Genomic DNA, 288358 nt, shown 5'->3' with positions numbered 1-288358 from the left:
GTATTTGGAGGTGAGGCCTCTAAAGAAGTGATTAAGGGTAAATAAGGTCTTAGGGGTGGGGTCCTGTTTGCACAGGATTAGTGTCCTTTGCGAAAAGAGACAGCAGAGAACACTCAGAACTGCTTACTATCCTGTGCAAGTGCAACCTCTCATCCTCTCCCCTCTCCCCTCTCCCCATCTCTCCCTTTTTCTCTCTCTCTGTGTCTCTCTCTTTGGACACACGTGAAGATAGGTCAAATGAAAGCACAGCTAGATGGCAGCTGTCTGCAAGCCAGGAAGAACTTTTTCAACGGAAACCAAATCACCTAAAATTTTGATCTTGGATTTCCAGCCTCCAGAACTGTGAGAAATAAGCTGTTTTTTAGGCCACCCAGTTTATGGTGTCTTGTTATGGCAGCCAAGCGGACCAAAATAGACAATGATATGGTGTCTGTTAAGAGTTTTTCCTTAAAGGTAAGTAAGGTGCTAATTTGTAAGGCATGTCATTATTATGTAAAGCACTAAGATATAACGCAACTAATAACACTATGACTATAATATGTCACTGATTGTAAAAAGCATCCCAATTTCAAAGATAAAAAGAAGTGGAAATTTGTGCATATTGGAATTTACGATATAGATAAAATCTAGTAGGAATCTGACAGACTTCCCAAGAAGACCAGGCATTTGTCCAAGACTATTGGGGAACATTTGGACATTTTCCCAGGGAAATGGGTTTAGATGTTACAGAGGCAGAAACAGAGCACCTGGGGAAACGCCCAACCAGTCGCCAGGGCTGACGCAGCGCAAACAGCACTGCCCCACTGCGGTCACTCAACACCTACAACACATCAGAAACTGCCACCGCTGCCCTGGAAAAGTTGATGCTTCTGCCCAGGGACAGAGTCACCCTCCTCAAGTCTCAGTGAGACCCATGAGAGTGAATTAATAACTATGCCAGGACAGTGGACATAACCCAGCTGCCCCAGGAAAGCCAGCCATGTGGCTGTGCTTGGTGGAACCCAAAATCCCAGTCACAAGTGAGTCTGGGAAACATTTCCAGCTTTCCTGCCTCTGTCGTAAAAGAAAACAGGCTAGAAGGGGGTTGCAGCAGGTGTTCAATAAATATTAGAGAGTTCATGGATAAAAATATTCCAAAAAGATTATCAAGTCAGTATTATAATAATCACATGACAAGCCAAAAACAGCCTCAGTGTAACCTGGAAATTATTTTGAGCTGGCTTTGTTGCAGGGGCTCTTCTATTTCTATACTACAGAGCATCCTAAGCAGGGAAAAATAAATCCCTCAAGAGGACACCACTCCAACAGGGGTGATTCTTATCCATTTTTGCCACTCTGAGCTTCAGAATCCTTTTTTAAAATGTTTTCAGTTCAGTTCAGTTCAATCGCTCAGTCGTGTTCGACTCTGTGACCCCATGAATCGCACCATGCCAGGCATCCCTGTCCATCACCAACTCCCAGAGTTCACTCAAACTCACGTCCATCGAGTTGGTGATGCCATCCAGGCATCTCATCCTCTGTCGTCCCCTTCTCCTTCTGCCCCCAATCCCTCCCAGCATCAGGGTCTTTTCCAATGAGTCAACTCTTCACATGAGGTGGCCAGAGTATTGGAGTTTCAGCTTTAGCATCAGTCCTTCCAATGAACACCCAGGGCTGATCTCCTTTAGAATGGCCTGGTTGGATCTCCTTGCAGTCCAAGGGACTCTCATGACTCTTCTCCAACACCACAGTTCAAAAGCATCAGTTCTTCGGCACTCAGCTTTCTTTTTAGTCCAGCTCTCACATCCATTCTTGACCACTGGAAAAACCATAAATGTTTTAAATTGAGGTATAGTTGACATACAATATTTATGTAAGTTTCAGGCATATAACATAGTGATTCACAATTTGTAAAGTTTATATCCTATATGTAGTTATTTTAAAATATTGGCTATATCCCCTGTGCTGTACAATATACCCTCTCAGCTAATCTATTTTATACATAATAGTCTGCACCTCTTAAACCCTACCCCTGTTTTTCTCCTTTCCTCTTCCCTCTCTCCACTGTGTGCTCAGCCGCTCAGTCATGTCTGACTGTGTGCGACCCAGTGGACTGTAGCCTGCCAGGTTCCTCTGTCCATTACCGTTCTCCAGGCAAGAATACTGAAGTGGGTTGCCGTGCCCCACTCCAGGGGATCTTCCCAATCCAGGTATCAAACCTGTGTCTCCTGCATCTCCTGCACTGCAGGCAGATTCTTTACCCACTGAGCCACCAAGGAAGCCCTTTGTCCGCACTGATAACCTTCAAAATCTTGATGCTAAGCTTGCCCTGTTCAAGCAGCGTTATGTTACACTATCGGAATGTTTCCCCTAAGTTGGAATTTTATGAGGATGACAAATGGATTTGCACTGTAGTGAACACTGTGTACATAGTTATACAATGATTTGTAAGGATTACAGGGAAGTTTCTGGACTCAACCTCTAGTCCCTCCTCGTGGAGGAGTGGGTTATGACCCTGACCCCAGTGGCTAAGAGATTCGTTCTGCTTCATCCTCACTTTCTAGTAGTTTACGTTGTTCCTGTCCTAGACTTTTGTCCCCTGGGAGATGTCCAGTTCATGCTCTGAATCCCTTTTCACGAATCACAAAGGCTTTGTTCTGTAAGGAGGTAACGTTTTGCAAATGGTCTACCTCTGCATGTAATTTCATCCTTTAAATTATAAGCTCCAGAAGTCTCCTCATCCCAGGGAACATCACTGAGACTTAAAGCCCCAGAGCAAGAGGGAGAAGGGATTCAGCCTCTTTAGCAACACTCCGAGCTTGAAATACAAGTCTAGGCAATCCTGCTCTGGCAATCATGGGTCATCGCTTGCCTTTTATGTGAGATGATGATTCATCGTGGGGACTATCACGGGGATTTCCCCACCTCACTAAATTCCAGCAGCATGCTGCAGATAGGGGTGCAATTTAAAAAAATGCTACCAACCTTCTCCAAATGCCACGTAGGGAGATGGGAATTCCCCTGCCTGAGAACAACAAAGCTAAAAAGAAGATTTCTTCAATATCTTCAGAAAAACCACAAACCCAAGTTCAATTCGACACATCACAGGGTTCCTCTCAGTGTGTGTTAAGTGAAAGAAAGCCCGTGGGCCTGAGAGAGCTAAACCCAGGTTAACTCCTTCAATCCCAGCTTGCCCAAGACTGTCCCAGTTTTAGGAGCAAACTCCTGAAAGCCAGGCAAACTAAGAGCGTTGATGACACTGATTCAGCCCTGGGGCCCTTTGCCCTCCTGGGAAGGATGAGACAGTCCATCCTTTCCATCTTTCCCACCCTCGCTTATTCCAGTCGGGAGGAACTGTGGGAAGAGAGGAGAACAACGGGGATGGACAGGAAAAAGTATACCCAGGATTCCGGCTTCTTCTACCCCAGACACACTTCAGATCTCTCCGTGGGGGCCTGGAGGGCTTGAAAACAGATGGTGTGAGGTGCTCAACAGCAGAGCTTCTGTTCTGCCTCTTCACTGGAAAGCGACGCTCTGGTCAGTTACCACAGCCCAGTCTCGGACAGTTACAGCACCTTATCTGTAAACTGAGGGAGGTGGAGAATTCCTCTTAGAGCCCTATTTACTCTCACATAAAATAACTCCTTTCCCTGGAGTAAGGCATGGCAACCCACTCCAGTATTCTTGCCTGGAAGATCCCATGGACAGAGAAGCCTGGCAGGCTACGTTCCATGGGACCACAAACATTTGAACACGACTGAGCACAACACAAAGCAAAATAACTCCTTTAAGTTCTGTCCATTTAATTGTTTAGAACTTTTTTCAAACTCTGGAGAGCTGACAGCTTAAATTTTTCAAATGAGGAGGAGTCGCAGCCATCAGGAGGGGTGAAGTAAACAAGCCCTAAAGGTGTGGAAAATTCTGAAAGAGATGGGAATACCAGACCACCTGACCTGCCTCTTGAGAAACCTGCATGCAGGTCAGGAAGCAACAGTTAGAACTGGACATGGAACAGCAGACTGGTTCCAAATAGGAACAGGAGTACGTTAAGGCTGTGTATTGTCACCCTGCTTATTTAACTTAAATGCAGAGTACATCATGAGAAACTCTGGGCTGGAAGAAGCACAAGCTGGAATCAAGATTGCCAGGAGAAATATCAATCACCTCAGATATGCAGATGACACCACCCTTATGGCAGAAAGTGAAGAGGAACTAAAAAGCCTCTTGATGAAAGTGAAAGAGGAGAGTGAAAAAGTTGGCTTAAAGCTCAACATTTAGAAAACTAAGATCATGGCATCTGCTCCATGGGAAATAGATGGGGAAACAGTGGAAAAAGTGTCAGACTTTATTTTTTTGGGCTCCAAAATCACTGCAGATGGTGATTGCAGCCATGAAATTAAAAGACGCTTACTCCTTGGAAGGAAAGTTATGACAAACCTAGATAGCATATTGAAAAGCAGAGATATTACTTTGCCAACAAAGGTCCGTCTAGTCAAGGCTATGGTTTTTCCAGTGGTCATGTATGGATGTGAGAGCTGGACTGTGAAGAAAGCTGAGCACTGAAGAATTGATGCTTTTGAACTGTGCTTTTGAACTGAGAAGACTCTTGAGAGTCCCTTGGACTGCAAGGAGATCCAACCAGTCCATCCTAAAGGAGATCAGTCCTGGGTGTTCATTGGAAGGACTGATGTTGAAGCTGAAACTCCAATACTTTGGCCACCTCATCCGAAGAGTCACTGGAAAAGACTCTGATGCTGGGAGGGACTGGGGGCAGGAGGAAGAGGGGACAACAGAGGATGAGATGGCTGGATGGCATCACCGACTTGATGGACATGAGTTTGGGTGAACTCCGGGAGTTGGTGATGGACAGGGAGGCCTGGCGTGCTGTGATTCATGGGATCGCAAAGAGTCGGACAAAACGGAGCGACTGAACCGAACTGAACTGACTGAAAGAGTGGACAGAGGCTCTGTGATGAGCAGACCTGCCTCCTTCCTCGCCCCTGCAACCCTCTCCAGGGTGTCAGAAAAAGCCACTCTACTTATTTGCTAGGGCTGCCATGAAGTACAGAGATGGGAGTCAGCGTGGCTGAGACAAGCTCTCTTTAGGGCAACCCTAGAACAGCAGTTCTCAGAGATTTTAGAAAAGGTATACAACATATCAGTGCGTGCTAGGTCGTGTCAGTTGTGTCCGACTCCTTTACATAACCCCATGGACTTCAGCCCTCCGGGCTCCTCTGTCCATGGAATTTTCCAAGCAAGAATACCAGAGTGGGTTGTCATGCCCTCCTCCAGGGGATTCCTTACAGCCAGGCCACCGGGGAAGCCCTGTTACGACCACATATTTGTAGCATTGTGACAACAGTTTTGACCTCATAGACTCTCTGAAAGGGTCTCAGAGAACCCTGGGTGTCCCTGCACATTCCTAAAGAATAATTGCGTAAATCCCCCCTCTATGGAGGACGCCTTTGCCTCTGGCTGCTCTTGTCCTCTACTCCTCCCTGGCCAGTCCAGGCCTTCACGTGAGGCTGGAGGGACTCCTTACCCCACTCCAAGCCCATCTCACCACAGAAACACAGAACAAGGCCCATTTTTTTATGAGCTGTGTTTGCAGGCCGTGGGTCTCAGGAGACAACATAAGGCAGGAACAGACAAGAATAGACATTAAACCAAGACCAGAATGCCTCCTGGCTCTGTTCTCCACAATGAGGTCACTTCTTCATATTCCCACATATTCCCACACTAGGTAAATGATAGTAAACAAGCCTGTGTCCATTATGACTAAGTTTAGCTGAATACAAAAACAAACAACAATAACAATAAATACACACTTTTTTTTTTGTACATTCGCTTAAGAGAGAAATGTATTTCTCTTTCATAGAAAAGACATCTAAGGGTGGGCAGCAAAGACCAGTATAGTAGCTCTAAAAAATCCAGTGACCAGCATACTTTCTTAGTCAGCTTTCCGTAAATTGAGGTGCCTGTCCTTAGGGTTCAAAGTGGCCGCTGAGTTCCAGCCCTAGCAATTGTATTCTACTCAGGAGAAATGGAAAAACAATACCTCTCAGGAGTTGTGTATATGTCTGTTTACATTTCATTGGCCAAAATTGAGTCACATATTTACAAAGGAAATTAGTACTGTCTTCTTTTAGTTGGACAACAAAACAGCTAACCAATGAAGAAGGGGAGAGTATGTACTGGGAGGTACTAAGCAATGTTGGGCTTCCCAGGTGGCGTGCTAGTGGTAAAGAACCCGCCTGCCAATGCAAGAGACACAGGCTCAATCCCTGAGTCAGGAAGATCCCCTGGAGGAGGGCATGGCAACCCACTCTAGTATTCTTGCCTGGAGAATCCCGTGGACAGAGGAGCCTTCTGGGCTAGAGTCCATAGGGTCACAAAGAGTTGGACACGACTGAAGCAACTAACTTGACAGTTAGGTGCTCTTCTCCCACAGAGAACAGCAAAGCCAAATTGGGGTGGGGGCACCTGGTAGCCACTTTGTGACTCACCAGCCAGTTGACTCATTCCTACTCACAAACCTGTCAGCAAAATTGTGTTTCTACGTGTCATGGATTGCTAAAAATATTCACAACTCTGAATGTTAGATTCTTAAATGCAGAGTCTATTTAGCATATTCTCTAAATCTCCAAATTGCACATTTTTAGAAAAAAATTATTGCCTATATTAAACCCTAAAGGAAAATACACTGAAACATTAACCCAAAAGTCTATGGAGATCATATCTGAAATGTAAAATTATAGGGCATTTTTCTTTGGAATTCCTTTTTTCATTTTTTTTCTGTAGACAGAAATGTTCTCCTAATGTGTATGCATTGCTCCTATAATTAGGTAAAACAGTCGTTTCTTTTCAAGAGCCCAGACTTCTAGCCTTATCATTCATTAGTTGAGGGATTTATTCATCTACAACCCAGAGTAGCTGAGACCAAGGATAATTTAGAAAATCTGATTTTTGAAATACTGCTTTAACTCAAACCACTCTATTTCATTTCTTGCCATGTTCTTTGACTTAAATATAAAAATTACATCATGACCTTTCTTATTATTTCAAAATAATTATTTCTCATTACTTACGTCTCGTGGTTTAAACAGAACCTAAAAATAAGTGTAACAGAACAATATTTCTGAAGAACAGCCATCAAGCTACAATTAAACATGAGTCAGAGGCAGGCGAGAGTTCCACAGTTCAGACTTTGTAAGGAAAAGGGTTTCGTTTTTTCCCCAGAAACTCTCCCAGAGGAATTCCTCTTCTGCATTTTTTACTTTGTCATTTTCCAGGAAACTCTTTGCAACTGAAAGAGAACCCAGCAGATTTGGAAGGCGGCTGACTCCTAAGGCACTGAAGGGTGCTGTCACCAGGCAGGCTGGGGATTCCAGAGAAGAGGGTGGGCCACGCTGGGCAGGGGAGCTGCAGCCCCCAAAGGTACATAGGGCAAGACCCCTGCTTCCAGAGGAAGCCTGTTAAATACTCCACACCCACTCGGTGTTGCTTTTTCTCCCAAGAAGGCATTAACTGGAAAACTAGAAGACAATGCTTGGTTTTTACGTTTGCATGTATTGTCCCTATTTCAGAGCCATAAGACTGACCAACTGTAAACACCCTGGCCGTGGGAAGCCCCTGATGGTCCAGTGGTTCGGACTCAGTGCTTTCACTGCAAGGGCCAGGGTTCTATCCCTGGTCGAAGAACTAAGATCCTGCCAGCCCTGTGGCACGGCGGAAAACAAGCAGACGAAACACCAACCTTGCTAGGGAAAAATGCCCAAAGGAACGTGTGTAGAAGCACTAACCGCACACACGGAGAGTAGCCCAGCTATGTTTACTGAAGTCTTAGTGCACTGGGACACAGAGATAAAATAGGTCTACACTGGACTGAAGGCTCCATGACTTGTCTCAGGAAAATGAAGAGGAAGCTGATTATTGTATTGACTTGAATCTTGTCCATATCTAGCTATTAATGAGCCCAGTAAAGGTGGGGGGATCCTCCAGGCCACATTGTACAATCCACAATAAAGCCTTCTTCAGCACAGCCCAGCTGGCATGTGGTCAAGGCACATAGGACAGTCAGAAAACATATAGAACTTTTACAATCAACAGAAGCAGATCCTCATAGAAGCTAAGGAAGTTTAAGCTTAGGAACCCTCCCTTACACAACCCCTTCATGTTCTCATTCTAAGCAAATACTTGCTTTTCCACCTTGTTTTTTATTCATCATTCTTGTTCTATAAAAAGGGTCCCTAAATTCTGTCAGCTTCAGGCTTTACAAAAATCTAGAATTCTCCCCTATAGTAAACAAAACAAGAGATCATATATCCTCTTACATTTTCTAATCTTTTTAAATTTTTAATTATGGTAAAACAATACATAAATAAAATTTACCAGTTTAGCCCATGTTTAGTGTACAGTTCAGTGGATTAAAGTACATTTGCAAGGTTATACAACCATCTCCACTGTCCATCTCCAGAACCAAAGCTCTGTAAACTGTTAAACAATAACTTCCGTTTTCCTTTACCCCCGGTCCTTGGCAACCACCATTCTACAGTCTCTATGAGTCTGACGTCTCTAGGTAGCTCATCGAAATGGAATCATACAGTGACTGTCTTTTTTGTGAAAGTCTTGTTTCACATAGCATAGTGACCTCAAGGTTCATCCGTATTGTAGCTTGTGACGTTTTTTTCCAAATTAAGGCTAAGTAATATTTCACTGCATGCATATCCCAAGCTTTGTTCATCTTTTTCATCTGTCAGTGGACACTGGTACATTTTTTATTTTAAGAAAATGTGTGTAACTATTTGGAATGCCATGTTCTCTAGAGTATGCGGTAACAGCCCCTTGTCAGTCGCATCTATGTGGAGATTTGGTGAGTTTCACAGTCCAGGTTCAGTGAGGAATCATAAAAGGACAGTCATTTTTGCATTACCAGCTTGTAAATAACCCCCTATCAAGCAACATAGCCTTCATTTCCTCACCCAGGCATCCCATACTATTTCCTGCATTTCTTACCCATTCTGTTAATCTTAAATCAACTAATACAAACACTTAAAGAAATATTACTTGATTTTATTGTCAACCATTATTTAGTACCTTCAGTGTTCTTGGAATAATACTCCACTTTGGAAGGCAAAAAAGAAAAAAAAAAAGAATAAAAGTAAATCTGAATAAGTTCACATTTCAGAGGCAGGAACAGACTAACAGGTTCTGATGCAGTGTAATGAATGCAGCAATAGAGGTATGGGTACACAGTGCTAGTTCAGGTCATGTCAGTCGCTCAGTCGTGTCCGACTCTGCAACCCCATGAATCGCACGCAGCATGCCAGGCCTCCCTGTCCATCACCAACTCCCGGAGTTCACTCAGACTCACGTCCATCGAGTCCGTGATGCCATCCAGCCATCTCATCCTCTGTCATCCCCTTCTCCTCCTGCCCCCAATCCCTCCCAGCATCACAGTCTTTCCCAATGAGTCAACTCTTTGCATGAGGTGGCCAAAGTACTGGAGTTTCAGCTTTAGCATCATTCCTTCCAAAGACATCCCAGGGTTGATCTCCTTCAGAATGGACTGGTGGATCTCCTTGCAGTCCAAGGGACTCTCAAGAGTCTTCTCCAACAACACAGTTCAAAAGCATCAATTCTTCGGCACTCAGCTTTCTTCACAGTCCAACTCTCACATCCATACATGACCACTGGAAAAACCATAGCCTTGACTAGACAGACCTTTATTGGCCAAGTAATGTCTCTGCTTTTCAATATGCTATCTAGGTTTGTCACAATTTTCCTTCCAAGGAGTAAGCATCTTTTAATTTCATGGCTGCAATCACCATCTGCAGTGATTTTGGAGCCCAAAAAAATAAAGTCTGACACTGTTTCCACTGTTTCCCCATCTATTTCCCATGAAGTGATGGGACCAGATGCCATGATCTTAGTTTTCTAAATGTTGAGCTTTAAGCCAGCTTTTTCACTCTCCTCTTTCATTTTCATCAAGAGGCTTTTTAGTTCCTCTTCACTTTCTGCCATAAGGGTGGTGTCATCTGCATATCTGAGGTGATTGATATTTCTGCCAGCAATCTTGATTCCAGCTTGTGCTTCTTCCAGCCCAGTGTTTCTCATGATGTACTCTGCATAGAAGTTAAATAAGCAGGGTGACAATATACAGCCTTGACGTACTCCTGTTCCTATTTGGAACCAGTCTTCGGTTCCACGTCCAGTTCTAACTGTTGCTTCCTGACCTGCATGCAGGTTTCTCAAGAGGCAGGTCAGGTGGTCTGGTATTCCCATCTCTTTCAGAATTTTCCACAGTTGACTGTGATCCACACAGTCAAAGGCTTTGGCATAGTCAATAAAGCAGAAATAGATGTTTTTCTGGAACTCTCTTGCCTTTTCCATGATCCAGCGGATGTTGGCAATTTGATCTCTGGTTCCTCTGCCTTTTCTAAAACTAGCTTGAACATCTGGAATTTCACGGTTCACGTATTGCTGAAGTATGGCTTGGAGAATTTGAGCATTACTTTACTAGCGTGTGAGATCAATGCAATTGTGCGGTAGTTTGAGCATTCTTTGGCATTGCCTTTCTTTGGGATTGGAATGAAAACTGACCTTTTCCAGTCCTGTGGCCACTGCTGAGTTTTCCAAATTTGCTGGCATATCGAGTGCAGCACTCTCATAGCATCATCTTTCAGGATTTGAAACAGCTCAACTGGAATGCCATCACCTCCACTAGCTTTGTTCGTAGTGATGCTTTCTAAGGCCCACTTGACTTCACATTCCAGGATGTCTGGCTCTAGGTGAATGATCACACCATCGTGATATCTTGATCTTGAAGATCTTTTTGGTACAGTTCTTCTGTGTATTCTTGCCCCCTCTTCTTAATATCTTCTGCTTCTGTTAGGTCCATACCATTTCTGTCCTTTATTGAGCCCATCTGTGCATGAAATGTTCCCTTGGTGTCTCTAATCCTCTTGAAGAGATCTCCAGTCTTTCCCATTCTCTTGGTTTCCTCTATTTCTGTCTGGGGAGGCCTTACAAATAGCTGTGAAAAGAAGAGAAGCAAAAAGCAAAGGAGAAAATAAAGATATAAGCATCTGAATGCAGAATTCCAAAGAATAACACAGTGCTAAGAGAATATATTAAGGGAAAGATTAGTTCAGCATGAATGAGTCAAGGAAGATTATGCAGAGAAGGCACATTTAAATTGGGTATTGCAAAGGATATTTACTTGGTGATGAAGGCTACAAAGGGTGTGCTATGCAGAGGAAGCAGAGTGAACCAAAGGTTTGAAAGCATTTGTTATGTCCAGGTAAATGTAAATATCCTGGTGTCTAGCAGGCAAAATGCGTTAGAAAAAGCAGCAAGAGGTGAGATTCAAGGGAGACTAGAGCTAGACTATGAAGGTCCTATGAGGCTTGCTAAGGATTTGCAACTTTTTCTGGTGGCCAGTAGGAGCTACAGAAGGTCTTAAACTGGGAAACTTGGGGTGGGGGGGCAGTGGAGCAGGGAGACCATCCTTTGGTTTTGTAAAGACCATCCTTTCACCAGTCCAGCCTAGCACAGAAACTGGAAGCATGGGCAAAGAGCAGGAGAAAAGGACGAGGAGATCTGTAAATCTCAGTGAATATTTAACCAAAAGACAATGTTTTTCCTCCGTCAGCAAAAGTCAGAGTTGACAGAGAAGGTTGGATTCAGTCATTAAAAAATTGCCTTTGTGCTCACCTCCTCATCTGAGTTTTAAAATTACTAAAATAAATAAGTAAAATAAAATTAATATATGGTTGTATGTGTGTGTATACAATGTTAATATAAGAAAGTGCTAATTATCCTGCTACCTTTGGAAAGGCAGGCAAATTAAGGACAAATTTTTATTTTCTTCTATACTTTTATATCCCAAATGCTCTAGTCTTAAATGTATTTCTTTCAGCAACAGGAAAATAATATTTTTAATTGAAATACAGCTAATTTATAATGCTGTATTCAAGTGTACAGCAAAGTAACAGGGAAATAATATTTTTCAAAGACCATATTGGGACTTCCCTGGTGGTCCAGTGGTTAAGACACTACATTTCCTGGGTGCAGGTTCGATCCCTGGTCGGGGAACTAAGATCCCACATACCGCACAGAGCGGCCAAAATAATAAAGGCCATTTCATTTTTTGTCATCCAGAGCTCTTTCACGTGTTAGAGATTATCATTTGATTGTGTGATGAGTTGGGAAGGGGATCAGGGATCCTTCAAAACCCAAGCCCATTCATCCCAGTAGCAGGGAAGGGGAGAAGAGGATATATATACACAAGAAAATACGACACTTTCATTTTTGCACAGGCAGTGTATGTACTGTGAAAAGTGAAAGAGACAGACAATAAAGAGAGGGGAATTGAAGAAAGGAACGCTTGTGGTGATTTGGCTGCTCAGTGAAAATGGTGGGGTTTGTACTAGGTTATCTTTGAAGAAGAGAAAAAGTGAAGGCCAGTAAGGTGATATTGCATGCTGTCAGAATGGTGTGAGCCAACAGGAATACTGGGGAGGGTCTGGCAGAAAGTGAGGAGACCGGGCAATCAAGAACAAAAGATGCATGCGGACCTCAAGGCTGGACACACAGGTTTGAGACCAAGAATACTTTAGGCAATGGGGAATCAGTGAGAGTTCTGAGTAATAGTTCTGATGTAAGAAACACAGGATGTGAGGAAGATAAGTCTCGGGGTGGTAGGCGGGGGATGTTGCCAGGAAGGAAACGCAGTTCACATTCGGCTTCCCGGTTGTCACACAGATCTAAGTGTCTGCTGCCAACACTGTATTTTCGCTGATTCCTTCCAAATGGTCTGTTACTTTCTTTAAGAATAAAAACAATTTTGTTGAGATATAATCCATTTGATTTCAAGAAATAAGCATTTTTAAGGATATGGTTATAGAAACAACATGGTTATAAAAACATCACTATAACTTAATTCAAGAACATTTTCTTTAAAGAACCTCCAACCCATGAGCAGTCACTCCTCATTTGCCCCAACCCCTATGGGTTTGCCTGTTCTGGACATTTCATGTAAATGGAATCAGACAATGCTGACCTTTGTGTCTGCCTTCTTTCATGCAGCATAACCTGTCCAAAGTTCATCTACACTGTAGCATGCATTGGTCCCTCATTCTTCTTATTGCTGTATAATATTTGTTGTGTGGATGACCACATTTCCCTTATCCTGTCCTCAGCTGAAAGATATATTCTGGGTCATTTCCACTTTGGAACTATTATTAATAATGCTGCTATGAACACCTATGTACAAGTTTTTGTGCAGTTATAGGTCGTCATCTCTGATGGGTAACTAGACTCTCTGTGTCTGACCTTCTGTGGTTTCTGATGAATCTTATTGTCTGTTTGTTATTGAAACTGGTTTATGTCTCACCCAGTATAACTGAATTCTAACCAACAAAGTGGAGTACATTTTAGCTTAACTCAGCCTTACTTGTGATTTTCAAAGCCAAGAAGGAAGTAGGTGATGGGTCAGAGCCTTCTGTTCTGCTCAACAAAGCATATCTGATCACAGAGAAAGTCATAGAAGCCCACATTCAAACAGCCCTTGTCCCTCCTACACTTTCTTGGTGTGTGTGTGTGTGTGCGCGTGTGTGTATGTGTGTGTATGTCCGACTCTTTGCGACCCCATGGACTATAGCCTGCCAGGTTCCTCTGTCCATGGAATTTTCCAGGCAAGGATACTGGAGTGGGTTGTCATTTCCTTCTCCAGGGGAAATTCCCCACCCAGGCATTGAACCTAGGTCCCCTACATTGCAGGCAGATGCTTTACTGTCTGAGCTACTAGGGAAGCCTACACTTTCATGGTAAAGGAAACCAAATGTCAATCTCTCTCTCGCACTCCAAAGTTTTAGTACATCAGAAGCATATTCTATGGAAGCAGGAGATTTCAGCCCTATCAAGGCTCATCTGCTAGAATTTTCGTCCCTGTTTACTGAGACAAGGATTCTTTTAGGAGGAATCTGAGGATCTCAAAACTGCTGACAGTTGGAACAAAAGTGGGAGCCCAGGGACTTCCCAGGGGGTCCAGAAACTACAACTCTGTGCTTCCAATGCGAGGGGCCCAGCTTCCATCCCTGATCAGGGAACTGCACACCTAAGACCTGGTGCAGACAAATAAATATTTTTTTAATGACTTCGCTATGGAGTTATTTGTATAATGACAAAAGCAGAGGGGAGATAAATGACAATAAGTGCTAGTTGCTCAATCCTGTTCGACTCTTTGCGACCCCATGGACTGTAGCCCACCAGGCTCTTCTGTCCATGGTATTCTCTAGGCAAGAATACTGGAATGGGTAGCCATCTCCCTCTCCAGGGGATCTTCCCAATCCAGGGATCAAACCCAGGTCTCCTGCAATTCAGATAGATTCTTTACTGTCTGAGCCACCTGGGAAGCCTAGGTATACTTGTGGCTGAATCATATTGTATGGCAGAAATCAACACAGCACTGTAAAACAATTATCCTCTAATTAAATTTTGTTTTAAGTAACATTGAAGTTTCATTAAAAGAAAGTGGAGCCCACTGCTTTAGACATGTGTGCAAAATTAGAAATACCAAGAGATTTGGGGATTTCTTAGCATCTTAAGCAAGAAGACCTGAGAAATAAATGACAGTCAAAAATGAAAGAACAAAGACAAAAGTTTGCGCCCTTGGTCACAGTGACGTCATTTGAAATAAAACAAACTTTTTTTTTTTTTTAATGCAGTCACAGGTAAGATAAGAGAGAGTTTTGAAACACCTTGTAGTTTCAGATTCCAGAACACATCCTCCCCTAGGAGCTGAGGGAATAGTAACCAACATCACGTACAGTGCTAGAAATGCTGAAGTGGCCAAAACCAGCTAATTGACCTATGATTGATACCAAAGGCCATCAATGTGCTGTTGAGCAAATGATTGACCCGTACCAAGAACTTGACAAGAGAGGAGCAAGATGTTTACCTCAATATCGTTCTAACAATACCTCAACATCTCTGTCAGCCCTGAGGGATTATAAATAGATTCTACTAAGAGTAATAAACTGACTTTCAGAATCCTGCATGTATGGGAAGTAGGGTGCCCCGGGGAGCAGACACACTGAGACAGAGGTGTTATAAAGCTTGAGTTAGGAAAGAGATGAATGTTCGGGTGCTATTGAACAAAGCAGTGCAAGGAACACTAGACGATGGCCTGTCTCCCTGTTATTGGGAGCTTGTAACCTACTTACAAAGAAACATAAGAAATAACAAGAAACTCAACACCAGAGACAGTGAACTACCTATGTTAAAAAAGGATTTCACTCGTACAAAATATTGTACTGGCTTGTACAAAATATTGTACAAAACATTGTTAACTGGCTTGCTAATCATCAGGAAAGTGTTCTGGCCTTTGGGAAGACACCGATATGCTCCTTCTCACTTTTGGGAATCCTCTGATTCTGATGAATCAAAACGCCTTCTGGAGAAATAATTCGAAACGTCTCTTTTGAAATAGACTCGGAAAAGAATCTTTCTGGGTAACCCGCAAGCATGGAGTTTCTGCAACTCCCCTGATTCCAAGTATTGTTTTACCGGGCCTCTTGTTGCCATGTGTCAGCTGCACTTCACGTCCTATCTGAAGTTTAGCATTCGATCAGCTGGAAACGCTCCATGGGCTCTTCCTTAGCCAAGCGCTTTCTCTGTGACCTAGCCTCAGATTCTTCCATTTACCTCCTGGCTAGCTGCCTGGAGATAGATGGAGTTGTAGTGCACCTAAGGGTACTTAGAAATTCAAAAATACGCAGTATATTGTGAGACCAGCCTCTGACGGGTCCATGTCCACTCCACATCACTGCATTGAGGTTGTCATTCAGTCGCTAAAAGTCATGCCCAACTGTTTGCAACATCATTACATTACGTATTTAATTTCCCTCCCCTTCTTTCCTGACCTGCCCACAATCAAAACTACTGAAAAGAGGGAGAAAGGAAGAAAGGAGAGGAGGAGAAGGAGGAGATGGAAGACAGGAGGGATTCAACGTCTGGTGTTGACAAGTTCACCGTCATACTCAGCAACTGACTTCAACCAATTAACAAGGCCTCCAAAAGTTCTGGGGTTTTTTTTTTAATACTTAATCTCCAATTTGAAAAACCTTGCATTTAACTGAGTTCTGCTTATCCTCAAATGTCCTTTTCAGCAGTCAGGGTTGAAGGCAGCTTTTCCAAGTAAGTAGCAAATTACATTTTGTGTTAAGTCACTTCAGTCGTATCTAACTCTTTGAGAACCCATGGACTGTAACAGGCCAGGCTCCTCTAAATTATGTTAATTGGTGTTTAAAGAAAATAAATATGTCATTAGTGAGAAAATAACTCCCCTGTCTACCACGGAAACATTTTTTTCCTGCCTGATGGATAAAATGTCCTAAATAATTTCATACACCTTGGTTGATTCTAATGTCTGCTTAAGAAAAACAGCCACAATCTCTACACTATATAAACTACATTTGCCTCTTTTAGTAATTAACATTTTACACTACAAATATGAATTTTCCCTTAACAAAATTCTAACATTACAGAGATAGAATAAAAAGTCAAAATCTCCATTCATCTCTATAATTCATCCCCCATGGAGGCTTAAGGGGTGGGACTCATCCCCATCATATTAATCCTTTCTCAGGCAAGGTTGGAAAACTTTTTGCAGTATGTTTTTCCAGGCTTTTTCCTATGTACATGTGTCTATTTTGCACACATAGGTGTTCTGAGCTCTGTTTACAGGTGTTGAAATGTGTGTTAATCATTATGTGTGTTGGACTGTACCAAACATATTGTTCTGAAACTTGCTTAATATTAAGTCAGAAACTTCTTCCATGTCAGTATAGCTAAAGTTACTTCACTCTCTTTTATAGATAGAGTGTACCATAAAATGATCTATTTCCCAATTGGGCTATTTTCATTAACGCAAACAATGCTGCAATAAATATTCACATACACAATGCATATATCACTGAATCAGAGTATATGGCATTACTGTTTTGAAAGACATTGCCAATTGCTCTCCAAAGATAGTTATAACATGAACACTCCCATCAGTTGAATGTGAGAGCATATTTTCATTTACTTGAGGGGATGAAAATAACATACTATCGTTGTTTTTATTTGTATTTTCCAGACTCTTTTTGTGAGGTTAAATAACTCTTCGTGTTTCTTGGCCATTTATCTTTATTTATGTATAAATGGTGCTGCGTTTGCCCGTTTTTCTTTTCATTTACTTTTTCTTGGGATTCGAAGGAATTCTTTATATATTATGGTTCTCCTGTGGTTCTGTGAAAACATGGCCTCTCTCTCTCTCTCTGCTGAATGTTTAGCTTTGTTTATGCATCACTCATTAAATTGAAGTTTAAAAAGATATTTCTGAGGACAGATTTGTCAATCTTTTATTTATAGCTTTTGCTCTCTGAGACTTATTTGGAAGACCATCTCCAGCCCAAAGAATATTTTTAAAAACAAAACTTCCTATACTCTCTTTAGTATTTTTATGTAAACTTTTTTATATTTGGATTTTCAATTCATTTGGAATATGCTTCTGAATGTAGTTAGAGACCAAAATTCAAAATAATATGATGATTGTAGAATTCCTTTCCCGTTTCCGTCTTTAATGAGCATCTCATAATGTCTCATTATTAGGATATTTGCAGTAGTTTCTGCCTTTATCAAAGCTTATTAATAGTTCCTTTTAAAATAAGGAATGCATATTGAATTCTATCAAGTGTCTCTTCAGCATCTAAAGAGGTCATCATTTGATTATCCTTCTTCAGTTGATTAATATGTGAACTGCATTACTGGATTTCCTAATGTTGAAATTTCATTATTTTCCTTGGAATTCTATTTCTCAATTTTTCAATGTCTCAGCTTTCTTATACAAAAAGAAACGGTATTTTTATCCCACTCTATTTTCAAAGATTTTAAAATGAAAATTTAATTATTCTGCTTTTTCAAATCCCAAAGCCATGTCAGTTACAGAGAAGAATGTTTTTGTTTTGTTTCTTTCTAAAAAAAACAGGTACTCAAGTTGATGTTGTAGCATGTGGCCCCAGCATTAAATTTACTCCCTTGATACTTTTATCTCCCTACTGCTTTTCTTGAGCATTTCTTGAGCTCCCATGGGCCAGGTTTGGGACCTGCTCTCACAAAGGATTCAGAGGACCTGAGAACCAGTCAACAGCATTCAATCCATTGAAGTCACATAGAATCAACAGGATATCATCTTTTTTATCTGTAAACTCAGAGAGTAGCCAAACGTATGCTACATAATTCATGAAAGGCACAATGTCAAATGTTTTACCAATAGCCACAATTTGTGTTGCTGTATATGAACTTGGGTACGAACTATGCATATTATCATGTATGTATACATAGGTGACTAATAAATTCTTATTGAAAAAAAGTTGATGATAATGATGGTAGAGTTAAAGATCAATGAGAACTGGCAGAAGCATTACTACCATATATGTACATAAGGTCATTTAAACCATCTTTGTACCCTCAGTGGTGACGTATGAATGGTTTTGAAATATCCTCAGTGACCTCTCAACTTGATCTTAGTTCTTGTTTTACTCTTTGGAATAGAATCAGGTTTTCTTTTCTGTCAAGCATTCAACTAATATTAACCAATCTGTTTTGAACTGTCAATAATTGATGATGAAACTTTTCATATTTACTGAAAACATATCTTAATAACACATATTAATACATAGCTATAAATCAAATACAATTTTTCAGACCCAATCATTTTCAGCCTCAAAAAAAGTTTCATGAAAACTTTTTTAGCCTTTAAAAAAATATAAATCAAAAAGGAATAATCTCTTACTAAGACTTTTTCTGTAAGTCTACTGGAAATTAAATGAATGATAACATTAGAATGATACTGAAGAAAATGAAATAAGGAAATTACATTTTTTAAATAATTTCCTTTCCTACCTACATCATCTAGTTTTGTTAATAAGTGTTTGTTAGAATGGCAAGAAAAGTGGAAGAATCCTCATCTTTCAAAACCAGTATACACTGCTTTTTCAAAAGCCATATTAACAGTAACAAATATGTAATGCTGATCTATGCATTATTTGAGAAAACAGAATTTGCTGAAGAGAATTGTAGGAAAAAATAACTGAGGGATCATTGCTACTATTATCTTGAGGATGCTTACAATCATTTTGAAATGTTCTTTTCTTGTTTTTGTCCATGTCAGGTTCGGTTGCAGCGCACAGAGTTAGTTGCCCCATGTTGCAAGATGGATTCTTTACCACTGGGCCACCACAGAAGTCCCACTTTGAAAATATTAATGAATATATTCCTTCCAGAATGTTTTAGATTGGGAATAATTCAGTCTAGAAGAGTAAGAATATTTGCTTACAATGCAAAATCAGGTTTCAACTGAAAAATAAAGCCTATTTTAAAGCAATATCAGCAACAACAAAAGCAAAAATTCCAAATACTTCTCTGACAATTATAATAAAAGGATATATTTATTTTTTTAATTTTTGTTTTCTGATAAAGGAAGTCAATTAAAGAGATCCAGATTCCTGAAGGAACTATTATGGGTTAGGAAGAAATTACAATTAGAGGACTTCCCTGGTGGCTCAGTGGATAAGAATTCACCTGCCAGTGCAAAGGACACAGGTTCGATCCCTGGCCTGGGAAGATTCCACACACAGTGGAGCAACTAAGCCTGTGTGCCGCACAACTATTGAGCTCCAGGACCCCCAGCCACAGCTAGTGAGCCCATGTGCCGCAACCACCGAAGCCTGCGCTCCACACCCAGCAAGAGAAGCCACCGCAAGGAGAAGCCCGGGCACTGCAACAAGAGAATAACCCCCACTCTCCACAACTAGAGGAACTGACTGGCTGCTAGTCGCTCAGTCGTGTCCGACTCTTTGTGATCCCGTGGACTATAGCCCGGCAGGCTCCTCTGACTACAGGATTTTCCAGGCAAGAACACTACAGCGAGTTGCCATTTCCTCCTCCACATGTAAAACTGAAGACCCAACACAGCCAAAAATAAATAAATATAGCAGTGTGTACATGTCAGAAAAAGTAGTATTTTTTTTAAAAATTAAAAAACAAAATTTTAAAAAAGAAATTACAATTAGAGACAACAGTAAGAAGAAAAAAGTTTTTTCTTTTCTATTTCTGTTCTCAAATTGCATTTTCTCCATACCATAATTATCTTTTCCAATTGGTAAGTAATAGAGAGGAACTGGTGTAGGTAGATTGAAACTGTCAGATTCCCTTAGTTTCCAAATAATTACCTGCTTTTAAAATAGGTGGGTTTTTATTTTGAATTGGTTCTTTAAAAACTAGGAAAAATACATGCTTGTTGAAGAAAAAAAGTTAATACTAATGTGCACGTAGTAAACTGTGAATGTCTTCACACCCTCATTCATTTTCATCCCCACTTCTTAGGTCTTATCCTGCTTAATGGTTTTTGTGTGAGTCCTTCTAGGTCTTTTTCTGAGCAGATACCAGCATCTTTTTTCCTATAAATATATGTTTATTTTACATATTGTTCTACCACTTTTTTTTAATATGTCAAGTTCACATAGCTGGAAAGACATAGGACTGAGACATGACTTCCAGTCTGTCTGACACTAGAACATACTTTGTTTACATCACAGAATCTCCAAGAACACAGCACTAATTTGGGAAGACTGGTCTGGCAGTATTGTATAGTTAAACGTATAGCTGAAAGACATCAGTTGAAAACTAGATTCAGCCAAGACACTCTTGGCTAGAGACTTGTATACAACAACCAGGAAATAGTGTGAAAATTACAAAAACTATGTTGCAACATGGAAATATGGTTGTGGTAAAAATCTTAAATAAATTTTTTTAAAAATTATATCTCCTGTTAAATTAGCAAAACCAGGGAATTTTGCATCAAACATAATTTGATATCTTCACCTCTTATAACAAAACAACTCTAGTTTTAATGGGAGTATCCCCTTTTATAAAAAAATATTAAGGCCTATCTATCTCCCTGGGCAGAGATATCAAAAGCCTTCTAGAAATTATAAAGTTACTAGATGATTATTATTTTCCTACAGATGATAGGAAATTGTTACAGGTTGAATTGTGTTCTTCAAAAAGATATGGACACTCTAGCCCCAGGTACCTGAGAATGTGACCTTACTTGGAAATAGAGTCTTTGCAGATGCAGTCAAGTTAAGATGAGGTTACTAGGATGGGCCCTAATCCAATATGTGACTGGTGTCCTCATAGAAGAAGGGAATTTGGACATGGACACACAGAGAGAACATCTTGTGAAGACACAGAGGGAAACTGTGATGACATGGCATTTTGCTGTCACAAGCCAAGGAGCATCTGAGGTCCCCAGAATCTCCAAGAGGCAGAAGGATTCTCCCCTAGAAGCTCCAGGGGGAGCACGGCCCTGCAACATTTTGTTCTTAGACTTCTGCCCTCTAGAACAGGGAGAATAAATTTCTGTTGTCTACCCAACTTGTGGTACTTTGTCAAGGCAGTCCTAGGAAACTAATACAGAAATCATTAAAGACTGATTTAAAGGGAGAAGGCGGAGACTGGCATTTACTGAGAACCCACGACATTGTTCCAGGCTCCACGCTGGACGCTTCACCTTTTCTACTTAAATCCAACAACTGAGGGAAGCAGGCACTGACAAATGAATAAGCTGAAGTTCAGAAGCTAGTATGCTGAAGTTCCTTCATCTGGAAAGGGCTGAGGTTAAGGTTCTCCTTCCAGGGGCTTCTCTGGGGGTCCAGTGGTTAAGACTCCATGCTTCCAATGCAGGAGGCATGGCTGGGGGAACTAAGATCCCACAAACTGCATAGCATGGCCTGCCCCCAAAAAATTCTGCTTCTAAAGCCTGCAATGCTTCCAACGCACCGTTACCAAGGACACAGCATTAGCCTGGGAAGACTGATTCAGCAAAGTTGCACACACTGATGGGTGTTAAACCATCAGTTACCATGCAGCCTTTAGGTGAACCAGACCTCCATAGGCTCCCTGGAAGATAAGTCAACATCACTTGACTGCCAAATATTGTTGCTAACTGCACTAAAGCTTCATAATTTGCCAACTAGTGGTCAAAACTTGTTTTTAACCAAAAGTTAACTCTAATGCTGAGATTATGAATAAACAATCCCATCTGTTTATGTAAATATTAGACTTTCATATTGAACGGGAGAAGGAAAGCATGATATGGTGTACCAGACTAAATGATTCTTTATCCAGCAAATACCGATCACACACAATATCCTCTATCAAACTTAAATTTTTGGTTTGAAAAGGTTTGCTTCAACTGTCATATTCTCCCAAGGTTTCAATGACAGCTAGCTGGTTAATTATAAAGCTGATTGCCAGGACATGAAAGCCCAGTACACTATTAGTTTGTAAATTCAATATGGTTTGTAGAGGAATTCCCTTCTGGTCCAGTGGGGAAGGTTAAGGCTCCACAGGCAGCATGGGTTCGAGCCCTGGTTGAGGAAAACAAGATCCTGCCTGCCATGGGGCACAGCCACAGAACAAACAAAAACAAAACAATATGGTGTGTAGTTAAGAATTAAGGATGGTTGGGTGCTAATGCACCCAAAGACACATGCTAGATTTCAGGCCCCCTCTCGCCCCTTCAGCTGGCATCCTTGTGGAGGGCACAACGTGTACGACCATGTACTGCAACCCTACAGGTAGGTTTCCACCTCCCCTGACTGTGGGTGGTGGTGTTCTCCATGTCACACCAACCACCCAAAACATACAAGTAAAACGGAAGCAAAACAACCTGTGGGTTCAAAACCATTCGATATATTTGATACTCATGATATATTGCTACTGAAATCATGTATCTCCCCCACAAAAGGAAAGTAGACACTAAGTATTGCTTAATCACTCTAGTGTTCCTCAAGTGGGACCACTCTGGGGGAAAGCAAAGACCTCAAGAACGGTGGGGTATTGGGGTTTAGTCAGCTTAGCCCCTCATACATTCACTGGATTCCGCTCAGCGAACAGCATTCAGAACATGACACCCTGGATATGGTTTGGAATGTGTGTCTCCGGGAGGACTAATTATTGGCTCATAGAGAAGAAGGCTCTCCGGTGCCCCATTAATTACAGAGCTCCTGGCAACCCAGGCAAATGTCTCCTGCACAGAAAGGTCATATCCCCGTCAGATCTGTGCAGGGTCTTATTGCTGTTCATGGTTATTTCCCTGATAATCACTCCCCAGGGGTAACTCTGGCTACAACCTAGAATATTTGAGCACAGTAATTTGCAAGATTTATGGAAAACAATTTTTCAGAAATGAGCTTTCCATTTTCATTGGGCAAATTCACCTTTCTCCGGTAAGTGCTGGAGCATATGGAGCAGGTAAATGTTTTAATGGGCAGCATAAAAGTAACATTTTTCTTCTGAAGCTCATGCTTTGCACTTAGGGCTTCCAGTCCCTCAAACATCATTGAGTTTTCAGCATGAATTAAAGAGGGGAGGAAACTCTGCTCTGTCAACCCTGCTCCCTCCACAGCTAAGCACTGAGCGTAACATTTCACAGGCTCACAACACCCCCCTGCTCCCATCCTCAGGGAGGAAACTGTTATTGAATTTCTCTACCCCAGATGTTAGTCTCCCAGCTGTCTCTTGTGTAATATACACTGAACTCATTGTTTCCCCCCTAAGATTTAACACAACACAGTGAAAATGGCCAAAGGCAGTCTTTCTCATCTCTGGGAAGAAAGATTAATGGTAGAAACAATCACCTAATGAAAAGTTGAGGAAAAAAATTAAGTGCAGGTAAACATACCCATGTGAATGTGTGCAGTGCCCAGTGGCTCTTTATAATCAGAACAATTGCAACCGTTATTAATTTTTTTTTCTTTTATGGCATGAAAGAGCAATAACGAGGGTCTCTGGAATCAGCCATCGAACCATTTGAAGTTAGAATCACAGCAACACAATTCACTCATTTGTTCAGCTACATCCATTTATTAAGCACCCATTGTGCACACCTACTTTTTTTATCTCCAAGTATAACCAACTCCATTACTCTTACACGTGCATTAGATGGTCTTCCTCTATTCTCCTTTAACGCTTTCTCTATATCTCTAGCAATGCACTTATCACTTTATACTACACTTACCTGATAATGTTTGTTTTCGGAGCTGACAGTGGACTAGGGGTAGCTGGTGGGGGTGATGACCCATCCTATTCTTCTCAGCACCTAGACCAGGCATGAAGTAATGAAAGTGTTCAATAAAATAATGAAAGTTTACATGATAGCAAAGTAAACTCTGTTCTCCCAAGGCCTCTTCTGAGAGTCAAAGGGAAAGGTTGGACATTTATGAGGAATTATGAAGTGAAAGGAACAAGCTTTTTCTCTAAAAGTGAATAACAGAGGGCTCTTGAAAAGCTGCTATTAGATTTCTTTTAAGCACCAGGAGGAATTACAAAGATCATCATTCCAACTCCACTCCGCTCTCTGCCCTCCTCGACATGTAGAAAAATGGAGGTTATGAAACCTACTTAGAATCATGCAACTTGTCAGTGACTGAGGCATAAATAGAGTCCAGGGTCCTGGTTGCCCTCAGTCCACATGCCCTGAAAGGCAAAGTCAATCAACTGTACAAGATAAGCCCTTTGAAAACTAGCTTCTGCTTTCACAAATCCAATTCTGTGTTTTAAAATGCAAATCAGAGGAACTTCCCTCATGGTCCAGTGGCTAGGACTCCGCACTCCCAACGCAGGGGCCCTGATTTAATCCCTGGTCAAGGAACTAGATCCCACCTGCTGAAACAGAGTTCACAAGAGTTCGCATGCGGCAACTCCCACGTGCCGCAGCGAAGACCTGGCACGGCCAAATAAATAAATAAAAATTAAACATTTTGATGCAAATCAGTGAAGAAACATGTGAGTCTTCTTCTTCCCCTCCCACAGTTTGTAATTTATTTGACCTGTTCACATCTGCTTCAGGATCTTTGCAACACCCTCCCCCCACCCCTCATCACATTCCCAGGGAAGCCTTTCCTTATTATTCTCACCCCCCCAGGTCAGATCCCTCTTTATAACCAGCGGGGTCCCCTGTACTTCTCTTTCCTGGGACTCATCACAGTCACACACATGTGTGACTGCTTAATTAATATCTGTGAGACGGACTCCTCCATTAAATGAAGAGGTCATAAGTTATGTCTCTGGAGATAAAGGGTATTCTCATAACAAAACCTAACCCATGTTTTCTCCCTCATACCTGCCTGGGAGTAGAAATAGGATCAGTGTGACAGTATCCAAACTGCTCCTTTGAGTCCACTCCACTTCCTGGTGTGGGTCCTTCACACTCAACTCGAGACCACACCCCTTGCCCCCACCTTCCAAGGTGTGAATCCCACGTGGTTACACCCGAGTCCTCTTGGCTCTCCTGAGACTCCTCATCTATCCCTAGACTTTCAGAAATGTGCTGCTGGGGCCTCTTCAGGCCTCAAATCCACCCTTGTATTATTGTGCATGATACACAGGTCCCAGTTACAGAAATTTTAATCAAACCATTCTTTCCATTTTTCCTCCCAGCCCCTGGGCTTAAGACTAGAGTTCTTCAGGGTTGGCAAGGATATTAAAAAAAAAAAAAAAAAAAAAGGTAATTATCCCTCCCCCACGATCCAGAAGCAAAAGCTTAGGGTGCCTTGACTCCTTGCTTGCAATGAAGGTCTGAGCCTCCTTGGTGGCTCATATAAATAGACGCCAATTTGGCCTGAAGGCAATGGAACGTCAGTGTTGTGGGCGGAGAGGAGCAGCAAGCAGAGGGGTTATCAGGTTCAGAGCCAAGGAGAAGATCCACTCACACCCATCTATTCAACAGCTGTACTGAAGAACAAGGGTTTCTGGGAACAGGCCCTGTAAAGGCCCTGAATTCCAGTCAAAGACACTTCATGACTTGTGAATCTTGAGAGAGTTCTGAGGAAGATGGCCATGTGACATCAGCTGAGGACTCTGCTGGGACCGGTTTGAATCTTGGTTCCCACACTTGCTGCATCTGTGAGCTTGGGCAAGTTTCTGAGCCTCCGTGAACTGCGGTTTCCTCATCAGACACCAGGACAATCTCTATCTCTCAGAAAATGCTATGAATTTTAAACAAAACCAGCTTGTTTAGTGATCCAGTGTAGTTCTTGGGATATAGCAGATGCTTCATAAATATTCGCTTTCCTGTGACTTTTAAAAATCTGTTCTGCTTTTTTCAATCATTCTTTCTCCAGTGGCTTTGGTGTTAAATTTTTCCATAAAAATACTAAAAACATGTATTTCATTAAGTACTAATTTAAAATTCTACTGCGCTCCTAGAGTTTACTATGGCATCATTAAATTGAAGAAATTACACTCATTTTTAATTCACTATTTCTTGGATTTACTCCTTCTGATACAGGGAGACATTATTTTCCCCTACTTTGTTTTTTCTTTTTTTGGTAGCGGCACAGGGCATGTAGGATCTTTGTTCTCCAATGAGGAATTGAAACTGCAGCCCCTGCAGTAGAAGTACCAAGTCTTAACCACCAGACTGACAGTGAAGTCCTAATTTTCCCATACTTTGAAAATGGTTTGCAATTCAATAAGCCTATCTTAGATGAAAATATGGGGAACTAGTAGGTATTTATTTATTATCTATTATATGCCAAGGTGGCAATAGAGCTTGGCAGCTAATTGCTTGAGGGTTCAGACCACATACTTAGATTTAAATTCAGACACCATAACCAGCTGTGTAACCTTGGGCAGGTAACATACATTCTTGGTGCCTAAGTTTTTAATCCACAAAATGGTGGTGACTGTACCCACTTCATAGGGTGGTTGTGACAATTAGAGTTAATTGAAATGACGTGTAGCACATAATAAATGCTCAATAAATATCAGCTATTATTACTTTATCACATTATATACAGCTTCATCTTCACAGCAGCCCTTCAAGGTCTGTGTTCAGCTAGCAAACAGCACCCTAGCCATCCTGCCTAAGGTTTTCTGAGTCCAAAGTTCTGACCTTTTCTCTACAGCCTGACACTTCCCAGGAGGCTGCAACTGATTCTCTTGAAGGCTTAAAACAATAAACAATACATGAATTATGAGACGGATATCAACTATGTTCTAAAAGCACAGTTGACATAAAATTTGTTCCCCTACATTTGTCTAACTCTAGGTTAAACAAGTGAGTTTCAGAGTTACTTTTGTTCCAGATTAAATTATGCCCACATTCTTAGTGACTGAACCCTGCAACCTCCTGGCAGTCAGTAGACAGAACTTCAGACCAAAAGTTATACAGCTATTTCAATAAACAAAAGGGAAAAAAGGAACTCTTATTTGAGTGCCATTATGTTCTGCCAAGCATTTTACATTTCCTATTTAATCCTCTTGGCAAAGTAGGTACTATTTCTCCCATTTTCTAGATGAGGAAATTAAAGCTCAGACAGGTTACATAACTTCTCCAAAGGTCAGACAGCCAGTGCATGTTCAGAGGCAGCATGACACAGGTAGACACCTGGCTCTAACCTCAGAAAGAAAACATCTGCATGAACTCCTAGCCTCTCTCTATGGCATCCTCTCAAACCCCTTGCTCAAATACTAGTTAAAGCTTATCTGGGGTTTACTGTATGCCAGGCTCTGTTCTAAGCACTTACAGGCAATATTTCACTTACTTCTCATAGTTTGAGGTTGGTACTATTATTGTTCCAATTTACAGAGGAGGAAACAGGCCTTGAGGAGTTAATAGTTTGTTTCGTGTTATATATCCTGGAGCTGGAGCCAGGTAATTTCAGAGAATGTGAGCTTAGACACTAGGTAAGCCTTTTTCCCATAAAAAGAGGTAGAAGCATGGAACATAAACACAGTATTCTTTCAATGGCCACACACTGTCAACTAGAAAGAGCCCTGGGCTGGGACACTTGATAAGGCTTTTAATCCTGACTCTTTCACTGTGCTATGTTAAACAAATTAATAACTCTAGGACTTAGGTTCCTTATCTGTAAACTAGAATTTCATTTTATTGAACTTGAGTATATTCCGCTAGAATTCTATGATTTACAGCATATCAGTGTAAGTGACATAAGCAAGTCAGCAGAGGAATTTCATTTGGCCAATCCTCATCCAAGAGATGACTTAAGACTCTAAAGCAATTTTTACTTTAACATTTATCTGAGCTGGAAACTTACTTTAAAATTCCTATTTTGCCACCTTAGAGAATACTTAATAAATCAATTCAGAATTAACATGCCATTCATGTGAAAGTGACACTTCAGCAAATATAATATGTAGATTTTTACTGAAATGAATGGATGAATGAATGGATAGAGAGATAGTTAGACAGACAGGGAACTGAAGCCAGGTAGACCTGTGCTTTATTGACTATGCCAAAGCCTTTGACTGTGTGGATCACAATAAACTGTGGAAAATTCTGAAAGAGATTGGAATACCAGACCACCTGACCTGCCTCTTGAGAAACCTGCATGCAGGTCAGGAAGCAACAGTTAGAACTGGACATGGAACAACACACTGGTTCCAAATAGGAAAAGGAGTACGTCAAGGCTGTATATTGTCACCCTGCTTATTTAACTTCTATGCAGAGTACATCATGAGAAACACTGGGCTGGAAGAAGCACAAGCTGGAATCAAGATTGCTGGCAGAAATATCAATCACCTCAGATATGCAGATGATACCACCCTTATGGCAGAAAGTGAAGAGGAACTAAAAAGCCTCTTGATGAAAGTGAAAGAGGAGAGTGAAAAAGTTGGCTTAAAGCTCAACATTCAGAAAATGAAGATCATGGCATCTGGTCCCATCACTTCATGGGAAATAGATGGGGAAAAAGTGGAAACAGTGTCAGACTTTATTTTTTTGGGCTCCCAAATCACTGCAGATGGTGACTGCAACCATGAAATTAAAAGACACTTACTCCTTGGAAGAAAAGTTATGACCAACCTAGATAGCATATTCAAAAGCAGAGACATTACTTTGCCGACTAAGGTCCATCTAGTCAAGGCTATGGTTTTTCCAGTGGTCATGTATGGATGTGAGAGTTGGACTATGAAGAAAACTGACCGCCGAAGAATTGATGCTTTTGAACTGTGGTGTTGGAGAAGACTCTTGAGAGTCCCTTGGACTGTAAGGAGATCCAACCAGTCCATTCTGAAGGAGATCAGCCCGGGATTTCTTTGGAGGGAATGATGCTAAAGCTGAAACTCCAGTACTTTGGCCACCTCATGCGAAGAGTTGACTCATTGGAAAATACGCTGATGCTGGGAGGGATTGGAGGCAGGAGGAGAAGGGGACGACAGAGGATGAGATGGCTGGATGGCATCACTGACTCGATGGACACGAGTCTGGGTGAACTCTGGGAGTTGGTGATGGACAGGGAGGCCAGGCGTGCTGCGATTCATGGGGTAGCAAAGAGTCGGACACAACTGAGCGACTGAACTGAACTGAACTGAGACCTGTGTTATTACACTGTCTCTGACATTTACATGTTATCTGACCTTTGGAGGAGTCACATTAACCTGTCTAAGCTTTACTTTCCTCATGAAGAAAATGGGGAACATGGTACGTACCCTGCTGAGCAAATTAGATAACAAACGTTTAGCACAACATTTTGGCACTGTTTCCCCCTCTGCTTATTAAAACTGATAAGATAGAGACACATACACATGCCCACGTAGTCCTTAACTCTAAAAATTCAAAGACTGATAGGAAAGGAAAAAAAAAAAGCCAAACTCTATACAAGAAAAAATCCGAGAGCAAACTGAAAAGATGGATTTGGGGGACAACCATTGAAACACAGATGTATCCTCCAGTGGGGGCAGGGCAAGGGAGAAGGTGAGAAACGCAAGGCAAGGCTGGAATACGCTGCCAATCTCCTTCGACTTGTTTATCAAATTCTTCCCCACTCACTTCCTCTCAGGTTTTAGGGATCATAACAGAGAGCTCCAGACCCTGATATTTCCCTTCAAGGATTTTCCCATGGGAATTCATGCTGTAATTCACTCATGTCCCTGATGCCAATTTTAACCACTGACAGTCACGGAAATCTGCCACGGAAATGTTTGCGTTGCTTCCTGCAATGACCGACAAACGGCAGGCCTCTTTGACACATTGGAGGCGTCATCAGAAACTCTTTCTGGTGAGCTGACACAGCTGAGGCACAGGAAGAGAACAAGAATAAGCCCTGTCCAACAGGTCAAGGCAAATGCCAGGAAAGGGAGCAAGCAGACGGTGTCTTTTTTTTTTTTTTTTTGGAGAGATCACTATAAATTTATAGGCAGCTGTAAGAAATGATACAGAGATCCTGTGGAGCCTTTACCCAGCTTCCCTCAGGGGTTACAACATGGAAAACTATCCTACAGCATCCCAACCAGGATGCTGACAATGAGGCCATCACCACGGACACCAGAACAGCTCCATCCCCACAAGGACCCCAGACGGTGGTCTCACATAGCCACGTCTACTCCCCTCCCTCCCGGCTACCATTAGTCTATTTTCCACTTGTATAAGTTTGTCATTACAGAGTGTTATGTAAATAGAATTATAGAGTACATAGCCTCCTTGGATTTAACTCTCCAGTGATTCATCCAGCTGTTATATCTATAGTTCTCTCTTTCCCCTCCCGCCCTTTCTTGGTCCTTGCCATACAGCCTGTGGGATCTTAGTTCCCCAACCAGGGATGGAACCTGGGCCCATGGCAGTGAAAGCACAGAGTCCTAATCACTGGAACACCAGGGAATGCCCAATAGAGTAGGTCTCTCTTTTTGCTAGTGAATGTCCATGGTGTGGCTGTATCACTGTTTAATCATTGAGCTGTCAGAGGACATCTGGATTGTCTCCCAGTTTCGGCTATTACTAATGCAGCTGCTATAAACATTCATGTTCAGGTTTTTGTAAGTTTTCATTTCTCCAGGATAAATGCCCAGAAGTGCAATTGCTGAGTTGTATTGTAGTTGCTGACTGTATAGAGCTTCTCCATCTTTGGCTGCAAAGAATATAATCAGTCTGATTTCGGTGTTGACCATCTGGTGATGTCCATGTGTAGAGTCTTCTCTTGTGTTGTTGCAAGAGGGTGTTTGCTATGACCAGTGCATTCTCTTGGCAAAACTCTATTAGCCTTTGCCCTGCTTTATTCTGTATTCCAAAGCCAAATTTGCCTGTTACTCCAGGTGTTTCTTGACTTCCTACTTTTGCATTCCAGTCCCCTATAATGAAAAGGACATCTTTTTGGGGTGTTAGTTCTAAAAGGTCTTGTAGGTCTTCATAGAACCATTCAACTTCAGCTTCTTCAGCATTACTGGTTGGGGCATAGGCTTGGATTACCGTGATATTGAATGGTTTGCCTTGGAAATGAGCAGAGAACATTGTTGTTTCTGAGATTGCATCCAAGTACTGCATTTCGGACTCTTTTGTTGACAATGATGGCTACTCCCTTTCTTCTAAGGGATTCCTGCCCACAGTAGTAGATGTAATGGTCATCTGAGTTAAATTCACCCATGCCAGTCCATTTTAGTTCGCTGATTCCTAGAATGTCAATGTTCACTCTTGCCATCTCCTGTTTGACCACTTCCAATTTGCCTTGATTCATGGACCTGACATTCCAGGTTCCTATGCAATATTGCTCTTTATAGCATCGGACCTTGCTTCTATCACCAGTCACATCCACAACTGGGTATTGTTTTTGCTTTGGCTCCATCCCTTCATTCTTTCTGGAGTTATTTTTCCACTGATCTCCAGTAGCATATTGGGCATCTACTGACCCAGGGAGTTCCCCTCTCAGTATCCTATCATTTTGCCTTTTCATACTGTTCATGGGGTTCTCAAGGCAAGAATACTGAAGTGGTTGCCATTCCCTTGTCCAGTGGACCGCATTGTGTCAGACCTCTCCACCATGACCCTCCCATCTTAGGTGGCCCCACAGGCATGGCTTGCTTTCATTGAGTTAGAAAAAGCTGTGGTCTGTGTGATCAGATTGGCTAGTTTTCTGTGATTATGGTTACAGTGTGTCTGCCCTCTGATGCCCTCTTGCAACACCTACCATCCTACTTGGGTTTCTCTTACCTTGGACGAGAGGTATCTCCTCACAGCTGCCCCTCCTGACCTTGAACGTGGAGTAGCTCCTCTCGGCCCTTCTGCACCCACGCAAAAAAAGGCAATGCCAAAGAATGCTCAAACTACCGCACAATTGCACTCATCTCACACACTAGTAAAGTAATGCTCAAAATTCTCCAAGCCAAGCTTCAGCAATACGTGAACCATAAACTTCCAGATGTTCAAGCTGGTTTTAGGAAAGGCAGAGAAACCAGAGACCAAATTGCCAACATCCACTGGATCATCAAAAAAGCAAAAGAGTTCCAGAAAAACATCTATTTCTGCCTTATTGACTATGCCAAAGCCTTTGACTGTGTGGATCACAATAAACTGTGGAAAATTCTGAAAGAGATTGGAATACCAGACCACCTGACCTGCCTCTTGAGAAATCTGTATGCAGGTCAGGAAGCAACAGTTAGAACTGGACATGGAACAACAGACTGGTTCCAAATGGGAAAAGGAGTACGTCAAGGCTGTATATTGTCACCCTGCTTATTTAACTTCTATGCAGAGTACATCATGAGAAACACTGGGCTGGAAGAAGCACAAGCTGGAATCAAGATTGCTGGCAGAAATATCAATTACCTCAGATATGCAGATGACACCACCTTTATGGCAGAAAGCGAAGAGGAACTAAAAAAAGCCTCTTGATGAAAATGAAAGAGGAGAGTGAAAAAGCTGGCTTAAAGCTCAACATTCAGAAAATGAAGATCATGGCATCTGGTCCCATAACTTCATGGGAAATAGATGGGGAAACAGTGGAAACAGTGGCAGACTTTATTTTGGGGGGCTCCAAAATCACTGCAGATGGTGATTGCAGCCATGAAATTAAAAGACGCTTACTCCTTGGAATGAAAGTTATGACCAAACTAGATAGCATATTGAAAAGCAGAGTCATTACTTTGCCGACTAAGGTCTGTCTAGTCAAGGCTATGGTTTTCCCAGTGGTCGTGTATGGATGTGAGATTTGAACTGTGAAGAAAGCTGAGCACCGAAGAATTGATGCTTTTGAACTGTGGTGTTGGAGAAGACTCTTGAGAGTCCCTTGGACTGTAAGGAGATCCAACCAGTCCATTCTGAAGGAGATCAGTCCTGGGTGTTCATTGGAAGGAATGATGCTAAAGCGGAAACTCCAATACTTTGGCCACCTCATGCAAAGAGTCATTGGAAAAGACTCTGATGCTGGGAGGAATTAAGGGCAGGAGGAGAAGGGGATGACAGAGGATGAGACGGCTGGATGGCATCACGGACTCGAAGGACATGAGTTTGGGAAACTCCGGGAGTTGGTGATGAACAGGGAGGGCTGGCATGCTGTGATTCATGGGGTTGCAAAGAGTCGGACACGACTGAGTGACTGAACTGAACTGAACTGATGGTAGTTGCATGTTCAGTTTTGTAAAATACTGCCAAGCTATTTTCCAGAGTGGCTGCAATATTATTTTTTTCCTTTTTTAAACAATAATTTTATTTCTTTATTTTTGGCTGTGCTGGATCATTGTTGCTGCCTGGGCTACTCTCTGGTTGCCATGTACAGGCTTCTCACTGTGGTGGCTTCTCTTGTTGCGGAGCACAGGTTCTAGGGTGCACGGGCTTCAGGAGTTGCAGCACATGGGCTTAGAAGTTGCAGCACCTGAGCTCTAGAGCATAGGCTCAATGGTTGTGGCGCATGGACTTAGTTGCTCCAAGGCATGTGAGATCTTCCCTCGTCAGGAACCACACCTGCTGTGTCTCCCTCATTGGCACGCGGATTCCTTACCACTGAGCCACTAAGGAAGCCCCTGTAGTATTTTAAATTCCCAACAACACTGTATGAGAGATCCAGTTTCTCCCCATCCTTGCCAACATTTAGTGCTGCCACTATTTTTTTTTTTTTTTTGCCTTTCTGATCAGCATGTAATGATATCTCCTTGTGATTTTCATTTGCACTTTCCTGACAGCTAATGCTCTTGAGCATCTTTGCATGTGTTTAGTTGCCATCTGTATGTCTTTGGTAAAATGCTTCTGTATACTTTTGTCCCTGTTCTAACTGTTTTTCTACTATTGAATTTTGAGAGTTCATGTATTCTAGATACTAGTTCTTCGTAGGATATATGATCTGTAAATATTTCCTCCACTCTGAGCTTCTCTTTTCATCACCTTGACGGACTCTTCTGTAGAACAAAAGTTTAATTTTGATAGAGTCCAATCTATCAACTGTGTTTTTAGTGTCAAGTCTAAGAACCCTTTGCCTAACCCTTGATCCCTGAAGAGTTTCTCCTAAATTTTTCTAAAAATGTTATGCTTATCTTTTACACTTGTGTGTGTGCTCAGTTATGTCCAATACTTTGTGACCACCTTGGACTATAGCTCGCCAGGCTCCTCTGTCCATGGGATTTTCCAGGCGAGAATACGGAAGTGGATTGTCATTTCCTCCTCCAGGGAATCTTCCTAACCCAGGAACGGAACAGCCTCTTACATCTCCTGCATAGGCAGGCAGATTCTTTACCACTGGCTTTCCTTGTGGCTCAGCTGGTAAAGAATCCACCTACAATGTGGGAGACCTGGGTTTGATCCCTGGGTTGGGAAGATCCCCTGGAGAAGGGAAAGGCTAACCACTCCAGTATTCTGGCCTGGAGAATCCCATCCACTATATAGTCACAAAGAGTCAGACATGACTGAGTGACTTTCACACACACATGGAAAGCCCCACCTTTTACACTTAAGTCTAATCTATTTTGAGTTTTATGGTTTTGATGGGGGAGCGGGGGTTGTTTGTTTTTTTTTATTTTTTTTAGCCATGCAGCAGTGAAAACACCAAATCCTAACCACTAAACCCCCAGGGAACTCCCTCTTGAGTTAATTTTTTATAAGGTGTAAGACTTAGGTCAAGGCTCATTTTTTTTGTCTATGGATACCTAAACTCTCCAGTACCGTTTGTTGAAAAGGCTATCTTTCCTCCTCTGAACTGGTTTTGCAATTTGTCAGAATCGGACAGGCATATTTTTGTATGTCTCATTTCTGGGTACTCTATTCTGTTCCGTTAATCACTTGTCTATCTTTCCACCAGTACTGTAGTCTTGATTTCAATAGCTCTGATTTTCATGTCTTGAAATTGGGTAGACTGATTACTCCCAATATATTTCAAAAATGTGCTTGCTATTCTAGTTCTTTTGACTTTTCTCATTTTGAAATAATCTTGCCTATAGCTACCCAAAAAACCACTTTTTTTTTTCCCTTTCTCTCTTGCTTCCTTTTTTTTTGGCCATGCCACGTGGCTTGCAGGATCTTAGTCCCCCAGCCAGGGACTGAACCTAGTCCTTACCACTGCGTCATTAGGGAACTCCCAAGTGCTCCCTGAATTTTTAATTTCAGTGTCTACATGTTCCTTGCTGGTATACAAAATTACAATTGAGTTTGGTATGTTTATTTTGTATCCTGTGACTTTGCTGAACTCACTTATTATTTCTAGGAACTTTCTGGTAGATTTCTTGGGACTTCCTACCTAGAAAATCACATTATCTGTAAGTAGGGACAGTTTAATTTCTTCTTTTGAATCTGCATGCCATTTATTTCCTTTTCTTGCCCTATTGCCCCTGGCTATAACTTCTAGGATTACAACTGAACGGGAGAGATGAATGTGGGTATCTTTTACTTGTTCCTGATATTAGGGGGGTTCTGGGTTGAAAATTCATACCTTGATGTCCTACCCCCAGTACCTCAGAATATGACAGTATTTGGAGAGTAAGTCTTTAAAGAGGTTAGTAAGAAAAAATGAAGTCATTAGGGTAGGTCCTAATCCAGTATGATACTAATCCTCAAAAAAAGAGATTAGGACACAGATTTATAGAAAGAAGACCATGTGAGACATCAGAAAAAGACAGCCATTTCTAAGCTTAGGAGAAAGGCCTCAGAGAAACTACACTGCTGACACCTTGATCTTGCACTTCTAATCTCCAGAATTACAAGAAAATTAACTTCTGTTGTTTAAGCTACCCAGTCTATGGTACTTTATTATAGCAGTCCTAGCAAACTAAAAGCACAAAATTTTTCACCATCAAATATAACATTGGCTATAGGTTTAAGATATTCTTTGAGTTAAGAAAGTTCTCTTCTATTCCTGTTTCACTGAGAATTTTTATCATGAATGCATATTAAATTCATTTTTATGAAAAGCTCTTTTCTACATCAATTTATACAATTGCATGATTTTTCTTCTTTAGCTTGCTAACATGGTAAATAACATGTGACCGATTTTCAAATATTGAACCAGCCTTGCATCTCTGGGATAAATTCCATAAGTCTTGGTTTATATTGCTAAATTCTATTTACTGATATTTTGTGAATGAATTTTCCATCAGTATTCTTGAGGGATATAGTCTGTAGTTTCCTTTGTACTCTTTTTGGTTCTGGTGTAAAGTAGTAATATTAGCTTCATGAAAAGAATTGTGAAATGTTTCTTTCTGTTCTATTTTGTGGAAGAAATCACATAGAATTCATATTAATTCTTCAAATACTTGGTAGAATTCACCAGTAAAACAGTCTGAACTTAAAGATTTCTTTCTTGAGACTTCTTAAATTATAAATTCAACTTCCTTAATACTTACAGGGACATTAAAATTATCTATTTCATATTGGATAAGTTGCGATAGTTTATATTTTGAGGAGCCCGTTTCATCTAAGTAATCAGTCGTGTCTGACTCTTTGCAACCCCATGCACTGTAGACCACCAAGCTCCTCTGTCCATGGGATTCTCCAGGCAAGAACAGTGGAGCGGGTTGCCATGCCCTCCTCCAGGGGATCTTTCTGACCCAGGGACTGAACCTGCGTCTCTTCTGTCTCCTGCATTGGCAGGCAGGTTCTTTACCACTAACGCCCCCTGGGAAGCCCTCATGATAGAGCTATGCCTATTAGTCTCTTTTTATACTATTTGGGTTTTGGGGGGGGTTTTCTTACTATTTGCATTCGTTTGTTTATTTGCTAGCTTGTCTTTTGACTGCGCCATGCAGTTTGTAGGATCTCAGTTTCCTGAACAAGAACTGAACCCAAGTCACAGACAGCAGCGAAAGCCCAGAATCCTAACCACTGCGCCACTAGGGAACTCCCTATCCTAGTTATATTTTAACTGATCTATTTATGTTTTGTTCCAAAGCAGAAAACTTTTGTCTTTCTTATAGTAAAAAGGAAAACTCTCAGAACAATAATAATAATATTTTTTTAATCACTTAATAGACAATAGTACCCCAAAGGATGTAAATCTAACCAACCATACTTAACATTCTCCTGAAGATTCTTTCAGACACCTATCCTTATCTACCTACACACACACACTTACACATTCACACATAAATATGAATTTTTATATAAATGAAATACTATGTATGCCATCAGTAACAGCCTCTTTCATGCAACAATGCATAATAGATCTATGCTGTTCATTTATAATGACCACAAGGCATTCTGTTGTGTGAATGTATCATAATGTTCTTAACCTAATCTGATATTGATTAACAAAAGATCAGGTTGTCTCTGATGTTTTATTTTAATAAATAATACTACAGTGAACATCTTTATGCATAAAATTTAGCACGTATGTGTGATTGACTCTTTAGAGTTATTTCCAAATAGAATTGCTGGTACATTTATTTAAAATTCTGATACATACAGTCAAACCACATTCTACAAAAATATATTACTCCACCATTACCTTGCAAACTCTGGGTTTTATCTTTTTTTACCCTCTTTGCCAATAAGATATGTGAAAATAATCAGGATTTGTTTAATTTTTTTGGCAGTGGAAGTTTTAAATTTTTTGCTTTTCTTTAACTACTAGTGGAGTTGATATGTTTTATTTTGTTTTGTCATTTGTATTTCTTTTTTAGGAGCTGCCTAGAAGAGGTTGGTTTTAAATAAGTGGTTTTATTAGACACTCTGGAGGTTTAAGTACCGGGAAAATAAGATTCAACTTTAATACCTGTCCCAAATACCACAGCAGTGTGAATAGTTTCACGCTTTCTAATTTTACTGAAAATCATTATAGTTTCCTTAGTGTAGAACAAAACAAAGTAAAAACCCAGCTGGGGATAGATGGTGGTGATTTTTGCACAACAATATGAATGCCACTAAAATATACCAATTTAAAAGAGCTAAAATAGTAAACTTTATGTTACATTTACTCCATCACAATTAAGAAAAAAACAGTTGGGAAAATATAGATATATATATATATATATACACACATACATACATATATAAGAATTTTTACTTTATTAGTTTATAATACAAGGATTGACTCTCAATCTATTTTCCTTAAAAGAAAAAAGAATGAGACAACAAAGAAAATATGGCTAACATTCTACTTCCATTTTCAATACTCTATAAATCATAGGTTTCTTAAAATCTTAAATCTATCCTTGTTTATTAATATTTTGAGATTTATAAAATCAAAAGTCACATTATGAAGAAATTGGATAGTGTGTCAAGGGCACATTAGAGAAACATGAATTAATCATACCCTCATCCTAAAAACTTTGCTTATACTGCTGCAAATTTACTGCAGTAAAGCAAGTTACTTTATATTTAAGTACATTCGTGTATCACACTGTGTGTGAGAAAATACCCTATGAAGTCTTCTGGGATGACTTTTTAAACTCCCTTTATACGTTTCCGGATGAAAAGCCTTAGAGGTCATCTTCCTACTACTAGCTGATTTTTTTTTTTTAGGTAATTTCATCCGCGGTATTGCTCCTATTTCATTATTCACTGACATTCTCACTATCATGAAGTAACATTTCTTCAGTTCCTGTAGGAGCCTGTACGGCTTGATGACACAAGTACTGTGGCCAGATCATAAATGACTAGGACTTTCCATTAGCCCAGGGAACCTCAAAGTCTGGAAAAGAAGCTCAGAAAAAACACCTCACCCTTGGGGCCCCCAGGCCCAAATACTGCTGTGATGCCTCACCCCTCTTCACACATACACAGCGCTTTCTCACAGAGCTAGGACCCAGAAAGAAAAGAAGCCCATGGTTTTAAGGAGTGGAACTGAAAGGGCAGAGTCTCACCCCTGCTGTTTGCATGGAACCCACTGGTCTTCAGCTAGGAGGTCATTGGGTAGATAGAGAATGCTCTGACCACTCCTCCCAGAGCTCCTTGCAACCCCTTCTCTACGTAGCAGCCATTTGTGTTTTATATTTTAAGTTTTTAAATGTGTTTTATATCTAAGAACATAAGACAGATGTTTGGGTTTCAGGTTCCCTGGGCTAATGGAAAGTCCTAGTTGTTTATGATCTGCCCACAGGACTCCTGCCACCAAGTCGTACAAGCCTCCAGCAGGAAGTGAAGAAATGTTACTTCACGATAATGAGAATGACAAAGAACAATGAAATAGGAGCAAAACACTGGATGAAGTTAACTAAAAAAAAAAAAAAAAATCAGCAAGTAGCAGGAAGATGACCTTTAAGGCTTTTCATCCAGAAACATATAAGTTCAGTTCAGTTCAGTTCAGTCGCTCAGTCATGTCCAACTCTTGGATACTCCATAGACTGCAGCACGCCAGGCCTCCCTGTCCATCACCAACTCCTGGACTTTACTCAAACTCATGTCCCTTGAGTTGGTGATGCCATTCAACCCTGTCTTCCCCTTCTCCCACCTTCAATCTTTCCCAGCATCAGGGTCTTTTCAAATGAGTCAGCTCTTCCCATCAGGTGGCCAATGTATTGGAGTTTCAGCTTCAACATCAGTCCTTCCAATGAACATTCAGGACTGATTTCCTTTAATACGGACTGGTTGGATCTCCTTGCAGTCCAAGGGGCTCTGAAGAGTTTTCTCCAACATCACAGTTCAAAAGCATCAATTCTTCAGCGCTCGGCTTTCTTTACAGTACAACTCTCACATCCATACATGACCACAGGAAAAACCATACCCTTGACTAGATGGACCTTAGTTGGCAAAGTAATGGCTCTGCTTTTTAATATGCTGTCTAGGTAAGTCATAACTTTTCTTCCAAGGAGCAAGTGTCTTTTAATTTCATGGCTGCAGTCACCATCTACAGTGATTTGGGAGCCCCAAAAAATAAAGTCTGAACTGTTTCCACTGTTTCCCCATCTATTTCCCATGAAGTGATGGGACCAGATCTTCGTTTTCTGAATGTTGAGCCTTAAGCCAACTTTTCACTCTCCTCTTTCACTTTCATCAAGAGTCTTTTTAGTTCCTCTTCAATTTCTGCCATAAGGGTGGTGTCATCTGCATATCTGAGGTGATTGATATTTCTGCCAGCAATCTTGATTCCAGCTTGTGCTTCTTCCAGCCCAGTGTTTCTCATGATGTACTCTGCATAGAAGTTAAGTAAGCAGGGTGACAATATACAGCCTTGACGTACTCCTTTTCCCATTTGGAACCAGTCTGTTGTTCCATGTCCAGTTCTAACTGTTGCTTTCTGACCTGCACACAGATTTCTCAAGAGGCAGGTAAGGTGGCCTAGTACTCCCATCTCTTTCAGAATTTTCCAGTTTGTTATGATCCACACAGTCAAAGGCTTTGGCATAGTCAATAAAGCAGAAATAGATGTTTTTTCCTGGAACTCTTTTGCTTTTTCCATGATCCAGCGGATGTTGGCAATTTGATCTCTGGTTCCTCTGCCTTTCCTAAAACCAGCTTGAACATCTGGAAGTTCACAGTTGGCGTATTGCTGAAGCCTGGTTTGGAGAATTTTGAGCATTACTTTACTAGAGTGTGAGATCAGTGCAATTATGTGGTAGTTTGAGCATTCTTTGGCATTGCCTTTCTTTGGGATTGGAATGAAAACTGACCTTTTCCAGTCCTGTGGCCATTGCTGAGTTTTCCAAATTGGCTGACATATTGAGCACAGCACTTTCACAACATCATCTTTCAGGATTTGAAATAGCTTCACTGGAATTCCATCACCTCCACTAGCTTTGTTTGTAGTGATGCTTTCTAAGGCCAACTTGACTTCTCATTCCAGGATGTCTGGCTCTAGGTGAGTGATCACACCATCGTGATTATCTTGGTCATGAAGATCTTTTTTGTACAGTTCTTCTGTGTATTCTTGCCACCTCTTCTTAATATTTTCTGCTTCTGTTAGGTCCAGACCATTTCTGTCCTTTATCGAGCCCATCTTTGCATGAAATGTTCCCTTGGTATCCCTGATTTTCTTGAAGAGATCTCTAGTCTTTCCCATTCTGTTCTTTTCCTCTATTTCTTTGCATTGATCGCTGAGGAAGGTTTTCTTATCTCTCCTTGCTATTCTTTGGAATTCTGCATTCAAATGGGAATATCTTTCCTTTTCTCCTTTGCTTTTCACTTCTCTTCTTTTCACAGCTATTTGTAAGGCCTCCTCAGACAGCTATTTGCTTTTTTGCATTTCTTTTCCATGGGAATGGTCTTGACCCCTCTCTCCTGTACAATGTCACAAACCTCCGTCCGCAGTTCATCAGGTACTCTGTCTATCAGATCTAGTCCCTTAAATCTATTTCTCACTTCTACTGTATAATCATAAGGGATTTGATTTAGGTTATACCTGAATGGTCTAGTGGTTTTCCCTACTTTCTTCAATTTAAGTCTGAATTTGGCAATAAGGAGTTCATGATCTGAGCCACAGTCAGCTCCCAGTCTTATTTTTGCTGACTGTATAGAGCTTCTCCATCTGTGGCTGCAAAGAATATAATCAATCTGATTTCGGTGTTGACCATCTGGTGATGTCCATGTGTAGAGTCTTCTCTTGTGTTGTTGGAAGAGGGTGTTTGCTATGACCAGTGAGTTCTCTTGGCAAAACTCTATTAGCCTTTGCCCTGCTTCATTCCATATTCCAAGGCCAAATTTGCCTGTTACTCCAGGTGTTTCTTGACTTCCTACTTTTGCATTCCAGTCCCCTATAATGAAAAGGACATCTTTTTTGGGTGTTAGTTCTAAAAGGTCTTGTAGGTCTTCATAGAACTGTTCAGCTTCTTCAGCATTACTTGTTGGGGCTTAGGCTTGGATTACCGTGATATTGAATGGTTTGCCTTGGAAACAAACAGAGATCATTCTGTTGTTATTGAGATTGCATCCAAGTACTGCATTTTGGACTCTTTTGTTGACCATGATGGCTACTCCATTTCTTCTAAGGGATTCCTGCCCACAGTAGTAGATATAATGGTCATCTGAGTTAAATTCACCCATTCCAGTCCATTTTAGTTCGCTGGTTCCTAGAATGTCGACATTCACTCTTGCCATCTCCTGTTTGACCACTTCCAATTTGCCTTGATTCATGGACCTGACATTCCAGGTTCCTATGCAATATTGCTCTTTACAGCATCAGACCTTGCTTCTATTGCCAGAACATCCACAGCTGGGTATTGTTTTTGCTTTGGCTCCATCCCTTCATTCTTTCTGGAGTTATTTCTCTACTCATCTCCAGTAGCATGTTGGGCACCTACCAACCTGGGGAGTTCCTCTTTCAGTGTCCTATCATTTTGCCTTTTCATATTGTTCACGGGGTTCTCAAGGCAAGAATACTGAAGTGGTTTGCCATTCCCTTGTCCAGTGGACCATATTTTTTCAGAACTGTCTGCCACACCCCGTCCACCTTGGGTGGCCCTACACGGCATGGCTTAGTTTCATTGAGTTAGACAAGGCTGTGGTCCATGTGATCAGATTGGCTAGTTTTCTGTGATTGTCGTTTCAGTCTGTATAAAGGGAAATGTATAAAGGGAGTTTGAAAAACCCAGTCATCCCAGAAGACTTCATGGGTTTCCCAGGTGGCACTAGTGGCAAGGAAACAACCAGCCAATGCAAGACACGAGAGACCTGGGTTCAATCCCTGGGTCAGGAGATTCCCTGGAGGAGGGCACTGCAACCCGCTCCAGTATTCTTGCCTGGAGAATCCCATGGACAGAGCAGCCTAGTGGGCTACAGTTCAGAGGGTCTCAAACAGTCAGACACAATGGAAGCAACTTAGCACCAATGCATTCACCCTTCAATAGCTTTCCATTGTTCTTAGAATAAAACTAAACAAAGAAGAACACAGAGCATTTCTCACCACCCAGTTTTACAAGGATTAAGTCCCAACCCACTACAGTCACTGACCAACACTGCATTAAGAGGAAATTCAGATGATGACGGGATGAGTTACCCTGTGTTTTGGAAAAGTAGGCCCTTTAGACTGAGGTATACCTCAAGAACAATTTCAATAAACCCAAACTCTTGCATTTTCTCATACAGAGAAAAGCATTAAAATCATTAAATGGAGAGAGCTGATTTTTGAGAACAGCAGTAATCTTTTACTAAGATATATGTTTGACCACATATATTTCCTAGCCAGAAATTATATACAAACTGACTTCTTCTCAGTCTCTACCTTCTCCTCCTTTGGGAGCCACTGAGAGGCTCTCTCCTGGGCTATATTCCTCAGTAAGACCTGGAATAAAATTTAAACTTATAACTCTAGTTTTTTCAGGTTTTTTTTTTTTTTTTTGGTGTTCCATATGGCTTGTGTGATTTTAATTCCCCGACCAGGATTGAACCTGGACCCTCAACAATGAAAGCATGGAGTCCTTGCTACTAGATTGCCATGGAATTCCCCAAATTCACAACTTTTATGTTGTGTATTTTTAAGTAAAAACAAAAAACCGAATTCTTTGACAACTGTGATCTGACTCCTGTCACACTGGCGCCTTTTGTACCTAAACATCATCAAATGATTATTTCCAATTCAAGGCCATTACCCTGGCCATTCTTGCCCCAGTTCTTCCCAGAGGGGGGCTCTTCCTCATCCTTCAGTCTCAATTCAGTTATTACTCACGCTCTATCACGCTGTTTCATTTACTTCCTTCATAACACTGACCACATTGCATAATTATTCTATTTATTTTGCTGTCTTCTCCCTCAACTAGAATGTAAGCTCTATCAGGCCACCCCTGTCCGTGTCACTCACTGTTGTATGCCTTTAAGTAGAGAGGGTAGAGCAGGGGTCCCCATCCCCCAGGCCACAGATTGGTGCCCATCCATGGCCCGTTAGGAAAGGGCTGCATAGCAGAAAGTGGACAGTGGCAAATGAGTGAGGCATCATCTATATTCATAACCACTCTAGCTGCAGGAAAACAAGCTCAGGGCTCTCACTGATTCTACATTATGGTGAGTTGTGTAATTATTTCATTATATATTACAATTCAATAATAATAGAAACAAAGTACACAATAAGTGTAATGCACTTGAATCATCCTGAAACCATCTCCCCCACACACAGGTCTGCGAAAAAATTGTTTTTTATGAAACTGATCCCTAATGCCAAAAAAAGCTGGGGTCCACTGGGGTAGAGGACAGGAGAAAAAGAACCAGGCACAGCTTTCTTAACATAAGAAAAGCCATTTTTGACTAAGCCATTTTGTGATCTAACCCTGACTACAATACTTGCCCTGGAACAGGTCTCAGTAATCAATGAGCTTTTTTTTTAAGTAATAATGATCTTATGGGAACAACAAACAAATTTTCAGGCCAGAGAAGTAACAGTAGCAGAGATAACAGACCCTTTGCCAAGACTCCCTGTTCTGTTTCAATTGTAAAGACTAGCTGTTTTGCAGAATTTAAACATCCCTCAAACACTCCACCACCAGGTCAACTTGAACTTAAGGGATGGTGATACTGAACTTTTTTGACCTTCCTGACTTCAGTCAATGAAAGTCTGGACTCCTGGACCTTTGCCCCAGTTCAATGCTGAATTCTGCTCTATTCAAGTCCCATCGTTAACATGCATGTACCCTTAGCTTAAAACTTCCCAATTTTGCTGTTCAGGGAGACACTAGCTTTGGAAAAGGTCCCCAGTGTTCTCCTACCCGCTGCAAATTATAAATCCTTCCTTCTCTCATATTTTGGTTTGATTATGTCTTTTGGCTCGACACCCACAAAGTGGTGCACCTAGTCTCCTGGGTAACATGCCCAGCACTTAGAAGTGTGCCTAGATTAGGCAGTGGTCAATATAAGTGTCATGGAACAGACAAGAACGAGTGCTGAAAGACCCCTTTACCCTCTGCCCCAATCAGTTAGCAACCATGAAACTGAGATGCCCAATGTATACCATCTTGTGGGAAAACAAGTATACTGCAATTCATTTAGTATTCTTAGCAAATACTCAGTGTGATAAGAATTACAATTAAGGTGTCTCTGTCCTACCCTCGGGATTAAAAGAAATAATAATTCAGGATGAATTTACCATTTGAAATTAGAATACATAATATCTGGTACCCACATCTTTCAGGTGGTCTGGAAAGGACGAGGTGTTTGCTAAATCTCTACCAAGTGTTGCCTCAGGAATCCATGATATAACTGGCATGCAGAGATGCTAAGAAATTTCTTTTGCGTTGTACCCAGAGGGCTGCGATTAAACCTAGTCTAGAAATAATGAGTATCAGGGGAATTTACCTGTGTTTCTCAAACATTGTATATTCTAGGGGAAAGAATGTAAGTAAAGAACAGCCATAATAAAGATGACTGCTCTCCAAAAGCAAAAAGCGATCTTTTTATAGCTAGCAAGCCTAGGGCGGTTCCCATCTCAGGCACCTCCTCTCCCTTCTCTTTTGCTGGCCCAAGCACTGCAGCTCAAGTTCCTCCTAGGGGTCTTAGGCAGGCTCCTTCTGAGAAAACTGTTAGTAAGAATTACCTGGGGGAGGAGGGTAGTGTTACCTGAAAACTGGTTCATGGTGGGTGTTGAGACAATAGATCAACCAAGCCAAAGACTGGGAGAAGGAAGGATTTATTATTACTTACAGCAAGTAAGGAGAACACCGGGGAACCTTCCCAAAGCAGTCTCTCTCTGAATAGCAAAATTGGGCAAGTGTTAAGAGTATGTGCTTGAGCAGAAAAGAAGTCAGCATAGAACTGGGGCAAACATCCAGGAGTCCAAGCTTTAGTTGATTCAAGTCAGGAAGACGAACATCATTCCACCCTTCACTTGGACAGGGTGGCCACAGCGCCTGCAGAACTCAAAGATATATTATTACGTCTATCCCTTGAGAAGGAACTAAGAGCTTGCTTTATCACTGCACTATTGTTTGACTGCCCTTCCGCTGTTTCTGCATTCCTTGTTCCCTTAAGATCATTGATTACTGAAGCCTGTCCAAGGGTAAGCATTGTGGCCAGCCTTAGATCACAAAATGACTTAGTTCAAAATGGCTTCTCTTATGTCAAGGAAGCCATGCCTGGTTCATCTTCTCCGGGGACCTCCCCCAACCTACCTGCTTATAAGAGGAACTAGAAGTGAAGCTGCTCTTCAGTAGTGTGAATGATTTAATGTCTTTTTTTTTTTTTTTTGCTTTTTAAAAAAATATTCTTTTTTCTTTTTCAAAATTTCTTTACTTATTTTTTGGCCTTGCTGTGTGACTTGCAGGATCTTAGCTCCCCACAAGGGATTGAACACAAGCCCTTGGCAGTGAAAGCACAGACTCCTAACCACTAGATCATCAGAGAATTCCCTGACTTAATGGCTTAAAGTAAGAACGAATTCATGTATTACTTATAATAAAAAGAGAAAACAATATTATTTCTAAGACAACAGCTTGTCTTCTGCAGGGAGGAAGAAAATTTCTTCTACACTTTAAGGTTCTTCTGGTTGGTCTAAAAATTAAATTGACATGAGACACATTAACAGTAGAAAATCAAACAAAATTTTATTAAGATGAGAGAGACCCAGGAAAACTGAGTAACTTGCCCAAATGGCTGAAGCCTATACCTTGAGTACCATCCTTGCTAAAGTAAAAAGAGGATATTGAAGATGGGAGGGTCAGGCATGGGCAGGGGGTTACCAGCAAAAGCACAGTAAATAAGGGTTAAGGTTCTTACACAGAAATCAAGTCTTTTGTAAGAATTAAAGATTTTAAAATTAAAAAAAAATAAAAATAAAAATAAAAATAAAAAAAAAATAAAAAAGAAATCAAGTCTTTGTCTGCTCCATTCATGACAGTGTTTAGAGATTTGGTCATCCTCTTCTTGGTACATCCAGGGAGACACCTTTACAATTGGATATTTCTCTTACAGAAATTTTGTAAATATCTCTTCAGTTCAGTTCAGTTCAGTTCAGTCGCTCAGTCGTGTCTGACTCTTTGTGACCCCATGAAACGAAAGGTTAAGTCCTACTCGATTTTCACATTTTTTCCCATGTCTGCTGTTTCTTAGAAAATAACCAACTTAAAATATTCTAAAGAGACATATTTTGGGGCAGCAAATTCTGTTCTGCTACAGTCCTGCCTTTTAGAAGCTAAGTTGATATATTACTCCATATCTTTTTTGAACCAGTTACTCAGTCCTAAGAATAGGTCAATTCAGCTAAACAGTTGTGTCTCATTTCAGGAAGTGGTGATGTTGCCGGACTCTTAAAAGTAGTCCTATATTATGCGAGAAGTCCAGTATTTACTACGAGGCATTTCTATGGCGACAAAAGGAAAACAAACTTTAGTAGCTGGAGCAAATTATAAACTCAGTGTCTGAGTCCTGAGAGCTGCCAGCTTTGCAGGTTGCAATATCTCTGATGATGTCATTGATGTGCAGGTAGACTTTCTGGCAACAGACAAATCATCTAAACATGAGCTATTGTTACCAAAACACACGTTTGTGTGCCCAAGGCACAGTGAGGTCAAACAATATCAAAACATTGTAGTCTGGAACAGAGAAAGGTTTATTGCAGGACTATGGAAGGAGATGGCCCAAACTCCCGAAAGCTTTCAGCAAAGCCCTTTCTTAGAAAGGTGAGGAAGGGGTGTGGTTGGCTGTTGTAAACTTCTTGGTGTCAGACCCTTTGTTCTTGAGGTCAGGTCATAGTCAGGTAACGAAGTACCTGTAAATCTCCACCAAACAAATCTTCTCTGTTCTGACAAGGAAGGGCAAGGTCCCAAGGCTCAATCCTCACCCTCCAAGGTCCAATCCTGGCTAAGAGGAAACAGATCTCAGTTGGTGGCTCCCTTAGGGACAGGTCCCCAGACCTTGTCCAGCTTTCATCGCTGAGGAAGCCAGGCGCCCAGGACCCAACTAGCCCTTTGGCTCCCCAGGCCACCCAAACATGGGTGGGAGGAAGGTTCCACATACTGTCTCCCAGGCAGATGCCACTGCTGCCATTAGGTCACAGAGCTGGGGAGAGGGGAGAGGTTCACCGCCGCCTCAAGGCTAGACCTCACCAGTCGGGGGGCCCTGATGAGGGCTCTGGAGCCCTGCAGGCACAGCCCCCAGCCTGTTCTCCAGGACCCCCGTATCACCTGCTGACCCGGGGCCCAGGATCTGCTTCTTACCTCACTCTCCACCTGAGGGCCACCACTCTTTGGATCCTTGGAGGAATACCCCACCAACAGTTGCTCACTGACAGTTGGTCACTCATGGGAGGGGCCCACTGCAGTACGAACCAATGGCAGAGCAGGACCACTAACAGTCACTCAGTGACAGTTGGTCACATGGGGGAGGAGCCCACTGCAGTGCCAACCAATAGCTGAGCAGGACCACTAACGGTCAGCACATAACTGTTGCCTAGTAAGGGGGGGAGTGGTGGGGGTGTGAAGGTAATAGTGCATAACAACAGTCCCATGCTAAGGACTGTGATCAGCCAGTCTCTCTTACATTGTGGTGATCTCTCTTAAATGTATATCAGCTATTCTGCTTTAGTTTGCAGGGTTTCAAAAAAGGGACCGCTTTAGTTCTCAAAAAGGGTGGAGAGGAGCTACTCCACGTTCAAGGTCAGGAGGGGTGACCTCGTCCAAGGTAAGGAGCAGTGGCTGGGCTTTGCTGGAGCAGCTGTGAAAAGATACCCCAAGTCCAAGGTAAGGAAAACCACCCCACCCTCCCCACCCCACCCTCGCGGAAAAAAGAAAGAGAAACCCAAGTGAGATGGTAAGTGTTGCAAGAAGGCATCAGAGGTCAGACACACGGAAACCATACTCACAGAAAACTAGCCAATCTGATCACACGGACCACAGCCCTGTCTAACTCAGTGAAACTAAGCCATGCCATTGTGACCCAAGACAGGAGGGTCATGGTGGAGAGGTCTGACAGAATGTGGTCCACTGGACAAGAGAATGGCAAACCACTTCAGTATTCTTGCCTTGAGAACCCCATGAACAATATGAAAAGGCAAAATGATAGGATACTGAAAGAGGAACTCCCCAGGTCAGTAGGTGCCCAATACGCTACTGGAGCTGAGTGGGAAAATAACTCCAGAAAGAATGAAGGGATGGAGCCAAAGCAAAAACAATACCCAGTTGTGGATGTGACTGGTGATACAGGCAAGGTCTGATGCTGTAAAGAGCAATATTGCATAGGAACCTGGAATGTCAGGTCCATAAATCAAGGCAAATTGGAAGTGGTCAAACAAGAGATGGCAAGAGTGAACATCGACATTCTAGGAACCAGCGAACTAAAATGGACTGGAATGGGTGAATTTAACTCAGATGACCATTATATCTACTACTGTGGGCAGGAATCCTTTAGAAGAAATGGAGTAGCCATCATGGTCAACAAAAGAGTCCAAAATGCAGTACTTGGATGCAATCTCAAAAATGACAGAATGATCTCTGCTCGTTTCCAAGACAAACCATTCAATATCACAGTGATCCAAGCCTATGCCCCAACCAGTAATGCTGAAGAAGCTGAAGTTGAATGGTTCTATGAAGACCTACAAGACCTTTTAGAACTAACACCCAAAAAAGATGTCCTTTTCATTATAGGGGACTGGAATGCAAAAGTAGGAAGTCAAGAAACACCTGGAGTAACAGGCAAATTTAGCCTTGGAGTATGGAATGAAGCAGGGCAAAGGCTAATAGAGTTTTGCCAAGAGAACTCACTGGTCATAGCAAACACCCTCTTCCAACAACATAAGAGAAGACTCTACACATGAACATAACCAGATGGTCATCACCGAAATCAGACTGATTATATTCTTTGCAGCCAAAGATGGAGAAGCTCTATACAGTCAGCAAAAATAAGACTGGGAGCTGACTGTGGCTCAGATCATGAACTGCTTATCACCAAATTCAGACTTAAATTGAAGAAAGTAGGGAAAATCACTAGACCATTCAGGTATGACCTAAATCAAATCCCTTATGATTATACAGTGGAAGTGAGAAATAGATTTAAGGGACTAGATCTGATAGACAGAGTACATAGTTCATCAAGTACTCTGTCTATCAGATCTAGTCCCTTAAATCCAGGAGACAGGGAGCAAGACCATGGAAAAGAAATGCAAGAAAGTAAAATGGCTGTCTGAGGAGGCCTTACAAATAGCTGTGAAAAGAAGGGAAGCTAAAAGCAAAGGAGAAACGGAAAGATATTCCTGTTTGAATGCAGAGTTCCAAAGAATAGCAAGAAGAGATAAGAAAGCCTTCCTCAGTGATCAATGAAAAGAAATAGAGGAAAACAACAAAATGGGAAAAACAAGAAAATTAGAGATACCAAGGGAACAATTCATGGAAATATGGGCTCAATAAAGGACAGAAATGGTATGGACCTAACAAAAGCAGAAGACATTAAGAAGAGATGGTAAGAATACACAGAAGAACTGTACAAAAAGGATCTTCATGACCCAGGTAGTCACGATGGTGTGATCACTCACCTAGAGCCAGTCATCCTGGAATGTGAAGTCAAGTGGGCCTTAGTAAGCATCACTACAAAGAAAGCTAGTGGAAGTGATGGCATTCCAGTTGAGCTATTTCAAATCCAGAAAGATGATGCTGTGAAAGTGCTGCACTCGATATGCCAGCAAATTTGGAAAACTCAGCAGTGGCCACAGGACTGGAAAAGGTCAGTTTTCATTCCAATCCCAAAGAAAGGCAATGCCAAAGAATGCTCAGACTACCACACAATTGCACTCATCTCACATGCTAGTAAAGTAATGCTCAAATTCTCCAAGCCAGGCTTCAGCAATATGTGAACCATGAACTCCCTGATGTTCAAGCTGGTTTTAGGAAAGGCAAAGGAACCAGAGATCAAATTGCCAACACCCGCTGGATCATCGAAAAAACAAGAGAGTTCCAGAAACATATTTATTTCCGCTTTATTGACTATGCCAAAGCCTTTGACTGTGTGGATCACAATAAACTGGAAAATTCTGAAAGAGATGGGAATACCAGACCACCTGACCTGCCTCTTGAGAAATCTGTATGCAGGTCAGGAAGCAACAGTTAGAACTGGACATGGAACAACAGACTGGTTCCAAATAGGAAAAGGAGTACGTCAAGGCTGTATATTGTCACCCTGCTTACTTAACTTCTATGCAGAGTACATCATGAGAAACACTGGGCTGGAAGAAGCACAAGCTGGAATCAAGATTGCTGGCAGAAATATCAATCACCTCAGATATGCAGATGACACCACCCTTATGGTAGAAAGTGAAGAGGGACTAAAAAGCCTCTTGATGAAAGTGAAAGAGGAGAGTGAAAAGTTGGCTTAAAGCTCAACATTCAGAAAACGAAGATCATGGCATCTGGTCCCATTACTTCATGGCAAATAGATGGGGAAACAGTGGCAGACTTTATTTTGGGGGGCTCCAAAATCACTGTAGATGGTGACTGCAGCCTTGAAATTAAAAGACGCTTACTCCTTGGAAGGAAAGTTATGACCAACCTAGATAGCATATTAAAAAGCAGAGATATTACTTTGCCAACAAAGGTCCATCTAGTCAAGGCTATGGTTTTTCCAGTGGTCATGTATGGATGTGAGAGTTGGACTGTGAAGAAAGCTGAGTGCCGAAGAATTGATGCTTTTGAACTGTGGTGCTGGAAAAGACTCTTGAGAGTCCTTTGGACTGCAAGGAGATCCAGCCAGTCCATCCTAAAGGAGACTGGTCCTGGGTGTTCATTGGAAGGACTGATGCTGAGGCTGAAACTCCAGTACTTTGGCCACCTCATGCAAAGAGTTGACTCATTGGAAAAGACCTTGATGCTGGGAGAGGTTAGGGGCAGGAGAATGGGACGACAGAGGATGAGATGGTTGGATGGTATCACCAACTCGATGCACCCTTTGGGTGAACTCCAGGAGTTGGTGATGGACAGGGAGGCCTGGCGTGCTGCAGTTCCTGGGGTCACAAAGAGTCGGACACGACTGAGTGACTGAATGGAAATGAACTTAGTTCTCAAAGATTCCAAGTCAACAGTGGGAGAAAAATTGGAAATATTGGTTTGAAGAATTATAGCCAAATAGTTGAATAGAAAAATTCAGGTTCCAGTCCAGTTTATAGGTAGATAAACAAAACCCCAAAGGCAATTAATGTCATTACAATCTAAAATTCATGGCTGAGTACCATAGTCTTTGCTGAAACCGAGCAGGAACCTGTGTGGCTCCTGGGCATGGAAGCCTTTCAGAGAGCTGCTAATCAGGGAATGGAAGGAATGCAGAGACAGACAGGAGAAGCCTAGAACCAACAGTGCAACTCTGGGGCAGGGCCCTGGTTGTGCCTCAAGGAATACACAGAACACTATCTTTGAGGTCTTTAGAGAACTAAAGAAAACAAAGTCGCTCAATCGTGTCCGACTCTTTGCGACCCCATGGACTGTAGCCTACCATGCTTCTCCGTCCATGGGATTTTCCAGGCATGAATACTGGAGTGGATTGCCATTTCCTTCTCCAGGGGATCTTCCCGACCTAGGGATTGAACCCAGGTCTCCCATATTGTAGGCAGACGCTTTACCCTCTGAGGCACCAGAGAACTAAAACTCCCAATAAATGGAAGATGTTAGCGTTCTTCATTTCAGATTAAAAGAAGCTCTTCACACCTTGAGACCCTACACACACCCTACTCCTCATCAGCAACCCCGCCCTTGAGCCGTTGCTATAAAACTCCTCTCCAAACCCTCCCAGGTTAGGACACACAGTTTTTCAGGGCCAGGAGCCTGCTGTGTTCCCCTTTGCCTGGCAAAGCAATAAAGCTATTCTTTACTATTTCACTCAAAACTCTGTCTCCAAGATTTGATTTGGCACTGGTGCACAGAGGCTGAGCTTTCAACATCAATTCCAAGTTGGCAAAGGCTCTGATTCTCAGTTATTCAGGGATCCAGGCTGAGTCTCCACCATCTTTAATATACTGCTTTTCAAGTCAACTCTGGCCATCACTGTAAAGGCCAATTCACCTTTTGAGAGGAGGGAAGATGGAACATAAAGGAAAGCATATGGGATATTTTTTCAACAAGGCTTATGAGGTAGCATATATCCCTCCTATTCCATGAAAGAACTTAGTCCCTTGGCTCTATGTACCTCCTGGGTAGACTGAGAAATGCTGGGAAGCTGGTAGGCCAAATGGTACTGCAGGAGAACAAAATTCACCTCCACAAAATGTCTCTCTGGCACTCAAATTAATTCTGGATGGAAATAATCAAGGCCTCAAAGACTCAGGGAGAACCTTGGCCTTCCCACTAACGGTCTAAAAAAATTTAGGGGGCCTGTTCACACAATGGAGTTACCACCAGAAGATCTGCCAAGAAGATGGGCTAGGCGTTGTGGGGGAAACAGGGCCCAGAGTCCAGCATCTATTCTGTGCCCTATTGTCTCCGCAGGACCCAGCAAACATTTGCTTTTCCACCTCCAAATGAATCGTCTTCCTCAACTGTGAGGAAACCACTAGCCACAATATCCTCTTTCATCTTCAGGTGATGATATTTGAGATGAGGACTTTGGCCACTTTGGTAAGTTACTCAGTACTTCTGGGTCTCTCCCATGTTTACGTGTTATTAAGCTTTTGTGTGATTTTTCTTCTTTAATCTTTAATCTTTTTCTTCTTTAATCTGTCTCAGGTCAATTTAATTCTTAGACTGGTCAGAGGAACCTAGAAGGGGAGGGGAAAATGTCTTCCTCTCCAACACCAGAAAGAGTTCTAGAGTTTAGATATCAATCTGTGCTACCTTTAGAGGTCCTGAGGAGATAAGGCTGCTAGACAAAATATAACCGGGATTCCCAGCTCAATTTGAATTTTCAGACCAAAAAATGAGTAATTTTGTGGTATAAGTATGTCCCAAATGTTAGGCAGGTAAGCTTACATTAACACTTAAACTAAAATATTATTCATTGTTTATATGAAATTCAGATTTAACTAGCACCTTCATTTTTATTTGCCAAACCTGGCAAGAGTAATTACCAGGTTTTAGACTTAGGAGAAGGCAATGGCACCCCACTCCAGTACTCTTGCCTGGAGAATCTCAGGGACGGGGGAGCCTGGTGGGCTGCCGTCTATGGGGTTGCACAGCGTCGGACACGACTGAAGCGACTTAGCAGCAGCAGCAGCAGCAGACTTAGGTGAAATGGTAATTGGCAGTGTTATTATCTAGAGGGAAAGAGGACAAGTTCAAGATAATCAAATACACAAGAAAATTCATGTATAATCCAAAATGCCAGTTCATTAGTTGAAAATGGAGCATGTATTTGGTAGGATTAACTAAGACTGGCTATTGATACAGGTCATCTGGGTACTTCTGGAACAGCTCAGTCAAGAAACAATAATCATAGATGAAGAAAGCAGGAGTGAAATAATAGCATTAGGACAAAATACAAAAAGATCTCCAAGGTTCCTTAAGGCATATAAGCAAGATGCAGAGTAATGTGTATAAGATGCCTGCCTGTGTGTATGTATTTTCTTGTACACGTGTGTTTGCTTGTACCTACTGTGGAAGCATGGAGTCCTAACTACAGGAATACTAGGGAATTCCCTGCAGAAGCTATTTACTGAGTTTCAGATCCTGCCTGGACAAAATACATTCTCTTCTTTGATTAATATTATATATGTAATGTACTAAAATTATATATCTATGTTATATATAATATGCATATTACATACATATTGTATCTTTCAGGTTATACTCTGTTCATAGAATCCATCAGAATCTGTTAGGTTCAGCTGGATATAAAGAACTCTTTATCAAGATGTGGTTCATATATACAATGGAATACTACTCAGCTACAAAAAATAAAATAATGTCACTCATAGCAACATGGCTGGACCTGGAGACTATCATAGTAAGTGAAGTAGTCAGAGAAAGACAAATACCATATGATGTCACTTATATATGGAATCTAAATTCATATATATGAATTGACACATGTTCGTGACACAAATGAGCTTAAAGAAGAGACTTGTGGTTGTCAAGGAGGAGGGTGGTAGGGGAGGGGTGGAGTAGGAGACTGCAGTTAGGAGACGCAAACTATTATACACAGGACGGATAAACAACAAGAGCCTACTGTATAGCACAAGGAGCTATAGTCAATATCCTGTGATAAACCATAATGGAAAAGAATATTTAAAAGAATGTATGTACATTTATAACTGAATTACTTTGTTGTATGGCAGAAATTAACACAACATTGTAAATCAACTATACTTCAATTTAAAAAAAAACAAAACCTCTTTATCCCTCCCTCCTCCATTGTGGGTTTAAAAAAAAAAAAAAAGTTTATTTTCTCTCACATAAAAAATGACCAGAGGTGGGCAGTTCTGGGGTGGTATGCCAGCTCCATAATGTGGTCAGGAATGCAGGCTCCTTTCAATTCTATTTCAACATCCACCAAGGGTAACCCTCATTCTCATGATTCTAAATGGCTTCCAGAGTTCCAGTCATCACTCTCACATTCCAGGAAACATACAAAGAGTTAGAAAGACGGGCACCCACACTTGTTTTAAGGAGAATTCTCAGAAGTACCATACGACACTTCCTTTTACACCTTTTTAACCTGAATTTAGTCAAATGGCTAAATCTCTGTGAAAAGAAGGCTAGAAAATGAAACATTTTAACTGGTGACACTGTCCTGCCAAACACAGGGTATTATTGCTCAAGAGGAAGGGGAGAATGCATAGCCATTTAAAAAAAGGTATTGTTAAAACCATTTTATGGCTGAGAAAACTGAAGCCCAGACTGGTTAAGTAATTTGCCCATCATTTCATGGCAGCAGAAGGGGAAAAAGTGGAAACAGTGACAGATTTTATTTTCTTGAGCTCCAAATCACTGCAGATGGTGACTGCAGCCACGAAATTAAAACACCCTTGCTCCTTGGAAGAAAAGCTATGACAAATCTAGACAGCGCATTAAAAAGCAGAGCTATCCCTTTGCTAAGAAAAGTCTGTATAGTCAAAGCTGTGGTTTTTCCAGTAGTCATGTACAGATGTGAGAGTTGGGACCATAAAGAAGGCTGACTGTGTGGCAGTCTGGATTGGAGGGGAGTTTGGGAGAGAATGGATAAAAGTATATGTATGGCTGAGTCCTTTCGCTGTTCACCTGAAACTATCAAAACATTGTTAATTTGCTGTACTCCAATAAAAAGAATTTAAAATAATTAATTAAAATTAAAAAAAAAAAAAGGCTGAGAGTTGATGCCTTTGAATTGCGGTGCTGGAGAAAAGTCTTGAGAGTCCCTTAGACTGCAAGGAGATTAAACCAGTCAATCCTAAAGGAAATCAATCCTGAATATTCATTGGAAAGAATGATGGTGAAGCTGAAGCTCCAATACTTTGGCCACCTGATGCCAAGAGCTGACTCATTGGAAAAGACCCTGATGCCAGGCAAGATTAAGAGCAGGAGGAGAAGGTGACGACAGAGGATGAGAAGGCTGGATGGCATCACGGACTCAAGGGACATGAGTGTGAGCAAACTCCAAGAGATAGTGGAGGACAGGGAAGCCTGGCGTGCTGCAGTTCATGGGGTCGAAAAGAGCTGGACCCAACGTAGTGAATGAACAACAACAAATTCATGCAGCTTCCACATGTTAAAGCTGGAATTTTACCTCTGTTCTCATTCCAGAGCCATTGTACTTTCCAGCACCCAGTACTAATCTGGTTCACTCAGCACAAGAGTCTGATCCTCAGAAATGAGCGGGGCGATTCTTTGAAGCCACACAGAAAAATATAGCACATCCTCTATGCAGTACAGGCTTTCCTGGTGGCTCAGGTGGCAAAGAATCCACCTGCAATGAGGGAGACCTGGGTTTGATCCCTGGGTTGGGAAGATCCCCTGGAGGAGGGCATGGCCACCCACTCCAGTGTTCTTGCCTGGAGAACCCCATGGACAGAGGAGTCTGGTGGGCTACAGTCCACGGGGTCACAAACTGAGTGACTAAGCACAGCTATGCAGTACACATGTCACTCCAGGATTTAGGAATTAAATTAACTTGAGGAATTTTATTTACAATTAACATCATGGTGTAGAGGGTCAAATTGCACTGATTTTTATAATGAAACAGGAGGCTGGAAACCAGTTTTACAATGCACTAGCCTCTTTAAATAAAGCAAAGTTTGAGAAGCCCCTCATTGCCCTGCACTGTTCCCACCACACTCTCTTCCTCCTTGTTATATGCTGACTCTATTCATTGCTGTTTTCTAGTCTTACCACCAATTGCAGAGTGCCCACTTGGAACCTATAGTTTAAGGCCCCAACAGGATTCACATCTTATATAATATTGATAGTACAGGCTGCCAACTGATTTAAACAACAACAAAACTTTGATTACATATTCTGATAGTATAAAATGTTTGAAAATGGCTGGTAATCCCATTTCTCTAGAATCCCTATGTAATAATATTGTATTTGCTGCTACAAAAAATAATTTCCCAGTCAGTTTACACAGGTTTAAGGAAATCGGCTGATTGTCAAGGAAGGGTCTCAATTCTGATGTAAATAATTCTATGTGGCCCTGAAGGCACACAGTCTTAACTCGCGATTACATTTATAACCCAGCAGTTCCTTTGATGCTAAGCTTCCAGACAAAGTCTCCTGCAGATAGACTTTTCAAGGGTGGAACTTTTCATTTCAGAGATTCTCGTGGCTGGTAACACTCCATTATGGTGTCTGCTTGAAGGCTGCGATTCGTTTTAAATAAAGCTTTGGTAGAATTACCAGTTCTAGTGTGTGTTCCCGATAATTATTATACCAGCTAATGTAAAGTTTAAGAATACAACTTGGAGGACTATCAAATTGGTTCCAGACATCTGAGGGGTGGGTATGCAAATGAGGAGATTCAGTTGCACACACAAAAAAACATATTTCCTTTTTCTAAGGTATAGATGCAGGGGTCGAAACAAACTACACCGAAGTTTGATTGTAATGAAATAAATTGGTTGTTATTTACACAGACAAGTAGTTCAGGGATTGACCGACTAATGCCAGCAAAAAATCAGGTTGTTTAGCTTGCCTAAGTGCTAACACACAGTTTTGTTAGGGAAAAAGGAGAGGGGGCAGTTGACATGTCAGGGGCAGGTGGGGGGCGGGGGGGAGGCAGAATTTAATTTCCTAATAGTGTTACTGAAAGCTTAGCCTCTCTGTGCACCAATGCCATATCAAATCTCAGAGACAGAGTTTTGGGTGAAGTAGAAAGTGATAGCTTTATTACTTGGCCAGGTAAAAGGAGACACACCAGGCTTCTGCCTCGAAAAACTGTGTCCAACCTTGAAGGATTCAATGAAGGGTGTTATAACAATGATTCAAAGCTGGAGACTTGACAAGATTAGGTTATGAGTAGGGTTCAGGTGGTTTCTTGGCTGCTCCTCCCTTGATGAGCAACTGTTCGAATCCGCCCTTTGCAACTCAGAGAAGGTCATGGAGGCTGGAGTCTTGCCTACAGGAAATGGGGGAACAGAATGGCCTCTGTGCCTGGGAGCCCCACAGGGTCCCTCTTGGTTTGACAAGCTCAGTCTCTTATAAACAGATTTAAGCCAAAACAACAACAACAACAACAAAAAAACAAGATTGGGACCACTGCCTTTGCTACATGTGAGGACAGAATATTTAGACATTGGGGAAAAAAATGTCTCTGAACAACCTAAAAGTTAAAGAACTTGTATCCTTTGGGGCCTGGGACTCAGGTTCTATGATGACCATGTTAACTAATGAAGCTCAGGCTGGTTGGGCCTAACTCAGCCAACCAGGATTTAGCATAGTGCAGGAAAATTATGGATTTCTTACTATTGGATAAAGAAAAGGAGATCTCAAAAAGGTGTTAGGGAAAGTATTGGTTAGAATTTACACACCTAATGGATATAAATAGTGAATTTCACTGAATTTAAGAGACCATTTCCAAGGTGTTAAAATGTTAAAGGAAAAAAAAAAAAACTTGTATTTTGTACCTTAGAATTGATGATGCAGAGCTCATGGTATGCAAAAACATAATGATGGCTGGTTAAGCTCAGCAAAAATGTTGTTAGGACAAGTTTCAGAACTGGGTGAGCATGCTCAAGACAAACTGGAGACCAGGTTACTGAGGGGAGGACTTGTTATGACAAGAGTCCATTAAGCAGGGGATCTGCATCAATAGCGGGCTCTGTGGAATCTTTATGATGGACTGAAATACTCACACCTACCTCTAAGTCCACTGCATTAACATTACACAGATATCCAGGGAAAAACTTTTTAACTGGCTTCTTTTTCTTTTATTTTTTAATTTTCTGGCCACACCCTGTGGCCAGCATATGGGATCTTAGTCTCCAGCCAGGGATTGAACCCGCATGTCCCCTGCACTGGCAGTGAGGAGTCTTAAATCACTGGACTGCCTGCCAGGGAGGTCCCTTAACTGGTTTCTTATTTCCAAAAAAAAATACCTTCAGGGATGCCGCACGGTCATTAAACCGACTGGTATGTTGTAGGCTTTTAATTTTTTATTTCATTTTATTTTTTATTGTTACAGGTTTCAAAGAGGACACTGGAGATTTAAATCAATTTTGGTTGCCCTGGTAGGCTTTGTATTCTGTCAGCTAGAGACTGATAACTCTAGTCAAAGATTCTATCCTATCACGTTATATATTCACAGTTTGTTCTTTTGTTGTTGTTTTGGTAAGTTGTATCCAATTCTTTTGAGACCCAAAGGACTGCAGTCCACCAGTCCACCCAAAGGACTCCTCTGTCCATGGGATTACCCAGGCAAGAATACTGGAGTGGGTCACCATTTCCTTCCCCTGGGGATCTTTCCAACCCAGGGAATGACCCCTCTTCTCTTGCACTGAAGGCAGAGTCTTTACCATTTAGCCACAGTATAGTATATTCTATGCTTATTTGTTTACATTTTGAATGACTGGCTTTAGATTATTGGTTTGTTTGGTGTTTTTTTTTTAATTGAATGAAATATTCTTTAAATTCTAATAGTGCTTTAAAATTTTCAAGTTTCACACACATGATTTCATATAATCCCATAATAATGGACTACTGGTTTTAACATTCTATATTTTCAATCCTGTCAATTGCCTGTATGACTAAGACAGTCTATATTTTGCTACTTCCTCAATACAGAGGAGCTCCGCCTAACAACAGATCCATACAACCTGAAGCTTCGAGGATAGAATGTTCTTCCTTATTCAATTGTCTGCATTGTTGTGAGGATAGAAGAACAGATGCCTGTGACAGCAAGCCCCAAATACATGCCAACTCTCTTTGCCCTGCTGCACAACGTAGAATCTCTGGTCCAATTTCTATAAAGAGAAGACGACCCTGAAAAGAACGTTGGCTGGGTAGAGTGAGACCTGGGAATTTCAGCAAATTTGGACTCTATAGACAAAGTTACAGGGTGAAACTTCAAGGTTATTTGACATAAGTATAATATAATCGGACAAAGTATTTTAGGAAATTGGAGTGGCTCCCATGGTGAAGAAAACAGACGAGTAAATTGGGAAGCTTACTGTAAATTGGAAGCTTCCATAGAAGAACAAAACAGTGGCATAGATCGATCAGAAAATATACTATGAGATGATGCAATGCTGAAAGGAATTTTCCAAAAGGAATTAATTGTGTTGAATACCACTGCTTTTGCTGAGGGTATTTGCAATATCTCATTTAAACCTCACAATTGTAAACAATTGTAAAATAGTGATGGCAGCTCCAATTACACTAATGAAATAGGTATGGCAGCTCCAATTACACTAATGAAAAAAGTAGTTTGGTGAAATTATGTAACTTTCCCAACGTCACTCAGTTTCTGAGTGGTTGAGATTTAACTACAGAGCTGACTAATTCCAACGCCGTTGCTCTTTCCAAAAAACAAACAAACAAACTGTCTTTAGGCTCTAAAAACTACAAAATATTGCTGAAAGAAATTAAAGAATACCTAAACAAATGGAAAGATATCCTACGTTCCTTGATCAAAAGACGTTATATTGTTAAAATGATAATCCCACCCAAAGTGATTTATCAGTTCAACATGTTTCCTATCGAAATCTCAGCTGGTTATTTGGCAGAAATTGGTGAATTGAACTTAAAATGCATACAGAAATTCAAGGGACCTAGAACAGCCCAATACAATCTTGAAAAAGAACAAATTTAAAGGACTCACACTTTCCAATTTCAAAACTTACCACAAAGCTACTGTAATCAAGGGACTGACATATACACACTACTGTATATTGATACCAAATAGATAACTAAGAACCTGCTGATAGCACAGGGAACTCAATATTCTGTAATGGTCGACAAAGGTCTGTATAGTCAAAGCTATGGTTTTTTGAACAGTCATGTATGGATGTGAGAGTTAAAACCATAAAGAAGGTTGAATGCCGAAGAATTGATGCTTTTGAACTGTGGTGCTGGAGAAGACTCTTGAGAGTCCCTTGGACAGCAAGATCAAACCAGTCAATCCTAAAGGAAATCAACCCTGAATATTCATTGGAAGGACTAATGCTGAAGCTGAAGGTCCAACATTTTGGCCACTTGATGAAAGAGTCAACTCATTGGAAAAGACCCTGATGCTGGGAAAGACTGAAGGAAAGAGGAAAAGAGGGTGACAGAGGATGAGGTGGTTAGTTAGCATCACGGACTCAATGGACTTGAATTTGAGCAAACTTGGGGAAGCCTGGGTCACAAAGAGTTGGACATGACTAAGCAACTGAACAATAAACAATATGGGAAAAGAATCTAAGGAAAAGTAAATAGTAGATATATGTATATATACAACTGATTCACTTCGCTGTACAGCTGAAACTAACACAACATTGTATTAATAAATCAACTACACATCAATAAAAATTTTTTTAATGTTATGAAAGCAAAAAAAAATGACTATAATCAAGAATTTGATACTAGCATAATGACAAATATAAAAATTAAGGGAATAGAATTGAGAGTCCAGAAATAAACCCTTTTATTCATGGTCAAATGATTTTCAACAAAAGTGCCAAGGTAATTTAAAGTTGGACCCTTACCTAACACCATATACAAAAATTCACTCAAAATGTATTCTAGATCAAAATATAAGAGCTAAAACTACAAGGCTCTTAGAAGAAAATGTAGAAGCAAATCTTTGTGACCTTGAGTTAGGCAACAATGAGTTAGGCATATGATGTCTTACATATGACATCAGTTGGACAAATGATGAAAAAATAAATACATTTCACTTCATGAAAACTTAAAATTTTTGTGCTTTAAGTAATACAAGCCTGGGACTTCCCTGGCAGTCCAATGCTTCCACAGCAGGGGGCATGGTTTCATCTTTGGTTGGGGAACTAAGGTGCCACATGGCCCTCAGGATGGCCAAAAGGTAAATAAATAGAAATTTTAAAAATTAAAAAACACCAGAAACTGAAAAGATAATCCACAGAATAGGAGAAAACATGTGCAAATTATATAACTGAAAAGGACCTTCTATTCAGAATATGTACGATGCAACTCAAAAAGCTACATGGGACCTCAGTTCTCCAACCAGGGATTGAACCCCAGGACACAGGTAGTAAAAGCCTAGAGGTATCCTAACCACTATGCCACCTGGGAACTCCCCAATCCAGTCTTTGTAAATGGGCAAAATATCTGAATAGACCCTTCTCCAAACATCATTAACCATTAGGTAATGCAAATCAAAAGCACAATGAGATAACATTTTGCACCTACTAGCTAGAATGGCTATAAACAGGTATTAACAAGTGCTGGTGATTATGGGGAGAACTCGGAACCCTCCTTCATTGCAGGTGGGAATATAAAATTGTGTAGCTGGTTTGGAAAAGAGTCAGTCCTTCAAAAGATTAAACACAAGAGTTACCATATGACCTAGCAATTTCAGCCTGAAGTTTATACCCAAGAGAAATGAAGTCATATGTCCACACAAAAAAACTTAAACATAAATGTTCACAGCAGCATTATTCATAATAGCAAAAATGTAAAAACCACTCAAATATGCCAACTGATTAATGGATAAGTAATGTGGTATATCCATAAAATAGAGTATTATTTGGAAATGAAAAGGAATGAAATACTGATTCATGCTATAGCATCAGTGGATCTTGGAAACACTATACTATGTGGAAGAAGCCACCAGGGATTACCCTCGTGGTCCAGTGGCTAAGACTCTGTGCTCCCAATTCAGGAGGCCTGAGTTTGATCCCTGGTTAGGGAACTAGATCCCACATGATGCAACTAAGACCCAGTGCAACCAAATAAATACACTAATATTTGAAAAAAAAAAAAAAGATCTCATATTACCCTCCTAAACTATTGGTGAGAATGTAAATTGGTACAGTCACTATGAAGAGCCATATGGAGGTTCCTTAAAAAAAAACAAAAATAGAGCTGCCATATGACCCTGCAATCCCACTCCTGGGCATATATCCAGAGAAAACATGATCTGAAAGGATTTATGCACCCCAATGTTCACTGCAACACTATTTACAATCTCCAAGACATGTAAGCAACCTAAATGTTCATCGACAGAGGAATGGATAAAGAAAATGTGGCACATTTATACAATGGAATATTACTCAGCCATTGAAAAGAAAGAAAGAATGCCATTTGCAGCAACATGGATAGACCTAGGGACTGTCATAATGAGTGAAGTAAGACAGAGAAGGAGAAATATACAATATCCCTTACATGTGGAATCTGAAAAGAAATGATACAAATGAGCTTATAAAACAGAGACTCACAGACTTAAGAAACAAACTTATGGTTGGCTGTAAAAGTGAAAGTTGCTCAGTCGTGTCCAGCTCTTCGTGACCCCATGGACTGGGTAGTCCATGGAATTCTCCCGACCAGAATACTAGAATACTGGAGTGGGTAGCCATTTCCTTCTCCAGGGGAATCTTCCCTTTCCAGGGATGGAACCCAGTTCTCTCGCATTGCAGGCAGATTCTTTACCAGCTGAGCCACTAGGGAAGCCCATGGTTGCCTGTACACACTGTTATATATAAAATGGATAACCAACGAGGATCTACTGTATAGTACATGGAACTCTGCTCAATGTTATGTGGCAGTTTAGATAGAAGGGAAGCTTGGGGGAGAATGCACACGTATATGCATGGCTGAGTCTCTTCACTGTTCACCTGAAACTATCACCGCATTGCTAATTGGCTATTGTTATTGTTCGGTTGCTAAATCGCACCCAACTCTTTGTGACCCCATGGACTGCAGCACCCAATATAAAATAAAAAGTTGAAAAAACCCCACACATTATTACTGTACTTATGGAAATGTTGATAACAGGTAAATTTATAAAGACAGACTAAGTGAGGAGAATCGGCAACCCTGAAATATCTTTGGCATATTAATTGTGTTCAACTGAAATAGCAGACAGGGGATAGGCTCTGAAAACCAAGCTGGATTGTTTCCCTTTAGTAAGAAATATTTACACATGAAAGGGAAATCTCCATTTGTAAGGGTGTGTCCCTCCCTGTACCAGAAACAGGATTACCAAATCAGTGGAGAAGGTAAAGAATTAAACTTGCATCACAAATCACTCTTGTTTACTGTGCTTTTCCAAGCAGTCTCACATAACTGACTTTCCCTACCCTCAACATCCTCTTTCATCTTTAGCTGAGAAAGATACTGAGAGTGAGGGTTTTGGCCTTTTTGGCAAGTTAATCAGTTTTTTTCTGAGTTTCTCCCAAGTAGGTTGTTGTGGTTCAGTCTATCACTCTTCGACCCCATGGACTGCAGCACGCCAGGCTTCCTCGTCCTTCACCATCTCTTGGAGCTTGCTCAAACTCATGTCCATTGAGTTTGTGATGCCATCCAACCATCTCATCCTCTGTCCTCCCCTGCTCCTTCTGCCTTCAGTCTTTCCTGGCATAAAGGTCTTTTCTAATGAGTCTGCTCTTTGCATCAAGTGGCCGAAGGATTGGAGATGCAGCTTCAGCATCAGTTCTTCCATTGAATATTCAGGATTGATTTCCTTTTTCTCCTGTTAATTTGTCCCACGACAATTTAATTCTTAGACCAGCCCAAAGAACCTAGACTATAGAGGAAGTTTTCTTCCCCCCAACAACAGGAAGTACTGTCAACTAAAAAAGACATACAGCTTGAGAGTTTCGAGTTAAGCTTTATTTGGGGTAAAATGAGGACTGCAGCCTGGGAGGCAACATCTCAGATGGCTTTGAGAGATATCCAAAACTCCGCTCCTAAGTGGCAGTGGGGGAAGGTCAATATATACAGTTTTGGTGAAGGTGGAGTTCAATACCATTAAGTACTCATTTTATGACCAACCTAGACAGCATATTAAAAAGCAGAGACATTACTTTGTCAGCAAAGGTCCATCTAGGCTATGGTTTTTCCAGCAGTCATGTATGGATGTGAGAGTTGGACTATAAAGAAAGCTGAGCATCGAAGAATTGATGCTTTTGAACTGTGGTGTTGGAGAAGACTCTTGAGAGTCCCTTGGACTGCAAGGAGATCCAACCAGTCCATCCTAAAGGAGATCAGTCCTGGGTGTTCATTGAAAGGACTGATGCTGAAGCTGAAACTCCAATACTTTGGCCACCTGATGCGAAGAGCTGACTCATTTGAAAAGACTCTGATGCTGGGAAAGATTGAGGGCAGGAGAAGGGGACAACAGAGGATGAGATGGTTAGATGGCATCACCGACTCAGTGGACAAGGGTTTGTATGGGCTCTGGGAGTTGGTGATGGACAGGGAGGCCTGGCGTGCTGCAGTTCATGGGGTCGCAAAGAGTCAGACATGACTGAGTGACTGAACTGAACTGAACTGAACTGGAGCACCCATTTTACAAAAGGGTTTTGTTAGTCATGAGGCTCTGATGTCACCATGAAAGGATTTATTGCTTCTCTAGATATGAGGAGATGCAAAGATTGAGATCATAAAATCTGTTCCTAAAAATATCCAACTATCTAAAGAGCTGTCCCACCAGATTCCCTGGAACACAGAGTGCCTCACTCCACCCTGAACTCCCTTAGGGTTGTTGAAGGTCAACAGCTCTAGCAGCATGGCGTTCAATCGCCATAGAGGCAGATGGCAAACACCTTTGCTATTCAGTCGTTGGCAATGCTCTTGGTGAGTGCCAATGTGTAGTTGACAGCAGATTCACAGTTGCCCAGGAATGGGGAATTTGCAGAGAAATGCAAAGTGATAGCTAATATCTACAGATTTTCCTTTTAGGGTTATAAAAATGTTTTAAAATGGACTCTCCTGATAGTTGCACAGTTCTATGTGTCTGCTAAATCACTTCAGTCATGTCGGACTCTTGGTGGCACCATGGACTGTAGCCCGCCAGGCTCTCTGTCCATGAGATTTTCCAGGCAAGAATACTGAAATGGGTTGCTATTTCCTTCTCCAAGGGAACTTTCCCACCCAGGGATTGAACCCAAGTCTCTTTATGTCTCTTGCACTGGCAGGCGGATCTTTACCATTAGCGCCACCTGGGAAGCCCAGTTCCGCAGATGTATTCAAAAGCACTAAATTGTTCACTTTAGATGGGTAAACTATACGGTATATGAATTACAGCTCAATAAAGTTGTTAAAAACGAAAGCCAATATATTTTTTTGTTTATATTTTCAAGCAGATGTCCAAATAATAAGTTAACAACTTTTCACTGTTTCCTCTTTCCATCAAGGTTCTTAGACAGCTTTTTTTTTTTAATAGCCAGTGTTGCGGAATTACATCTTGAATCATAAGGCTCTGGTTGGATTCTAAAGGGCTTGGTTTCCTAAAAAGTCAGGAAACCTAACTGCCAATCACTGCCTAGTGATTAAACCAAGTGGGGAAGACTTTCTGTTCCCCATTTCTTGTAGGCAAGACTCCATGACCTTCCCTGAGTTCCAAAGGGCGGATTCAAACAGTTGCTAACCAAGGGATTCAGTTCAGTTCAGTCACTCAGTCGTGTCCGACTCTTTGTGACCCCACGAATCACAGCACGCCAGGCCTCCCTGTCCATCACCAACTCCCAGAGTTCACTCAGACTCACGTCCATCAACTCAGTGATGCCATCCAGGCATCTCATCCTCTGTCATCCCCTTCTCCTCCTGCCCCCAATCCCTCCCAGCATCAGAGTCTTTTCCAATGAGTCAACTGTTCACATGAGGTGGCCAAAGTACTGGAGTTTCAGCTTTAGCATCATTCTTTCCAAAGAAATCCCAGGGTTGATCTCCTTCAGAATGGACTGGTTGGATCTCCTTGCAGTCCAAGGGACTCTCAAGAGTCTTCTCCAACACCACAGTTCAAAAGCATCAATTCTTTGGCGCTCAGCCTTCTTCACAGTCCAACTCTCACATCCATACATGACCACTGGAAAAACCATAGCCTTGACTAGATGGACCTTAGTCAGCAAAGTAATGTCTCTGCTTTTGAATATACTATCTAGGTTGGTCATAACTTTTCTTCCAAGGAGTAAGTGTCTTTTAATTTCATGGCTGCAACCACCATCTGCAGTGATTTGGGAGCCCCAAAAAATAAAGTCTGACACTGTTTCTACTGTTTCCCAATTTATTTCCCATGAAGTGATGGGACCAGATGCCATGATCTTCGTTTTCTGAATGTTGAGCTTTAAGCCAACTTTTTCACTCTCCTCTTTCACTTTCATCAAGAGGCTTTTTAGTTCCTCTTCACTTTCTGCCATAAGGGTGGTGTCATCTGCATATCTGAGGTGACTGATATTTCTGCCAGCAATCTTGATTCCAGCTTGTGTTTCTTCCAGTCCAGCATTTCTCATGATGTACTCTGCATAGAAGTTAAATAAGCAGGGTGACAATATACAGCCTTGATGTACTCCTTTTCCTATTTGGAACCAGTCTGTTGTTCCATGTCCAATTCTAACTGTTGCTTCCTGACCTGCATACAGATTTCTCAAGAGGCAGGTCAGGTGGTCTGGTATTCCCATCTCTTTCAGAATTTTCCACAGTTTATTGTGATCCACACAGTCAAAGGCTTTGGCATAGTCAATAAAGCAGAAATAGATGTTTTTCTGGAACTCTCTTGCTTTTTCCATGATCCAGCGGATGTTGGCAATTTGATCTCTGGTTCCTTTTTTGCCTTTTCTAAAACCAGCTTGAACATCAGGGAGTTCATGGTTCACGTATTGCTGAAGCCTGGCTTGGAGAATTTTGAGCATTACTTTACTAGCATGTGAGATGACTGCAATTGTGCAGTAGTTTGAGCATTCTTTTGCATTGCCTTTCTTTGGAATTACAATGAAAACTGACCTTTTCCAGTCCTGTGGCCACTGCTGAGAAGCAGCCAAGAAATCATCTGAGGCAATATTATAGGGACCAGAGAAACTCATCAAGATTAGGAAACAGATCATTTGATTAAGAGAGCGCATGCCCTAATCCCACCCTAATCTTATCAGAGACCCCACCTTCAAACCATAGTTATAAAACTCATCAAATCTTCTTGGATTGGGACACATGGTTTTCCAGGGCAGCAGTCCACTGTGTCCCCCTCTGCCTGACAAATAAAGCTATTCTTTCCTACTTTACCCAAAACTCTTTCTACAAGATTTGATTTGAAACTGGTATACAGAGGCCAAGCTTTTGATAAAAGTTATTACCAAACTAACAATATTGGTCTCAGTTTGCTCAATCAGTTCAGTCACTCAGTTGTGTCCGACTCTTTGTGACCCCATGAATCGCAGCACGCCAGGCCTCCCTGTCCATCACCAACTCCAGAGTTCACTCAGCGGGCATGGCTTAGTTTCATTGAGTTAGACAAGGCTGTGGTCCTAGTGTGATTGGATTGACTAGTTTTCTGTGAGTATAGTTTCAGTGTGTCTGCCCTCTGATGCCCTCTTGCAACACCTACCATCTTACTTGGGTTTCTCTTACCTTGGGTGTGGGGTATCTCTTCACGGCTGCTCCAGCAAAGCGCAGCAGCCGCTGCTCCTTACCTTGGACGAGGGGTAAGTAAAAAAAAATTGAGCAGATGATCTCTAAAGGTCCTTCCTTGTGACACTAAAAGAGCTTCAATCCCATCAGTAGAAGTACTGTTGGTTCTGTTTACCTCTACAGAGCCAAGCAGTCAAAATCTGATGTGTTTTCAATTTACTTATCAGGGCCAATTATGAAAAAAACTTCTGGGGGCACAGTGGTAAAGAACCCATCTGCCAATTGCAAGACATGCAGGTTCAATTCCCTGCAGAAGAAGATGGCAACCCACTCCAGTATTCTTGCCTGGAAACTTCTATGGATAGAGAAACCTGGCAGGCTGTACCTGCCAGCGTCACAGAGACATAGGGTCACAAAGAGCTGGTCATGCCTGAGCAGGAGCACTGTCAGGACTTTGTATCTAAAGGAGAAACCACCGAAGCATAACACTGTGAGTTCAGCATTTGTGGAGGTTGATTACTTAGTACTCCCATTAGAATCAAGTAAATCAAGTAGTTTGTGCTAACTTCTAATTTTTAACCAGTTTATAGATGACCAATCAAGAAAGTTAGTAATATGTATCCAAACAGTGTTGCAGGGAAGAGACAGTTCTGACTCCATGCTGGATCTGTTTCTTTGACTTTAACCTTTGCTTTTTGTTGCGTTCGTTACTATAATCATACGTAATGTCCTGCCTCAGATGCCCCTCCACTTGTTAAACTGAAGCGCCTTTGTTCAGCTCACAGAGAGAAAAATCTGACCCTACCTACCTGTGAAAAGAAGAGATTAACACTTCCCATTTTGCAAGACTGATGGCCCTTACTTCCTCCTTGTCTCTCTCCATTCTGCCTTTTTACTGCAGTTCCTCATCACTTTTCTCTCTGGTTCTATAAAAGAACCTGGCATCCAGACCCCTACCAGATGGTGTCTTGCATCATAGTTTTTTCTTCATTTAACACTATAAGCACATCTCCATGTCATCAAGTAGTTTTTATTATTTAATGCCAGTAGCAGTGTCATGACGTCTTTAACCACTATCCTATCTTTGATAGACTGGTTCCCATTTTCCCCTATCCCATTTTAATGAGATAAAAGGATTATTACCTTTATACAGAAAGCATTCTGGTATTTAGGGTTACTTCCTTGAATTAGATTCTGATTCATAGGAAGTATAGTGAATGCATCAGAGGACATGACCATTTCATAGCATTTCCCCTGCAAACTGTACCAATTTATATTCATACTGAGAGTGATAAATTTAACTTGTATACTGGGACCCACAAAAGGGAGGCCAACCCCGTGATCCCACACATCACATATCTAAACCTAAGTCAGCCTGCACTTACCCCAAACACCTCACTTACAAGGAGATTGCCAACCTCCAGGCCAATCACGCCCCGTTTCCATTGGCTCTTTCTAAAGCTCTGTACAACCTCTGCCCACAATCCCGCTGGAAGAGGGCCCCACTGCTTGTGCAGGGCTGTCATCCCCCAACACGTGGACTGTTTTCCCTTGAACAGAGGATATCAAACCTATAACTCAACGGTTTTAGTTCGATCATCTGGGAGTGCGCTACCAAGCGTGATTAAGACCTGAAAATTTTGTTACATCTTCATCACTGCTGAAGTACTTATTTATTGTTCCTTGTCTATATAACCCTGTTAGAATACAAGCTCTTTAAGGGCAGGAATCTTGGTTTACTGATATATCTCAAGCATCTAAACAGTGCCTGGCATACAGGAGACATTAAAACATTTGTTCCAAGAACAAAGGACTTCCCTGGTGGCTCAGTGGTTAGGAATCCGCCTGCCTATGCAAGGGACACGGGTTCCATCCCTGGTCAGGAAGATTCCCCATATGGTAGGGCAACTAAGCCCGCGTACCACAACTGCGGAAACCTGCACCCGGGAGCCCACACTCCGCGGGGAGGAGCCACCAGAGTGAGAAGCCCAAGTGCCACATTAGCTAGAGAGCAGCCCCCGCTCACCACAATTAGAGAAAGCCTATATGCAGCACCCAAGACCCAGCGCAGCCATAAATAAATATATATATATTTAAATCTCCCGTATGATTATGAACTTACCTATTTAAAAAATGAAAAGAACAAATGAAATAGGGAAAAGATTGGTTTTTTAATCATTATTATGTCAGTCCCAATGGCAAGATTTAATAGCAGGTTGCAACAGAAATGTCAAATAAATACATCCCCATGTCCATCTCATGCTCTGGTATTCCTTATCCTGACACAGTTTAAGCCTGAATCATTTATTGCACACCTACTTCAGATACAAAAGTTGTCTACATTCATTCTTATATGTAAGAGAAACAGCTAGTTGCCAGCCTAGTTTCCGTTCCTCTTTCTTTCTTGGAGACCATATATTCAACTAGAAGACCACACTTCTAATCTCCCTTGCCGCTAGGTTGCTCAGATAGTTAATAAGATATATGTGGAAACTGTTCGAAGTCCTTCTAGAAAAGATCTTTGAAATGGGAACAAACAGCTGATGTGGTTCCTTGCCTCCTTTCTTCTTCTTCCTGCCTAGAATGCAGACATGATAGCGCCAACAGCCCTGTCTTATACAATGAGGTAAGTTTAAGGATGGGATCTCTGCTCAGTGGATGACAGGGCAGAAAAATGCTTGGAGTCAGAATCTCCGGTGATGTGGAGACATCATGCCAACCCTGGACTGCCAGCCCCTCTGCTATTTTATGTATGGAAAAAATAAACCCCTGCTTGTTTTAAGCCAGTTATTTCAGGTTTCTTATCAGCTAACCACAATTTCTAACTATACTAATCATTTTTCTTAAAGCTCTGAAGATTTCAGTAGTACAATAAATGTTCCTTTAAAACAACAAGGAATCTTTTTCTTTGTATACTTATCTTTTAAATAATAAGATACATACTTTTTATTCTGAGCTCATTGCTATAGGAGAGCAAAATTTGCCACCCCAAAATGTATCACTCTGGCCTGAGGATTAATTTAAGCTGATTATTTTGTGTGTGTATGATTTTTAAAAACCACTTTATTGAGATACAGTTTACAGTTCATACAATGCACTGTTTAAATACATAATTTACTGGTAAGCTGATTATTTTAAGAAACAGAAGTCTCTTTTTACCTTTCCCTTAGACTTCCCTGCTGGCTGAGATAGTAAAGCATCTGCCTACAATGTGGGAGACCTGGGTTCGATCCCTGGGTCGGCAAGATCCCCTGGAGAAGGCAATGGCAATCCACTCCAGTACTATTGCCTGGAAAATCCCATGGACAGAGGAGTCCGGTAGGCTACAGTCCATGGGGTCCCAAAGAGTTGGACGTGACTGAGCGACTTTCCTTGCCTTGCCTTTCCTTTAGCTGCCCAAAGAACTTAGAAAAAAGGCTTATTGGAATAGAATTATCATCAGAGATCCCTGCAAGGAATGTGGGCTAGGTGTGAAATAGGAGCGAAGGGAGCAGGGTACAACCTCTAAAAGAATGACACAGCCCTTGAGGATGACAGAAACTAGTCAGAACAAAGTCCAAGATGGGGGAAGATTTGGCTTCCCATGGAACTTGAACCTTATATGCTCACTATAATACATAAGCATTTACATGACATACCTACAGGTTCCACGACATTTCCAAGTCTAACCACAAAAAGTCAAAAAGTGAGTAGTGGCTCAATTCCTGGAAATCTCTGACCCTTTCCCAAAAGAGTTGAAATAGACACAGAGTTCTCTTGTGGTGGTAACTCCCCCATTCCATGGGAGCAATAAGTTTAGTTTTATCTCATTGGTGATATTTGGGGGCTAGCATTTGATACATGAAGTGAGGTGAAATCACTCAGTCGTGTCCAACTCTTTGCGACCCCATGGACAGTAGCCTTGCACCAGGCTCCTCCACCCATGGGATTTTCTAGGCAAGAGTACCGGAGTGGCAAAGAGTTATTAGAGCAAGACCTGTGAAAATAGGGCAGTAGCCTGGAGGAGGCTGAAAGAGCCCTCATTCTGCAGAATGGTCTGCATCTAAGCAGGATGAAGGGTAAGAGGAAAGGGAGAGAGAGAGGATGGGAGGGAGAAAGAAAGAAAGAAAAAGGAAGGGAAGGGAGGCGTGTAAGCAGATAAAGGGGTCCCCGGAGAAAGAGGACCAAGCATGGCTTTCTTGACATAAGAAAGCTGTTTTTGGCCTAAACCATTTTATGATCTAAGCCTGGTCACAATGCTTGCCCTTGAACAGGTCTCAATAATTAATGATCCAAAGAGGACAAAAGAATTCAGCAACAAAGAAAAAGCAAGTCAAACAGTGCAGTGATTAAGCAGAGTCCAGAATTCCTCCTCAAGGGATATACTTAAAAATATATCTTTGTGTTCTGCAGGAACTGCGGCCCCCTTACCCAGGTGGAGGGAGTATGACAGTGTTGACCCTTCTGACTTCTGTCAACTAAAGCTGGTGTTAAGGGAACCACTGACCGAAACTGCCCACCCTGGCTAGGCACCACAGTAACGATTTGCATGAGTTATTTTACAACAGGGAGTGAGAGAGGGTGAGAGGATGGTCCTGGTAAGGAAACCAGAACTAACAAGCTTCCATCAACCAGAAGAAAGTCAAAATGACAGAAGAGACCCAGCCCACATGTCCTGCCAACCTCCCAGAATCCTCCTCACTGGAATCCATCCCAGTTGAGCAATGCGTGGGGCACAAGGAAGGACCTGAGTCAGAATGACTGTCCAGAGACAACCCAGATTTTAACCCCGTAGCCATAAAACCCTAGAAAGCAAGCCACATGGCAGAGCAGTTCTCCTAGGTTCCCTTACCCTGCTGCCCTCTTCCCAGGGCGCTCCTTCCCAATAGTCTCTTTCTTTGTCAGTACTTGTCTCCTCAAATAATTCATTTGCCAGTGTCAGACAGGCCCACTCGGTACTAGAAGGCATCTCCCTTCCGGCATCACTTGGACTTGTGGACCTTTGCCTGAGGTCTATGCTGAATTCTCCCCTTCGTAAATATGCATGAAACCTTAGCTTAGAACTTCCCCAACTCTGCTGTTCAGGGCAACGCTGCTTTGGGAAAGATCCTGGTGTTCCTCTCACTTGCTGCAAGTAATAATAAATCCTCCTTCTGATCTGTGGCTTGGTTGTGTCTATTGGCTCGACACCCACAGAAAGGCAAACCAGCTTGGGGAGTAACAGGACCATAGGTGCCTGCAGTTATGAGAGTTTGGTAACTGGGAGCTCAACCTGGTGCTGTGACAACCTAGGGGGAGTGGTTGGAGGGCGATTCAAGAGAGTGGGGATATATGTATACTTATGGCTGAATCACATTGTTGTATGGCAAAAACCATCAGAAGATTGTAAAGCAATTATCCTCCAACATATTAAAAAAAGAGGGAGCTTGCTAAGGCCATGGGAGTTCTCCAGCCAAATTCGCCATGGGAGTTCTCCAGCCAAATTCGCCCCTCAGAGTAGTCCTCTGTCTCACAGCGCTTGCCTTAGGGTCCCCAGTGTGCTCAGCAGTGGGCTGGGAACGCTTCTGTGAGAATCAACGCCCAGGCTCCAGTGATGCCTGTCAGAGCAAAGCCTCTGAGGGCATAGGTCAATCTTATCTTTGCAGTCCTAGTGAGAGGTCTGAGAGCCACATTCTCCTGGTTCAGGACACCTGATGAACCTCTGAAAAGACACCTGGCACAGTGTTCAGTTTGGTTCAGTCGCTCAGTCATGTCCGACTCTTTGCAACCCCATGAACCGCAGCACGCCAGGCCTTCCTGCCCATCACCAACTGCCGGAGTCCACCCAAACCTATGTCCATTGAGTCGGTGATGCCACCCAACCATCTCATGCTGTGTCGTCCCCTTCTCCTCCTGCCCCCAATCCCTCTCAGCATCAGGGTCTTTTCCCTTCTGAGAAAAGGGTTATAAAAAAAACTCCAACAGAGTCTAAAATAAATTTTTGTTCTTTAATAATTATAAAAATAGAGCCAAAGCAACTGGGATTTTTCTGCATTTTAAAATATGCTAAAGGTGATATCACTTCAGTTATTAAAAACTGAAGAATCATCTCTAGTGACAGAATTAGGGCCTTCATTACTTTTTTTTCTTCCAACTACTCATCGACTGATATATTTCCAGTTTTGGACAGTGCATATATGTATGTATGTGCTTAGCCACTCAGTTGTGTCCAACTCTCTGGGACCCCATGGACTGTAGCCCACCAGGCTCCTCTGTCCATGAGATTTCAAGACCAGAATAGCAGAGTGGGGTGCCATTTCCTCCTCCAGGGGATCTTCCCGACCCAGGGATCAAACCCACATGTCTTGGGTCTTCTTCATTGACAGGGGGATTCTTTATCACTAGTGCCACCTGGGAAGCCTTTGGACAGTGCTAAGGACTGAAATGTGTCCCCCACCCACCCACTCCAAATTCATATTTTGAAGCCCTAACTCCTAATATAATGTTTGGAGATCAGGCTTTCAAGAAGGTAACTAAGCTTAAATGAGGTCATAAAGGTAGACTCCTAATCCAATAGGACAGATGGCCTCATAAGAAGAGGAATAGAGAGATTTCCCTTCTCTTCATGCCCACATATGTATAAACATGTGTCTTTGTGTGTATATGTGTATATATGTATGTACATGTGTATATATAGCTGCCGTTAACAAAAGAATCAGCAGAACTGCAGAAAGTCTCAACAGGAGAAAAACTGTAACCTCTGTGTTTCTTGGCTCCTTTTCCTCAACTTTACCATTTGAGGTTCCTCCAGTCTTCAGAGAAAAAGAAGACTCACCCGGTTCCTTAAGGCATTGTTCTTTCATGAGTCTCCTGCCTTCCAGCCCCACTGACCACCGCAATCTGGTTTCCACCACCACATAACTGTTCCCACGAAGAGCCTTCTAATTGTCAAATCCAAAGGATTCACTTGCTGCCTTGACCTCTAAGCAGCATTCATCAGTGTTCTATTCTGGCAGCTTTGGGTTCCCTTATTTCCAAGATACCAATCTTCCTGTTTTCCAGCTTTGACCAGGTCTCAAGTCTCTTTCCCTTCCAACCATCAGTAAAGATGTGTTTCACGGGAATTTAATCCTTAACATTTTCTTCTCTCCCTCAAAAGACTTTTTGTGAGTTACCTCATTATCCATGAGTTCAACTACTAGACTTTCAAAAGTGTCTGGCTCTGACTCCTCTATGAACTCCCAGTCTTAGTTTATTTGCCTACAAAGTAACTCCACCTGGGTGTTCCACAGAGGCATCTCAGTTCTGATCTCCACCTGTTTTCCTTGTTTGTTACCATTATCTACCAAGGACTCTGTCCTCTCCTCCCTCACCCTGCAGATTTAATACTCAATGCTGTGGTTTCTGTCTCCTTCATAGTTCTCAAACTCATCTTTCCCACCATCTCTGCCCCCAGCTTATTGGTTTAGGAGGTTGTGTGGCAGGAGAAACAGATGTACATCAGAATCACCTCTGTGGTTTTCTTTTTAAAGAAGCGGGCCTACCCTGGCCCTCCTCCAGAGCTTCTGAACCAGCAAGTCCTCTTCCTCCCCACACTGTTCTTTTTCCCTGGTCTCCCATCCATCCTCCACACTGCTGACAGATGATCTTTCCAAAACGCAATCCTGAAAGTGGAACCTGTCTTTCAGAGGTTCCCCAGAGCCTTCGGATAAAGTCCAGATTCCTTGGAAAACCCTTGACACTTTGTTTCTTGCTCACAATTTCCACCTCATCTCCTGCCACTCCCTTACGGGCACCCTGCACTCAAGGCTTATCAAAGTGTGGTACTTGCTCTTCCCGGAAAATCCCTCCTTTCCTTCCATAAGCCTTTTCTGCCTAGAATCCACTTTGTTCAAAAGCCTCTCCTGACTCCTACAGGCAGTGAGGCACTTCATCTTCTGTATTTCCACAGGACCTTGTTCAAATCATGATTCTATATTTATTATCAGATGACTATAAGTATTTCTGTTTATACAATGTCTCACCCACCAACCTGTGAGCCGACTGTTCATTTCATTATTTAGCTCTATCGTGAAGACTGACACATAATATGTACTCAACAAATGTTTACTAAATGAATTTTTGAAATTTTTATTTACTTTTGGCTGCAGTGAGGGTTTTGTCACTGTGCGAGGCTTTCTCTAGTTGCAGTGAGCAGGGGCTACTCTCGAGTTGTGGCGTGCTGGCTTCTCATCGCGGTGGCTTCTCTTGTTGCGGAGCACAGGCTCTAGGGCACTAGGGCTTCAGAAGTTGTGGCACGCGGGCTCAGTAGTTGCAGCTCCCAGGCTCCAGAGCACAGGCTCAATAGTTGTGGCGCCCGGGGTTCAGTTGCTCCCCTGTATCCCTGGCAACTTCCGGGACCAAGGATTGAATCTGTGTCTCCTGCATTGGCAGATGGACTCTTTATTGTTGAGCCACCAGGGTTGGCTACCAGTCAACCTGGGGATTTAGCCACCAGCCCCCTAAATGAATTTGAAGTGAATAAAGTTTTTATTTATATTTTTCTGATTGTTTATAAGTATACAGTATTTAGCATATACCAAAAATAATGCTACTAACCCAGTTTCAGGAGACCATGCTCTTTGAATCCCTTTTAATAATGACAGTTTATATTCAAACAGTACTTTTAATTTTTCAGAGCACTTTTATTTCAACACTTTATTATGGATATTTCCAAACATATGGAAAAGAAAAAGAACTGTGAGTGAATTCCCATAGACCCTAGATTCTAATTCAACATTTTGCTATATTGGCAGAACACTTTTTATGGACTAGTTTGATCACCTTTTATTTGACCTAATGACTAAGGTATGACTTTCTATAGATAAGGAAAGTGAGACTAAGAGATTTAACGATTTGCCAAGGAGGGTGTCTCCCAGTAGTTATGACCAACCTTGTCAGCTGACGCATCCACACCCTCTGATCTTAAAAATATTTTGAATATCCTTAGTAATGAAAAGCTTCCAATTCCACAAGACAGGAGACTCAGCAAAATCATGGGAAAACCAACAAGAAAACATTTCTAGGTCATAAATCTTTCAGAGAGGAACCGAGTCTTGGGCATCTCTCCCACTCACCCCACTTCCTGTTCTGGTTAGTCATCATTTCCTGCCCAAGCTGAGACAGTTTCTTCCATTCATTCTTTTCCAGTACCAGATGCAAGTCTAGAATATCTTTCATATCAGCTAGTTTACTCTCTCTTGCCTTTTCACACGCCCGAGATACTTGACCTCCAATGACAGCACGGCCCTAAGACATATCCTTGCCCAGCTTACAAACAGCTCACCCCTTTCTACCATATTAAGTCTAATACAATCTCTGCCTTCCGCAGTGTAACCTATCCAAGCATCTGCCTTACTTCTTCACTTCCATCCTACGTAAGAGATGTTGCAGCAAAGATACCTAGGGCTTTTTGCTTTATTCCCTTTTTCGCCTGCATAAATCACCACCACTTTCTCCCAAATTCCACAAATGCAAATCCAAGTCGTGGCTCTTCTAATAAGCCTTCTAGAAAACCCAGGCGTGTTACGACCTCTATCGCCAAACTTACATAAATTTATGGCACTGATCTTAATCTACCTTGTACAGCTTTATGGTCTGATTTGCCACATTGGGCTTCCTTTGCCTGAGGATAATTCTTGAGGAAAGGGACGTTGTCTTACTCAGCGTCGCCCTCGCACACAGTAGGGGCTTTATCGTGCTTAATTTCGTTTTAACGCAACACATCCCGCCGAAAGGGTGGTGGTGGGGGGAAGACACCCTCTGCCGGATTCTCACTTACACGCGTACACGGATGCTGTCTTTTACTCGGACACACACGTGTCCCCGGGGCCATAGCCTGGAACGGTCTTGGGACTCTCAGCCTGTGGGCGTTTCCACTCTACCCAGCGGAAGGGGAGGCTCATTTCTTTAAAACTGCCTTGAGGGATATTTGTTACCTTGGACCTCCCACAGCCTCCACCCTATAAACAGCTGAAGATCCGCGTCCTCTCAAAGCAGGATCACTCCGGTTCTACGAATCCCTGCCAGGTCGCGCCGGGCGCAGGTCCCATGGACACCCCCTCCCTGGTTCGCTTGGTAGCGCCCGCTTTGTCAGCGCGCTGCGCTCGCCGGTTACCCTCCAGCTCCAGCCGGCCCGCGGCAGACAGCGCCTCCGCTTCACAGCAGCCGCAGCTTCGTTCGCGCCGTCTCGGGCTCGTCTGCCTGCGACCTTCCCCCGGGCCGCGGCTGGTAGAGAAGGAGCCCCGGAGCCTCTGCTCGGACGGCCCCAAGAGTCTGCTGGGCTCGCCCGCCTCGGCGGGGCCCGCAGGTCGGTGGGGCGCGCGAGGGGCCGCGGCGGTTTTGGCGGCGGCGCCCGGCATGTATCAGAGCCCGCGGCGGCTCTGCTCCGCCCTGCTGCAGAGGGACGCGCCCGGCCTGCGCCGCCCGCCCGGCCCGCCGCCACCGCCGCGCTGCCTCTCGCCCACGGCCGCCCCGCGGCTCCCGTCCCCCCGGCTCCTGGCGGCGGCTTCGGCGGCCCGCGAGGTCGCGAGGTCGTGCTCCCGAACAGGTGAGTGCACCGCCGTTCCGGGCGGAGAACGCGGCGGCCGCCACCTGGAGACGGCGGGGAATGAATGGGAAGCCGGGGGCTGCCGGGCGGTGGGGTGCGACCGGGAAGCGGTGCCTCTTCTCCCTGAGCCGCCGTCTCTGCTCTCCTTTGCCGCTCTGCCCTCGCCTTTTCTTGCCTGGGGCTTGCACCGCGTCCGGTAAGAGCTGCAACCCCGTGCTAGGTTCCCGTTTAATCCTTCCCGTTTGATGCCGCGGTTTCAGTATTTCTTCCTCTTGACCTACGTTATCTTTTCCCCTTCCGAGGCCGCAGATTATTTGTTTTACTTATTGCGCTAATGGTGGAACATTTTATGCAATATGTATATGAAGTTACGCTTACCTGATCCTGTGGCCTGCGTGGCTTAGGTGGTATGAGTTTTGAAAAACGTATGAGCACGCATTGACTCTTTGGACATCTACTTGAATTTTGGGGGAGCCTTCCACTCTTAATATTTGCATCATTATGCGTCCTGTATACCTGGGGTTAAGATCTTGTAAAGATGATGCCATCTCTTTGCCAAGAACCTGTTCTATAGGTCACGTGCTCTGGATTTTACTTGGGTTGCAGGGAAGGAAACGCCTGGCAGAATCTTACTTCCCTGACCAGGGATCGAACCTGCGCTCCTTGCATTGGAAGCGTGGAGTCTTAACCACTGGACCCGCAGGGAAGTTCCCTGGATTTTCCCTTTTTAGGCCACGGAAGTTTCTGCCTGAGGCCTCAGTACCGCGGCCACAATTTACATACAAATTAGTCATAGTGTAAAAATTAATAAAGCTTTTCTTTCAAAAGTGGGCAGTTTCATCACGCTAGCAGGTATATTTTAGTCGTACTCAAGTTTATTGCTGTTTCAGACGTATGGACATCTGAGATTGTAAACGACTACCTTTTGCTCCCAAAGTTTTGTGTTCTCTTTTACGCCGCCCTACCCGGGTTGCCGGATCTTAATTCCCCCACGGGGGATTAAACCCCCAGGGCAGAGAAAGAAAAGGCGGAGCCCTAAACACTGGACTGCCAGGGAATTCCCAAGTTTTGTATTAACTTCAGAACAGATAGAGCAGTAGAAAGAGTATGTTCAATGTGGCTTTCTTTACTGAAAATGATCACCCAAAGTGTGATTGAAGTCAAGATTTTAAACTCTATTCAGATGATTGGCCTCTATTCAGATTATTGGCGGATGTTTAGATTGAGACATTCTTTTTAAAATTAGGATTTTCTTTTTGTGAAGGGACCTTGCCGGCGGCCAGCGGTTAAGACTACGTTTCCACTGCAGGGGTCACAGATTCCACCCTTGGCCAGGGAACTAAGATCTCGCATGCCACCCAGCGTGACAAAAAATAAAAAATATTAGGATGTTAAACTGATTACTGGAGACTAAACTCTTTTGTCCTTTTTTTAAAAAAGGATGAACCTGACAGTCATTGAGATGTTCTTTGCAGTTCTGTAGGAATTTGGCATTTGTGAAATAACTTAGAATGGGAAAATTTCTAGAGGCATATTGTTGGGTTTGAGGTGGGAGAAGTAAAAGAAAATCAACTGGTGTCTTCTGTAGCACCATATCTCTTGTCTTAACCTCTTACCTTAAATTTCCTGCGGGTCCTGGGGCAGAGTTAGCCAGTAGGTTCATTTTGGGAATACACATAGTTTGTGTAATACAGATAAGAGCTGTGCTGTTAGCCAGAAGAAAGGTCAGGACACGTTGGATCTTAGGCCTTTGACATAGAAAGATGTTTAATGAAATTTCTGGAAGTCCCCTGAAATCCCCTAGTTTTAGAAAGAAATTGAAAGGATTTACGGCTGTTAAACTACTACAAGAGCTAGAGCAGTTTCGCATTTTGCTCAGTTTTGGCTTCAGCTGCTTGTTGGGAGAAACTCATGAATGCATTCATTTGCATATCCTTTGATCACTCACTCATTCATTCAAAAAGGCTTTCTGTTTCTGGTCTCACTCTATTGTTAGTCGTTCAGAGGTGTTCGATGCTTTGCGACCCCACAAACTGTAGCCCGCCAGGCTTCTCTTTCCGTGGGATTCTCCAGGCACCAATACTGGAGCGGATTGCTGTTCCCTTCCCCAGAGGATCTTCCTGACCCAGGAATCGAACCCTGGCCTCCTGCATTGCAGGCAGATTCTTTACCATTTGAGCTAGGTGCCACTTTATAGGAGGTAAAAGAATGTGAGACATGGTCTGCCTCTGAGTTTAGTGCCCAGTCAGATGGGTTTTGCTCAAAGATCTGAGTGTTTAAAGAAATAAAACAACTCTTATTATTCTCCTTCAGTTCAAGGTTTGCAAATGGCACAAGGGTGCTGGAGAGCATGAAGTCCCTTCCATCAGTGGTGATCATTTTGGCTTCAGAAAGTGGTTGGCATTTGAATTGGTCCTTGAAGTACAGTTAAGATTGAAAGAGATTAAAAACATTTTGCTTGGGGAAAGCCAGGAGCAAAGTGGAAGGTGTGAGGCATGGATGGTGGCAGGGTGAAAGAGGAGGTACTTTGCCAAATGTTTCCCAAGATTCATAGATCCTATTGTAGACTTAATAAAAAGAATTGTTATGGCTGGGTCCTGAATGCCACATTACTTAACAAAATGACAACATAAAAAGCAGATTATTGTTATTACAGGCCTCAAGGTTTAGACATCTGGCTAGAGAAAGTCTTCAAGAAACTGAAAGCTATAATTCACTCACTCCAGCATCTTTTGGGGTGCATGTGTGCTGAGTCGCTTCAGTTATGTCTCACTCTTTGGGACCCTATGGGTCATAAGCCCGCCAGACTCCTCTGTGCATGGGATTTCCCAGACAGGAATACTGGAGTGGGGTGCCATGTCCTTAGCCAGGGGATCTTCCCAACCCAAGGATAAAACCCAAGCCTCTTGATGTCTTGCATTGACAGGTAGATTCTTTACCACTAGCACCACCTGGGAAGCTCCAATCTTTGTAGGGGGGCAGGGGGCTGCTAAATCCCAAGTTGACCCTATTTGTTAATCAGTTCCTTCATAACTTAGGCCCTGTGGCAGTCAGATGTCACTGGAAAGGTGAGTGTAGCCCCTTTGCAGTCATCAGATGCTGGGTTATTCGAATTTAAAGGGGACCTTTTCTCACGGAAGGGTCACACGGCCTGTAGAGAAACAGCAGCTGTCAGTTACTCTGCTGGATGAAACATGGTCTGGTGTCACCTATGGGTTTATAGATGCCACCTCCTCAGATAATGAAGAGTTGGCTGAAATACTGTTCTCTACCACTGGAACACATTGCTTTTTTTTCTTGGTATGATTTTAAAAGCAAATACCAGCTCATCTGAGGAGGCGGTTTTATTTAGTATGTCCTTTAACAATGTGAGTAATCTGCTTATGAGAGAGAAGTGCAACAGCTTGTAATTATCAAGCTTCTATAGAAATATATTTTCTTTGTAGGAGAACAAGCTATTTGTTTTCCTATAGCATTCAACGGCAAGAGCTTAAATACAGTGAGTTACTGGGGGCTTTTGAATTAGAAACCATGATAGCAACTGATCCATAAGTTTTACTGAACACAGTACACTTAAAAGGCCAAATGTTTTATTGTCTCATGACTAATTGTATTGGAAATTAAGATCTGTGATCAGGATTCCTAGGACTCTGCTAACCACTTGAATGGTTATCCCATTTGAATGCAAGGATGATGTGCATGGGCGCTTAGTTCCATAGTAAACCCACTTGTACTTCAATGAAAATTTTGGGGTTTGTTATTTTTTAAAAAAATATTTGGCTGTGCGGTCCATGGGATCTTTGTTGAGACATGTGGAAACTGGTTCCTGGGGACCGGGATCTAACCCAGCCCCCTGCATTGGGAGCACAGTGTCCTAGCCAGGAAGTCCCTGGCTTTGCTGTTTCAGAGTGGGGAGAGCAGCCTTCCTACAGGAAGGAGTATGACCTCAAGCAAAAATCTTAGCTGTCTTGTCTCTATGTGATCTCAAAGCAGCACCTGAAACCTACCAGCTACACAGAACGCAGCATCAGTGTCGGGGATGTGGGCGGGAATGTCCAGGAGAAAGAGGGCTACGAAAAAAATCATACCTGTCAGATTTAAATGTCTTTATAAAATGCAGCCCCCCCTCTTTCCCACCCCGCCATGGGTGGGTTCCTCATCCAAGGTTGGTTGAATCTCCAGATGCAGATACCAAGGGTGTACATCATTATATAAAAGGAGCTTAGGCATGCAGATTTTGGACATCCAAGGAGAGTCCTGGAACCCATCCCTGAGGGATGACTTTTTTTTTTTTCTTTTTTCAGTAAAACGCTATCAAAAGAATTGCTGGGTCCCACTCAGATCATCTGAATTTTAGTTTCTGCAAGTGGGCCTTGAGCATCTGTTAGTTCTGATGTATAGCCTGGGCAGACAGCCAGTGAGACACTTGCTTTGCTAAATGCTTGGAAGCCTGCTAGAAGTTTCTTAACTAGCATCCCCAGAAGTTAGTCTCCAGTAGAGACGGCTCTTGGATTCTGAGGGATTGTGCAGAATGGTTTAAAAACTGCTTTTTCCCTTTGGAACTGCAGTAGTCTGAGAAGTCCAAAGTTACATGGAGCTGGGATCATGGAGCAGTAAAGAAAAGTTGCAGTAGGGTGTCCAGGAAGTGCCTCGTGCATCGTTTTCCTTTGCTTTTCCCAGCCTGTCCCCCACTCTGAGCGTCCAGTGCTGGGGCAGGTCCATCCAGTACAGGGTACAAGGATGTTATTTTGCATATCCTGCTGACACCCTGGACATGATGGTTTCCTGTTTCCTTTATGTTTTGCTTTCACTGGGGGGGTTGCTGAAGATGTTCATCTTTCAGATTTTCTAGGTCAAATAGATTTGCTGAGACGTGTTCTACAATTAATTTCTCTTTCCAGTGGTTCATTCTAAATTTTATTTGGAAAATTTTCAGGACAATTTTAAAATATAATTTTTAAAAAAATAACATCTGTTAATTTTGCCTCAGAACCTCAATCTCTTTGACAGTACCCATTATCCTCTAGAAGTTGAGGATTGTTTGTCCTTGGTGTTCAAAAGTTCTGTCAGGGTAAATGTCTCAGCATCAGATGAGCCCATTCAGTCTAAGGACATACCATTCTTTTTTTTTTTTTTTTCTGTGCTGGGCCTTCATTGCTGTGTGGCCTTTTCTCTAGTTATGGAGAGCAAGGGGTACTCTCTAGTCGCAATTCACGGGCTTCTCATTGTGGTGGCTTCTTGTTGCAAAACGGAGCAATGGTCCTCGGGTGCAAGTTCTTCGGGAGTTGCAGCTCCCAGGTTCTTGAGCATAGGCTCAATAGTTGAGCACAGGCTTAAGCTGCTCCCCAGCATGTGGGATCTTCCCAGATCAGGGACTGAGCCCGTTTCTCCTGCAGTGGTAGGCAGATTCTTTACCACTGATCCACCAAGGAAGCGCCAGGACATACCATTCTTTAGCCCAGGAAGATTTCTATTTCTTGAATTTTATCATTTTCATCACTATTTTATCACATTCCCTGTTGTCATATTATTAAACTCCTGCTAGACAGATTGTCCATATGGATCCCACCCTCTGTGGCTCCTCTTGCATTTTTAAAGAATTTATCTCTTTATATTTCATGAGTTTTTTTTGAACATGTCTATTTTGCAGTTGTTTACACTTTTTGGACATTTTCTAATTCTCTGCTCCTTTCTTCATAGAAGCCTAGTCTTATTTTGTGTCCTATATAGTTGTGTGAGCCTGTTCCTCCCCCAGACCTTTCCTCCTGGGAGAGCAGTTTGCATTCTCTGTAGTTGGGGAGATTTGGGGGTGGGAGGTGCAGGCAGGCTCCCTTCAATATTCTCCAATGCTTAGCTCACCCCTCCAGCCATGCCTTCAGAAATATCCCTGAGGTCCATGGTTAGCGCCTGGTCTGCTCTGCCTCCCTTCCCGTCCATCCAGGGCCCACATCTCTGAAGCCTGTTCTCCAGCTGGCAGAGGCCACCCTCTTCTGTCTGAGAGGGGAAGTGACAGAACTAGCAGCTGTCTCAAATAAAACACCATTGCTGAGAGAATGACCCTAACGATGGCCCCTTCACCTCTCCTGCACTCTGTCGTGGTGGACTTGGCTTTGGGTTTCTTCAGAGCTCCCTTGGGAAGAGCCATATATAATTTACCTTTGGTAGTTTGTACTGCATTGCCCTCCACTCTGGGTTCTCTGTTAATTCACATCTGTCTCTGTCTTCCTGGAATTCTGATTTTACCCATGTTCTTTCAGTCTTCAGAAAAATATGCATGTGTGTACTTTATTCCGGAAAGCTCTTAGGAAGGAGAACAATGTATTTTTGGCCTCATGTCAGATGACCTGTTTATTGTACATTATTTATCAATTCCCATCTTAAAAATGAGTCATTGGACTGGAGATGTAAAAACTGCTGCCAGTGTCACCACACATTTTAAAAAGATGATTCTTTTCCTACATGTGCTGTAATTGTTCAAGCAAGGTTATGGAAATCTGTATATGAAAATTAGTTTTTCCCTATTTTAAATGACTGAGTCTTTCGTTGATTTTTGTGAAGTATGTACAAATGGACTATACAACTCATAATCTAAAGCAGGAGTCTGCAAACTTTTCTGTAGAGAGCCAGCTAGTATATATTGGGCTTAATAGACTAAATATCTGTTAAAGCTATTCAGCTTGGCTGCTATAGTGTGGAAGTAGCTGCAGACAATACACGAATCTTATTTATGGATACTGAAGTTGGAGTTTTGGATGATTTTCACATGTCAGGAAATATTATTACAATTTATTTCTTTCAACCATTTAAAACTGTAAGCAGCCATAGGCATCTCATACAGGGCACTGGGAGATGTATGTGGACCTCTGACCCACAGGGAGGAATAGCAGCATACTTCTTAGCTCTGTATTTCATTCATAGCTGTGAACCCAGAGCACCTCTTGAGCTCCTGGGAGCGTTAAGGATGGACACCAGATAGTACCACAAACCCGAAGTCTTAGCTGGTGGAGAGCAGCTGTCACACCAGGTTCTTTGTTTCTGCCTTTTCAATTTTCAGTTTTCTAGCATTTTGCTTGGAAGAGTCTGACTTGTGCAAATGCTTGGCCAGCCCACTCATAATCAACCACCAGTTTTAATACGCTAAGCTAAGTATTCATTGTGGAGGGATTTCTCTTTGCCTAGCCATATTTTCAAGATGAATCTGGCATGACTGAAGGGACAGCTATGCTTTGTCCAGAACGCACTTGGGTATTCTTGTGTCTGACTGCTGCATAGCAAAGAAAGGTCACTGGGATTGTCACTGTGTCTAGGAGCTTGTATTTATAGACCCGCTAGGTTGGGAGACATGACCTTCACTTGATATCTCTAGTAATGCCATGTGCCAGTAAAGCGGGTCATTGCACCGCTTTGTACACCTTGTGCTGTGCCAGTGTGCACGCCCTGATGGCGGTGACTTGCGCAGAGGGACGAGGTGAAATTGGACCTTTGTTAACTGCCATGCGTGCCCCTGGCACAGCTCCATCTGGTCATCCTGACTCTGGGTCAGCACCAGCAGAGACAGTTGATGAGCAGTGGTCCAAGGTGCAGGCAGCCCTCCCAGGGCCAGGTCCTTTGCCAACTGTGCAGTCAGTCTCTGCGTCTATAAAATGGATAATACAATACCTACTTTGCTGGATTGTTGGAAAGGTAAGTGCGGTACATGCTTGGCTCTCAAATGTTAATAGCTGCTCTTGAATTGATGCTTTTGAACTGTGGTGTTGGAGAAGACTCTTGAGAGTCCTTGGACTGCAAGGAAATCCAACCAGTCCATTCTGAAGGAGATCAGCCCTGGGATTTCCTTGGAAGCAATGATGCTAAAGCTGAAACTCCAGTACTTTAGCCACCTCATGTGAAGAGTTGACTCATTGGAAAAGACTTTGATGCTGGGAGGGACTGGGGGCAGGAGGAGAAGGGGACGACAGAGGATGAGATGGCTGGATGGCATCACTGACTTGATGGACGTGAGTCTGAGTGAACTCTGGGAGTTGGTGATGAACAGGGAGGCCTGGAGTGCTGTGATTCATGGGGTCGGAAAGAGTCGGACACGACTGAGCGACTGAACTGAACTGAATCCCAGAAAGAAAAATAACAAAATAGCTGCCATTTAGAATGTACTAGGTATAGCTGGTTTAACTTTCTTGTCCTTCATAGTAACACATTGAAGGAGGTCATGGTGATCCCCAGATGAAGAAACAGAGCCACAGAAATAACTTGTTCAGGATCTGATTAGTGAAAAGAGAAGCCATGATTTCTGGAAACCAGTCGACCTACCGTGAGTCCGTAAACAAGGCAGGTATAGTCCCTATCTTCATGGAGCTAATGAGAGAAGAACAGTGGCTGTGATTTAAATACTAAGGGTGACTTAAGGCTCTTACTTGTGGCTCAGAGGTAAAGCATCTGCCTGCAATGCGGGAGACCCAACTTTGATCCTTGGGGTCGGGAAGATCCCCTGGAGAAGGAAATGGCAACCCACTCCAGTATTCTTGCCTGGAAAATCCCATGGATGGAGGAGCCTGGTAGGCTACAGCCCACGGGGTTGGACATGACTGAGCGACTTCACTTTTACTTCTCAAGTACGAGAAGGCCATGTGTAAGAAAGGGAGCCACTGGAACTTGATCCATGAAGCTGTGAGCCATGGGGACTGTGAATCTTTATTGATTTATTCATTAAGTATTAAATAAACATATTGCATACCCAACATCCAAGCTGTTTGAGGTCGATGGTTGTCTTGTGAATATTTTGAAGGTGACCACATTTATTCAGGAGTCTTCAGGGGACCAGTGAAAATTAGCTGCTGAATTAAGTTTTCAAACCTTTCTGAGGTGATTCAGCACAATGGCCAGTGGGTGGCAGCACAGGCTTGCTGTTCCAACGATGCCGTCCTGTGACGTCTGTCCTTTAGGGTTTGGTGTGCTTTTCTCTTGGAGGTTTCCTTAGGCCCAAGGTTGGTCAACTCCAGCAGCTTCTCAGGTGTTTACCCAGATAATCCTGGCTTTTGTTGAGTTTTTACTTTTTAACCAGCATTTTTTTTTCCCAAATAAAAAGACTGGTTGAAAGAGTGGCACCATTTGACATTTTTGGAAATCTCTTCATTTGAAAGTCTGGCTTAATACATGACAGCTGTCTATATCCTCCTAGGTGCTTCTCCATTCAGTCTGTTGTGATATTTTGGTTAAAAGATATGAATCCAGTCTCTCACTGGTTATATAATTGGAGAGAATTATTTTAATAGCCTTTTACGATGATTGTGGGTAGTCTTTTGTGGTAGCTTATATTAATAGTTATTTGCAACATCAAATTGATACCATATCAGTGAACATCTTTTTGGTTATTTGGGAAGTTGGTTAACTAGGTTGTGTGGCTTTTCCAGATGTTATACAATATAGAAATAACCTTAGTAACTATCACCACCAATCTTGTCAGAGAAGTTTTTAAGTATTGGGGACTTGTCAGGCTCCTGATGGCAGATGTGTTTTCCAAAATTTTCTCTGGGAAATTTTTCTCATGGGCAAAAATACTGTCAGTTGTTTTCCTTAAAGTGACAGGCTCACTTCTTACATTTTAGTGGATAAATGTCTGCCTTGTGTCCATATGTGATTGACTATTTTAAGTTTGTTGGTTCTTTGAGGTGAAGACAGGGGAGAGTTCATTTTGCAGTCCAGACACTCACCTGAGTGCTGTTGCTTAAGGCAGCGTATTTTGTGTGCAGCACAAGTGTTTATGTGGACTTTCCTTTTTGTCAAGTATTAAAGAAACGTCATCAGGGCTCCAAATTTAACAGAAGTACTTATTGCCGCCTCACTTAAGGACATTGAGGGTAAAGCAGGCAATTTAAAAAATGAATAATGGTGAAGAGCACAGTGGCCCCTACTGGAGCCTGGGGCCACTGCCTGGGTTAAAGCTGACAAAGCAGCGGTTTCATAACAGTTGAAAACGAAGACAGAAAGGATGCCTCAGTGTTAATATGGAAACCCCTTGGCCCCGCATTTCTCCAAAGGTGTCTCAGACATCCCTAGTGGCTCTTTGTCTATGTATCTATGTATACTATAAGGGACGTGAAATCTGGATGGTATGTCTGACTCCACCTCAGTACCACATGATTCCTTCTAAACCTTTCCTCATTATCTGCAGCTTTCCTCTCTCACAGAAATCAGACTCCCACCATCCATTTGTAAAGCATTTTTGGAATTGCTGACACCCACCCACCCCCACCCCCACCCCCCCAGAGAAACAATTTTGCTAACTTGAGTGCACTTCCTTTAGCAGTTAAAAGCTGTTTTCCAAGGTGACATCATTCCTTTTTTCCTGAAGCCCCTTCTGTGAATTTGTCATATATTTGTAGTAGATTTATTTGTCAGAGTCTGCATTTCCTATTGATCCCTCCACCTCCCTCTTGATCTTTTGAATTTTGCACATTAAAGTTTACTCTTTGTGAGGGATAGTTAAGTCAGTGGATTTTGACAAACACAGTCATGTATGCGTCACCCTAGGGCTGTACAGAGTGGTTCCACTGCCCTAGAGTTACCTTGTCACCCACCGCTCCCTCCCTCAGTCTCTGAAAACCATTCCGTATAATTTGCCTTTTCTAGAATGCCCTGTGAGCGGGATCGTGCAGTATGTACTTTTTAGGATCTGGCTTCTTTCACTTACAAAATGCCTGTGACTTGTTCCCCTCTCTTGTTATGTACTATTCCGTGTGGTTGTATGCGGTTGCACATTGAGGGACATCTTTGACTGCTTCCAGTTTGGGCATTTATTAATACAATTGGGTATATACATTTGCATACATACTTTTGAATGAACTTAGGTTTAAGTTCACTTAGGTAAATCCCTAGGGGCATGAGTTCTGTATTTATTTTAGACACTGCCAGACTGTCTTCCAGTGAGGCTGTACATGGGAAGCAGTAGGTGGGAGTTTATGAAGGGATGGGTATTGTTTACATATTGGATAGGCTCACCAGCGAAAGCCATTATTTTATTTTTTTATTTGGCTGCTCTGGGTCTTAGTTGTAGCATGTGGGATCTAGCTCCCTGACCAGGGATCGAACCTGGGCCCCCTGCACTGGGAGCTCAGAGTCTTAGCCACTGGACCACCGGGGAAGTCCCCAAATAATTCTTAATTGAACATGCTTGCTTCTTTCTGGTCCCTGCTCTGTCCCACCCCTACCCCCACCCCAAGCTTTTCTTTTTTTTGGTTGTACTAAATCCTCATTTGAGTACAGTTTGTGTGGATCACAATAAACTGGAAAATTCTGAAAGAGATGGGAATACCAGACCACCTGACCTGCCTCTTGAGAAACCTGTATGCAAGTCAGGAAGCAACAGTAAGAACTGGACATGGAACAACAGACTGGTTCCAAATAGGAAAAGGAGTACGTCAAGGCTGTATATTGTCACCCTGCTTATTTAACTTCTATGCAGAGGACATCATGAGAAACACTGGGATGGAAGAAGCACAAGCTGGAATCCTCGTTGCCAGGAGGAATATCAATAACCTCAGATATGCAGATGACACCACCCTTATGGCAGAAAGTGAAGAGGAACTAAAAAGCCTCTTGATGAAAGTGAAAGAGGAGAGTGAAAAAGTTGGCTTAAAGTTCAACATTCAGAAAACTAAGATCATGGCATCTGGTCCCATCACTTCATGGGAAATAGATGGGGAAACAGTGTCATAGTTTATTTTGGGGGGCTCCAAAATCACTGTAGATGGTGACTGCAGCCATGAAGTTAAGAGATGCTTGCTCCTTGGAAGGAAAGTTATGACCAACCTAGGTAGCATATTCATAAGTAGAGACATGACTTTGCTGACTAGAGGTCCGTCTAGTCAAGGCTGTGGTTTTTCCAGCGGTCATGTATGGATGTGAGAGTTGGACTGTGAAGAAAGCTGAGCGCCGAAGAATTGATGCTTTTGAACTGTGGTGTTGGAGAAAATTCTTGAGTCCCTTGGACTGCAAGGAGATCCAACCAGTCCATTCTGAAGGACTGGTGGTAAAGCTGAAACTCCAGTACTTTTGCCACCTCATGCGAAGAGCTGACTGATTGGAAAAGACTCTGATGCTGGGAGGGATTGGGGGCAGGAGGAGAAGGGGATGACAGAGGATGAGATGGCTGAATGGCATCACTAAATCGATGGACGTGAGTCTGAGTGAACTCTGGGAGTTGGTGATGGACAGGGAGGCCTGGAGTGCTGCGATTCATGGGGTCGCAAAGAGTCAGACATGACTGAGTGACTGACTGAGCTGAACTGAAATCTTCATTGGCTCACTCTTGGATCACATAGCCAGTGGATATTGTACTATCTTAATCTCATTTAGACTTGCTTTGCTCTGTTTTATACAGCATCACCAGTTCGTATATCAGTATCTCTGGTCATTTGGGTCTAAAGCTTGTTCACTACTTCCAGGGGTGGTTAATACTTTCCTGAGAAGGGCCCAGTAGTAAACATTTTGGCTTTGAGTGCCAGAAATTATCCTGTCACGTATTGTGTGCTTGTGAGCATGTATGTAACATCTGAAGATCAAGGACTGCACACAGTCTGGCTGCGGTTGGCCATCCCATGCTGTATTTTCTGGAAGAAGTGCTCCTAGAGTCAGTATTTCAGTTTTGCTAGATGTAAAATTCTTGGCTCACATACCATGAGTCATATATATATATAAAGCCTGACATGTTTCAAATATATAACGTCATTTTCTTCTGGTCTAAAAAACATCACAGTTGAAGTCTGACACTCTGGCTTCTAAGTTACTTGCTGTTTCTGGCCTAGAGTCCAAGGGATTTTTTTCTGTTTCTTTACAGTCCAGTTGGTGTTGGTCCTTCTGGGTTGATAGTCTCAGGTATGTGTGTTTGTGTCTGTGATACATGTTTTTTTAACCTCATAATTTTTCTTCCAAACCATTGACCTTTTTTTCAGCTTTATTGAGGTATAATTAGCAAACATTGTGTGTATTTGAGGTGTACTGAGTTTAATATTTGTACACATCTTGAAATAATTACCTCAATCAAGCTAATTAACATGTCACTCACATAGTGTGTGTTTCTGGGGGGTGGTGGAGGGGGCAGTGAGATCACTTAAGATCTAAGATCACTTAGAGGATTTCAAGTATGAGATACAGTATCCTTAACTAAAGTTGCCTTGCTGTACATTAAACCTCCAGAAAACCTAATTCATCCTGCATGATCGAAACTTTGTACTCTGAAGAGTTTTCTTGATTTATAGTTTTTAGTATCAATATGTGTTTCATTTCCATGCATTGGTTTTCCTGCTACAAGAACCTTTTTATCCATATGTTGCATCTTTGCTTTAAATAAGTACATAGTATTTGCCACTATCTCTCAAGCTTTATCTCCTCATTTCTTTCTGTTTTACTAATTCTTCACATTGCCTCATTTGTAAGTTTTCTAATTTAGATTACTTTGTCATTTTCTTAATTATCCTATATTATAATAGGATATAATTTTGATTGGCTTTCTGGGCATGTCTTCCAGCACTTTCATTGTGTTAACACATTATACTGTTCCTTGTTCACTTTATATTGAAAGTTTTTAGGAGGAAGTGTGGTTTAGGATAACTCCTTAAATCTTCAACTCCTGTTGGACACAAGTAACCTTTTTCACATTCATTTTCGCATGGTACTTGCTCTTTTGTCACAGCAACCACCCTGAAACTCAGCTTGGCGAAGGTGATGTCATCAGAAGGACGCAGACCAGTCCTGTTAAAACTGAACAGCTTCAAGCTGCTCATTTGCCTGGAGCCTGACAGGTGTCAGATATTGGAGCTCTTGTGAGTTTGCCATGATGCCCTGACAGACTGGTCTACTCTTAGGCTATTGCTGATGCTAGAAACCATGCTTGAGAAAACAGTAGAATTTTTTACCACTTTTTGCTGAACAAGAAGTACAGAAGAAAGATTTTCAAAGTTGTACTGCCAGCTAAGAAGAAAATTTCTTTGGACCCATGTACTCAGATAGGCAAGCAAATTGATTAAAAAAGAATATATTCAAGTCAGACATCCAGGAAACAAGTGTGTGCGCGTGTTCATGCATGTGCCTTTGTGAGAACAGGCTTGCAGGCAGTTGCACGTACACAGAAATGTGTGTTGGGAAAACTGGTGTTTCTTTGCCTCACTTTCTCATTGGGGAGCTACTTTTATAGTCATTGAAAAGGAATGATAGAGCATGCTTGCATCTTGATCTTGATGTTTAAGGGTAGGTCTTACGGGTGAGCACTTGAATTTGCCTTTGTGACCTGCTATGTAAGGTGAATTCAGTTGCTTGCTAGTATCAGGTGCAATCAGCTTGCCAAATATGTGTTTTAAAAAAACTTGTGTCCTTCAAGAGAAGGCAAGGACTTGGATGAGGTCAGGAAATCCAGGTTCCTCCAAACCAGGAATCTTAGCCATGATCCAAGCAGAATCTGGCCTAACTTACACTGTGATGAAGAGAAAACAAGGCTGACCTTTAAAAGAGCAATCACCTGCCTCCTAGTGAGGTGACAGATACCTCTCTCTTCCTGTTAACTTGTTGAAGATTGTGCTCTGTTGTCCTTAGTTACTATCCAGTTAGATAAGAATCAGAAGCCCCAGGAAATGGACCTAGACAATGCTTCCTGCACCACCATACCCCACCCTCCCCACCCCCATCTCTCCCCCCACCACCGCCAGCCTCTTTTCTGATTTTTAAAAAATCTGGCAATTAAGATTAGATTGCAGACTACACTGCTCAGTGATGTTTTCAGAATCCTATAGAAAGCCAGAGCCCTATCAGAAATGAATTTAATCCAGCTGATTCTTCCCATAACAGGGATCTGAGTAGATGACACACTAAGAGTCTGCTCTAATGCCATCTCGGAGTAACCAGGCTTTCTGACATTTGGCTCTTCAAAAATGGTCTTGAAGTTCTCATTTAAAATACATAGAAAAAGGAATATGGATTTTGCTTAGCCATGCTTTTGTAAGACTGTGTCTACAAATTATAAAGACAAGTCTCAGGTTAGCATAACCCATAAAGATCAAGGTATTTCAACTGTAGTATTTCAAGTAGTTGTCCTCCTAGAAAGCTAGAACCTGGGAGCTCCTGTAATCCACCCCATAGACCATGAACGTGGCAACATCGGCCCCAGCTTCTGTGGACACTAACTGCTTTATCTTGTGGTCTCTCTGAGTGAGAAAGGCAGGAGAAGGCAAAGTGTAACCGTGTCTCCTTCCCCGCAGTGTATCCCATGGGAAACGGCACGAGCAGGCTCTACAGTGCTCTCGCCAAGACACTCAACAGCAGCGCGGCGTCCCAGCACCCGGAGTACCTGGTGGCCCCTGACCCAGAGCACCTGGAGCCCATCGACCCCAAAGAGCTTCTGGAGGAATGCAGGGCTGTCCTGCACACCCGGCCCCCGCGGTTCCAGAGGGACTTTGTGGCTCTGCCGGCCGATTGCCCCAGTAGCCACCCTCCCATTAGGGTCATGCAGTGGAACATCCTTGCCCAAGGTAGGCCTGCTGCATCTGCCCAAACCGCCACCGCCTCTCTGCTTCTGCGCATGCCCGGTGCACCTGCGCATGGCCGATGCACCTCTGCGTGTGCGGGGGCGAGGTGTCAGGCGAGGGGTGGGGCGGCTAGAGCTCCCGAGGAGCTGTCCCAATGGGAGGTGGGGAAAGGGAGTCATCTGGTTTTCACTGATAAATCCAGCGACTAAGGGGTATTTCTTACTTCCGTGTTGGTAGACTTTGCATGTTCAGTGACGGCTTCTGTCTCCCAGCACATCCAGATTTCAAGGCCCCCGTCTCATTAGCCTGAAACTTTCTGCTGTCTCCTGCTTTCAGTCCACAGCACTAAGATAGCATTTGCCAAGGAGAAACTGAGTCTACTGAGTGGGCGATGTAGAATCTTCTGCAGGAAATGCGGAGGGTGGGGGTTGGTCTGGATACTCTGGCCAGATTCTTATCCAAACGCACCTTTATTATAATTTGAGGCCAGAGATGTTGCCTCTGTTCTCTGTGCTTTGAGACACTTGTTATGGTGGAAAGGACTCCTTTTCCTGGGTCTGCTGGATTTAAAAACAGGTGTGTCAGTCAACTTTGTGCAGTGCTGCTGATCATGGAGCTCTTGAAATTTTAAGAAGAAAGCAGGGTCACCATTTTTCCTTCCTTTTCTGGAATAGAAGGGCATACTCCCTGACTTTCCATAATTTGATTCATTTTTTTCTTTTCCCAGATATAAGTAAAAGCTGCTCACTTAAAATAGGTGTCATTTATGATTTGTATAAAGGCCTAGTACTGGGTTAAATGTATTTAGTTCATCTGACATACCTTAGATCTCTTAGACTACAAAGAACATTGTTTAAAGCTAAAACTTAATGTTTTATGTCCTGGAATATGTGGCTTTATTATGTCTTCTGTCCTGGAATAGAGACAGATAGTTTTAATATGAAAGTCAGTTCCTTGCTTCATGTGGATGGTAAGAGGTAATTAGTTTGGAGGTCGGTGCAGTAAGAGAATCCCCCCAGAGCACCTGAAGCAGAGAAAGTACTCTGAAGGTCTTGGGTGAGGTCACACCTAAGGAGACCCCCAGGTATTTAGCAGCTGACAACGGACCGGCTTTTTTTATTTCAGCGCTTGGAGAAGGCAAAGACAACTTTGTCCAGTGCCCTATCGAAGCCCTCAAGTGGGAAGAAAGGAAGTGTCTGATCCTGGAAGAGATCCTCGCCTACCAGCCTGATATCCTGTGCCTCCAAGAGGTGGACCACTACTTCGACACCTTCCAGCCCCTCCTCAGTAGACTGGGCTATCAGGGCACCTTCTTCCCCAAGCCCTGGTCGCCCTGTCTGGATGTGGAGCACAACAATGGACCCGACGGCTGTGCCTTGTTCTTCCTCCAAAACCGATTCAAGCTGGTCAACAGTGCCAACATCCGGCTGACGGCCATGACGCTGAAGACCAACCAGGTGGCCATTGCCCAGACCCTGGAGTGCAAGGAGTCCAGCCGCCAGTTCTGCATCGCCGTCACCCACCTGAAGGCACGCACCGGCTGGGAGCGATTTCGATCAGCTCAAGGCTGTGACCTCCTCCAAAACCTGCAGGCCATCACCCAAGGGGCCAAGATTCCCCTGATTGTTTGTGGAGACTTCAACGCAGAGCCCACAGAGGAGGTCTACAAGCACTTTGCTTCCTCCAGCCTCAATCTGAACAGCGCCTACAAGCTGCTGAGCGCTGACGGGCAGTCGGAACCTCCGTACACGACCTGGAAGATCCGGACCTCAGGCGAGTGCCGGCACACGCTCGATTATATCTGGTACTCCAGGCAGGCGCTCAGCGTGCGGTCAGCCCTGGACCTGCTCACCGAGGAGCAGATTGGACCCAACCGGCTACCGTCCTTCAATTACCCTTCAGACCACCTGTCCCTAGTGTGTGACTTCAGCTTTAACGAGGAACCTTGATGGACATTTACAAATCCTTGTCTGTGTCTTTTTAATCGCAGGAGTCTTAACCAGGGATGTTTCAGGAAACTGAAATAGAATAAGCTGACTGAGGAAGGGTTCCCAGTTTCTTCCACTTGTTTCCAGCATGCCCTTGGGAAGGAACCCCGTTAGCTCACATTAAAACCTACAGTGAAAAAGGTTTTTGCACTCCAGTATTGCTTTGCATTGTTTTCTTTCCCTTAGGATTAATTATATGTTGATCATTTAAGGGCATTATATTAGGCTTGTTTTGAAGATTTTTCTGTTAGAGTATACTATATTAAAATAGTAGACTTGCTTGAGTCTCCTATGATTAACAAGTATGCAGGAACAGTGTCTCTAGACAACATTTCAAGTTATTTATTTGTGTTTTTTAATATCAAGTTATGCATGGCAATATTTATTTTTTTATATCTTCATGTAAAATTAAGTAAATTATAACATGAACATGTTAAAACCATGCAAAACATAAGTTATAGAGTAATTTATAGTAATTTTCTTAAAGCTTTAAAGATGTTTTTATTGGAATCTAATAAAATAATAGTGTACAAAGGAACTGCTTAGCCTTGAGGGGTTTTTGTTATTTAAGTGGAAATACCAGTTCTCGATGGATGATCTATTCTTCATAAATCTTTGCTATGCCTCTGTGTTCTCCATTATTGTGTTTCTTGAAGAGATTCCATGGCTAGTCTTCATCAGTCACTGTTACACATTTCCAGTATTCCCTTGGAGTGCTCTTGGTATTCATTTGCAGTCACTCTGCAAATTGTATTGAATGTGCTTTGCACAGTAGATATATTTAGGAGCTGTTATGTGGTAGTGGCTAAAGATGGTAAGACCTTCTTCAGAGATGGGAAACTATTCCTGGTCTGTTCATGAGGCTGTGGTTGAGATAAGACAGCCAGGTAACTGGTTTTAAAAGATCTAGAAAGCAGAATAAAGTTAACCTGGAATTCTCTCTCTGCTCAGAAATAAAGTGGTAAAGATAAAAGGTGAAACTCCTTCCTAATGAAATCCCAGAAAACAGCCCCACTGTTTAATATATTTTAACCCATGAGTTGTAAATATTTAAGATTAATATAGTCTTTTAAAGCTAGTGTTTTAATATCTTGTTTTTTTAATGCATAGAGAATCTGAGAATAAATTTGGTCTTTTAATAAAAACTGTTAATGTGGTGCCCACACAATCCCAGACAGTCAGAGTGGAAAAAGGTGGCTGTGTAGTTCAAGGCAGCATCTGATGCTGTTTGTGAGGTATCACTTGGTGACAAGGTTGGAGTCCCCAAAAATAGTTCCTCCAGGTATTCTGCAATGGAAGTGCTTTTGAAACAAATAAGCGTTTCAGTGTATATTGTACATACAAAATATCTGGAAGGAATGGCAAGGAGGAAGAACATACGTACCAGCTGTCATTTGGTTCAGATCTTAGCAGTGACTGAATTTGCACATTGAGAAGCAGAATACTGATTTGGACAGGCATTAAATATGGTTTACCTACCCTAAAGCACACCAGTTTGAAATCATCATATCCATTTCAAATGTTAACAGGCTATGGGAGAAGGGTGGAGGGCAGGTGGGAATGCCTCTGAGCAAAAGGGCTCCTAGAAATATTACAAGTCATCCTTCAGCATTGCCATGGTGGTAGGCTAAACACATATTTCTGTATGCCTTTGTCTGTATTTGTCATTTAAAATGTAGTCATGTGAGCATTTTATGTAACTTTTTTTAGTAGTTTATAAATCTTGCTAGGTGGCACTTTTTTACTTCTCGACCCTTTTGTAGACAGCTCTGCCTTGTAGACCATCAGTTACCTGAAGGCATAATGGCAAATAACAAATCTCTATTCTGGATTTCTAAAGTATCAATATGTTCCATTACTGAGTTTCTTATTCCATGCCTATGTCCCTTTTGAGCACAGCTTTTCCTTTTATAGCCCATGACATTTTGACTGGTTATAATTAGTCTTAGAAGGTAAATTGTACAGATTCTTGAGGACAGAGGGAGAGTGAATTTTTCTATTCCTCCATGGCTGTATTCAGGAGATTCTCCAAGGTGGTAGGGATGACAGAGTAAAGCATAATGGTGTGTATAACATTTAAGTCCCTTATTTTTGGCTCTGAGCTTTGCATATGACTTAAAAACTGCTCCTGATTTAAAATGGAGCCTAGGGACTTCCCTGGTGATGCAGTGGCTAAGACTCTGCACTCCCAGTGCAGGGTGCCCAGGTTCGACCCCTGATCAGGGAACTAGATCCCACATGCCACAGCTTAAAAAAGCTCCTGTATGTCACAAGGAAGGACCTGGCACAGCCAAATAAATATTTTAGAAAATAATTGGGCCTAAAAAGCTCAAATAATCTGAGCAAAGTCCCAGTGGAACTAAATTCTAGAAAAGAAAATAAAAACACATGCTGATTGATTTCAATTGAGACTAAATTCTAGAAAAGAAGAAAATAAAAACATGCTGATTGATTTCAATTGGAAAGGCATCCAAAAAATGTGCTTGAATAAGGAGCTCTGAAATTTTTTTAAATGACATGTATAAAAATACAGTACAGGCAGGCTTTTATCTAGAGTGGTTGGATACTGGAATGGCAAGAGGTCTGGAGCTGGGCTTATAAAAGCAAATTCTGTAGAAGGGCATGGGCTGTAAGTAAAAGGACTTAGCTGTGACCACTGTGACACTCCCTAGGGCCTCAATTTTCTCATCCAGAGTGTAGCAACACACCTACCTTGTCAATCTCAGATTTGTCAGATGTTTGTAAAACAATATTATAAATTTTAGGTAAGTCATCGAGTAAAGATAAAGGTTAAGGTTAGTGCTTAGGGCTCAAAGCAAAAAAGGCACTGTACTTGATGTCCTAGCGTATTCATGTCCTAACAAGCCACTCTTAATCCTTCCATTTGAAAGGGCAGAGAGTGTTAATAGAAATTAAGACCCAAATAGGTGAGGGACTGTTGGAGTGGCAAGATTTTTTCACCCCCGTTTCTCCAGACAGATGTGAGGTTGTAGGTTAGTGATTCAATTTCAGGAGAGGATGTCAACCCTACTCTGATTTGTAGAGTAGAAATATCTGCCTTTGAGAGATGAAACAACAGCCACAACTCCAGGCCCTTTGTTCCACAGACCAGATGTCTGTGGAAAGCTCACCTCTAAGAAACTACTCATTAGGACATAGTTGCATCCATTCCTCTTGACAGAATGTTAGAAGCCTTGCTGTTTCTAGGCTGCTACTGGTACAGTCGGACACGACTGAGTGACTGAACTGAACTGGTAAACCAAGATGAAATCTCAGGATGAATTCCTGTTTGCTTTGGCTGCTGAGACATTCAAAACCAAACCTTATAGCTGGATTTTAATTACTGTGTGACATTCTGTAGCATGCATTCCATTTCCTTTTGCTGTCCTGCTTTTTTCTTCATGTCATTTTCTTTCATCTGCTTATTTTTGTTGACTTTCATTTGTTCTTAAAATATATAAACTATCAATTTTTTTTTTTTAATCTAAACCAGAGTCTAAACTGCCACATTGAGCAGATTCAGGCTTCTAGATGTAGACCACATTAAAATGCTGGAATATAATTGCAGAGTCCTGCATCACAGGGAGAAAACAGTCAGGAGAGATGACGGAAAGCTGGTTACGGGATACCCCTGACATCTCAGATTGGTAAACCTGAAGAGAACACCCAGCAAAATTCTGCAGCATTTTACTATTTAAGTTTGTGAGAGCAGGGATCACTGCATGGTGAGACAGACTTATTCAGACACTAAGCTTGTTCTACCCCAAGCCCTGCCGTTTTGTAGATGGGAGGGAAGAGGTTAAGGCCAGAAAAGTTCTGTCTCTAGGTCTGCCACTGATTAGCTGAACTGAAACTGAGTCAAGTTTTTCTGAACTTTAGTTTATTTACAATACAGGGAATAGACCAGGGAATCTCTTGGGTTTCTTAAAACCATTAAAATTGATATACACTTCATACACTTCAAGACAATTTGGGTTAATTGCTGCCACTGCTCAAAAATATTTTTGAAACTTTTTGGAACAGTTTGGATATCCAGTTCTCTGAAGGTTTCGTTTTGCCAGGTATGGCAGTACCTACCTAGCTTAATTCACATCAGTTTCTTAATCTCAAGTGACTTCACTATTTCTAAAACGAAAACCTTCCTTGGTAGGAAAATTTATCTCTTATTCTTGTCCTTGTGTTTGTCACTCAGTCGTGTCCGACTCTGTGCAACCCCATGGACTGTAGCCTGCTAGGCTCCTCTGTCCATGGGATTCTCCAGGCAAGAATCCTAGGGTGGTTGCCATGCCCTTCTCTAGGGATCGAACCCAGGTCTCCCGAATTGCAGCCATCAGAGATTTACCATCTGTGTTCCTAGTTAAGTATGTTTAAAAATTTAGGTTCTGCTCCAAGAAGCAATTCAAAAGTATTTTTTCTAACGATGGTAGCATTCGTGGCACTTAATATATGGCTTTCTGAAAGTTAATTTCTTCTAAAGAACAAGGTACTGACATAGTGTACTCTAAGTACATTTAAGTACACTCTAAGTATAGTCTTTCAAGAATTAAAAGAAACTCATCCTAGTTAGACGTTAAAATGTAAGAAAACAGCTTTAGAATCAATGAAATATGCAGTATATAATATCCTAAACTACCTTTTTCTGTTGAACGTTTTAGAAAAGCTTAGATTAAGAGATGTCTAAATGTACAAGTTGTGACAAGAGGTGCCCAAACCTGGCTGCACAATGAAATCACACTGAGATTTTTTTTTTAATACCAATGCCTGGCTCCCCCTTCCACACATCATAATTTAAGTGATATGGGATGTGACATGGGCAATAGTATTTTAAAATCTTCCCAGGTGATTTCCAACATGCAGCAAAGTTACCACTGTTTCAGTGAATTCATGTCCTACAACCCAAGTAATTTGCAGATTCTGTAGAAGTTTAGTACCCACCTTTCATGTATTTACCATGTCATTAAAACCTTGTAAAATAAGCAAGATTTTTTTTGTTTAAACATATAATGGGCGAAAACTCTGCTGTTAGTTTACAGTCTATAGAGTTTTGTTTTTGTTATGGAGCATTTTGCATTAAATATTCATGTTTTTCTAAGTTCTCACTTGGAAGTTGTAATATATCATTTATTTATTAAGTCCTGAACCCAGAGCATTACTGCTGAAGTGCAGTGTTTAAAAAGATAGCTATAGGTACATAAAAAGTTAAGTAGATACACGTCAAATCAGATACAGTGTACCCAAAGATATTGGGGGTTTGGTTCCAGACCACTACAATAAGCATCTCAATAAATAAAGCATCATGTGAATTTTTGGTGTCCCAATGAACACAGAAGTGACATTTGCATGACATTAGTCTATTAAGTGCAATAATATGATCTCCAAAAAAAAAGAAAACTATGTACCGTAATTCAAAAATACTTTAACAACTCTAGTCATCATCTAAGCCTTCAGTGAGTTAGTTATTTTTTGCTGGAGGAGGGTTTAAAATCTGAATACTACCAGAGATGAAACTGAGCAAACGCTGGTGGAATACGGATGGTGACACACGTTGACAGCAGCGTTGCCACAGATCTTCGATCTGTAAAGCAGAGTATCCGCGAAGTGCAGCCTAGTGAAACAAAGTGTGCATGCGAGTCTCCCTGCTGCACTTGTGTGTCAGAGGTTTCTGGTGTGATTCAGGAGGCAGGTCAGTGTACTTGCAAAGGTGGGGAAAGAGGGTCTTACTCTCACGAGGACTGGCCAAGCTCTAAGTGTGGAGGAGGATGATAAGGAAGGGACTGAAGGACAGGTGAACCGCAAGTACGGAGGACTTGTACTATGAACAGTGAAAAGCCATGAAAAGGGAAGGGCTGCTGGAATGGCTGTGGAACCAAAGGTAGGGCTCCTCTGGCCTCCCCAAAGTGTGCTCTAAAATAGATCACGTATGTGATGTCCTCACATGAAGTAGACCAGGAGGCTTAAAGGATCACGGGATAGGTACTTTATAAGCCCAAGTTAAACCTGACTCATTTGCATACAGGGGTCAGAGTGGCTGATGAGCCAGGTGCTGTGTCCCTTACGTTCTGGTTTTCAGTCATCCCCCTAGTGGAACTGCCTCTTTATTGTCACTGCATCAATTTTGGTGGCTTTTTCTTTGACCTGACTTGCTTGGCCCTCCCTGGTACACTTGATAGTGTTCCCACCATACCTTGAAATGTGACCTCATGTATCCTGTTGCCTTTCTGTGAACAAATCTTGATCTCTACTTGCTGATTACTTTTCCTCTCCTAGCCCTTTTATATACTTGATGTTTTTCAATCTTTTCTCAGAGTTCACTCAGAGTAGACTACCCCTCACCTTGAATGGCTTCCAAGCCTCTTTCAGAAATATTTTGCTGTCTGTCACCTTCACTTCAAATTCAGGTGGAGAGAGAGTGGTCCAGAGAGAAGCCATCAATGGCATGGCTCAACAAAGGTGCAGATACCGGAAATATTTGGGAAAATATATGTCAGTGGGTCTGTAGCCTGGAGATGCCTAAAATAGGAGAGTCAAGAGAGTTAAGACCTGGGAATGTAGGCAGATGCCAGATCAAAGGACTTTGGGTTTTTTATCTTTTTAGCACAAGATGCACTGAAGAATTTAATGCAGTCACAAAGAAGTTGATGAAAATACTCATTTTAGAAATTCAACTGGTAGCATGGAAAACAGTAGAGAGAGGCTTAAGACGACAAAGCAGTGAGGTAGGGAGGATGGGAAAGGAAGTTATTTAGAATGAACCGTCAATAGGACTTGGTGACAGATTGGATGCTGGAAGTCAAGTGTCTAGAATGGCCTTCAGGTTTCTTCTGGCAAGAGGAACTGGTTGCTGGTAGTGTCATTTATTGAGCTAAGAGGACAGATTTTAGAAGAGATTTCAATTGGACATTCAGGAAGAAATAACCAGTAGGTAATTAAACCCATCTTGAGACTAGCCTAAGACAATAGATTTGATAGTAAAAACCATATGCATGGATGAGATTATTGAACAGTTATATTCAAGCAAAACCATAATAGTAAATACAACTATTCTATAAAGGAAAAAACCCCATGGTTAAGTACCACCTTTAAATGGGAAAGCTGACCAGAAAACAAAAGTCAGGCAGGAAGCACACTAGAAGAGTGGTATCATGGGAAAACAAGGGAGTTTTAAGAAGTAGGCCAATCACGTGGAAAAATGAAGTATCTGCTGGATTTGACTACTGGGTTCCTGGAGACCTCAGCGGGAACGTTTTCTAAGCCAGAATTAACTGCAAGCTTCTGAAGAATGACAGGCTATTGGAACAAAGAAACCAAGGAATTGTAAAAGGGGAGGAGGTATTGAGTACCAGGCAGGTGTTCAGACGCATGCTGGAATAAGGAGATGCTCTTACAGCAAGCAGTCCAGAAATGGAGTTCACAGCTCAGACCTCGATTTTCTCTATAAAGTATACTGGCCAGCTGGTAAGCAGGATGGTGGTCAAAGGCTGAAACTGTTGCTGGAAGATGACCCAAAGAATAAATGGGCTGACTGCTGATTCACTGTTCAAAAGCCTGGCCAGACTGGAAAATGTAGTGGCATCAAGTCATTGCTATGTGGTTTTGTTACAATGGACACAAAATGGAAATACAAATTATAATGATTAACAGAAGGGTTGCAATTAAAAACCATACCACTGACAGTTCCCATCAGAAGAAATAATCTCGTCATTACATACTGTCAACAAAATCGAGACCTTTAGGTGAACTCACTCTGCAAGAGACCCATAAAATGTTAAGGTAGAGTGGTAGAGGTGAGCAAGCAGCCTTGGCTTAGCCTAATGAAAACCAATTAGTAATACAGCATAGGTGGAAAAGAAACGCACATTTAAAATGTGTCTCATCAGCTATCTTCCATGTGACTTCTTGGGCTTCCCTGGTGGCGCAGATGGTAAAGACTGTCTGCAGTGCAGGAGACCTGAGGTCAGTCCTCGGGTTGGGAAGATCTCCTGGAGAAGGGAATGGCAATGCACTCCACTATCCTTGCCTAGAAAACTCCATGGACACAGGAGCCTGGCGGGCCATGCAGTCCATGGGGTCGCAAGGAACTGGGCACGGCTGTATGACTAATGCTTTTTCATGTGACTTCTTTGCCCTAGAAGAATATTACGTGAGATATAACTCAAAAACTGAAACTGCTGTGCAAAAAAGGACAATACATTTATGTGTCAAGGTATATGATACAGATTTTGAAACATGAAATATTTAGGAAATGTTTTAAGAGGAGGCAGAGTTTGAGATTAACCCCAAAAGGGATAAGAATCAATGAGTTTTTCTTTGAGATTTTATTAAAAAGTACCATCAAGTATGTTTATGGAAAAGATAAATGATTACAAAGGGAGCTGTTATAAAAATCTGTCAACCTAAGTAGTGTCTAACCAAATGCACAATTAAAGGCCACAAATACTAAGTATCAGTTTATTTAAATTTCTAAAAGATGTAAAAATAGACAACTTTTCTTTGTAGTAGAAAGAGCATTATTATATGGAGTTACAGGACCTAGTTTGGTGTAAAATGAGGTTCCTCTGGTCCCGCCAGTTTCTAAAAGGGCTAGAGTATTATTTGTTCTTCCTCACCCACTAAAGGTCTGATTGAGAAACAAATGGTCTGATTTGAAATATAAATTATTTAAGTGTGGCCAACACTAAAATAGTAAACTCATTAGGGTAAGTAGAACATTATAATAATTACATGACAGTAATTAGGAAGTGGAAACATGCAGGTTATTTGCCAAATATTAATGTAATGGAACAAAACAATTTCTTCACGCAGCAGTTGGGAAGGAAAAATAGGACTTCTATTACTTCTTAACTAAAACAACATGTTTATATATAGTAGCTTTTGAATATTGTTATAAATATCACCAGAGACCAAAACACAAGGTAAATTTCATTTCTATATTTCAGAAAACCTACTTGAATACACTTTGAAACAAGAGTACAACAAAATAGAATATACTTCAAATGTTGAATATACAAACTATTATAGTTCAAATCTGAACACTGGTACTTTCCCTCTTAAACTTCAACTAAAAAAAAAAGGAAGAAAGAAAACTCCAGGTATTAGAGTTACCTGACAAAAATCATGCTGAGCCTTAACTTCCGAGTGACAGCAGAACTGAAACGGATATGTCTGCACAGATGCCAGGGCTGAGTGAGTGACAAACAGGCGTGTTACAGCAAAAGGCCAGAGCCAATTGTTAATTTGTCCACAATTAAGAAACTGACAGACTTAAACTACCATATAAAATGTTACATGTAAATTCTATAACAATACTGTGCTAGGTACAAGATTTTTAAAATTTTTCTTTTAATAAAAAAGCTTTACACAAACAAGCCATTAGCTTATTTCAATAAACAAAACCGAAAATTAGTCTAAGGCCTTTGTTTTAAATCAGCTTAAGCTATATGATTAAAAAAAAAAAAAAAAAACACTAGATCTTTTTTGCTAACCTCTTTCTGAAGCTTTTGGATCCATTCTTCAATTCACATTCTAAAATACCTATATTAGCAGTTTTCACATAGCACCAGTTAAGTGAGTTCTGTGTGAACACAGTAATAATTGCTGGTATGCATATAAAATGCATCAGAAATTGCTATATGTAACAAGATCACCCATCCCAATCCCTCCCCACTGAAAACTGTGTAACCTCTTACAGTGGTAGTGTTCCAAGTCTTAGTGTAACTTGATATTGTAGTGAGCTGCTTGGTCCCTTTCAGTCCTTTTCCTTATTGGCGGGTTCAGTTGTTTCTACTGTAAGAGGCAGTTTTCTGTCAGCATCTCAATATGTAGTTCATTTCCCACTGAAACATGGGATAGGTAATTTATTTCCAGTAAGTTTGATTGTTTTCTTAAATGCATTAGAAGTGTTTTAAAGTCTTCTGACTTCTGTCGATGACCCCCTTGCAAGCACTCGTATCAGGACCGGCACTAACACCCTAGCGTCCCCGGGAGCACTGCAGCTTCATTTCTCACACGCTACCAGTCCTTCCGTTTTCATTGTCACAGGAAGGGCAAGAGCTGAGGGCGCACTGACAACCACTACGTGGGTCACTGTCTTATTTCCATCTGCCGGTTTGTCTTCTTGTACCAGCTGCAAAGTTTTCACATCATGTTCCTGCTTTCTCGCCACTGCTTCTGATTTAACCTCTGGCCCTTTTATGACTGCGCTGATAACCCGGGGAGGAGTCTGGCCAGATGCCTGCTGAGGAGGCACTGATAGTCTCATCACAGGGGCCCCGTGAGCTATTGAAACGGGGGTAAGTGCTCTCACAGCCAGTGGGGTGCCCACAATGTTAATGCTTCCTGATCCAGTCAGATTCGACTTTGTCTGCAGTTGACACTGTGCAAGTTGCGTAGCTGGGATGGTAATAATTTTGGCAGGCTGCATGGTGATTTTGTCTCCATTTTCAGTAGAGGCTGGCATCACAGTAGGGATTGTCTGAATAACTACCTTTGGAGAGGCTGCTGTTGTCGGACTAGAGCTGGTTATTAACGGTGCACCTGCATTAACTGACTGAACTGCCACAGTCGAAATTTTCTGGCCCAACGATGTCATTACAACAGGTACTTGCATTGCCACACGAACTGTCCTGGTTGATTAAAAAAAATAACTTTGATTATATGCCATGCTCAATTATTAAATAGGTCTCTTTGAGAGAGAGAAAAAGATGAACACAAATCCAGCATATGTAAAACTAGTGGGCCCAACTTTACAGATGTTCCGAAAAGCTCTGAAGTTTACAGCATGCAGTAACATGAGATGAATATATTTTAAAAACATGAGATGAATATATTTAAACATAAGCTGAATATATTTATATATATATTTAAAAGCCTACATTAAATTCCATCTATAAAATCATAAAAATCAATTCAAGTAAGAAAAGACATCTACTTTAAGGAGAATATTTTAACTAGTACATTTAAAAATACCAAGCACTTTTCAAAGTCTTGACAAAGAGTCAGTTCTTAGAATGCAAATATTAAAAAAAGGAACGTCCCAGTTTTGCCAAAGAGTTTTCTAAAAACTAAATACGTGACAACTACTGGCTTCCCTCACTTACCTTGGGGCTGCTGTTGCTGATACAGATGTGGTAGTAGTGGGAGACCTGGGTGACGTGTCATGACCAGGGGGAGTGATGTTCACAACTCTAGCTACACCCTTCTCTGCTCTGGAGCAGTTTAGAGGAGATGAGTTTTTCCCACCACGAACAGAAGTTGCTGCTTTTAAGAGACTTTCTGCAGACAATGATACTCGTTCTAATGATTTTTCATCCGTAGCTGCTGCTAAATCTTCACTACAGGTTTCACTTTTGTCATCATCTATGACCACTATGTTTTTGGGCATATCCTTGAACTGATATACAAGCCTCTGTCCTTCAACCTTTGCAAGGATACCCCTTTGGTAATAATATCTGTAAGGAAAAAGTATTAAATAAGTCAAGTATATTATGTTTGCCCCTCCACAATCCCCAAACAAAAATACCGTGAAGAGATGCTAACAGAAACACTGACTTACTCTAGTAAGAGGTAAGGTGGGACTCCATTCAAAAGGTAAGAATTTGAAGTAGCTATGAAATTAGAACTTGGTACCATATGTCCTATAACCTTGAAATCTGTGATTTAGCTAAAAGCTCACTGTTTTTATTAAAGCAAGGCATTTAACCTAAATACAGAATATATTATTGTACAGTTGGCCCTCCATATCTATGAGTTCCTCATCCATGGATTTAACCAACCACAGACTGAAAATGCTCACGGAGAAAAAATTTCCACAAGAGTTCCAAACAGCAAAACTTGGATTTGCCATGTGATAGCAACTACTTAGATAGCATATATACTGTGTTAGGTATTATATCATCGACAGATGATGTAAAGGATATGGGGGATATAAGTGGGTTACAAGCAAACACTACCCCACTTTATATGAGGGATTTTGATCATGCATGAATTTCTGGTATCCAAGGAGGGTTCTGGAGCTATACCCCTCAGATACTACTAAGGGACAACTGGATTTTACAGATTCTGCTAACAATTTAGTTCTGATTTACTTAGGTTATAAAAGCAACTTGGTATTATGTGGAAAAATTGCCTAAACCATACTTAGTAAAAATGAATTTGTGGCATATGTGAATACTGTCACATAAACTATGTTCATTTACAGGTTCCCTTAATTAGAATAAGCCGTGTACATTACAAAGTTACGTGGGTTCCTCAAACTGACAAAACTTAAAATTTTCGTATCACAATAAATCCATTATAACAAATTTGCAGGAACTAAAAAACAAATTCACAGTTTGGAAACTCTATTATATTTGGGTTTAATTTTCTTAAAGGCACACATTTTCCACAAATGGATTTTCCAATAGTGTTCAAATTTTAGTCATCTAGACGAAACCTCTCTCTCCATCTGCCTCCAAACCCAAGAAGCTCCTCTAGAAAATCCACCCAAATTAAAATTAAAAGCTATAATAAGTAAGAGATTTTAAGAGCTTCTCTTTAAACATCAGCTTTCCCAGGTGGCTCAGTGGTAAAGAATCTACCTTACAGGAGACACAGGAGACCTGGTTTTGATCCCTGGGTCAGAAAGATCCCCTGGAGGAAGAAATGGCAACCTAATCCAGTATTCTTGCCTGGAGAATTCCATGGACAGAGGAGCCTGGCAGGCTACAGTTCATGGGGTTGCAAAGAGTTAAGACACAACTGAGCACTCTCATGCACTTTAAGTATTAATAGACAGTATTAAGTATTAAGAGATACATTAAGTTTTCTTTGAAAACTCTTGTGTTCTTACCTCAAAGCTCGTCCCATAGTTTCATAATTCATGTCTGGCTTGTTCTTATGCTTTCCCCAAAGCTTAGAGACAGCCTTTGAATCCACAAGCTTGAATATGCCTTTTTCTCTCTGAGTCCACTTAATGTATCGAGGACAAGTATTTTTGTCTTGAAGTAGATCTAAAAGAAACTCCCACAAATAGGTTGTGTTTCCTTTGAAAACAATTATAGACACTGATTAAAAATTCATCAACATAACTAAAAGCAAGTATTTACTTAAGCTGAATAAAAAAATCAATTTACTACTGGTAAAGAACAAATGTACTAAGAGTCTGCCATTAAATACTTGACTATATTATCAATCATTTGTACAGTGTCAAACTGTGTTGTCTAGTGAATAACAATTCAAGAAATAAATAACAGTTTTGAAACAATATAAACTATATCATAAGGCCATGCACAATTTTAAACAACAGAAAATAATGTCTGGGATCTCAGGAGTGAAAATAAAGTGGATTGGTAAGACATTAAGTCTTGGAAGATGGCTAAGATTTGCATACCAGAAGGAAAGGAAGGAATGTGGGTAGGTAAAATAAGGAACTTAGTCCCAAAGAGAAGAGAGCATCACTCTTTTCTTTTTTTGGAAGGGTGGGGAGGAGTAGTGGGCAGTGTTATGAGAAGACTAAAGACAGGCTGCTGTTTTTCTTTATTCCCTCCATAAACCTCTAGGTACGGTTTGTAAACTGATGAAAGAATAGAAGAGAGTCCTGAGAAGCAGATTAGAATACATATGCCACCACTGAGCCACTGGGTCATCTCTAGGCTCCTGCTCACTAACCCTTTACTATCCTCAAAAATTCAGATCCAAGTTACAAGCTATATGAGAAGAACCTTGGGGTGGGGAGGCTTCCACTACTCAATCTAAACACTGATGCTCTTCCTCTAGCATTTCATTTTCATCCTGTAATTTCCCCGAAAATTCAATAAATCCATTAACCCATAGTTGGGCCCTGTGTGCATTCTCTTGACCTAAAAAAGATTAATCTTCAACTTTACAATGTTATTACATTTGTATCTCCAAAGCCCTATTACATCAGTGTCAATACCTAAAAACTCTCAGTGTTAAATCACAACTTTCAACTACATCAGTCTCAACTGAATCAAGAGGTGTAGCTGGGGATTTTTATTCTGTCTATGACCTGGAGATTATAAGAACTCATTCTAGAAGAAATTTTTGTACAACAGACAATACCTTGTACATAGTAGGGATCTGAATGCTCCTGTGTCTAATGAATTAGTTATAGTTAGACCCACTGACATTCTTCAGATTATCTTTAACTGTTTCACTCCAGTTATCATCCCTAAGTTAAAATGAACAATTCTATTTCTGGTTTTAAGGAAAACAGAATTCATAACGAGAAGCCTTCTTTATCAAACAAGGTATTCATGGAGCCTATGCAGACATCATAATTTCGCAGCAGACGAAGCACTGACTGGATTTTTAATCCAGGTGTGACTGTAACGACTTTAATCTTCACACAACATATTGCCTCAGGTTTAATAATACAAAACTGAAATTTTAATGAAAGATGATTTTGACTGAAAATTTTTTTCTAGTGGTAAACATAAGGTCTTTGAATATGAGATACCATTAATGATGGGAGTAATTATAAAAACAATAGTAACTGTATATTTACAGTTCAAATTTCTAACACTTACTACTAATAAAGTTTTAACGTTTTCAATACAAATTAAAAGATAAAACCTAAGATGTTAGGAATGTAAAAAACAACCAAAGACGGAGAAGAAAATAAAACTATCCTAAACTTGTCCCAAACTGAATAACAGTTCCTAAGTAAATGGAGGTTTACATAACTGGATTTTTAAAAATCTAACCAAATTTCTTGGTAGATTTACTGACTTAATTTTTTTATTAAAGACTTAATCCAACAAATTAAGAGAGCAGACAATGTAGAAGGCTTCTTATTATTTTTGCTTTTAAAGAGAATATACAAATTCAATATACACATCAGTTTTTTTTAAAATACGTCAAATTTTTGTTTAGACATCCTTACTGACATGACTGAAATGTGTTGGTTGGAAAAGTAAATGCACCTTGCTTCTATCAGTTAAGAAAGTATGTATCAGAAATGAAGTCTTAGTTTTGTAAACCTCAAATGTAAGTGACTCCATTTGACTCTCCAAGAGGATGGGTGTAAACATACGCACATCATCCAAAACAACACAGGTATGCATCAGACTGCACTTAGGGCCTTTTCCAAATCCAAATGCTTGCCCAGCTTCACTCCCTACAGTATCTCACTGGGTGAGGACCAGGCAGAGATAAGTTTGAAAAAGCTCCCCATGTGATGCTCATACACCCTTGATTAAGAATTACAATCCAAGACAGCACTACAGTGCGTACTAGAAGTAATTTTCCTACAAATGTACTTGACTGGGGGGAAAAAAATATATCCATCTCGCCTACAAAACAGCCCTCCCCAAATTACCTTTTCCTTCTCTGGGTTTCTTCTTTATACCTAAGTCAGGAGACCCATTGGAAATTGGCGACTGCTGAGTCTTTGGTTTACGGCCAACTGAAAAAAGAACATATTGAAACCATACATGGAAAACAGGAAAAATAACAGAAACGTGATAGCAGGCTTTTTGGTAACACATTATTTATGAAACTAGACACTAATTTGTGGATTAATATACTGTGTATATAAAAGCTGCTTTTAAAAGGAACATTAAAAGCACTTCTGCAATATAAATTACAGCAGTTCAGTCGCTCAGTCGTGTCCGACTCTGCGACCCCTCTTTTCGTTGATAGTAAAATCAATGTATATGGCAAGTCAGGTACTACTAACCTATTATTTACATGGTCACAGCCTCAATTTGCTAACCTTTTCCAATAATGTAGCAATGGAAACACATTCTAGTATAAACTTTTGTTTTCTGTTCTACAGAATTGTTAGAAAAAGCTTTACCTACCTATTGCAGAAGATCTGATAATCTGCGAAGCCCTTTGAGCTCAAATGAGGAAAAGTAAAAAATATTATTTTAAACACTCTCTACTGCTCTGAGCCAATCAATCCACCAGAATTTAAGCATAAATTTCCCCACCTCAACGTGCAGGTATAAAGATTAAAAAAAAAAATCTTCCAAGTAATTGCTTTATATGTCTAAGAAATGTTTGTCCCCTTTTGTTTCTCCTCACTCACTTCTGCCCTAAGCCACGCTCAGACAGTCCAACAGCCACAATGAATAGAAAAGCAAGAGCTACGCTTCTCTACAGAAAGGAAGGAGTGTTTCTGAAATGTGCTGTGTTCACCCCTCAGCACTGGAGGATGAACACTGGCAGGCAAGCGAAGTCTCAAGAATGAGACTGGGAATAGTAAGTATAATATTACTAATTTGGTGATTGCCATACACCTGGGGTTTCTGATGTCTCTACTCTTCATTAACAAGGATTATCTAGAGCTACATTAAAATGCCCTAATGTATATTTGAAAAAGCACAGCTATCATACTCTAGGATTTCATTATGGTAATTCTAATCAATAAGAAGTATGTTTTGGCAAAAATTAAAACTAAGTTTACCAGTATCCTATTTAAAAATAGAGCTTAATTTCTTAATTTAAATACTATTTATATGTACAAAATATGCAGTCAGTAATAAGACCCAACATCTTCTCTGTCTCCTAAATTCAAGCACAAAAGCCCAACTCCTTAATAGTCCCCAAAGGCTTGTTTTCTTATAAAGCAGCATGTCCCAAATCATGTTATTTGACAAATAGGTTATTCATCAGTAGGAAAAGGGTTCTACAGTCAAATTAACTTTCAGAACTGCACGTAATCATCTCTTGGAGATTTATAATGCACATTAGTATATTAAAAGCTCTAGAAATAAAAATAAGGCCCTACTATTAAAAATAACCTACCTAACTTTCTATGTCCCAAATGTCCTTAACCACAAATGAATAACTGGTAGTGTTATATGTAATTTTTAAATTGTCATTCATTAAGACCACCTATTTTCAAATACACAAGATTAGAATTAAATTGGCAAATTATTTTCTGGTTTATACCATACCACCATGTACACAGATCAACCTATTTATCTAGAGATCTTGGCTCCCGAAATACTCCCAGCTTTTCATAGTCTTTTCTCTCTTCATGTAAATCTAAAATTTTCTTAGGTATTTTGTAACAGTCTGCATAAGATACAACCAGCCAAAGGCTACAGTAGGCAGTGTGTAAACAGGGTTATTTACATGTATGCCTTTTGTTTAAACATTTACAGCGCAAAGTAATTCTTCCTTCTAAATTCTCTCATCCATGCCTTATCTCAAATACATATATAATCTATAAGAGAGAAGGCAACTGTGTTTTTCTCTGTTGTGTCCCTCATAGCAATGAGGCACAGACCTATGAACATCATAGCAATCTGAAATACTGCTACCTAATAAATGATTAGATAATACCATTATTTCTAATACAACTTTCCCCCTTATTTTTTGCCTTTGATTTTATCCACCCCCCCCCCCCCCCCACCAAATGTGCAGAAAGAGCAGAGAACAAAGCGGAATTAGGTGAGAATTTACACAGAATTTCACTTCTTTCAAGTTTTACCTTTGATTCAAACAGAAAGAACCCACTCAGGATGCTGGAGATGGACTGGGGCATTTCCCCAGGATCAGATAAACACAGGTTTCAGCAGGAGTCAAAGAGTAAGTGGAAATGCTCTTTACCCAATGGTGAGTTTAGTCCCCTGAGAATTCCCTACAGGCAATCTTGGTGTTTTAAGGCCAAAGACTGTGGGGAAGAAAATTGGGCTTTTTATCTTAATGTCCACAAAAGAGTAGGAAGATAAGGTTAGGAAAAACAGAGTCAAGAATATTTTTAAGTAACCAAGTGCCTAAAAGGATCAGAAAGTAGAAAGATGTGCAGCGACGCCCTGATCTTCCTTCTGTGTTGCTCAGTCGCCCAGTCCTGTCTGACTCTGCAACCCCATGGACCCCTTTGGTGTATCAAGCTCTTACTATAATCTCATTTTGGGGCAACTACTTTTAGGGCTCAAATACAAACTCCCTTAGACACTATGAACATGTTAAAAGACACAATTAAAAATCTCAATTTTTTGAGAGTATCTAATCAGTATAACATTGATCATAAACATAGCAAATATTTCCCATCTCTCTTGATGGAGAAAAAAGATACTAGAAAAAATTTCACCCAAATTCCCAGAAATTTGTAAACACACCATACCTTTTTTCTTTTTCATTGGTTCATGGCTATCCGGTGATGTAGGAATAGGAGAGGTATCCATTGGTTCAGATTCTTCAGTTGACACCTCCACTACAGTTTCTGTAATGACATCTGGCCTCATAGCAGCATGGATAAATTCTGGAGTTGATACACAAGGAGGGACAAACACTTCCACTATAAAAAAAAGTTGAAAAATTTAAATTTCCCACCCCCATTAATGCCTCTTAGCATGGACAATTCAATTTTTAGCAAAGGTGAGGTTACTAAGAATTCATCAAAGCAGGGTAAGAACTTGAGGTTAATTTGTTGAATATACAATATGATCTAAAGTACGTAAGTAAATAGATGCAAAGAAACTCGACCTGAAGGAAATGTTAATCTTTTCTGGGTAAAGGGGGAGATCATGAGAGTCAACCCCCTTGCTTCACACTTTAGATACTTTCAAGTTCATGGTAAAAGACTGTATCATTTTGACAATTGGGAAAACAGTTGAAAATAAAACAGTATAACTGAGTTAATAATTATTTTCCTTCTACTTACTCATCATTATTCTCTAACAAGGTAAAACATACACCTGGTATAACATTAAAATAACAGAAGCGTATTCAGTGAAAGCAGGCACTTATGGCGCTCGCTCTCTTTTTTTTAAATAACCTTTGGCCGCACCCCGAGGCATGTGAGATCTTAAGTTTGCCCACCAGGATCAAACCTGTACCTTCTGCATTGGAAGGGTGAGTCTTAACCTGGACCACCAGGGAAGTTCCTACAGTTCATTTTAAATATGAAAAGAAAACCTGCTCATTATAGCCAAATGAGTACCATCTTTCAATCTTTTATTTAACGGAACAGTCCCTAATATTTTGGGTCACTGAAATGCTGCACACATATTTTTAGTATTCTATTACATACAATAATGTTGCTCTGGCTTCCTTTCAATGTGCCTGAGTAACTAGGATATGACATTTCCATTTCCATTAATACATACTACTATAGATTAATACACTGACCAATATGCACTGATTTTCTTCTCATATCCCTGAATAACACACAGGATTACTACTCTAAAAAGTACAGTTGATCTTAGTATTTACTGTAAATCCCTAAAAGAAGGGTCAATCTTACCATATTAAGTCAAATTAACATTTGGACATTAAAATTAGGGACAAAAAGATTCTCAAAGGCAATCTGTAAAAAGAGACCAAAACCAATGGAAAACCTGAAGCCTGAAGGGAGTGTGAAGAGAGAGGTGGACACTGCCACCTCTCTCTTCCAGGGAGTAGTCCCAGAACTACTGCCCGTTATCACTGAAGGAAGGACTCGATGTGGCCACAGGTGGCAACAGCTTCCATGGGCCATTCTCCAGCCAAGCTCTTAAGGTTTCATTTACCGAGAGTTAAAGAAATAAGACACAATAGCAGAAACAGCAATTTCACACTTATCTGTCTTCAGTGGGCACCTTCTGATTCAATTATTTTGAAAATTAAGTATTTAAAGCACTTAAGACTTTTGAACATTGACAGGTAAAGACTAGTTACTGCTGTCATAGATATTTATGTACAATAGACTTTGAGAACAACAATTCCCTTGGATTAAAAAAATTTTTTGTTATTCTAGATACATGAAATGATATATCTTTAATATAATAAAGAACAGTTCACATACCAGGACTTCTTGAATCTCTCAAGCAGGTAGGAGATTCCATATGAAGCAGGGCTTCAGCAGCTTCAATTGTCTTATCTGTACAGTGTGCATTACTGCTATGAACTGATGCTTCCACTGGAGGGAAAGTAAGTTCCACTCAATAAAAATGCATTGAACACATTACTGAACTAAATGTTCATGTTTAGTTCATAACTCTAAATAAGCCATTAATACATATTAGTCTATACAAATTACAGAAATAATTTAAAAACTAAAACAAACCTGCCATTTATAAAATGAATGTTGACTGCAAAGCAACTACTGAGATTAATTAGAAATTTCTGAATCTTATCCAAAGGAAAACACAGACAGACTCTTGAAATTTGAACTCTGTATCAATTTTAGGCCAAAACTAACTTGGGGTGGGGGGGGAGGATAGCTGTAGATTAACAATCCTATGAAGTCTATTGTAATTTTAACATATTGCTACTAAAATCGGGGATTAACACCTACCAGAATCGGTCAGAGACTCGTATTTCTAAATTACTTTAATGAATTAGTTCAATTCTTACAAACCCTCCTGGTGACTGCACCAGAGAACTTAGAAATTTTCTTCACAATTATCTGCTTTCTTCAAGATTTCACTGGCCTTTGCTGGGTTTCACCCAAGAAATTTAGAAAGACAAAAGAGAGTGCTCCTATCCACCCCCACCACCCCCCCCCACCCAACCCCGGCCTTCATGAAGCCTTTCCTAATTCTGCCACTTTTTGTAACTTCTCTAACACTTACTTTATGCTTTGCTGATTAAATTATTTGTGAAAAAGCTTTGGTTCTAGTTTCTGCCACTTATTGCTGTAACCTAAAGCCAGTAATTTAAATCCTTGTATGGCCCAGTTTCCTCTTTCACTAAATAGTAATATCACTTACCTCATACAGTTTTGAGAATTAAATGCAGTGATTTCCTTAAGAATTTAATAAATGGTGATACTTTCTTATCATTTCTGTGTGAGTATAAGCTCCATGAGATCAGGGAGGGCTAGCTCCATGCGCCCCAGCTTTTGAGCCACATGGCATGGCATCCAGGATCCTAGTCCCCAGACCAGGGATCAAACCCATGCCACCTGCAGTGGGAGCATGGAGCCTTAACCACCGACTGCCAGGGAAGCCCAAGGGAGGCCTGTCTCAATCATCTTTATATCTGTTACAGTTCCTAACATAGACTCTTCATAGAGTAGGTATGTAAGTATTTCTTTTATTTATTAAAGTTAAGGACAACCTACAGACCTTACAGGAAAAGTAGCAATCCAAGCACAAACTCATTATCCTAATGATGTATTAATTTCACATCCTGATTTGAAATACTGAAATTCTACTTTGTAAGAGGTTCTGAAACACAACTATGTTTAATAGTTTCTAATTTGATAGATCTTTCTCAAGATGTCCTCTCAAGGACTAAAAGAAATATACAAATTTCATAAAACCATTATAAATTCACAAGTTCTACACACTAAAGATAACCATCTTTTAAAATTACTTCTAGTAAGCTTTTACTTGAAAAAGACTTTTTCATTTAGTTTCAAAATTCACCAAGTGCTAAGGCCTCAGCCTTAAACACCAGTCATTTGGAGAGCATTTATAAAAAATCCAATGACTGCTTTACCACCTGTTGCACATCATCCACACTCTCAACCAAGGTACCGAGTCTCTCCAGTTGCTCTTTCCATTTATGGAAATCTGCTCAAAGCTAAACAGTTCCAGAGAGGCAGCCAAACCTCTAAGTAAATCTATCTTTAGGTGACCCTGCTTACTCTTATCTGCAGCTTCACTGAAGCAGAGGATTCAATCAGTCCTTCTAGCTCAACTTTAAGAAACTTACTATTAGTAAGTATAAAATGTATTACCATTCTCAAGTATTTTTTTTTTTCCAAATTTCCTCCCTACAATACTCCTGTGTATTAAAGAACCTTGGGAAGCAGTTTCAGGGTTTTAAAGTTTATTCTAAGAACTTCATTCTCTTTAAAGTCTGCTTGTGTTGCAATTTAGCTGTCGTCTGAGGTGCTATTAATAAACTACCCTGGGTAAACTAATTCCTTATGTAATTGTATTAAGGCACAGCCTAAAACTCTACCATATTAAAGTTAGAGCTCTGAGTATTTGATAATAATACAGCAATAGAATCTTACCAGATATTTTAATGTTTTGTTATAAACAAAATTTCCCAACAGTTACATATTATACTGCCCCGAATTCCTACATAGCTTGAGGTATATTTTCAAAACCATGATTTCATGTTAGTTATGTCAGTGAAAATTTCCTAGCTCTTATTTCCACCTCAACCTCCCCTTTCTAAGTTCAAAATATTATTTCCCTAAAATATTGTACATGTACATAGTAAAATAACGAGAAAACATACAAATTTAAGAAGAATATTAAAAATGCATAAATTCTCTATGAACTAATGATCAGATCTTATACTCTATGTACAGTCACTAAATGATTGTTCAGGATCTACCCTGTGCTACAAACCTGAGATACAGGTGTGGAAAGATCTCTGGCCTCATGAAGCTTATACAAACAGTTCAGAAAGTATCGAAAAGATAAACAGGAGTAAAATATTTCAAAACAAAGATGCAAAATAATTTGACAGTTTCCATGAATACTTAATCCATTTTGTTAAAAGAGAACACTATCTCCTTTTACTCTTTTGTTGATGTAAGTCAACAAGTAGTTTTTGGTAACAGAAATTTAAGAAATATTTTTCCTATTCAAGTTTCCGTAATAACTGAAAACTTTTCAATACTATTTTATTCTTATCAGTAATTCAAATACAATTTGAATACAAATATAACTAAATAATAATTTAAATACAACTAAAATTCTGCACAATTCTTAAGGTAAATAAAACAGTATTGTGCCATCAAAGTAAGCAAACTTACAAGTGACACCTAAGAATTATTATCTCTTACTTAAAACTTGATTTACTGGTGTTTTTCTAGGCCTATGTATTAAATTTATGGGAGTTAAAATAGAAACAATGAAGCAAAAAGTTATCTGACAGGCACATCAACTAGTTACCACTAGTAGTTAGGTTGCTGGTCAACATTCCTTGAAAAACTAAATGTATCAAATAAATTTCAAAACTATTTCAATCAATGTCAAAATTAAATTTGCTTATGCCCTCCTTTACTATTGGTAAGAGTCTTGTTCCATTTCTAGCTTTCTAATCAACTGGTGTTTGTATGGTAGACGATTCCAGACTCACTCAACAGCTGTTACTAAATACCAAACTTGGTAATTAAGTCTGACAAGAGACATACCTCTCAGCTTTGCAGAAGAGAATGCTGGCAATAGACCTAGCTCATAACAATGTTTTTAAAAGTCAAAAATAAAAATTAACAGCAGTTTGAGAGCCAAAGGAAAAAATTAGAAAACACTTCATTAGGTGATAGTGGTATTCCCCTACAAGACCATAAACTAGTATTTACAAGGCCATCACTCAGCTACCACACCTGACTTACCACAGCTTATTCTCTGAAGTCCCAGGACTGTAACAGTAACAGATGAGTAAAGCACACAAATGAACACACTGAAAAGGAGACAAGGTAAAGGTCTCCATCTTTACACCTGTGCCCCTTTGACTTCCTACAGCTTGATTATAAGGTTAAGAACGGAAAGAGAATAAAATAATTTTCTAAAGTAGAGCTGTCTGATAACAAGAGCCACATGTAATTTTTAAATGTCCAGCAGCCACATTGAGAAAAGTTAGTAGAAAGTGATATTAGTACTTTTCATTTAACCCAGTATATTCAAAAACATTGCCTTTTCAACATGTAAAAGAAATTTACATGGTCAAGAAGTTTTCTACTGTTTTAGTTATGTTTGAATAAAACTGAAAATTTGGTTTATCCATCACATTTCAAACACTCAATCACCAAATAAGGCTAGTCACTATGGTACTGAAAGTGTAGACTAATTAAACTAAATAAAGCTATTTGAAAACATCTTTGGTCAAAGAATCTTTTTACACTCATAGAGAGGACCACAAAGAAGATTTCTCTTATGTAAGTCTCATGTTTAGATATTTATCCTATTTGAAATTAAAACTAAAAAATCTTCTACATTTTTTATAAAAAGTAACTTTTTCTTAAAAACAAAAATTTAAAGAGTAGCTTTAGTTCACATTTCTGCAAATCTTTTTAATACACAGTAGAAAACATTGGGGCTCTTATACTTGCTTCTTCATTTCATCTGTTACATCCCAGCCATGTAGCCTCTAGAAAACTCCTGTGAACATTCGTAAAAGTGAAAAGGCACATGTCTTAGTGTTATTATGAAAATAACTTGATTGCACAGACTCCCCTGAAAGAGTCTGGGCAGACTCCCAGGAATTTCAGTTTTTAAGAACCACAGGTATAATTTAAAATCAAACGTAATTAAGAACACCCAAATTCTATCCTCATATTTCTGTAAGTTTTAGCTTCTAAACATAAAATCAATGTGTGGACAAAAAATTATGATACCATTTCCGTAAGTATAATAGTATTTTGTCAACTTACTTGCACATGGTTTTTTTTTTAACTTTTCAAAAATCAGAAACACTCTCCTGCCTGCCCCTTTCCACCAGTTAAATTTGTCCCTAAAGGAAATTGATGTTGAACTACCTGGAATGACTATTTACATATTGATAACTTACTCTTTAACTCAATTTTTTATGAATTTTAGTACTAGTGCTGCAATGAATTCTGAAGAGTAATTTCTTAAACACATTTTCAAATAAATTTTTAAAAAATTAATGCCATTCTTCCAATTTTATTTCAACACAGGCCCTCATTTTTTCACTGCCTGCTAATTTTTTTTTTCAAATTAATGATCTTTTCAAGGTTGATACTAGGTATTCCTGTTTATAATAAATTAGATTTTCAAGTTCAAATTTCATGATGAATTTTGACAAACTAGACAGATTTCTTCTGTCCGGGAAAATACTTAGGCTGCATTTCCAGAAAAATTTCCCCCTCCCCCCTTCCCTTCAATAGCTCAGTTAAAGCAGAACAATACTTTTGGTTAACCTATTTCTCAATTCTCTAATTCTCCACTTTCCCAATTTTCAATTTCTCAAAAAAAGATGAAAAAAAAAAAAAAAGTCAAGGAATGTATGTACATGATAAGGGAGAATATTTTAAACTCTTTGCAGTCTTAAAAAAATGCAGACCACATGTACACAACGCTTTTGCATAAATATTAAGGAATACTTATTTTTCCTTACAGACTAAAAATGGGTCTATATTATTAAATAAACTATATCTTGTGTCTTATTCAACATACACACACAACCTCAAGCTCCAGTTTGTTACAAAGATTGGTGAAAGAAGTTAACCTCGCCATTACATAATGACCTTAGACAAATTCACTCACATGGTGTAAATAAATCCAAAAAAATGAGAACCTTCACTTTCCATTAAATATATCTGAGCTGCCTATAGTTTTAGAGCTTTAAAAGTTAGTAGAGATCACCTAGTCAATCCTGTTCTCTTACAGAAAATGAAGCTTTAAAGAGCAGTTTAGTGACAGCTGGATGAAGATCCGTATCTCCTGACCTCAGGGTCAAGACTCTTTCTCATGTATCATATTGCCAGTGAAAGTTTTTAATAAAGTATGTCAAGTCTTTACCAAAAAGAAGTATTTTGTATGTTAAAATGAAAGTTATTTTTAATAAACAAGTGTATTTATATTTACTTCATTCTTCATTCAAACACCTCTGACAGCATAAACACTGATAACTAAAGCTGAAGTTGATAACTAAAGCTGAAGTTGATAGCTAAAGTTGACAGTTAAGTCTCTAAAGGAGGAAAATAAAAGCAAAAATATATCCTCTAAAATCTTAACATATAATAGTAGTGGTAATTCTAAGTGCTTTGTACCTACTTAGAAACAACAGTTATGCTAACAATACTCAGTTTAAAGCTTATCTCCTCTAAAAGTTTTCCTTACTATCATTCTATTCTACACTTATCATAAACCCATATAGCAATCACTGTAATTAAATTTAACATTTATGTATTATATAAATTTTCACCCGTCTCCTCAATTAGACTGTAAAGCTTTGTGAGGAATAATTCTAACACTTGATGACTTCGATCAAGGGAATAAAAGTATCATTATGTCCATTTACAAATACAAACCCTTTTAACATTACTCTCCCAACATTATTGGAAACTGGCAGCAATAAAATTTAGATCCATGATTCTTCATTTTCCAGGTCACATTTCCTCCCCAACTTTTTCAATGAATAAACCTTGGATAAACTAGCAAACCTGTCTCAAATTTCCTTCTAAAACAGAGTTTATAAAGGAATTTCAGATTACATGAACATGACTGAGGGAATATTTGAAAACAACTGTATTAAAATATATTCTTCACAGAACACTATTGTCACAAACTTCACTTGTAAAATTTGTATATACTTGTGAAATGCAGCAGAACTGGAAAACAGCATTTCACTTAAAAAAAAAAATCTCGTCCAAAGAAGATAAAACTTTTGTATTTTTAAAACTGTAGACTGTATGTATCCACTCCTAGCAAAATATCTACAGATCACATTCGGTTTTGATAATGCCAAAAGCTTATAAAAAGGATCTTCTCTTGGCAAAATCAAGCCCTCTTATCTTCACAGTATTTTTAAAAATTCTAACTGCATGGACTATCCTAAAGTTCTCATAACCACTAGGAACGTTTCTGAAAAGGTACACGACCAACAAGACTGACCTAAACAAAAGTATTGTTAGTACCAATAATATAAAGCCAAAAATTCCATCCCTTAATTCAAACAGTATTATTAATAGACTGAACTTACACAAAGGGACCAAGTTTTCATTGTACTCTGCCCCTTTTTCACTAATATTTATGATCTTGCTCTAATTAGAAAATAACTGTCAAATGTGCTTTCATCACTACTCACTGTGATTTTTCTTTGGGGCTGTGCAGTGTTACATTTTAAAGATTAAGTTCTGTTAAATATACATTTATGATTTCTCCCAACCGAATTGAAAGTTTCCCCAACCAAACTACTAACTTCACTACCTAAAAACAATGGATGGAAAACAGACGGTAAGACCTTTCCCAGCAATGCTCTTCGATGACTATTCCCCATCTTCCAATTCCCATCGATGGCGATATGAAACAAAACCCAGGGAAAGGAATATTTATGTTCACTACAGTAAGTAAATCGTACTCAAGCACTGCTACGCCTATTCAGGACTCTCACTGCGCTGTCTGCTATTAAGTAAAGCTGCTTTTTCTATGTAACTTAAGTCCGTGCCCTTCCGCTGCAGCAGTGGCGCTGCACATCCCCCACCCCCGCGGCCACTTCCGTGTTTACACTCCTCTTCCCTCCAATTCCATGCGTACATTGTCAGCTTCACTCCCGCCCAATCTTCATTGGCCCAGCGCGGGCCCAGAGTCCCGCCCCCAGAAACCAACGTTCTTATTTGGAACAACTCAGCGAGCAGATTGGAACCAGAGGGCTGTCAATCCCGTCCGTTCTGTCCTCTCCGAGGCGCTTCCGCTAAGGTGGGAGGCTTGGGGGGGAGGGGAGAGGGGGGCAATTCCTTGCGGAGACTTCCCTAGGGCCAAGACTCCCTCCCGCCCGCCCCACCTTCACCCACTGTTTACCAAAATAAACGTTCTTCTCTGACGCCCCAACGCTCCGGGGCAGGGGTACAAAATACGTTCCGTGTCTTTTCTATTCTCCCCCCCTAAAAAAAACAACCCACGAGGGAAAGGGAATAAACCTACTTCTCCACTGCCGCCCACTAAACGAGGAAAGGGAGGCGGGCCCTTGAGAGAAACACCACCCCGGGCCGCTCCACGTTATTAAGTGACCCTTTCCAGAACCGTTACTCCTGAGACCGCACAAGGTGGAGATGTGAAGACGAGGGTCAGAGGTTTTGGTTTTTTTTTTTTTTTTGGCGCGTATCGATCTACCGGACATGGCCCGGGGCTGCCTCGTCCATGCGGAAGTCGAGGATTTGTGGACCAAGTCTGAAAGAAGGACAGGGCGGGAGTGGCGAGCGTCCACCCGAGAAGCCGGCCGCCCCCGACCGCGGGCAGTAGCGGCCTCTCGGGTCAGACAGCGTGGCAGGCGCTGCCGGGAGACAACAGCTTCACTCACTTCCTGGTTCCTCAGCAACTGGGGTGAAGCGCACAACTCGTCCGCCCCCGAGTCCCCAACTTAACTGCGGTTCCGTTCCCCGGCACCCGCTGCCAGCGCTCCGCCCGGCAGCTGCCGCCGCTGCTCCACAAACCCACCCTGAAGCGACAGCGCCGGATTCGAAGCAGGTTACTCTCCAAGGTGATCACTTCCTGATTCGTCGCCTCCATTACTTCATTCACTACCCCCCTTTCCCCCGGCCGCCCCAGTGACTGATGGACATGGTCCCCCCTGCACTGACCGCTACAGGGGAGCCACCCCGCCTCCTGTGCACCCCCTCTCCTGCTACACTGATGCACCGGAGTAAAGTTCCCCTGTCCTTACCAGCCCGGATGAGCAGATCCAGCTGGTTCGTGGGTCCCTCATGCAGAGACGTCGCCATGTTTATCCCGGGGCTGGAGCTGCTGCTTCACATTGACTTACACCGTGAGCAGCGGCGGCAGGGGAGGAGGCGGAACCCGCGGCCGGAGACACACGCCGTGTGGCCGACACACACTCACGCACTCACACTCTCAGACGCCCAGATCCTTGCGCGTCCTCCGACAGGAAGCCGAGGCCGGCCCGCCTCCCGCCGCCGGGCTGAGAAACCCCACCACCTAACGGCAGGGGCGGCGGCGGCGGCGGTGGCCGCCTCGGCTGGCAACGCGATCCTTCCGCCCCGCGCCCAGACAGGAAGTCCCGGACGCCCGCCCCGGAGAGCGGCCGCGGCCCGCAGCCGAAGGGGACACCTGAGGCTGGAAGTCGCCCCGGGAGCCGCGGCTAGGACGAGGCCCCTCGGCAGGAAGAGGCACATTTCACGCTCTGCGGAAGAAAAGTCTGCAGTTGTCCCCACTCTAGAAAAGAGTCATTAATCAAATTTTCTTTCTGGAAGAGATCTAATCCTAGTCCTGCAGCTGTAAATAAAGGTAGCTGTTTAACTTGTTTGGCCGTGTCAACGCTTATGCTACATGTAACCTGTTCACTTGAAAGGCTGCACTTGTTTTAAAACAAGAATACCAACTAAAAAAAGTCATACCCGGAAAACATTATAAAAGCTTTCCTTGAACAAATAAGGAGCATCCAGTTACTCTCAGGGACCGACTTTGTCCCTTCCCCTCTGCAGAAGTGTTAGCACTCTAGATAACTGTTTATTAACAAACAACAGAACATGCCAACCTCTGAGAGATTAGATTATCCTCCCCAAGTTTGCTAGTCATGAAGTTTATGTACCCTCATATTTATAGTTGGTCCATTCTGAAGCGAATGTATTTCACATCATCTACTTAATTTTAAAGATCTTTTTGATAAAACTAACCTTATTGCACATAACGTACATACTTAAATATAGTAGAAGCAGGAGCTAAATTGCCACTTAGTGACTACAAACTTACAACACAAGAAATCAAGCCTATAAAATGACTTAGATGAAGCTTCATTAAACACACACACACACACACACACACACACACACACAATGCTTCCTTGGTTTCAGAGTTTCATAATATTAAAAAAAAAAAAAGTTGCCCTATAGTTTCTACACAAAACATAAAACAGTGCCTCCCTCCGGAATAAGTGTTCAAAAAGTATTTGCTGAATAAACAAAAGAAAATTTTGTTACTTATTTTTAATAACAAGGTGTAATTCTTATGATCTAGATTGAATGAACTATGCTGATAACTACAGAAAAAACTTTTTCCAGTGGTAGTACTAATACAATGTCCTTTTACAAATATTTGCCCAACATGTCAGTGCAACTTCAGAGTAGATTACACAGTCCATGACTTTTTTCTTTTCTTCTAAATACTCATTGATTCCTTTGGACCTTTCCCCTAGTCCTACCACCATAATCCCCAGCCTCCCCAAAAAGAACCTATCTGCCATTTCCAAAATACAACCTTCCCTTAAACCAAACAGCGATTTCTTTCCTGTAGTTAGGTAAACTTGCCACCTACTGGACAAAAAAACTGTATGATTGGTCGCTTTTTTTAATTTCTAGTTAATTTAAAATAAGGACATCCATCTACAGGCAGTATCATAAACAGAGTTTCCAGATGAAAGGATGATAAGGAATACTAAGCAGCTAATTTCTAGCTTTAGACAGAACACTGAAATTGAAAACAAACCCGAATTTCCACTCTTATCAGTCAACAGATATTAATATGTTTTGAAAGGAAGAGAGTGAGGTAAACTAAAGGTTTATTTTTTCTGGAGGCAACAGTCTGACTTGGCTCAAAAGGAAACAAATTATCTTCTCACTGTGGGAGCCACTTTGAAGCCTCATACATAACTTTCATCTTAGTTTGCTTCTTGAGGTATATCTTTTAAGGAAGATAACAGTGTGTGTCTGTGTATTTTACTCTGGGTATATCTTAATTAAGGGGATTCCCTAGTGGCTCAGTAATTATCTGCCTGCCAGTGCAGGAGATGTGGGTTTGATCCCTAGGTAGGGAAGATCCCTGGGAGAAGGAAATGGAAACCCATTCCGGTATTCTTGCCTGGGAAATTCCATGGACAGAGGCGCCTGGTGGGCTACAGTCTACGGGGTCATAAAAGAGTCAGACAGGCCGCAGCTACTAAACAACAACAGAATCTTAATTATACAGACCCATATCTGCCTTATATTTTAACTTCCAAGGGAACAGAAGCTGTGTCTATTTCTGCATGATACTTCACAGTTAATATATAAACATATATAATATTTATGAAATATTAATACAAATTATATAGAAAGGCTAGAAAATATTCCTATATATGTAAAGCTCTTATAGAAACATAATTCCCTAGAGTTTAATGCAATTCTGTTTTGGTCCTATAACCAGGCTTTCAAAAGCCATCAATATAATAGGAATAACAAGCAAGATGAGACAAAGTTACAAAATGGATGAAAAGTTAAAATCCACTTTACTATTTTAGAAGTTATAGCTGCTGGAAATATAAACTGGTACACATTTTCAAGAAAGCAATGACTGTCAGATATCAAGAGTCTTAAAGAGGTAAATATATACTGATCTAGAAAATTCATTTCCAGGGCCTAGCTTGAGGAAATAACCAAGAAATTCAATGGATTGTTTTATTAAAAACATGTTCAAAGAAGTTTTAACAACATGGTAAAATGTTAAAATATAAATGTGGCAGGACTAAAATATAATGCATTTCTTCCATACAATATCACTAAAGCCATGCAGACTGTGAAAATATGTGTATATAATGCATATATGTGTGTATATATACACATTCACATACATACATCTGCATTTCTAAAGTCTTAAAGATTAAGCAGGTATTCATAAGCAGCATTTTAAAAATTGAGTAAGAATAGTTAGGTTAGCATGATAGAAACTTTACAGCAAATTCATATCCTGCTCGTAACATTGCAGAATGACATCCTCTGTATCAAAGTACTGCTATGATCTAGTAGGGAAAAAAGGTAAATAATAACTTTTACTAAAATCAAAGCCACCAGGGTAAGTGCTTTACCTTCAATTTTTTCACTTATTCTGCTTTACATTTCTGTAACAGATATTACCACTGTGCTCATTTTTAGATAAGGAATGTTGAGCAAGGTCATGGTGTTCAACAGAAGCAGAGCCAGGATTTGAACCCAAGAACTCAAACTCCAGAGCCTTTACTCTCAAACACTTCAGTTCAGTTCAGTTCAGTCGCTCAGTCGTGTCTGACTCTTTGCAATCCCATGAACTGCAGCATGCCAAGCCTCCCTGTCCATCACCAACTCCCAGAGTTCACTCTAACGCACGTCCATTGAGTCAGTGATGCCATCCAGCCATCTCATCCTCTGTTGTCCCCTTCGTCTCCTGCCCCCAATCCCTCCCAACATCAGGGTTTTTTCAAATGAGTCAAATCTTCACATCAGGTGGACAAAGTATTGGAGTTTCAGCTTCAGCATCATTCCTTCCAATGAACACCCAGGACAGATCTCCTTTAGGATGGACTGACTGGTTGGATCTCCTTGCAGTCCAAGGGATTCTTAAAGTCTTCTCTAACACCACAGTTCAAAAGAATCAATCCTTCAGCGCTGAGCTTTCTTCACACCCCAACTCTCACATCCATACATGACCACTGGAAAAACCATAGCTTTGACTAGATGGACCTTTGTTTGCAAAGTAATATCTAGGTTGGTCACAACTTTCAATCCAAGGAGTAAGCGTCTTTTAATTTCATGGCTGCAATCACCATCTGCAGTGATTTTGGAGCCCCCAAAAATTAAGTCTGACACTGTTTCCACTGTTTCCCCACCTATTTCCCATCAAGTGATGGGACTAGATACCATGATCTTCGTTTTCTGAATGTTGAGCTTTAAGCCAACTTTTTCACTCTCCTCTTTCACTTTCATCATGAGGCTCTTAAGTTCCTCTTCACTTTCTGCCATAAGGGTGGTGTCATCTGCATATCTGAGGTGACTGATATTTCTCCCAGCAATCTTGATTCCAGCTTGTGCTTCTTCTAGCCCAGAGTTTCTCATGATGTCCTCTGCATAGAAGTTAAATAAGCAGGGTAACAATATACAGCCTTGATGTTCTCCTTTCCCTATTTGGAACCAGTCTGTTGTTCCATGTCCAGTTCTAACTGTTGCTTCCTGACCTGCATACAAGTTTCTCAGGAGGCAGGTCAGGTGGTCTGGTATTCCCATCTCTTTCAGAATTTTCCACAGTTGACTGTGATCCACACAGTCAAAGGCTTTGGCATAGTCACTAAGGCAGAAATAGATGTTTTTCTGGAACTTCCTTCCTTTTTCGATGATCCAGCGGATGTTGGCAATTTGATCTCTGTTTCTTCTGCCTTTTCTAAACCAACTTGAACGTCTCGAACTTCACAGTTCACGTATTGCTGAAGCCTAGCTTAGAGAATTTTGAGCATTACTAGCGTGTGAGATGAGTGTAACTGTGCGGTAGTTTGAACATTTTTTTTGGCATTACCTTTCTTTGGGATTGGAATGAAAACAGACCTTTTCCAGTCCTGTGGCCACTGCTGAGTTTTCCAAATTGGCTGGCATATTGAGGGCAGCACTTTCACAGCATCATCTTTCAGGATTTGAAATAGCTCAACTGGAATTCCATCATCTCCACTAGCTCTGTTCGTAGTGATGCTTTCTAAGGCCCACTTGACTTCACATTCCAGGATGACTGGCTCTAGGTGAATGATCACACCATTGTGATTATCCAGGTAGTGAAGATCTTTTTTGTACAGTTCTTCTGTGTATTCTTGCCACCTCTTCTTAATATCTTCTGCTTCTGTTAGGTCCAGACCATTTCTGTCCTTTATTGAGCCCATCTTTGCATGAAATGTTCCCTTGGTAGCTCTAATTTTTTTTTGAGGACATCTTTAGTCTTTCCCATTCTGTTGTTTCCCTCTATTTCTTTGCATTGATCGCTGAGAAAGGCCTTCTTCTCTCTCCTTGCTATTCTTTGGAACTCTGCATTCAGATGCTTATATCTTTCCTTTTCTCCTTTGCTTTTCGCTTCCCTTCTTTCTGTTCACAGCTGTGTGTAAGGCTTCCTCAGACAGCCCTTTTGCTTTTTCGCATTTCTTTTCCATGGGATGGTCTTGATCCCTTCTCTCCTGTACAATGTCACGAACCTTCGTCCACAGTTCATCAGGTACTCTATCAGATCTAGTCCCTTAAATTTCTCTCTCATTTCTACTGTATACTCATAAGGGATTTGATTTAGGTCATATCTGAATGGTCTAGTGGTTTTCCCCACTTTCTTCAATTTAAGTCTGAATTTGGCAATAAGGAGTTCATGATCTGAGCCACAGTCAGCTCCCGGTCTTGTTTTTGCTGATTGTACAGAGCTTCTCCATCTTTGGCTGCAAAGAATATAATCAGTCTGATTTCAGTGTTGACCATCTGGTGATATCCATGTGTAGAGTCTTCTCTTATATTGTTGGAAGAGGGTGTTTGCTATGACCAGTGCATTTCCTTGGCAAAACTCTATTAGCCTTTGCCCTGCTTCATTCCGTATTCCAAGGCCAAATTTGCCTGTTACTCCAGGTGTTTCTTGACTTCCTACTTTTGCCTTCCAGTCCCCTATAATGAAAAGGACATCTTTTTTGGGTGTTAGTTCTAAAAGGTCTTGAAGGTCTTCATAGAGCCGTTTAACTTCAGCTTCTTCAGCATTACTGGTTGGGGCATAGGCTTGGATTACCGTGATACTGAATGGCTTGCCTTGGAAACAAACGAGATCATTCTGTCGTTTTTGAGACTGCATCCAAGTACTGCATTTCGGATTCTTTTGTTGACCATGATGGCTACTCCCTTTCTTCTAAGGGATTCCTCCCCGCAGTAGTAGATATAATGGTCATCTGAGTTAAATTCACCCATTCCAGTCCATTTTAGTTCGCTGATTCCTAGAATGTCGATGTTCACTCTTGCCATCTCGTTTGACCACTTCCAATTTGCCTTGATTCATGGACCAGACATTCCAGGTTCCTATGCAATATTGCTCTTTACAGCATCGGACCTTGCTTCTATCACCAGTCACATCCACAACTGGGTATTGTTTTTGCTTTGGCTCCATCCCTTCATTCTTTCTGGAGTTATTTCTCCACTGATCTCCAGTAGCATATTGGGTACCTACCGACCTGGGGAGTTCCCCTTTCAGTATCCTATCATTTTGCCTTTTCATACTGTTCATGGGGTTCTCAAGGCAAGAATACTGAAGTAGTTTGCCATTCCCTTGTCCAGTGGACCACATTCTGTCAGACCTCTCCACCATGACTCTCCCTTTTGGGTGGCCCCACACCACAAACACTTCCCCAAGCTCCAAAGTAACAAGGCTTGTTTATCCGTTATGATGCATTTAGTACCTACTTTTCTGAAAATTCCTTAGTATTCCTTCCTTCAAGAGGTAGAATATAATTTCCCTCTTTCTCTTTGAGTGTAGGCTGAACTTAATGGCTCACTTCTAACAAAGAGAAGAGAATTGAAGTGATCATACGTGACTTTAGAAAGTGCTTGATCTCTTGCTTTTGGGTCAATCTGAGGAAGCATCTCTGTGGAGAGGCCCATTAGACAAGGAACAATGGCATCCTGCCAACGATCCTGTGACTGAACTCTCTAGGACACAAACCCTCCAGCCCTAATCAAGCCCTCAGGTGATTCCATGCTCATGAAAGATCCTGAGTTAGGAACCATGCAGGTAAATCAATCTCCAATCCTTAATCTCAAAAACTAGATAATATAATGTTTATTGTTTTAAACTGCTAAATTTGGGATGATTTGTTAATCAGCAAAAGATAATTAACACAGAAAAGGAGCAGTTTAAACTCCCAACTTGTCACATTTTACAGCTTAAAGAAAGAAGGGAAAAGTTTAAAAATGACCTGTAACTTTCAACTACAGAGTCCTGAGCAGTTCTTTCCATGTCTGTCTGTATAGTCTGAGCATCAATTCTTTCATCCTCCAGCCTCTCCATTTTAAAAATAAGTCATCAAAATATAATCATTACCATTAAAGTCTAATATGAATGAATGAACAAATGAATGTATGTGTACTCAGTCTTGTCCGACTATTTGTGATGCCATGGACTGTAGCCCACCAGGCTAATCTGCCCATAGAATTTTCCCAGCAAGAATACTGAAGTAGGTTGCCATGTCCTCCTCCAGGGGATCTTCCTCTCGGAGGGATCAAACCCACATCCCGTGAAGCTCCGGCACTGGCAAGCAGATTTTTTTTTTTAAACCACTGAGCTACCTAGGAATCCAGGTCTAATATAACTGAAAATAATTAGATACCCTTGGGTATTTGAATGATTTTACAGTCCTGGAATAACCAAGATGGTAAAAATTCTTTACAGGTATGTAAACATACAATTGTGTCTTATACCATACCAATTTTAATGTTTTTAGCTTATTCTGGTTATTTCCTTTGTATTTTTTATTTAGAAAAGAGAATCATAAAATGTTATGGTTGAAAAGACCATATCACCTAGAGATTTTGAAAAAATTAAAGACCTGAACTGAACATCATGATCTCTTTTCCTGACTTCCATGAATCAAATATATTACACTTTAAAACCAAATATGTAACTGTGTGCTCTATTAGATACAAGTACCAAGGGAAACAGGCTTTAAAAAAATTACAGGTAGGAATCAAATGAAGGAGACATTTTATCCATTTAATGTCATATACTTTTAACAACCTATAACTTTGGAGAAGGATAAACACCTCCTATTTTAGTGATAGTAACTCTGTAACCACCAATGGTAGGGTTATTTGAGAAACACCGGCTTTATCCAATGCCCTATTTTACACATCAGGAAACTGAAGCCCAAAGACGTTAAATAATTTAACCAAAATCACATGGTAGCTTATGATTTCGAGGTTAAAAATTCTACAAAATAATCTTCTATAAAGAAGTTACAAAATGGATGAAAAGTTAAACCCATTTTACCATTTTATAAATTATAAAGTATTGATGTTTTACTTTTTAATGTCAAAGCTAAAGCAATGGTTTAAGAGTGTTCCTGAGAAATTTTAAAAAAAAATTGAAAAAAATTTTGAGCAGTGAATGGTGGGAGAACAATAAGAGGGAGTCAGTCTAAGCTTTTCTGATACAGCCAAACTAACAATGAAACTCAAAGCTGGGGTATGGTGTGTTGGGCATGTTTAGCAGGGAAAAAAAGGGTCATGAAAAGTAAGGTTTAAGAAGAATTTATCTATCAGGACAACAAGCTGGAATCAAGAGATTTAGGACCATTAAGTAAAGCTCAGTTCATCAATACTGGGAGACAGACAAATACATACAGTTGTGCAAGTCTGTAGATTTACAAAGAGAAAAGATAGACTATTTCATATGTTTTTAAACTACTGTGGTTAATTCTCTATTTTTATTTATTATACTGATACATTTCATTTAATATTATAGTTAGGTTTTATAAAATATTACTATAATGAAGATGTTTGAACCCACATTATATTCACATACCCATTCATTTATTCAACAAATAATTAACCAGCACTTACTTTGAGCAAGTAAATATTGTAGGCACTCTCTACAACACTTTCTGTTGCAGGCACCTATAGTACATCTGGTAGCACTGAATTAGGTAACAAAAAAAAAAAAAAAAAAAATTAAGCCTTCTCAATTCACATAGAACCTCTACCAAGGGTGAAATTCTTAGACAAGTGTGATATACAAAATTGCCTATATATGAAATTAGAGTAGTAATGAGTACATCCTACATTTACATGTATAAAAGCCTTTATAAGGTATGAATTTTTGATAGGGGGGTTCATAAAGGGAAAATTGTTAGCAAAATGTTTTGTTAGCAAAAAGTAGCATTTTCTTCTGAAGAAAAGAACTACGACTATTCAGATTTTCAAGGAGGTCTATGATTCCCCAAAGTTATTTTATCATAAAATTTTCTCCACATATGCATTTATGGACCATAAAAACCTATGATGAGTAAGGATCCAGAATGTACCATTTTTGAAACTGATAATCTAGCTTAGTTTTATTCATGTTTTCTGCATTTTACTTAAGCTATCCCTGGGCCAAACTCTCTTTGAGCCTGCTGATTCTTCACTTTACGGTTTATACTAAGCAAAAAACTTTCTAATCCTTAGCAGCCACTCCTAGAACAACACATCAACTGATTATTGTAGCTGGTCTTTTCTAATGGATGTTAGACAAATAACTGTCTTCCAAAAGCACTTATTAAGTAGCCTTATGTGTATGACACCATACAAGGTGAGTTAAAATGGTTAATCATCTATTTTAAACAACATTTATAACAACTGATTTCAAGGACTTGGGTTCTTTATTATCATTAGGGAATGGATCTTGAATACTCTAGAAATTGTTTTCAATTCCTGTAAAAGTACAAGGGCTATAAATGATTCTTGTTTGGCATATTTATGAGAATATTTACAGTGGAGTTCTTAACTAAAATATACTGCAACTGTAAGTCAAATTCTATTTTGATTCTAAAAGGAATATTCAAATTAACTAATTTCTTCTCCTATTACAATATATCTTCTGCACCTACCCACTGAAAAGTTCTTCAAAAGTCCCTTCCAGCTTTTAACTGCCAAGCAAGCCCAAGGACCTCCTCTTAGTTTTCACCTGACTCTACCTCTTCAAACAAATGACATTTTTGACTATCCATTATTGACCTTCTTCCCTTCATATGACTTTCACAATAATAGACTGTCTGGCCATGTTTTTTTCCTATTTTCTTCAGTTGACTTAGCCTACATCTGCACAACTCTCAAATGTGACTGTTCTTCCAAAGCATAAACCTTAGCCAGCTTCTCTCTTCATTCTCCACTCTCTGAAGAATGACAGTTAATATCCACGTACCACCATGACTTTCAATATTATTTCTGAACTAACTCAAAAATGAGCATCTCTAGGCTTGACTTAAATTTTTTTTTTTTTTTTTTTTAGGTCTAAGTTCTAATTTCCAGTTGTATGGTAAATGTCTTTGTTTGGATAACCCAGTGGTATCTAAAGGTCTTTTACCTGCAAATCTCCTTTGTTTCCTCTATCAATAACATTACACCATCCCAGGCTAGAAATCTTGAGTCATCTGTCTGTGTTCCTAGTTTAAAAAGTCATCTCTTAAGCAACCTAGAGGTCCATCGACAGATGAATGGATACAGAAACTGAAGTACATATATACAATGAAGTATTATTTAACTATAAAAAAAGAACACATCTGAGTCAGTCCTAATGAGGTGGATGGACCTAGAGTCTACTAGAGTGAAGTAAGTCAGAGAGACAATACCATATATTAATGCATCCGTATGGAAGACACAGACATAGAGAACAGACTTGCGGACACAGTGAGGGAATGTGAGGGTGGGGTGAATTGAGAAAATAGCAAGGAAGCATGTACACTACCATGTGTAAGAGAGAGCAAGTGGGCATTTGCTGAGCGACACAGGGAGCTCAGCCAGGGCTCCAAGGCAACCTAGAGGGGTGGGGTGTGGAGGAGAAGGGAGAGGGTTCAGGAGGGAGGGGATTTGTGTATTCCTGTGGCTGATTCAAGCCAGTGTGTGGCAGAAGCTGACACAATATTGTAAAGCAATTATCCTCCAGTAAAAAAAAAATTTAGAAAAGAAAGTCATATAATTTTTGAGGAAATTTTAAAATGTATGTGAAATTACCAAAAAACATATATATATATATATATATATAAAAACAGTTCATGGCCCTCCCATCCAGAACAAACTGTTATAATTTTGTTATTTATACTTGAAAGTGTTGTTTCTCCCTAAGAAACAGTACATTACAAATGAAGATAATAACACCTTTGAGAATATCCCCAGTCTTCATTCAGCATTCTATCTCTCCATGAGTTTCTGTGTATATTCTTCCAGCATATTTTGTACACTTTTACGTGTTCACATGTGTGTGCATATATCACAGCATGACATACAGTATTATTTTACATGCTTTGTGTACATAAGTGACATTATACTACATATGCCATTCTAAAATTTGCTTTTTTCATTCAAGATTTATATTCTATCCATGTTATTATAAGTAGATATAGCTATGCTTTTTACATACTTCAGATTATCCCAGGGCATAAAAATACTCCATTTTGTTAAAAAATTATCTACTGATAGGCAAATAAAGTTATTTCCATTTTTTATTTTATAAACAATGCTGCAAAAAAAGAATCTTATCTATGTTTTCTTAAGCATGCATGCTACAGTCTCACCATAGTACATACCTGCAGAGATAATTTTTAGGTCAAAGAGTAAGTGCATTTTTAATTTATTTGTTACTTTTTCCAAAGTAGCAGTTTAAGTCTAAAATACTGCTAGTAATGTGTCAGAGTTCCCATTTTTCTTCCATTCTTGTCAATACAAAATACAATTAGACTTTTTAAATGTTTGCCATCTGCTGGAAAATTTTCATTGCTGTATTAATTTGCATATACCTAATAAGGACTTCCCTGGTGGCTCAGATGGTAAAGCGTCTGTCTACAATGCGGGAGACCTGGGTTCGATCCCTGGGTCGGCAAGATTCCCTGGAGAAGGAAATGGCAACCCACTCCAGTACTCTTGCCTAGAAAATCCCACGGATGGAGAAGCCTGGTGCAGGCTACTGCCCATGGGGTCGCAAAGAGTTGGACATGACTGAGCGACTTCACTTTCACTTTTCAATAAGTACTGAGAATAAACATTTTTTCAAATACTTACTGCCCATTAACATTTCTCCTATGAATTTTCTATTCATATCCTTTGTCATCTTTCTATGACACTTTCTGTCTTACTTATGTGTAGAATGTTAACATCTAGTGTAATAACACTAATTATCTAGTGTATACTAGATAATAATTCAGACAGGTGTTCCAAATATCTTCTCCCAGCCTGCTGTTTGACTTGACTTTAGTAGGTCTATGGTATCCTCTGTCCTACAAAAATTTTAAGTTTTGATACAATCAAACTAATGTGTGCTATCACTTACAGTGTAAATAGCCCATAGAATAAAAGGGAAATCATAAAGTAGTTAAGAAATATTTAGAAATTAATTACAATAAAAATAAAACATGTGAAACTATATGCAACACAGCTAAAATAGTACTCAGATACCAGGAAATGAAAAGATTCAAAAATAAATAAGCTAAACATTCAGCAGTAAAGACGGGAAAAAAGAAAAGAAAATAATAAAAAGCAGGAAGAGTGAAACAGAAAGCAATAATTTTTAAAAATACAAAAGACTCACAAAATCAAAAATTGGTTTTGGAAAGGTTAATAAAACAGATAGACCTCTGCAAGAGTTACCAAGAAAAGAAGGTACAAATATGATACAAGAACAAAAAGGGAGAGATAACCATACATATAATACACACAAAAATAATAAATCAGGATTATGAACATTACACACTAACAAAGTTGAAATCTGAATGAACTGTATAAAGAACCTGTGTAAGTTGTATAAGGAAAAAAACTGAATAGAACAATAAGCAGCAAAGAAAATGTAGTCTTAAACCTCCTTTACACACAAAAAAATTACAGGCTTAAATGTCCTTTTAAGAAAATTCCAGCAAAACTTTAAATTAATTCTTATCTTATAGCAGAAAAATTTAAAAAGTGAAAGCAACCTAGATTATTTTATGAGCCTAGTGTGATCTTGATTCCAAAATTAGATAAAAATAATACAAGAAATTATAGTTCTCATACTACTTATGAAAGGCCCTTGCTAAGTCACTTCAGTTGTGTCCGACTCTGTGCGACCCCATAGACGGCAGCCCAACAGACTCCCCCATCCCTGGGATTCTCCAGGCAAGAATACTGGAGTGGGTTGCCATTTCCTTCTCCAATGCATTAAAGTGAAAAGTGAAAGTGAAGTCACTCAGTCATGTCCGACCCTTAGCGACCCCATGGACTGCAGCCCACCAGGCTCCTCCGCCCATGGGATTTTCCAGGCAAGAGTACTGGGGTGGGGTGCAATTCCCAGGCCCTTAACTAACAGTGAAACAAGAGCAAAATGATGTATCCTCAAATGCAAGGAGAGTTCAATGCCTAAGAATTCTTCAATTAACTGATCATATTAATGAAGAAAAATCATAACTTATCAAAGAATGCTGAATAAGCACCTGATAGGATTCCATGAAAAACTAACACAAAAGCAAAACCAATGTCCTACATGGAAATTCCTTAACCTGATATATATTATATACTAAAACCTACAACAAACACTAAACTTCGGGTTGAAACTTCAGATACGCTCTCAAGATTTAGGAAGAAAACAGGAACGCGAATGAGAATGTAAATTGGTACAGCCACTGTGGAAAACACTATGGAGGTTCCTCAAAAAAGTAAAACTAGAACTACCACATGATCCAGCAATTTCACTCCTGGGTATATATTCAAAGAAGACAAAAGCATTAATTCAAAAAGATACACGCTCCCCAATGTTCACAGCAGCATTATTTACAACAGTGAAGATACAAAGCACTCAAAGTATCAATCAACCTACAAATGGATAAAGAACATGCAGTGTGTTTATGGAGACAAACAGACACACACACACACATACACACACATATATATACAGGAATACTGCTGCTACTGCTAAGTCGCTTCAGTCGTGTCTGACTCTGTGCAACCCCATAGACAGCAGCCCACCAGGCTCCCCCATCCCTGGGATTCTCTAGGCAAGAATACTGGAGTGGGTTGCCATTTCCTTCTCCAATGCATGAAAGTGAAAAGGCAAAGTGAAGTCGCTCAGTCGTGTCCGACTCTTAGCAACCCCATGGACTGAAGCCTACCAGGCTCCACCGTCCATGGGATTTTCCAGGCAAGAGTACTGGAGTGGGGTGCCATCCTCAGCCACAAAAAAGGAATGAAATTTTGCCATTTGCAACAACATGGATGGACTTGGACTGTTATTATGCTTGGTGAAATAAGTCAGAGAAAGACAAATACTGTATATCACTTATATAAGAAATGCAAAATAATTAAACTAGTTATTTTAACAAAAAGAAACAGACCTAGATATACAGAAAACATACCAGTGGAGAATGGAGAGGGGGAGGGGCAAAACAGGAGTAAGGGTCTAAAAGAGGTACAAACTACTATGTACAAAATAAATAAGCTGTTATAAAGCACAGGAAACATAGCCAATATTTTACAATACCTATAAATATAGCATAACCTTTAATAATTATGAATCACTATTGTATATCTGAGACATACAATGTGTAAGTTAACTACACCTCATTTAAAAATTTTTCTAATTAAAAAAAATTTTAAGAGAAAATCCATTACAAAAAAAAAAACAACAAGAAATGCCAATTAATATAACTACTCTCTAGCATACTAGAGTTGCTTGATCAACATCTTAAGAAATAAAAAAAAAGAAGATGATTGGAGATTAGAGAGAAGAGGGCTGAGTTGTCCCAGCTGAGACTATCCTAGGCCATTAAGCTCCCAACTGATCCACAGACAACCACAAACAGGAGAATGAAATGTGGCAGATGTCTATCAGGGAGAACTGTGCAGCAGTTAGAAACAACAGACTGGATACATACAAAGCAACATGAGTGGGTACTAAGAACAGTAAAAACATACTTACTAAAAAAACAGATTAAGACACATGATACCATTTCTATAAACTTTAAGTTTATACAACAGGATATATATACAGTTGTTCAGTCACTAAGTCATGTCCAACTCTTTGCAACCCCATGGACTACAGCACGCCAGGTTCTCTGTCCATCACTATCTCCCTGAGTTTACTCAAACTCATGTCCATATATACAGTTAATACACTAAAAACTACCCATTAATCAAATTAAATTTGATGGCTATGAGGGAGGAAAATTGGATTTTTACATAAATAAAAGTGATAAAGAGGAATAAACAAATCAATTAAAAAATAAAGTATGAAACATGGATCTATTAATATTTTACTTTTCTATAAAAAGCTAGCTGTCCTAATATAATTTATTGAATAATTCTTCCTTTCTGTAAGCCCAGTCTATTATATACCAGGCATAAATGTATGCTTACTGCGTTTCTGGGCTCTCTAATCTTCTATTCTACCCAACTACTCATCTGTGGGCCAATATCACATTCAAAAATTTTATATAATTTTATGCATAGGAGGGTAAGTACCACATATTTTGTTCTTTTGCAGTATAGACTACTTTTGGATCTCTATCCACAAGTTTGTCAATTCCACCAAAAAAAGGTCCTCTTAGAATTTTGACTGGAATTGTATTGAATTTATACATGACTCTTGAGAGTCCCTTGGACCGCAAGGAGATCCACCCAGTCCGTTCTGAAGGAGATCAGCCCTGGGATTTCTTTGGAAGGAATGATGCTAAAGCTGAAACTCCAGTACTTTGGCCACTTCATGCGAAGAGCTGACTCATTGGAAAAGACTCTGATGCTGGGAGGGATTGGGGGCAGGAGGAGAAGGGGACGACAGAGGATGAGATGGCTGGATGGCATCACCCACTCGATGGACATGAGTCTGGGTGAACTCCGGGAGTTGGTGATGGACAGGGAGGCCTGGCATGCTGCAGTTCACGGGGTGGCAAAGAGTTGGACATGACTGAGAGACTGAACTGAACTGACGAGAAAAATTAACAGCTTTACCATGTCCAGTTTTCCATGTGTTTATGGATTAAAGATTAAAGGAACCAATAAAATCGGTTTGGTCTGTTTTTCTATTGTTTCTTAAGGAAGTTGTTGTATCTCTTCATTTAGTTATGTCCCTCCATAAAGTAAAGTTCTTATTTTCATACAGGTATTGCATATACCTGTACCTAATTAAATTTTTAAAACTATGTGAATGGGGTCTTTTTTGTCTCATTGCTCTGGTATCACAGCAAGCCTGATGAGCCTTCTAAGCAATTTAAAAATCTATTTGTTGTTGTTGTTAAGTTGCTCGGTAGTTGTGGTGCACAGGCTTAGTTGCTCTGCTGCTTGAGGGATCTTCCTGGACCAGGGATTGAACCCATGTGCCCTGTACTATTCTTTACCACTGGACTACCCAGGGAAGTTTGAAATAGTGTATTTTGAATGATACTGATGTTTCCAGACATTGTTGAGATTCTGCTATGACAGTTAAAAACTGACCTGAATATAACTGGAAAAAAATATACAAGGTTGTATTTTATTTAGTTAGGTACAATGTTCTATATATGTCTAGTTTATCAAATTTGTTAATCCTGTGGTTCAGTTCTTTGATGTCATTTTAAATTTTGTGTCTGCTTAATTTGTCAGTTTTGACAGAGGTGTTTTTAAAATCCCAGTTTTGAAAACACATCAACTTAGTCTTGCAATTCTTAAAGTTTTTACTTTATTTTTTCGTGGTAGCTTGCACAGCTTGTGGTATCTTAGTAGATCTTCCTGCAGAGGAAGCAAGGAGTCCTAACCACTGGACCACCAGGTAATTCCCAAACGTTTTTACTTTAAATGATATTACAAGGCTATGTTGTTAGACACATGTAAGTTTATGATGATTATATTTTCTGGACTGTTCCTCTTGGCAGTCTGAAGAGCCTTTGTCCCAATAAATTTGTACCCTGAATTCTATTTTAGTACATTAGCTTTATTTGGTTAGTATTTCTCTGATAAACATGTTTTTCCATTGTTTTTATTTGTTTTGTGTATCTGTTAAAAATAGCAGACTCATGTTAAGATCACAATTGGTAATTTTAATATAATTGATGTTTTGGACTATTTCTACTGTCTGGATCTATGATTTGCATTTCCATACTTTTTTCCTCCCCCTCTTCTGTTGCTTTTTTGTTAGATTGGTTAAAAATTTAATTTATTCCCTAACCTACCCCCCAACTTAGTACTTTGGAAGCCATACTTTCTATTATTTTAGTATGCTCTAGTTACTTAAAATAAATGTTCTTTTCACTTCTCATCTTCTTCAGATCATGTTTCACACAGCTCCTATTTTATTCAAAGGCCACCAAAATCTGGTTCCACTCTATCTTTCTAGGCTCATTTGTCTCAACCATATACATCTATGAAGCCTAATTAAACTATATTACTTATCAGTTTAAACTACAATACTTATCAGCTTCTAAATAAAATACAAAATTTCTGAAATTCTGTTCTGGTTCATGACATTTTCTGATTCATTCATTCAATCAACAAATATATGTTACTCAAAACCCACTTGGAGCCTGGCTTTGAGCAATACCAGTAAACACAACAGATATGGTCTCTGGCTTTATGAAGCACGGAGTGAAAAGATTAAACAATAAATATAAATATAATGAAGTAAAACTTCATGAACTCAGATAAATGTTAACTGGGAGGTGGCGCCCATCTTGCACTCTATATTCTCCAACAGCAGTCACTGGAGAACACAAATACCAGCAGGTGGCACCAAACCACCTAAGTCTGACCTTAGACTGATTTGGATACCTTATTCTGAATTCCACACACACATTTCCTCATCCACACAGACTGACTCGGGTCATTTTATTAAATTCACAACGTCATATTTCGAATCACGTCTGTGATGTGAATTTTTTAGAATTGCTTACTACTTTATCATGGGAGTTTATTGTATCATAAGTTCTGTAGGTGCCAATCAAAAAAGAAAAAAGGAATGGGAGTCTCCAACAAAATAGCAAAACTGTCACAGCTGAGACTGGAGAGTATCAGCTAAAGGTCCTCTCTCTGAGAAAGTGACTTTCAAACTATATCTGAAAGATGACCAGGAATTAAAAGCTAAAAAATGCAAAGTAATGTGTTCCAGAAAGAGAGCAGCATGTGTGAGCACCCTAGGAAGATAAAGCTTGATTTAAAGGAAAGGTGAAAAGACAACAGTGTATGTGTATGTCTGGGGTAAGGGTACTGGGTAATTCATCAGAGTGTAATGCTTATGAGCTTGGGCCCTGGAGCCCTAGCTAACTTACCATCTGACTTATCATGACTTTAAGTTATTGTTCCACCACTTAAATAGCTGTCTAGCTTTAGAAAGGTTATTCAGCCAAGGGTTGCTAAAAGTATTAAATCTATTATTATATAAAGCCCTAAGAACTATTCCTGGCAATACAGTAAAAATATATTAATGTTAAGAGTTTTGTTGCTATTATTGTTGCTATTGTTTCTAGATGGATGAGAGGAGACAAACTATTCTGTGTCTTGAAGGCCATGTTAAAAGTCCTGAATATTGGGATCTCCCTGGTGGTCTAGTGGTTAAGAATCCACCTTGCAATGCAGGGAACATGGATTCGATCCCTGGTAGGCGAATTAAGATCCCACAGGCCCCAGAACAACGAAGCCCAACTGCCTCAACTACTGAGCCCAAGAGCCACAATTACAGAGTCCAGCGTCTGTACACCACCAGAAAAGGTCTCACATGATGCAAGGAAGATCCCGAGTGGTGCAACTAAGACCTGACACAGCCAAGTAAACAAATAAATAAACCTGAAATTTATCCTAAGTGCAGTCAGAACCCACTAAAAGGTTTTTCAGGAAGGGAATATCACATTTCAATTTATAAATATATTTTTTAAATCAACATGAATGAATTGATTAGGGCTGGGGGCAGGAATGGAAATAAGATCTACCGGAAGACCAAAGGTCATCACAACAGCTCATATAAAAAATAACCACAGGTTGGACTAGGCTAGTAGCAATAAAGTCGGAAAGAAATTGTTAGATTTATGATATATTCTGGTGGTAAAACTGATGTGATCTGGTAATGGACTAGGAGGTTAAGGGAGGAAAGGGTATAAATGATGACTTCCTACAATACCCAGCCCCAAATCTTGAATAAAGTCTTCCTTACTGTGTGTGCTTTAATGACTGTCACTGGTTTGTTTTTTTTTTAACACTTCTCAAATGAGAGTTATCTTCCCAAGTTCAGCTAAACTATGAACTTTCCATCACAGGAGCTAATAGCTGTCTCCTCCTCACAAGACTCTTTACATTATAAAGAGCTATTTTTCTAAATATATATTTTCCCTAATAGAGGCAAGTTCCTTTATAGTCAGTCAAGGCTGTATTTCTTGTTCTAGCCCACATTAAAAAAAGTGCTACATGCAGTACAGGCAGTCTTGAATAACCCCACAAATGGTCTTAAAGCCAAGGCAACTCCTCAAGTTCTTTTCTTTGCTTGAAAGGAAATTCAGTTTGCTTTCTTCTCCTTTCAATTATTCTATCTTTGGGGATTCTGTTTCCCTTTAGATTAGTTGCAGAATTAACTAGTTTTCATTGGCATCCCCATTTCTTGAAGCCACCAAAAACAAGTATTTATGGATTCTTTTTGTTGAAGTGTTTGCTACTAATTCTACTGAAAAATGAAAGGTAACAACAAAATTAAACACAGGGTTATATTATCTTATAATAGTGGTCTTTAATTTATAGTTCCTGACTCCCTTTGTGACAGGGTAAACTGAATGCCCCTTACTTTTATTCCCAAGGATGAGGTTCACCAAAAGTTCTTTCTTTTTTTGTGTGTGAAGGCCTTTCTTCCCAGAATATTGCCTGTAGATGAAGCCTAGACATAATAATCAGTGTCTTATCTCAAGAAGATAACTGGAACTTCTAAGGGTCTCCTAGTTAGGCATGTAATGCAGCAATCAAATTAAAAACAAATGCTATTCTGCCAGCCTTGTTTTTTCCAAACCAAATGGCTAAAGCTTACTGCTGTAAATCCAAATAGATGCTAACTGTGCTATTTGAGTTCTTTCTCCTCTTCAACCAAATCCTTGGTTCCCTCTTCAAAACAATTTTGCATTTTAAATTATTATTCTAAGTCTTTATTTTATGAGGATTAAGTTGAAGGAAAAAAAGGTAGGAGAAACAAAACAAAAACAGGATTCAGATTCTCCTAAAAGTCGCATCAAACAACATGCATAATAAGAACTCCTTTTTTGCTAACTGCTTTAGAGACCTAACTCTTTTCTTTTCGATGTAAAACTTTCTAGGTTTACCTTTTGTAAGCTCATCTAGTCATAAGAAAATCTCTAAATTCTGGCTAACAAATAATTCATTTTGTTCAAATATATTCTTAAAAAACTCCTGGAGGATAACTACTTATTATCATGACTCGGTCTTACGGAAAACATATGAAAAGTATTTTCATCAAATTAAAAAATTTTAATTGTTCATTCCTTTTAAGTAAGATATATATTTTGGCTGATTTAAAAAGTAAAAGGAAATGAAACAGTTACAACCAAATGCTGAATTTAAATGTGGAGAATATGGGATATCCATTATAAAAATCTGTACTTCATCTTAATAATGTCTAAGAGAAAGAAAGGAAATTAGCTATATTCCTTCTTTCCTTGATATACTTAATTAAAAAATTACAGAAATGTAAAAAAAAATTTAAATAAAAACTAATCCTATCTCATCTCCTAATCCCATTCCCAGATTGTAACTAAGCACCGCAAACGCCGTGAGTTCTTAGCCCCATTCCCTGATTTTTTTGTGAGTGGGAAGAAGTCACTTATGCTTCTGATGGCAGTATTTCCCCATGATTTTTTTTTTTAAAAGGGTGAGATTGACAAATGCTTAATTCCATTTGACTTGCTTCTCTGTCCCTAAACCCTTTGCCTTAACAGTCAACTATGCCCTTTTGATAAAATTTAAATATGACCCACCACAGTAGAAATAATTCAATCTAGAACTTAAAGACTAACTACTATACTTGGTTATTTTTTGTCTTTCCTCACCTTTCCCCAAGCTTATCTACTTAATGCTATTATTTCCTCAAATGCTTGATTTTCTCAACTTAGTTGGTAAGCATCTTTGAGGCCAGCCACCATGTTATAGTCAACTCTGAATCACTTACTCCCTAGGAGCTGTGAGTACTTTGCATATAATAGGTACTTTGTACACGATAGATATTAGTTCACCAGTATCACAACTATGCTTAAAAACTGACATATGGAGGAGGAAAAGGGAGAATTTACCTGTTGCTTCAATTGCTTGAAAAGAAATGGTTCATGAATTATTTTAGCTTAACTGAAAATACTAACTGTAAAGAACAATTTCAGGAGTTGTTAATTTATGTAATCTGCTTTGTGATACAGAAATTTTACTCTAAGGGGAATTTACATGTTTTCTCCACTAGAGCCTGAGCACTGCCTGAATGCAGACACTGCCTCTTTTGTCTATCGCTCTAACCCCGTGCTTTAAACAGTGAGAGCCACTCAGTCGTGTTCAACTCTTTGTGACCCCATGGACTATGCAGTCCATGGAATTTTCCAGGCCAGAATACTGGAGTGGGTAGCCTTTCCCTTCTCCAGGGGATCTTCCCAACCCAGGGACCGAACCCAGGTCTCCCACATTGCTGGCGGATTCCTTACCAGCTGAGCCACAAGGGAAGCCCATGCTTTAAATAGTACCTGATATATAGCAGATGCTCAATGAATGTTTACTGGTGAATTAATTAATAATAGTAATGCACTACATCATCTCATACAAACTTGAAAGAACTTTAGTATGTTTTCACCCTCAACAGCTGGAGAAGGCAATGGCACCCCACTCCAGTACTCTTGCCTGGAAAATCCCATGGGCGAAGGAGCCTGGTGGGCTGCAGTCCATGAGGTCGCTAAGAGTCGGACACGACTGAGCGACTTCACTTTCACTTTTCACTTTCATGCATTGGAGAAGGAAATGGCAACCCACTCCAGTGTTTTTGCCTGGAGAACCCCAGGGACCGGGGGAGCCTGGTGGGCTGCTGTCTACGGGTTTGCAAAGAGTCAGACACGACTGAAGCGACTTAGCAGCAGCACCCTCAACAGCAATCTTTGTGATGGGTAAAATACAACACAGTAAGAAACTACAGTATTAACTGAGTTCTCACAGTGGCAGAAGCTCTTTTAGCGCTATCATTCCCAACAGTCAAGAGAATGGTTCTCAAAGTATGAATCCTGGGCCAACAGCATCAAGATCATTTGGGGACTTGTTAAAAATGCAAATTCTTCGATTCCACCCCACTGAATCACAAATCCTGGAGGTGAGGCCTAGCAATCTGTATTTTAATAAGCACTCTAGATGATTATGGTGAATACTGAAGTTTGAGGACCACTAGTCACAGAAATTTTTTTCATGGAAATCGAAGGGATCTCAAACCAACAAAAAAGTAAAGAAAGATTAGATGAGGCTTTTAAGAAATGTACTTGATGTACAAACACTAGAATGTTTTTAGAATAAGTTAAGTCAAGCCATTAAGTGGCATGAAAAACTACCACTGTACAGTTAAGAGGTTTTTTCCTTTTCCTTAGCAGAAATCATAAAACTGTATTCAATAAGAAACATATTTAAAGTGGCTTTCAGATCCCTACTATGAGCTATTAAAGAAAGAGAACAGAAGTAGTGCAGAATGTGGAGAAGAAAAGGAAGATAAGGTAGACAGCTAAAATAAGACATGAATGAGATAGAGGAAAATTGTCTTTTAGATCCACCTGAAATTTAGCACCTTAGTTTTAAATAAAGTACAAACTACAGTAGTTTTCACAGTCACATTATCTGTGACCTCATGACCAACAGAAATCATAAAATATTTTCATATTGTATTATAGTTATTACATATTTCTCAAAATATAATTGATGGTCATCACCACTTTGAAATTATAGCAGTAAATTTGATCTGCCATTAAATCTCATTATTTAATACATTATTAAGGAAACATGTAGTAATATATCACAATTAAAAATAGCCTGAAAGCTATATTTCAATATATTTGGTTCCTTGGTATTCCTAGGTATTTTATGTATTTAAAAACATTAAATATGAGAGAAGGTCCACAGGCTTTACCACATGGCCAAAAAGGCCCACAATACGAAAACATTAAAAAATCATGCAAAAGCTAATAGTTAATAGTTGTGTTAAAAGTGTTCTTGTTCTTAAGTTATGCGCCCCTTCACAAATCTGAGAAAATGTATAGACCCTTTCCCAAGTTTACAACAGGGCATGAGGCGTGCAGAAGGGACAACGATTCCTCCTCCTGAAACAGCACTATATCAAAGCACCCATATCTTGATTCCTAAAAGAAACGCTAGTTGTGCTAACTACTTTAATCTCTATTAACTTTTAGCTTAGTATGGGCAATGAGCACATCTATAGCCCAAATCTGCTGAGGCAGACAATTTAGTGGAAAGTGAGTAAGAATAGTCAACTAGCTTAAAATCAGGAAACTGAATGAGCAGCTAAGGACTTCAGTCGTTATTTCAGGTAATGCTTTTATTGTCTTACTTTACTTTTCATTTACAGTACTCAATATTTTGGAAACAAATTTGTATAAAAAACATACTTTGTTTAAAACCCTTAATAAAGCTTCCCACCACCTTTTAGATAAGGCCCAAAGAACGGATATAAAGGTTTCAGAGTCCTCACCAGTTAAGATTTTACTTCTTTCGCTTCATTTTAATCCCCTTTCCTTGCCATAAACCATAATCTAGCCATATTGGATACCTTTCTGCTAATTAAATACACTATGTTCTCCTTCCTCCAGACTTTCAGACATGCTATTCACTACATGGCTAGTTACTTCACACCTTTCAAACCTGTTTAAATGTCACTTCCTCATGAAGGCATTCTCTGACCTCCTAGCCATTCCTCTGCTGTATGCTCTCTAGACCTTTCATCAGTCCTACCGTAACACTAACTCATCACATTGTATTGCAGCCATGTGTTTAACTGTTCGTCTTTTCCACAAAGCTGAAAGCCTGGTGAGGGCAAAGGCAGGGTCCTGCTTATCACAAGAATTTCAGCTCTGAGCCTGACAGGCTGTAGGTCTGCAGTAAGAGCTGGGAGAGGAATGGATTTGCCTACAGTTTTAAAGCATTCCTATTTGTATGCCTAAGAAGCCTGAGCTATCCCTACTTTGTAACACTTGTAACCTTATATGCTACTCATTTAAAATTCTATATAATCTGCATTTAACCCTCTCCACAGTCTGAGTTAATAAAACTGTATTACTTAGACACATTGTTATATATAAAATTGGAAGTTCTTAGTGTTTTAAAAAACAAGTCTGAGTGCAAAGAAATGAATGCGACTAGTTTCCCAAACTAAACAAATATCCTTTAATGATCTACTGTCTGGATATACTTATCTTTCCTTTTATATAAAACAGATGTTTCTTGAAAAGTATACAAATACCATTTAAAATCATTCCTTGTGTTTTATTAATTGATGGGGTAATTCTTTGCTTTTGACCACTAGAAATCTGTGGCTATTTAAAGAAGACTTTAAAGGATCCTGTTCTAAAATGATAGTTTAAAAGCTTTCTAGGTCACAAAATTCAATTAAAAACTGCCAATTATGATAAAATTCTACTTTTCTTTTTGGCCCTGTGGTGGCTTGAGGAATCATAGCTCCCCAACTAGGGCCCTAGCAGTGAAAGTACCAAGTCCTGACCACTGGACCACCAGGGAATTCCCGAACTACCTCCTGAGTTAAGTAAAAGCATCATATTAGAATACTTTTTCATCTTCTATACTCTCCATAATTTAAAATTGTATCTTATGGTTATTTTGTATACTTTTAAATAATATAATTAAATGGTGCTTTAAATACCCTCTCTTAAAAGACAGTAAAGAATTTAGAGATCTTAACATACACAGGGGAGAAGGCAATGGCACCCCACTCCAGTACTCTTGGCTAGAAAATCCCCTGGACAGAGGAGCCTGATAGGCTGCAGTCCATGGGGTCGCTAAGAGTCGGACACGACTGAGCAAGCAACTTCACTTTCACTTTTCACTTTCATGCACTGGAGAAGGAAATGGCAACCCACTCCAGTGTTCTTGCCTGGAGAATCCCAGGGACGGGGGAGCCTTGTGGGCTGCTGTCTATGGGGTTGCACAGAGTCGGACACGACTGAAGCGACCTAGCAGCAGCAGCAGCATATATAGTTATCTCCACAACTGCAACTCATCTCATTTTTTCATAAACCAGATATTTTGATATCTAATTCCCAGATAATGGGAATTCCAGGAAGATTCATAACTGCATGATAACACAGTTCATTAATTCTAAGACATTTTTTCACATTTTGGAATCTCTGAAATCGGTGTATTTCCCAATTGATGATATCCTAAAATTTATAATTGCCAGCATTTTTTCTTTCAGTGGTCTAAAAATGTTTCTTACTTTTGATGGCATCTGAGATTAAATGAAACACTGTCAATAAAATATTTAAAACTTTTCTCTAATAATGCTTTCTAACTAAATAATAGTGTAATTGTAACTCAAACAATTCTAGAATCAAAACTAAATAAACTTAAGATTTACACTTTACCTTTTTAGAAAACTAGTGACCAGGCTAAACTCAAGAAAATAGATGACTGAAAGAAAACACTTCTCAAAAAGTTATTTTAGGAAAAAGTATAGATTAGTAGCAGAAATAACAGACATGGAAAAAAAAAGAAAAAGAAACAGACTTGAAGACGTTCAGTCAGTAGTAACTCCCAAGGAAGTGGAGGCAGGAAATAGCTCTAGAGTTTTATCCATAAAAAGAAACAAGTATTAGGAACAAGACAGGGGATTTAATTTTAGATAGCAAATTATTTAGGAAGAAAATTACTATTTTAATCTTTCTCCTATAAGGAGGACCCACTGTCAGCCTTTAAACAAAAATATGGTAGAGGGAGTAGAAATAATTATAATTAAATGTAAATTGTAAACATTCTTAATAAATTAAAGACCAACCTACCAGCATTGTCTTCCTTCTGGCTCAATCTGTTTCCCCTTCAGGTAATCCTAGGAAAGGGGCTCCTTTTCAGATCCCCAGTTTTTCATGTCGATCTTCTACCTCCCTGTGGCAACAATATTTTCTAATTAAAAGAGTCCTCTTGTGCCACAGGGAGGATTTCTGACGGTATAACAAATACAAACGTTATTCACAACTCATCATGAAGTCAACCTAGTCTTGAGATTCTTCAAGAAAGAAATTTGGTTCCTTATTTTTCAAGAGAAATCTGGTTTTTATTTTTTAAAACTCCATTTCAAAAAAGCTAACCTTTCATTTATTAAAAAGAAAAGCACTACTTTCCTGTTGAAGCATATAGAAATTCTTATCATTCATCTATCTTTTCAGCTAATCTCTAGACACAATTTTGTTGATCATAAAAACAAAGCTTTCTGAGTTCTCTTGACAATTACTTTAACTAGTAAGACCAACCTTTTATATTTTGATACCTGGTTAAAAACCAAAGTCCTGTTCCCAACAATCAGAAGAGAGTAGTAGGAAGCTATCAGATCCCTTTCAGTCAATGTTTGTTAGTAAAGATTAATAAATAAGTCTATGTGCATTATATAACATGATGCTAATTATGCTTAAAACATACATTAAAAAAGATGAGCAGGGAATTTAGAAAAGTGGTAGTTCCTGTCCCCTCACCGGTAAGACTATGGGTTATTTTCGCTGTTTATTCTTTGCAATACTTTCCAGTTTTTCCAGTGAGCATGTATTGCTTTTATTAGATGAAAATATAAGCAAGAATGAATAAAACTTACTGTGATTTTTAAGATAAAATTAATCTAAGTATGAAAACATTATGGCTTTGATATATTCTGGATGACAATATTTATGTTTTGGATAAGTACCTTTTTATACTTTAAATAACCCAACAGTATCCAATAGCTTTTTATAGCTTATATGAAAAAGAAAACACATTTAAGATTTTACATATATGATTCTTGATTATATTGCAATTCTAAGTCAAAACTCAATTTGCTTCAGTCTATATTTCCTAACAGTTATGTGTTAAACACTATATTATATATTATATTTAAATAAAATAAATAGAATAAAAGTATGGGCCCTGTATTCAAGGGGCTTGTATGCTTACTTTGAAACCAAAAGGAGTATACACACAAGAATAGTATAAGAAAGTAAATGATCAAGTGCCTACATGCAGATGGTCTAACAGAAGATCAGGAGAGGGAGTGTGGGCAGTTGCATGTAGCTGGGCCTGAAAGTATGAATAATACTTGACATTCTTGATAGAAAACTATATTTGAGCAAAAGCTCAAAAGCATAAATAGCACAGGCATGCAGAGGGCAGAAAGGAAATAGCTACAGTGTTTCTGAAGATCAGAAGGCCAGATTTAAAAGGCTCTACTTATGGATAATTCCGTGGGTCAATGAATTTGGTAGAGGAGTGGACTTGGAAATCTGATAAACAAAAGAGCTTCAGGAGAATGGTAAATGTAGATACCAGAGCACAGAAAGTTAAGGAAGGAATGAGAAAGAAAAAGTACAGACTTATGGTATAAAACATTTGTCTTTTTAAAAAGTCAAAGTGAAAGGAAAGAGAAGTACTACAACAGAGAAGTAGAGAAGTATTAAGCAAATGTGTGTCTCAATGTATAAAAGGCCTTCTCCATATTGAAGGCACAAAGAGAGGTGTTAATGAAGTTAAGGAACACTTACGGAGTACTTACATCACAAGCACTGAGTTTTATAGGTTTATTTTATATAATCTTCACAACCTTGAACTCCTATCTTAGGACAGTAAGATAGACTCTGAAAAGGTTAATTATTGTCAAGTAAGTGATAAAGCAGAAACCTGAAACCACGACTAACTAAGCCAATCAATATTCTTCCTTTTCCTATTAAAGAGAGCTACTTAAAAGGCTTAAAAGAAAAAAAATTAAGCTCAAGATTAGTCACCCAGGATTTTCTATCATATCTGACTACTCTCTAGCTCTTGTTCACATCTTCAAAATGTAAACATTCCTTAAGGTTAATTTCTTAATTCTGTGTCCTTTGTTCTTGATCACAGAGTGACAAATGTAGAATTTAAAATCTTGCCCTGAGGAAATCTTTCAAATTCCTCTCCCCAGGAGCTTTCATTTATCTCTATGGCTTCAATGAGCACGATTCTCCAATTAGTCTCTCCTTGACCTTTCTGTACTAAGCTTCAGTTGTACTAGATAAGTCTTTCATTTGCTCTATGGATCTATTCCCCACCCTCCACTCTGTTCTCTGTCCCAGGAGGCTGACTTCCCTGGGCTCCTTCTATGTGGCACTGCCCTCAAGTCAGCTATGTCCTTTGACCAAAGGTTCCAGATTCTCTCAAGGTAACCCTCCTTCCAGGGCTCTCTTCTTCTGGGTTCCAGTAACCCTTCCCTCTGGCCCTTGGCCCAAAGGAAAGAAATAACTCTATTATTGCTAGCTCAGGAGTACCACACTATCACTTATGGTCACCCTACACTGGCTGACATATTTGTAACTATCCATTTATTAAAACATCCTTTAAATTATCCTAATTTGAATATGCCTTCTCTTTTGTGATGGGACACTAACCATACATTTACATGTCTTTTTAAATACCTAAATATATCCCCTCAGATGCCCTGCTTCAAATCAAAATCAACATGCTTACTGTCAAACTTATCTGCCTTCCCCAGACTCCTCTGTGATACTTTCATCATTATTAAGGTTAAAAAAAACTGAGTAACATCTTAACTAACTGTTTCTTCCCATAATCTATCATGCCAAGCCTTATTAGATCTCACATAGTAGTACTGCTTACATAAGCCCCTTCTGTTCCTACTGCTTCTGTGCATGGGCTCGGCACTCAGTCATGTCCAGCTCTCTGCAGTCCATGGGATTCTCTCGGCAAGAATATTGGAGTAGGGTGCCCTTTCTCCTCAAGGGGATCTTCCTGAACCAGGAATTGAACCCAAGTCTTTAAGTCTCCCACACTGGCAGGTGGATTCTTTAACATTAGTGCCACCTGAGAAGCCCCCTATTGCTTCTACCTTGTCTCAGTACTTCTCAAGCCATCCCTGCCTCATACTACAACAGCTAGTCTTTCCGCTTCATCTTTACAATTCATCCTCTATCTACTACTAAGCATCTATGATTATCTACTCAAAACCCTCCAAACCTTGCTGTTTCTTATATGCTTAATTACTAACTTAAGTTCAAATTACAAACTAGTCACAATTCTTAATGGAACCTATTAATATCTTATTTACTCAGTATCTCCTAAACGTATCTTGAATTTCTACATTCCACCCATTTGTTAACTCTATTTCCACATTCTACATGCCATTCGCCTACCTGCTACCTCATCCAAATCCTATCATTTGTCTTCCTCCTTTACTTTCTCTAAAACATTCCCTAATCCTGTAATCAAACTTTCCTCTTCTGAACATTTCTTTGAATTTATAAATAGTGCTCAATTGATTTTATGTTGGTTTATATTTTTTTATAATATATGTATCTTATCCTCACAAAATATAAATTACTACCTCCTTGTGGGAAACAAACATGTTGAACACAGTGCCCTGGCACGTAACAAACACAAAATATTTACTAATATGTTTTCATAAATTGAAGTGGAGGGTTATGAGTGTAAATATCATTTAAGTTAAGGTACAAAATGAAGAAGCAGATGCTAAACAGCTCAATCTTCTCAGGCAGGTCTTAAAAGTTTTCTAGGAAAACTTATTATTGATTGTATTGGTATAAACTTATTACTTTTTACATGGTAATCTATAACAACCTTTTAAAATTTATATTATTACTATATATATATATATTTTTAAAAGAGTGAACATAAAAAGTGAGTTTCCGCATCTTAGTAGGAAATCTAAGAGATGCCTCTCCACCCCCAACTCGACACATCAGTCTCTCCAGCAGCCTCCTAAAACTGCTGGAGTCTGCAGCCACTGGCAAAGGTATTTTAGTCTGCCAGAGTCAAGACCACCCTTCATCCATACTTTGTTACTATTCCTCAAAAGTTCCTTATGATTACTAAACTTTAGTTATCATCAAAAAGCAACTTATAGGTTTAGATGAATATGTCTGCTTTTTTAAAGTTTCAAATATATTTGGTTTTCCTATATAACTTAAGAGAAGATTACTATTACACACAAGCTCTGTGAGGGAAATGTAGATATTCAGTCTATAAAAAATGTGAAGCAAGACAGCCTATAGTTATCACTAACAAAATAAGAAATCATTTTATACACAAAATAATGAAGACAGCTAAATGTACATCATTATATGATTTTAGTACTCCTGCCTAGATGACACTATAAATACTGCTTCTCATACAGACATGTATGTATGGGTATACAGGAATAAAAGAAAAACTTCAATGAAAACATGCAGAGAACTGATATAACAGACCAATAAACACAATTATGAACACTTGTAGACTAATGTAATCTAAATGATAATGTAGGATCATTCCAAGAAGTGTTTCCCAGATGTGCAAAAGGTACTCTTTTCTATACAGATCTCATTTCTACCAATTCACCAAACAGAAACTGCTACAGCCATCTTATAAATATTCCTTTCCTTTCCTTCCCAATTATTTTCTTCTCTAAAACATACATATATCTGAGATTTAAATGAAATATTTATTATCACCACAAGAAATGAACCTGATCCAAATCCACTAAAAGGAAACATGTATTACAATAAGTCATAACAACCTTTATTCACCTGTGTAGGTTCTAGATATCAGGAGAATTAAAATTTATTTAGATTTTAATTCATGTAAAAACACATTTTGGTCTTTAAGAAAAAACATAATTCAGCTCAGATTAACCGATTTTAAACTAATCTGTGTATATTCACAATCTTATTAAGTTACTATGAGCCAGGGCATTTTTAAATAAGTTAGTATATTGTAGTCTCCAAGTTCTGCATGCCTTATGATGAATAAATATGAGTGTTCTGATTATAGATGTATGAGCAAGTAGCTTTCATTCTGAATTTGGCATTGCTTTAAAAAAGTTATATCTGAATGTTATATCTTATAGTGTTGTTCTGTAAAGAGAGCCAAGAATAGCTAAACTATCCTATTGTATATTTTTAGAAGTAATATGGATTTCAGAAGTAAAATGACTTTTAAAATCCATGAGCCAGAATGGAATTAAAAACAAAATGTAAGATGAACTTTTCAGTACTTTTAGTCTGTTTCAGAATAATATGTTATTTATTAAAGTTTCCTTTTAGTGTTGAAGAAAAATAAATCTAAAAAATATTATCAAGTATGCAAAACTACTTTTATAATGCCATTAAAGTAACTGTTCTTTTATCCAGACTTTGTATATCCTCTTTTTCGATATTATAAATAATCCCTTTTATCTCTGTAATGCAAATTATATCATCACCCCTCAGAGAGTTCAAGAAGAAAATAAAATCTCTTAAATGGATTATATTCACTTCCTATTTGGAATTCTTTTTGCCATATTAATTTAAATCAGTGAACTGTTGACCATTAACTGTATAACCGGTAAGATCTGGTGAACGGGCTCTGGTGTTTTAATGTGAATTTAGATTTCTACTGATATAAATTTGGCACTGTAATTTTCATTTTTCTAAGTTTACAATTTACTACCAAAATCATAGTTTTTCTTTTCTTTTTATCAAAACATTTTCCAGAAATTTCAATCAGTTCTATTGTTTTTTATTCAGCTTAAGCGATCACATTTTTCTTGTTCCATTAGTTCTACTTAGTTATGCCCCTGTAATAAAATCAGTTAGAATATCTACTTCAAAATATCATCCTGCATAATACTTTTTATAAGTGCTCTTCTTTTCCTAAAGAGGAAAGTTCATCTCTGCCACTAAACTTATAGCTTCAGACTGGAAAACTCTCCAAACTCTCAAAAAAAAAAAAAAAAAAAAGTAAATTCCTGCCACTTGCACTGTAAATCAAGTATCACTCCAGACTATAGCCACGAAGTCTTTATGAAGTGTTAGCTATCTGTTTTAATAAAATGACTTGATTACCACTGCACACAGGGTTTGCCAGCACAGCTGTCATCACTGTACCTCCAAAGAGCAAGGTAAGTTTCAATCCCTCAGCTCAACAAAAAATAAAACTGTGGAGGAAGAACAGGTTTAAGCTGGAGGAAGCTAATAGTCCTAAGGGAATACAACTGGGCCTCAACAAGCAGAAAGACATCAAATAAAAATTTTTAATCATGAGATTCTGCTACATTTAAAGAAATTTATCTAAAGTACTAGAGGTTTTTATTAGGATTGTAAACCAAATATAAGGATTTCTTTTCCTATTAACTAATAAAGAAAAAATTTTAATGTTTATTTTATAAAACTGTCACTATAATCTTTCTGGTAAAAAAAAATCCCGTTTTCTTTAGGGTCAATGGCAAAAATGAACAGGTTTCTCCAAGAATTATACATACCAATGCCCAACTAAACATACAGTTCTCTCACCACAGACTTAATGAAATACCAAAATTTCTAAGAAGACAAAAAAGGAAAGAGGAATTTGATATACTACTACAAAGATGCTTTGAGCTAGAGAAAAAGAAATGATACTGCTCTAATGCTACTGGTTAAAAAAAAAAAACCTCTAATCTGCTGTGGAATGAGGATACTTTATTTTTTTAATTAAGAAAAATCATATACTGGTCTACTGATGTCTACAAATAAATAACAACTAGTCAATATTGCCACTCCCAGGAAAAAAATTGGAGAAGGAAATGGCAACCCACTCCAGTACTCTTGCCTGGAGAATCCCATGGAGGGAGGAGCCTGGTAGGCTACAGTCCATGGGGTCACAAAGAGTCGGACATGACTGAGCGACTTCACTCACTCACTCACTCAGGAAAAAAATGACAAAAATAGTTTTATTATTATCGATCTGTAATTTCTCTTTAGAGTCAATGATATGAGATTGTTATACCTCAAAGAATTATTATGCAGAACTTCATATATATATATAAACTCTCTTAAAAAATGATTCACTTGTTTCCGAGCTATACTAAACAGCATTAAAAAGAGATTTTTCGGTATATTGTTCAATTGGCGATAGCTATGTTGACACTTACAAAATGAGAAAGGTAAAAATAATGAACATTTCATGAGATGTCTACCTGTTTCCACATTCTCCGTCTCAACTTCTTGTTCTTCTGCCACATCTTGCATCATGTAAGTCTCATCATCATAAACCAGAACCTGGGCTGCATAGCCCTGCTCTAATCTGGCACTTGGAACTGGCTCCACAATCACTGCTGGATATTCAGAAACCTTTCCACTTTCCTACAAAAGCAAATTTAAAAAAACAATCAGCCTCTTTATTCACAAATTCTGAATTCATTTATAAATCCTTGAGTTCATATAGTCTTAAGGAGTTCAAATGAGTTTCATGTATTATAAATATGAATGTAAAAACCAAAGCAAGAGATGAAAAGGACTCATTTTAATCATCTTTTCAGGTCTCAAAAGGTGAGACATATGGTAAACATTTTAAATAGTCAGGGCTTTAGGATTAAGATGGCAAATTAAAAACATGCATATAATTTCACTCTCTCATGAAAGCCCACTAAAATGCAATAAAAGACTTTTAGACATAAACTCATAAGAAGAGATAAGAGCAACAAAACCTTGAAAGACTGATAGTGAATGGATGAATATTAATAAGTGGTTTAGCAGACCGAGGAAAGCCAAATCATAGCCTGGCAGCAAAAAATAAATGAGACACAACACACTTTACACTGGAGAATCCACAGAAGGCAATACCAATTACTTCTGGAAATAGAGGAGCAGCAGGTGGTGGAGAAAGAAGAGGGGGGTTAAAACAAGGAAGATTCCATTAAAGTTGTTTGAAAAGCACTTTTATTCCTAGACCTGCTCCCTCCTCCATGATGCTAGGCAACCGGCCCTTCCCCACCTCAGCAGAAGATTGGAGAGTTACTTTCTGGAGAGAGAAAAACAAGAGCATCTTTGAGGTACATAGGCACATTTACTAGTATCAATTCTGAACCCAAAGTAGAGTTCCCAATCAGCTTCTTAGTCCTCCGCTTTTAACCATGAGCAGACAGCCAAGTATTACTAGTCATCCAAGCAAAAGCCTCTAACACAAAACATACTGTTTACTTACATATACATTTATAAATTTATATTCTTCACAGAAATAAGAGAAGATATATCCAAAACGCAGGAACAAAATATAATTTAATAAAGAACATTAAAAAAATAAAGAGTTCTGAGAAATTAAAAACACAATAGCTAAAATGAGGCATGGAGGATAAAACTGAGGCAGTCTCCCAGGAACCAGAGGAAAAAGAGGAGAGAAACGGGAACACTACTCGAGGATCAGCCCAGGAGGACCAACTATCAATACCAAGCTCCTGAGTAACAGGAGGTTCAGAAAAAGAAAACAAGGGGAGAAAAAAGCTGGAAAGAAAGAAAAAAACTTTAGAAATTTTTGTAGCATGGAAGGATATGAGGTGACCATTTAAAAACATCTACCAAGTGTTAAGTATAAACAAAGAATGAGACCTACACTGAGGCACACCACTGTGAAATATCACAATTAAGGAACAAAAAGAGGATTCTATAAGATTCTTTAAAAAAAATACAGGTCATATACAAAGAATCAGGACTCAGACTTCAGTCTTCTCCACAGTCATACTGGAAGATGGATGACAATGGAACCATTTCTTCAAAATTATAAAGGAAAATTATTTCCAATCTAGAATTCTTCACCCAGACCATCTTATGAAAAAGTAAAGATATTTTCTCAGACATAAAAGATCTCTCAAAATGTTTACCTTCCATGCATCTTTTCTCAAGAAGAAACTGGAGAGTGTATTCCACTAAAAAAGTAAAAGTTTAATAAAGATGATAACCTAGAATATAGAAGGTCTAATATGGGAGAGAGGGAATACCAATGTTTAGGAGGATCGGATTGTGAAGAGAGGCTCCAGGACACCAGCTGTGCACTGGATCTGAAGGGCAACTACTTCAGTTGTAGCAAAGTAACTCCTGAGAGAGCAGGATAAACTGTCATCACCAAGATGACCACTGACACTGGTCCTAAGGACAGGATGCCCATAAGCCTATTCCAGATTTTTATTTATATTTGGGTTGTCTTGCTGTATTTACTCACTCCACCTTCCCTTGCTACCTGGATCAGCTGAGAACCTCCCAGATGTATTCTGCTTTATTCAATCTACTCCTAAGTTTTGGAAGACCACAAAGAACTCAAAAACCAAAAATAAACCACAGCACAACAGCACTCTTTCTGTATAACCATATACCTATTGAAGAAGGCTGCAATACCAAGCCTATACCCTAGCACTGCCATGTATCTGATCAAGATGGCCTTGTGTTTCCAAAACTAACTCATTACACTCCTCAAGGATTACCTGAGTAGTATCTCTGGAAGCTCAGTGAATCCGATGTCAGACTAGTTAGCCTGTCTCCCGGAAGCTTTTATTAACTATGGTAATGCTGTCCCTTCCTAACTCTAAAGCTAAGTACACTATGCATTTTCTCAAAGTAAATAATATGTTGTCTAGGAGATATCCAGAGAGAATAAAACTATAAAGAAAAGTAAAAGACTGTTAACACATTAAGTCAGGATCATGGCACCTCAGGGAACAGGTATGGGGACAGGAGGTACAGCACACTAGTGTTCTAAAATACCAATAATTTCTATTTTTCTAACCTGAATGATAGATACTATGTCCTTTTTGTTATTCTTAAGTTGAAACATAATATCTTATATACTCTTCATTTTCTATAAAATATTGCACAAATTTTTTAAATAAATTACAAAACAAAGATATGGTGAATTTTTAAAAAGAAAGTACATATTGAATATTAACCTTGAATGTCTTACTGTGTATAAGGCAAGAAATGAGTCCAACTTTTTAACATTAGAAAAAAATTCTTTTTCACCAGTTGGATACAGTGACAGTTGAATCTTCATGCTGATCAGGCTTCTTGATCAGCTTTATAATCACAGACTGCCGACAGTTCCACCCAGTTAAATAACAATGATTCATGAGAAGCATGGGCTTCCCTGATGGCTCAGATGGTAAAGAACTTGCCTGCAATGCAGGCAACCTGGGTTCAATCCCTGGGTCAGGAAGGTCCCCTGAAGAAGGGAATGGCTACCCATTCCTATATTCATGCCTAGAGAATCCCATGGGTGGAGGAGCCTGGTGGGCTGCACTACCTGGGGCTGCAAAGAGTCGGACACAGGGAGACCACATCCAAGCCAAGGAACACCTGAAGCTGCCAAAAGCTAACAAAGAGGCACGGAAGACATTCTCTCTCAAAGCCCTCAGAAAGAATCAACTCCGCCAACCTTGTTTTCAAACTCCTAGCCTGTAGAACTGTGAGACAGTGTCTACTGTTCCCAAAAGTGAAATTTCCATTTTTTGCTTCCATTATCTGTCCAAATCCTTTTTATCCACTCAGAACACAGTTCCACAGGGTCTTCTACAATCCTCTAATCAATTCTTCCGTACCAAATACTTCTAGAAAAAGTTGTTTCCCTATTGTCACTACTGTACATTATCCTGTATTATAATTACCTGTTTACATATCCAACTCCTTGACAAAGACAGATGACTAAGAGCAAGAGCCCATTTTTATATTAAGAGTCAATTACTATATCCTCAACAATATACATCTCATATAAACTAAACTGTCACTTTAAGGACTTGTAGTTTGGTTCAAAGAATGATATAAAGAAATAAATAAATCAGAGGAAATGATTAACAGAACAGTACCACTGTATGATTCTATTTATAAACATATTTCTTTTACATATGCATTAAAAAATCTGAAGAATATACCTCAAACTACTAATAACACTGTACAAGAGGTGAGCAGATAAAAGGAATTTTCATTTTCTCCATGTATCTGAATTTGTTTTTTACAACAATCCTGTATAAGAAAAATCAAAATACTTTTTTTTCCCATTTAAACAGAACAATGATAAAAAAAAGAGAAAAAATGAAAAAACAAAGGAAAAATAACAATTACAAAAAATATATATATATTAAAACTTATAGGGGTTTCAGTAATATAAAACTTGCAGGATAATATATCTCAATTAATAAAATAAATTATTTAGTTTTAATCAACTTTACCAATGTATTTTTATGTAAATAAAATGCAACCATTTTAAGTGTACAGTTTTATGGATTTCTGTAAATGTAGAAATCCCTGTAACGACCATCACCATCAAGAAATAGAATAGTTCTATCGCCCTAGGAGGCTCCCTTGCACCCCTCATACCAGTCAAACTCTCACAATCACCACCATACCACCACCTACTCCCTCATCTACTTCTCCACCCACGTGGGCAATCACCGATCTTCTATCTCTATAAATTTTCTTTTCCTAAAATTTCATATATATGGAGTCAACAGTTTTGCTCTTTTGCATTTGAGTTCAGTTAGCATAATGTTAGGGTTTATACTTGTCATTGCATGTTCAGTAGATCATTTCTTTTTATTGCTGAGACTCCCACTGTACTGACAGACCTCTCTACACAGGGCTGTAACCCTCCTACTGGGGCTTCCCAGGTGGGGCAGTGGTAAAAAATCTGCCTGCCAAGCAGGAGACACAGGCTCAGTCTCTGGGTCAGGAACAATCCCCTGGAGAAGTGCATGGCAGCCCACTCCAGTAATCTTGCCTGGAAAATCCCATGGACAGAGAAGCTTGGCAAGCTACAGTCCATGGAGTCACAAAAAGTTGGACACGACTTAGTGACTAAATAGCAGCAATACTCCTATTAATGTCTTGCTGTTCCCCTCCCTCCCTCTCCATACCATATTTACCTACAAATAAAATTACCAGATCATACGGTAATTGTACATCTAGTTTTAAAAGGACTGTCAAATCATTTTGCCAAGTGGTCACACTGTTTTACATTCCCACTAGTAATGCATGAAAGATTCAGTTCCAGTTCCTCTCCAAACATGCTCTGCAATTTTCACCATTCTCTAAGTACGTAGTAGTATTTCCTTGTGTTTCCACTTTGTGTTTCCCTGATAGCTAACAATATTGGGCATTTTAAAAGTGTGCTTATTAGCCATTCATATATTTATCTGCTCAAATCTTTTTCTAATTTTAATGGATTACCTCCAACTTATTATTATATATCATCTGAATATAACTCCTTTTATATAGTCTGAATACAGGTTATGTATTGTAACTCCTTTCCAATCCTTGGTTTGCCTTTCCCTCCCTCCTCCTCACCACACAGCATGAAGGATCTTAGTTCCAACCAGGGATAGAACCTGAGCCCCCTGCAGTGAAAGCCCGTAGTCCTAAACAATGCACCAGCAAGGAATTCCTGCCCTTTCATTTTATTAATGGGATATTTTTAAGGAATAGAAGCTTTTCATTTAAATGAACTTTATCTTTTTTTTTCTTTTTAACTTCATGTGTTTTATAATCAATCTAAGGGATTACTGCCTGTTTTAAGGCTGAGAAAATTTCCTCATTTTTCTCCATTTACACTATTTAAACATTTAATTATAAATACATTTAGAGTTAGTCACTGTGTATGATGCAAGAAAGGACTGTAATTCATTTATTTGCATAGGGATATACTTGTTCCACCTCATCTGTTAAAATGACTATCCTTTCTCCACTGAATTACATTAGCACCACTACTGAAAGTCAATCAGTCTTATACGGGACTATGAGATGTTCCACTGATTCACAGGTCTCTCAGTATACCAACACCACACTACCTCAATTACTGAATCTTAACAGTAAGTCTTTAAATCAGGTAGGTAAGCCCTTCAACTCTGTTCTTAAACCATAAATCTTCTGATCCACACCTATGTTATAATTCTCCCTTTATTCAGGTGTTTCATTTCTCTCAAGGAGAGCAAGGAGAGATAAGAAAGCTTTCCTCTGTGATCAATGCAAAGAAATAGAGGAAAACAGAAGAACAGAAAAGACTAGAGATCTCTTAAGAAAATGAGAGATACCAAGGGAACATTTCATGCAAAGATGAGCACAATAAAGGACAGAAATGGTATCGACCTAACAGAAGCAGAAGAGATTAAGAAGAGATGGCAAAAATACAAAGAAGAACTATACAAAAAAACCTTCATGACCCAGATAACTACCAGGGTGTGATCACTCACTTAGACCCAGACATCCTATAATGAGAAATCAAGAGGGCCTCTTTTTTTTACGAACAAAGCTACTGGAGGTGATGGAATTCCAGCTGAGCTATTTCAAATCCTGAAAGATGATGCTGTGAAAGTGCTGCACTCAATATGCCAGCAAATTTGGAAAACTCAGCAGTGGCCACAGGACTGGAAAAGGTCAGCTTTCATTCCAATCCCGAAAGGCAATGCCAAAGAATGCTCAAACTACCACACAATTGCACTCATCTCACACACTAGCAAAGTAATGCTCAAAATTCTTCAAGCCAGGCTTCAACAGTACATGAACCAAGAAATTCCAGATGTTCAAGCTGGATTTAGAAAAGGCAGAGGAACCAGAGATCAAATTGCCAACAGCCACTGGATCATAGAAAAAGCAAATGAATTCCAGAAAAATATCTACTTCTGCTTTACTGACTATGCCAAAGCCTTTGACTGTGTGGATCACAACAAACTGGAAACTTCTGAAAGAGATGGGAATATCAGACCACTTTACCTGCCTCCTGAGAAATCTGTATGCAGGTCAAGAAGCAGCAGTTAGAACCAGGCATGGAACAACAGACTGGCTCCAAAATGGGACAGGAGTACCTCAAGGCTGTATATTGTCACCCTGCTTATTTAACTTATGTGCAGAGTACATCATGCGAAATGCTGGGCTGGAAGAAGCACAGGCTGGAATCAAGATTGCCAGAAGAAATATCAATAACCTCAGATATGCAGAAGATAACACCCTCATGGCAGAAAGCAAAGAGGAACTAAGCCTCTTGATGAAAGTGAAAGAGGAGAGTGAAAAAGCCGGCTAAAAACAAAACATTCAAAAAACTAAAATCATGGCATCCGGTCCCATCACTTCATGACAAATAGATGGGGAAACAATGGAAAGTGACAGACTTTTATTGGGGGGCTCCAAAATCACTGCAGATGGTGACTGCAGCCATGAAATTCAAAGACACTTGCTCCTTGGAAGAAAAGCTATGACCAACCTAGACACCATATTAAAAAGCAGAGGCATTACTTTGCCAACAAAGCTCCATCTAGTCAAAGATATGGTTTTCCAGTAGTCATGTATGGATGTGAGAGTTGGACTATACAGAAAGCTGAGCACCAAAGAATTGATGCTTTTGACCTGTGGTGTTGGAGAAGACTCGAGAGTCCCTTGGACTGCAAGGAGATCCAACCAGGCAATCCTGAAAGAAATCAGTCCTGAATATTCATTGGAAGGACTGATGCTGAAGCTGAAACTCCAATCCTCTGGCCACCTGATGCGAAGAACTGACTCACTGATGCTGGCAAAGATTGAAGGCAGGAGGAGAAGGGGATGACAGAGGATGAGATGGTTGGATGGCATCACCAACTCAATGGACATGAGTTTGAGCAAGCTCTGGCAGTTGGTGATGGACAGGGAAGTCTGGCATGCTGCAGTCCATGGGGTCAAACAGAGTTGAACACGACTGAGCGACTAAACTGAATTAAATTTGTCTCAACAGTAATTTGTAGTTTTCTATGTACAGATTTCATTAAACTTCACCCTTGGGTCTTATGGTGCTATTAAATAGTATTACTTTTTAAACTTACTTTCTGAATTGCACTTTCCAATAATATATAAATACAACTGATTTTTACATGGACACCTATTCTACATTTACTTGTCAGTTTAACGGTTACACAGATTTCTTAGGAGTTTCTATGTATATGATTGCATCATTTAGCAATAGGGACAGTTTTATTTCTTCTTTTCCGATCTGCAAGTCTTTCATTTTTCTTGTCCTGTACCAACTTTGCCAGTGCAGTGTTGAATAGCAATGGTTACAGCAGACACCCTTGCCTTGTTCTCAACCTTAAAAGGAAAACATTTTCTTTCTCCATTAAGTATGTTTACTGTGGGTTTTTCACATATGTACTTACCAGACTGAGAAGCTGCCCTTTATTGCTAGTTTATGGAATTTGTATAACAGGTATTGGCTTTTAGCAAATGGGCTTTAAGTGGCTACTGATACGATCACGTGATTTTTCCATTTTCCTTTGTTAACACGGAAAATTACACTAATTGATTAAACCTACCTCCCTGGGATAAACCCCATTTGAGACATATGATCCCTTTTATATGCCCCGGGATTTGATTGCAAGTCTTTTATCAAGAATGTTTGATTCTATGTTCATAAAGAATATGGATGTGTAGTTTCCTTTTCCTATAAAAATCTCTGTCTGGTCGTGATATCAGGGTAATACTGACCTCATAAAATTCTCGTCCTCTATTTTCTAAAAGAGTTGTGTAAAATGGGTATTACTTCTTCCATAAATATTTAGCAGATCAAGAAAGCCATTTAGCTCTGTAGTTTTCTTTGCAGGAAAGACCTTGACTACAAATCCAAAGGTTACTTAAATATCTTATTTAAAAGATACCTTTTTAAAAGACGTTGATACCTTTTAAAAAGATTTCTTATTTAAAAGATAGAGGGCTATGCAGGCCTGCTTTTCCTTTTGGAATGACTTTCAAGGAATTGGCCCATTTCATCTAAGTTATCAAACTTACTGGCCTTCTTAATGTTTACTGTCTATCATAATGTATCTTTCATTCTTGATATTAGTGTATTTTGCCTTTTTCTTGTGCAGTCTTAGAGATTGTCCACTTTCAGCTTCATTGATTTTTATTTTTATTACTTTGTTCCTTCTACTTTGGGTTTGATTTGATCTTCATATTCTAGCTTGTTGAGGCAAAACCTTAAGACTGATTTTCCTTTTCCAGTGTAAATATATGAAGCTATAAACTTTCCTCTAAGCACCGCTTTGGCTTCATCCCTCAAACTTAATATACTGTGCCTTCATCTTCATTCAGTTTGAACATCTACTTTCTCTTGTGATTTATTCTTTAATCCATGGGTTACACTAATTTAGAAGTATACTATTTAATATGCAAGTATCAAAAAATTTTGCAATCACATTTTTTTGTTAATTTCTAATATAATCCTGCTTTGGTCACAACTTCTCTATATAATTTCGATCCTTTGAAAGTTTTTAAAATTACTGAGATGTGCAACCCAGCATATAATCTACTTTCGCTTAATGTCCATGTGCACTTGAATATGTATTCTGACACTGTCAGGCACAGTGCTTCACAGAAGTCCATTAGGTGAAGTTAGCGCATACTGTTATTCAAGTGTTTGATATCCTCATTGATTTTCTAATCGAGCTATCAATTACTGAGTGAGGAATGCTGCAAACTCTATTACTGTGGATTTATATATTCTTTCAGTTCTATCAGTTTATGTTTTATGTATTTTGAAGCTCTCATGTTGAATGCAAAAACATTTCGGATTGTTAAGTCTTCTTGAGAAGATGGTCCTTTTATCATTTATGAAATGTCTATCTTTATCCCTGGTCTTGTCCTGAAACCACTTCATCTTGTTTTATGGTTAATATTTGCATGGTATCATCTGTATCTATACTTTCACTTTTAAACTGTGTGGTTATACTTAAAAATGAGTTCTTTGGATGAAACTAACAGATTTGGCTTTTTTAAAAATCTAATCTGCATTTTAAACAATATCTTCATTTAAATTGGGCTATTTAGAATACTTATATTTAATATTATCAATAAAACAAGGTTTAAATCTACCAACTGCTCTGTTATTTACTTCATTTATTCCCTGTTCCTTTCATTCTCAGTCTTGTTTTTAATTAAGAATTTTTTTAGTATCCATTTAAATTCTATTTAATTTATACATAGTAATGGCTTACTATCTATATTTCTTTATTTTTTAGTGCTGCAGTAAATCTTACAATGGGCTTCCCTGGTAGCTCAGCTGGTAAAGAAGTGAAGTGAAGTGAAAGTCACTCAGTCCTGTCCAACTCTTTGCAACCCCACAGACTATGGCCTGTCAGGCTCCTCTGTCCATGGAATTTTCCAGGAAAGAATACTGGAGTGGGTTGCCATTTCCTCCTCCAGGAGATCTTCCCCATTCAGGGACTGAACCCAGGTCTCCCGCATTGCAGTCAGACTCTTTATCACTGAACAATCAGCTGGTAAAGAATCCATCTGCAATGCAGCAGACTCTGGTTCACTGAACCGTTCCTGGGTTGGGAAGTTCCCCTGGAGAAGGGATAGGCTACTCACTCCAGCATTCTTGGGCTTCCCTGGTAGCTCAGATGGTAAAGAATCCATCTGCAATGTCGGAGATCTGGGTTTGATCCCTGGGTTGGGAAGATGCCCTGAAGGAGGGCATGGCAACCACTCCAGCATTCTTGCCTGGAGAACCCCATGGACAGAGGAGCCTGGTGGGCTACAGTCTATGGGGTCACAAAGAGTCGGACACGACTGAGCGGCTAAGCACAACACAGCACGGAACTTACAACAGGCTTCCTAACATATTACAGTTTATATCCAACAATGCTTAATATAAAAGTTTACAGCACTGTAGTATTTTTCCAATACTGCCTCCCATCCTGTGTTCAACTGTTGTCATACATTCACTTCCTTTGCTTCTTCACATTGCAAACCCCATAATTCAGCTATTATATACATAGATATATATATAATTCAGTTATTTTTTTCTTAAACAATTATCTTTTTTAAAAATTTAAAACAAATTTTGGAAAATATTTACCCACACATTAACTATTTCTCTAGCACTTTTCAATGCTTTATGCATAAGTTTATGTATATATGCTTTAATTTGGTATCATTTTCCTTCTGCCTAAAGATCTTCATTTAACATTTCTTATCATACACATTTGTTGGTGATAAATGCTCTCAGCTTTTGTTGGACGGAGAAAAACTTCACTTTGAAGGACATTTTCACTGGATATGTAACTGTAGGTTGACAAGTTTTAGTTTTGTGAAATTTAAGGAAGTCATTATCTTCTGACTTGCATGATTCTAATAAAGATGTCTGCAGTCGTATCTTCATTCTTCTGTAGGTAATGAATTTTTTCCTCTGGAAGCCTTCTCCCCCCATGCTTCTCACTACCTCTTTAATTGGGTCTTTACTCAAAATTAACTGTCCAAAATGATTTGACCTTTCCAGAATACACGAATTTGAGTTTATCCAGCAGACTTTTCTTCTGTGTTGGGCTTCCTTTTTGTGGGTTTCCTTTCAGTGCTGTTTTGTTGTTGTTGTTGTTGTTGTTGTTTTATCACTGCAGCCTTTTTTCCCCTCAAAGCTTCTTCTGCGTCTTAATGCCAAGAGCCTTCTTTCCTTTCTTCCCCACCACAGACTTCTTGCCTGGAATCCCCTTTTCATCTGATCTGGCTTCTAATGCTGCTGCTGTCCACCTGAATTTTGTGGTTCTTGGTTGGGAGAAGAATGGTGTTTTGGCACATGGTCTTTGAGTATGAGTTTAGAGGCTTCAATGTGATTCTCAAGTTTTCCAGTGGATTCTTCTTCAAGCCTTTGCAGTGAATCTTCCTATGTGGTGCTTGGAGAACTCTCTGGATCTCTGGGGTTTTTAAGATTCTGCAAAGGTCTATATTAAACAACTTGTGAATGGGGAGTTTGCAGTTACTCTTTACACCAAGTGCCGAACAGCTCATCTAACTTGTGGAAAGCACTTTCAGTCCAAATGCAGAAACATCGTGCATGCCTACCAGGAGCAAGTTTCAGACACTGACTTCGCTTACACTAAACCGAGTAATTCCAAGGATGTCTCTGAAGCCTCTGATGACTTCACTGTCCTCGTTAAAGAAGATGCAGGGTTCCCTGTGCTGGATACAGTGACGGCTTCTCATTTTGCCTTCGCCAGTTCTCATTCATTGAGAAGCACAGATCTTTTTAATATCATCCCATGCCTTAAGTTTCTTCAGAAGCAAAACGATCTCTTTGATCTTCTTGCAGCCTTCAACTTTATCTTCAGCCACCAAAGCAAGTTCAGGATCTTCCTCAATAAGATGACACAACCAGCTCTGGTAACGCTGAGGCAGCCAGTGCAGAGCAGATAGAGTATCACTTCTGCGTTGTGTTCAGTCTAAAGTGCCAACATCACCAGGCCTTGATTAGCGCAAACATGTGGCCTCCACAACATGTATTTCCAAAAGCAGCCTGGCCAGAACAGTGAGTCCCACCACCTCATACTCTGGGAAATGGAGTCACAGCTCTGCCAGTTGCCCAAGACTCAGAACTGGTTTGATGACCTGCTAATTCACTGACAGCACAGAGCTGTCCATTGTTTTTGTGCAAGTTGGTGTGAGTAAAGTACATAATATCTGGTCAACTGGGCGCCTTGAACACAGCAGGAAAAGAGGCATTTTTCCAGATGACTCCCCCTTTTTGGAGTACTGGTATGTGAATGAGCACAGGCCATGGCGGGAGAGGCCACACTCCTCTCAACCCTGTGGCTCCCACAGAAGTTCTCTAGAAGCTTTTAAGATTTTCTTTTTGAAGTTTGCTTTCAGCAGCTTTATTCTGATGTTCCTCAGTCTGTTTACTCTCTGCTTTATCCTATTTAGAGTTTAAGATTCTCAGATCTGTGCTGTGCTTAGTTGCTCAGTCATGTCCATCTCTGTGAATCCATGGACTGTAGCCCACCATGCTCCTCTGTCCACAGGGATTCTCCAGGCAAGAATACTGGAGTAGGTTGCCATGTCCTCCTCCAGGGGATCTTCCCGACCCAGGAATCAAACCCAGGTCTCCTGCATTGCAGGCAAATACTCTACTGTATGAGCCACCACGGAAGCCCATGAATACTGGAGTGGATAGCCTATCCCTTCCTCCACAGGATCTTCCTGACCCAGGAATCAATCCAGGGTCTCCTGCATTGCAGGCAGATTCTTTGCCAGCTGAGCTACCAGGAAAGCCCCTTCTCAGATCTATGGGTTTCTATTTTCATCAAACTTGGGAAATTTTATAGCCATTATTTCTTTACATGCTTTTTATGTTCTCTTCTCTCATTCTGGGATTCCAACTACATTATGTTAGACAACATGATATTGTCCCACAGGTAACCAAGTTTTTGTTCACCTTTTTTTCTTTTTTCAGTCTTTCTGCACTTAATGATATAGCTTCTATCCTTCAAATTCACTGGTCTTTTCTGATGCAGTACCTAATTTATTTGTAATCCCAGTGAATTTTTCTTTTCATTTAGGATATATTTCATTTCTAGAAGTTTCACTTGGTTCTTTTATGTCATTTACACCTCTTCTCTGAGATTCATGTTCTCTTTTATCTTTCTTGAGCATGTCTGTAATAGCTGTTTTGGAATTTTATCTGTTAATTACGTATCTATCATTTCTATTTATTTTCATTGACAAATTTTTCTCCAAGTTTTAAGTTATATTATTCCTGCATCCTTGCATTTTACATGATTGGGTATTTCATATGTAAAATTTACATCACTGGGTACAATTTATACATTGCTGTCTTATTTTAATAATGTTTACTATGACAGTTATGTTACTTGTGGATCAATTTTCAAGGCTTATTTTGAAATCTTTCTAGAGCAAGTTTGGACTCCCCTTTATTCCAGAGCTAGTTTAGCTCCACTTATGTAGGCATGACCCTTCTGGAATCTCTAATGAGTGCCCTGGGCAGTTAACAAAAACCCTCTTTTCCAGCTGGTTGGAACTCTAGCATCTTCCAGCCCTGAGTGAACTATGTAGATTTTTTTCAGTAGGTTCCTGAGTTTACACCTTTCTGATCATCCTTTGCCTGGCTTCATGGAGTTTCTTACTACACCTGGGAACTCATTCAGCTAGGGGAACCAAAGGCTGAGTTCTGAGTTCCTCCTCTAGGCAGCTTCTTCCTTTCAGATACTCTGCCCCTCAAATTAGTTGCATTCAGTTCAGTTCAGTTGCTCAGTCATGTCTGACTCTTTGCCACCCCATGGACCGCAGCACGCCAGACTTCCCTGTCCATCACCAACTTCCAGAGCTTTGTTCAGACTCATGTCCATCGAGTTGGTGATGCCATCCAACCATCTCATCCTCCTGCCTTCAATCTTTCCCAGCATCAGGGTCTCTTTCAATGAGTCAGTTCTTCACATCAAGTGGCCAAAGGACTGGAGTTTCAGCTTCAGCATCAGTCCTTCCAATAAATATTCAGGACTGATTTCCTTCAGGATTAACTGGTTGGATCTCCTTGCAGTCCAAGGGACTCTCGAGTCTTCTCCAACACCACAGTCCAAACCATCAATTCTTCGGCACTCAGCTTTCTTTATAGTCCAACTCTCACATCCACAGATGACTACTGGAAAAACCATATCTTTGACTAGATGGAGCTTTGTTGGCAAAGTAATGCCTCTGCTTTTTAATAGGGTGTCTAGGTTGGTCATAGCTTTTCTTCCAAGGAGCAAGTGTTTTTTAATTTCATGGCTGCAATCACCATCTGCAGTGATTCTGGAGCCCCCAAAAATAAAGTCTGTCACTATTTCCACTGTTTCCCTATCTATTAGTTGCATTATTTCTACTGTTTCCTCATCTGTTTCATTGTTTCCCTATCTATTCCATTGTTTTCCCATTTTTAGGTGCATTAGCCTCTCCAAATTCCAAATTTTGGTTTCCTCAATACAGTGAGACTGTCTACGTTCTGTTTGGATTTCTCCTTCCCATGTTTTTCCATAAAGTAGATCCAAGCAGTAAGCCAGTGCAATTATTTCTCAGGAAGAACAGTTTTGCACCATCTGTGGTCCAACTGTCTTAATCCATTCATGTTACTATAACAAATACCAGACTAGGTGGCTGAAAAAAGCGGAAATTTATTGCTCACAGTTCTGGAGGCTGGAAATCCAAGATCAGGGTACCAGAATGACTGAGTGGGGGCCTTCCTCCAAGTCACAGACTTCTTTTGTCCTTACATGGCAGAAAGGGCAAGGGGTCTCTCTAGAGCCTTTTTTTCCCCTAGAGCCTTTTATAAAAGTATTGACCCCATTTGTAAAGGTTCCTTCCTCATTACCTAATCACCTTCCTAAAGCCCTACTTCCTAATACCTTCCTAATGATAATCATCTTTGGAAGTTTGGATTCAACATATGAATTTTGAGGGTTTCACAAACATTCAAGACCATAGCACAAATAAAAACTGTGGGCTCATACGTTTTGTTCATTTTCCTAGTTGTGTATGGTTGGAGTACAAATCTTGTTTCAGTTGTTCCATCACAACCTGAAGTGGAAGAAGTCCCAATCTTCTTTGTCTGGAAGCAGATGCTCTCTAAAACTTGCATTCATTTTGTTTTTTAAATATACCTACATTCTTTTTTATTTTTTCTGCATTAATTCCCCATTTCTATGAGACCTACATGATATGTATTTCCTCCTCAAAAACTGCTCTGGCTACTCCTCTGTTTATTCTTCCATACAATCTTTAGGCCCATATGATCAATTTCCCCCAACTGGCCCTAACATCTGATAGACATGGAATTAAATATATAGATTAATTGGAGGACTGACATCCTCCACAATACTGACCATTCCCATTTCTCTTACCCAAATACAAAATATATCTTTGTTTATTAAAGTCTACTTAAGTATCATTAATTAGTTTCCTTCAAACAAGTCCTATATATCTTTTACTTTTATTCTTCAACATTTTATTCGTTTTTGTTAATTTTCTGAAATACAGTTTATTTCCATGATTTTTTTCTAACTAATTACAGTCCTTAAAACAAAGCAAGATATTTTTATGTTAATTTTGTACTCACCAAACTATTAGGTACTCTTATTAGTTCTAATGGATTTTCCCCTTGGTTTTCCCAGGTGGTGAGTCATATTATCTACAAACAGCAATTTGGTCTTTTTAATATTTATATGTTTTTTCATTATTTTGTCTGATTACAGGAAAATATTAAATAATAGTAGTGCCCATACTGACTTTCTCTCCAATTCCAGAGAAAATACTCCAGTATTTCACCATTAAATAGGATTCTACCTCTTGATTTATATATTTTTTAAAAGAATATTAAGGAAATATACACTTATTTTATAGTTTTTATCAGGAAGGATATTGAACTTCATAAAATCCTATTTCATCAAGTATTTTATCCTAACCATTATATCATATGTCATATTAGTAGGGATATATATTACTTGTTTTCTTAAAATTGGATATCCTTATGTATCTAAATCCTATTTGGTAACTGGATTTTTAAATATATGACTATTTTATAAATGTATTACTATTTTATTTATGATTTTTGTATCCACACTCATTAATAAGATTACAGTCTACTTTTTTTGCTCTTTGTCAGAAACAGAATTATCCTAATTTTATAAAACATTCATATAAAACATAATCAAGAATAAAATTATAAGAAATAAAGCCTAAACATCACTAATAACTCTCCAAATGCCCACCACTTTTTTAATAATTAAAAAAATTTTATAATTGATTTAAAATGTGTTGCCCATCGTATTTTAAACATTTGTTTCTTCTTCAGATTCTGAAGCTAAGGTAATAAGGTCATTTTTTCCCCACCCCAGCCTACATTTTAAAGTATAAGTAGTATAGATATATATTATAAATACATTCCTGAATAGTAGCTTATAAGACAAAATTCTATCTTTCAAATACCACTATCCCCAAAACTCACTTTAAAAACTTGGGAGATATTACAGAAACTAGTGGCTTTTCTTTCTTCCAGGAATTTTCTTCCCCAGGTGTTTCTACAGCTCAGTCCCTTATGCTATTTAGGTCTACACTAAAATGCCACCTGCTCAGAGAAGCCTTCCTTGTCCATTCTAATCAAAATACCCTACCAATTCTCTATCTATCTCTAGCCCTGATTTATTCTTCACAGCCATTCTGAAATACTTTATCCCCAGCGCCTAAAAAAGTAACTGACATTCAGTAAGAGGTCAATTAATGTTTGTTGAGGGAATAAATGAAATGAAAGTAAGTAGGTATCCACATGACATAATGTGAACAAAAAGTTCCCGAGAATAGTTTCCTCCTTTCTGGTGCCACTCTTCCTAAAACGCCTATGACCACCTTTTAAGACTACTGCATAAATCATTAGTCAATAATGTCTTGACAAAATTATTTTCATTTGTCAGATTCTTTCTTTGGTAACAAACAGTTTGTCAAGCCATGAACACATGGGGTTCTATGTAAATGAAGGGACGTATAGAGAGTCTTCCAGAAACAAAGTGTTCTACTCATTTTCCCATAATGGTGGTACCCAGTCACCACAAGGTAAATATATTCTGCCAATTGTTCTTAGCAGCTTCCCCCACAGAATTAATATCAACAGAGTAAAACCATGGGGCAAAAGGAAAGTACTTGAAGAAGCAAGTCCTGGACAGTATTGGAGGGGATAGAAATCCCAAGTCTCTCATTTCTTGAGTTAATCATACTTGGAAGTGATCATACAGAAAGTGAAACTTCAAGAAGGAAGCAGAAATTGATTATGAGAATAAAACATGTTCTTTACCTTTGCTTCTCTCAGCAGATTTTGAAACAGTTTTAGATTCAAATACTACAGGGATATTTCAGTTACCAAGTCCACTGAAAACAAACCCACTGAATTTGCCCATAGCTATCTCAGAGGACTTAACAGACCTCTGAACAAACACCAAGCAAGCTAGAAAAAGAATCTAGAAAAAGAATCCAGACCCAGAACACACAGCCTGACATCCTAATTTGTATCTCAGTAACAGTACCAATAACAGCAGTATCTTCCACAGAATATAGAAAAAACAGATTTTTTTCCTCCATTTTCCCATCTTATCTCTGGCCAAATATTTGACCATTGTTGTGACAGTATTATTATATTTTAATTTAGATAATTCCCAATAGTCAGTCTTTACCGAATGGTGGGAATAAAAGCCAGGCCCTGAAAGTCCATGTATTTCAGGTACTGTTGCTTTCTACTCCTATCTCTTATTCTTTAATGTTATCAATAACAACAACAACAAAAAACAACCAAATACACTAAAATTGCAAAATTCTTCAAGTATAAAATTTCAAAACCGAGTTTCTCTTCTGATTTACAAATTATCTAAATTAAATTCTTAAATAAAAATAATACATACTTAAAATACAATGGATTCCCACATGAATTAGAATAATCAAAAGACAAAGGTAACAACAAAAAGAGATACAAAATTCTAAAGTAAGATGAATATAATTTAGGTATTTAGACACCATATTTACCTATATACTCTAAAATCCAAAACAATGGATTTTATCAGAGATTTAAATCTATTTCTCAACTAATACTATTGTCTTCTTTTTTCCCTCCTAGTTCATTCCAATATATTGAAGTTCCAACAACTCAGGCAACTCAGGCCCAGCACTACCTCCCTCAAGCTTCTAGTACCCAATTATATGAGGACACATGACAGAGATATACAGTCTCATGCACTATACATTTCTACTCTCAAATACCTGTTTCCCATTAAGTTCATTAGTTCATGCATTGATTTTATGAACAAAAAAGAAATTTAATACATTGGATGGCTAACCTCTTGATTTTCTACTCCACTGCTGGGAAGCTCCAAAACAGAACCTCCACTGTCAACCACTGCTGATGTCATTGTTTACTCCCTGAGGAAGCTTCAAACGCTACCAATCAATGTAATTAAAGGTTCATGGATGATTGTCAGTGTTATAGGTTTGCATTATCATGTTTTAAAAGTCAATAGAGATGGAGTAAAGTTGATATCCAGAAATCCAGTCTTCTTAAGATGATTAACCAGAGAGCCTAAAAAGAAGAATTTGAAAAATTATTTTAAAAAAATACAACGATATAAAGCAGCACGAACTATTTTGCAATAAAATTTTTTAACATTTGTATAAACTGAGAAAAAAAGAGCTAGGCTTATACAGCTCTGTGTCAAAAGAGGGCAGTTATGAGCATTCCTCTTAGAGCAGTCAAGTTCACAATCTGCAGTTCTTACCAAGCTATTGCACACTGGTGATCTTATGATGTTTATATTCTAAGAAATAAAATGTTACAACTTTCTCTCCTTATGAAGATATACTATTATTCCTGAAATATTTTGGTAAAAATTTCTGAAATTTAAAAAAATTTTATGCACTAAAAACATAAAATGTGCTGGACCAAGACAACTTCTAAAATTATTCACCTATTTAACAAACTAAAAGATGTATTGGTTTGTAAATATTTCAGTCCTCCTTGGCTCATTTGGTTTGTTTATGTATATGAATTTACGTTTATGTTGTTTGTTTACGTATATATATAAATAACTAATTAGAACTGTCTCTTGCTCACAGTAGCAGGCTCATTCTGTGTTCACATTTTGTATACTCTACAAGGTCTGTAATTTGAGTTACTTATACTTTCAAATACAATAGTTTGAAAATAAAGTAGTGAAATGACTTGGAATGCCTTTAATATTACTTTCTCATTCTTTCTTCAATAACTTTTTTGATATTGATTTAAAATGCAATATAGCAAATGGTTTCAAGTAAATATAACTCAAGTTTTTTCCCCTAGTGGAGATGAACAGCAATATGTACATCATCTTGATTTATGTATTAGATTATTTCTTAAAAAGTTACATTTTATTTGATTTTTGTGTACATTAAATATTGCACAAAGAAATCACAGGGCTTAATAGAATTTTCCACACAAAAATTTAAGAGTACAGAAAAACTAAGCATATTTAAAGAGAAAATAATCATTTCTAATTAATCATTCCATTAATAACATGTCCTATATTAAATATGAAAAGAAAATAATACAGAATTTCCCTAAACTTCTACAACAAATAGAAAATTCCTGAAAAAAAGCAGAAATTTCACCTCACTACCTAAGACCCATTCAGTACTATTTGTCTTTCTGATCTTAACAGAAAATGGGATAGGAAATATTTGTATCTTAAGAATAAAAACTAAGAAAAATCCTCAATCTCATCACACTGAATCTCACTATTATCACATAAGGTAACAATTATTTTCAATTTCTGTTTTCTAATCATACAGATAATAAAAGCAGAAATAAATTTTACTTACAATTTGAATGTTAAGTAGTCTAAGCATCCTTCACTTAGTTTCACAATTTGGCAAGAGTTAGAATATAAACCAGCAGTTCCCTGGAACTACTAGTGGGGGAAAAAATACAGTATTAATATAATTCTATTTAAAACATTTTACTCAAAATAGATGTGATTCAGACAATATGTACTTACTACAACAAATCATCTCCAAGCCTGACGGCACACATTTTATAATGAACGTAATAAATTATTTCTAAACTACTGAAGAATCAAAAGTTTTTTATCAGACTTAAAGTTTTAAGTCATCACCAAATGACAATTATTGAATAACAACAGATTCCCACATACACAGCCTATACCCCACATTATGGGCTATATTTCAATCAGCCAATAGAAGGATTTTAACACATGGCTGCAAGTATAACTCCAGAACTCCAGGAGTATTAAATCAAGTTTAAAAAGACTAATTTCAATAAAAAATAATTTAAACGAATTTTTAAATTAAAAAAGACTAACCCAGAAAACTGCCATTGAACAACATTAATATATTATTGCCTGTTAAACTTTCCTGCCATTCACTTTTTTGCTCACTCTTCAAAAGTTAGCATTCACACAAATCCAAACACTCCAAGCCTCCTCAAATAGCCCTTCCGCTTTTTAAAGCTGATCTACTGACCGATGCACTGGATTTTAGGCCTTATTCCATCAATTATTCCTTCTTTTTCCTTATTTTTCTCTTTCTTAACACTGGCTTCCTTTCCTCAACATCCAAAGATTTATAAGACTCTCTCATCTTTATTTTTTTTTAATTTCTTGGCCATGCCACACAACATATGGGATCCTAATTCTCCCACCAGGAATCTAATCCATGCCCCTATAGTAAAAGCATGGAGTCTTAACCACTGGACCGCCAGAAAAGTCAAAACCCTTTCATCGTAAACATGACTCCTCCATGACCCTGCATAGCCCTCTAGTTCCTTCCTTTCTCAGATACAGTTCTACTTTAAAAGAAAAAAATCATTTAAACTGTGCCTCCACTTTCTGATTTCTCAGGTGTTCCTTCTACAGAAGTTTAGTATCCATCACCACCAAGTGAAATTTTTATTAAATTCTGGTTATCAAATCCAAAGGATACATTTCTGTCTTCATAGGACTTAATGTCTTTGAAACATCTGACACTGTTTTTCATTCCCTCCTTCAAACTATCTTGAATTTATCTTCTCCCTCTCCAGATACTCTTTTTCAATTTCCTGTTGCAGACCCACCCCTAGTTTTCAAGGAGCTTTAAGAGTACAAATGTAAGCCCATATACCATGTGCCTAAATATTTTAAAGCTATAAACCAAACTAACAAGCTAGTAAATTTTATTCTATCCCACTATCTTGACATATATACTTTTTATAAAAATTTAAAAGGCTAAGTTCTGATTTGGCATTCTCAGACTCAACATCAATTGGGGGAAGAGGATGGGGAATGGGAAGACCATACTCCCCACTGCCCTGCAGCCTGCCTTTTTCTCATCCCATCTTTGGTTCCACTCCATGCTACAAGGAGCCTCATATATATACATGTGGACATCCCAGCAACATGTCTAACCTCTGCCTCCATGCCTGCAAACAGCTGCCACTTGGCCATCCCTTAGGCCAGAGATACATACATGTGGTACAGTCTAAGAGGAGAGAATCAGGGAAGAGACCTGTGTAGGACCATGTGGACCGGGAATTTGGGGATACAAATACTCTTAGCTTGATCTAGATATGGGTTCCAGATGGACTAGTCCCTCAAAATCTTAATCCTATCAGGAGCGGTATAGCTGGAAAAAGGCCAGATGAGGACCTCTAAAGCACAGGGGCCAGTCAGAATGGCTGCAATCCAAAAGTCTACAAGCAATAAATGCTGGAGAGGGTATGGAGAAAAGGGAACCCTCTTACACTGTTGGTGGGAATGCAAACTAGTACAGCCACTACAGAGAACAGTGTGGAGACTCCTTAAAAAACTGGAAATAGAACTGCCTTATGACCCAGCAATCCCACTGCTGGGCATACACACCGAGGAAACCAGAATAGAAAGAGACACATGTATCCCAATGTTCATCGCAGCACTGTTTATAATAGCCAGGACATGGAAGCAACCTAGATGCCCATCAGCAGACGAATGGATAAGAAAGCTATGGTACATATACACAATGGAGTATTTATTACTCAGCCATTAAAAAGAATACATTTGAATCAGTTCTAATGAGATGGATGAAACTGGAGCCGATTATACAGAGTGAAGTAACCCAGAAAGAAAAACACCAATACAGTATACTAATGCATATATATGGAATTTAGAAAGATGGCAATGATGACCCTGTATGCGAGACAGCAAAAGAGACACAGATGTAAAGAACAGTCTTTTGGACTCTGTGGGAGAGGGAGAGGGTGGGATGATTTGGGAGAATGGCATTGAAACATGTATACTATCATGTAAGAAACTAATCGCCAGCCCAGGTTCGATACATGATACAGGATGCTTGGGGCTGGTGCACTGGGATGACCCAGAGGGATGGCATGGGGAAGGAGGAAGGAGCGGGATTCAGGATGGGGAACACGTGGACACCCGTGGCGGATTCATGTTGATGTATGGCAAAACCAATACAATATTGTAAAGTTAAAATAAATAAATAAATAAAAGAAATAAAGTGTTAAAAAAATAAAGCACAAGGTCCAGACTAAGGTTCCCGCCTGGATAACTCTAAGGACAGAGTAACTCTCTAGTCAGTCCTGGCAGGTATTTCCAGGATGCCATCCCTCCCTAGTCCTCTTTAGATCTTCACACTCTCTCTAAACTAATCTAGACACTGCCCTGGCTTCACTCAAATTTCTCTTCCAGTCTAAACCCTGTTATGGGTGCCAGTTTGTCTACTAGATATTTTCTTGCCTATACTTCCCTGCAAACTTAAACAGCAAGCATCTATTCCAGGATATCCCAAGGACTACATTAATTAATTCAACCAATCAATAAATATTAATTGAGCACCTTTTATGTACTGGTAGTTTTCAGTTAGAGTTACAGTGGTGAATAAAGCAAAAGTCCTGGGCTTCCCTGGTAGCTGAGTGGTAAAGAATCCACCTGTCAATGCAGGAGACAAGGGTTCAATTCCTGATCCAGGAAGATCCCACTAGCCACAGAGCTAAGTCTGTGCGCCGCAACTACTGAAGCTGTGCCCTAGAGCCCTGGGAGCCGCAACTACTGAGTTCACACGCTGCAACTACTGAGGCCCCCTAGAGCCTGCGCTTTGCAACAAGAGAAGCCACCACAGTGAGAAAGCCGCACACAACTAAGAGGGCAGCCCCCACTTGCTGCAACTAGAGAAAAGCCTGTGCAGCAATGAAGACCCAGCACAATAAACAATAAATATATTTTTTTTAAGCACAAGTCCTTATCCTTATGCATCTTAAATTCCAGTGTGGAGAGAAAAAAATAAGCAAAATATGTATTACACATGTGCAGATGGTGATAAAGGCTAAGGAGACAAATGAGCCAAAGGGAGAGAATATTCAGCAAGGAAGAGGGTTGCAATTTCAAACTGGGTGATCAAGGAAGAATTCACTGAAAAAGTGACACATGAGTGAAAACTCAGGGAGTAGGAATGAGCTGTGCCAATGACTGGCAGAACTCAGGGGAGCTCCCCAGTGAAAGGAAAGGAAAAATTCAAGATCTTAAAGAGGGAATAAGCCTGAGTAGTTCAAATATCAGCAATAGAGCTGGAGTGAAGTGAGTAAAAGGAAGACAGAAGACGATGACAGAGAGGAAAGAGAAAGGGACGATGGGAAAAGGGAAACCCTCTCTGAGGACTTCGACTTTTATCCAGGGAGAAGGAGGATTTTATGCAGAGAGACGCCCTGATTATTAAAAGGATCACTCACCAGATGCTGGACTGAGAGCAGGCAGGAGGACAAGGCAGAAGCACACATCAGTCCGGAAGCTAATATCACAATCAGGTGGGAAGTGACAGTGACGAGGACCGAGCGGTAGTGAGTCAACAGTGAGCTTTCAGAAATTTTTGTAGATAAAAGAAGCAAAATTGGATAGCAAACTGGATATCGAGTGTGAATGAAAGAGTCAAGAATGACTCCAGAGAAATCAATCAGAGCACTTGGACTAGCCATTAAGTGGGATGAATAAAAGTGAGAGAAACCCAATATGTCCCAAACTAAATTTTTTCTCTGCTACCTCCCCCAAAGTATGACCTCTCCTACTGTGCTTAGCTCCATAAACCACACTATCGCCTACACAAGTTGCCTAATAAACAGATGCTAAAGTCATCTGCGGCTTCTTTTTTGCATCATCATCCTCATCCTCTTTCACTCTTGACTCTTCTCTATAATCTCATATGCTCTGCCCTAGCTGAGGTCCTTATCATCTTTTTGAAGTTGTAAGAGCCTCAGAATTTGCCTCTTGGCCTCTAATCTCCCCTCCTTTCCAGTCCATCTAACCACACCAGCAGGATAACCCAAGATGGAATAATGTCAAGCCCCTCTCAAAATTCTTCCACAGTTCATCATCACCTACAAGATGAGGTTTTGATCTTTGCAAGCATACTAATTTAGTAACAAGCAAGAGGCCTAGATCTCTTTTTCAGAAGTTATGAAATGTTCATTCTGATATGCTCCGGTATGGAAGTCACAAACCTAATCCATGCTCCCTTGTCCAGCCTCCTCTTCCCTTTTTACTCCCTCCATTGTGTATAGTAATACCACAGTTGTTTACAGCTCTCTATTTCTTCTCTCAACATCCTTCCTCTGTTTGCCCATTTGGCCTATTCCTAGCTGTCTTAACAGGTCTCAGCTTTAAAGCACCCGCATCACCAAAGGGATTAATATTCTCTGTAATTCTCTTCCCCCAATCCACATTATACACCTTCCTCACAAAAACATCAGGAAAATAACAGTTTCCAGCAGATCATCCACTTACCACCTCCGATGAACCATATCAAGCCCAACACTTAACGCCCTTCTTCAGAGCTCCTTGCTTCTCTTTACCGTCTTAACATTATCTTCTTACTACTTTCTCAAAGCACCAAGTTTAAACACCTGTGTATCCAGGTTTTAAAAATCTGTGATTTATACCAACTAAACCAGGGGTTTCATGCAGCAGATACACAGAAAAGATGTGGTGAATACAATGATAAACAAACATGTCCCAATAAGACAAATATCTTCACTGTTCACTACACAGACCAAGCTCACTCCCGTCCCTATCCTTTTGCTGGTTCCCTTCTCTCACAAGGAATGCCCTCTTCTTTGGTTATTCAAACTCTACCTGTCCCCCAAGGACAACGTTTCCCCTATAATAACATCACCTCTTTCTTCTCTCTACTATACCAGTTCTCTCAGTAACATTTATTAAGCACTTAACCACATACCAAATACAGCACTATGCCGAGAACACAAAAATATAAAGCTAGGACTCATCCTTCAAACAGCTTAGAGCATGGTAAGGAGAAAAACTTAAAGCAATTACATTAACGTAAATGTAAGGAAACTACAAAGTACAGTGGAAACATTTAAAAAAGGAACACCCAATCAGCCCTGGGGGGTGGGAAGATTCAACAGAGAATTCATTAGAGAGTCCCCATTTGGCTTGGGAAGGGGTGGAAGTTGGCATAACAATAAGAGAAACATCTTTGAATAATGAATACTAACTGAACTCTCCGAATTAAAAAAACTCTGAGAAATGATAGCAAACCTAAATATCACTCAGAAAAAATTCACCTCAGACTATAATTGAATTGCTTAGAATACAGATCACATTCTCCCCCAAAACAGTTTATGTGTATGATTTTATTTATATAAAGTACAAAAACAAGGAAAATTCAATCTATGATATTGGAAATAGGATACTATATCACCAAAGACTACTAAAAGAGAGAATTTTTTTATCAACAACCTCAGATATGAATCTGCCTGCAATGCGGGAGACCTGGGTTCGATCCCTAGGTTGGGAAGACACCCTGGAGAAGGGAAAGGCTACCCACTCCAGTATTCTGGCCTGGAGAATTCCATGGACTGTATAGTCAATGGGGTCGCAAAGAGTTGGACTTGACTAAGTGACTTTCACTTTCACTTTTTCAGATATGCAGATGATACCACTCTAATGGCAGAAAGCAAAAAGGAACTAAAGAGCTTCTTGATGAGGGTGAAAGAGAATGAAAAAGCTGGCTTAAAACTCAACATTCAAAAAACTAAGATCATGGCATCTGGTCCTATCACTTCATGGCAAATAGACGGCGAAAATATGGAAAGAGCAACAGACTGTCTTTCTTGGCTCCAAATCACTGTGGACAGTAACTGCTTTCATGAAATTAAAAGCTTAGTCCTTGGAAGAAAAGCTGACATTATCTAGAGAGTATATTAAAGAGCAGAGACATTAGTTTGCCAACAAGGGTCCATATAGTCAAAGCTATGGTTTTTCCAGCAGTCATGTATGGATGTGAGAGCTGGACCATATAAACAAGGCGAAGCATCAAAGAACTGATGCTTTCAAACTGTGGTGCTGATGAAGACTCTTGAAAGTCCCTTGGACAGCAAGGAGATCAAACCAGTCAATCCTAAAGGAAATCAACCCTGAATATTCACTGAAAGGACTGATACTGAAGCTGAAGCTCCAATAATTTGGCTACCAGATGCAAAAAGCTCACTCACTGGAAAACACCCTGATGCTGGGAAAAACTGAGGGCAAGAGGAGAAGGGGGCGACAGAGGATGAGATGGTTAAATGGCATCACCAACTCGATGGACGTGAGTTTGAGCAAACTTCGGAGATAGTGAAGGACAGGGAAGCCTGGCGTGCTGCAGTCCATGGGGTCCCAAAGAGTCGACTTAATGGCTGAACAAGAATAAAATAAGAAAATTAAGAACCAAAAAAAAAAGAGAGAAATATGAAAAACACACAATTCACAAAACCAGATATAAAAACAGCCCTTAAACAGAAGAAAAGGTGAGAGGGGGGTTCAGGATTGGGAACACGTGTATACTCGTGGCGGATTCATGTTGATGTATGGCAAAACCAATACAATATTGTAAAGTAAAAAAAAATTAAATAAATAAATAAACATAAGAAAAGATGTTCAAATTCACTCACAGAAAAATGCAAATTTTTTAAAAATTGAAAACCATTTCTCTCATCTGTCAGATTGGCAAAAATTTAAAGTATAATGATAATCTGTTGGTAAAACTGTACTATACACTGTAAATGTATGGGAATGCAAATTGGCACACTTTGGGAGGGAAATTTGGCAATATCTAACAAAACTACATATGTACTTACCTTTTGAAAAAGTTTTACTGAGATATAACTCACATATCATGGGCTTTCTAATGGCTCAGAGGGTAAAGAATCTGCCTGTAATGCAGGAAACTCAGGTTCGATCCCTGAGTCGGGAAGATCTCCTGGAAAAGGGAATGGCTATCCACTCCAGTATTCTTGCCTGGAGAATTCCATGGACAGAGGAGCCTGATGGGCTACAGTCCATGGGGTTGCAAGAGTAAGATGCAACTGAGTGACTAACACTAACACCTACATACCATACAGTTCACCAACTTACAACATATAACTCCAAAGTTTATAGTACCTTAATGAAGTGGTGCAATAATTACCACAATCTAGTTTTAGAACATCTTCAGCATTCCCTCTCAAAAAAACCTCATGTCTGTTAGCAGTCCCTCCCCATCCTTCCCCAACCCCTAATCCTTGGCAAGACTAACCTACTTTTATCTCTAGAGATTTGCTTTTTCTGGCCACTTCATATAAATAGAATTTTAAATATGTGAACTTTTGTGACTGACTTTTTCAGTTACTATGTTTTCAGTATTCATCTATTTGTAACATGTATTACTATTTCAATTCTTTTATTGCTGAATAAGATTCCATTGCAGAGATATATCACATTTTCTCTATCCATTCATCAACTGGTACAAAATTGTTTCTACTTTTTAACTATTACGCTGCTATAAAAATTCATGTACAAGTTTTTGTGTAGACATGTTTTCTTTTCTCTTGGTATATACCCAGGAGTGGAACTGTTGGAACACATAGCAACTTTATGCTTAGCATTTTGAGAAAATGCCAAATGACATCATTTCACATTCTCATCAGTACGTATGAAGGTTCTAATTTCTCCACATCCCCATCAACACACATTGCAGGTAATCTCTTATGCAGTAATAATTAATACATCATCTTGGTAGATACAATAAACATCACTTGATAAAATTTTATAATTAAAAGAAAAAAGCTGCCAAGACGCAATGGCAAAATATTTAAAACTTTCCCCCAATATTGGGAACAGAACAAACATACCTACAATTGCCACTTCAATTCAAAACCACACTAGCAATCCTGACCAGAAGAGTTTGATAAGGAAAAATTAAAAGGCGTAAGAAATGGAAAGGAGAAAATGAAGCTATCATTGTTTCTAAACAATAAAACTCTCTACATACTGTAGAAAATCCAAAAGAACCTTTGGATATTAGAAGAGGGTTTGCAATTTGTGTGGATACAGATCAATATATAAAAATCAAGTGTCTTTTCTATAAACCAGCAACAAACAGCAAATGTAATTTTTAAAAAGGATATAATTTACAATAACTACAAAAATATAAGATACCTAAGACTTAGAATTCACTGGCAGTTATGGAATTTCAGCAGTTAGGAATCAGTGCTTTCACTGCCACATCCTGGGTTCAATCTCTGGTCCAGGAACTAAAATCCCACCAGCTGCACAAAGATATCTAAGACTCAACCTAACAAAGACCTCTATGGAGAAAATAAACAAATCTACTGAAAGAGATTAAAGAAGTCTTGGGAATTCCCTGGCAGTCTTGGATAGGTAAGCTCAATATCTTAAAGATATCAATGCTCAACAAATTCATCTAATAAATTCAATATGTGAAAATCGCTCCGTCATGTCTGACTCTTTGCGACCCCAGGGACTATATATATAGTCCATGGAATTCTCCAGGCCAGAATACTGGAGTGTGTAGCTGTTCCCTTCTCCAGTGAATGTTCCCAACTCAGAGGTCAAACCCAGGTCTCCTGCATTGCAGGCAGATTCTTTACCATCTGAGCCACCAGGAAAGCCCAAGAATACTGGAGTGGGTAGTCTATTCCTTCCAGCGGATCTTCCCAACCCACGAATGGAACCAGGATCTCCTGCATTGCAGGCGGATTCTTTACCAGCTGAGCTACCAGGGAAGCCCAACAAATTCAATATATTTCCAGTCAAAAATCCCAAGAGGGTTTCACAAAAAACTTGCAAAGATAGTTAAGAGGGGGAAAGTATACACAAGAGAAACTGGCAAAAGTGAACAAAGCCCCTGGAAAAGAACTGTCCTAGGATTCTAGTCTAGTAATCAGACAGTAAGTAGTGGTGTAGACATAACCAAATATAACAATGTAACAGAATATAGAGGTCAGAAAAAGACACATGCATATTGGAAACAATGTACAAAGAGGCAGTGTTAAAATCAATGGGGAAAGAAAAAAGACTATTAAATGATGCTGGGGCAAGTGATTATCCATACAAGACAAAAATTAAATTACCACCTCTCACCACTCACGAAATAAATTACAAGTACACTAAAGACCTAAATATATAATTTTTTTTCAAATTAGAAGGAAATAGAGAACATCTTTATGAATTCACATTTAAGGAAAAATTACTAAACACATGGAAAGCAAGAAACAAAGAATTACTAAACATGACTACACAAATGTTTTTAAAAAATTCTTAACCGAATCCAAAAACAAAACTGAAAGACAAGAGACTAGGTAAAGCAATTCCCCTCCCTCCAAAATGGGGGGAAAGGAGAATTCCTACTAATTAATAAGAAATATACACAACCAAAATCTATTAAAGATTTTTAAATATATTAAGGCACACACAGATAAATGTTATGTAAATTCTTGTCAAAGTTCTAATTCTCAGGAATTCCCTGGCAGTCCCAGTGGTTAGGATTTGGCCTTCACTGCTGGGGCTCAAATTCAATTTCTGGTCAGGGAACTAAGATCCCTCCTGCAAGGCTCAATCTCTGGGTTGGGAACATTCCTTGGAGAAGGGAACAGCTACCCACACCAGTGTGACCAAAAAGAAAAAAAAAAGTTCTAGTTCTCATCTGAATGATGGACTCATGTGTGATCACAATAAACAACAACTGGATAAATGATTCCGTGTTATGAATCATGGATGATTTATCTAATTGTGGACAAACTGATGAAGCACAAGCTGGAATCAAGATTGCGGGAGAAATATCAATAATCTCAGATATGCAGATGACACCACTGAAGAGCCTCTTGATGAAAGTGAAAGAAGAAAATGAAAAAGCTGGCTTAAAACTCAGCATTCAAAAAACTAAGATCATGGAATCTGGTCCCATTACTTCATGGCAAATAGATGGGGAAACAATGCAAACAGTGACAGACTTTATTTTCTTGGGCTCCAAAATCACTGCAGATGGTGACTGCAGCCATGAAATTAAAAGACGCTTGCTCCTTGGAAGAAAAGCTATGACCAACCTAGACAGCTCATTAAAAAGCAGAGACATTACTTTGCCAATAAAGGTCCATCTAAGCTGTGGTTTTTCCAGTAGTCATGTATGGATGTGAGAGCTGGACTATAAAGTTAGTTGAGCACCGAAGAATGGATGGTTTGGACCGCAGTGTTGGAGAAGACTCTTCAGAGTCCCTTGGACTGCAAGGAGATCAAAGCAGTCAATCATAAAGGAAATCAGTCCTGAATATTCATTAGAAGGACAGATGCTGAAGCTAAAGCTCCAACATTTGGCCACCTGATGCAAAGAACTGACTCATTTGAAAAGGCCCTGATGCTGGGAAAGATTGAAGCAGAAGGGAACGACAGAGCATGAGATGGCTGGATGCCATCACTGACTCAATGGACATGAGTTTGAGTAAGTAAGTTCCAGGAGTTGCTGATGGACAGGGAGGCCTGGTGTGCTGCAGTCCATGGGGTTGCAGAGTTGGACACGACTGAGCGAACAAACTGAATTTTGTATAACTGAGGTTTGTCAAAGGAGAGGTTTAAAACTGATTTTATTAGTTTCCCATCTACAGTATAGGAGGAGAAGGGAGTGAGAAAGGATAAGATGGTTGGATGGCATCAGTGACTCAATGGATATGAGTCTGAGCAAACTCCAGGAGATGGTGAAGGACAGGGAAGGCTGGCATGCTGCAGTTCAGCATGGGGCACAGAGTCAGACATGACTGAGTACCTGACAATAATGACAACATCTAAAATGTGAAGTCAAAAATAAATAAATAAATAAAATGTGAAGTCCATTCACATGAATTGATTCCTTTTAAATATGTTGGGTAAACTAAATAACATTTATTAATACTAAACCATTGGCAAACTTCTTTTTCCAATTTTCCAACAGGCTGTCTCACTTTTTTCTGATTTAGTTGCTTCTTAAAGCAATCCCTAATTTGTAACAAAGTTGTAGCAGCAGAGTATCACAGTTATCTTACTTGCTAGTGCAGCAACTATATCTAAACAGCCTAACAGGTCAGTAAGAGGAAGGGCAATTTCATCTATATGACACGCAAGAAAAGGTCCTATAGGAACAGAAAACAGATCAGTGGGAAAGAGTTGATCTTAAAGGGCACAACGAACTTTTGGGGGTGATAGCACTGTTCACATCTTTACTGTGGTGGTGACTACATAATGATACAAATATCTGTCAAAACCATGGAAATATAAGGATGAATATCACTACATGTAACTAAACGTCAGTAAACTAGACTTTAAAAGGAGAGGACAATGCTACAAATTTGAATTTAACCCATTAAAGAGACATTCTTATACAGTATTAACATTATCATCATCATAAAAAAAACTGCAGCTTGATAATCTAAACTTATGTGCAGTTTAACTCACAACTAGTTCCCCCCCAAAAAACCCTTAACTGTTCTTTGCCATTTTATTGGTAAAATTAATTCTTTTAAATTTGGAACTCAATTCCTAAAATAGTTTTGATTCATATTTCATTGTTCTATTTTTTTAATTATCTACCAAGTCTGATGGAAATTACATATGTAGTTTATAATACTAATATAATGACAGGCTCAACAGTATCAATATGTTTTTTTTTATTTCTTTGTTACTAAATCACACATTTTTATGCATGTCTTTCATTCTTATAATAACTATATGAAATAGGAATAATTATCCCCATATTAATGATGACTATTTTAACAGAATCCTTTATGTTTAAGAGTATGTGCAACTTAAGAGCCTGTTGGCCACTGTATTCCCAGAATACAGTAGGTACTCAACAAGAATTTATACTGTTGGCCTCACCTCTATGTCACCTTGGACAGTTATTTCTCTCTTTATATTTCAATATTCTCATCCATAAAAAGATCGTGAAACAATTCTAGGAAGTCAGTGTGTTCAGTTCTTTTAAGCCTTTATATAAAGTACCTGGCACACTACGAATACTGAATGAATGTGACCTTATTATTATCTCTTTGACAGCATTAATCAGAGTTGTATCATACTGCCAAAGCTTCATGTTAAGAATAAAGCAGTAACAGAATAGATGATTATACCTAAAACCTAACTGCTCCTCATGCAAAACTGAGATGTTCAATGTTATTTGTTAAAACAAAAATCAGTACATTTTAAAGGGATAAAAAGTAAACTAATGAATCTTTTAAGGAAAGAAGAATCCCCTTCTGAAAATGGAACTAAGTGTAAGAAGTATATAGTTTACAAATATTTGGGCCCATAAGTCAGGGTTGGAAATTATCTGGGCAGCAAGAGGTCACTGTCATGGGACTTACTTTAGGGCAAGGTGAGTCATCTAGATATTATAAATTGGATGTCAGAAATTGACAAGATAAAAGAAACTATTAAATTACTGAAAGAGATCTTAGAGCTCATTTTATAGAAGAAGAAATAGATTGAAGAGGCTAGCTGGAAAATCAAGTAAGATAACTTGGCAAGCATAAAAACAATTCTGCATTTCAAGAGTCCTGTACCACGGATAACAATATCTTAAAATCCACGTTTACTCATGGCCCTGAGTTTTGACACACAGAAAAAGACACAGAATCACACACAGATAAGAAGTGAACTTAGGTAATTTGTGACATCATCCAAGTTCTGTTTAAGGTATTTTGATGCATTTCTTGCATGTTTCGGTTGGTTTCCTCATCAACCAAAGAACTACAATGGCCAGGTTTCTGGGCGTAATCTAACAAATGTTGGTTTGTTCAATTTATTTTAGGATGGTGAAAATCTAGGAAAGAATTATCATCTAAAAATACTCCAAATAATCAAACATTAGAGTTATTTAAAGAACTGATGAGCAAAGAAACAGCAAGATAAAATCAACCTGACTTGGCTGCCCACAGTTACCACTGGAGCTAAAACTGATACTGCTGCCTAGCTATACTCCTTTAATATTTTTTCCTCCTAATCTCTATTACCATTTCACATATGCTTAAATTCCAGGACAATAATAAGGAAATAAGCATAATAAGGGAGGAAGTGATCACATAAAGCACATCTTAGAATCCAACCTATCTTGAGGATGCAGATAAGCAACGAAGGTCTGATTTTTTTTCCTGCTGCACCAAGAGGTATGCATGGAACCTGAGCCCCCAGCAGTAGAAGGGTGGAGCCTTAAGTACTGGACTGCTAGGGAAGTCCCCAAAGCTTTGATCATTAATCAGTAACCCTAAACTTAAATGAATATTCATTTCTATTCTTACTTCACAAACTATCCGTAAGAAATACTATAATGGTGGAAATAAATGTTCAGCCACATATAGTCTATGAATAAGGACATTTCCAAATCAAGCAAGAACCAGATAAAAGAATATGTATTTGGATATTTGGTTAGGGAAAGGGTAACAATCAAAAGTCACTGGCTTGGGACTTCCCTGGCGGTCCAGTGGCTAAGACTCCGTGCTCCCAAACCAGGGGGCTAGGGTTGGATCCCTGGTCAGGAAACAAGATCCCACACACCATAACAAAGATCGAAGATCCCACCCATGTGCTGCATCTAAGACCTGGCACAGCAAAATTTAAGAAAAAAAGGTCATTGGCTTATCCGATGACCACTGGGCAGATGTTTAAAAAGTCTTAAGCCTGGTCACTCTAGCTCTTGCACATCCAAAAGGAGATGCTTAAAAGACTTGTTTCAACTGGATTAAGGTAGTCAAGCAACTGCTTTATGGGAAGCTGAAGCTAGCGGTGATCTGAATGTATGGCAGATTGCCAGTCATGAAGAAACCTCAAATCTACTTAGGCTCTATTCAGCAAAGCAAACTGGGAAGGAGAGACCCTAGTACAGATCATTCTAAAGCCTTTGCCAACTTCTTCACTTTTGTGATTAAAAAGAAAGCAAAGAACTGCTCTTTACAATAAACTTTTTAATATTTTGATTCAACAGGATATGAATTTGTTACTGTGAATTTATCCTAAAAGAAAGTCAATAACCAGCCTAGCTTAAGAGTATTTTTTCTTCTTCCAAACAACGAAGGGATAATAGTAGTTAACATTTATAGAGCACTTACTCCATGCCAGCATTATTCTAAACTTGCTATATGTATTCATCCAGTAAATCTACACAATCCTACAAAACAAATATAATTCCCCATTTTACATCTGGGGAAACTGAAGCACCAGGAGTTTGTTTTTTTTCTAAAGGAACTTATTCAAGGTCAAACAACAAACAAATAGAGAGTCAGAATTTCAACCTAAGCAGTCTGGATCCAGAGTCTATGCTCTTTAAGTTTTTCTGCCTCATTATTATACAACTGTTTTTAACATTAAAACTGTGAAAGAATCACACAGAACCTCTCCCACCCCACCCTGGGAGATTTCTCTACCTACTTACTTATTGGCCCATAACATAGGCTAATCAGAAAGGTTCAAATATGCTAAATGGGAATTATATATATCATGTCTATATAAGCATATATGTTTCTCCCTTTTCCCCCCAAAAAAGGGGGAGTGGTACAAGGAGGGAATTAATTATTTAACTCACAAATTCTCACATATTAGTTCTGCAGGCCTTAGGGAGAAACTGACAGCATGAGAAGTTCTTCTTTGCTCTCTCTAGGGTTGAGCTTTCTGTTTTTTCTTTTAGAAAGAAGCGTTGGCCTGCAACTCTGTATTAGTAACAAACAAAGCTTTTCAGGCATAGGCTTTCTATCTTAATTAAGACATGGGTATGTATTATACCTGGAACCAAAATATAAACTTTCTCATAGTATTAAATAAAAAGGGCCCTGCAGAAGTATCTAGGGAGAAAAGTGCACCCAGTCTCTCACTTTGAGGCCTGAACTACTTATGAACAAATGTGTGCTTATTTTAACTTGAAGGACTAAATATCACCTTCTCCATTCCACCTGGAACTCCAACTTCTAGGCAAGAATCTTTGCCACTGCTACAACTGTACTACAAATTCAAAGCTTTACAGATATTGATTTTTTTGTTGTATTTTCCAGCTAATTTCAAGGAAGAAACAGGGGAAAAGCTACTTTCCCTTCTATCCTTTATAAAGCTAAAGTCATTTATAGAAAACCCGTCAGAAATTTACTCACACTCAGGAGTTGCTAAAAAGAATAAAACCATATCAGTTCAGTTCAGATGTGTCCACCTCTTTGCAACCCATGCCAGGCTTCCCTGTCCATCACCAACTCCTGGAACTGGCTCAAACTCAAGTCCATCAAGTCAGTGACGACATCTAACCATCTCATCCTCTGTCATCCCCTTCTCCTCCTGCCTTCAATCTTTCCCAGCACCAGGGTCTTTTCTAATGAGTCGGCTCTTTGCATCAGTTGGCTTCAGGCTTTAGCCTGTAAATTAACTCCTGAGTTAAAAATGTAAGTCACTGAAATATTTTTCCACTGTTTTCCCTCCACACTTGGAAAAAAATCTAAACTCTAACATGGTCTTTATAAAGATAACCCAGCGGAAGCCCACCCCACCTCTCTGATCTCATTCATCCCTTAATTTCTCTTTCACTGGCTTGCTGAACTCCAGCCACACTGGCCCTGCTCTTGTTTAACACTCCAAGCTTATTCTGCACCTCCTATTCTCTAGGCTACAAAGCTCTTCCAGATCATGAACAGACTGAATCCTCCTCACCCATCATGCAGATCTCACTTCAAATACCACCTCTTCTGAGAGACATTTTCTTCACGGCTCCCCTCCCACCAAAATTATATCACATTTCCATGTTGCTGCCTCATCATTCTCTATTTGAGATCACATTACCCTATTTTGGGCTTCCCTTGTGGCTCAGTTGGTAAAGAATTTGCCTGCAATATGGGAGACCTGGGTTCACTCCGTGGGTTGGGAAGATCCCCTAGAGAAGGGAAAGGTTACCCACTCCAGTATTCTGGCCTGGAGAATTCCATGGACCACATAGTCCATGGGGTAGCAAAGAGTCAGACACAACTGAGTGACTTTCACTTTACCCTATTTTATTTGTTCACTGTATTTATCATTCTCTAAAATTATCTTGTTAATATGTTTAACCTATGTCTCCTCTAACAGAATATAAAGTTCCAAGAAAACAAGTACTACATTTATCTTATTTACTATAATCTCTCAAGGAACTAAAATGAATAAATACTATACTACTAAATGTGCAGGCTCATACAAAGATTTTTATATTTTATAACCATTCTAACACATTATATTGCTCTCTTAAGCTTCTTCTGCTTTTTTCTACGCATTAGCACCTACTGTGAGAGAATTAAGCAGCAAGAAATACAAATAAACATGTAGAATTTACATTATATAAGCAGTTCAGAGAATGAACTAAGGTTTCAGAATTAATAACATGTCTTTCAAACTGTACACTGATCCTACTTATCAGTAAACAATAGTACTGTAAGTAAATTGTTAATTATGTTTAAAAAGAAACTATCAGATGAAATTTAGCATTTATGAGTAATATATTTATGTATATCATGAAATACAGATTAAAATATTGAATATAATTTAGAAATAAACTTCATTTTAGTATTTAACACAGCTGAGCTATCATCTTCTACCTAAAATTTAATTTCATCTCCAAACAAAAAAACCATGTTTAAAAAAATTAAAGGAAAGTATGACAACTATAACTCATAAAATAGGCACTCTCAATAAACATACAGATATTATTTTTTTAAAAAAGAATAAATGGAAATCCTGGAGTTAAAAAGTGTTAATAATTCTAGAGTGGAAAAATATTAAGAACCAAAATTTGGGGAAATTCCCTAGATATCCAGCAGTTAGGACACAAAGCTTTCACTGCCAAGGGCTCTGGTAGGGGGAACTAAGATCCCAAAAGCCACTTGGTGCAGGGGGAAAAAAAGAGAAAGAACCAAAATTTTAAATTCAATAGCAGAGTTCAAAAGTGGATTGGAGATGGCAGAAGAAACAGCCAATGTACTTGAAGCTATATCAATGCGTGTGAGCGTGTGAAAGTTGCTCAGTGGTGACCGACTCTTTGCAATCCCATGGACTGTAGCCATGTACTAAGTTCCTCGGCCGATAGGGATTCACCAGGCAAGAATACTGGAGTGGGTTGCCATGCCCTCCTCCAGGGGATATTCCCAACCCAGGGATCAAACCCAGGTCTCCCGCCTTGCAGGCGGATTCTTTACAATCTGAGCCACCAAGGAAGCGCACCAATTATGAAGAAGAGAAAATAATTTTTAAAATCTTTAAATGAACAGATCCTCAGAGATTTAAGAATACCATGAAGCATCCCAACATACATGTAATGAGAGTCCTAGAAAAAAAGGAGAGAGAAGAAAGAATAGAAAGAGTATGTGAAGAAATTATAGATAAAATTTACCAAATGTTTTAAAAATGTTAACCACCACATTTAAGTTTTCTGAATCCAAATACACAAAGAGATCCACACCCAGACATATCACTGTAAAACCGCTAAGGACAGAAAATCTTGAAAGCACAAAAAAGAAAAACTACTCATCAGAAACAATGGAGGCCAGAAAGCAGAAGATGACATATTCAAGATGCTAAAAGAAAAAAAAATGCAGCAAAGAATTCTATATCCAGGAAAAGTACTCTTCAAAAATAAAGGCAAAATAAAAATAAGCCCAAGAAACAAAGACTGAGATAATTCATTAGTAACAAACTTTCCTTACAAGAAATCCAAAAGGAAGTCCATGAGATTGAAAGGAAATAATCAGCCCATAAATCAATACATAAAAAGAAATAAAGAACACATAAACAGTAAATATGTGATATTTTAAAAAACTGTTTAAATGTTTTCTTCTCAACTATTTTTAAAAACATGCAATTACATTAAAATATTGTAAAATTGTATTGTTGGGCTCCTAAAACATAAAAATTTAATATGTATGACAATATTGACAGGACAGGAAAAAAAATAGAGCAAAGTTTTTGTATTTTACTACAATTAAATCAGTCAATTCTGAAGCAAACTGATAAATTAAGATACACACTGTAATCCCTAAAGCAACCTAAGAAAATAACTTTTAAAAATCCAGTTAAAAAACTAACAAAGGAATTAAAATGATAGCCTGGAAGATAACTATTAACTCCAGAATAGGCAGTAGAGGCCAAAGAAAGAAATAAAAAAGAAATGAGACATATAGAAAATAACTAGCAGAACTGCATAAATCTGACTCTCAATGATAACATTAAATGTGAACAGATTATGAATTCTCCAATCAAAAGGCAGAAGTGGTCACATTAACTTTTTTAAATAAGCATTTTAACTATATGCTGTTTGTAAGATACACTTTAGATTCAAAACAAAAGTAAAAAGACAGAAAAAGCTGTACAGTGCAAACAGTAAACATAAGAGAGTTGGAGCAGCCACACTAACACCAGATAAAAGACTACTATAAAATGTATGTATGTGTATTATTATATCCATATATCATATCTAACACCAGTCCCAAAAATATGAAGCAAAAATTAACAGACCTGAAAGGAAAAAAAGACACTTCAATAATAATAGATTTTAATATCTCACTCTCAATAATTAACAGAAAAGCTAGACAGAAAGTCACAACAAAAAACCAACTTGACCTGATACCTATAAAACATTCCACCCAACAATAGCAGAATACTTTTCTAGTGCATATAGAACATTATTCAGAATAGAATACCTACTAGGTCATAAAGATGTTTAATAAATGTAAAATGAGAAAAAATACAAAGGATGTTCTCTTACTACAGGGGAATTAAACTAGAAATTAACAATAATGAAATTTAGGGCATCCCCAAATAACTGAAAATTAAATAATACATTTCTAAATAACCATGGCTCAAAGAAGATATCACAAAAGAAACGAGAAAGTATGAATTAAAATTTTAAAAAGCACAACATATAAAAACATATGGTCGCTAAGAGTGTTTAGAAGGAAATGTATAGTTTTATATGCCTGTATCAGAAAAGGAGATCAATAACCTAAGCTTCTACCTTAGGAAACTAGAAAAAGAAAAGCAAATTAAATATTAAGCAAATAGAAGGGACGAAATTATAAAGATTAAAATGGAAATCAGTGAAGTAGAAAACAGAAAAACGTTTTTCCTTTGAAAACGAAACTGACAAATCTTCTCCTAAAATGACTAAGTAAAAAAGAAAGTAGAAACATGCTACTAAAATTAGAAATGAAACAAAGACATCACTCCTATGCTTGCAAAATTAAAAGCATATATAGGACTATTACAAAGTACATGCCAAAAATATTAAATAGCTTAGATGAAATAGACACATCCCTAGAAACACAATTACCAAAACTAGTAACACAAAACTTACCAAAATAATCTGAATAGGTCCAGTGAAGAAACTGAATTAGTAGTTTAAGAATTTTCCAAAAAGGAAAATCTAGGCCCAGAATATTTCACTGATGAATTCTATGAATATATTTAAGGAGGTAATACCACCAATCCTTCACAAACTCAAAGGAAACAGAAGAGGGAACAATTCTCAATTTATTCTGGGACTAAAATGTATTATTACATTACAAATTCCAAAGAGATCACAAGAAAACTTCAGACCAGTATCTTCCATAAGTACAGACACAAAAACGTTCAATAAACATTAGCAAAGTAAATCCAGCAGCATATAATAAGAATTATATACCAGGATCAAGTGGGATTTATCCCAGGAATACAAGGCTGGTTTAACTGTTAAAAATCAATTAATATAAAACTCTATATTAATAGAATAAAGGACAGAAACCACATGATCATCTCAGACATTAAAGTGACCAACTGTTCTGTTTTGTCTGAGACAAGAGTTTCCCAAGAAGCAGGAGTTCCAGTACTAAAACCAGGATCACCTTGAGCAACTACAACAGTTTGTCATGTTAAGAGATGCAGAAAACACATTTGCTAAACTTCAGTAAAATCTGATTAAAAAAAAAAATTCTGAATAAAACAGAATTAAAAAGGAACCCTCTATCAAATAAAGAAATCTGTTATACAACATTTCGTCACAGTTAGCAACAGTGTACTGTATTTTTAAAAAATAAAGAAAGGATTCCCTGGTAGCTCAGTGTTCAAGAATCCACCTGCCAATGCAGAAGACACCCTGGTCGGGGAACACCAGATCCCTGGTCCAGGAAGATGCCACATGCTGCGGATCAACTAAGTTGAGGGGCCACAACTACTGAGCCAGTGCTATAGAGCCGAGGAACCAAAACTACTAAAGCCCATGCTTCCTACAGCTTGTGCCTAAAGCAACGAGAGGCCACGGCAGTGGGAAGTCCAAGCACTGTAACGAGAGTAGGCCCCACTCGCTTCAACTGGAGAAAAGTCCAAGCAAGAACAAAAATCCAGCATAGCCAAAATTAAATATAAATTTTGTTAAATCAAGAGAATAGATCTCATGTTAAGTTTCTTACCACAATAATTTTTTTAAGTAAAAGATTTGTACACTGAAGATTTTAAAACATAACTTAGAAAAATTAAAGATCAATAAATAAAAAGAAAATTTCATGTTCCTGTATTTAAAAATTATTATAAGGCAGCAATTCATCCCAATCTGATACGGATTCAATGCATTCCCCATCAAAATTCCAAAACACTTTTTTGCAGACAATGACAAGTCAATTTTTCAAATTTTACATGTAACCCAGAATAGCCACAATTTTTTTAAAATAACAGAATTTAAGGATTTACACTACTTGGTTTCATAAACTACCATAAAGCCCAGCAAAAGAGACAGAGTGGTACTAGCACAAGGACAGACATACAGATAAACAGAACTGCAAGTCCAAAATGAAATCTTTACATTTACAAGCAATGGAGAAATGACAATCTTTTCAATGAACGGTGTTAAGACAACCCATTATGTGCATGCTAAGTCACTTCAGTCATGTCCACCTCTTTGTGACCCTATGGACCATAGCCCACCAGATTCCTCTGGTCCATAGGATTCTCCAGGCAAGAATATTGGAGTGCATTGCCATTTCCTCCTCCAGGGGATCTTCCCATATACAACAGGTGAATTTAGACCCTTATTTCGTACCATACTCAAAAATTAACTCAAAATAGATCATAAATCTAAGAGCAAAATCTATAAAATATCTAAAAGAAAACAAAAAAGAAATCCTTAAGCTCTTGGATGAGGTAGAATTCTTAAAACAACAAAAGCATGATCTACAAAAGAAAAACTGGGAAATTAAAACTTTGGTGCTCCAAAAGACTCCAATTAAAAAACAGAGAAAGAGAGAATAGCCACAGACTAGGAGAAAATATTTGTAAATCATGTATCTAAGAAAGGACTTGCATCCAGAATGTTATTAAAAACTCTTTCAAGTCAAGAATAATACAACAATGGGCAAAAGATCTGAATGGCTTTTTCCACCTAAATGGATATATGAATACCATATGAAAAAATGCTTAACACCTTGCATCTTTAGGAAAAATGCTACTTAAAATCACAAAGAGTTAATTTCATAGTACAATGGCTGTAACAAAAAGGACAATAACAAGTGTTGGCAAAGTTGTGAAAAAATTTTAACCCTTGTACACTGCTGATAGGAATATAAAATGTAAGGCCACTTTCAAAAACAGTTTGGCAGTTTCTCAAAAAGTTAGATGACCCAGAAATTCTATTCCTAGGCATCTATCCAAGAGAATGAAACCACACTAAAGACTTAAACTTTCAAGCTTCATAATTTTTAACAGTCAAAAACTGGAAACAATCCAAATGCCCATCAACTGGTCAACTGATAAACAAAATATGGTATATCCATACATCAAAATACTATTCAGCAATAAAAAGAAAACAAAATATTGATGCATGCTACAATATGGATGAATCCTCAAAACATGTTAAGAAGCCAGATGAAAAAGACTACATATTCTATGTTTCCATTTATATGAAATATCCAGAAAAGGAAAATCTATAGAAACAAAATACAGATCAGTAGTGAACTGGGGCCAGGAGTGAGAATAAGGGTTAACTGCAAAAAGACTAGAAACAACTTTTAGAAGTAATAAAATGTTCTAAAATTGGCTTGTGGTGATAATTTAACAACTCAATATATTTACTAACAAATTATTAAATTTTGCATCCAGAATTAATCTGGGGTATTAAATAACTCAAAAAACTAATTTTAAAAAAAACTGTATATACTCAGAAGAAATGAAAACATATCCACACAAAAACTTGTACAAAAATGTGCACTGCAGCATTACTTGTAATAGCTAAAAAGTAGAAACTCTAATGTTCATCAACTAATCAATGGATAAATAATATGTGGTATATCCATCCATACAATGGAATATTACTCAGCAATAAAAATGAAATGAAATGACACATGCTACAACATGAATGAACTCTGAAAGCATTATGCTAAGTTAAAGAAAGCAGTTATGAAAGATTACACATTGTAAGATTCCATTTATGCCATTTGTCCAGAATAGAGACAGAAAGTAATTAGTGCTTGCCTAAGACTGAGGGTTTTGGAGGAAAATGGAGAGTAACAGTTGATGGGTATGAGGTTCCTTTTTGGGGATAATGAAAATGTTTTAAAATTGATTATGGTGATAGTTTCACAACTCTGTGAATATATTAAAAACCACTGAACTGTACACTTTAAATTGGTGAATTGAATGGTAAGTTAATTATATCTCAATAAAGCTGTTATCATCATCAACGACAATAAACCTTGGTGTACAATCTGTGAGCGGGTAAAGCCATCAACACTGAAAGGGCCTACCACAGCCATAGTTTCAATCTATATACTCGGGATAGAAAAATCTCAAAGTTACAAATTCTTTCCAACCTACTGTGATTATTTTGTAAATGAGTATATATATGTCTGAAATGAAAAGTAATGATTTATCAAAGCAATTAGTTCAAGTCACTAAGTTTAAAAAAATACTGACATTAAATTGTCCAATTTCAAATGCCCAAGATATATGAATTTTCTACTTCATGTTTTTAGAAGGTATCTCAGTAATACTCATATAAACTCACTTTGTAAACTATTATATTTAAACCTTACTCCTAAACCCCTTTAAATGTAATTAGCTTCCAGCCTTATATAAAGTCATTCTACCTTCTGAAGAAAAGAAGAAATTCTGAAACTCAAATATCCAATCCTATCTTGGTAAAGTAGACATTATTCTGTGCATGCTGGCACTATTCTGCGACCACAGCACTAGACAAAGTGCATAATTTACTTCACGGTACAGACTCACAGTTAAAAAGAAAGGCAAATCTGATTACTAAACACCAGATTACTCTTCTATCATCAGCGGATTAAAATTTAAACCATACAGTTGAAATAAATGTTGATGAACACAAGATAGGGGGGTGAAATTCATAGTTGTACAATAAAGTGTTCGCCTCTTTCTTCTTTCATGAAGTACGATGAACTTAAAGGCTATTCTGCAGCGTAGCTAGCTCCTACAAAAAAAAGAGCCCAGGATGCCGGCACATGAGGAACGTTAGAAACTGTTCAATCTAGATTACTCTCGGGGTAATGGGGTATTTTCTCTGTCCTCTACTGACATGGAATAAAAATGCCCAAGTAGAGAGGGGACTCGGCTGCCAGCTCGCAAAGCTGCTCAGGCAGTCAGTTCCAGCCCTAGCCAAGCCTTCACCGTCCTCCTGCCGCGTCCCTCCACCCCACCCTCCAATACCCAGGAACATGGTCCCGGAGGGCCAGCTTCGCGAAGAGAGGCTCCATAAGGCGGTCACTGGACGCGCATGTTACAGAGCCCGTTTTTGTTTTGTTTAAAAAACAGATTCCTGTCAGAGCCCAGCCTCCCCACTCCCGCGGGAACAGGGGGAAGTGGCAGCAGGGGGCCGGTGTGGAGTGAGAGAATAAAAGAATGACCGCGTACAACCTGCCGTGCCAGCTAGCAGCAGAGAGCAGGAAAGGTAAGAGGCGGCTAGGAGGCCCGACGGCGGAGGAAACTGCTCTCTAGCCGTCCACGCCACCCCACGCGGCCGCAGCCGCCCAGGTCCCGCCCCGGGCTCGCCGCCCTGCCCCGGCGCCGGCCGCCGCCTCCCGCCTTACCCGACCCTCCCAGGACGCGTTTCCTCTAGGGCCGGACCCCCGCCCTGGCCTCCTCGCGGGCTAAGGCGGGTCAGTTCAGTCCGCTTCTCGGCAGAGGTGACTCGCGCGGCGATGTAAACACAGCGAGACCAGCTGCGCGCGGCCCATCCCCCCCGCCGGGGTCTGTAACCTCTTCCCTGAGCCCCGCTCCGCGCCCCGCGCTCCTCGCGGGCGGCGCGCCGCGCGCCTTCCCCTTTCTCCAAGTCCAGCTCCCCGACCGTTGCCCCCGGGCACTCAGCCCCCTTTCCCAGCTCCCGGCCGGTGTCACCGCCACAGCCTCCGGAAAACCCTCCGCTAACCCCGGAGCAAACAACACAGGCGCCGAGCGGGGGCGCGGAGGGAGGCGGTGGCACTCGGGACGGCAAGGCTTTCTCGCCGCACCCTCCGCCCTCCCTGCCTCCCACCAGCCTCGGCGGCCCGCGCTCTTACCTGCTCTCCGCGTCGCCCGGGAAGACCGCCGCGTCGCCCTCCCTCCCGGCAGGGCCGCGGAGTAGCCGCCGCCGTTGGCCAGGCGTCCGGAGGGAGCCGGGGCCTCCCCGGCTGCCCGAGCCGCTCCACTGGGAGAGGAGGAGACAAAACAGCGGCGCGCCGCCCCGCGCAGAGCCCCCCGTCCGCGCCGCCCCACCGACCCCCCAACCGCCGAGGCGACGGCGGCGACACTGAGCCCGGCGCGGGGAGCAATGGTGGCCCCCGCCCTCCACCCCCCGCCTCGGCTCCTCCCCCTCGGCCTCCTGCCGCCGCCACCAGGACACCCGAGTCCGCCTCCCCCACCCCGCCCGCTCCGAGCGCTCCTCCCCTCCCCACGCGGCGGCGGGGAGGGGGGTACGGCGGCACCGCCAGTCACCGCCGCGCCTGTCAAACCCGGGCCGGCTATTTATACCCCGCGGGGCCTCGCCGCCCTCGGCCCGCACCAGCCCGCCCAACATGCTTCCGTGGCCGTCTCGAATCTCGCCCGCCCTGTAGCCCCCCAACTTCTCCAAAACCCGCCTTCTCAGGTAAAGACTCTCGCCACTTGTCCCGCTTCCTGCTCGGCGCTTCGCCAGCATGTTCCCGACTCCGACCCGGGCCCGGGACTGGCGCGGGGGCTCCCAAACGCGGGCTGGCGCGTGGGGGGCAGCGGGGCCGCGCGTGCACCTGCAGCGGCCGCCGGCCCAGACCGCACTCATACACCCTTGCCCCTCTCGGAGGGCCCCCGCGGGCCCGGGCTGTCACCCCATCCCCAAGCTCTGGACTCCCTCCCGTCTCCTCCAGGGACTGCTCGGCCCTCGGGCAGCCTGACAGTCACTGAGGGCTGGAGGTTGTGGAAACTCCTAGCCCGAGTCTCTCGCATCTCCACTCCGAAGCCGGGACTAAGTGGAAGGCGGGGGCGCGGGCGGGCAGGAGTGCGCCACCGGCCCCGCCCCGGGTGCCTCCCCGGCCCGTGACGCTCGTGGAGCCACGCCTCTCCCTGCCCGCGCCCCTCCGCGCAGCCCGCTCCTCCTCCTCCCGCTAGCCTGCAACGCCCGGCCTTGTACCCCGCGGACCCCGCCCCATTCCCAGAAATTACCACCCGCCCAACGGCCGGGCCGCGCGACGGTTGGTGCTCGCGTTTGCTGACGGGCGGGCGGCGGGGCTCAGCGCGCAGCTGCGGAGCGCGGCGGGCCGTCCCCTGGCTCTGGCCCCGGGGAGCTGCGGGTGTCCACCCCGAGCCATTGTCGCTCCTCGCTCGGTCGGCGACGGACGGACAAGTAACTGAAGTCCGAGGATTGGCGGTGCGGGAATGTGGGAGAGTGTTGGTGCGGGAGTATTTGAGTGCCTGCGAATTCGAAAGGAAATGAAAACCCAGTTGTAGCTGCAAGCTTCTGGTTTCCCCCCTTTCACACAAAGAGGAATCTCTGAGCAGGGCACTCACGCGCCTCCAAGTACACAAAAGCCAATGACACGGTGCCCAGGGTTGTCCTGCGTTTGTAGCGCCTCATTAATGATCTTTCTTACGCACAGTTATGCATATAAACGCCTCAACCTATTCCCCCACCAACACACTTGGCCGCCGCCGCATTTTCTTGTATTTATTCAACAAAGAATCGAGACTGTCCCCGTGCGCGTGGGGACCGATTCTGGTCCCCTCCCGGGCTCCTGCAGCCGCACTCCGATGGACCCGGCACAGTGTTCAGCAGGTTCGTTTCCCGGCTCCAGTCTCTTTCTTTTTGAGGCTCCACCGTCACTCCTGAACGAAGGAAAAACCCTGAGGATTATAAGAGATGGCTGTTCTTGAAAGTAACGTGGGAACCGTGGAAATAACGCTACAGTAAAGCTCAAACTTCAAAGAATCACAGGAGGCCCTCTGGTAGAAGTCTCTGAAGAGCGAGGAATTTAATGATCTTCTCTTTTTTTAAAGCTAATAATGCCTGTAATATTACTGGGAAGCCAAGAGGGTTGTGAGGGGATTCTTTCTTTCTATCTGAAAAAGCAACTCTGGGTACTTTTTTCTTAAGAGAGTTTTGCTTTTAAACAGGGGAAATCTGTATAGCAAATAGGGTCACTCAGAGATCCTCTGAACTCTGATGAAGTTTTTTAGATTCCTGAGTTTTAAAACATAGCGACTCTTGCCACTTTTCTAAATTAAAGAATTTATAAAGCCTTATAAAGCCCATTCAAGGGCTTCCCTTGTGACTCAGCTGGTAAAGAATCTGCCTGCAATGCGGGAGACCTAGGTTCGATCCCTGGTTGGGAAGATCACCTGGAGAAGGCTACCCACTCCAGTATTCTGGCCGGGAGAATTCCATGGACTGTATGGTCCATAGGGTCGCAAAGAGTCAGACACTACTGAGCGACTTATCCCTATAACATTCAAATCTTTCATACACATTAAACAGAATACTATAAACAGCATCCTTTCTAGGGCAATATTTCTAATGCCCTATTTCCTGTAAAATAGCCTATAACTTAGAAGGCAATGGCAACCCACTCCAGTGTTCTTGCCTGGAGAATCCCAGGGACAGAGGAGCCTGGTGGGCTACAGTTCATGAGGTCACAAAGAGTTGGATAGGACTTAAGTGTCTGAGTACAAGTTCACTATTGTCCATTTTTTATATTTGTAAGGAATTAATATTCAGTACAACTGTATCTCCATGACCATAACATGGCATATTAAGGAGTATGCAACAAGCCCTGATTTCTAAGTTAGGAACAGATTTGGTCTGTATATATAGAGACCAAATATTATTAAGATTATATGTATATTAGGTAGAATAATTTTGTTTTCTCTCTTTCCCTTTTGTTTTCGCTAAGAAAATCTCTTTTTAAGATCATCTTAGACTACTCAGCCTGTCTTCAATATGATAGGCAAAATAAGAGGTTATCATCACTTTTATATCAGAATGATAAATGCAAGAAGGACCCCTTAGCACCTGTTTTAAGGCTGGAAGTGGTAATCAACATGAGGAATGAAGGACAAGACTAAATTCTCCAAGTGGTAGCCTGTAAATAATTTGTCCCTCTCAAATTGAACATTCTCTTTTTGGGGCAAATCCTTCAGCACTATTGAGTTATAGTTGACTAAATAAGGCTCTATTCCCTTTCAAAGTGAGTAATCCAAGAGAACAAAGGAATGCCATGCTGCCTTTTCTAACCAGTATTTTACTGGTCATACAGACCACTACACAAGGACATAACACCAGAAGATGAACATCACTAGGGCCATGTTGGAAGCTGGGTATCACAAAGCCCTGACACAGTTGTGAATTTTGAGTGACTGACATAGGTTTTTAACTTGTTGGATTCCCTCATTGCAGGTGGGCAAATCACAAGTTACCAGCAACTATGTAAACTTTATAAAACAGCCAAAAAAATCTCTTCTTTTGTCTCTTTAAAGAGTAAGTGGTTCTGGGCAACTGTGCAGTTATACTATGATGTTAACCTACCTTGTTGGTGAGTTACTGTATCCATCCCTCCCACCACCCCTTTCTGGGCGTCTCCAAAGAAAATTATTCATTTCTCTCCCATGTTCTTTGTCTGCAAAGAAACCCAATCCCCAAACTCATGTTTTGTTTTAGATACCATCTTGCCTTTTATAAGTCAGACTCACTCAAACATTGTATGTTAATCAAGTTATAATAGGCCTGCCTGAGAGAATGATGAAAACCAAAATAATTTTGGAGGAACATGTAAAGTTTCCATAATCCAATGAAATAGTTCTTAAGAATGAAATTTGTACCATCAAATGCAACCAGATAAGCAGAAAGTATAAAGTTTTTAATATAGAATGGATGCCAAATCCTCCGGAGTTGCATGTGTAATTTTACCATGTAAAGTTTTCTTGTAAAATAAGTACTTAAAGCCGTTTCATAATTTGAGTTCTTAATATACTTACAAAGCAGTCTTTACTTTAAAATAGTGCTTTAGTTGGAAGCATTGTATTTATTCTAACCACATATAAATGACTTTCAAAGAATATTTTATTATTTTTTTAAAAATATTGGAAGTATTTAGCATGGATTACAGTTTATTCAGGGATCAAGACCATCCCCATGGAAAAGAAATGCTAAACAGCAAAATGGCTGTCTGGGGAGGCCTTACAAATAGCTGTGAAAAGAATAGAAGTGAACAGCAAAGGAGAAAAGGAAAGATACAAGCATCTGAATGCAGACTTCCAAAGAATAGCAAGGAGAGATGAGAAAGCCTTCCTCAGCGATCAATACAAAGAAATAGAGAAAAAGCACAGAATGGGGAAGACTAGAGATCTCTTCAAGAAAATTAGAGATACCAAGGGAACATTTCATGCAAAGATGGGCTCGATAAAGGACAGAAATGGTCTGGACCTAACAGTCTTCACGACTCAGATAATCACGATGGTGTGATCACTCGTCTAGAGCCAGACATCCTGGAATGTGAAGTCAAGTGGACCTTAGAAAGCATCACGATGAACAAAGCTAGTGGAGGTGATGGAATTCCAGTGGAGCTATTTCAAATCCTGAAAGATGATGCTATGAAAGTGCTGCACTCAATATGCCAGCAAATTTGGAAAACTCAGCAGTGGCCACAAGACTGGAAAAGGTCACTTTTCATTCTAATCCCAAAGAAAGAAATGCTCAAACTACCGCACAGTTGCACTCATCTCACACACTAGTAAAGTAATGCTCAACATTCTCCAAGCCAGGCTTCAGCAGTACATGAACCATGAACTTCCAGATGTTCAAGCGGGTTTTAGAAAAGGCAGAGGAACCAGAGATCAAATTGCCAACATCCGCTGGATCATGGAAAAAGCAAGAGAGTTCCAGAAAAACATCTATTTCTGCTTTCTTGACTATGCCAAAGCCTTTGACTGTGTGGATCACAAGAAACTGTGGAAAATTCTGAAAGAGATGGGAATACCAGACCACCTGACCTGCCTCTTGAGAAATCTGTATGCAGATCAGGAAGCAACAGTTAGAACTGGACATGGAACAACAGACTGGTTCCAAATAAGAAAAGGAGTACATCAAGGCTGTATATTGTCACCCTGCTTATTTAACTTCTATGCAGAGTACATCATGAGAAACACTGGACTGGAAGAAGCACAAGCTGGAATCAAGATTGCCAGGAGAAATACCAATAACCTCAGATATGCAGATGAATCCACCCTTATGGCAGAAAGTGAAGAGGAACTAAAAAGCCTCTTGATGAAAGTGAAAGAGGAGAGTGAAAACGTTGGCTTAAAGCTCAACATTCAGAAAACAAAGATCATGGCATCTGGTCCCATCACTTCATGGGAAATAGATGGGGAAACAGTGTCAGACTTTATTTTTTTGGGCTCCAAAATCAGTGCAGATGGTGATTGCAGCCATGAAATTAAAAGACGCTTACTCCTTGGAAGGAAAGTTATGACCAACCTAGATAGTATATTCAAAAGCAGAGACATTACTTTGCCAACAAAGATCCATCTAGTCAAGGCTATGGTTTTTCCAGTGGTCATGTATGGATGTAAGAGTTGGACTGTGAAGAAATCTGAGCACCGAAGAATTGATGCTTTTGAACTGTGGTGTTGGAGAAGACTCTTGAGAGTCCCTTGGACTGCAAGGAGATCCAACCAGTCCATTTTAAAGGAGATCAGCCCTAGGTGTTCTTTGGAAGGACTGATGCTAAAGCTGAAACTCCAATACTTTGGCCACCTGATGCGAAGAGTTGACTCATTGGAAAAGATTCTGATGCTGGGAAGGATTGGGGGCAGGAGGAGAAGGGGATGACAGAGGATGAGATGGCTGGATGGCATCACCGACTTGATGGACATGAGTTTGAGTTGAGTGAACTCTGGGAACTGGTGATGGACAGGGAGGCCTGGCGTGCTGTGATTCATGGGGTCTCAAAGAGTTGGACGTGACTGAGCGACTGAACTGAACTGAACTGAACACTTTATTCTGATTAGGATTTCTAATATTTTCAATGTTAAAAATAATTTTTGTAAGCAGATTTTGCCTCCTTATCTTTATTATTAAGTTAAGTAATTCTATGGAATTCTCCAGGCAAGTATACTGGAGTGGATTGCCATTCCCTTCTCCAGGGGATCTTCCCAACCCAGGGATTGAACCCAGGTCTCCTGCATTACAGGCAGTTTCTTTACTATCTGAGCCACTAGGGAAACCCATATAATTAAAAGTTTAAATGAAATGTATATGAAGATATTTTATTAGTGATTTAGGATTATATTTAATCTTTAAAGTTTCTGATTTAGCGCTTCCCAGGTGGTGCTAGTGGTAAAGAACCTGCCTGCCAGTGTAGAAGACACAAGAGACGTGGGTTCGATTCTTGAGTCGGGAAGATCCCGTGGAGTTGGAAATGGCAACCTACTCCAGTACTCTTGCCTGGAGAATCCCATGGACAGAGGAGTCTGGTGGGCTACAGTCCATAGGGTTGCAAAGAGTCAGACATGACTGAAGCAAAGCAAGCAAGCAAAGTTCCTGAATGAAATTGATTTCTTAATAAAATTCAGGATAAATGCTATAGTAGTTAATTAAAACACAAAGATAAATATCTTCCGTGGAGAAAGATTTTCAATAAATTGCCATATATTCAGGCTGACTAGTTTTCAAGGACACTTAGCTGTTTCTTTCATGCTACTAATATAAAATGAATTAGTAGAAATTTTTCTTTCCATTCATTTCCTGGATCACCCTGAAGATTACGAAAGCATACCAAAAGCCATGTTTTTCCCAATATTTATTTACTTTCTTCTCTGGTGGTTTTTCCTACTGGTCAGCTAATCAGAATGGGTAGCATCATATTAGTAGTAAATAACAACAAATGATTACAATAATATTATTATATGTAATATATTATTATTAGATAGATATAATAGCAATAATATTGGCCCCTATTAGTATACATACACCTCGATCCTTTTGTTCATTAATCTTATGAATTCTGTATAATTATCCCATACTACAGTTCATGTTGAAGGTATGAGAGATTAAGCTACTTGTTCAAAGTTACATAGTAGAGGGACTTCCCTCTACTATATGTTTAAGACTCTGTGCTTCCATTGCAGGGAATGCAACTAAGATCCTGCATGCTGTGTGGCGAAAACATTAAAAAAAAATTTATAACATTATGCAGTAGATAGTGGAGTTGGAGATTTACTCCTCCAGAGCCTGTATTCTCAACCACTAACACTGAATACACCTAAAATGCAGCCTTGTTTCAACTGTTCTTGTCCAAACATCAACGATAAAAAGTATTGCCCTCTGCTTCAGCCTTGACAGCAGCCTCCTGTCCTATTTCACCCAAATTCGTAGGGCACTGCCCTTGCATCCCTACTCACCTCTGTTTGGCATCCCTGTTCTGCCTAACGCAGCAGGCACTGCTACAGACAGTTGAATGTTTCTGGCTGTGTTCCCTATCTGCCTCTCCAGATACTCCCTTTTCCTCTGGTTGCCAACATCTTCTCTGTACTCTGCCCTGTGGCTCCTGTATCCTGTTCTTCCTGTCTGTCTCATTGTGTCTGAGTAGACTTTCCATTATCTGCTTATGACACTGACTGCTAAGCAAAAAGAAAGAGGGAAATTTAAGGCCAGGATAAGAATCCAATCAATATGGAGGATAAAAGGTCACAGGACAACCATAATTAAAATGTGAATGCCAGACAGAAAAGAATGGAATAAATGGGAAGGGGAGAGTTCTAAAATACTGTGAGTGTATATGAAAGACTGGACACTCTCATTTTGTAAAGGAGAGAGGGAAACAAAAATAGTTCTATGGTTCAAATTAATATTCAGCTGTCTATGAATTAGTATAGTAATTGATAATATCTGTACTTACATGTGGTCAGAATCCTGTGTGTGTGCTCAGTTGTGGTTGACTCTTCTGTGACCCTTGTGGACTGGCACCCCGCTAGGCTCCTCTGTCCATGGAATTTTCCAGGCAAGAATACTGGAGTGGGTTGCCATTTCCTACTCCAGGGGATGTTCCCAACCCTAGGACCAAACCTGTGACTCCTGCATTGGCAGGCAGATTCTTTACCACTGAGCCACCTGGGAAGCCCTGGTCAGAGTCCTAAATACCAACAAAATGCTTTTGAAATTTAGCACCATCCTAGTAGTGTAGATCAAATGTGTATTTTCTTTCAAGCTTTTTTTAATCCTCATAACAACACAATCAGGAAGGTGTTATCATTTTGCAGATTATGAAACTGGGGCAACTGAAGGTGTAGAACAATTTTTCCAAGACCAGCAGCAAGTGAGTAGTGGGGCCAGGCAGGAAAACTAAGCAGATTGGCTCCAGATTCCCTGCTGTCAACACTCTGCTCAGCTTCCTCCTGCTCCTCCTCCGCGTCATCTCCAAGACTGAAGGCGACAGGTCGGGCCGGCTTCTCTGGATCCTGTGCTCTCCTGTGATTTAAAGTAGGTGAAGGAGCCCAGTTCACAATTCAACAAACCTAAAAGGGCTTACATTCTGCTAGAGAATTCCAGGGTCCGCTTACAATGTCTGCATTGTTATTTGGTTGCCTGAATGGAGAAAGAAAATTAAAATATACTCTATTTTTTAATTAACTACTTGATATGCCAATAAAATAATGTTCCTGCATTCATTGGCTATATACTCTCTTCTTTCTTCATATGATGATTTTGCAGTATTAGTTTCATGGAAAGAATAGAAAGATCATTTTTTCCCTCTAGCTTAGGATATTAAAATTTGGTTTATATTGCTGATGCTTTAGAAATGTTTCTGTTAGCATTATAACTTATTATTGATAATATATACATTTTAGGAAAGTTTTCAATTTGCAGGAATTTCTATCATGTTTCTTTCATATAGAAGTAAGATTTTAGTTTATTCCAGTTTTCTTACACTGTTACTAATCTTAGATATTATTTGACTTAGAAAACAGTATTTAAAACTGGTATGTATAGGATGCATAAACAACAAGTTCTTACTGTATAGCACAAGAAACTATATTCAATATCCTGTATTCATAATGGAAAAGAATATGAAAAATAATATATATGTATACAAGTTAGTCACTTTGCTGTACAGCAGAAATTAGTTCAACATTTTAAATCAAATATACTTAACTAAAAAAAAATTTTAATGCCTCTTAGACAAAAAAATTAGTTGCTATTTGATGTTCAGAGAGTAGTGATGACGAATCATGTTATCTCTATGGATGTCACTTTTTAATGTCAAATCAGCCATGTACTTACATATTTTGCCAGTTTATTCCGATGAGTCATTCCTGTCAACTCTGGTATAATCCAAAACTTCCTCATTACTTATTTTCAAATTTATCTTTTCCTTTGAATGTTTGCTTTGAAATGTTTTGAAATTATGATCTCAAATTTCTATTTTTGATGTAACCATCATCTTTATCACTTTCATCTCATAGTCCTTTAATTTTTACCTAAATAAGTATATTTATCTAAAATAGACAAATTCAATAATTTTCCAATTTAAATTTTAAAATGATAAGAAGGTACTCTTCATATCTATTCAAATCAGGAATCTAGTTCTTATTTATTCTCTTGAAATATTCCAAAATGCCTTTTCAAATTACAGTAAAATACACATTCAAGCTTTATGAATCTTTTGAATAAATATTTTACCACTCATTTGTATATGAGTTTCTCTTCTGAATCTTCATAATACATATTTTTAGAATCCTCAGCTTATCATTGTACCTATGTTGCAAGGCTTGAACAGTTTTACAGTGGAGAAACTGTCCTATTATATGGAGAACCTAAAGTGAAATGAGTTGGCATATGTGTTTAAATGCTCCATCTAAGGATTAGTGATGGTTCATCTGACACGTGAACCTGAAAAAAGAACATATAACTGTAGCAAAATACTGAAGTAGTCCGCAGCTTCAGGTAAGGTGTGGAGGCAGATTTCCAGCACTCTCCCAAGAGAAAAAATAGCCAGAAATGGCTGGCGCAGACTACAGGAATGAGTGAGTAGAGAAAGAAGACCGATCTGAACCAACTGTGGTTGAAAAGTCTTACTTTAACAAATTTTACAAAACACTCGACCATGTGAGCACGTTGGTGGGACTCATTCCAGGTTCTCCTTAGCAGTCATTTAAGAAGCACTGAACTTAAAGTTTATTAACCTTAGGCCCAGCTCTCCACCTGCCCCAAAGTTCTCCAAATGTGCCAGTTCCCTTATAATACTCTCCTTTTCAGCTTAGGCTACATCAAGTTGGTTTCCATTTTTTGCAAACCAAAATATTTCCTACAAGACTCTATTCTGTTTTTCCCAGATTATTGCATTAAACCTATAACTAGTATGCTTAATACTATTCCCAATTCCAATTGGTTTTATACATCCCTGCCAGATAAATCTCCCTATAGCATAGTCCTGATGATGTCATTGCTCAGAACCTCTGAGTACAAACTGCTCAACTTGGCATTGAGGGTGGTGAGGTTCAGAACACACTGTCCCAAAATATGGCACCTTGGCTTACTGAATATTTTAAACTGAAGGAGTTTGATTAAATAGGAGAAGCAAGGTCACTCTGACTCTTCTTCCCTCACCCCTTCTTTCCTGAAACAGACCCTAAAAGTCTCCTGTGAAATGTGACCTCTCTGTCCCCAGGAAGGGAGCATCCTTATCTCCAAAGACAAAGGGACACCAAGAGGAATGATAACCAGAGGCCTTGCTAACTTTCCCCTAGTTTCTTACAGTTACCTCTCATTCCTTAACTGAACATACTCCTCAACTGTCCACTCTTCATCCAAAAGTGGAAGTTTTAGTCACTCAGTCCTGTCCAGTTCTTTGTGACCCCATGGATTGCAGCTGCCAGGCTCCTCTGTCTATGGGATTTCCCAGGCAAGAATACTGGAGTGGGTAGTTCTTCCCTTCTCTGGGGGATCTTCCCAACCCAGGGATCAAACCCAAGTCCCCTGCATTGCAGGTAGTTTTTTTACTGTCTGAGCCACCAGGGAAGCCTACTCTTCATCCAACATAGCCTAAAAGGACACTGGTCTGTTTCTTTGGGTCTTCATTTCTGTATGAAAACTCTCATGTCCTGTAAAATTTATATTAAATAAGTGTGTATGCTTTTCCCCTGTCAATCTTGCTTTGTCGGTTTACTTCTCAGACCCAGCCAGGTACCCTAAGGGTAGAGGAAAACTTCTCTCCCCTACAGCGGCCTCTGTGTAAGAACATATGGCATCTCTCCTGGCCAACTTCCCACCACCTCCCTTGGTGGAGGCATGGCCCGGGCAGCAGCAGGCCGCTCAGGATCACACCCCTCTGCCTTCACTCAGGATCCTCCTCTACACTTCGCTTCTCTCCTGCTCTGGCTGCCAGAGCTACAGATCCTTCAGGGTCTGCCTCAAATATCCTCTCAATTTATGAAGTTTTTCATGAGTTCACAACAAATCTCTATTCCCCTAGGTAAATAGGATTTTTGCCCCACTTTGACTCCCTGTAGCTTTTGTTGGTTCTTAACTCCTCAGTGACGCAGTATTTGTCCTTAGTTTATTGTCACTGTATACAGCAGTCTTACATCTTGTGTGCACGCTTAGCCACTTCAGTCCTGTCCGACTCTTTGCAACTCTGTGGACGGCAGCCCACCAGGATCCTCTGTCCATGGGGGAATTCTCCAGGCAAGAATACTGGAGTGGGTTGCCATACCCTCCTCCAGGGGATCTTCCGGACCTAGAGATCGAGCTTGGGTCTCCTGTATTGCAGGCTGATTCTTTATCACTGAGCCACTGGGGAAGCCCACCTTACATCTTACTCAGGAGGTAGGCTCCAAAGTCAGTGAGCAAGGACAAAAAAAAGTTATAGTGCAAAAAATCTCTCAAAATTTCATAAGAAGGTGACAATTTAGAGATTAACAACTGTTCTCCTGAGATCAACAGCACTCTCTTTGAGCTTAATCGGAAGACATCCACGGCTACGGTCCAGACGAGGTGAGCTGCCCTGCAAGGAAGAACCCTGCTATATGCACTGTGGGTGTTAGTCGCTCAGTCGTGTCCACTCTTTGCCTTTGCGACCCCATGAACTGTAGCCCCCCAGGCTTTTCTGTCCATGGGATTCTCCAGGCAAGAATACTGGAGTGGGTAGCCATTCTCTTCTCAGGGTATCTTCCTGACCTAGGGATGGAACCTGGGGCTTCTGCACTGCAGACAGATTCTTTACTGTCTGAGCCACCAGGGATCACCTTTGGCTTGGCGAAATGTCCACGCTGTGAGAGTCACAGAAGCCCAGCAGCACAATTCTTCATCTCCCATAACGCACTCCCTCCAAAGCAAGTGACAGCTGAGTAGAAGGAGAAGACGGACTGCCCTTCCTACTTAAATTCTCATAGCCTCAGTTCCTACGGTTGAATTCATGTAAATTAAATGCGCCCGTGATAGTATTTTGATTCCTGGCTCCACCCCTTACTAATATGTAACCATGGCCATGTTATTTAATCACTTTCTCTACACCTCTGTTTACATCTGCAAAAAGGGAGAGTAATAAGGCCTAATTAAATTAATGAACTTGTAACGGTTAAATTAGCTAACTTGTAAAATAATACTATTTACCTTCTAGGCTGTAAATGAAAATTAGATGAGCTAATATATGTAAAGCACTTAGGAAAGTCTTGGCATGTGTTCAGTTCAGTTCAGTCGCTCAGTCGTGTCCAGCTCTTTGCGACCCCATGAATCACAGCACGCCAGGCCTCCCTGTCCATCATCAACTCCCAGAGTTCACTCAAACTCATGTCCAACGAGTCAATGATGCCATCCAGCCATCTCATCCTTTGTCGTCCCCTTCTCCTCCTGCCCCCAATTCCTCCCAGCATCAGGGTCTTTTCCAATGAATCAACTCTTCGCATCAGGTGGCCAAAGTATTGGAGTTTCAGCTTTAGCATCAGTCCTTCCAATGAACATTCGGGACTGATCTCCTTTAGGATGGACTGGTTGGATCTCCTTGCAGTCCAAGGGACTCTCAAGAGTCTTCTCCAACACCACAGTTCAAAAGCATCAATTCTTCGGTGCTCAGCTTTCTTCACAGTCCAACTCTCACATCCATACATGACCACTGGAAAAACCATAGCCTTGACTAGATGGATCTTTGTTGGCAAAGTAATGTCTCTGCTTTTTAATATGCTGTCTAGGTTGGTCATAACTTTCCTTCCAAGGAGTAAGCGTCTTTTAATTTCATGGCTGCAATCACCATCTGCACTGATTTTGGAGCCCCCAAAAATAAAGTCTGACACTGTTTCCACTGTTTCCTCATCTGTTTCCCATGAAGTGATAGGACCAGATGCCATGATCTTTGTTTTCTGAATGTTGAGCTTTAAGCCAACGTTTTCACTCTCCTCTTTCACTTTCATCAAGAGGCTTTTTAGTTCCTCTTCACTTTCTGCCATAAGGGTGGTGTCATCTGCATATCTGAGGTTATTGGTATTTCTCCTGGCAATCTTGATTCCAGCTTGTGCTTCTTCCAGTCCAGTGTTTCTCATGATGTACTCTGCATAGAAGTTAAATAAGCAGGGTAACAATATACAGCCTTGACGTACTCCTTTTCTTATTTGGAACCAGTCTGTTGTTCCATGTCCAGTTCTAACTGTTGCTTCCTGACCTGCATATAGGTCTCTCAAGAGGCAGGTCAGGTGGTCTGGTATTCTCATCTCTTTCAGAATTTTCCACAGTTGACTGTGATCCACACAGTCAAAGGCTTTGGCATAGTCAAGAAAGCAGAAATAGATGTTTTTCTGGAACTCTCTTGCTTTTTCCATGATCCAGTGGATGTTGGCAATTTGATCTCTGGTTCCTCTGCCTTTTCTAAAACCAGCTTGAACATCTGGAAGTTTACGGTTGACGTATTGCTGAAGCCTGGCTTGGAGAATGTTGAGCATTACTTTACTAGCGTGTGAGATGAGTGCAATTGTGCGGTAGTTTGAGCATTCTTTGGCATTGCCTTTCTTTGAAATTGGAATGAAAAGTGACCTTTTCCAGTCCTGTGGCCACTGCTGAGTTTTCCAAATTTGCTGGCATATTGAGTGCAGCACTTTCATAGCATCATCTTTCCGGATTTGAAATAGCTCAACTGGAATTCCATCACCTCCACTAGCTTTGTTCGTAGTGATGCTTTCTAAGGCCCACTTGACTTCACATTCCAGGATGTCTGGCTCTAGATGAGTGATCACACCACTGTGATTATCTTGGTCTTGAAGATCTTTTTCGTATAGTTCTTCTGTGTATTCTTGCCACCTCTCAATGTCTGCTGCTTCTGTTAAGTCCATACCATTTCTGTCCTTTATCGAGCCCATCTTCGCATGAAATGTTCCCCTGGTATCTCTAATTTTCTTGAAGAGATTTCTAGTCTTTCCCATTCTGTTCTTTTCCTCTATTTCTTTGCATTGATCGCTGAGGAAGGCTTTCTTATCTCTCCTTGCTATTCTTTGGAAGTCTGCATTCAGATGCTTGTATCTTTCCTTTTCTCCTTTGCTGTTCACTTCTATTCTTTTCACAGCTATTTGTAAGGCCTCCTCAGACAGCCATTTTGCTTTTTGCATGGCATGTATTAGTGCTCAATAAATATTACCTATTTTTAAATTTTTAAAAAAAATTTTACTGAAGTATAGTTGGCTTAGATGTTGTGTTTAATTTCTGTTGTACAACAAATGACTCAGTTATACATATATATTCTTTTCATAATCTTTCCCATTATGGCTCATCAGAGGTCACTGCCTATAGTTCCCTGTGCTATACAGTAGGACCTTGTTGCTTATCCATCCTATATATACTAGTTGGCATCTGCTAATCCCTATCTCCCAATCCTCCTCTCCTTTACTCACTTCCTGCCTGGCAACCACAAGTCTATTCTCTGGAAATATTACCTATTATTATTATTTATCTCTCTCTTTTTCTACTTGTAAAAGCTTTAGATGAGAAGCACTTAGAAGGGTGCCTATGATAGAACAAGTACTCTATAATGGTTAGTTATTATTATTATCATTTCACTACTATGGCCTCCCTATTGAAAGTTTCCTGGGGACAGGGACATTATCTTACACAACTTTATGTCCTTGCAGTGACTCAAAATAGTGCCTGGTACTTATGAGTCACTCAAAAAATAGTCGAAAATCAGATAATGTTGCCCCCTTCCAAATTACTGAGTTACATTGATTTGATTTTTACAGGTTCATAAAAAAATAAAAGAAATGTATATTCATGAATACCTGAATAACTTTTCTACATTTTTAAACTGTCTTTACCATTTTCAGGAAAGTTCTTCATTGTAAGAACTCCCCCAGGTGGCGCTGAATAACTTCCTGAATAAGGAGTTATTCAAGTACCAGCGTTGGAATGTGAATTACTTGGGGGTAAATGTTGACTTTGGCTTCTCTGAGTTTTACTAAGGACATTTGTACTGTAAAAGCTGATCTTTAAAGCTCATAATTCACCATCTGTGGTTTGAAACCACCTTGGAAATGACGCCAGGACACCAAGAAATATATAATCTTGTGTTTGTAACTGATTACAAATCTTTTTGTATCTTAGATCTCCTGTCTTTTAAATAAAGATAATAATATCAACTGACCTCAAAAATGTGACAAATAATAAACCTGAAGCTTTGGAAGTTAACGTTACTAGAAGACTTAGTTAAAAGACATCATAGTCTATTAGTTAAAAGTCTCCATTGTCGATATATGTATGTGTATAACTGATTCACTTTGCTGTACAGCAGAAACTAACACAACATTGTAAATCAACTAAATTCCAATAAAAATTAATTTTAAAAATAAAATACTCCACTGTCAGAGATACATTTTTCTACACATGTACTTGTTTAGGAAGGTTTTCACTTTTTACAGCTCACATCTTTCAAAGGGACCACATGGAGACTGGGAGACTGTCAGACAGCAGCATCTTGAAATAACCTTTCCCGTCGACGAGATGCAGAGGTGTCAGCCAGATAGAGCTCTGTTGACCCAGGTAGGTGTCAAATACTCCTCTTAGTTTAACAAATGGGAAAATGTTCTTTTCCTAGCAACTGGTGTGATCTTTTCTCTTACCGAATGAGACTCTCCTCTGTTGGGAAAATTCCACGGTTAGCCTGCTTGGAAGCTGAGACCTCAGTGAGAGGACTCACTGCCCAGCCTAGAACAAGGAAAGGAAAGGGATTGCACTGGAGAGGGAGGGGGAGGAGGGGGGAGGTGGAGCTGTTGAGGGAAGATGGAAAGCTAGCCCCGCCCTCTGAGATTCATCCTTCCAGCAGTCTCACACATCCTGGGAAAAGTTATTAACATCACAAAGTACTTGTCAGATAAGGAACTGATTGGAAAACTTGAGATAATCAGATAAAAGATAAGAGTTGCTCAGTCGTGTCCAACTCTTTGCAACCCGTGGACTGTAGCCCACCAAGCTCCTCCGTCCGTGGGATTCTCCAGGGAAGAATACTGGAGTGGGTTGCCATTTCCTTCTCCAGAGGATCTTCCTGACCCAGGGATTGAACCCAGATCTCCCACATTGCAGGCAGACGCTTTAACCTCTGCACCACCAGGAAAACTGGAGAGAGTGCTCCTAATAGCCATCTTTGCCTAAGGTAGAAACCCAAGGAACCCTGAGGGAGCAAGAGCTTCCTGGGATTCAGAGAACTCTCAAGGCAGGATCCAGACACTCACAGTCTATACATTATGAGAGTGCTAGCACTGGGTAGGGAGGCCCCAATCCCACCTGGTTTACATTACTAGTAGTAAGATAAAGGTAGCTTATTTACAGAATTATGAATCTTTAAACAAAATTTAAAGCAAAGGGAAAATAAGAGCTAAACATTTTTAAGTACTTTTAAGTAAAACAGTAGAGCATTTTGCCTACAAAACCAGGCAGACCACCTTCACTATGAGAGCCCAAATAAATGATAAGGGAACTTCCTTTCTGTGTTAACAATTTTGACCCAAATGTGGGAAAATACTTTAAAATGGAGATTGCTTTACTGTAACATTTGTCCAGAAATTAGGGGTCCTCAAACAGAAATACGGATTTTATCGTTTCTTATCTGAAGACTTAATTTTTTAGAACAAAGTTAACCATTTTTCTTATTATAAAAATAACACATGACCATTTTAAAAATTTTAAAACACTAAGAGGATAAATCCATGCCTTTTAAAATTATAAAGTAAATTGACTTCTGCTGCTGCTGCTGCTAAGTCACTTCAGTCATGTCCGACTCTGTGTGACCCCATAGACGGCAGCCCACCAGAATCCCCCCTGGGATTCTCCAGATAAGAACACTGGAGTGGGTTGCCATTTCCTTCTCCAATGCACGAAAGTGAAAAGTGAAAGTGAAGTCGCTCAGTTGTGTCTGACCCTCAGCGACCCCGTGGACTGCAGCCTCCATGGAATGTGAAGAGCATTCTCAGTATGGTATGAGTAGCCTGTGCTGAGAGTGAATCAGAGGTGAAAGTTGTAGAACTATCATTGCAGCTTTGGGGAAAAAAGACAGAAGAAGAAAAAACTTTTCATTTCACCCATTGAATTAGCTAGGCTACCAATGACACATGACAGAAACTAACTTGAACCAGCTTAGCCAAATATGGCAGTGAATTTATTGGCTCACATATCTAAACCGTAGGACAGGGAAGGACAACAGGAACAAAACGTCTCACTTTCAGGATGCTCCCTCTCCATCTTGCTTCTCTGCTTCTCTTGTCTGGGTTTATTCTCTCAAGTCATCTGCTACATGAGAAATACTATAGGCTTCAGGCTCACATCCTCACATATCCATGGGCCTCATAGATAGAAAGTAGACCAATAAATAACTTGAGTGCTATTTCCAGAAGAATAAAAAAAAAGTTGAAAGGACAAAATTGTTCACTATATTCTTTGACTGCTGCCTCTCCCACCTCTACGCTAATACACAGTCTTCTTCCCATACATAAAATTCCAAAAATGCCCTTGTCTAGCCACTAATAATCAACCAGAATCTTCATTGGAAGGACTGTTGCTGAAGCTGAAGCTCCAGTACTTTGGCCACCTGCTGTGAAGAGTTGACACATTGGAAAAGACCCTGATGCTTGCTGGGAAATACTGAAGACAAAAGGAGAAGGGGCGGCAGAGGATGAGATGGTTGGATGGCGTCGCTGACTCAATGGACATAAGTTTGAGCAAACTCTGGGAGATAGTGGAGGACAGGGAAGCGTGGTGTGGTGCAGTCCATGGGGTTGCAGAGAGTTGGACACGACTTAATAACTGAACAACAACAAAGCACGATGTAGCCGCCCGTATCCCTGTCCCAGCTCCAGGATCTTTATGTCAATTCATGATCAGGATGGATGAGGGTGCCTAATAATGATTTGATACATGTATACATCGTTATTTAATACATCTTAAAAGTATACAATGTTAGGGACTTCCCTGGTGGTCCAGTGGCTAAGATTCCAGGCCCAGGGGGCCCAGATTCCATCTCTGGTCAGGTAATTAGATCACACAGGCAGCAACTAGAAATTTGGGCGTGCCACAATGAAGACTGAAGATCCTGCATGCCAGAACAAAGACCCGGCACAGCCAAATAGATACATACGTAAATAAATAAAATTATACAGGGTTATATGTGTGCTGCAGCACGTGGGGTCACCAAGAGTTGGACACAACTGGGCAACTGAACAACAATAATATATGTCAATTATATTTCAATAAAACTGGAAAAAAATACAGAATAAATTTTTAAAAGAAAAAGGAGGGAGGGAGGAAAGACCTGCAAAAGGAAAGAAGCACTTGCTATCTTTTGTAATAGACATTTACACCTTATTGTTTCACTGAATGTGGGATTTATGCAAGTAGATCTGAGTGGAAGGTAAAGAAACTCCTAAAGGGAGAGTAGGATGCCCTTCTCTTTTTTTTTGAGGGGAATTTTTAGTGAAAATAAAACATCTTTAACTCTGTGAAGTAACAAATATAAAAATGAATAGTGACAAAGAAAGTAAATCCATGAACTAGCCAGTATCTAAAGAACATCTTTTTTAAAAAAAAAAAAGGACCCATGTTAAAATGGCAGCAAAGACAAGCAGATGGACATTTGGTTTTTTAGTTGACCTTTTTGGTATTTAGATGTTGGTTATTCTAAGCCAACTGAGACAGTGGGAGACCATATTTAACCCAGGGATCCCACCTGTGGAATAACTATGGGAGAAGACTCTGATGCTGACCTGAGTTTGTACCCGAAGTAAAGGATTGGGGTTGGGGTGGAGGAAGCAGCTACCAAAGTGTCCTCAGTAAACAAGCATGCTAAATAATTTCTTATTTTACTTCACTATTATAAGTTCAAAGAATTCATTAAAAACATAGTCATCTGCACAGAGCAACATGAGGCAGCAAAAATTATCCCACATGCCACAGAGGAGCTAAGCCCATGCGCCACAACTGTAGAGAGGGTTCAGACAGATTAAAGTTTTAGGAAAGTTAAGTTAAAAAGTTTTTCCAATTAGAATCAATACCACATTATTCATATACAATTCTGAATGTAAAATTGTAGATGAAATGAAAAATAAAATTTAAAAAATATGTATTTCCTGGATTGTTTGAGTTATTTCATTTTGAATATCCTAGTTCCATTTGTATTTCATTACTTAAGAAAAATAGAGGAAACCATCTCAGTGAAAGAAAATTTGCAGCATTCTGTTGATCTTTATGGAGAAATGTAAGATCCATAACAGCATCATCAATATAACTAAAATATTATTATAGTATTTACAAAACTAACATAAATTGCTTATAAATTTTCCCCTTGACTTCTGTGTTTAGGCTACAAAGCAGCTACTGTTCCTCAGATGCCAGTCTCTTAGACTTTGCCTTTAGTGTTTTTGAGTTTTGTGTCTATGAGATTCTTAGGTGGTGGGGAAATGGCTCCTCAAGTTTGTGTTTCAAAATTGGTTTCGGGGACTTCCCTGGTGGTCCAGTGGCTAAGACTCCATGCTCCCAATGCAGGAGACCTGGGTTACATTCCTGGTCAGGGAACTAGATCCCACATGCTACAACTAAAGATCCTGCATGCCAAGACTGAGACGCAGCACAGCCAAACAAATGAAAATAAATAAGACTTCCCTGGTGGTCCAGTGGATAAGAACCTGCTTGCCAATGCAGAGGACACAGGTTCTACCCCTGGTCTGGGAATATCCCATGTGGAGCTGCTAAGCCTGTGTGCCGCTCCCGAGCCCATGCTCTGGAGTCCAGGAGCTGCAACTACTGACACCAGTAAGCCCTACAGCTTTTGCTCCATAACAAAAGACCCCACTATAGCGAGAGACCTGTGCAGCACAAGGGAGAGCAGCCTCTGCTTGCAGCAACTGGCGAAAGCCCGCGGCCACAACGGAAACCCCGCTCAGCCAAAAATTAATTAATTAAATTAATTAATTCATGATTTAAAAATAAAAAATATATTTTTAAGTAGTTTAATAATTTTGTTGAAAATGAAAAAAAAAATGACTTTCACATTGAAATTTTCCTTTCTGTTCTTAATACCCACAGGAGGGGAAACATTATGTAAACATTCTGAGTGAAAAGGATATTTAGTATTTTAAAACTGTTCAACAAATTATTTTAACAGTTAAGTGGTACATGTAAAAAATGTTAAATTTTAAATTATACTTAAAATTATAGATGGCAGTGCATCTTTTAGATACATTATTAGATTTGCCACTTCACTGATTCGTTGTTTTTTTTTTTCATGACCAAAAAATAATATGTTCCAGATCTGCACTATTCGGTCTAGTAGCCACTAGCCACCTGAGGCCTTTGAGCACTTTCGTTGTGGCTTGTCAGAATCGACACATGCTGTAAGTGTAAACCACTCTGGATTTCAAAGACATACTAAAAAAGTAAAATAGCTCAATAACAGTTTTTTTAATTGACAACATATTGACTTGATAATATTTTGGATATATTGAGTTAAATATACCAAGACAGTTTCACCTGTTTCTTTTTTGCTTTTTTTCCCGTGGCTTCTGAAACACTGAAAATTGTACTCATAACTGGCACTATGTTTTTGATGGACAGTGCTGCTCTGAACAGCTTTTCTTACAGCAGGAAGAGCTTGGTTAACCCTTGTCTGCACATCCCGGAGAGAGGGAGGGGAGGGACAATGTGGGCAATTCTCCCAGGAAGAGAAAGTTTCCAATCTAAAAAATAAGAAGTTATTCTTATGATGGGATACTGGAATATTTGTCTTGAACTGTATTAGTCCCAAATCTGTTCCAAAGCCATCATTTTATGAAGTTTTTCTTTTTAGGTTCAACCAGAAAAGTGAAATCCTCTGACACTTCTGTCAATAATTTACCCAAAACATTTCTAAAGGAATGTTCCAGCGTGGACAAAAAACAGTATAGTACTTTTCCTTCTAGGATAGAACTTAATAAAATTTACGGAAATACTTCCATGTTAAAAAAATTTTTTTTAATACTGGCAGTAAGACCAAAAACTATGTGTTTCATCATCACCTGGCCTTTTTCCATGTAAACACAGGGAATACAGTGACAGATCTTTTCAGTGATTTATTTCCTTTGTTCACATGTAGCATTTAGATGCAGCACACTATCTCTTTTCATTCCTCTCAAGCTACACTCTTTTCTTCAGAGTGCTACACACAAAATCTCAAGCTGCATGCCTTGCACCGAATCCCAGTTGCTTTCCAGCCTGAGAGAAGTCGCATGAATATTTACGTCCTTCCTGACTTGCAGTTGCAATTGGGTTTGATTCTGCATCCTCATCAATCCGTCGTGCCTCTCTTCTTCTGCTTCAATTTTCTCCTCCTCCTCCTCCACGTGTTCGCCCCCGGCCAGCGCTGCCCTCTCCTCCCTCTCGCTCTCTCTTTCTCTCACATTTCTCCTGAGCTTGGTGTTGGAAACTCTCTGACTTAGTGCCCTCTTCTGTTTAAAACTTTCAGTGCGCATCCAGACTGTTTACCTTCAGTTCAGTTCAGTTCGGTCGCTCAGTCGTGTCCAACTCTTTGCGACCCCATGAATCACAGCACACCAGGCCTCTCTGTCCATCACCAACTCCTGGAGTTCACCCAAACTCATGTCCATCCAGTCGGTGATGCCATCCAGCCACCTCATCCTCTGTCGTCCCCTTCTCCTCCTGCCCCCAATCCCTCCCAGCATCAGGGTCTTTTCCAATGAGTCAATTTTTCTCATGAGGTGGCCAAAGTATTGGAGTTTCAGCTTTAGCATCAGTCCTTCCAATGAACACCCAGGACTGATCTCCTTTAGGATGGACTGGTTGGGTCACTTCATGGGAAATAGATGGGGAAACAGTGGAAACAGTGTCAGTTTACTTTAGTCTCAAACAAAACCAGTCCTGAAAGAACTTGAAATTATTGGGAGCAAAACTAACAGGTTTGTGGGCAGGTTTAAAATTTGTGGGCAGGTTGTAAATGGACGCTTCTGAAAAATGTGGCAGTCAACAAACAAGTTCAAAAGGACTTTGTTTTCATTACCTCAACAGCAGTAAGTCTAAAAATTAGTTTTGTCTCACTTTCTTTATCCAAAACTATGCCTAATACCTTTTAAATTCCCATGTTTCTGATTCAGAGAACACCAACACTTTTAAAAGTCGCACAAAACCAACTTTGCTTGCTTTCTCATTAGACAGGGTATGTCTATCTTGCTACATTAATGTTGACATTTTTAATATTGTTTTAACAGAAGGGAATGTATGTTTAAAGCATCACCATAATGATGATGGTTCCATTGTCATCTTCTTTACCTGCTGACGGGGCAGAGATGGACAGAGGATGACATTCTCCATTCTAATCAGATTACAACTGGGAGGGAGTGGGAAAAATGCTAGTTCAGAAGCATTTGGGTGAATTTAGAGATCACAATGGCACCCCACTCCAGTACTCTTGCCTGGAGAATCCCATGGATGGAGGAGCCTGGTGCGCTGCAGTCCACGGGGTCGCTAAGAGTCGGGCATGACTGAGCGACTTCACTTTCACTTTTCACTTTCATGCATTGGAGAAGGAAATGGCAACCCACTCCAGTGTTCTTGCCTGGAGAATCCCAGGGATGGGGGAGCGTGGTGGGCTGCCGTCTATGGGGTCGCACAGAGTCAGACACAACTGAAGCGACTTAGCAGCAGCAGCAGCAGCAGCAGCAGAGAGAAGTAACTCAGATTGAGAAGGATAAATATCATCTGACCTCACTCCTATGTGGAATCTAATTGGAAAAAATGACACAAATGAACTTGTTTACAGAACAGAAACAGACTTATAGTTATCAAAAACAAATTTATGGTTACCAAAGGGAAATGGTAGGGTGGGAGGGAGGGATAAATCAGGAGCTTGGGATTAATATACACACTACTGTATATAAGGTAGATAATCTACAAGGACCTACTGTAGAGCACAGGGGAACCTACTCAGTCTTCTGTGATAACTTATGTGAGAAAAGAATCTGAAAATGAATATATGTATAACAGAATCACTTGGCTGTACTCCTAAAACTAACACAACATTGTAAATCAACTATGATAAATTAAAAAAAAAAAAGCATTTGAGATAGAGACACTCAGCATAGAGAATGAGGGTAGCCTCAAGGCCACACTGGGGATGGCCACTCAGGTTTCTTTCCCCAACAGGACCTTCAACTTCATTCCTGTCTGCTGTGATCCAGACCCAAAAGGACAAACCCCAGACCCAGACTCCCAGATCTGACCTTCTATACTGTGAGAAGGGAGGATAAATTAGCCATCACTTTACTAAAGCTTGTTTGTGAAGTGTCCTTGACCTTGACCAGATTAAATTATACTGCTACCAGTGGAACCCAGTGTTTTGGTTATTTCTCATGGTCCCCAAACTGATAATTCCAAGAGACGTGGTTCTCACAGTTAATAGATAAATTGGCTTCCTCGTGAAATTGTGATTTTTACCAAAATATAAACTTTGAAGTTGCTAAAATGAATGTGAAATGGTGCCTACTATATTCATTACTTTCACAGCATAGAGCTTTCTTCTGGGAGTCTGGGGATCTAGGTTTCCATTCTCATGTTTGCTAACTGGATTTCTGACTCATGACAAGTCACATATACTCTCTAAGCCTCAGTTTTCTCATCTGTGAAATGAAAATAGCAAATATACCTTATCTTCCCCAAAGTCTGTTGTTATGAGGATCAAATGAGGTAACATGTAAAAATGATTTTAAACAATAAACCCAAAGGTGTCACTAACAAAATATAAAATTAAACAATCTCTTTGGGGTTTGAAAATGAAACCACTTTGGAACCCAATTTGACGTGTAGAAGAGTTCTGTTTTTTATAAAAGTTTAGCAGCAATGTAACTGACATAACAGGCTTCCCAGCTGGCCATAGTGGTAAAGAACCTGTCTGCCAGTGCAAGAGACATAAGGGTTAAAAGATTATATTAACTTTTTTAGCAGTCATATTGTACTGTTGGCTCTAGGTGAGTTTATCACCACCTGAAACCCAAGGATTGATATTCAGTTAGCTTGTTTCATTACTGAAAAATCACAGTTTGAATGCAAGCCTATTTTTCCAGCTTGATGTTTTCATCTGTCAAGCTCATAACTATAAGAAGGTAAAAAACTTTGTAGGGTTTTTTGTCTTATTCCAAAAATTATTAACACATATTCACTGTGATTTAAAAAAGAAAAAACTTATGTATATAAACAAAAAAAGAAACTAAAAATTGCTAGTTAATCCATCATCCTGACCTTATTATTCTTCATGTTTTGGTATAAAAATAAATATTTTTAAAAAATAAGTGTTTATATAAGTAAATCCATCCCCACTTCTTTCTTTTTAAATAAATTATTTGTAAACTGGCATTTACATACAAATCTTGTAAAAAATATTTATGTGTTTATTATTTATTTGGCTGTGCTGGGTCTTAGTTGGAGCAAGCAGTATCTTTAATTGCAGCTTGTCGCATCTAGTTCCCTGGCCAGGGATTGAACCCAGGCCCCTTGCTTTAGGAGTTGAGTCTTAGTCACTGGACCACCAGGAAAGTCCCCCCCACTTCTTTCTGTGCATAACAATATTTTTTCCTAATAACTGGACTGTATTCACTATTTCATAACCTTGTTTTTTCACCTAATAATATGTTTATGACTCCTTTTCCATGTTAAATATCCTTCCACAGCATATTAACAGACAGAATTTCATCATCTATTTACGTGTTCAATCTACCTTTATTCAGGGCTTCCCAGGTGGTGTAGTGGTAAAGAAGCCTCCTGTCAATGCAGGAACTGCAGGAGACCTGGGTCTGGAAGATCCCCTGGAGGAGGGCATGGCAACCCACTCCAGTATTCTGCCCTGGAGAATCCCAGGGACAGAGGAGCCTGGTGGGCTTCAGCCCGTAGGGTGACAAAGAGTCCGACACGACTGAGCGACTGAGCACGCACGCACCTTTATTCAAAAATATGGACCTAGATATTTGTTTCTAATTTTTTCCATATTATTAATAAGACTGCAAAGACTGCCCTTGAACTTACATTTTTGTGTGAATTCATGATGGTTTCTTTAGAGATTATTCCTAGAGTAGATCTGTGTAAAACGTTAAGCATTGTTTAAAGTGTCGGTATCTGTACTACTTTTCTCAGGCTACCGTAACGAAATACCACTGACTGGATGGTTTAAGCAACAGAACATTCTGGAGGTTAGAGGCCCAGCAAATAACTTTCTGCTGAGCGCTCCTCCTGGCCTGTAGATGCTGCTTTCTCCCTGTGTCTTCGCAGGGCCTTTTGCTGTGCACGTGCAGAGACAGGAAGAGAGTTCTGAGGTCTTATCCCTTCATATAGAGACACCAGTTGTACTGGATTAGGGCCCCACCCTTAAGACCTCCTTTTTACAGGGGGCACTGATCAAAGCCATCCCCAAGGAAAAGAAACGCAAAAAGGCAAAATGGTTGTCTGAGAAGGGCTTACAAAAGGCAAAATGGTTGTCTGAGAAAAGAAGAGAAGCAAAAAGCAAAGGAGAAAGGAAAGATATACCCATCTGAAAGATACACTCATCTGGCATCCCTGACTCGATGGACATGAGTTTGACCAAGCTCCGGGAGTTGGTGATGGACAGAGAAGCCTGGCATGCTGTAGTCCATGGGGTCACAAAGAGTCAGACACGACTGAGTGACTGAACTGAATTTATGACTTCATTTAACCTGAATTACTTCCCTACAGGGCCTATCTCCAAATACTGGCACGTTGTGGGGGCAGGGTTAGTGTTTCAACGTACACATCTGGGGGGACATAGATTAGTCCATAGCAATGTTTTTCTCTTTCAAAAAGATTGTACAAATTTATACTCCCAACGGTAGTGCTCAAGAGTGCCTACCCTGCACTCCCACCAGGAGTTGAACATTTAGAAACCTATAGTATTTTGAAAATGGGCTTTGCAAGCTCAGATGATAAAGAATCTGCCTGCAATGCGAGAGACCACAGTTTGATCCCTGGTTTGGAAAAATCCCCTGGAGAAGGGAATGGCAACCCAGTCCAGTATTCTTGCCTGGAGAATCCCGCAGACGCAGGAACCTGATGAGTTACAGTCCATAGTGTCACAAAAAATCTGACACGACTGAGTGACTAACACTTAAAATCTGGACAGATGTTCATAACTGTACAAACAGGAGGCTCAACGAAGGCACTGAGGTCAGGAGACATGTTCTGATATTAAATGCTTTTTAAATTCTTGGATGCATTTCTTTTTCTGTGATACTAACAGTTATAAACCTGGGTGCACCTTTGGGCCCCAAGACGCACCCAGATCAGAAAAAAGCTTACTAGTGCACCTGCTTATTGTGTTAAATCCTGATGGAAAGTTTAGAAAAGACAGGAATGAATTGCTGAGAAGGAACTGGAAAGTATTCCGTAGATGAATTAGGTGGACTATTGAAAGAATGTGAAGGGAGGGGTTATCTTGAATGCTGGAATGGAAAAGGATTCTTTGATATTGAGTTCCTCAGCCTTAGGGCACTTACTTGATCACAGCTGCTTTTCTAATCTCTAGTGGCAGCTGAGCCTTGAGCAGCCCTTTTTTCACTGGCCTGGGGAAGTGATGACCCCTTTGTAGGGGTGGATGTCCGAGCCAGACAGGAATGGGCCACGTATTCCTGACTTTCAGATAAGAATACAATACTCACTGTTGTGAAAGTTGAAGTCCTATTGCAAAGTGCACACTCAACTGCTTACAAGAGGAGCTGTGCTCTAGTCTCTGCTTTCTCTTCATTTCTAGGTGCAATGGTTTCAGACAACTTTGCTAACAAAGCCCAGGTGGAAATGAAAGAGCAGAAAGTACTTGGAATTTTTTTTAATAATTAAATTTATTTATTTTTAATTGAAGGATAATTGCTTTAGAATATTGTGTTGGTTTCTGCCAAACATCAACATGAATCAGCCATAGGTATACATATGTGCCCTCCCTCTTGAATTTCCCTCCCACCTCCCTCCCCATCCCACCCCTCTAGGTTGTTATAGAGCCCCAGTTTGAGTTCCCTGAGTCATACAGCAAATTTCCATTGGCTATCTATTTTACATATGATAATGTACATGTTTCCATGTTGAGCAGAATGTACTTGTAATTTATTTTATCATTTACCTTTAAGAACATCTTTACTGTTTTTATTCCTTTATGTGCATTTTAACAAATTCAAATGCAGAAGTGTAAGGCACAAAGTCAAACCATCTAGTCACTTGTCATGAGACAACCATTGTCATAACCATAGATGTATAAAAGCAATTTTATGTAAATATGTTTCTGCATGTATTCTGTGACCTATTTTGCTCAGTCGTAAGCCTGAAATCTTTTCAAGTCAGTACATATGGGGGATCATCATTATTATTTATGATCGCACAGTATTACCCTAAACTAGGCTGTTTACAATTTGTGAAGCTACTGTAAGCAATGTTGCGATAAATGTCATTGCGCATATTTTTCACTGCTTTTAGAAGTATTTAAATGAGGCTGTGTAATGTCTTTGGGATTAATACACAAAGTACATACATTGAAAAATATGTACAGCTTCTTTTTTCTCTAGTTACAAAAGTTATCTCTACTTTCCTGTAGAACACAAGGACCTTGAAATGCTATAATTTTGATCACCCCACCCCCTCAACCTCTCTCCTGCTTCACCTGATATTGTGTTAATTTGGGTCCTATCTTGTTATGTTTGTTATTGTGTTACTTTATTTTAATTTGAAAAATTTCAAGCACATAGAAGAGTAAAAAAAATAAAAATAATAATTCAAAGAATACCCATACCCACCTCACCTGATTTTGCCAGTTATTAGTATCTTCTCTGTCTTTCTGTCTCTCTCTCTCCCTTTTTCCCTTAGAGATATCTCTCAGCTATGCATTGAAAAGAATATTTATTATGTTTTTATCTACAATTTCTAGATATTATATGGCAAGGAGTTTTTCCAGTTATCTGGTTGCCTGAACTGCTAGAAATGAAAGTCTTATATTTATTAATTTGTATTTCACATTGTTCAAAGGACACTGCATAATTTTTTCATGGTTCCACAGAAATAATTGGCTATAAATTTATTCTTTATAGTGATCTGAAAAATAATTTAAAATAATGATTAAATTATTTCTTAAAAACAACATTTTATTCAAATTTTTTCTACATGTGACTTGGGTGATAATATTGTCCTTCAATATCTTACATGTCTATTTATACCTTTATTTTTATAAAAAATGCTGCCCTCTGATCTACATTTTGTTTAATTTTAAAAAAGAAATTTGGAGTATGTTCAATAGCAAGAAAAGAAACCCCAGCCGCTTCATGCTGTATTTCTCAGACATGGAAAGAATGCAAGAAACATCCCAGACAGAGAAACCTGCATATGTAAATGCCCAGTGAAAGAAAGAAGCAAGGCACATTTCTTAGGATTAGAAAGATGGCTGCTGTATTAGAGCATAGCCAACGAAGAGTAGGAGATTAGGCTGAAGAGGTAGTTGGCAGCAACCCTTAGGACTTTGAAAAAGATGATAGGAATTTAACTGTGTGTTTTAAGCGAAATGCTAAGCTACCAGGGGTTTTAATTAGACTTAGATTTGAAAAGATGGCTCTGAATGCAGTGAGAAGAACAGAATGGAAGGTGCCAACAGTGGGCATGGGAAGACCAGTAGAGACAACTACAATATTTCTAGCAAGAAACAAAGGCTTGGAGAGGAGCCTGGCAGTAGTGATGGAAAGAAGTAAACAAGAAAGAGAATAGTTAGGATGTGGATCTTTCTAAAGTGATGAGCAAGACACTTTGTAAAGGTTCACTTGGTCCTCTCACTGATGGAAAGTCAGCTGACAGAAATTTCCCTGCTGTGAAAGCCAAGGCGTGTCCATGTTTGGATCTCTTTTCAGGGAAGAACTTGCTGTTCAGCTGCAAGGAATTATCCATCTTGGCTTTCAGGCTGCTCCTCTCGGGCAGCCCCAGCCAATGACTGTGCACAGCGAGGTTACTAGGTCTGGTCATTTCTACCCAAACAGAAATCTGCTCTAACAGGCAATCTGCTCCGGACAGCTGGCTGAGACTTTATCAGATCTATGTTTGCCCGAGGTTCTCTCTGCCCCATCCTACTTGCTCCTCCATGTCAGATCTACATCAAGATCTGAAGGCTATCTCTGGCCTATCCTGTATCCTTTTCCTTTATCTTTCATAGACTTAATTCCAATAAATCTCTTAACTCTGTCTCATTATCTGCTTTCCGTAGGCCCTACTGACACATATGAAAAATAATAAGGTTGGAGATAGCTAATGAAGGATATCTGATCAACTGTGACATTATCTTCACAAAGCCTGTAACTGCTAGGCAGTAATTCAATAAGTGTCTGCTAAAGTTTTTTAGAATGTTAGGCAACCAGACTTGCCCATGTTTTCAATGAGTCCTGCATTGTTTTGGAGTAGTTGTTTGGAGGGGCAGAATTCAGAGAAGAAACATAAAGGAGAAATGTACAGGCTTAGTCTTCTCTTCAGGCAGAAGGCAAGGCTCTGGGCTTGATATTTTTGTTGCTGATCAGTCGTCTCCAACTCTTTGTAATCCCATGCGCTGCAGCACACCAGACCTCCTTAATCTTCGCCCTCTGCCAGTTTGCTCAAATTCATGTCCTTTGAGTCTGGATGCTATCTAACCATCTCATCCTCTGCCGCCCTCCTCTCCTTTTGCCTGCAATCTTTCCCAGAATCAGGGTCTTTTCCAATGAGTTGGCTCTTAGCATCAGGTGGCCAAAGGATTGGAGCTTCAGCATCAGTCCTAGTGTATATTCAGGGTTGTTTTCGTTTAGGATTGAGATGAAAGGTTGTTGCTGAACCACACAAAGATGCCGGGATTCTTGGCCTCCGGAGGAGAAGAATTCAATCCAGGGCCAGAGACGAGGCTTGATTGCTCAGAGCTTTTGTGTAATTAAGTTTTATTAAAGTATAAAGGAGATAGAGAAAGCTTCTGACATAGACATCAGAAAGGGGTAGAAAGAGTATCCCCTTGCTAGTGTTAGCAATGGAGTTATATACTCTCCAATGAATCCAAAGAATGTCTGGAGGTTGTAAAGACCTCACCAGACCTACTCCCATAATTTACATTTTAAGATAACAGAATTAGCCAGAAGGTTTAATCCAGAGACTGTCCTCAGGGAGGATACATTATTGTTATATAATCCTAAGGAATGTAGAGGGAAAAAATGTTTGTCCTTTCTTCCTCCTTGAGACTTCCAGACCCCTCTCTCCTTGGGGACCCCTAGACTTCTTATCAACCTGCCTAGGAAATGACTCTCTCAGACTGGTTTAATCTCCTTGCAGTCCAAAAGACTCTTAAAAGTATTCTCCAGCACCACAGTTCAAAAATATCAGTTCTTCGGGGCTCAGCCTTCTTTGTGGTCCAACTCTCACATCATACATGACTACTGGAAAAACCAAGTTCAGTTCAGTTCAGTTCAGTTCAGTTGCTCAGTCTGTCCAACTCTTTGCGACCCCATGAATCACAGCACGCCAGGCCTCCCTGTCCATCACCAACTCCCAGAGTTCACTCAAACTCATGTCCATCGAGTCGGTGATGCCATCCAGCCATCTCATCCTCTGTCGTCCCCTTCTCCTCCTGCCCCCAATCCCTCCCAGCATCAGAGTCTTTTCCAATGAGTCAATTTTTCTCATGAGGTGGCCAAAGTATTGGAGTTTCAGCTTTAGCATCAGTCCTTCCAATAACATCCAGGACTGATCTCCTTTAGAATGGACTGGTTGGATCTCGTTGCAGTCCAAGGGACTCTCAAGAGTCTTCTCCAACACCACAGTTCAAAAGCATCAATTCTTCGGCGCTCAGCTTTCTTCACAGTCCAACTCTCACATCCATACATGACCACTGGAAAAACCATAGCCTTGACTAGATGGACCTTTGTAGGCAAAGTAATGTCTCTGCTTTTGAATATGCTATCTAGGTTGGTCATAACGTTCCTTCCAAGGAGTAAGTGTCTTTTAATTTCATGGCTGCAGTCACCATCTGCAGTGATTTTGGAGCCCAAAAAAATAAAGTCTGCCACTGTTTCCACTGTTTCCCCATCTATTTCCCATGAAGTGATGGGACCAGATGCCATGATCTTCGTTTTCTGAATGTTGAGCTTTAAGCCAACGTTTTCACTCTCCTCTTTCACTTTCAACAAGAGGCTTTTTAGTTCCTCTTCACTTTCTGCCAGAAGAGTAGTATCTTCTGCATGTCTGAGGTTATTGATATTTCTCCCGGCAATCTTGATTCCAGTTTGTGCTTCTTCCAGTCCAGTGTTTCTCATGATGTACTCTGCATAGAAGTTAAATAAGCAGGGTGACAATATACAGCCTTGATGTACTCCTTTTCCTTTTTGGAACCAGTCTGTTGTTCCATGTCCAGTTCTAACTGTTCCTTCCTGACCTGCATATAGGTTTCTCAAGAGTCAGGTCAGGTGGTCTGGTATTCCCATCTCTTTCAGAATTTTCCACAGTTTCTTGTGATCCACACAGTCAAAGGCTTTGGCATAGTCAATAAAGCTTTGACTATATATGGAACTTTGTAGGCAAAGTGATATCTCTGTTTTTTAATACACTGTCTGGGTTTATCACAGCTTTCCTTTCAAAGAGCAAACATCTTTAAAATTTTTATGGCGACAGTCACTGTCCACAGTGATTTTGGAGCCCAAGAAAATAAAATCTGTCACTAGTTTCACTTTTTCCCCATTCTATTTGCCATGAAGTGATGGGACAAGATGCCATGATCTTAGGGCTTGATATAGTTCACTGTGAATTGTGTAACCTTTATGCCTACCCATAAGACTGCTTAACACTATATAACTAAAACTTTGGAAAATATACTTTTGAACTGCACTGTAAGAACCAGAGGGCCAGAATTCACACCTATATGTGGAGGTGAACTTTTCTCTGACAAACTATGTTCCCATTATGGCTCAACTTGGGGAAAAGTTGGTTCAGGCACAGAAGAAGCTGAGGGCTTAAGAGAAGTGGACTGTGACTCGGGACAGAAGTCTTCCTATTCTCTGAGACTCTGCAGGAACTGGGTGGTTGTGGTGTCTGGCTTCTGAGACAGAAGGGCAAGATTAGAGTAATGAAGCAGATCTTTGGGTGAAAGAGTAAGCTCTCTGAGATCAATAACAATAGTGCTTGAACCAAGCAGGGTACTAACTTGGACCAAGACTCCAGGATAGATTTGGGATTGAGCTGTAGTTGTAAGTTATTTTCTGTGTTGAAATCCTGCCCGAAAAAACAATGTGTTAAAATTGTGTTATGGAGAATTAGTTAAAAGTTGGGCCATAATGGTGAGTTCCCTGATGGCCTAGTGGTAAGGATTCCAGGCTTTCACTGCCATGGCTCAGGTTCCATCTCTGGTCGGGGAACTGTGATTCTGAAAAAAAAAAAAAAAAAATACCCACCCTGGGCAAATCAATGAAAGAAGTACAATGTCCAGGCTATGTGTTCATGTGAACTTCATCCGCCACGTGTGTTAGAGTTGATAGGACCCAATGGATGATAGCTCTGTTTCCTGCTGAAACACGGAACCTACTGAGAGAGAAATGAAAGAGTAAAGCAGCAAGAGAGCAAGAATACTACCTTTGTTACCATTAAAAGTATTGAAGGATGTAGGTTAGGTAGTGAGTCCATTTACTGTGTCATCTCTAAACTGAACTTACCTGCCTCCTCATAGGCAGTGCTGGACAATCATCAGGAAAAGCAGAGAAGACTGTGCACCCTGAGGGTAGACAAAACTCAAAGGGAAAAGGAAAATGAACTTGACAATTTCAGTTTCGTCTCTCAAACTTTCCATTCAAATACATCACTCCTCCCCTAGGGACCAGACAGTGAATGGAGCAGAGAAAGGCCAGGAATGTTAGATGTGAAGCCAGAGCAAAGGAGGTTTGCCATTCCCCAAAATAGTACTGAAACAGCAAGTGTCAAGGCCAATCATTGTAAAAATCTTGATTATAACATCATAATTAATGATTTGCTGAGATGATGACCAGAAAAAGAAATACATAAAAATTTACGAATTATGGTTACCTTTATTTTATTCTCATCAATAGAATGCCAAGACATGCAGTAATAATTAAAGCCATTCATCTTGAATATTTTGCCAATTTTTGGTCGTATTCAAAGACATCAGTTCAGTTCAGTTGCTCAGTCATGTCCGACTCTGTGCGACCCCATGAACTGCAGCACGCCAGGCCTCCCTGTCCATCACCAAATCCCGGAGTTCACCCAAACTCATGTGCATCGAGTTGGTTATGCTATCCAGCCATCTCATCCTCTGTCATCCCGTTCTCCTCATAGCTTTACACATATTTCAGTTTTATTACTCTGAAGGTATATTTCTCAAGGTTGGAGGATGGAATAGAATTTCTTGAACAAGTTGTCCACTTGATTGATGATCTATACATATGTAGACATTTAATATGTGGGCTTCCATTTGAATTCTTGTCCTACTTTCTAGGGGCTTCCCTTGTGGCTCAGCTGGTAAAGAATCTGCCTACAATGCAGGAGACCTGGGTTTGATCTCTGGGTTGAGAAGATCCCCTGGAGAAGGGAAAGGCTACTCACTCCAGCTTAGCCTCAATAACTTGTAGTCCTGTTGCAGCAAGAAATGAAGGGAGGGAGCCTGTCCTGGTGAGTTTATCATGTGGGAGAGCTTTGGGAATGACAGGGCTAAGAGAGGAGCAGACCTATTCCCTACTCTTGTGGCAAAATAAACTTAAGGTGCTACATGGAACTTGGCCAATTGCATATGTTAGAACTGAGGGAAAATAGGGATCCCCACCGGCTTATCCCCTGGTGGCTCAGCCGTTAAAGAATCTGCCTGCACTGAGGGAAATCCAGGTTTGATCTCGGGATTTGGAAGATCTCCTGGAGGAGGGCATGGAAACCCACTCCAGTATTCTTGCCTGGAGAATCCCATGGACAGAGGAGCCTGATGAGCTATCGTCCATGGGGACTACGGTCCATGGGGGTGTAAGGAATCAGAGGCAAGGCAACTGAGTGACTAACATTTTCAGTTTCACTTTTCAAGCATCCCCATACCCCATGATATCCAAGGAGTTGTCATCTAGCAGGCAGAACATGTCAACAGGCTCTCCTAGGGAAGGATGTTATTCAGAGTGAGGTGAATGGCAATGTTGGGTGGTACACCTAGCTTCCAGCAAGACCTCAGATAAGCTATGGGGGTTGGAGGCCCAGTCTAATCCCTTGGAAAGAAAAATGACAAAGCCTAAGCATTTTACACGGAGAAGGCAATGGCACCCCACTCCAGTACTCTTGCCTGGAAAATCCCATAGATGGAGGAGCCTGGTAGGCTGCAGTCCATGGGGTTGCTGAGGGTCGGGCATGACTGAGCGACTTCACTTTCACTTTTCACCTTCATGCACTGGAGAAGGAAATGGCAACCCACTCCAGTGTTCTTGCCTGGAGAATCCCAGGGACGGGGGAGCCTGGTGGACTGCCATCTCTGGGGTCGCACAGAGTCGGACACGACTGAGGTGACTTAGCAGCAAGCATTTTACAAGCCCAGTGTTTGTAGTCAGGAAAGATTCTACTTCCCGCAGATGGTCCTGGGGTCTAAAGCAGACATACCCTAAGCAAACATAGCAGGTGACTGGGGAGGGTGTGCAGCTTACAGGATAGTAGTGTTAGGGTACCCTGGCTCACCCTGCAAGTTTGTAGGGCTAATACCAGTAAGATTAATCTCAGACACCATCTGTGGGTGAAAATGGGCTCTATATATATTGCTTGCCTTTGTCAGGACTGTCTCCAAAACTGAGAAGTCCATACAGTGCTGGACCCAGAAAACAGAAAACAAGGACTTTCAGGCATCAGGAGTTGGCCCTGGAGGAGCGACTTTTGACAAGAAAGCCTTTCAGCATCCATCACACACAACATGCCAATTACTCAGCTCCACAAAACATTAATTCTGAGCAGAAACAAAATTTTGGTTAATATTTTTTAAATACTCAGGTTGCTGAGTGGCAGCACACTGTAGGGATTTAAGCAGGGGACTGATCACAAGTTTGCAGGGATCGTCTTTGGCATGAAGTGGTGATGGAAGGAAGCAGGATGATCAGGTGAAGAGGAGGAAATCACAGAAAGGAGAGGGATAAGAAAATTGCCAGAGCAAAATCACTCGGAAGAAGGGTGGGGACAATAGAAGAGCTCAGGGAAGGGCTGGCATGGGCATTTACTGTAGCAGGAATGACGGCAGAAAAAATGGAACCCAGGATGCTCTGCTGTGCTGTGCTTAGTTGCCCAGTCATGTCCAACTCTTTGCAACCCCATAGACTGTAGCCCGCCAGGCTCCTCTGTCCATGGGGATTCTCCAGGCAACAATACTGGCGTGGGCAGCCTATCTCTTCTCCAGGAGGTCTTCCCAATCCAAGAATCAAACAGAGGTCTCCTGCATCACAGACAGATTATTTACCAGCTGAGGTACCAAGGAAGCCTGGAATGAAGGATATGTACGATTTATTCAACTCCCACCATGTGCCAGGACATTCTAAGGAGTTCCACACATCTTAATCCATTGAGTCCTCACATAACACCATGAGGCAGGTATTACTATATCCTCATTTTACAGAAGAAACTCAGCCAGTAACTTGCAGGTAACTCGCCCCAGGTCCCATAAGTAGGAGGTGGCAGAGCTGAAATTTGAACTTGGGCAATTGGACACCACATTTTGAGTTCTTAATTATAATACTAAATCCCTCCACATGGGGAGGCTAGTAAATCTGATGGTGGGAAGAACTGCAGAGAATGATAAGTTATGCCTCTCAGGAAACTTGCTTAATAAAAGGCCTCTAATAAACAAAAAGGAAATCTCTCTCACATGAAATTCCCAAATGTAGTGTCTATCATTCAGGAGCATTTGAAGAATCTAGAATGTGTTTGGACTAGCAACAAACACAATATGCTTTTTTCATCTTGGCCACTAGAGGGAAGAGTGGAATGTCAAAAAATTGGGATATCTTGCATTGGTTCTCAATGGCTGAAAATTACTGTTAGTTCTTGCCTTAACATTGACGGTAGTAAAACTTCTTTGTATTTACCTATGAGAGATAATTTTCAAATAAAACTTATTAAGTATTTATAAACATTTTTCTCCACTTTTGGAAAATGTGTTATGCTAAGTGAAAGAATGTAGGTACAAGAGACTACATATTGTATGATTCCATTTATATAAAATGCCCACAAGATGCAAAGCTCTAAACAGAAAGTAAATTAGTATATGCCTGGGTTGAGGTTCAGGTGAACAGAGGTTGACAGTAAATGTGTGTTAAGGATCTTGAGTGATGGAAGTATTTTAAAACATGGGGGTATATGGGGATAGTTGCACATGTAAAACAGTAAAATAATTGTATTAAAAATCAGAGGGAATTCCCTCATGGTCCAGTGATTAGGATTCCATGTTCTCATCATGGAAAGTGCAGGATCAATCCCTGGTTGGGGAGCTAAGACTTCACAAGCCACATAGTGTGGCAAAAAAAAAAAAAAAAAATTTACTGAATTCTACACTTGAGTGAAATGTGATATGTAAAATATGCCTCAACATAATTACTGAAAAAAAAAGAAAGATAACATTTTGTAAACTAACCTCCCCCTCAAAACCCTATGTTTTCAAAAAGACTGAAAATTAAGTATGCATAGGAATTTCTAGGAGGACAGCCACAATTTAGTGATTAAACAATGCTATTGGGGGAAAAAACTGGGAACTTTTTAATACTCTATGTTTTTCTGTATGGGGGCAATAATTTGTTTAAAAATTATTTTAAAATATTTTTGCAAAATAAGAATATATAAAATGTAACGGAATTATAAGTATCATTTCCTTTGGTTAGTAAAACATTGCTTATATTTTTGTCTCTCTACATTTATTTTTTAATTAAAAATGATCATATATTACTTTTACAATGAAAATAGGGAAGAACTTACTTTTAGTATATGTGCCACTGAAGCAAGTACATGGAAATAACTTAATTTAAAATAAAAAAACCAGGAAATATTCAAATAGCTTTTTAAAAAGTTACCTTTAGTAGAAATGTTTATTATATCTATGTGTGTGTATATATATATATTATACTTCAATCCTAAAGGAAATCAACCTTGAATATTCATTGGAAGGACTGATTCTGAAGCTGAAGCTCCAATCCTTTAGCCACTTGATGCAAAGAGTAGACTCATTGGATAAGATCCTGATGCTGGAAAAGACTGAGAACAGGAGGAGAAGGGGGCGACAGAGGATGAGATTGCTGGATGGTATCAGTGATTCAATGGACATGAGTTTGAGCAAACTCCAGGAAACTGTGAAGGACAGGGAAGCCTGGAGTGCTGCAGTCCATGGGGTCACAAAGAGTTGGACACAACTGAGCAAATGAACAACAGAAATATTTCATATATAATGGGAGATTATTTTAGATTAACAAAGGAGCTTGCTACTGCTGCTGCTAAGTCGCTTCAGTCATGTCCGACCCTGTGCGACCCCATAGACGGCAGCCCACCAGGCTCCCCCATCCCTGGGATTCTCCAGGCAAGAACACTGGAGTGTGTCGCCATTTCCTTCTCCAATGCATGAAAGTGAAAAGTGAAAGTGACGCCGCTCAGTCGTGTCTGACTCTTAGCGACCGCATGAACTGCAGCCTACCAGGCTCCTGCGTCCATGGGATTTTCCAGGCAAGAGTACCGGAGTGGGATGCCATTGCCGTCTCCAACAAAGGAGCTTAGACACATAGATAAAGAGAGGCAACGACCATCGGACTTTGAGCTTGGATGCTGTCCAGTGAAGCTGGAAAGCATTCTATTCTCATTTTTATTTACATCTACAAAATTACATAGAGGTGGGAGAAAAAAAAACATGAACCTTTGTGAGATTAGAGTTTTGGATGTAGACCCTCCCTTTTTAGATCACATTTGTAGCATATGTCTGATGGCAAAGAAGGCTGTGGGAAGCCCGGTAAGAGTCATACAATTAAAATGACAGTGTGAGATACCGGCCATATACAGAGAAAAACATAATTCAAAAAGACACTTGCACCTCAGGGCCCGTTGCAGCACTATTTACAGTAGCCGGGGCATGGAAGCAACTTAAGTGTTCACCTGCAGGGGAAGGGATGAGGCTGTGGTACGTGTATTCAGTGGAGTATTCCTCAGCCATAAGAAGAAACAAAACTGGGTCATTTATAGACATGTGAATGGACCTAGAGACTATCACACAGAGTGAAATACATCAGAAAGAGAAAGACAGGTATTGTATATTAACACATATGTGTCAAATCTAGGAAAAATGAGACAGAAAAACTTATTTGCAAAGCAGAAATAGAGACACGGACATACAGACCAAACGTATGAAGGGGAAAAGAGCAGGTGGGAGGAACTGGGATATTGGGATTGACATATATACACTTTTGATATTATATACAAAATAGATAATTAATGAGAATGTACTGTATAGCACAGGGAACTCCACTCAATACTCTATGGTGACCTAAATGGGAAAGAAATCCAAAAAAGAGAAGATAAGCATATGTTATATATATATATGAATCATTTTGCTTTACAGTGACTAACACAGCATTGTAAAGCAATTATCCTCCAATGAAAAAAATTACCCCTTACTTCACAAGATTGTTGCTATTTTAGTCACTAAGTTGTGTCTAACTCTTTAGTGACCCCATGGACTTTAGCCCACCAGGCTTCTCTGTCCATGGGATTTCCCAGGCAAGAATACTGGAGTGGTAGCCATTCCCACTCCAGTGTTCTTGCCTGGAGAATCCCAGGGACAGGGGAGCCTGGTGGGCTGCCGTCTATGGGGTCGAACAGAGTCGGACACGACTGAAGCGACTCAGCAGCAGCAGCAGCAGCAGCCATTTCCTTATCTAGGGGAGCTTCCTGAGCAGAGGACTGAAACCATGTCTCCTGTTTGGCAGGCAGATTCTTTACCACTGAGCCATCTGTGAAGCCCAAAGCAGCTATACTCCAATAAAAATTAATTTTTAAAAAGTGGCAGTGAGAGAGGAAAATCCTTGGGGAAAAATTAACTGTAGGGAAGGGACAATGTAGCTGATGATCCAGACCTTTCCAAAGTACTTGAATCATTGGAGGTACATTGAATCATTGTACATTGGAGTACATTGAATCATTGGCACAGTGTAAGCTGAGGCACGAATTTCTCCCTCCCTAAATACTATGAAATGCCTTGCAGTGGGGGAAAGTGTCTGCAAGTAATCAATCAGAAGCATCACAATGAGAAGGTCACTTCTAAAAGTTCAGTCCAGTTTAGTCACTCAGTCGTGTCTGACTCTTTGTGACCCCCTGGACTGCAGCACACCAGGCCTCCCCTGTCCATCACCAATGTCCTGAGCTTGCTCAAACTCATGTCCATTGAGTCGGTGATGACATCCAACTATCTCATCCTCTGTCGTCCCCTTCTCCTCCTGCCTTCAATCTTTCCCAGCATCAGAGTCTTTTTCAGTGAGTCAGCTCTTCGCATCAGGTGGCCAAATTATTGGAGCTTAGCTTTAGCATCAGTCTTTCCAATGAATATTCAGGACAGATTTCCTTTAGGATGGACTGGTTGGATCTCCTTGCTGCCTGAGGGACTCTCAAGAGTCTTCTCCAACACCACGGTTCAAAGCATCAAACCTTCGGTACTCAGTTTTCTTTATGGTCCAATTCTCACATCCGTATGTGACTACTGGAAAAAGGATAGCTTTGATTAGACGGACCTTTGTCAGCAAAGTAATGTCTCTGCTTTTTAATATGCTGTCTAGGTTTGTCATAGCTTTTCTTTCAAGGAGCAAGCATTTTTTAATTTCATGGCTGCAGTCACCATCTGCTGTGATTTTGAAACCCAAGAAAACAAAGTCTGTCACTGTTTCCATTGTTTCCCATCTATTTGCCATGAAGTGATGGGACTGGATGCCATGGTCTTAGTTTTTTGAATGTTTTGTTTTAAGCCAACTTTTTCTCTCTCCTCTTTCACTTTCATCAAGAGGCTCTTTAGTTCCTCTTCACTTTCTCCCATAAGGGTGTTGTCATCTGCATATCTGAGGTTATTGATATTTCTCCCAGCAATCTTGATTCCAGCTTGTGGTTCATCCAGCTCAGCATTTCACATAATGTAATACTATGCATGTAAGTTAAATAAGCAGGGTGACAATATACAGCCTTGACGTACTCCTTTCCCAGTTTGGAACCAGTCCGTTGTTCCACATCCGGTTCTAACTGTTGCTTCTTGACTTGCATACAGATTTCTCAGAAGGCAGGTAAGGTGGTCTGGTATTCCCATCTCTTTAAGAATTTTCCAGTTTGTTGTGATCCACACAGTCAAAGGTTTTGGTGTAATCAATAAGGCAGATGTTTTTCTGGAACTCTTTTGCTTTTTCTATGATCCAGCAGATGTTGGCAATTTGCTCTCTGGTTCCTCTGCATGTTCTAAATCCAGCTTGAACATCTGGAAGTTCACGGTTCATGTATTTTGAAGCCTGGCTTGGAGAATTTTGAGCATTACTTTGCTAGCGTGTAGCCAAGTGCCTGGACGAAACACCAAACCCCAGCCATACTTGCAGACACCTACATCAGTAGCCATGGAAACAGAAAGCAGGGCACCAGAGCTAATAGAAACATACCTTTGAATAGAAGTCTGTTGAAGATGAGGATTTTCGTCTGTTTTGGTGTCTGTTTACAACACTTCCTACCATGTAGCAGGTACTCAACAATGACTTATGTAAAGATGAATGAATGAAAGAAAGAATGTATGAGTGAGCATGCGGCCAGGCCCTTGACTTGTGATTCTATCTGAGTTTCAGCACAACAGCTGTCCTGGCAGGGAGGCAAGGACCCTGGAGGCCACAGTGAAGGGCAGGCAAGGTCTGGAATCAGTGATCTTTGAGTTAAGCATGATTTCATCTAAAGGAAAGCTTTTTACTAGCTCATTCTAGCCAGTCAAGAGTGAAGGTGCCCTGTCATCCCACTGGTGCTCAGGAGTGATTAAATTCCCTCCTTGCTCCTATGTGCCCTCCAGAAACTTCGACTCTTTCCCAAGAGAGGGACTTTTGACTTGGTTCTAGACAGAAGTAACCAGATTTCAGAAACAGAAATCATCCTTTCCATGGTCCAGTTGTAATCTTGCTTAGGGTTTTGGGGTTTTTTAACAGGGGAGTAGGGAGAGATGGAAAGAATATTAGAAAATACCTTTCAAATAATGATATCTCTTAAATGGGTCATCAGTTCAGCTCAGTTTAGTCACTCAGTCGTGTCCGACTCTTTGTGACCCCATGAACGGCAGCACGCCAGGCCTCCCTGTCCATTATCAACTCCCAAAGCCTGCCCAAACTCGTGTCCATCGAGTCGGTGATGCCATCCAACCATCTTATCCTCTGTCATCCCCTTCTCCTCCTGCCCCCAGTCCTTCCCAGAATCAGGGTCTTTTCCTATGAGTCAACTCTGCATGAGGTGGCCAAAGTATTGGAGTTTCAACTTTAGCATCATTCCTTCCAAAGAACAACCAGGACAGATCTCCTTTAGGATGGACTGGTTGGATCTCCTTGCAGTCCAAGGGACTCTCAGGAGTCTTCTCCAACACCACAGTTCAAAAGCATCAATTCTTCAGTGCTCAGCTTTCTTCACAGTCCAACTCTCACATCCATACATGACCACTGGAAAAACCATAGCCTTGACTAGATGGACCTTTGTTGGCAAAGTAATGTCTCTGCTTTTCAATATGCTATCTAGGTTGGTCATGACTTTCCTTCCAAGGAGTAAGCGTCTTTTAATTTCCTGGCTGCAATCACCATCTGCAGTGATTTTGGAGCCCCCAAAAATAAAGTCAGCCACTGTTTCCACTGTTTTCCCATCTATTTCCCATGAAGTGATGGGACCGGATGCCATGATCTTCATTTTCTGAATGTTGAGCTTTAAGCCAATGTTTTCACTCTCCTCTTTCACTTTCATCAAGAGGCTTTTTAGTTCCTCTTTACTTTCTGCCATAAGGGTGGTGTCATCTGCATATCTGAGGTTCTTGTATTTCTCCCGGCAATCTTGATTCCAGCTTGTGCTTCTTCCAGCCCAGCGTTTCTCATGATGTACTTTGCATATAAGTTAAATACGCAGGGTGACAATATACAGCCTTGACGTACTCCTTTTCCTATTTGGAACCAGTCTAGAATTTAATGGTTAGGCTGTAGATGTATGTATTATTCCCCCTGAAAAATTAAAATTTAAATTCAAATCATCTAATAAAATGCCTTATTTTGTATTTATCACTTCTGAACCAAAGAAATGCCCAAGAATATCATAATTGTCTTATGTTCTATTGCCTTAAAATAAAGTGAAACTTTCTGCAGTTGAAAAATAGTACAAAGCAGTCCAGATGGGTTAACTGAGACAAAATATTTGACTAATGGCAAAAACCATTGCCTCTAGGTACTAGTGTTCTGATTATGTAACACCTACGTTAATTTTTTTTTTTTTTTTTTTTGGTTCATGTGAAAGCATGGGAATGTTTTAGTCCTGAAGACAGCATTAACTGTGGAAAAAGACCAGAAAAGCAATGGTCCTGTCCAAACAAGTCCCTGCTCTGTGATGACTAAGGTATATAACCTTATATCGACCTGGTTAGTGCTCTAGGTAGCCCATCCAGCCTACTGGGTCATACACCCTAATTTAGAGCAGTAGCAGTGCCCCCTACAGGAATCACCTGCAAATCCCAAACATTTTATTTAATTAATTAAATAAGATTTATATATATATATATGTAAATATATATATCGTAAGTCACTTCAGTCGTGTCCGACTCTGTGTGACCCCATAGACGGCAGCCCACCAGGCTCCCCCATCCCTGGGATTCTCCAGGCAAGAACACTGGAGTGGGTTGCCATTTCCTTCTCTAATGCATGAAAGTGAAAAGTGAAAGTGAAGTCGCTCAGTTGTGTCCGACCCTTAGCGACCCCATGGACTGCAGCCTACCAGGCTCCTCCATCCATGGGATTTTCCAGGCAAGAGTACTGGAGTGGGGTGCCATTGCCTTTTCCGAAATATATATGTATACATATAGGGCTTCCCAGATGGTGGAATAGTGAAGAATCTGCCTGCCAAATTCAGGAGATGCAGGAGACTCAATCCCTGGGTTGAGATTTAATCCGTGGGATTCAATCCCTAGGCCAGGAAGATCACCTGCTGAAGGAAACCCATGGACAGAGGAGACCGGTGGTCTATATATTGTCCATGGGGTCGCAGAGTCGGACACAACTTAGCAAACTAAACAACTGCTCTGGACAATCTGGACCGTTTCTTTCTCTTCCAAGCTCAGGATGGCCCATTCCCAATTTCCTGTTGACAACAAAAAATGAGAATCTAGCCTCTAATCTGCAACACCTATGGCTAAGGAGAAAAACTGTTCTTAAAATTCCAGTTGAGAGGTTATGGAGAGGGGCACAATCACAGGTCTTTGATCACTCAGGAAATCACAGAACCTGTAACAGATTTCAGAAAGAAATCATAAGAAAGTACTCAGTCCTATAACTTGGGCAGGCTCAAAATGAAACTGGAATCATTTTCCATATTTATTATAGGGCAATCAAGTAACAGACTTTTTTTTTTTAACTTTTTCAACCAATTACAAAAGATGGTAAGCATGCAGTTTTCTTGGGATACGTTGGATAAGGCCTTAAATAAGCATGATTTGTTCTAAAGTCAGGTAGATCTTTTTTTATCCCCATTCCACATTTTACATTTTTTAAAAAATAAAGCAGGAAATTGCTTCAATAAAATGCCTGGAAGAAAATCAAATATTTTCAAACCATTTCGAGGAAAGGAATTTTTGTAAAATTAAAACTTGCCAAGGGAGAAAAAAACAAGTAATAGGTAAGCCTTAAAATCTCAAAGAGGAAAACAAAAAACCTCAGCTATAATGCCTTTATCCATACCATCATACACCATGATTCAGCTCTCCTTCCACTGGGTCATTTATCATTCATACCTGGGCCCACACCAGGATTCTCTCACCTCCTACATGACAGGAGTCCAAAGGAGGAGAGAAGACAACTTCTTGTCTGCCTCTTGTGGCTGTCACTTGCAGCTCTGCTTCCAAGCCAAAAGTGAATGGGGAAGTGCCTAACTGGTTTTATCTTTTTAAAAAAAATTTTTATTGTTATTTTTTGGCTATGCAGGGTGGCATGTGGGATCTTAGTTTCCTAAGCAAGGATCAAACTTGTTCCCATCCCGCTACCTGGCATTGGAAGCATGGAGTCCTTCCTAGACACTGACATTCCTGGTTTTATCTTTTCTGAGAGTGGAGAATGTGATAGGGAATTGCAATTTATTCATGTTTTCTGTGTCTCCTACAGAGTTCCCAGGGACTCATGTAGGGAGGCAGAAAAGGATTCCCTCTATGACTTTTCCTAAGTTCTAAGATGTTTTAAGTAGGAGTCAATTACATTATAATTGAATGAATTCTCATTACTATACTTCTTTTCCCTGCTAAAGAAATAGAATATTCTTTCTCCTTTAAAATGACAGCTGACTGAAGTCATTGTAGTGAATGATTAACTTTGAGTGGATGGTTTAAAGTACTAGAAGGGTTTATATTCAATAAACTTACTCATAAATCGGTAAATATTGCCACTTCTTTCTACCTGCTTCTACATTTCTCTGTATTAATTCTCACATCTTCCCTGGTGGCACAGTGGTAAAGATTCCACCTGTCAATGCAGGATTTGTGGGTTAGATCCCTAGGTGGGTAAGATTCCCTGGAGAAGGAAATGGCAACCCACTGCAGTATTCTTGCCTGGGAAATCCCATGGGCAGAGGAGACTTGCGGGCTATAGTCCATGGGGTCACAAAGAGTCAGACACAACTAAGGAACTTAAACAACAATTATACATTACAGACAACTTGCATTTTCCATTCAATATTTAATTTTTGAGATTTGCCCGTGTTGATATATGTCGTTTTATTTCTTACATTTTCACTACCATATACTACTCACGTTCTTCCCACCCACCTCAGTGCTTTTCCGCTTATACAAATGTATAATCCTTCATTTTTAAAATTCATTATTGATTAGAAGTTGAAATAATAGATCATAAATTTCAATGGCACTTAGTAGAAAATTTTTGATAAGCCAGTGAAAGGAGATTTTGAGAAGTTCAAGAACCACATTAACAATGTATTCTTTCTTTGGAAAGAAATGTAAGGATTAATACTGTATTTGCATACCAGTTACCAAAAATTTAAGTGAAATCTATATACATATATTTTTCTATCCTATCAACAGAAAATAGCTTTTCTAAGTTTCATTACTAAAATTGGGCAAAAAAGTTGTTAAAGATTTACTTGAGTAAGTAATTATGTTTGCTAAAATATTTGCTGCAGAAAATTGTTTACTTTATAAATCAGGTTTGCATAGGAGGTTGACTTTGCTCAATAACTTTGTCATATTTAGTCACTGTCACCTGACTGCTAATGTGAAACACTGAACTTTTCTTTTCCCTGCTATGCCACATGGCTTATGGCATCTCAGTTCCCCAACCAGGGATTGAACCCAGGCCACCGCGGTGAAATCCTAACCACTGGGCAACCAGGCAACTCCCTAAACTTTTTCTTATTAATGAGAGATATATAATTGATTATAAAGTATATTTAATAGATAAGGCTATTCCTCTTTGTAACCAAGTAGAAAAATGAATAAAGAGCTCAAACAGATTCAATATTGACCCAAAATCTCAGTTTTCCAGGACACAATTATACCAATGAACAAAATCGTTTTTCCATTTTCTATTGAGATTCATTTAGGCTATTTTTATTTTATTCACTATTACAGTATTTCTCTGACCATTCTTGTACATATCACCAAGAACACATGTGAGAGTTTCCATTTCTAGAATATATTCCTAAAAATGGAATTGTTGGGTCACAGGGTATATTCATCTTTACTAGATTTTGCCAAATTCTTTTTCAAATTGGATCTACCAATAAACATTGAATATGTAAACACATCCCAAAAAATAAAAAAAAAAAAATAAACACATCCCTTGGTACCCAGATAATCACGATGGTGTGATCACTCACCTAGAGCCAGACATCCTGGAATGTGAACTCAAGTGCACCGTAGGAAGCATCACTATGAACAAAGCCAGTGGAGGTGATGGAATTCCAGTTGAGCTATTTCAAATTCTAAAAAATGATGCTGTGAAAGTGCTGCTCTCAATATGCCAGCAAATTTGGAAAACTCAGCAGTGGCCAGGACTGGAGAAGGTCAGTTTTCATTCCAATCCCAAAGAAAGGCAATGTCAAAGAATGCTCAAACTACCGCACAATTGCATTCATATCACACACTAGCAAAGTAATGCTCAAAATTCTCCAAGCCAGGCTTCAACAGTATGTGAACTGTGAACTTCCAGATGTTCAAACTGGATTTAGAAAAGGCAAAGGTACCAGAGATCAAATTGCCAATATCTGCTGGATCATAGAAAAAGCAAAAGAGTTCCAGAAAAACATCTATTTCTGCTATAATGACTATGCCAAAGTCTGACTGTGTGGATCACAACAAACTGTGGAAAATTCTGAGAGAGATGGGAATACCAGACCACCTGACCTGCCTCTTGAGAAACCTATATGCAGGTCAGGAAGCAACAGTTAGAACTGGACATGGAACAACAGACTGGTTCCAAATAGGAAAAGGAGTACGTCAAGGCTGTATATTGTCACCCTATTTATTTAACTTACATGCAGAAAAATACCAATAACCTCAGATATGCAGGTGACACCACCCTCATGGCAGAAAGTGAAGAGGAACTAAAAAGTCTCTTGATGAAAGTGAAAGAGGAGACTGAAAAAGTTGGCTTAAAGCTCAACATTCAGAAAACGAAGATCATGGCATCTGGCCCCATCACTTCATGGGAAATAGATGGGGAAACAGTGGAAACAGTGTCAGACTTTATTTTTTGGGCTCCAAAATCACTGCAGATGGTGATTGCAGCCATGAAATTAAAAGACACTTACTCCTTGGAAGGAAAGTTATGACTAACCTAGACAGCTTATTTGAAAACAGAGACATTACTTTGTCAACAAAGGTCTTTCTTGTCAAGGCTATGGTTTTCCCAGTAGTCATGTATGGATGTGAGAGTTGGAGTATAAAGAAAGCTGAGCACTGAAGAATTGATGCGTTTGAACTGTGGTGTTGGAGGAGACTCTTCAGAATTCCTTGAACAGCAAGGAGAGCCAACCAGTCCATCCTAAAGGAAATCAGTCCTGAATATTCATTGGAAAGACTGATGCTAAAGCTGAAACTCTAATACTTTGGCCACCTGATGCAAAGAACTGAATCACTGGAAAGGACCCTGACGCTGGGAAAGATTGAAGGCGGGAGGAGAATGGGACAACAGAGGATGAGATGGTTGGATGCCATCACCGACTCAATGGACATGAGTTTGAGTAAACTCCAGGTGTTGGTGATGGACAGGGAGGCCTGGCATGCTGCAGTCCATGGGGTCACAAAGAGTCAGACATGACTGAGTGACTGAACTGAACTGAAATGGTACTATTAGATTTTTGAAGTTATTACAAATTTTATAGTATGCATTTTTTGCATATTATTGTTTTTGTTTGCTCTTTTATTGGTTACCAGTAAAATTGAGAATCTTTTCATATATATATTAGCCATTTAGCTTCCTTCATCTATGAATTCTTATTCTTTGTGAATTGCTGCTAAGGATGTTTCTCTTTTTCTATTTATTGGTAGAAATTCTTGAAATAGCTTGGGTTCTTGTATCTCTGAAGGTTTTATATCTTGTTGCTTATCTTTTCATTTTCATCATGTTTTTTTTTAATTGTATAGAGGTTTTATATTAATGTAATCAAGTGCATCAGTCTTTTTCTTTTGCTTTGTAATTTTGTGTCTTGAGGGATCCTTCTCTTTCCTGAAGTCAAAAAAATATTTCCTTCTCAAAATTTTAGAATTTTTCTTCTCACGTTTAAATTGTTAATCCATCTGGACTTTTGTGTGTGTGCGTTGTGAGATAAGAAGCTAATTTTATTTTATTTTTCCGTACGGATATTCAGTAGTCCCTGTATCACTTACTAAAGAGTTCATCATTTCCTCAGTGATTTCAAACCAATCATAATACTCCTGTTCAGATATATGTAGGCTTGTTTGTCAGCTGGTTATTTTTTTCCACTGCTGTTTGTTCATCTCTTTAGCACTCAGTCATACTGGAGAGGACTGTCATTTCCTTCTCCACTATTCAGCTATATCAACTATTAATACTTTAATTGCTATAGCTTTATAAGTTTTTATATCTAGTATAGTTAACAGTCACACAACTACCTTCACTTTTCACCATATATTTATATTACACTGAAAGCTATGGAAACTTGACTAGACAGAACTCATCCAAACAAAGATAATGCACACAGTCCAGGTGATGGCCAGTTGCGTGCACTAAGAGTATGAGAAGTTCTGCTTCCAATTAATGCTGAGTTATGAGGAAATTGACTGTCAGGGAGAAGCAAAAAATACTACGTAAAAAAGAGTCAGATGAACTCTGGTTCACTACTGCTGTTTTCATGGATAAATCTTTTGAAGTGAGTTTTTGTTGGACGAGAAATGTTTTTACAAAAACTTATATAAGCACCCAGATTAACTTTATTAAACTGACTTGATTTTTGAATGAATTTTGAGGAATAATATGAAGATATTGGGTATTTCTATTCAACTTTCCCCCTTCAGGACAGAGACAGTCATTGTTGTGGAGTCATGCTGAAATACTTGGGAAACAATCTCTTCAGGAACAGTGAAGCTAAAGTAATGTGAGGTGGCACATGTGATTGCATTGGAATCTGCCTGCAGCTACAGTTCTCATGTAAATTGACTAACATGGTGATGCTTGTTCCAAAACTGGAAAGTCTTCCCAGAGCACTATTGAACCAAAAGCCTGTGCTTGCCCTCTCTAGACTGTCAACAAAGACAGGAAGGAAAAGGTCTGGATGGAAACCTTAGCAAGATATCTATGAGGTAGTGTTTTCTTTAAAAAAAAAGAAAAGAAAAAAGGTGCAAATGGGATGAAAATTCAATTCAAAATGACAAGTGGGCTTGGTACTAAAAGAAGAAAAATATAGGCTGATTTCTTTACCAAAAATAAAAAAGTAAAAAAAAAATATATATGTATATATATATATATATATATATATATATATATATATATATGTATCTACAATTGGGGATTTCTTCAGTTGATTTTCCAAATACTCTTAGAAAATTCTGTGTTTACAATCAAAATTATAAATATTTTAATAACATTGGCAATCTGAACGTTTCTCAAGATTTACCTCTTGGAATATATTTAGGTTGAATTTTATAAAAAGGCCATTTTGGTAGGTCAAGAATGGCCAAATATCAGCAGTTTCATAGAAGCAACTCTACAAAACAGGCCACACTCTGTGAGCATCATGATTTCATTCACCAAACACTTACTGAGGCCTTAACATGGTCTTTCATCGCAGGCAACTTTCAGTCTCTTCAGAGGTTCCAAGATATAAACAAATGACTGAGAAACAAAATGATAAGTGCAATAAGAGCGTGAAGTATGTACATGCGTGCTATGTGGCTTCAGTTGCGTCTGACTCTTTGCCACCCTATGGACCAGAGTCTACCAGGCTCTTCTCTCCATGGCATTCTCCAGGCAAGAATACTGGAGTGAGTTGCCATGCCCTCCTCAGGGGATCTTTCCTGTATTGGCAGGTGGGTTCTTTACCACCAGCGCCACCTGGTAAGCCCCCAGAGTGAGGTATAGACTGACACAAAAGAAGGTGTGGTGGCTTCAGCTCAGTCAGGTGAGGAAAAGTGTTGCAGAGCAGATAATGTTTGAATCGAGTAATCAGAAAGAAGTTGAGCCAGCTGAGGGACTGGGAGAGTCTTTTCACTTGGAGTGAACCATGTGTACAAGTTCTTTGAGGCAAAATACAGGATAGGAAATTCAAGTAACGATGCTGCCAAATCATTGAGGCTGTTTGGGTCATGGGAGAGGGGAGGTGGCTGGAAGCTGTAGGAAAATAGGAGTAAAGACAAAAAAAATAAGATTGAAGAGATATTGGACAGTTGTGGTTTGTGGAGGGCCCTAAATATCATACTATAAAATAAGAGTTTTGACTGCAAAGTAGTCACAAATTCAAATGTCCTCAATCAGATATTGGTGGGTTAGCGAAGAGTTTAAACTGGGAGATAACATGATCAACTAACCATTCTAGAAAAATAACAGTGAACTGACCAGTATGGAGACTTGCTAAGAGGCTGCAGGTATGAGGAATTGAACTAAGGTGACAATTTCGAGACAGTTTGGAGATGAAACGGACTGGGAGCAGTTAGAGATGTGATGGTGATAAATTTGTAAAAAAGCTTAATTTCAGAATATTTTGGTACTATTTGAGTTCTTATAGGATATATTGTTTTCCTTATTGAAAGTTTCATATAAAAACACTTCAGTATTAATTCAATCAATTATCATCTAAATATGAGTTTTATTAATCAGTTTAATTGGTCATTCTGTTTGTTTTTGTTATTGTTGTTGTTGTTCATGCTGCCTGTCTTGTGGTATCTTAATTCTGCAACCAGGGATTGAACATTCACCCTCAGCAGTGAAAGCTCAGAGTCCTAACCACTAGACCACTAACGAATTCCTCCTAAAAGTTAATTTTCTCTTTATTCTCATCCTACAACCCAGAAATCACTTCATGTGACAATCTCAGAAAATAAAGGTTAAGTTTTTCAGGTTAAGTTTAATCACTAATAGGGGCAATGAATATTTAAAATTATATATCCATGTGAAGAAGTCCAATAATAATGCTTAACTTTCTAAATTCCTCCAGCATATTCACTAAAAACTTACTCCCAAAGTTAAAATAAATACTTTTTTTTTCTAGAAATTTCTTTAGAGGGATTTTTAACTGAGGGAAAACATTGTATGATGTGCTTTATTATACAGGACAGTGTTGCCTCTGGTCAACAGATGCTATCTGACAGGACTAATACTTGGCACAGAAACTGCTAACACATCCAGAAACTAATCTTCTTTGAATTCAGCTTCAACTCTCAAAAGCTGGCTGTGGAATACACTATAATAGAAAATTCACATTTTGAAAAACTGGACAGAGTAGTTACCTCAGATCCACTGTTCAAGACTGCTCCATACATTTCTTTCAACAGTTAAACTAATATTTAAACTTCATGAGCATGTCATTGATTAGAATGTGTGTTACATTTTCCTAAACTTACTCTTCCTTTATATCACTGTCTTCATCAAAGAGAAGTAACTTGGTTGTCTGATTCCACTTTTTATCTTTTGCAATGGGTTTTCCATCTTAGGCCCCACACTCTATATTTCTCCCATTTTGACTTTTTCTTTAAATGCATCTATCTTTTTGTTCTATTAAAATCAGTCGGTGGTCTGATTGTTAAAATGCTGCTTATAGAATACCATTGTTAAGCTTTCATTACACTGCTTGTTAAAGTCAAAAAAAGTTAATAAAATATAAGTTGATGTTAGACTTGAAAAGATTATTTTCAATAAATATTGAGTTTTAAAAGAAAAAAAAATCCTCTGTGTACAGTCACGCTTGGCATTTAGTAGTTTTTTAAAAAATTTCAGAAAAGGCAACAGCTGGCCAGGAGGTTAAGCCAGATTAATTCTGTATCTGCTGGGCACAGCTAGTTCTTTCTTCATCCCAGTTAAGGAATGTGAAATGCAACATATGAAAGCTGGGCTGCACCAAATTGAAAATTTTATTTCCTAATATCTTAACTACACCTCTGCTTAAACTGCTCCAGATTCACAGCTTAACACACAACCATCTTTTTTGCTCACAATTTTGAGGACCAGCAATTTGGTCTGTGTTCAGCTGGGTGGTTCTTATCTGGTCTTGCCTGGGTCGCTCACAATTGCAGCAATCAGGCATGCTGATCTAGGGGGACCTCACTCACAGATCTGTGGCTGGCGCCAGTGATAGATGCGGCCTCTCTCTCCACATGGTCTCTCATCCTCATCGACTAGTCCAGGCTTTTCCACTCAGTGGTCCCAGAGATCCAAGAGGGGGAGAACTCTCATGAGGTCACTTCCTCAGCATTCTACCAAGCAAAGTACAAGGCAAGCCTAAATTCAAGGAGGTAAAAAAATAGTCCCCATCTCTTGACAGGAAGAGATATAAAGTCACACTTCACAGGAGTGTGCATACAAGGGAAAAATGTGTAGCTACTTTTTTTTTTCCCAATCTGCTACACTAATCATAGCTCAAAATTCAGAAACAATACAGAAAAAGATTAATCAATTTGATTATATAAAAACTAAAAATCTTTTATTTTACAAAAACATTGTAAGCAAATGAAGAAGATTAATGACAAGCTTGAAAAAGTATTTATATTTTTGTCTACATCATAGACAAACGTTTACTATCTCTGTTACATAAAGAACTTCTAAAAATAAAAAAAGGATTGACAACACTATAGAAAATATACTAAAGATATGAACAAATAGTTTGCACAAAAGAAATGTACATGATTCTTAAACAAATGAAAAAATGTTCAACCTTACTGTTAGTAAAGGAAATGCAAATTAAACCCAAACTTATATATTTTTTATCCACCATGTGAGCAAAAATCTGAACATTTGACAATATACTCTCACGGGAAACAAGTATTCACATAGAGTGCTGTTTGGGGAAATGTGAAATGACATGACTATGTCTACTTAAAGGCCTAAATACAATGACCAACCCAGTAGCAAAGGACATCCCTTAGTCACCTAGATTGTAGTTTCAATACTTAAATCCTTAAATACTACAATCACATTAAAAAAGAAGCAAGGCTTCTTAAAAAAAAAAAAAAAAGCAAGGCTTCTTAAAGAAATAGCTGATTCCAGGTTTGGGATAGGATTTTCATAGCCTATATACAGAAAGCAAAGAAGCTATTTAAGACTACTTACTAGTTTAAAGTCAAAAAGAGTCAGGAAGCGCATTTAAGAATCTCCCATTTGTCAAGGATGGGAAATCTGAGTGTTAGTAAGGATAATAACTGCAATTGATTAAAGCATATAATTTATGTTTAAATTGCTGAGTTCATAATGATCATAAAAAATAATGTATTGGTCACTTATGGAGCATGCTGGAGAGCCATCATGTTTTGAAACTTGGAAACAAAAAGAAAGATCAAGGACTTCCCTGGTGGTCCAGTGGTTAAAACTTCGCCTTCCAGTGACGGGGATGCTGGCTCAAGATCCATGGTTAGGTAACTAAGAGCCCACAATTCCTGGGGCCAAAACCCCCCCAAAACATGACAGAAGCAATACTGTAACAAATTGAATAAAAACTTAAAAAATAGTCCACACTGAAAAAAGAAAAAAAAAGAAAGACCCAAGTATTTAATCTATCTTTCCTATATGAAATCTGTCTCAGTATAATCAAAGAGTTGGTGAATGAAGTTCTCCATTATAGAAGTAGTCCTGCTCATATGTAATGATAAAATTACAATATCACCATTTTACAACTGCTAGTGAAATAATGGGTGATTCCAATAATGGATGACTTCATCAAAAAGAAAAAAAAAATTATACATTGTAAGCCCTGATAGTATTATACAGGAATATTATGAAGTATTCCTGTCCAAACAATAAAGCCTAAATCTGATCGAACCTCTAGATCTAAACACCAACTTATAGGCAGTACAAAGAACATGTGAAAATAAAACCAAAAACATACATGTAGTGGCAATAAGCAAAACCCAGACTGTGAATCATCTGGTCATTCTATAGATTAAAGGACTAAGTCTATTAAAAAAAAAATTACAAAGAGAAACAAAAGGGAGATGAGGGGGAACCTATAGAAAAAAGACTAAGGATATATTCAGTTCAGTTCAGGCACTCAGTCGTATCCGACTCTTTGCGACCCCATGAATCGCAGCACACCAGGCCTCCCTGTCCATCACCAACTCCCGGAGTTCACTCAGATTCACGTCCATCGAGTCAGTGATGCCATCCAGCCATCTCATCCTCTGTCATCTGCTTCTCCTCCTGCCTCCAATCCCTCCCAGCATCAGAGTCTTTTCTAATGAGTCAACTCTTCGCATGATATTAACCAATTGCAATTTGTGGACTTCAGATTCTCAGCCAAAAAACAAACTGAAGGTAGGGAGAAAATCCTTTATGAGGCAGTTGAGGAAATTTGCTTTCTGATTAGATAGTTATTATTGTCATTATTTAATAACAATAATAATTATTATTTTACATACAGGCAGTGGTAGTGGTAGAAGATTAAGTGGGTGAGACTACGAATACAAAGTTTACCAAGAGTTGATAGCTGGTAACTTTGAGTGAGAGCACATGAAGATTTCTTATACTGCTCTTTCTACATTTTTTGGTCTGAAAATTTCCACAATATAACATGAAAAAGAAAATATATATATACTTTTTTTTTACGATGAGGAAATTCTTGTTTTTGAAAAACTCTGAGTGGACATTATTGTGGCTGAATAAAATACCTAGAATTACAGTGATTTATCCTGTGATTATGAGGAAAGCCGAAAGGATAAAGCCAAAACATTCTTGATAGTAGAGAAGAATAATAGAAATAACCTGGTTCTTGACAACTGAGCCACAGAATAAATCAACCTGGCAGCTAGCTGCCTGACCTCTGGAGAACTGGTTAGATTGTTAACTATCTCTGTTGTTTACTTAGTTTTGAGTTGGTTTCTGTTATTTGCAGCAGAAACCATCCTAACCAAAACAGTGGAGAAGAATGCATTTTTGTGTGTATTTTGAGGTTGTAAGAGTGGTACTGGGTAGTATTTCTGCTCCATCTTACAGAATGTTGAGTGAAACAGCATCCCTTCATTGTGCATAGACCATAGACTTACAAGTCTAATGCGGAATTGGTATTGAGGCAAATTCAAAACCAACCCCAGGTACATTCTGTACTTCAGAATAAAATGTTGCTCTGCAACGATCAAGTCCTAGTTATTATTTCTTGGTACCTCTCAAATTCCAAAGGGATTAAATCAGCCAGTATACCACCTTCCACCTACAGTCTACCCTACTTTACCTTGAGTGAACATCTTAGCAACCACACTGTTACAGAAGGCCAGGGACTAGCGGTCCTCCACCCACCACCAGTGATGGGGTCCTTATTGCTATCTAGCTGGCGAGTAATACAATTTCAGAGCCCTATTCTTAGGGTCTGCTTCCTAGGATATTCGGTACAATTATCCTAGGTGGATTTCCTGGCAACAGCTTGAAACACGAATTTGGAGGCAGGTGATTTATTAAAAGGAGTGCTCTCAGGAGAACAGGAGGGAAGCAAGCAAAATGTAACAGGAGAAATAGCCAAGCAATGATGTAATCTTACCTGGAAACCAGCTTCAACCTGAGCCCTGGGGAGCTCTGAGTTGTCCCATGGTGTCAGCCCCACCTTTTGTACCAGCACAGTAGTCAGTCATCACTGTGAGCCACTGGGGGTGAGGTCTGAGCAGGGTGTGTGTAACACTCACAGCAGCAGGGAGTGTATGTACTGGCCCAGTTAAGGGGATCTAGTCAGAGCACCAACAGCATCCACTGCAACTTCCCAACTTACTTGGGCAGCCAAAACTGTACTAGATTCTGAGTGATCTAGCCCACTCCTGCATAACCATTCTTTCTCTCTGAAATCATCTTCACTACTCTCTCTCTTTTTTATTGCACCTTAACCACATATTGGCCACTTTGCAATTCCTCAAATTCTTTAACACATTCACACTTCAGATCCTGTTAGTCTTCTCACTTGGAATATTTTTCTGCTGTTCTCTACCTTCCCATGTTCTCATGACAAGGTCCCTTCTACATCCTTCAGGTTTTTACTCACAAGACAGCTTCTCAATAACGTCTTCTCTGACTGCACTGCCTAAATCAACAACTCCCACCCCTAAACCAACATGTAGGATTCCTTTACTTTCATTACTTTTTTCCAAATACTTATCAGTATCTAACAGACTATATTTATCTTGTTTATTATTTATCTGTTTAGTTTTCTTATTTATCTTGCTTACTATTTATTATCTGTTGACCTGGGTTTGATCCCTGGGCTGGGACGATACCCTGGAGGAGGGCATGGCAACCCACTCCAGTATTTTTGCCTAGAGAATCCCCACGGACAGAGGAGCCTGGTGGGCTACAATCCATGGGGTCACAAAGAGAGGAACATGACTGAGCGAATAAGCACAGCACAGAGTATTTATTAATATATACATACCCTAGAACATGAGCTGGGAAGGGCAGGAGTTTTTGCTTTTTTAAAAAATCTCAGCACTTAAACAGTGCCTGGTAAATTATACATGCTCAGTTAATACTTGCTGAATATGGGAATGAATGAATGATCCCTAGCACGAAGTGTAAGTCCTCAATAAACACTGCTCAAAGAGAACTAAGCTAATACGGAAAATATTGGCACAGTCCCCATGTAACATAGATGGGAGAAAGGATATACATATTGCCATACACAGAGTTTTCCATAGATTATGTTTTCTTTGATAACACTGCAATGTTCATGTGATGTTATATGTGTGCACGTTAATGTATACTATTCATACATATAGATGTGAGTGAATAATAATAGAAGCACTAAAGATTTTCCAAATTTATTTAGAGTTCAAATTAAAACTCAAGAACCTAGATTTACATACATTAAAGAAAGGTAAAGTTAGAGCAAAATTAATGTGAATGCAGGTTATAAAGATAGCTCAATCTCTGTCACATAAAATTTAAATTCACAGATGAAATTCTTTAAGCTCTTCACTGCCATGTCATACTCTGATCCCAGAGAGCAGAAAACTATTCAGACATGTAAAATCTCAAATTTCTGCATTCTGAAATCGATCAGCAGATAACAAAAACAAAAATCCTCAAGGCACAATACCATTTTCCAGAAAAGAAGCTTTTTTTTAAATCTAGGGTTACTAAAACTACAAAAACACCTATCAGCCCCTCTATGGCGTTTTTGGCTGAGGTGTCAATCAGCATGAGATTAGCCTTGGGCTGAGGCGGCTCCAGAACCTGCACAGGCTTCCTCCTGTAAATCCTCCCCTGCAGAGGATTCTGACTCAACTGGAGAATTTTCTTCCAGTTCAGCACATTCACCACGGCTTTCGTTCTCTGATGTACCTTCATCACTACCCACGGCAGCAGCTTCCTCCGGAGCTGCGCTCGTGACCTCCGAGGTCGTTTCAGTGCTGACCTCTGCTGTCTCCACTGTCGCCGCTTCTGTCATCGCCGGCCTAGGTTCCGCACCGACCGCCACGGTCTCCGCAGGAGCAGCCTCGGCGTCATCTGGACAAGGGGGAGCCTCTTTTACGACCACAGCTGGAGCATCGGGAATCTCTTCAGTAAGCACCAGAGAAGTTTCCGTTGAAGATACTACAGGGGCTTCTAAACTGGCTTCCTCAGCACCCACAAGGTTCTCTTTTTCACCTTTAAAATTCAGTCCATTAAAAAAAGTGTTAAAGAGCACGGGAATACAGTGGACACTCTACAGTCATCTTAAAAGCTGAGTCAGGGAATTCCCTGGCAGCCCAAAGGTTAGGGCTCTGTACTTCCACTACCAAGGGTGTGGGTTCTATCCCTGGTCAGGGAAGTAAGGTACCCCATGTGCTGCCTTGCCGCCAAAAAAAAATTTTTTTTAATAAATATATAAAAATTAAAAACTGAGACAAATCAATAAGTACCGATATGAAATGGTCTTCAAGGTAGTCTGTTAAGTGGAAAAGAGCAGTGTACATGTATGGTACTATTTGTGATAGGACAAAAGGAAGGTAAGATGAAACCTAAATAGTTATATTTGTAAAGACTCTCCAGGAGGACACAAAGAAATTGGTGTTACTGGTTGCCTCTGGAGAGGAAAAATGGGGAGTCTGCTATTTTGCAAATTGTTTGGAAACTCTTGAACTTTAAAAAATAATAATTTACATGTATTATTTATTCAAATACAGGTCATGAAAATAAACAGGCCATGTGTCATGTGCAATAGCATGGGAAAATAACCAACTTACTGATGACTTTGAAGAGTCACTAATCCTCCCTCAACCTCAGTTTTTGTCTCTTGTAAAATGGGTATATTAATAATATCTACCTAACAAAGTTATTGGGAGGATTGACTAAAATAATATATGTGAAAACGGCTAAAACCAAGGAAACGTTATGGAAATGCTGTATTTTAGTATTATTATAGTCAACCATCTCATGATTATATTCAATATGTTTATTAATGATATTCTCCTTTTGTTCTCATGACAAAAAGGTTACCACTGGTGCATGAGAAGCTATTTTCCTTGTCCCTTAATAGTGATCATAGTATTTGATCATAATGATGTGATAGCTGAAATAGAAGAAAGTATGATATAAAGCAAGCACTTTAAGGCAAAAAGTATACATTAGGGTGAAAATATGAAGTTTCTCTTCTTACTAATTGCCATTTTATCAATCATCTGAACTGAGGGACTCAGTAGAGATGACTGACTCTATTAATGTCACTGCACACAGATGGTCTTAGCCAAAATTGAAACAAAATGAGTTTCGTAACTTAAAAAAATAACGAGAGAAATGAAAGGTCAAGCTTATAGGCATGAATGGGAACCTGAGTAGGGGAAAAGTAATGTTATCACAAAAAGAAGTCGAAGATGCTTGTCAGCAGTTTAAATGTATAATGTTTTCATTTACCAAGCACACACATCCAAAATGTCTTTAGGCTTTGGTTAGACTTTTCCTTTTTGAACGAACTCCTACCCACAGCCATTCTGGACTAAGTAAAGAAGCCAAAATCAAATAGTGTTCATCACTAGACTATGATGATGAAAATCAGTGCCTCAAGGAAAAAGAAAATAGTGAATTCACTTTACCTTGAGGTGGATGTAACTCCGCTTTGGTTTTTTCTTTCAAATCTGTTACATGATCGCTGTGTTTGGCCTTCCCTGATGTGACTCTCTTGTAAGTCTGAAAGTGAATGTGTGCTTAAATTTATTTCTTGAGCGAGAAGGTTCACCATGCCAAGTTTAAAGGTATATACAGTTCAAACAGGAAAAACCAATACACACCATCTATTTTTTTTATTTCCTCTTTGGAAATCTTTGTCATTAAGTAGAATGCTTTCTAAAAATAAAGAGGGATTTCCCTGGTTGTCCAGCGATTATGGCTCCACCCTTCCAATGCAGGGGCTGTACGTTCTATCCCTGCTGGGGGAGCAAAGAATCCACATGCTTCACAGCCAAATTAAATTTAAAAAAGAAAAGAAAGAAATGCTGTGAGAGAGGTCAAAGATAACTGAAAACACACAAAGTAGATAAAGACAAAGAAGAAAGTAATAAATTATTCTAGAGTAAAAAATATTCTGATAGGCATTTAAAAATATCCCCTGGCATTCATCTCAGAGAAGCAGAAATTTATGTGCACACAAAAACGGGAACACACACACATTCATGGTAGCTTTAATTGTAATAGCCAAAAAAATTGGAAGTGGTCCAGAAGTCCTACACAGGCTGGTTGGTTACACAGGGTGAGGTGCGCCCATGACATGGAATCCTGCTCTGCCATAAAAGGGATGAACTATAGATAAAAGGAGTGAACTATAGGTACAGGAAACCATTTGGATGAATCTCCAGGTAAATCATGCTGAGTGAAAAAAGCCAGTCTCAAAAGGTTACATACCTTCAGACTCCATCTACTTAATGTTATTTGCGGGGTGGGTAACATTTTTGAAATGATAAGAAATATGGAAATAGAGGATAGATTAGTGGTTGCCAGGAAGTAGGAGGAAGGGAGAAGAGAGCAGGAGGGAAGGAAGCACAATTACAAAAGACAACACTGGAGATCCTTGTGATGAAAGAACAGCTTTGTCTCTTGACTGTGGTGGTAAACACATGAATCTACACACATGATAAAATTGCTTAGGACTAAATACATGCAGTTAGGTGTTCACACACACACACGCAAACACATGCACAAGTGCACGTAAAGCTCGTGGAATCTGAATAAAGTCTACAGATTGTATCAGTGTCAGTCTCCTGACTGTGATACTGTATTATAGTTAGGAGAGATGTTGGCACAGGAGAAATGAGGTGCAAGGTATATAAGCTGTCTTGGTATTAGTTATTATAACTGCATATGAAACTCCACTCAATTCTCTCACAATAAGAAGTTTTCAAAAAATCTTCCAAAATGACAGATTTGTAGAGCCCAGTGAAGATTTCTAGGGTTAGTCATTGAAAGCAGAAATATGACTTACCATAGGTTACTTGCAAAACAGAATTGGGAATAAAGCTATCTTAACCTTAGATACAATGTACAGGCATCTTTTCATTTCCAATTCAAGCAGTAGTCTCTGGCCTGTATTCATATTAGACAATGATATTTAAAAAAAATTTTTTTTTTATTTTTTTTTTAGACAATGATATTTTTTAAATGAAAATCTCACTAGTTAGATAATATTGTTTGTATTATCTCAGCTTAAAAAATGTTAGTAAAGATTTCTCTCTTAGTGTAGGATAATAAATTTTAAAAATTGTATATTTATATGTGGGGCTTCCCAAGTGGCTCAGTGGTAAAGAATCTGCCTGCAGTGCAGGAGACATGGGTTTGATTCCTGGGCTGGGAAGATTGTCCGGAAAAGGAAATGGCAATCCACTTCAGTATTCTTGCTCGGAAAATCCCATGAACGGGGAGAGCCTGGAGGGTTGGAAAAGAGTCTGAGCAACTAAACAACAAAAACAAATGTATATGTAGCATTTTCTAAATTTCTAATAATCATAATCATTAATCTCATTAGAAGTTCTCCTATGCAAGTTACAAACCATTTCTTGGCATGTTAAAATTAGACTATGAAAATGGAAAATGTATAAGCTCATGGTGAAAATGATGCAAAAGTGGGCCTTAAGCAACCCTCAGGGTTTGGTGAATTCTGACATGAACCATCTAGCTTTGAAATATACAGAGCAAACAGGATCAGCAGGAAAGAGAGTCAATGTGTTTGTATAAAAGCAAGGAGTATTTTCCCACTGGGGTGGGAGATCCTGACTAATATGCTGAGTCAGTTCTCAGGACAGTAAAGCTGAACCTGTGCCCAAGTTCACGGCCCTGAAATGGCCATGCCAGCAGCAACATCCCAAGGACGTTAGTCTTATTGTTCAAGGGGCTAAAACACAATTGAGCTGTTAAAGTAGAATCAAAGAGATATAAGAATAACTCACACTCATGTGTGACCTAGAGGACCTAGCTTTTTAAAATCTAACATAATCAAGCAGAGTAGAAGAAAGATCAATTAAAAGAGAGGGTCTCAGAGTTAGACTTTGGAAATAATTTCCAAATGACATTATATATTTATTAAATATGAGCATTTAAAATCTATCACAGCTTTTAAAACCCAGTCTGGCATTTCGTTTTTCAAGATACCCAGACCCTGGACTTCCCTGGTGGGCCAGTGGTTAAGATGCTGCGCTTCCAATGCAGGGAGTGCAGATTCAATCTCTGGTTGAGGAACTAAGATTCCATATGCCACTTGGGTGGCCAGAAGTAAATAAATAATTTTTTAAAAATATAGCTGGACTCTCAAAAAATTGAAGTGACCTGGGCCCTTCTCAGATTTTAAGAGGCTCTCATGGTAGGTTTTACTTGGAAATGAAAAAGTGTTCTTGGCTACAGAACATCTGTAGATTCAATTTGGATTAAATCTAATATAGAATTTATTATTCTATATTAGGATAATATTATTCTAATATGATAGAATAATATTATAAGAATACAGGTTTTTGGAGTGCTTCACATTCTGTATTTCCTCCTGAAAGTAGCCTAAGATTCTTGGGAATTAAGGCTTCCAACATTCAAAATTAAAACTATATAATCTTAGAGGTGGAAAGGGACTTAGAGAGCATTGCCTTGTCCAATTTCCACTCCCACTGTCAGAGAACAAGCCCAGAAAGAGCTCTCACGAGTAGCCAGTTTCTAACCGTCCAGTTTATTCCTGCTTTTGCAAAGAAAGATTTAACGGACTGGAGAGGTTCATGTCTGGCACTAGTAAGCATAATTAGGGATGTGGCGATGTCCAGATGAAATTCAGTCTTTCAGCTTCCCACATAATCACATGACCTAGTTTAATCTGTTTTATCCAGTGGCCTATATCTGACTAGAGTAGCTGTGGGCAGTGAATTCAATATTAAGCAGTGGAAAGATGGTAGAAGCAAAGGAATCTACGTAAGAGTGAAAGCAGATTAGAGGAGGACAATAATAAAAATGACATCTATGAACTTTATAGATTCTTGAGGCTTTCAAATTCCTGAAGATTAGAATATGCATTTTGGTTTCATTGTCTTCATAGTCCTATAAACTGCTCGTAATTAAGACTAAAAATTTCTGTAGTGTCAAACCAAAATGTAGTGATTGTGTAGTCTTATGGTTTCTGAAGAATAATACTTATTCTACTTTTATTCATAATAAAGATTCAATTTAGAAAGTTTATGACAAAATGAGGAATGATTCAATTTAATAGAATTATTATTATTATTTTGGCCACACTGCACAGTTTTTGGGATCTTAGTTCCCTGACCAAGGATTGAACTGTGCCCACAACTCTGAATGTGCTGAGTCCTAACCACTGGACTGCTAGGGAATTCCCTGTTTCAGTTTTTTTTTTTAGCTTCGAAATCATACTATTAAAAGCACTGTTTTATAGTGATTATGGGCAGGGAGTGAATAAGGGACACCAGGCAGGAAAACATTGTTTTGATGTTATATATGTGGGTATTTTGAATTTTTTAAAACAACATTGACAAATACTATTTTTTAACAAAAAAATATAAAGCTAATAAAAACTATGGAGACAATAAAAAGATTGTGGGGAAGGAAGGAAGAATGACTACTTGGAGCACAGAGGATTTTTAGGGCAGTGAGACTGTACGCTGCTGAAACGGTGAAGGTGTATGTTTGCATGCGAAGTTGCTTCAGTCGTGTCCGACTCTTTGTGATACTACAGACTGAGCCCACCAGGCTCCTCTGTCCATGGAGATTCTCCAGGCAAAAATACTGGAGTGGGTTGCCATGCTCTGCTCCAGGGCATCTTCCGGACCCAGGGATTGAGTCTGCCTCTCCTGAGACTTCTGCATTGCAAGCAGATTCTTTACCGCTGAGCCACCGGGAAAGGCGTTATGGTGAATACATGTCATTATATCTTTGTCAAGATCCATATAATGTACAACACTAAGAGTGCACTCTCATGTAAATTGCAGACTTCAGGTAATAACAGTGTATCAGTATTGACTCATCAGTTGTAAGAAACTGTAGCTCACTAAGGGGAGGTTGTTGATAAGGAAAAGGGGGTCAGAGGGTTAAGGGGGGAATATGGGAATTCTCTGCACTTTCTGCTTATTTTTCTGTAAACTTAAAACTTGTCTTTAAAATAAAGTCTATTAAGTTTTTTAAAAGTTTCTCTCTCAAAACAGTTCTTGGTGAATGTTATTAATAGTACTTACCTTAAAGAATTGTTGTAATTATTAAATGAATCATGAGTCTGAAATATGGTCTCAAATGTCAGCCATTAGTACTACTCGTATTTATAATAACGTATAGTATTTATAATAACGTATATTTATATATAACTCGTATTTATAATAACGAGTTTTTTACTGGAAGTAATCCATACTTAGCGGTATTAAGCATTTTATACTTAAATTCCTTTTTCATAATCTTGCATATTCAATTACTCGTAGATCCTGATCTTGACACTGCTTTGAGTTTTACCACAGGTTGTAAAATATATGAATTCCTGAACCCCAAGGTTGTTTAATCACTTACATAATATCCACCAGCACTGACTGTGACACCTACAACCAGATAATAGATCATATTTGATCCAGACGATCCAGGGAATTTGTTAGATGATATCCAGCGAAGAGATGCTACGAAAACAAGTTTAAACACAGTTAGCTCCACCATGGGCAAAACTATTTTAAATGATTACATAAATTTTTTTTTTTTCCCCTCAGTAAGCATAGACTATATTAACATCAACTGATTTTAGCTTAAAGGAATACAGTATTACAAGGTAGGGCAATAATTCCACTTGACATTTTTCTCAATCTGATTTGATAATTACTTATGAAACCTGTCATCTTGATGCTCAGCATCATGCTTTTCTTAGGAGGAATGCAGGCGTGAGTAAGGAGAAATGACAAAAGCACTAAACAATTTTAACAGTCAAATGAAATACAGGTTAGCAAAAGAAATCCATTTATTATATATACTATACCACAGCATTCAATGGAAAAGGTTATTTTTTAAAATGAATTAAGTAATTTGTGCTTACAATTTTTGTGTTAAATAAAAATGTATGTGGAAATACAACGTTTCTATAAATCTATAACACAAATGCAGACATAGAAACTTTAATTCTTCTAATATAAAACCTTTAAAGATGGGAAGATATAAACTTTTTAAAGACAAATGTTGCCAATAAGTTCATATCTAAAATAGAAGGGCAATTTTGTACAAACTAACAGAAATAGATAAGGTACTACACTACTCTACTTAAATATATTAACTGTGTAGTGCTAGAATTTGTATATATTGTATGCTATGGAGTTGAAATTTTTTATAATAAACTCAAAGCTAGAAGACGCTTAAAGCTAAAATTCTCTATTTTAAAGATAAAAAAGTAGAGACATTTATTACTCATTTGACAAACACAGTTGGACAGTAATGTGTTTGGCATTGTTAGAAGAATCAAGAGTATAACTGAAGGGACCTCTCTGGCAGTCCAATGGTTAAGACTCTGCACTTGCAATGCATAAAGTATGGGTTCAATCTCTGATTGGGGAACTAGAATCCCACATGCCTTGAGGCACAGCCAAAAATAAATAAATTAATTAAATAATCTTAACAAAAATATGACTGTAAGCACAACACACCAGGTCCCTAGCCTCAAAAAAGAAGGAAAAGATGTAGAGACAAGTTACTGTAGGCAAATAACTGCAACGCAGTATGACAAATGATGTAATAGATGAAATATGAAAGCCGAAGCAAAAACAGTGGGAAAATGCAGTGAAAGAACTCAGCCAGCCGGCTCAGTGTAACTGTCACAGTTGAAGAGACATGACCTAGCTTTGAGGGAAAGGAGGAGTTTGTCAGATAAATAAGGGGAGGGAAAATGGCGCTGGAGGCAGAAGGCAGAGTGTGTGCAAAAGCATGAGGCCTGTGTGATGAGGAAAATGCAAAGTATTTTGATGTGACCTGAGACAGAGAATAAGGGTGTCGGGACCGGGAAGAAGCTCTGATTTGCAGAAGGCAAATCTTAAGACATCTTCACAAACTACAAATCTCTGTAGTAGCAAAACTGGAAAAATGTTGTATATATGTTCTTAGTTTGCATATAAATGATCATTGCTTAGGAAAAAACCATTTTTTTTTCCACAGATTTGCCCAGAGAGGCTATGGTAAGAAGTTATGTCTTAGACTTCTAGTGGAGCTTTTGTTGGTTTAAAAATATATCTGTTATTAAATAGGGAATATGTAGTTTTCATAGTCAGCAACCAGGCATAAATATCATAAAGGTTTTTTTAACAGGAAGAAATAGAGAAAATTACAAACGTTTAAGTAAAGACAAATACAAAGAAAATCAAGACAAAGATATTCAAATGAGCAGTAAAATGAGAAATAAATATTCAGCAAGGATTAGATAAATTTTAGCATATTCATAATATGAAACATAAATATTTTAATTTTTGCCGAAGACTATATGAGAAAATATTTACAATATATTAAGTGAAAAGTTACAGGAAAGTAATCTTTATAGGACTATCCCAGATTTGTGGAAGCAATGTACAAAAGAAAAAAATGCAGGGAGAAAAAATGGTGTGGAACACTGTGTACACTAAAATACAAATAAACAGTGGTATTCACTAAGTGATAGGATTTATCAGTGACTTCTATTTTGCCCCTGAGTTTTTCCAGTGATTTACTATAAACCTAATTTATTTACTCATTAAAATTTTACATTTTTTAAGCAAAAACCAGAGAACAAAATTTGATGAGGCACAGTAAAAATTTAATCCTTCAATAAACTGAATCAATTACATTTTTCATCAAAGTTGAAAGAACCAATAAAAAGTTAATGCTCACGACCAAAGCGAAATTTTCAGACAATTAACAACTCTGAAAATACTTCAATCAAAAAATTAGGTGAAAATGAGAAAAAGTACTGGTCTTTTTTTGTAGTACTGCTACAACCAGTATTGCTAACCTATTTAGAATTTTAAAACTGCTTTTCTTTTGCCCCAAGTAATTATCTGAAATATGTGTAGCTACCAAAAAAATTAAAAGATATATATGCTTGTCCGGGTGGCCGGTGAGGGCTGCGGTGAGATAACGCGAAAGGCCACGGTCAGGGGGCTCATCTGTCTCCCCCGTTATCTTCAGAAATTTCAAATGAATGGTTTCCTCTTATTGCACCAGCGGAAAACCTGCTCTATCTTACTCGGCATAAAGATCAAGGAAAACGAAGTCTCCTTATTTCTGTTAATGGAGGCAATTTCTTCCCAGGAGCATTTTAAGAGGAAAAATAATGCTAGTTAGGCAGACCTTGCTCCCCTCCCACTACCACTAATCACCACCACAGGCTTAATCAAAGTGAGGGGAGGGTGTGTGGAAATGGGCCATGGAATTTTCCGCCGGAGTCTTTCTCTTTCCCCTCTCCCAGACTCCAAAGCACGATCTATGCTTAGGAGAGAGGCAAAGTGAAGGGAGAACCAAGAATTTCCCATGAGGTTGTCTAAGAGCCGGCGCCCCAATCAGGGATAGAAAGGACAGGGGAGACGTATGGGGACTAGGAATGAGCCGCCCGGGGCAGAAGTTCTCCGGCGGCGCGGACCTGGATCCAGGGTCGCCGGCTGCTGGGGAAAGATGCTCTCAGTGCTCACACTTAAGCATCTGCGATGTCCCAGGCCCTATGCTAGGCGCTTTCGTACGTGTCAAGTTTTATTTAATAAGCTTCCAAGTCGCACTGCCATTTCACTTCTAGGAAATATGTCCCTTTCCCCATGTTTTAGAAAATCTACGGGTGACAGATCCAGGGGCGCCGCAGTCGAACAGCTGTTGAGCTCCAGTTTTCTGTGCAGCCCTCAAAGAAGGTGCGACGAAGCCGCTTCCTCAGCGGGGATGCCACGGCCCGCGCGGGCCGAGTCCTGGCCAAGTCTGGAGTTTATTTCTCAAGAGCAGTTACCCAATTTCTGCTGGACCGACACTGCCTCCCGCAACCCGCCTGGCCCGCAGATCTGTGACCATCTGCCCACCAATACCTCTGCATCCTCGTAAAGATGGAGAACGCCTTGGTCCCTATGTCAATACCAGCGGGAAGCTATGCCTACGTTAGCCAGGCAGTTTTCTAAGCGCTTCTAACTACATAATAATTCATTAAAACTCACAATTGTTGTCCATTTACCAGTTGAGAAAACTGAAGTTAAATCACTTGCCCAAGATCAAGATTCGAACTCAGGAAATCTAGTCCGGATTCAGAAGCCCGCGCAGGAAAGGTTCCCTACTTCCAAGATCTCCAAGAATTTCGGGGAGATTTCCCGGCCATTCTCTCCCATCTCTCGCCCATCAACTTCAGGCTTCGGCTGCCTGGGGATGGATTTGACCCACCAAGGGCAGATGGGTACTGGGGGGCGCCCCCGCAATCTGTGCGCGAGGCACCTGTCCTCAGGCTTGGACGCCGGGAGAGGATCCCCGGTCGGCACCTGGGACTCACCGTCTTTCCGGAGCGGCGCGGGGCCTGGGGGCGCCCTCAGTGGGAGCGCCAGGGTCTTGGAGACCGCCCGGCGGAGGTACATCGCGCCAGCTGCTAGCAGCGAAGCAGCCTCTCTAGCCCTGAGCCGGCTGCGGGGCTGCGAGCCCCGCCCCGGGGAGGGGCGCCGACCCCTGCCCGCCCCGCCCCGTCGGTCTCTGGGGATGTGCATAGGGGTTGGTCTTCTGCACCATCCTCCCTCAACTCTTATCTCCAGACTCTGTTGCTTTTTCCTGGGCCTGAGAACTCAGCTGACGGCGGCACCTCAGTATCGGGATAGGGAAACGTGAAGTCGCTGTCATCTGCCTGCCCACTGCCTTATCTTCCACTCGGAGTGGACTGGAAATGTTTCGGTCCTCTCATCTGGAATAAGACAGACATGACTGATCATGCCCCATGAAATCGGAACCCACTTTATCTCATGTATGCCACTAGCATTCCTAGGAGTGGAAAGGGTAGCTGCAAGCTCCCAGAAGACGAATCAAAGAGAGACAGCCTCAGCATTCCACTGGTGCTCTGGGTGATGTTCAGAATCCTACGAAAATTCCCAGGTAATGGCTGAATCTCTAGGCAATTCACTATTACAATGACTTTAAAATATAATCTCCAAAAGTGCTGCATATTCCTCTATGGGATGTGAAACTGCTGGTGCTGCTAAGTCGCTTCAGTCGTGTCCGACTCTGTGCGATTCCATGGACAGCAGCCCGCCAGGCTTCTCTGTCCACGGGATTCTCCAGGCAAGAATACTGGAGTGGGTTGCCATTTCCTTCTCCGGGATGTGAAACTAGTATTTCCAAATCAATTAAAAACACTAATTAGGCTTTTCCTCCAAATTTCAATTACTTTCCTCATCATGTCTTCAAGAATCTGTCATAGTTTGAATACGGAAACTAGTAATTTATGCTTATAACATTTCATAAATGATTAATCTTTGGGACTTCCCTGAAATGATCAACCTTTGAAAGGGACCATTTCCTACTGTAATAACCCCTTATGCATGTTTGGCATTTGACAGTTTACAAAGCACTTTCACATAATTTTCTCTTTTAATTTTCATTTCACCCCTCTGAGGAAGGTGGCAATCATTCCATTTAGCAAACAATGGCGGTGACTTTTTTTTTAAGGACATGAACATGGTCCTTCTAGTTTCAAGTTCTCTGGGCATATTACAGGCAAAATATTTGCTCATTCACTATGCAAATAACTAAACATTCCTCAGAGGTTCTAGTTTTAACCCAATTCTAATATTTAATATACTCTCATTTAACGAGTACAAGCCAATGATCAGAACTGGTTTTTTTATTTTTTGATGGTCAGAATAATGAGCTATTCCTAGCGACTAAATCTTAAGAGCAATTAGTCAAGCTGTTAATGAGAGGTCTAATTTAGACTTCCAAGCCTGGAAGATGGGGCTAGACCCAGACCATCTACCAAGAAGTTAGGTAGTCCTGAAATACAACAAAATGCAGATTAGTATACTTGCTACCTTTGGCCAGCATCAAGCACACATCTTAGAATGAACTGCCAGCAGATAGAACAGACTGACAAATAGAATCAAATCAGTGGGGAGAGCTCCCAACCATTTCCAATTTGGCGCTGCTGGATTAAAAAAAAAAAATCTGTCTACCACTACAGCTCATTCTTTCTTTGGCCTACTTAGGTCTGAATTTTGAAAGTTTCCAGGGAGAGGAAATAGTCAAAGGCAGCAAATGCATTTAAATAAATTAATCTAGGGGGCAAAAAAAGAATGCCAGGGAATTCCCTGGCAGTCCAGTGGTTAGGACTAGGCTCTTTCACTGTTGGGGGCCTGGGTTCAATCTAGGGTCAGGGAACCAAGATATTGCAAGAGGGGTGACACAGTCAAAAAAAGAAAAAGAACTAGTGTATACATTATCCTGGTATTTAGTGTACTGGCAGCTTCCCTAAAACAGGATTCTCTCTGAGTAAACACCTGTAAATGGTAATGGCTCCCAGAACACCGTTCTAGATCTCTCCCTTCGGAATTCCAGTGTAGACTCAGGGTCTCAGTATAGACTGAGCTTCTCTGGATCCCCAGGTTCCACAGCAGCCACCTGCGGTCAGTCACTCACACTGTCTATCAGGATCTATCAGAATGCCTACAACATATGTGTTCTAGATGCTGAGGATTGCTTATAATCTATTTCACAAATATTTACCAAGTATCTTATTGCTGGCGTTCCGGGGCATTCTTCAAGGAACAAGTTATGATTTCTGGTACTGCTCACAGTTTCAGGTTACAGAGACATACATGGAAGCAATGTTTTTTTCTCAGCAGTGGCTGCCAAGCCTCCCATTAATGGGGGTCAATGATCACAAAGATATCTCTGACCAGATATCAATAATAAATGTAAAAGAAGAGCGCTGGTTAGAGCCAAACTGGTTTAAACAATGCAAACCAACTAATTCAAATACAAAAATAACTCACATGTATGTACTGTGTTTTGCTCAGTCGCGTCTCTTTGCAACCCAATGGACTGTAGCTTGCCAGGCTCCTCTGTCCATGGGAATTCTCCAGGCAAGAATACTGGAGTGGATTCCTATGCTCTCCTCCAGTGTATCTTCCTAACCCAGGGATTGAAACCAGGTGTCCTACATTGCAGGCAGATTCTTTGAACCTCTGAGCCACCAGGGAAGCCCAAGAATACTGGAGTGGGTCATCTATCCTGTCTTCAGGGGAACTTCCCCACCCAGGAATCGAACCAGGGTCTCTTGCATTGCAGGAGGATTCTTTACCAGCTGAGCTACTAGGGAAGCCCAACTCACAAGTATATCGGGCTTTAAAATTTTTCCCAACATGTTGTCACATCTGTACTTCGTCCTCTACACAAGCCTAAGGAGTAGGCAGAGGAATGTTGATTATCCTTGTATTACACATGAAAAAAATCAAGGTAGTATAACTGTTAACAGTCTTAGTTTGGGAGTCACATACCTGTTCTAATTTACTGGTCTGAGTAAAATGTGGGTAATTCCTTTACTCATAGGGTTTTGGGAAGTGCAAAAGCACATTAGGTATAAAACGTGCTCAGCTAGTTGGGGGAGGCAGTGCTAGCTTCTGACTTCCAGCCTAAACTGAAGCTCAAGTTTCCCTTACAATGTTCTGAAGCCGCTCAGTGTGCATATGACAATATCCATTATATTCCACCGTCTCATCATATGGTAAAGTCCAGTGGGGCGTTTATTGTGTCCTCTATGTTGGATGTGGCCATCCTAGCTGAGAGAGGCAAGAACTGTGAGATAAACATACTGTGTCCTCTATGTTGGATGCGGCCATCCTAGCTGAGAGAGGCAAGAACTGTGAGATAAACAGTGCTACTTCTCCAGATCCCTTTGCATCTTAGCTTTAAGCTTGTGCCTCTCGGATCAAAGGGAATATACTACCTCCTCTACTGCTCTTGATGCTGGGAGGGATTGGGGGCAGGAGGAGGGGACGACCGAGGATGAGATGGCTGGATGGCATCACCGACTCGATGGACATGAGTTTGGGTGAACTCCGGGAGTTGGTGATGGACAGGGAGGCCTGGCGTGCTGCGATTCATGGGGTCGCAGAGTCGGACACGACTGAGCGACTGAACTGAATTACTGCTCTTGTAGGATATGTGGCTTTCCATTTTGATGCCAGCCTCTTTTCACATCTTGATGAAATACTTCCCAAGAGAGGACATGCCTGTGGGTTGTCAAATTCATTCTATAGCAAGCTGTTTCTCCAGAACCCCAAGAGAATTTTAACAGTAGGTCTTTGCTACAGATGACTCTGTAAGGCTCAGACAAGTTTCCCAGCTGTTAGTCACATTGTTTATAATGCTGCCCTTGAGCACATCCTTGACAATTTTTCTTGGTCTTGTTGGGAAAACAAGAATCTAGGGTTGGAGTTAAATTGGTTTGTCTAACGACTTCTGCCTAATTGTGATTGTTGACAATATTAATTTTGAAAACATATTTTAAGAATCCTCTACTGACAATATTAATACTTATTCAAGGCTTAAGTTCCATATAATTAAAGGCAATTTTCGAAGACTGACTTCCTAGACTCCATAGAAAGCTAGAAACAGCTTTATTTTTCTTAATATTAAATCCCTGGGCTATAACTTGTACTTTCAACAGATCAATATGGATATAAGGTAAAACAATTTAGAATATAGGGGGACTTCCCTGATGGTGGACTTCTGTGCTCCCAAAGCAGAGGGTGGGGTTCAATCCCTGGTCAGGGAACTAGATCTCACCTGCTCCAACTAAAGATGCTGCATGCCACAACTAAGACTCCTGTGCAGCCAAATAAGTGCTTTTAAAAAAGTGTCTAGGAAGACAGATTGGCAAGCAATTGAGAAGGTGCTGATAAGCACCCTTTTAATGGCCTAAAATACTTCAATAAAATGGAGAAAGGGTAATCAAGACGGTAATTCTTCTTGGAGGTTCCTCAGCACTCCTCTCATCTATCCACTTTCTCTTCTGCAGTAAAAGAAACAAGACATTCCCTACTATTTCCATATTATTTTCCTAAGGCTACCAAAACAAATGACTACAAACTTGGATGGTTTAAAACAACAAAATTTATTCTCTCACAGTTCTGGAGGTTAGAAGTCTGAAATCAAGGCATGAAACCTGCAGGCAAGAATCCTCTCTTGCCTCTTCCAGCTCCTGACGTTTACCAGTCCTCCTTGCTTTGCAGATGCATCACTCCAATCTCTGCCTCCCTCATTTAAGGTTATCTTCTCTGCCTCTTTTCTTCTTAGAAATGCATCGGTCATATTGGATTAAGGATCCATTTTACAAAGGGCTTCCCCAATGGCTCAGTGGATAAAGGATCCTCCTGCAATGCAGGAGACACAGGAAACGTGGGTTCAATCCCTGGGTAGGTAAGGTCCCGCAGAGAAGGAAATGGCAACCCACTCCAGTATTCTTGCCTGAAAATTTCCATGGTCAGAGGAGCCTGGCGGATACAACTAAGCACACACACTACTCCAATGCACTCATCTGCAAATCTCCTGTGTCCAAACAAGGTAACAATCTGAGAGAATGGGGGTCAGGACTTCACTTATCTTTTTGGGGCCAAAACATGAACCACAACTTCTTAAAACTAAGCTCATAAAGCTTTTTTTTTTTTTCTACTGCAACTTAAGAAAATAATTTAAATGACTATCTCACAGATACTAAATCTGAAAAAAAAAAAAAAGTCTGATTCTGACCTAAAAAACTTGACAGCACTGGACATATGATTTTGCCTGCATCTTCTTTTTTATGGAAGTTCTTTTATGTTATTGCTAAAGGAACTGTCATTTGGCCAAGTTTCTCTTAGGTATTTAGTATCAAAATGATTCTTGTTCAGTTCAGCTCTCTCTTAAACTGACGTGTAAATCCAGGGGCTATTGACTGTGGCCTTCTCTTTAGAATGTGAATTGGGGAAGAGACGGTCTGTGTGTAAAGGCAATAAAGCAGATATACAGAGAGCAGAGCCAGGACCAAAAGTCTTGATGATGTTTGAGTTCCAGGCCTCAATTACTCCTGGGCACAGGTGCATGCCTGTTAAGGGGGTCTTAGAGTCATTCTGTAGCCTCTTAATTTTTGTTAGTTTAATATAATTTGAGTTAGGTTTCAACAGTTTAGAAACCATCTTCTACCAGTGCCCCTATGTGGCACAACTCTAGGAGGTGTTACTCAGAATCTGCACCTCTACCGTTCAATACTGCAGCCAACAGCCGTGTGGCTATTTAAAAGAATTAAAATGAAATAAACACTCAATAGTCACATGGAAGTAGGGGCTACTGCATTGGTTAGCACAGACAGAACATTTCCATCGCTGCAGAAGATTCTTTTGGACAGCTCCCGTCTTCATGATGGCTCTCCATGTGGTTATACTGGCACAATCAAGATCAAAGTCCACACAGGGTAGCAATATTTTCAAGGCCTGATGTACAGTAGATCTTGCTTATTAAAGCTGTATTTTATTTCCAACTGAGGCTATCAGCTTCCAGAATTTAAAGTGTCTTAGAGTTTTCTGCTTCCTTTAGGGATGTGAATTTTAAGTGTTTCTTTAAAAGTTCTTTGAATTGGGAGTTGGTACCTGACTTCTTGGTCCAATACAATTTGACAATAATAGTTTTCTACTGCTGCTGTTAACAAGCTTAGTGGTTTAAAACAACAAAAATTTATCATCTTATATTTCTGTAAGTGAGAAATCCAACATGGGTCTCACTGGGCTAAAATCAAGGTGTCAGCAAGTCTGAGTTCCTTTCTGGAGGCTCTGGGGGAGAAGTTCTTTGCCTTCTCCATTCCTTGGCTCTCTGCCCTTTTCAAAGCTAGCCACAGCTGACTGAATCCTTCTCTAGTCACATTACTCTGACACACTCTGGTGCCTCCCTCTTCCACTTATAAGGACCCTTGTGATTACATCGGGCCCAGCCAGATAATCCAGAATAATCTATCTGTATGTCTGATTAGCAAATTTAATTCTATATGCCACTTTAACTCCCCTTTGCCATAAAACCTAACATATACACAAACTCCAGGGAATAGGACATGGTCATCTTTAAGGATCCATTATTCTACTTTCCACTGATGCTGGGCAAATGACTTTTTGCCTCTGGTTTTTGCACATGTAAAATTATGAAACTGGTCTATATGACTCCTAAGGTCCTTTCCACTTCTACCAGCTAAAACTTTGAACTGACAAATGCTAACAGTTACTATTTATATTTGGTCTTTCACTGAATTTGGATTAAACACTTATTCTGAAATAATTTAACTGTGAATTTATGTTTGGAAATAGCTTCCAAAGACATTGAGCAATCAATCTCCCAGAATAAGTGCTGGCCAGAGCCCCAGACACACATGAAGTCAATGAAACTTTCTATTTAACATCAGAATGGAGTGAAATGGCATATAAATAAATTTTAACTGATTCATAAGAAAGGGTTCTGATGAGGGATAAATGATGTGTTTGTTAATTTGTGTCTATTAACTTCCACCAACCCTGCCTCCCTCACTTTTTGAATTAGTCTGCTATTCACTGGATAAAATTCATGTTAGCAAAAAGAGGCCACAAACTCCGTGTGGCCATATAGGTGTAAAAACTGTTACCCAAATGAAAATCATCCAAATTCAAGGAAATGGAGTCAGAAGAAACTCTTTTTGAAGAGGATTCACCTTCACTTTCTCCTCTATAAGAAAACAGTATTTGGGTTCTTTAGTATTTTAGACAATAGAAGTAGCTCTACCACCCTGATCACTAAAGAGTAAATGCTTTGATTAGAAAGTAAAAGTTGATATAAGGAGTAAATCCTCCAGCAGTGACTTTTAAAAAATCTATATCCTTAAAAAGTTTTCTTACCAATGTGTCCTTAATTATCATTGACCCTATTATCAGATGGCACGTTCCACATTAAAATACTTTTAATAATTTACCTTAGAACTGACATTCTATACATTGTCACAATATACATAATCTGAAGAACACAGAAGTATTTTTTAATTTAATTATGTAAAACACAAATGCTGACTTAACATATAGTCACACGTAATTCTTTCTCTCATGTTTACAACTCAACAGATTCATGAATCCAGAGGAACTGCTATAATCACTATATGGAACACACCTATAATGAAAAAAAGAAAAGAAAGCTATAGCATTAACCAGCAGAAATAATATTAAAATTACACCATTTTGAATAATTCATCTTATAGCAGCAGGGGAAGTTTAAAAACCAAATCCACAAAAAAATATCAACTCCTCATTTTAATCTAAGTTTTAGCAAAAAACATTTTTTTTTCATCCCAACTACAGGAGTAGCAAAAGCATCTGGTTTCAATTTAAATACCTATTTCATACTTATCTTGACTGGTTGACTGAAGCAGTTTGGGTGGGCAAGGTGATAAGTATTAGTGATCACTATTTTATTATCCAGCAGATCTAAGTTACCTAGTTTAATCAACCTAATCCACAGAAGCTGAGATTTAGAAAAGTGATTTTTCCCTTTACAAAAGGCTCAATACAGGATTGCTTTAAAAGGATTTTCAGAAATATGGCACCCATATACATAGCTAGGTTTTATTATGAATTGTCCAACTAGGTATTAGCTGTAGCGACAATCATAACAAAATCATCATGCAGTTTAAAACTTTTTTAATAATTGAATGCCCTGTTTTCATTGAATTTTACACTCGTGTGGTATATGACAAAGACATATTAAGAAAGTCATACACAAGCAATGATAACCTGTCCTAAGTGCTAGAAAGGCACTGTGTACAACACTATGAGATTGAAGAAAACATGATTTCGGTTTCACTCTTAAGCACAACTTCCTTTGAATGCAGTTAAAGCATAATGGTTAAAAATGACTATGCTAAGAGATAGCTGAACCAGGTACTAAAAACTCATAAATTTTCCAAGACAGGAATATAGGTGCTGAAAAGTATAAACCTGATAAAATAATAAGCAAAACACATTTAAAGAGGTCAAACTGCATCCTCCTGTTCATCCTGTAAAATTGTATACTTACTGTTTTAGTATTTCCAAAGTTTATTCCAACCCATTTCTTCTTTTATACTCTAAAACATCTTCATTATGTTGTTTGATGAGCTAGAAGTAGGTAACAGTTAAAATCAGAAATGTAATTTTCCTGGCAACTTAAAAGAAGGAAACCAACAGTTGATATTTATATTTCACAAGAGAAATGAGGACACATTAAAAGAATTACAACTATTCTAGTTAGAAATAAAATGTTAAAGGATAAAAAAGTCCCAAAACAATGAATGATATATACTTGTTCACCACAATCTGACATACTAATTTGAGAAGGCAACCCTCCAAAGTTTAAATACAACTTCTGCAAATAAATTACTTCATTCAGTGGGTAATTAATGAACAGGAATGCCTTACCACAGAGGGGCCAAACCAACACGACAAAGCAGAACTTGGTTATTAAATGAGGTTGGTGGATGTGTATTATACTTCTAACCTTAGAAGTTTCATACTGTGAGTGAATGACCAACCTGCACTCCCCAATTATATACGTGTTAATTAGATGTCATGGAGGGCAGCTACTTTCTTGGAATAACTGTCTGACAGATTATGCAACTGGAACAATGCCTTAATACAGGGTGACATTTGTTGCAATGATTCATTACCAATCAGAGCTCTCAGCAACATGTTTCTTTTTTAGGAAAACTTTAAGAACACACAAAATTACATTATAGCAAACATTATTTAAAAGGGATTGTTGATGTTCAGTCACTAAGTCCTGTCTGACCCCATTGTCTTGTAGCCCAGCCAGGCTCCTCTGTTCATGGCATTTCCTAGGCAAGAAAACTGGAGCGGGTTGCTATTTCCTTCCCCACTGAAAAAGGATTAGTTACTAAGTTGTAATTGACTTTCAGTATCTTTTACTCCTTTTTATGTCAAAGGGCTGAATCACTTTAACGAAAAAAATCCCAAATACAGGTCTAGGAGTTGAAGGTGGGCAGCAGTGGAGAAAGTTTCAAAACCATTAGCCACAAAACAAAAAATTTAAATGCTAACGGAGCATCAATACTTTAAGTCAACTTTTAAAAAATTCATCTATAGAGAGACGCTATTTCGCAGTGGTCTACAGTGTAGCTCTGTAGTTAGGGAGAACTGGGTTTAGCAAATTAACTTCTCCAAGGGTTTTCTTCATCCATAAAAGGTCAATAATAATAGTACTACCACATAGTGTTGTATTTAGAAAACATTAAGTAAGTTTTTATAGGTAAAGCATTTGGCATACAGTAAACAAAAAGGTATAATTTCCAACAGTGTATTTACACTGTTAAAATCTAATGTCTAACAAATTTAATGGGATTTAATTTGTATTAGTTGTTCAGTTGCTAGGTCATGTCTGACTCTTTGTGAACCCACAGACCGCAGCATGCCAGGCTCCCCTGTCCTTCACTATCTTCCAGAGTTTGCTCAAATTCAAATCCATTAAGTTGGTGATGCCATACAATCAACTCATCTTCTGTTGCCCCCTTCTTTTTCACTTACGATCTGTTCCTATGGCATCTGAAAAAAGTGCCTTCATAAAACTCAACCTGTCTCCATCTTCATTAAGAAATACAGGATAAATAATATGGAGTAAAACTGCCGTTCACAAAACCATGCAAAGGAACAATGACATAAGTTTCATCCTGGTTACACTTAAAAAATGTTTATTTTGTTTTATATTTGATTAACAATGATGTGTTACAGGTGTACAGCAAAGTGATTCAGTTATACTCATACAAGTATCTATTCTTTTTCAAATTCTTTTCCTATTTAGGTTATTATAGAATACTGAGCCGAGTTCTCCGTGCTATAGAGTAGGTTCTCGCTGGTTACCTATTTTAAATATAGTAGTGTGTACCTGCCTCTGAAATCTTAACATTTTTTAGTCCTTAGGATTTCCCTCATGGAGAAATAGGTTGGATTGGCACGACTGAAGGGAGTAAGTACTTACATAGATCCACAAAAAAACGGAGGTGCCCAAGGTCAATCCAACTTTCAGCCAGTTAGGACTGCCATGTGGCGGTTCCTGAATGTAGAACTTTGACCGCGATGAAGCTGAAAGGGGACAGAAAGGGTCTCCAAATCTGTAACTTACAGCCTTGTAGGAATAAACCTGACATTTAAATGCGGATAATCGCATTTCATCCCCGCTTCTACTTCCTCATTTAAACAGCCACGGAGAGGTTCAGAGAGGTCGAGTGAGACCGTGGCCTCTGTCGTCCAGGACGCCTTCAAACCCTCTATATTGGCTTTTGCGAACCTCAGACGACTCGGAAGCGCCCACGGAAGGGTTCCCCTTTCCCCCGTCTAAGTCCACTCGCACAGACCCAGGGAGGTCGGTGGCACTGGGAGGAGGGTGGGCGGCGGGTGATGAGGAGCCGAGAGTCGCGGGTGGAGGCAGGCGTGGGCTCCGGGACGAGGGTCGGCGAAGGTCACCGCAGGACGAGCCCGGGCGCAGTCCCCTCCTGCCCTGGCAGGGCTGGGCTCACCCTGGGAACGGCAGGATGGAAGCTCGGGCCGGCCTGCTCGAGGAAGGATACTTACAGACACTCGGGAACCTAGCCGGGGCCAGCAGCTTCCAGAATGGGCGCAAAAAGGCGGACGGCGCCATCTTGCCTGGCTTCCTGGGCTCCGCCTCCTCCAAGCCGCGCAGCTCCCGGGGCCCACGTCGGGCCGAGCGCCCCCTGGTGGGTGGAGGCGCGGAACTGCGTGGTACGGCGGCCACGCTCCATGGGCGCCTAACCCTGAGAATGCCAGATAAAGCCAGGTACCCTTAGACCCTTGTCCTCAGTTCTCAATCTGTAAATTAGGGTGAGGAAGGGGATGATTGCAAGGCGGGAGAGGGTACGAGAGAAGGTAGTTTAGCCACTTCTCTTTCCTCTGAGAGTTTATTTCAGATCCCCACCCTAGGGATTTACCAAAATCTTCCTACATGTACCAGATAACTGAAAATGAAGGTGTGTTGAATAGTATCAGTTTGATTGATTTTGGCGTTCCAGGAACTGGGCATTAATCCATCATATGATTTATAGGCATCCATCATATGCATGGTCTCATTTCACCTTCACAACAGTCACATAACATGCTGTGGTTATTCTCAGTTTATAGATGAAGCTCAAAGAAGACAAGCTATTTATCCAAGGTGACCTATTATTATACCTTACATTTGAGAGGACATCTTACAGTTCCCAAAGTTTGTTTACACACAGTAGCATAGTAAATCCTCACAACCCTGTGAGGAAAAGAGAATCCTAATATTTTAGAAGTGACCTGACCAGTTCAAGATAACACTTTTGGGGAAACAGGGACTCTTAGACTGAGGTTTTTAGACTCCAGATCTATCCTCCTCACCCTACCTAACAGGTTTAAACAGTCCCCTGAGGCCAGGAGCTGCAGAGCAGGCTCAAAGAGCCAAGTTCAAAGAGTCATTCTAAATGATTGTGAAGCAAATTAACCTCTATGCCTCAGTTTTATATCTGTAACAGAACACCTACGCTATAGGTCCCTGGGAAGCTTAGAACGTATCTGGTAGTTGCAAACAACTGGCTTTTGCTGATCTCTTATGGCCACCTACTCCAGTATTCTTGTCTGGAAAATCCCATGGATGGAGGAGGCTGGTAGGCCTACAGTCCATGGGGTCGCAAAGAGCTGGACACGACTGAGTGACTTCACTTTCTTTGCTGCTAAGTTGCTTCAGTCGTGTCCGACTCTGTGCGACCCCAGAGACGGCAGCCCACCAGGCTCCCCCGTCCCTGGGATTCTCCAGGCAAGAACATTGGAGTGGGTTGCCATTTCCTTCTCCAATGCATGAAAGTGAAAAGTGAAAGTGAAGTCGCTCAGTCGTGTCCGACTCAGCGACCCCATGGACTGCAGCCTACCAGGCTCCTCCATCCATGGGATTTTCCAGGCAAGAGTACTGGAGTGGGGTGCCATTGCCTTCTCCTCACTTTCTTTGATACCTAGTATACTGACCAACAGGTTTTATCTTTTACATTTGAACCAAAATTTTTAATGCATTTAGCTCTTAATTCAAACTGTTGTTTGAAGACCATGTAAAAATATGTACAGGTAAAAGAAATAATTTAGAAAAGGCAGAGGAAGAGCTAGAAAAGGCAGAGGAAGAGCTAGAAAATGCAGAGAAACCTGAGATTAAATTGCCAACATCCATTGGATCATAGAAAAACCAAGAGTTCCAGAAAAACATCTACTTTTGCTTTATTGACTATGCCAAAGCCTTTGACTGTGTAGATCACAACAAACTGTGGAAAATTTAACTGATATACAGAGTACATATGCAGAGAAATGCCGGGCTGAATGAAGCACAAGCAGGAATCAAGATTTCCCGGAGAAATATCAATAATGTCAGATATGCAGATGACACCACCTTTATGCCAGAAAGTGAAGAGAAACTGAAGAGCCTCTTGAAAGTGAAAGAGGAGAGTGAGAAAGCTGGCTTAAAACTCAACATTCAAAAAACTAAGATCAGGGCATCACTTCATGGCAAATAAATGGGGAAACAATGGAAACAGTGTCAGACTTTATTTTCTTGGGCTCCAGAATCACTGCAGATGGTGACTGCAGCCATGAAATTAAAAGACGTTTGCTCCTAGGACAAAAAGCTATGACAAACCTAGACAGTATATTAATAAGCAGAGACATTACTTTGCCAACAAAGTCTGTCTACTCAAAGCTATCGTCTTTCCAGTGGTCATGTATGGAGGTGAGAGTTGGACTATAAAGAGGGCTGAGCGCCGAAGAATTCATGCTTTTGAACTGTGGTGTTGGAGAACACTTGAGAGTCCCTTTGACTGCAAGGAGATCCAGCCAGTCAATCCTAAAGGAGATCAGTCCTGAATATTTACTGGAGGGACTGATGCTGAAGCTGAAGCTTCAATCCTTTAGCTACCTGATGTGAAGAACTGACTCATTGGAAAAGACCCTGATGCTGGGAAAGATTGAAGGCAGGAGGAGAAAGGGACGACAGAGGATGAGAAGGTTGTATGGCATTACTGTCTTAATGGACATGAGTTTGAGCAAGCTCTGGGAGTTGGTGATGGACAGGGAAGCCTGGCACGTTGCAGTCCATGGGGTTGCAAAGAGTCAGACACGACTGAGTGACTGAACTAACTAAAGAAATAATAAATTTTAATACTTTAATCTTTTAAACATAATGTCATGTAGGTTCATGTTAAAGGCAAAATAAATGTTAAGCAAATTTCTTTTTCCGTCTATATATTTTTTAGCAATGTTATTGAAAAAAATTTTAACCAAAAATTATTGACCAAAAATAGTTGTTTGATGTTTGGTTCATTTTTACATTCAACTGGTGGCTACAGAGATTGCTACACTGTAGGTCACTTTATAGTTTGTAACCTAGTTTGAGCCTCCTGGGCTCATGCTCAAGTAAGCAAACCACCCGACTAATATGCTGAGTCAGTTGTTGGTTCTCAACTTCTTGGCTTCTTGTCCACTCAGCAACCTGTCAGTTGTATATCCTTTCTACACCATCCCGTGGAAGCTTGTCCTAACACAGCTTTTGCTAGACTCCAACAAGTTGGAACAGAAGCCACATTTAGTCAAAGCGTAAAGAGCCATGACTGAGTGACTTAGCACACCCACACACACACACATACATATCCATTAGGCAAATTACTAAATTTCACTACTGCTATTGGAAAAAGGCTGTTTTCTTCTTTTGCCTCCGTGTCCTTTTACTAGTGTATATTTTGGGAAAGTGATGAAGTATAAGCACATTTCTCTCAGTGTGTTAGAGCTGATGGAACCCTACACTTGGAGTAGGCAGCTGTAGGTGAAACTCCATCTTGAAAAGAATCCTGATGAAGCAATTCCATCCAGGAGCTAATAGCTGTATTTTGGTAGAAGCTGCTACATGACATTCATTTACGCATCTCTAGAATTTGAATGCTAACACCTTATTTATGACCCAGGCAAAGGGGAAGGGTTAGAGTTAGCAGCTAAAAAAAAAAAAAAAAATCATGACTTTGTTTTGTTTTTACATATATATGTATCTATTGTTTATCAGGTTGTTACAGACTATTTAGCAGAGTTTTCTGTGCTATAAAGTAGGCCCTTGTTGGTTATCTATTTTATTATTTTTTAATATAAATTTATTTATTTTAATTGGAAGTTAATTACTTTACAATATTGTATTGGTTTTGCCATACATCAACATGAATCCGCCACAGGTATACACATGTTCCCCATCCTGAACCCCCCTCCCTGGTTATCTATTTTAAATATAGTAATGTGTACATGTCAGTCCCAGACTGCCTGTCTATCCCTTCCCCTCTCACTTCCCCCTTGTAATCATAATTTCATTCTCTAAGTCTGTGAGTCTGTTTTGCAAATAAATTCATTAGTATCATTTTTTTCTTTTAGATTCTGTATATAAGCAATATCATATATTTGTCTTTCTCTGTCTGACTTATTTCACTTAGTCTGATAATCCCCAGGTCTATCTGTGTTGCTGGAAAACCAAATTTTTAGTTCCAGATTTTTTTACTCAACTCACATCTTCTTGGAGGGTTAAAGTAAAGCAAGAACTGAAAACAGTATAGAAAAATAAAAGTACTTCCTACATGTTTACTGACAAGTATGACAAGGCTGTATATATATTGTCGCTCTGTTTATTTAACTTTGCAGAGTACATCATGCGAAATGCTGGGCTGGATGAAGCTCAAGCTGGAATCAAGATTGCAGGGAGAAATATTAATAACCTCATATATGAGAGTGCTTCCCTGGTGGCTCAGAGGTTAAAGCATCTGCCTGCAATGTAGGAGACCTGGGTTCGATCCCTGGGTTGGGAAGATCCCCTGGAGAAGGAAATGGCAACCCACTCCAATATTCTTGCCTGGAGAATCCCATGGACAGAGGAGCCTGGTGGGCTACAGTCCACGGGGTCGCAAAGAGTCAGATACGACTGAGCGACTTCACTTCACTTCACTTCATATATGAAGATGATACTATCCTTATAGCAGAAAGTAAAGAGGAGCTAAAGAGCCTCTTGATGAAAGTGAAAGAGGAGAGTGAAAAATTTGGCTTAAAACTCAGCATTCAGCAAACTAAAATCATGGCATCTGGTCCCATCACTTCATGGCAAATAGATGGGGAAACAGTGGAAACAGTGACAGACTTTATTTTGGGGGGCTCCAAAGTCACTGCAGATGGTGACTGCAGTCATGAAATTAAAAGACGCCTGCTCTTTGGAAGAAAAGTTATGACCAACCTAGAGAGCATATTAAAAAGCAGAGACATTACTTTGCCAACAAAGGTTTGTCTAGTCAAAGCTATGGTTTTTCCAGTAGTGATGTATGTGAGAGTTGGACTACGATGAAAGCTGAGAGCTGAAGAATTGATGCTTTTGAACTGTGGTGTTGGAGGAGACTCTTGAGAATCCCTTTGACTGCAAGGAGATCGAACCAGTCAATCCCAAAGGAAATCAGTCCTGAATATTTATTGGAGGGACTGATGCTGAAGCTTCAATCCTTTAGCTACCTGATGCGAAGAACCGACTCATTGGGAAAGACCCTGATGCTGGGAAAGATTAAAGGTGGGAGAAGGAGATGACAGAGGATGAGATGGTTGGATGGCATCACCGACTCAACGGACATGCATTTGAGTAAACTCCAGGAGTTGGTGATGGACAGGGAGGCCTAGTGTGCTGCAGTCCATGGGGTCGCAAAGAGTTGGACATGACTGAATGGAACTGGACAGCAAGATCAAACCAGTCAATCCTAAAGGAAATCAACCCTGAGCAGTCGTCATGGGAAGGACTGATCCTGAAGCTGAAGCTCCAATACTTTGGCCACCTAATGAGAAAGAAAAGACTCTGATCCTGGGAAAGATTAAAGGCGAAAGGGGCGGCAGAGGATGAGATGGTTAGATAGCATCACTCACTCAATGGACATAAATTTGACCAAACTCCGGGAAATAGTGAAGAACAGGGAACCCTGGCGTACTGTAGTCCATGGGATTGTAAAGAGTCAGACATAACTTAGTGACTGAACAACTGTTTATTGATTTATGAAGCATGAGAGTACTAGTCACCAAATTTAGAATCTAGAGAGGGATGGAAGTATCTGAAAGCTTTTGTTTAAAAGAAGGAAGCAATCACAGAAATGTTAGTATTTTGTAAACGTTGAGTGGCAAATACAGATTTCCTTCTATAAAATTTAAATATGTAAAGATCTAAAAGTGTCAATAGAGAACATCTTACATATATGAAGACAGAGGAATTTCACTCTACATTTCCCTTTTGTAGACTTAAAGTTTGCAAAGTTATATATTAATGGTTGTTTTTTAGTCGCTAAGTTGTGTCCAACTCTTTTGCAACCCC

At 39.9% G+C, this 288358-nt stretch overlaps 4 protein-coding genes across 12 annotated transcripts; 1 reads left to right on the top strand and 3 right to left on the bottom strand.

Annotated features, from left to right (window-relative positions):
• Nucleotides 1-79044: 79044 nt before the first annotated feature.
• On the top strand, nt 79045-97414 carry NOCT (nocturnin). Its single transcript, XM_052654832.1, has 3 exons — nt 79045-79543; nt 94789-95058; nt 96181-97414. Exons 1-3 carry the CDS (start codon nt 79045-79047, stop codon nt 97002-97004), a joined length of 1593 nt encoding a protein of 530 aa, XP_052510792.1. The 3' UTR covers nt 97005-97414.
• Nucleotides 97415-105024: 7610 nt separating this feature from the next.
• On the bottom strand, nt 105025-203299 carry ELF2 (E74 like ETS transcription factor 2). Of its 9 annotated transcripts, none has more exons than XM_052654356.1 (11): nt 203191-203299; nt 178188-178276; nt 176675-176913; nt 158234-158399; nt 116782-116895; nt 115120-115293; nt 112844-112882; nt 112360-112446; nt 109870-110062; nt 108140-108490; nt 105025-107665 (listed from the first exon to the last, which is right to left on the bottom strand). In XM_052654356.1, the coding sequence occupies exons 3-11, from the start codon at nt 176744-176746 to the stop codon at nt 107038-107040; spliced, it is 1824 nt and encodes a 607-aa protein (XP_052510316.1). In that variant the 5' UTR covers nt 176747-176913; nt 178188-178276; nt 203191-203299; the 3' UTR covers nt 105025-107037. The 9 variants fall into 9 exon arrangements, with proteins under 9 accessions (XP_052510316.1, XP_052510317.1, XP_052510318.1 ...); XM_052654357.1 differs by having other exon boundaries at nt 115120-115257; XM_052654358.1 differs by lacking the exon at nt 112844-112882.
• A 57369-nt stretch (nt 203300-260668) lies between these two features.
• On the bottom strand, nt 260669-271533 carry MGARP (mitochondria localized glutamic acid rich protein). Its single transcript, XM_052655005.1, has 4 exons — nt 271452-271533; nt 267503-267606; nt 262564-262657; nt 260669-261139 (listed from the first exon to the last, which is right to left on the bottom strand). Exons 1-4 carry the CDS (start codon nt 271531-271533, stop codon nt 260697-260699), a joined length of 723 nt encoding a protein of 240 aa, XP_052510965.1. The 3' UTR covers nt 260669-260696.
• A 7413-nt stretch (nt 271534-278946) lies between these two features.
• NDUFC1 (NADH:ubiquinone oxidoreductase subunit C1) lies at nt 278947-282634 on the bottom strand. The gene is made up of 4 exons (XM_052654932.1): nt 282547-282634; nt 281954-282057; nt 280001-280080; nt 278947-279097 (listed from the first exon to the last, which is right to left on the bottom strand). Exons 1-3 carry the CDS (start codon nt 282611-282613, stop codon nt 280021-280023), a joined length of 231 nt encoding a protein of 76 aa, XP_052510892.1. The 5' UTR covers nt 282614-282634; the 3' UTR covers nt 278947-279097; nt 280001-280020.
• Between the last annotated feature and the right edge of the window lie 5724 nt (nt 282635-288358).

The sequence above is a fragment of the Budorcas taxicolor genome, chromosome 17 (assembly GCF_023091745.1).
Source record: "Budorcas taxicolor isolate Tak-1 chromosome 17, Takin1.1, whole genome shotgun sequence".
In the NCBI taxonomy this organism is placed as follows: Eukaryota; Metazoa; Chordata; class Mammalia; order Artiodactyla; family Bovidae; genus Budorcas; species Budorcas taxicolor.
Note: the sequence above shows the minus strand (reverse complement) of the source record. Positions and strands in the feature narration are given on the sequence as shown.

What these genes read in the sequence shown, in the direction of transcription:
- NOCT (XM_052654832.1), top strand. Translation starts at nt 79,045, where the DNA reads ATGGACACCCCCTCCCTGGTTCGCTTGGTAGCGCCCGCTTTGTCAGCG. An exon ending in GAGGTCGTGCTCCCGAACAG is followed by an intron (nt 79,544 to 94,788) that starts GTGAGTGCACCG and finishes CCTTCCCCGCAG; the next exon opens with TGTATCCCATGGGAAACGGC. An exon ending in GTGGAACATCCTTGCCCAAG is followed by an intron (nt 95,059 to 96,180) that starts GTAGGCCTGCTG and finishes TTTTTATTTCAG; the next exon opens with CGCTTGGAGAAGGCAAAGAC.
- ELF2 (XM_052654356.1), bottom strand. Translation starts at nt 176,746, where the DNA reads ATGACATCAGCAGTGGTTGACAGTGGAGGTTCTGTTTTGGAGCTTCCC. An exon ending in GACGGAGAATGTGGAAACAG is followed by an intron (nt 116,896 to 158,233) that starts GTAGACATCTCA and finishes CTTTCCCTCCAG; the next exon opens with TGGAAGCATCAGTTCATAGC. An exon ending in ACCAATGAAAAAGAAAAAAG is followed by an intron (nt 112,883 to 115,119) that starts GTATGGTGTGTT and finishes TCCTCATTTGAG; the next exon opens with CTCAAAGGGCTTCGCAGATT.
- MGARP (XM_052655005.1), bottom strand. Translation starts at nt 271,533, where the DNA reads ATGTACCTCCGCCGGGCGGTCTCCAAGACCCTGGCGCTCCCACTGAGG. An exon ending in TCAGTGCTGGTGGATATTAT is followed by an intron (nt 262,658 to 267,502) that starts GTAAGTGATTAA and finishes ATTCACTTTCAG; the next exon opens with ACTTACAAGAGAGTCACATC. An exon ending in GGAGTTACATCCACCTCAAG is followed by an intron (nt 261,140 to 262,563) that starts GTAAAGTGAATT and finishes TGAATTTTAAAG; the next exon opens with GTGAAAAAGAGAACCTTGTG.
- NDUFC1 (XM_052654932.1), bottom strand. Translation starts at nt 282,613, where the DNA reads ATGGCGCCGTCCGCCTTTTTGCGCCCATTCTGGAAGCTGCTGGCCCCG. An exon ending in GGCTAGGTTCCCGAGTGTCT is followed by an intron (nt 282,058 to 282,546) that starts GTAAGTATCCTT and finishes GTCCCCTTTCAG; the next exon opens with CTTCATCGCGGTCAAAGTTC. An exon ending in CCGTTTTTTTGTGGATCTAT is followed by an intron (nt 280,081 to 281,953) that starts GTAAGTACTTAC and finishes ACCTACTTCTAG; the next exon opens with CTCATCAAACAACATAATGA.